We start from the raw sequence: 288358 nt of genomic DNA, 5'->3' as shown, positions 1-288358 counted from the left end.
CCCTCTGTAGTCTCTTGAGCTTTCACCGGTCCCTTTTTCCTCACATCCTGTTCCCTGCACTTTGAAGTGACTGTCTTCATGTGATAAGCAGACTGAACCCATATCTTGTTCCTCCTGTTCAGAAGCTTACTTATGCTTGATACTTTCCTTACCAGTGCCTTTTCTTCCACCTTTACAACAGTCATCACCATGGCCTCACTCCCCCAGCCTATGACTTCACATATGCTTTTCTAGGACATTCTGCACATGAGGATCTTATTTTCATTGAGCCCCATCACCTTGGTTTTGTCTCAAGGTTGAGCAGTTGGACACATCAATGCTGACAACTGTAGCTTCCTACCTCTCACCTGAAGTGATTCCAAGCCAGGGCCTGGGACAGCAGATCAGTAAGTCATTGCATGCTTAAAGTTTGCAGTGCACAGATTCTGGAAAGAAAGCCCCAACTACATGCTAGCACTGTGCACTAAGATTCTCAGAACAAGTAAGTGTGGCATGGGATATTTTTAGAAGCACCAAATTACATGAGTGGTTGACCATCACAGCAGACTGCCCTGTCCCCAGGGTATCAGTTGAGGAGTACTGAGAACACAAGCTTCATGAGGTCTCTGAGACCAGCTGAAGATGAACCCAGCACAATGTTGCAGTGACCCAAGACATTGATAAACAATCAGGACAGATCACAAGACACAGGGAGAAGATACATACTAGTTGAGCAATGCTCACTCTAAATTTCTGCATTTCTGTATTTCCTGATACTCACATAATGAGCTGGGGCCTTTCCAAAGAGCATTCTGATCTTCAGCACTGCCTTACTGACTTTTCAGCCCCAAATTGATTGGGACCCAGATGTTAGGATTCAAGAGCTGCCACCTTCTAGATAGCTTAAGTCCCTTTCTCCTCAGTGTTCAGTGAGCATCACTGAGTGGGTGGGCACCTTCCAGAGAAACAGCTGCAAGCAGGTATTTGGGAACATTTCCTTTCACAATTTCTCCCTGTTTTGTTGATCTCCCCGTATTTGAAGTATAACCTTCTGCTGGTAGTCATAGCACAGACCCAGATGCTTCAGGGAACAGGAACCTGCAGATGCTTGGCCTTACTGCACTCATTTTTATCAGCAATGACAAAGTTTGGCAAAACAATCAGTTGTGCCCCCTGCTCCCCCTTCCCTGCTCATGCAGCACAGCGTGAAACACCACTCCCTGGGCATCATATCTACATGTCTCTATCACCAGCCTCTAGCAGGAAAGGGCCACTTCCAGGGGCACAGCCAGCAACAGATCCATGTTGCCACCTACTGCGTCCTGGAAACTGTGATGCCCTGGCACGTGGTGACATGAGAACAGCACCTTACTTGTGACACGGTGACTTTCTAGGATTGTTCTGTGGTAATAACAACCTCGTAAGCAGGAGCTAGCTTGCTTACCACAGTGCAACAGACCATCATCCCAAACTACACTTGAGAGATGAGGTTGAATGGCATATGGGATTTGTTGTACTCTGGGCTATCTCATGGCACAGGCTGACATAAGCACTATCTGATGTGCTATGAATAATTCAACAGGAATGCATGCCTGTCTGCACCAAATTTGTATTGCCAGGTGATCCAGTAATGCATAAATCCAATCTTAGTGATCATCTGACCACAGCCTAAATGTTCAATGCTTGGCTCTATCATTAATCTCACTGTGTGATTTTAGACAAGTCATTTTCCCTTCCCTGAGAATCACTTTTCCACAGCTGGAAAATGGGATATAACAGGTTCCTGTAAACCTGTACCCCTTGGGGGCTTACTGTCCCACTGCAGGATGTAAGTAAATCCTGCTAGGATAGAATGAGTGTTTGTAAACAAAAAGAAAATAATAATAATAATAATAATAAAAAAATGAGAGATGTGAGAACAGAGAACAACTGTGTTTTAAAGGTTGGTTGGAGGATAACTGTCTCCAGAAATAAGGAGCTTTATTTTTATTCAGAAAACCACTTTTAGAGAAATAAACTGGTTCTCTGTCTATCCTGTAGATCCAATTAGTCCAAAGGAACCCTTTCTGAGGACTGTACTCTGGGGCACACAGATCAGCATCAGCGTTTGCAAATGCTGGTGCTGAGAGAATCTTTCTCCTTCTGTAACTAATTAGATGAAACTGAAGTAATATTTGCAGTTTTGCCCATCTGTTCATTTTTCGTTTTTTTTAATGGGTACTTTTCTCCTCTTTACTACTGGACTGAAACAATTCTGTGAACAGTATTAGGTGATTTCATTTGATGTCAACCTGTGCGAATAGTATGATGAAATTTATCTTTCTTCAGCCAAATTATTAAAAAAAAAAAAACAACTTGGAGAAAATGGTATCATGTGGCTCAGAAGTTATTCTGTACCCTACATACTAGCTGTTCCAAAAATATAACTTTTAGCCTTCCAAAACAACAGTTATGCTAAAGTAGTGTGTAATGTTGAATAAAGCATTGCATTCACACAGCCTATTTTTCTCTCATTACCAATGTCTGTCATACACTGCCACTGTTACTACTGCCCTTAGTGATTAATCGTTTTGCCCATGTTTTGGAAGAAAAACAGTTTTAACTCAAAGCCATAGAAGAAACAGGGCGAAACATTACATCGGCTAGATACAGTAGTGGACTTCAATGTCTCACATCTGCCTAAAGTCTGTTTTAAGCTCACAGATCCCCTTCGGTTTGTTCCTTTTGTTCCCTTTTTTTAAAATGTATATCCCTATTGCACAAAACTGAGACTGAGTGTAAGTGAATTAGTCCCCAGTTTAACAAAGCTGCGAAAGTTAAGTATGTGTTTAAGTATGTGAGTAATCAATAAGCTCGGCTCCAGGGACATGAAATAAGCATGAGAATACACAGCCTCTTGAATAAACATGCCTTGGCATGGTTGAGAAGGGGGAACTCTTCTGCCTAAAGCTGATCCCAGAGCTGAGAGTGGGGAACTACAAACTAAAGCAGCCACTCCTGTGCTGAACAATCTTCCCTCTAACATGACCTCCTGAGTTGGGATGTCATGCTTTGCACATAGTACCTGAGCATGTTTGGAAAGTTAAGTCAATCATTTTACACTAGATTTTAAGATTAAAAATGTTTACACTGAAGTTAACAACCATGGAAATTTACTTTTTTTTTGGCCACAGCAGGAGCGTATATTGCTTTACACACCCACCTAAAGGTTACAGATGATATCAAAAATCCCCAGGCCTAGAGAATGTGAAGAAAACGTATTGTTCAAATCAAGGTTAATTTATAATGCGCTTTGATCTTCTACTAAAAAGTAACAAATTAAGAATATTATCCTATGCCTACCATAGATTTAAAAACATTAAAAATGGAGAAACTCCTTTTACTCATAAAGATCTAACGTCTTTTAGTACTGTGCAGGATTATTTCTTAATTAATACCACATTTGCTAGCATTTTATCCAGAAAAGGTTTAAATATCTCAAAGAAGAGAATTTACAGTTAATATCCATTCTGTCAATGCTGATATAATGGACTTACTGGTGTTGCATAAAAATCACTAAATAAGTATTAAAAGTAAAAGGAAAGGTTCTTGCCATTTCCAGTGAGAAAGAGTCTGCCATGGTACTGTACACGTGTCTGAATTTGAGCTACTATTTCAGATTGTGAATTTTAGTAAAACCTTCAGGTAAATGAAAGGCTGAATCTCTGTCAAACTATTAAGTCCAAAAAAAAAAATTACCACCACTATTCCAAAACCCCTTTTATTTCTGAATTATATTTAGGGCAGATATTTTCAGACAACAAACCTGACCCTGTCTGTCAAAACCTCTTCTGTGAAAGGCTGATCTGCCAAAGATTTTTTTTTTAAGAGTTAAGCTGGTGCTCTTTTTATTTCTTTATTACAGTGAAAAAATGTGAATCTTTTTTCTTCTGTTTGCTTTTTTTTTTTCCCTATATTTGTTTGCTTTAAAAATAATGGGTAAAATCCTGCCCCACTTAGGCCCCTGGGAGATCTGCCAAGATATCACTCATCTAGTGCAGATTTCACACCATAATGTAAGTATTATGGATGTTGAATTTTAAATAAAAACATCCTCTTTCCAAATGCTTTTTAGTCACTAAAATTAAACAAACCAAAAAAATTAAAACAGCCAAGCCTAAAAACCCTTTTTTTCCCAAACACTTGACATTTTTGCTCTTGACTCTTCCAATGTTATAATTTAAGTAGTTTTTTAGTTCTCACAGGCAGGCAGACTTGAACAGTGAACATAAAATCCCTGCTTTCCTCTCACCTCTTTTTAAAAATGCCTATCAGACAGTCTTTATATGCATAAAAAATAAAAAAGCAAAAAATCCTATTATTTTTATGGGTCATGATTAGGACTTCAACTAATTGGCTTACTCAGTTAATTCAACTTTTAGCTAACATTTCATTTTTGAGCAAGAGATATTGACTCATTCACTGAAGTTCCTAACAAGCAGTTCCGCTCTATTCTTTAGAGTAGAGGGTTTTAACTTTTTTTTTTTTTACTGTGTTTTTTTCCATTTTCAGGGGTTTTCATGTGCAAAAAGATTATAGACACTGCTGATTTAGATAATATCTACATGCAAGCACCAAATTATACTTCCTTTTCCATCAGATGGCAAGAGCATCGGGGCAAGGAAAATTTAAGTTGTGATATTGTAATAGGAATCCTTGTGAAGCACAAAGCGCTCAATAAATGACAAAGGTATCTCCTGAGGAACAGCTGAAAGCCATTTATACTCAGGCATTTCTACGGCACAAAAAAAAGCAGAATGAGACAAATGTATTGCTGTTATTTTTATTGATTAAACTTCATGTTAAATTTGAAGTAAGTGTATTCAGTGGCAGTGTAGTCTCTAGAACCCCCTGCCTAATCCAACTAACTTGAGCATAAACTTACAGTTGTACAGGTAATGTGTATTAATCAGCTATTAGCCGTGACACATACGTGGTGAAGATGCATAGGAAATTTGGGAGGGGGAGGATTCCTTATGCTAGAAAGAGGCTTGCAATGTTGCATGACAGGACATGCAAAATACTCTTCTATTAAAGAAAATGAATAATATGCAAGAGCTAATTAAGGAATAGCTGAAATATGAGCAAATGGGTTATAAATCTTTCTCCATCTGCTGTATGCGAGGCTTTAAGAATGCAGATTCATGTCAGAACACAGATAGATATTGTCTTATCATGCAAGTGTTGAAAAAGACTTGTAGATGAAGGGAAGATGGCAAAACACAGCATTATCTACCTGAGTCTGGATTTCAGAAGAGTTGGTCACCTCTTTATTAGGAGACTTTATGTAAGTCTCCTCACTTACAGCTCTTGCTCTTTTTCTTCTAAATTACACAAGTATGTGCACCTTTGCCTCCCAGTGAGGCACTACATCACTCCCAATGTATCCATAGGCCAATCAGATTGCAACTATAGTTGCCTCTTCCATGAGTTCAGCTAGAGGAGGCCAATGCCACAGCCTAATGTCCTCTAATAAAATACAGCTATGGACTACCTACACTTGCCTGCATTCCTGCCGTTAGTGGACTAAAAGCCTCACTTGCAGACAAACAAATACAGCTGTGGCAAATCTGATTCCACCTGATATTTCTCTTGGAGCAGGTGAGGGACATCTGTTACTTTGCTTCAGAAAGAGCAGTTCCTGTCCTGGAAGTGTAACTCTGATTTCTCTCCATGGGTTCCTGCTCTTTACTTTCACTGGTAGCATTCACAAGTGATTTCCCAGCAAACACAAGGGTTCTTTCCACTCTGAAAGGTATGTATTATTATCATGCTTTTTACAATGATATTTACAGTTATGTATTGTGCTCTATTTTTTGTTTTCCTGCTTGTGTGTGACCTCAGGGGGAAGCGGGTAACTCTCTTGCTGTATGCTGTCCCTTCACCTCTTCAGTGATGGCAGCTCTGAGCACTGGCGTCAAGCTCTGGCAGGAAGGCTAAACATGCATGCCTCTTTCAAAAGTTGAATGTAAACTTTTCCTGATACATCTGAAAAGGTCATTTATAGTAACTGCTCCTAGAAGGGCTGCTTGATCTGCATAGGGCTCTTCTGAATTGGACTTGACCTTGGCCTGAGCCATGAGTTACGCTTCTCCTTATCTTTTAACACCTCGCTCCCTTCTCTCTGAACTTTGAGCCTCACTGATGAGTCTGTCCTGGCAGGCCCTTGGGGTTCTCTGTAGGGAAGGAAACGTCCTGCAGATCAGGCAGTGGGCTTTGCAGTGTCAGTTTAGGCTGGCAGGCTGCAAGCTTGCCAAGTCTGAAGTCCTGACCCGCAGAAGGCATTTTTGATGTTTCCTCCCATCTCCTTCTCTTTCCCCTACTCCCCAGAAGACGTTAATGCTACTTTGGACCACGAGTCGCCCATATCCATATGCAATGCTTTCTGTACACTATCTCATCCATCAGACTGTAAGTCACTTAAGTTAAGGATGTGTCATTTGCAGACTTAGTCCAACGAGTAAAAAACCTGAATTTGGTCAGACCAGCTGTACAATAAAGACAAAGGGTAACGTTACTCACTAGTTCAGCTGCCTAGCCTGTGTTTACTACTGTGTTTAACTGAAGAGTGATAAATTCAGTTACCCTGTAGAGTAGGTCCCCTCTTCTTTCCCAAGCACCCATCAGTCCTCTATCAAACAATTTTACATTTATGGGGATTTGAGGTATTCACCTACAGTCACCATACAGCAAGATATAAATGGGGACAAACTGCAAGAGGAAAGACAAACTGATAAATTGTTAGACAGACTGAATCAGTTTGTAGAGTTGACAATTATATTCATTAACTCAATCAGCCTTCCGTTAATAGTGTGGGTTTGATTGCTGTCTTGCCTACAGGTAAATCTCCATCAAAATTACGACCATCAGTTAGTCCCCATTTTTATAAACTATATGTGCTGAGGAAAAAAGAAAAAACAGAAAAATCTGTTGCCGTTTCCTTTCTTCCAGCAGCAAAAAGCTGCTCCAAAAGCCGCGGGAGGCACGGAGCCACAGTGACCTCAGCCGGCGCCGGAGAGACCGTGCGGCACCAGCGCCCTGGCGGGGATGGCGTCCGCAGCTCCGCCGTGCCGGCCTTCCAGCTTGAGGGTGCTGAGCGTTTGCCTGCCCTGTGGTACTGCTTCTGCTCGCTGTTGCAAATCCAGATGCTACAGCCCGTATTGGACTGAGATCCTCTGCAACTCCCCGTTCTCGTCCCCTCTGAGAAACAGGGTTCAGGACGGCCGCCTCTCTGTTGCTGTTGGGTAAGGATGTATGACGGCAGCTAGGCAGGTGTGAGCTGGTACTGGTGAGAAGGGTTTATTAAGGGTTAAAATTAATTTTAGATTTTTTTTGCAGGCACTTGTAGGCGACGTCTTGAAACAGTGTCCCCAGCATTTAGTAATATAAGCAGCATACATCTCATGCTGATGTCAGCCTCAAATTTAAGGGCTGTGGTGACTTGAAATAAATAATTCTCAGTAAAATCCTCTATTAAGTAAATTCATTTTATAAAAGTTGCTATACTACGCAAAATTTTCTGCATCATATTCTTATATTGTGAATTCTCAAGTCACGGTCCAGAGTAAGTATAGCTTCATGGAAAAATAATGCTGAAAAGGGCATTCACATACACGTTCCAAAGTGAAAGGTGATAATATCTGTCAAAAAGTTCATTTTCATATTTCTGCCCACATTTTGTGCTAATTTATCAAGCTGAGAAGATCATTACATTTATAAATGACAGAATTGTTATTTTCAATAGAAAACAGCATCTTTTCGTTTCCCTCTTGAAGTTTCCCTGATTTTAAAAGATACCAGGTGTTTATAAAGCCACATAAACATAAGTGAGCGAGTCTTAGTTTCATGGATAATAGAAGCCTATTTATTTCTACTGAAAAGCAATAAAACCAAGGTCTTTTATTTCTCACCACAGGAAATAAATTCTTTGGAACCCCAGAACCTACAGATTGTACATTCAGCTAAAACAAATTCGTCTTGTTCCATTTGCATCCATGAGGTGATGTAGACTTGCACAGAACCAAGAGTCCAACTTTTTGTGTGTTCAGGGGCAATGACTCTGTAGTCCGCAATCCTCATAAAATCTAACCCATCTCTTCCTGGCCCAGGTTGGCATGCTGTGAAACAGAAAGCCTGTTGTTGGGAGCTGGAGGAGGTCACAGCACTAAGCTGTGCTGTACGAGAAGGTCGCTCGGAGGGCTGGGGACCGAGGGCCGTTCGGGTTAACAAGTGGGAAGCGCAAGCTGGGAATGGGGGACAGCCAGTGTTCACAGTGCACTGGTTCACGTCAGCTGTGACAGAGAAGTTCCCAGGGAGCCCCAACTTCAGCCTTGAGCTGCTTCTCATTTCAGGAAATGTTGAGAAGTGATTCCGTGTCCCTTATTCAGAGGAAATTCTCTTAAAACTTTCACTGCTGTGGAGATATGACTTTTTTACTTTTTGTCTGATATGGTGTATCTGGGTCCTTTATATCTGACCACTTGTGTCCAGAAGCTTTAAACCTGAAATGCATTTATTTTACACAACCACAAGCAAGTTGTACATGTTTCCTTTCCCCCCCTTTGAAGTTAGCATGAAATCTATATGCATCCTTGTTTTGTTTCAGGTTTTTTTTATTCTGCTTGCATCATCTGGAGAACCAGAAAAAATGCAGAGGTTGCTGAAGTGTCAGAAGAATGTCTAATTTTTTTTTTTTTTTCAGTCAAATCCCACCACTGCTATCAGGAGAATAGACATTTCCATTCTAGCTGCAGCCTGGAGTCAGTTTTCTTTTGTGTGCTCTGATGTGCTTCAGACCAGCCAACTTGGGTTTTTGTTTTTTTTTCGGCAGGGTGGATGTTGGCTTATTGGTTACGAGAGCCTGTACAATCATCGCAGTGGAAATAAAAAGCCCTGACAGTAGAGCAGTAGAAATAACAATGTTGGTTTCTTCCCACTAAGTGGAAATAACATGCTTTGTTCCACCAATTTGAGGTACAGAATACCTGACATGAGATGGTGTATAACACTCTGTATTTTTCTGGGAAAATGTCTCAGCGTCACTACACTGTGCCAGAGCAAAACTGTGCCAAAAATGGTCAGGGGCAAGGTCACTCATAATAAGCTGGATTCTCAGGGCTGAGGTAAATTGGCAGCGCGAGGCTGCAAGGATTTCTATCAACTGATAATGTGGCCCAAAACATTTATTTCACTGGCTAGCTGAAAGTCAGTTCCTGGGTATTGTGCCCCAATACCCATGTGTGAAAGTCTTTTTTAAAAGACAGTCTCTAACCTCCAATAAATAAATATATAACGAGTGATAGGCACATACAATAACTGACAGGAAGAAATGGTGACCCTGGTTTAATAAATCATGCAGCTTGCTGAACTCAATAGCATCATATATTTTTAAGTTAAGCCCTCATGGATTTTGAATAAAAAAGGAATCACTCAGAAAAAGGCATACTTTCTCTGCTCCTTACCTTACTATAATAAGGTAATGAAAAGCCAGTAAGTGGCCAGATTCACCTATTTCTTCCACTGGCCCCTTTGCAATGCTGCGTGGTCAGAGACAGATTGAAAAGGAACCAGATCTTTCTAGTAACCACTTGTTAGTATACACTATTCTTAAAGGACTTAAACAGTACCTGTAGTTAAAATGTAATCTTGAGTTTTGGAGGGACCCCAGATGTGTATTTCCATTATAGCTTCACGATCTCGGGTTTAAGTTTAACACAAACACAAGGGACTACCACTGTCTACTTCAGTGGGCAGTGAATCAGGACTGACCTACTCTGGGAGAGACTGAACAGGAAGCGTATTTTTCAAATACATGAATCAGCAGCGTTTCCATGAGGAAATTTTAAAACACAGTTATGAAAAAAGGGAAACACAAATGTTTCTCTTTAGCTAAGGTTTTTCTTTCCCATTTTTCCACAAGTATTTTTATATTCTCAGTTGGGATGATTCCTACAAAGCTCTTGTCCAAGACCTTAGCATTAACTTCTTTAATTTTGCTTCACATTTTGCTGGCAATTTATAATGAAAGGGAGTGTCATTTGGCATAAATAAATGTCCACCGGGGTCAGCAGTAGCCTTCGTTCTGACCCTGAGACTTGGTCCCGCCTTTGTGAGGACAGATGGGGCTCTACGGTGGAGGGGGAGCAGCATTGCTACTTGACTTCCTCTGTCTCGCATGACACAGAATATGAGCAGGGCGTTACGCAGTGCTGGTGGAGCTGAGGGGAGCATCTTTGAATCATCCTAGTCATTGGACTGGTCTCCTGTTAATGGCACAGTAACAGATAGTATATTTAAAATCAATAACCATTGCCTTTATATAGCACCCTCCATTTGTCAGCTCACAAGGCAGACATTTCAACTTTTCTGTGTTGGTTAAGCTGGAGGATAAACAACTGGCTTTCCAAAGATTATCAATATAGCCTGTATTAATTAAATAACAGAAGGTGAACTAGGCAGGCAGAAGTGGTCTGGGGACTGGGGCATTAGCCCAGCATGAATAAGACTCACACTCTTTTGATATATGTTTCCTGCACAGCCTTAAGCAAACCACTTACTCTGTTGTGTCCTGTTTGACCAAACTGGACAAATAATCCTTCCTTACTTCATGACAGGGTTTGATTAAGGATAAATGTATCAAAGATAAGAGCATACAAGCTATGTAATGGGGGTGATGGACATATCTTACAGTACAATTTCAGTTGTGAGGGTTTTTTGAACTTTGCATAGTCTGATCACCTTACACCCTCCCTTGAAATAAACTGTTTTTCAGTCACAATGTAATTTTATCCAGTCTTCATAAAAATCTGATCACAATATATGTTTGAAATTTTTCCCAGCACTGGTCTGCAGTAAAAGAGAAAGATGCACAAGAATGAAGATGAAGCTATACATGGATGCATTTCTAACTGACTGTTACAGCTCCTGGATCAGATTCTCAGCTGATAGAGCTACAGTGTAATTGGATTCCAGTTAACGTAAATCTCCTGATTGGCACCAGCTGAGAATCTAGTCCCATCTTCTAAAATCAAATACTTTTTCAAAGGACTACAATATCTGTAATGTTTTTCCTGGCTGTTACAAGATGTAATGAGAAAATAGAATGAGCTTTAACAGTGAACTTCTGAGCCTTTCTGAATTTAAGTTTACTTTTACTGTAATAGCGTTTTTTATGTCACAACTAGACTGCAGATCGAAAGGCTGACAGTGTCGAGGGAATTTGGTGTTTTACATTTAGAAGGAACATTTAATGAATTACGCTGCCCCCAGATAACCCCTATTTCATTTGTATATAATGCTTAGGGCTAAGGATTGTCTTCCTGATCCTTCTCAGATGTTAGGCAGTACGATTCAAGAGTGGTCACATTACTGCTCCCATCCTTACTTCAGACTCAATCCTGCAACTGCTGAGTGCCCTAACTCCCACTGAGGACATGGCTTTAATACAACAATAATCTTAAATTTATCAAAGGCATAAAGTTCAGAGTGAAATCAAATGCTTAACTTTTTTCTCTGTGTGGCTAGTGGGCAAAACATATTATGTAAACATGACCTTTTAGTATCTCAATATTTAGTGCTTTCTATGTTAGTACCTAATTGATAGCTTTTTTAAAAAATGAAAAGTACTCTAAAACATTAGATTGCCTCTAAATATTCCGTCCCCTTAATCCCTGGAGGTATTACTGATTCAGCTCCCCCTAACTGGGCTTCTCAGTTTGCAATTCCACATCTTCAGGAGGGGAGGTACAGATCTTTAAGTTGGTGTCAGAACCGAACTAAAAGGAATGCACCAAATAGTATATTGGTAAACAAATAGCTGTTGGTCTTAGGAAGAAACTATTTTATTACTTAACAGCCATGCAATGTAAAAAACCTGAACAACTAATCAGGCATCAGGGTGAAAGTTTATTGTCTGTCAGGGTCAGCAAAGAGATTTCTCCCCACACTCCTCTGTCAAGGCACTGGTATAATTAATTGGCTCCGTGCATTGTGGGAAGTAGCACCTCCCTCTGTGGCAAGAAGCGCCTCTCTCTGTGGCAAGAAGCAATTGTCAGTAGCCTCTGGAAACTGGGCTTTACCTCCAAAGTGCTTATCTACTTCACATCATACGTCCCAATTTTGTGTTTGCTTTCATTTTGTTTGTTTTTAAATATATAAGTGATTTGCAGCCTATAAATGCATGTGCATATTTGTACGTATGCAAGATATCAGACCAGATGAAAAGTTTCTGCTTTTCATCTGTGAGGTTAAGCAGGTGGATGAAAGCCCGTATGTCTTAGGTCTGGATGTAGGGACCTGTCAGCTGACTCTGCAAGCCCTCCAAATGACTGGACGCTCCCCATGGCTGTATAGTCTAGCTAGTACAAGCAGTCCCCATCTGCAGTTACACACCTCTGCAATACTAAGTGATGGAAAATTAACTAAATTCACTCCGAAAATAAGTTACATTTTTTCATACAAAATGCAACGCAGGCTTCTGTAACACTTCCGAAGTGTAACCTGAGGTTTGCGTTTGGCCTCTGATTTCTGCCCCACACAGATGAATAGATAGAGCAGCAGCCTATGGAACAGTGATATGTTTAAATGCTGTCAGCCTGACCCTTGTCTAGGAAAAATTGCCATAACTTCAGTGAATACAGTATGTATCACTGCCTACAGTGGAACTGTGCTAATTTAATTACCCGAGGACCTGCCCTGTGCTTCCTCAAATGGCTCTAAGTACTTCTTCTTTTCTGTTTTAGTGTGGTTTTGTTATTATATGAACGAACACTAGAAGAGAAGAAGAATCAGTGATTGCAGAAGGCTTTGGATCATACTCCAAGAGCTCTCGTTTGAACTGGTGGCAAAACTCTCCTTGCCAAGAGTGGACGTAGGTCTGGGCCTGGAATGGTGCGTTTTCACAGGACTTCCTGTTCCCTGGGATTCTGTGTGAGTCAGTAAGCATTTCCAGTTAATACGGTAATTTTAAGAAGAAAACTCAAGTCCAAGTATTTGGATAGGAAAGGAATGTTTTCAGGCATTACTGATGATTTTTTCCCACCTGTTTTCCACTTACATTCCGTCTTTGGTAGACCTACAAAATAAGAGTCTCTTGACCAGCCGCACTTGTTGCTCCAGGGCAGACAGCATAGGACAGAACGAACATGCACTCCATTGCCCATTCAGAGTCCAGATGTTATAAAATGCAGCAGAAGCAAGACAAGCTGTGGAACAGAAATAGACAAAACATTCTGAAAATCCAGAGTTACATTCTTCCCCAAGGACTTCTTCATGTATTTGCACATCAAACAAACACCAACCTGATGTGTTGGAACTGAGCTTGTGGCATCAGTATCAGCAGAGGATGTAAAACTACTCTGCTGAGGCCAGCAGAGCCGAGTGCCTCCATTACAGGGAAGTCCTTATACGTGCTAAGCGGCAAACAGCTGCTCTTCAGTATCAGCAATGGTGCATGAGAGAACCTGAGGGAAACTGCAGGTCTTTAGGTTTCTCCCCTTTGTTATTAATATTAACCTAGCTGCCTTTCAAGGTAGGAATTCAAAGTTTCCATAAAACAATTTGTATTAGGGCAAGGTACTTTTCTGACATAAGGAAACTGGTTGCAAAAGATCTGCCTGGAGTTCCTGAAATCTTCCACCTTGACTAGACCTAGCCAAGTGCAGATGAAACTTCATCAGAAAAGTGTCAGCGCTGGTGAGGTTGCTACAGCAGACACCTTAGTATTTGTGGCATCACCGTATGTTACTGGGTTCAACCTCGTGAATTGTTCCTGACGGTGGGTATATTCATTTACACATAGTTGAAGATTTGGATACAGAGGAGAGAGGTGAGCTTATAACAGCCAGATATATAGCAGTCTTGTCTGTGTATACCCCATTGATTCCAAAACTGGTTTTGTCAATGACCAGAAGATAAGCTTAGTTTGGAAGTATGAAGCTGTATTCACAATATTGTTAATTATCATTCATCTGTAGACATTCGTGATGAGTAACAGAGGCGAGACATTTTGAGCCTGTGAGCTAAGATGCTACGGCTGTGAGCCCAACCTACAGTGGCTTGAAATTTAACTCTGTTTTCTGGATACTTTTAAGATACCTGAACTCCTTCAAAAATGCAAAGCATTTGAAGATATTCTGTTAGCTCTCTGTTGAGTGTTCAGCAAATTATTACACGCTGACATGATCTCTGAGTGGCATAGATAGTCTTTGAGATTGTGTCTCAGCCTCTTTGCTCTCTTCACCTAAACACTGCATCTTTGTGGAAAGATGATGCAGCACAATCCTAAGGCCTCAAGAAGATGCACATTAAAACTCGTCAATCCACATCAAAATCTCAAGAAAAAAAAGTGGGTTGCATTGCATGCAGTAGGCATGTAAGGAAATGCTCAGAAGGATCTGAAAGGGTTTAGCTATCCTGTTTAGGGAGATAAATCAACAATAGTTGCATTGCAGAAGCACACCCTTATTCAGGCAAAGTTCTGCTCTGTTTAATGTCATCAAGAATATGAGGACTAGTTAGTTCTAAACAAACAATTAAACAATATGGTATTGCTCTGTCCAAAAAGGAACAGTCTTACTATGTTTTTGAATAACTGAAGCTTGCAGTTTTTGTGCTGATGTACCCAAGGATTTAGCGCAATACCGTACATACACGGCTAAGTAAACTGCAAATATGCAAGCCACTAGCTACTCTGCCCTGATTCCCCATGTAGATGCTTTTAATCATTAAATACATGATATCTTATTCCACTCCATTCACAAAGAGATGTTCTTAAGACTTTTATGTCATTATGCCACCTGCCCCACTCTTCCGACAGCAGATTTCTTCCCTTAGCTGGGCCAGCAGACCTGAACGTGGTTCAGCTCTTCAGCCTCCATCAACAGCAGCTCAGCTCATTAACACAAATCAGCCTTCATTGGTAATTTCAATGAACACGGCAGGCTGTGAAGGAGGGTGGTGGAAGTGTGGCCGTGTGCTCCTTTCTGTCACTGCTGGAATAGGGGTCATAATCTCCAGCAAAAGGACAAGGCAGATATCCAGGGACAGTGAACCCTTAAACTACCTCCGTGAGCGCTGGCAGAGGCCATCTGAGCGCACCCTGAGGGCTCACCACTCTCCCTATGAAGAATGAGTGCAGACAGCTGCTGTACCATCAGCTTTCATCTTACCTTACCACATGCTGATTTCCCCATATAAACAGGCCTTTGGCTGCCCTTTAGAGTCTGCTTGCTCCAAAGATATTTGTTAGTCAACTTTAAAACTGTGAGGAGTAACAATTTGTATCAAAGATGCCCCTGTTATTTACAGAGACTGCTTCTGGACCCTGACCATATTAAAAAGCTAAACAGAAATCTTGCTGACATCTGGGAACCAAAATTTTTTGGGTCAAGCTGATTTGTGTTCACTGCAACCTACTTATGATATATTTAATTAGTCCATACTTCAGGGCTGCTGTCAATCAATTTCCTCTGAAGATTGGCCACAGATGGAGCTGCAGTGCTGGGGGAGGTGGTAGATGTTCCTGGCACTATCGAGGAAGATCAGGTATTCGTGTCTTTTTCACACTCTCAGGGTTAAACCTGACACCAGACTCAATAGTAGCAAACTGATGGTTTGGCAACAACACATTTCAGGATGAAATTTTATTTCAGGAAATTAACTAGAAATATCCTTCCTCCTCTGGAGCTTGGGGCATGGCCTATGGCCCCTGGTCCCATGTCTTCCTGAGAAGATCAAGAAACGTCACCTAAGAAATTCCTGCTTCATCAAGAGTATTTGCAATGCCCTTTATTTCATCTCTTCCTTACTTGTGACATCATTTTTGAGGTTTAGAATCTTTATAACAATTGTGACATCTTTCATTCAAAGGTCTTACAGGGTGTTTTATAAATTTTGGTAAGCCTGTATTACACGACTGCCTGCAGATGTAAGACACTGAATTTCTCCACACACAGTCGGTCCCTTTACATTCCTACTTTCCTAAATGAACATGAGCTCAGAGAAGAACCTGGGAGGCGCTTCATCTTTCCTAAAGTAAAAGGAACTTAAGTTCTAGGTTTAGAGTATGTCAGACAAAAAATGCATGTAATTTTATTTGCCGCGGCAAATGGACGGTTGATGTTTCTCTTCACCAGGTCTTTTCCAGTAAAAGATCTCAAAGAAGCAGCCTGCGTTATAAATAGTAGAGAAAAATTATAACTGCAACGTTGTCTCCTGCTTCCAAATGATGATGTGCAAGGCACATACATAACTTCTTGGCAAGGATCCATTTGTCAAAATAAAAGAAGACAACTGCATAAGGGAAAGAGACGATAGATCTTGACAAACTTGTAGATGCTAGCAAAAACGTAAACAAAAAGTTGCTGTGACTGATGTATTAATGTAACACTGCCAGAGTACTAGCTTCAAAAATTAACAACTGTTGATGCGTTAGTGACTAGTCAAAAGAGCAAGTGTCATGATTTCTGCTATGTTTGACATTTTCTATAGTTTCTACTCAATTTTAATCTCTCTGTAATACTCAATACTCAGCTTTCCACAAGAAAGACAGAATAAGTAAGATTCCCACAAATGGGATAATACATTTAAAGACAGCTGACCTAAGAAAAGAGATAGCAGAGATGAAAATTTCTTGACATTTTTATGAACTCATCATTTTTGCCATTTAATATATAAAAAGAAAAACCTATTTCCACTGATTGATTACTTTAATGAATAAATGTACTCAATGATTTGGTGGCTTGAGTGGATTAAATTTCCCTTGCTGGCAGGAACTGGCCTTAAATGAAAGTGTTTTGAGGGTTTATTCATTTTTCCCGCACCAAAAAAACGATAGAAAATCAGTCTGAATTTCAAACCACTTTGATCTCTGTGTATATTTTATAAACTATTGTCTGAACCTCTGTAAGCTTCTGCGAAGTAAAACCCAATTACAGTCCCCCAGATTGTGGGCTCAAATAATTCTAAACCAGATTTTTCACAATGTCACAGATGTGTCGAGCAACACCCAGCAGCTGATAATGATAACCCTCTTTTGCATTATACTTTCTTGCTGTAATCGATTCAAATACTCGTCACCACATAAACCTCACTCCTCACCTCCACAAAATGCTTTCCAAAACACAGCAGCATATAAACAGTTGTTAAAAGAAAAAAATAAATTAAAAATAAATTAAAAAAAGGCTGCATGGCTGGGTATGGTTTTGACAAGTTTTGGATGGAGACGGGAAGCAAGACTGAAGATCACTGCAGGGAGCACAGGGAAAAGGAGGAGAGTTCATTACAAAAGCCTAAATTAACAAAAAAAACCCAAAACACCTAGGAAAAGGAGGAACTGTGTGATTTCGCAGAAGTGCTGGAGGACAGGATAATCTTCTATTTGTGGCCCTGTTTTCTTCTGGTGGATCTGCTATCAAACTCGTGGGTTACGGTGCAACATAACTTAAGCTCATAAGCTTGGTGTGTAATTCTTCCTGCAGTCCTGGGTGAAGCATCGTGTGTCTTTGTAGCAGAGCATTGTCTGACATCTCCACACTAATACAGATTTTTCCTTTGGGTAATGTATGCACTCACATCAAACACACACATTTGCCAAAAGCTAAATGTAAATTTCTTCTCACAGAGACAGCCTCCCGCAGACAGAGTTTGTGTTGGCCTGGGTCTATAACATATATTCCAAACATTTTTTATCTTTAAGAAAGTTGCTTTAATGGAAAAAATGCTTTTAAAAAAGTTACACAAAGTACTGCTTTAATTACAATTTTATATTTTTAATATGTTTTCTTACTTTGTACGTTTACGTCTCCAGCAATTAAAAGGTGAAAGAGACCGAGTAAGGAGAAGCAAAGAACAAATGAAGGAACGTAACATTTATTTTCACCCGCAATGCCAGCTTCAAGGGGCTTTGCTACAGATAAACCTTGTGATTGCGTGTGTACGAAACAGAACGCAAACTATGGTGAGTCCTTTGCTCCACATTTTCATTTGTCTGCTTGCGTTCTGATGTTTGCTCCTGTTGTCTTCGTGCAACTTGTCTCAAACCACATTTGCAGGAGAAAGTGTTTCTAAGCTTTCCTTTGCCACCAGCTGCCACCCAGTGAAGGACACTCTCGGTGTTCATGGCTCAATAAATACACCTGCCTATTCACCATGTCAAGCCTGTCTTACTTTTTTCTCATTTTTCTGTTCTGCAACACTTCCTAGTTTTATTGAGTGGTTCCCCATTAACTCAAAAAGATCAAAAGAAAAATGTTCTGTGCGTAGTGTTTGATCATTCCTGTCCTATTAGAGAAAATGTACAGACGCTCTAGGAAGTGTCAGATGGTTAGATTAGCAACAACTGAAGCCTGATTCCTCTTTTTTCTGTTGCTGATTTTACTGCATTATCTAAGTGCTGCAAGTTGCAACGCTGAAGGCCATAAAGGCTTTTCATCTGGGAGAGAAGCATAAATGTAGAGGCAGAACCCTCTCACAACAATTAATACACACAATGCATCCGGTACACAGCGACACAGGCCATACCTGCCCTGGAGAGCCGTCAGGGCTGCTCTTTCACGAGACGTGCCTCCAAAACAAGGTGTTTCTCTGAACAACTTCACAAAACCGTGTAGTCAGTGCAGACGGATGGAATAAAAGGGGGGGCAGAGGAGCTGCTGGGATTGGCAATTAGCTATTCCAAACCCCACAGAGTGCAACAGTACAGCATCCAGGTGTGGTTTTAACCCACCCGAGTATGAAACTGTCTGGAATTCAAAAGTGCACTGTATTTAGAGCCTCTTATAAACTGAATTTAAACTTCCTAGTTTCTAATTGTGTCTGTTCATTCAAACTGAGATTCTCGTGACCTCTTCTCAAGAGTCCCAACTATTTTACTAGCTTACTGGGTGAGTAAGGCAATTGAAGCTACTCCTCTCCGTAATTCTCAAATGACAGGCAGCCACAAGCAGTAGTATTTTACTCTAGACAAAAGTCTGGAAAAAAAGCAGGTTTTCCACCATTTATTGTTTAGGGTGTACTGAGCAGGTGTAGATGCACTGGCAACAAAAACTATCTTGCTTCTGTGGAGTCCTCTAGCCCTGCAACTGTCGTGGTTTAACCCCAGCCAGAAAGTAAGCACCACGCAGCCGCTCGCTCACTCCCCCCACCCCAGTGGGACAGGGGAGAGAATCAGAAGGGTAAAAGTGAGAAAACTCCTGTGTTGAGATAAAGACAGTTTAATAAGTAAAGCAAAAGCCACACACACAGGCAAACTAAAACAAGGAATTCATTTACTCCTTCCCATGGGCAGGCAGGTGTTCAGCCATCGCCAGGAAAGCAGGGCTCCGTCATGCGTAACCGTTACTTGGGAAGATAAAATGCCATTACTCCAGACATCCCCCCATCCCTTCTTCATCCCCCAGCTTTATATGCTGAGCATGATGTTGTATGGTGTGGGATGTTCCTTTGGTCAGCTGGGGTCAGCTGTCCCAGCCGTGTCCCCTCCCAGCTTCCTGTGCACCCCCAGCCTGCTCGCTGGTGGGGTGGGGTGAGAGGCAGAAAAGGCCCTGACTCTGTGTCAGCACTGCTCAGCAGTAACTAAAACATCCCTGTATTATCAGCACTGTTGCCAGCAGAAATCCGAAACACAGACCCATACTACCTGCTATGGAGAAAATTAACTCTACGCCAGCCAAAAGCAGCACAGCAACATGTAAAGCATCTCCCTAAAATCCTCAGTATAGACTTGTTTCATATGTGCTAATAACTACCTTAGCATGAGTCTGACTGTAGAGTAGTTGTGTCCTTAAAATCTGGATATTAGTTGATAGTTAAAATCAGAAGAGGTGCACCAGTTCAGGAATTCACATTCCACAGCAGGAATCCTAAATGCGCCTGACTGATTGCAACTCAGCACTAAGGAAACTTTTTGCTTGAGAAAAAAAAGCAACCAATGACCACTCATGGCATTCCTACGAATATCACCGATGGAAAAAAAAAGCAACTGGAAAGACTATTTTCAAAATGTGGTTTATTCTTAGGGCCCTGAGAGACTCACCTATGACATTAGAATAATCTGATAGTGATGTGACACCTCCTTTCAAATTCACCCTTTCCTCAAGGACATCAGGAGAGGTGAAAGCTGACAGCACAAAGCTGTGGGTCAAGCAAGGACCACACCAGCTTACATGAGGGCTGAATTTGACCTTGTATCACAGCAGCTCCCAAAGGATCCTACAGTAAGCACTGAGGTATTCAAGGCTGTACGTGCCGGCATCGCAATGAGATCTCCACTTTAAGGGCAATGTTGTAGGCATCTTTCTTCCTGGGGCAAACACGGGACACTGGAAAGATGTTCTGCTACAAAAATTTTGCGACAAGCTGCCATCATCTCCTGCAGGGCAAATACAGGAGTCTACTGTTGAAGACAAGCCATCAGAGCCTGCCTCAGGTGCTGACAGCACTTCTTTAACACATCCACTTCTCTAACACAAGCCTTATTCTCAACAACAGCTGCTACTGATCGAGCTGTTACTGATCAGGCATCTTCTCCTTGTCGGCTAAAAGGCAAAAGCAAATCTGCTGGAAACAACACGGCCTAGGACCTTATGGGCAGAGGGCTGGATCAGCTTCTAGACCGCTGACTGCATACTCATATGCAGTACAGCGAGCCACACGTGCTTTTGTGTAGGCCCGGGGAAGACCAATTGATCTTTTGGAGGCAGGAGAGCAGGCTGTGTGATGAATGGGCAAGGCTCCTTTCCAGCCACCTGACCCGCCTGCCATCTAGTGTACGTTCAGGACGTATTTGCAGCTCAGCACAGCGATAGCTGGAGAACAAAGAACAGAACTACTCTGGACTAACGCGGCACGTTACTGACGGCGTATGCTGAAATAGCTTAGCCTTTTTCATCCCAGGACTCTGCTTTATGTAAGTAGGGCATATGCCCCAGAACAGCTTGCCAGCAGCGATTCAGTTACAACGATCACGTTTGTTCTCAAAAACACAGCAGGCAAAACCCAGCACTTACTTAGCTGTAAGAGAAGAGGCAGATTACATTTTCAACAACCAAATATACCACGTTTACACATGATGAACTAGGTGTACTGTTTTAGGTATACAACTTTTACAAGTAGTTATCTGCTTCATCTGTTTAGCTGTCTGTCAGGAGCAGAACTGCTCGTGCCAGGTATGCACAAACACTGCACAAACCCGTGGTCCCCTGCCACACCGAACCCGAGCGCTCAGACTAGTATTTCAGACATCAGTTTGTTCCCTTCTGTGCCAAACAATCAGCTGTTTTCCATAGTTCTTCATTTCCGTACACCCATCACTTTTGATTGTTTTTCTTTAATGACACCTTCTAATGTGGAAGGCGAGTGAGCAATAAAGGATAGTCAATTTGACTTAAGAAACAAGGATGGAACTGAGGATAGAATATGTTTCTGCAGATCGCTCAGTAAATTTTCCATGCAGGTCCAGATTTTGCCTCAGGAAAATCAAATTTGTGACAGTCAGTGCCCAAGAGTTGAATCTTTCCTTATTGAACAATGAAGTTACCTGGGCTTTCTGACAAAAAACACTTCAAAGGAACATCAGTGAGATGTTTATTACAGATATATGTGTATATGCATATGAATACATACACTCTCTTTGTTGATTGGTCTTCAGATCCATGGAAAATAGTCAAAATTATTTTGGAATTATCAAACCCAAACTCACACCCACATTCAACAGTTGTTTAATCTCAGATTGGAGTCAGGATGCTCTTGAGACCCAAACGCAGACAAGCCTATAACAAAGTTCAGGGAACACATTAAAAATGGGCACAGCAGTACAGAGCTAATTGCCTCCTACCTGGGCTAATTAGCATTTATGCAGCGGTGCAGTAATGCAGCTATCCTGCCTGTGGATCTGGCACTGCCTTGCAACTGAGACGATGACCTTAAATCACTGTAATGCCTGGGCAGCGCCGTGACTTGCAGTCGCCTTCCATGGAACAGGAGACAAAAAGAATTAAGTCAATTTCACCATGGTCAGCGATGAATCCTGTTGTCGCTCTGACTTCAATGAATATAAACATATTCATATTTTGCTAAATTAAGACCTGCATGTGCATGAGATCAGTCTTCTCAGGAGTATGACAAGTCTCCCTCGCCCTACTTTTGGTGTTGCGCTCTCACAGCAGTAATATCACAGCAACTCTCCCTTCCCTCTTTCCTTCAGAATGCACTTAGGCTAAAATTGGCGGCTGGGACAGTAACATCTCTGGGTCGTTGCCTGCAGACAGGCTTCCAGCTAGAAGTCCTTTTGTGGGTGTAACCTACTGGAAATCAGACAAAAAGATAAAATTATTGTGCCTCTTATGTCTAAAATATTGCTTTTGAGTTGTTTCCTGCTTGACACATACAAGAATGGCTAAATTTTAACACAGACCTGGGGCTGGTGTTTCTGTTGTACAGCACAGGGTTGAGCAGGAGAAAAGGGAAGCTGAAGCATAGGAGAGAGGGCTGTTACAAGAATCATTCTTTTCTTGTGTTCGATTTTCGAAGAGAACTTGGGGAAAAAAAAAAAAAAGCCAATTTCATCTTTGCTTCATTCAGCCTCCACAGGGACCAGGAACAAGTCTGGATCTTTTAGTCTGACTGCACACATTCCCCTCATTTCAACGAGCAAAGTAACAGCAGCAAGGTCTCAGCCTCCTTTTCTTTATGCTCTTAAGCTACAGGAACATCTCCACTCACACAGGCTGTAGATCAGGTGGTATAAAGGGCATCAGCCACAAACATTTAGCTGGTTTGTTACACGCATTTAAAAATTAATCATGAAACTACAGCAATGAAACCTTGCTGCAGCACTCTGCTATTAAACCTTTGCTTGGGGAATTTTTATAGAGTTTGGATTAGGAAGGTCCTACTGGTCCTATTAATGGGAAATATTGTGGTTTATTGATATTTTGATTTCACCAACTGTTTAAAAGCATCCATTGGGCAAACTCGCCTTCCCCATTTCCCCTGCGAATAAATGAGCGTTAAGGCTAGCGTAGTTCATTGTGCAAAGCAGGGATGCAAAATGCAAAAAGTGAAGAAAGGTGTCTTTTCTTCTGGTTTGGGCAAGGGGAGGCAAGAATGGAAGAAGGGGCCTCCATGCATTGGAGCAGTGGGCTGAGGACGGAGCGGTACACGCAGCTACAAGCTGAACCTCCCTGTGGAAGGGTACTACAGGACCTACAGCCACTGCTACAGAATATTAGAAGGTAGAAGGAAAACTGGATTTAAACTGTAACTGCAGTGGGTCCAAGGCACAGGGCAGAAAACATTCTCCATTTGTATAAAATATAGATTTGTATGTAAATATTCAACAATAACTTCTCCAGTAATGAATAAGAAATAAATTGCTTATTTGCTGTATGATAAAAACATTATTTTGCACAGATGAGGCAGATGACACTTGATTTATATTGTCTTGCAAAAGCCTCAGACAATTAAGGGGAAAACTGTTCTGAGACTTATTACATTGACAAAATTCTGGTACAGCTAACAGCAATATGATTCACACAAGGCTCGTCTGGCATGTAAAGCTCGTTTTAACAGATACCAATGTGACATACATAAAGCTGTCAGGCTTTCTCTAAAGGACAGTCATCCACTTCATGTTTCAAGTGCCAAATTAATTATATTTGACATTTAATTTATAACCTCAGGTATTTTAGGTTTGGAACTTGACTATGATAACAGCAGATTAGAGCAGCGCTCCGTTTGACAGAATCGATTTTTCAAGTTATTTTCCTTGTGTGTGAGCATCTTGATTCAGATTTTTGTGTACCGAGCTTGCGTACAGGACACCGATACCTCTAAGCAAAGTAGGCTTCGTTCGCCTCCTCCCCCAGCCATTCCGTGGCGAATTATTTTGCACTTCGAAGCAAGTTTCTTCTGCAGACTTAATCACAAAGCTCCACCTAATGGAATGAGGGAAGAAGTGTGCACAGAAAAAGAAAGGGAGAGAGACACTGCTAAGCACTGTTATCAAGGGAAAACTGCTACACAACCGTAAGCAGTCAATCTCCTCCACCTAATTTATAAAGTTTCCCCTTCCAAGGACTTTAAAACTTTGTGGTGGGAGGAAAGCCAAACAAAAAAGCTTTATCATTTCATATGACTAAAATTGTAACCTTCTTATTGTTGCTAATAGATATTTCAATCCATCGACGCTAATACTTCTCACTGGTATGTCTTACTTTCTAGGTTCCAAAGCATTTAAAAATTATAAATATATAAAATAAGCTGTAAATTTAAGTATCTATTTACTGACAGATGGTTCATTATTGAAAGTGAAATCTTTCAATAATGAAACAATCAATTAGCTTTTTTAAAAAATTGGCAAAACATTTCTGTTAATTTCCCCACTGAAAATGAAGACTTTCTGTACAATTTTAGATCACTCATTGATATCATACTGGAACACAGCTGGAACACTAGCATTTCAAAATATTGCTGCAGGAAAGGAGCTGAAGAATTAAAAAGACTCTGCAAAGAGCAATGCCAGTTTCAAGGCAGAGCAATTATTTTTTTAAATGAAGTGCTTTGCAGATGTTAATATAAAAGATTGGACAAATTCCTGTAAAAGCTTAAAAATCCACTCACTATTTCAGAATTGCTCCCTGCTCAGAGGAAGGCTCTGTGGCCACTTTCAGACTTTTTCTGCCACAGAAGGTCCAAATCTGAATGTCACCTTGTATCAAGACAAAGCGTTTAATTGAAGAACCAGGACATTTGTCGGAATCATCTTATTTACGAGGACTAACGCAGTAATAGCTGAGTCTCTGTTTGGAAATTGTCATTAGTGGGACAAGACTAGCTCCTTGTTTGCTCGCTAGTTTGCTATTTGATAGTCTTTTGTCAAGAATTACACTTTGATATTGTGCACAAATAGACCTGCCAATCTAAAATTGTTTTCATTTCTAACATTTATGATCAGGTGTAGAGGTATGACATCCACAGCAGAGTATCGGCAGTTAGAAAGGTGACAAAATCATGTCTTTAACAAAGCTGAAGCACACTGACGTGCAATTCAATCAGGCTATTTCACGGCCAGCTCACATTTTGCGTTTTTTTATCTCTTAACTTTGCTACTATCATTAACCACGGTTCATTAACACGCTTTTCTTAACCCTACTTCTATCCCTCCTCTTCCTCTGATGCCCTTGATCGACGCGCGTAATGGCTCGGTTACGCGTGACCTTCCTTCCTTCATTTCACAAAATCTCCGGTAACGTAACTCTCTCCGAAACGTCAGGTTTTCTGCTAAATTTGGCTACACTTGCGACAGCAAGTTCAGAATTCAGGGGCTGGAAGAAGGCAGGGCTGGCAAGCGGGTGCCTCAGCAGCGAACGCCACCCCAACGGCCGCCGCTCCCGGCAAACCCGACCGAGGAGGGGAGAGGGGCGCGGCAGGCACCCCACAGTTCGCTCCGCCCCTTCCTGAGGACACGCCCTGAGGGCGTGGCTTAGCGCCTTCCCAGCCCCCGGCGCGCACATGCGCAAAGCAACCTGTGGGCGGGGGCTGTGTTCCCTCAGCTGCGCATGCGCCCTTTGTAATCCACCGTTCTTCACAACCCACCCCCCCCCCCCCGTGAGGTTTTAGCGCAAAGGCCGGCTCGGCGCGGACGTCGGCTGCGTCGAGCGTCTGATTGGCTGGCCGGTATTTCAGGCCAATAGCAGTGAGGGTTCTTTCGGCAGTGCGGTGGTCCCGTCTTCCAATGGGATCGGCGGTTGTTGCTGAGTGGAGGTTGTGGCTGCCCTTACTTTCGCAGGTGGCCCTCCACAGGAGATGGCGGCTGCCGCGGGGCCGAGGCCGGGCGCCGAGGAGCTGGCTTTGCTGGAGCAGCTGCTGGGCCTGCCGAAAGGGAGCAAGTACGGCGTCCAGGGGGAGCGGAAGGTGAAGGGAGCGAGGAGGGGCCGGGAGCGGGCAGCGCCGTGCGCGGGTGTCCGCTAATCCTCTCCCCCGGCCGCCTCTTGTCCCGCCGAGTCCCCTCCCGCCTCCCCGCCAGGCCGTGCCCCCCATTTCCCCGGTGCTGTGGTGGCTGGGGCTTCCTCCGCGCCTCTGCGGGGCGGGCGGGCCCTGTGCCGGCCTCAGCCGGGCGTCCCCCGCCGTCAGCTCTTCCCCTCGGGCATGGCGGGTTCGCCTTGGCTCCCTCTGCACCTTCCCCCACCACCCGCCTTAAGCTGTGGCTGTAGGGCCGCGCTCGCCGCTGGCAGGTTTTGGAAGTCTCTTCCCGCTGCCTGTGGAAGGGTTATCGCGTGTGGTTGGAGGGACGTCGGCTTAAGACGTACCTGTTCTTACACTGCTCTTCATCTTCCTGCATTTTCTTGGTGCCGGCGCACATTATATCTGTGCCGGTGTAGTTAAATTATGCGAAAAAGACAAGTTGTTAGTATCAAAAATGCACCTGTAGTAAAGAGCTGTCGCTTTTAAATGTTCTGCTCTTTTGAAGTAGGTGTTTTGACATCTTGAAGTTTGTATGGAAGCATTAAGTTCCATGGTTTAAGAGGCACCCGAGGCATGAAAAATGTAGTGTGGGGCTGAGGGTGTCACTAATGTGGGAGGGCCTTTATATGATTGTCTCAGAGAAAGGCAACAGAGGAAAAAAGCTGTGTGGTTGGCATATGCTTTTGTATGTGTTTTTCTTGACTTAGTCTTTATGATTAGGCTCCTGAAGAATTGTTTGGTTGCAAAAGCTTCCTCAGTTCTTTAACAACACAACTGATGTTTTAATGCTATTACTGTAAAGTCTGAAAAATCAAGTAACTAGATCTGGCTGCAGTTTTTCTGACCATTGTTCAGTGGAAAAATTGAATAGGAGTCAAAGACTCTTGGTAAAACTGCAAAATGAATGTTAAGCTTTCAGCTTGCATCTTATATTAATTAAATTTGGACATAGGCTTCTCTGTGTGATCAGACACTAAAAAGGAAAACTAAGTATTGCATTTTAATCAGTTTCTCCTCTATCATTTGATTTCATAAATGACTGCATGGGCTTTAGTCTGTTGCATTGAGTTTCAATTCATTCATGTAATTCCTGACTCTTGGCAGGTCAATTTCCTTTCCTGCAGTATAACATGTAGTAGTGTAACTAACAAATCCATGGTTTAAACTAGAGGTGTGTTGTGTTGTCCTCCCCTGATACCAGTGCACTACTGCCTTCTGTCAGAGTATTTGGCAATAGAACAGTAAGTATGAATAAGCATTTCAGTAAGTCTGCAGTCTGATTGGAGAGAAATTGGATGCTACTGACTTGACAATCTTAAGTTGGAGTCTTGAATATGAAAATAAGTTAGCAGTTAGTTAAAAAGATTTCTGCTTTTTCTTGCTAATATTGGCAGAATTTGATTAATTGGAGCTAAAGGTGTCTTGGTGTGTCCCTGTGCATGTGTTGAATATACTTCCTCTATAAAATCTGAAAATAAACCACCCCAAAGAGTAAAAAGAGAACATATACTCTTTTGATGTTACTACCTTCTAGTATGAATACTTTAAATTCTGATATTGCTTTTAAAATCATTTTGAGGGGCTACAAAAAAAGCTATTATAGAGACTGCGTTTTGAGTTAGTTGTTTAGTATTACACTTTTGTTTCCTCTTCTAGGTTCCTGTTCTTCAAACAAGCAATGGTCCTGGTCTGACAGGATTAACAACCATAGCTGTTCACCTAGTTAAACAGGCTAAGAAAGACCAACTGCTTGGAAGTACTGCAGAAGAGAAAGCTGTCGTTCAGCAGTGGTTGGAATATAGAGTGACTCGAGTAGTTGGAGGCTCTAGTAAAGAAGATACTAGAATAATTCTGAAGGTAAGGAGTACTTAATTACCTTGCCACTGAATTTTGGAGTGACTAGGCGTTGAAGTTACAGTGCTAATGTGTGTATGAACAGCTGATTAATAAAACTGAGCAAACGCTGAAGACTTGACTGTATCTTTAATTACTGGCGTTTATTCTGCTTGCTGCTTTTTAGTATTATTGACAAAAATACACCAGCAACCTGAAACAGCTTGAACTCTAAAAATTATGAATCAGAGCTCCTGCAGTGGTTTTTGGCTGTAATGCTGTGAACTACGCCAGCTGTTCTAGATAGTTTGAAGACTGTTCAGTTGCCTAGTCTCTTCTTACTAGCCATGTAAGACACCAGTTTCTTACTGTCTTCATAAGATCTCGGTTATAAACAAGTTGCGCTGTATTTCAAGATAACACTGCTCTGACTGTGTAATAGCTACTCATGTTGATTTGGTCACCGTGGAATACGGGCCGTACTTGATGTTACGGCAATTGGTACTGATATCAGAAGGAGTTACTGGACAGAATTGTGTGTGAAAAATGAAATCATAAAGGAACCTCTGCAGAACTGCTCTTTACATCAAGCTACTTTGTATGGAGGCTTTAGTCTACTGTATTAAACTTTTCTTGTAGTCTGAGGCTTACTTTCTCTTAAACAGGTGGAAACAGAAAAGAGAATCTCAAGGGTCACTGTTATTTGAGCAGCCAGATGGCAGGGAGTAGATAGCAAAACTTACTCTATTTTCCTTCTTACTCCTTGTGACTAGTAATGAGTATTTTTGCAGTCTTGTGGGAACAGAGCTTGAAGAGAAAATTTGCCTTACACGGTTAAGTGCTAAGGGCTCTGTGTACTAAGTGTGTGTGAAACAGCAGTGAAACTCAATCAATTTTTAAAGGGTTAATTTTTTTCTAAATTTAAAAGCATGTGTTAGATGGAAAGTACACAATGCTCAGTGCTACTAGTGAGTCTGGGTTTAGAAACAGCTTTGTGAGCTGCAAGGGATTAGAAAGGTTAACTTTACTTGAGGCTAGCAGAGATAATAACTTCTGACTTTTGCTAAGTGTAGTGAGCCTGAGTAAACTTGAGCTACTGCAGAAACCAAAGATAAACTGAAGTAGTGTTCAAGAGTTCCTTGATTTTAAGTAACACAATGTGTTAAAATTTTGCATCTTAAAATGATGCAAGGCAAAACCTTGTCCGTAATCTGTTGGCTGTCAGTTTGACAAGGACGCCTCGATTTTGAGGATTTGGAATATCATGCCTGCTTTGCAAGGGTCAACTTTGAGAGTCCTAAAAGAACCATTTCTCTTGCTTACACCCCAGATAATCTGAATTATTTTGATCTCATTGTAGCTATGGAATATCTTCCATTGGTTAAGCATGAGTTTGTTTATATTGCTTCTCTTTTTGTAACATCTCTGGTCTTGTTTTGATAGCAGTTGCATGTAGAAAATCTTTACAGTCACGGTTACTCTACAGATAATGCATGAGAACTGTCTACCCTTTGGGATTTTCAGAACTTGATTGAAGGAGGTGTTGATTAATCAGAATTTAACTTCAGGTTTAGCTGTACTTTGGACAGGTGGTATGACTAGGTGGCCCTTCGAGTTCCCTTTTGTCTAATTATTTTTTTAAAAAAACCTGTATGACAAATATTGTATAAAGAATTTCAGTTGTTTTCCAAGCGAACTTGTGATGTCTTTTGTTCTCTCCCAAACTGTGAGAAGACCATATGAGAATAAATAACTTCTGTTTACATTTTTGCCCTTCTATCATATAAAACCGAAAGCAAGTTTTCTGTGTTGTTCTAACAAAATACATCTGCTCTGGGTGGCTTAAGGGATGATACTCATATGTGGGCTGACAAAGCAGGTATTTGCAGAACCACATTTGAGTATTAAAACTAGGCACAGATAAATGGTGGTTTTGTGCTGGAGCTGGTATCTCATTTCAGTTTTAGCCTTAGCCACACTGGCAGTGCACAAAAGATAACATACTGAAATAGCAACACATAGCTAAATCAAGTGTTTCCAAACAAACCAAAATTTCCTTACTGATAAACAGTTGATGTCATTTGAGGGAGAATCTCTGCCTTAAAGTGGTAATATCTATTTGAATATAGTTAAAAATTTTCCTATGGATTTTTTTTTCTTAGCACAGGTTCAATAGCCAGAATTTATTTCGACACAGGGCTGCTCTGGAATTGTTCCAGCGCTAATAATTTCACAGTACAGCAATTAAGATTTTTTTAATTTGTTCTCTTGCCACCATGATTAATCAGAAAAAGACGCAGCCTAGCATTAAAGTATACTATGCCAAAAGGGAGTATGTATGGGTGAAAAAAAGGAAAACTAGAATAGGCAAGTCTGAGATTGTAAGTTTTACAACGTGTCTGGAATACACAATGGCAGTCTTGGGACAGTTGCAGCCTAGAGCCACAATTTATAATAAGCTGCACCAAAAACAGTTCAGTTGCTCCTGCTATAAACTTTAGGCTGCCTTTATTTAACCCTTAACTGAGGTGATGTGGTTTTGAAAAACGTCAGTAAATAATTGGCCTAATGTTTGTCAATTTGAACAGGAAGGGATTTTCTGTTGGCCTTAGGAATTGTTCTTACTGACGTGTTGACTAAAGCTGTTACTTGGCATGAAATCAATCTTGAAGTAGGCAGACTTTCTCAACCAAGCTTTTTGTATTTATTCAGAGCACATGCCATACTGCTTAGAACCGGTCAATGAAAAGTGCTCTTTGAGTTTTGTTTAACTTTGATTTGAGCTCTTGTACTGAACATAAGAAACGGGAGCAATGCCTCTGGACTGTTCTTCAGCAGATATGTAGCAGTAATGATTGTTAATAGCAGTAATAATATAATACCCAGTGCATTATGTTAACTTTCTTTTCCACAGGGTGAGAGAGTATTTTCCTTTGCTTGTTTCATGTTTGATTAGGGGTAAATTAAGCTGCATAGGAAAAAAAAGTCAGAAAATTGAGTTGTGCTTGATAATTAGTGATTTTTTTTTTTTCTGCTCTTCTAGGAAGGAATTCAGAACCTTTGAAACTTTTGTGCCACCAAATGTCTACTTAGATGTTACTGAATTTCATTCAGGGGACTTGAATGTCTCTGCTCTGTCAATTTTAGATATCCAAAACTTGAGGGTTCTTCCCCCCCACCCCATCTTCAGAGGCATGTTTTAAATAACTAGCAGCTTGTACTTGAAGTCACAGAAAATATTCCACGGAACTGTAGAAATCTCTAGTCTCTGAAGGATCACTATAACCAAGAATTTTTGTGTACTACTTCCAGTGTCTCATACAAAAAATGCTTCATGATTTCAGCTAGTTTTGTCCTAATTTCATGTGCTGTCTGGCTGATAGAAATCTGAATTTGAGATTAGAAATTAGAAAGCTGAATAAGAGAGCTTCAATTCTCATTTAATGTGCTTTTCTGAAAAATTACTGTTTCACAAATATGTAGCAGGTTAATCCATGTTCTGTGCTGTTCACAGTTCTTGTACACTGTTTTTTGACAGACTTCCGAATGGGATGCCTCCCGACTTTGGCAAGCTTGTCCAGCAAGCATTTTTTTAAAAAACTTTGCCTTTCTGTGTTGATTTCTCTACCTTTTCTGTTACACCAGGATATTTTTGTGCCGTTAAAGGTGTAAAAGGTTGAATTTTGACTATTTGAGCAACATTGGTTGTTTATTTTTTCTATCTCTTACAAGAAACTCAGTATGTTCAATACAATATTCTTCCAGACCAGGTTTAGCTCATAACTTGCCAGTTAGACAGAAAAGTCTCACATTAGAATTAAAAATATGGTTATTGCCCCAACAGCAAAATATTGCTTTTCTTGGATATGGCTTCAGAATCCTTTTCTTGGGCTCTGCATTGTCAGAGGCTTGCCTGGGGCACTTGAGAGTGCTCAGCTCTTTGTCTTTGCATGGTGCTATATAAAGCCATTTAGGGCATAAATGACCTTGAATATTGCTGACTGAAAGGATGTTCTTCTGCATGTAAGAAGTACATACACCAGCAGTGTGTCGTTGCGGACAAAATATCCAAAACAAGATCAGGGTATGGTTAGGTTCATCATGAGCCATTGTAAGAAGCAACTGTTACCTATCTGAGCTGCTGTCTCAACTTGCAGTGACTGGAAGGGACTCAGCCCCCTTAATGGAGAATGGGATAACAATTAGATTGCGCACTTAAAAGATAGTAAGCGATACTGTGGGGCAGCCAGAAGTGTGCTGTGGATGGGATGTGTTGAGCTGTTGCTGTAGATACGGGCTGCAAATTAGATTTTTTTTTCTATAGAATAAGCAAGTGGAAATCTGTCGGTTAATCCATAAATAATGCTTCTTTCTGTTGCTTTTTCCCCTTCATGCCCAAAACCAGAATTTGAATTGCTGCAGTTCTATGCATATTAGTGCATCAAACTGCAGTTATGCCTTAAATACCTGTCTGAAATTTGAGAAGGGGTTTCCTGGGGGCTTGCAACAATAAGTTCATATAGTTACAAGCAACTTCCAAGACTGCTTCAGTTGTTTAATACTGGGACTGTATATACATAATCAATTTAAGCAGTGATGTTCAGTACCTGGAGGACAATGATACAAATGACAGCTAACAGACCTGAGTTTCCTGGATGTAATAAAATTCAAATACAGTTTTGTATTCATATTTTCATTAATCTCTCCAGGACAGGAATGCTATTTCAGTTTAATACCACGGTCACCTAAGAAAGCTTGACTTTCAGGAATTTTAACACAGTTGGCTATTAGCCAATAATATAATCACCTATGGGAAGCATAACCCGTGAGGCAAGATTAACTAAATGTGCCTAGTGCCCATGAAAAAAAAAATTGTACTGTGGTGTTTCTGAAATAGCTTGAATTACAGAATGAAATCAGAATATCTGTCTATATTTTTATGGGAGGACAGTACATGTTCAAAAACAGAATTGTAAACTAATTTATCCAAGGCTAAACCATTTTTGTCAAATTGCATTTGCTCAGTTAACTGACTCCATAAAATTTGATGAACCAGAATAAATAATTGTTCACACTGTAAGGGTTTACCTTGCCTTTATAGTTTTAGGATATTTTATTGATTAATATTTTGAGTATACAGGCACAGTATATTCAAAGAACAGATTTACTCTTTGTATGATATTAACTGATCTCTGTATGATATTAACCCATCCTGAACAACTGGGAAGATAATATTTCAGTATAGAAACTAGCCTGCCTTTTGAAGGTATATAAAACTAAGAATTAGCATGCCATAACTTCTTTGATGCAGAAATCCAAAATTTTGAGCAGGGAAATAATGACGGTGACTGTACTTTCAGAGATAATGAGCTTTTTACTTTACAAAATCCTGATTCTGTAGCCTAGACTAAGAAGAAAGGGGGTGGGAGAGGGAGGGATATAGTGTCAGCAGCATTAATTCTCATTATAATGCGTGTTGAATTTCTGGTTAATCAAAACGAAAAATGCTGGTCAGAACCTGTGTCAGAATATACAAGTTTACGATGTTTTCTTTGTGAACAGATCTCTAGATATTTTTTCTTTCAGCAAGCCTTTTCTCCTTAACATTGCATTTGCATGTGTTGTGTGTGTGAAATTCCACAGAACTGTAGTTACATGTTTAAAGTAATTGGAGAGCTACCTAACATGAACAAAGCAGTAAACCAGTCTAAAGAAAAGAAGCTACATAGCCAGGGGCAGATGACCTTACAGAATTTTAACTATGCAGGGGTTAATATTTTTCCCTGAATCACTCTAATAAAAGAAATCAAAGCAGACATGAGGATGTTTAAATATTACAGAAGTACAGGAGTCCTGTCATGAAGAGGTTATCAAAGAAATAGTAAGGTTGGCATAATGGAGTTAAACTTGTCAAATTCAAATGCAAGGTCAGATGTCTTAAAATCTCAGCGTTTTAGTTTTGTGTTTTGGTTTTTTACACACGCGCTGTAGGATAGCTACGTATCAGTAAAATTATGGAACCACAAAAACTGTGATATGCTTAAGGCTAAATGTAACTCTTAAATTGTTCAATAATTATTAACCCCCTTCTCCTTGCCCTAGACTTACTTTTTTTTTTTTTAATAAAAGGTTGTCTTAAAATGGAACATGCTGTAATTGAGACTGAAAAATTGTTTCAGGGACGTTTTGAAAAAATGATAGTTATGTTTAAGCTGCTTACCTCTGTTTCTGGGGTGGCTTAAGGAGATCTGAGACGAAAAAGGAGTGCAAGGGTTTTTTTGGCCAGCAGAGGAATACTAACAGGAGAGTTTCCAGATCCAAAGAAAAGCTGGGAAACTGTTTTCCTATTTCTGAAAAGAATATTATAAAACTAAAGCTTGCTTATGCTGGGACCAGCGTTAAAGTAGATAACTTCGTTTGCTGTTGCATTTCTTTCTTTAGAGGGAAGTAGAAGGCAGAAAGGTGCATAAATGGGTAAGATGTGGAGAAAAGGAAGGACAGGTAAAGAGGTAGAGCTTATGGGTGATGTCTGTGTTCTCAGAGGTGATAAACTGGAGCAACGATGAGTGTGTCAGCCTCCTGTTTTCCACAGAGAGTGACTACATACAAAAAGCCATTAAAAAGGACCTTTCAGAATATAGATTTGAAATATTTATTCACTGAACCTAAACAGAAGCCTTCTACTACCTACCCTTATAGTCTCTGATATGGAATTATTGAGAGAGATGATCTTAAAATGCTGAAGCAGTGCTCTCCTCATATGGACTTAGATAGATAGTGACTGAATTGACAGTATCGGTCATTAAGAATTGCTAGCAGTGATTTCAATGTTAATAAAAGCGGGTGTCAAATGATGCCAGAAACTTGAAACCCATCAGCTGGTATTGAGCTTGAAACATGTTATTTTGTCTCTCACCCCACTATTCCTTCGTGTTTCCTTGGTTCTTACACACTTACTGTTCCAGGACCTTGCTGACTAGCTGCATTGAGCGAGTCCTGGAGTACAGGAAAAGCTGCTGCTGGAAGACCAATATGCTCTCCATATCATAGGACTGCATTTTCCGCTTGGCAAATGTTAAACGTGTAACAGCAGTGCTTCTGAGTCACATGTGCTAATGAGGGATAAAAACCCCAAACCACAACTCTTGTATTTTTGAATTCCAGTAATTTGAAACCAAGGAAAGACATTTGAGAGTATTTCTGTGGAGTCAGCTTAATATGTAAAATAAATCACACTTGTATTTACAAAAATTTGAGTGGATATAAGTGGGGGAATTATGAAAAATTATGTGCCAGCAGCAAGCTGGCTAGGACTTTGTTTAGAGACCAACATTTAAATTTTATTGAATTCTTGCTGTCAAAGAATAGCGATATTTTAGCTTATTATCTTGACACTTTTTAGATTTTTTCTTTTTAATGCTTTGCTCCTTTGCTGAGTTGGGATAAATTAAAGCTGGCGTTTATTATTATACATGGTCTCCAGAGGAGGTTTTCTCTTATTTTTAACAAGTGCCTTAATATTTTTGTCTTACAAAGTCAATACTACAGCAGTATAATGACTTTTCCTTTTTAGGATCTTAACATACACCTTGAAGATAAAGTCTACCTTGCAGGAAACATTTTTACCTTAGCAGACATTTTGATGTACTATGGGTTGCATCACATCATGGTAAGTGTTATTTGTATTATTTCTATATATACAACTATCATAATTGTTGCTTGTCTAAAGGGCAGTTTGTTGTTGTACGAGTTGACCTACCGAATAGATCAATGACAATTGCAGAACAAAAATGGAGAGATTTCTTTAAGAACGTCGAATAAAACTTGCCTTCAAGTTGTTAATTTTTAACTTTTAAAATATATAGCTATGGATCTGTTGAAAGTGATTATCTGTAGTGTAACATAACAAGGATGATAGTTGTCCCTGTGTTTCTAGACATGAGGACTCTGAGTCTGAAACATGACTGCTTACAGTACTACATGGGGGAATAGATAAATGAAACTGAAAGGACGTGTCGGAACTGAAAGTGCTAACCTTGTTAGTATTGGAGAAATGCTGCTGGTGCTATGAAAGATGCATGTAAATCCTGAAGGATGAATGCATATAAAAGTGAGCCATAACAACATGTTGTTTGTGTTTCAAGACTTAATGATAAGACTTCGTAACATACAGAATATGAAATTAACATGGGGAGCTGGTACCTAAGAGGGAAAAAACCAAACAGGTTTGTACAGAGTAGAGATGATGTTGAGATTCTTTGTCATCAGCTCCGGGTTTACTATGAAGTGCTTATAAGTCATTGCACTTCAGTTCTGAACCCCAAGCAGTAACTGAAAGATGAAGCAGTAGAAGTTATTTGTATTTGGTGGCTGGAATGTGGTTGTAAATGAGCCGTCCTTCTCTGGAGTGGGTACTACTAGAAAAACCAAAGGGCTTACACAAAAAGGTCTGCTAAATTCTTGTAAAACTGACTGATTTTATTTTTCTATTAGAAAATTGCAGGGATGGGGAGGATCAGAAAAAGATGCTTCTCAGACACACGTGCATTTGTCAGAATCAGTGAATTCAATCAACTGGATGAATAGATACTTTATACAATTAAAAGCAGGGCTCTAGGAGAAGAGTGCAAGAATGCTACACTTCAGATGGGAGGCTGGGCTGGCCGGGGTCAAGTAATGAAATACCACCAAAAATGAGGGAGAACTTATGTATACATATCTTGACTGTCCAGAAGTAAAGTTGAAATGAGAGAGTGTCAAGCAGAGGAGAGGGAAGGGAAGCTTAATTTCAGAAGCCTTTTGAAAACATGTTAGAGTAAGTCACTTAGAATTAATTCTGTTAAATCATATTTGCTTTGTAAAATATCTTTAGTAGGATAGATGTGTTGGCTAGTGTCAGAATGGGTTACCTTTCACATATCATATAGTATGTCTTCTATGTCTACATAAGTACTTCCTAAAAATATGACTGTATATGCTGTAAGAGAATGAGTTCAAATAAGACTTTTTAAAAACTTAGGGGAAAATCAAGCATATTTTAAATTTAGAGTTTGCTCTAGAGTAGACCACCTAATCAAGAAGAAAAGATACAAGTTATTGCTTTGGGAAATAGAACAGATGGTAAAAACAAATGACTTGGTGCTCCTGGGTGCCTGCAACCATACAGACACTACTTGGGACAAGTTTATAGTACAGCATCTGTTTCTGAAATGTTTGATTTCATGGAAGATAATTTTCTGAATCGGAAAGGTATAAAGGGCAAATAATCGGGTGGCTATCCTAAGTAATGGCTTCTAGATTGTCCTCTTTATTTAGGAACTGCATGCACTTTGAAGGTTTCAGAATTGACTAATATTAATACTTAACTATAGAGGTAAGATCTTGAACTGTAGAATCCTGTGATTTTGTTTAAATTATTTTTCCCATAATGAGAAGAGAGTACATCCTGAGATGCTTCTCTGCCCTAAGCTTTAAGGCAGGGAGAGTGTGGGGAAAGCTGCTGTCTCTCTTAATGTGATGTGGTCTGGGGAAGCAGTTTGTCATATCCACAACTATTTCAGCTAAGCCTTGTGCAAAATATCAATAAATGTTTCTTATCCTTCAAGAGAGGAAGAAATGGGATGCACAGTTCTCGTTGTCCATCAAGCTGTCTAGAAAATTGATCTGAAAATATTACTGATAATGACCTTTAGGATTAATATCTCTGCTTTTGATAGACTAACAACTGCATGCTAATGCAGACATTGGTAATAAAATACTGTGAATATTATTGACATACCATGATCATCCTGAATGAGCCAAGTATTATTAAAACTTTTAAAACCTTCTGATGCACATTTCATTGGAAAGGCTTTTAAGACCACCCAATCCTATTGCATACTTCTTTACCTGTGGTTTCATCTTCCTTTCTTAGTGTTTCTGAATATAGATCATACATCTTCATCTTCCTCCCCTCCTCCCACTTTCATTTTGCCCTTCCTGTTATGTGGGGGGGTTTCTAGAACCTGATTCTTCACTGTCCATGCTCATCCATGTGAACTTACTCATCAGTTTGCTGAATGGCTGCAACTCTTAGACACACACAACTGTAAAACTTTCTTTCTTCTCCTCCCTTCTAGTTATCTTAATAATAACTATAGTACTATGTGTTTAAAAATTCATCTTGTGGGAAAGGAATTAGTATTTTAATGAGTAAGAGTCAGATTCACAGGTGGTATTTCAGGCTTCTTGCAGACTGGGTCTATTTTGAGTCTACTAATTGGAACGATATGCTTGTAATAATAAGGCAGGAACTAGATTGTGTACATCGCTGTTCTGCATCGTAATATAGGTCACAAATGCCCAAAAAGTGTAATGCTTGATACTACCTGCCTAAACAAGCTTTTTAATCAATGTGATTTACATTGTCATATGTAATTCCGTGTCTTCATGTATCTGATATAAATATTTTTGTCTTTAGACACTTTGATTACTTAAATACATATGTAGATAAAAATGATGAACAATGAAGTTCTACTAGGTTAAAGCATAGATTGCAGAGAAAACATGAATTTGCCAGAGCTATCCTCAAGCGATGCTTCCAATCAGTAAGCATTATATTCCCCCTGTGGTAGTGAACTTGTTTTTGTATCATTTCTTAAGTATTTTCAAATAGCACAAGTCTAGCTCTATTTAAGAGAAATAATCAATACGAATGTTGATCTGTTTTTATACTTCAAAACTTTTGTTAGAACCAAAGAAGTAGTCTCAAATCTATATGTCTGACTTGAAAATTTCTTTAATAAGGTCTAGAAAATAACTTATGGGTGAAATTTATATCTGCAAATGGAAGAAGCCTCAGTCAAAATTCTGGGGTCAAATCAAGTACAAAACAAAGTGGTTTTCCTCGGGTCAAAACTACTAATACTGAACTGTAATGAGAATGCAATAGTAGTTTATTTTCCAGTTAATTTTTTTCCATAATGAACCATTTCCTGTAATAAACAGATTGCCATGAATTTTTGTTAATATTCACTGATATGCTGCTTATCTTAGTACTGGGATAACAGGCTTTTATTCTAAAGATTGATGCTAGTAATGGTACTTAAACTGATTTACAAAAAACAGTTTTACTTTAAAGATTTACCTTTAAGCATGTTCCTTTAACAGCAGAAAATTACTCAAAACTCTGACAGTACATATAGCTCCTGAAATACACCGTTCAACTGTGTGTGGTTTTTCTTTCCCTCATATCTAAAGGCTAAATTTAAAGAGTGAGATAGTATCTTATCCTTATCTTGAAACTGAAGAACTTAAGATGTAGGCAGGTATTTTTAGACTTTCCATGCACATGCAGGGTATGGGAATGGGAATTTATGCCTGCATCCCCAATGCTACTGAAAGCAAACATAATTAAAGCTTATGTATTTATAGCCCTTCTAGAAAATCTTCTGGTTGCATTGTATGATGACCACCTTGGTTACCCTCTGTGAGCTTTGTGGTGGAAGGATAAGACTTTTTTTTCCATGACACAAAAAAAGCCTATCAGATTGAGTGTCTGCTTCTTTTCTATTAAAATAATTGCTTTAATAGCAAATAATTATTTTAACAGCAGAACAGCAGCCTTTCTTAACTTGGGGGAATTATCTAATTTAATGAGGAAGAACAGAAAATACCCATCTAACAAAATGTTGTAAAAAATGCCTTGGAAGTGATCTCTAAACAATTAACCTAAGAGTTATGTTCCGAGTAAAAAGTAGAGCATGCCACAAAGTGCTTTTTAATATATTTCACTGATGGAGTACATTATGTAAATAAGTAAAAATATCTTGCTTGTTGTGCCTAGAGTACAAAAAGGGGTTTTGTTATTAGAGTAGCTGTCTGTTCTGCCCTTCAGATGTTTTTTTACTACACAAAATGGAAGCGAGCTGGTTTTCCAGACTTTATTTTTGATTTATGTCTGAGAAATGTGAAGGTTGAGACTTATCAGTATAAAATTATGGGGAGGAAATACTGTATCAGCTGCAAAATCTGAAGTTTAGTTCAGCATTTTCATAACCAAATGCTTACCCAGTAAAGACTTTGGAAAAGGGTATTGTAATTACAACTTTGTACAACAGCCATGGAATGTAAAGTGACAGTATTTTTAGTATCTGCTCATATTTAAATACTTCAGTTTCAGAAATTTTAGATGACCTTGGAAGTACGCATGTTGCTCTTCTCATGCTCTCTGTTGCTTTGTAAATGGTTCTACAGCTTCATACGAAGCACCAGCTTCCAATTACCATTACTCATAGCAAACTGCAGGTGATCGAAAGTATCTTCTAAATAGTACTGCATGGGTTTTGTCCTGAAATATACTGTACTTGCAGAAGCTCAGGCACTGTGTGAAGCAATCAGTGTTACATTTTCAATAGCTTCCACTTTTTGTTTGTAATGCCTTTAAAAATTCTGGAGTTTTTCCTTTATCAATATTCTCTTCCACTTGGCTAGTGCCGGTTAACTCTTATGCTTCTAGTTCAGCAGAAATATGTGGCTGTGTTTTAATCAACTTGTCTGTGCACTTCGATCACTCTATACACACTATATAGGAATAGTGTTCACATTTCCATGCCAGCAGCAAGAAAAGCAGATTTTTTTCTCATACTCTGAGCTGGGGTTCATAATGGTTCAAAATTGAAGAAGTTGTTGTGGAAATACGCATGCAGTGTTATGCTTGTGTTCTGGCAGGTGAGTCCCACAGAAAGAAGAACCACTTGAGTTTAGGAGTGGCTGCAGGATCCCTGCTTTTTGGTTGTTGCTGCAGTTCCTATGCTTTTAACTTACTGTTAATAGAGCTTTAATGCTGTGTGGCATTGGTTTAGAATTGCTTCCTGCAAATCCTTGAAATTCTTCTTCCTTGGTAGTTTTTTCCAGTTCGTCTTCTAGTATATATCCTTATTTTATTTTACCTCTACATGTTTAAAGCTTTCCAATTCTAAGCCAAGTCCTGGGCTGTGTGAAAGAACAGTAAGGAGAAGCCGTTTGAGGTAGCTCTTGAAATTGAAAGGGCTGGTGTTCCATGAGGTGAAATTTAACATAAGACTTGGTTTTGAACACCAGCTTTTCACTTGCACAGCTGAGTAAATGAAGTATGTGTAGCTCTTCTGTGACTTAGTTTGTTGGAACATCTTTGTTTTTCCAGCTCTCCTGTGTCCAAGATCAAATTTGCAGTGAACCTGCACTGTCCATGAAATCTGGTGTTTGTAGAACAAGGCATAAGGAATATGTCATCTGTTTAGTTTTGGGGGGGGGGATTAACCTTGATTAGCTTTAGAAGTCAAAACATGAAAAACTAGGTGTGTCTAGATACTTATTTGTCTGCTAAAACTACCCTCTACAGGTGTGCCCTTTTTCATTGACTGCAGGTGTTGTCAAGATTCCTAAGTTAAGCTTGATGGCTAACTTAGCTAACTGAAAATGAAGCGAGGTGAATTCTGCACCGATGGGTTTAAGGATTGGTGAGATAAGACAGGGTAGTTCTCGTGAAGATCACATTTTTTCCTGATGCAGTTTTTGTAGTCTGTTTTGAGGACTAACCCATTTGTAATTCAGACGTCGTAGGCTAATGTGAGGAAAGAGATCATTGTCTAAACTGATAAGCTAACTTCATCACAGAGGAATGAGGAGACCTAGAATTGCTGATCAAGGAATGGTAATCCAGGTGGTACAAGATGGGAATAGTTCTTCTGCAGCTGGCTTGAAAGACTTGGAAGTAATAAAAGACTGTGGTGAGTCTTAGAGGGTGTTGCTGACTTGAACATAGAAGAAGGTGTAGTTAAGATCTGTAATTGTAGATGACTGTCTAAGCCGGTCCTCTGAAAAAAGTAAAAAAGGTAGGCTTGAAGCTCTTCATTAATCTTAGCCACAGTTCTTGTGGCAAGGAGCTGTTGCAATAGCTGTATGATAGTTGGAGGCTTCTTCCTGACTGATCTTGCAGCTCTTTAGATCAGGGTTAAAATAAGCAAAGGGCCATGCTGTTGACTTGAGAACTCTGAGCAGGACCTCAAACTGCAGGAGTAAGTGATAGTACTCTGAATATGTATATAAAGTACAGACAGGTTTCTAGTTCATTTTACTGTAGTAAATTGAATCATGCTGTTGCTATCATAGTAATGAGAGCCAGCACATCTGAACAGTTAAGTGTTAAGCTATACTGTTTCTCAGTAACTATTGTGTGACTGATGCTCAAATGGAAAAGAACTTGAAATTTTTCTGTCCAGTCTGGAATTGCCTGAAAAAAACTTATTCCTGTACTTGTAAGACACGTCGAAATACAGAGTAGTTGCTTTGCCTGTGAGGCAAGACCGCCTGCTAGATTGATGTGAAAGACTTGTGCATGTTGTGGAACTCTTCCCCACCCCTCCCAATACTGTCTGCTAACCTCGTGGATTAAATTCAAGCAAGCTGACACACTTTTCCCCCCTTTCTATCACACAAATGTATATTCCACCCTCCAATTCTGTTAATTTGAGTAAATTAAAAGTAAATGCATATTTTGGGCTGTGAATTTTAATATCTAAAATCAAGATAGAATACTGCTGGACTGTAACAACTTTTTATGTGAGTTGAAATCACCTGTAAAACTACTCACTTCTAATTTACCTTACCAGATGTTATGATACTAATGATGCAGCGCCTTGTATTTCTTCCCCATGCAGGTGGACCTCACAGTGCAAGAAAAGGAGAAATACCTTAATGTGTCTCGTTGGTTCAACCACATTCAGCATTATCCAGGTGTCCGACAACATCTGTCTAATGTCATCTTTATCAAGAACAGATTATACACTAATGCTCATTAAGGAAAGTGTCAAGTTCGAAGGGTGTTTGGAGTTTAGAAGTTATGCTGTCCAAAACCAGTGACTCGCTATTACTGGTTTATAACCTTCTCTATATGAACCAAAACTGTTGATGCCTCAAGTAATACAATTGCATTGAATTGCTGTTGTTCATTCAAGAATTCAAACTAGTTAAAGAAATGTATTGTGTATCTGATTAAATGCCATGATGCTGGAAAGATGGAAATTGAGTTTTAATTCACTATTTTTTAAAAATGAAAAGTTATTTCAATTAAACATTCAAGTGTAATTACATGGTCTTTGTAGGAAAGAATTACTTATTTTCCTTCAATTATTCACTCCTGCTATTTATTGAATTTTTACATATGTTCCGCTTTCTTTTCATTTTATTCTCCATGGATGTTTACACTAGTTTTGTAAAAGTTAAGAGCTATATTGTGTGCCAAGGATGTGAAAAAGGGAACATGCAAATGTTACAAAGTATTTATGTGACTGAATAAATTATTTTAAAACTGTAGTCTTAATTTGGCTGTGAAACTTTTTAGTTTTTCTTCAGTGAAGAAAATTAAGATTATAAAAGGTTAGTTCACTTGTTAATTCATTTTATGGTATATGGACTTTGAAAGAAAATGCTTCTAGAATCAAAATAAAAGCGGGTAACAAAGCTAGCAGTTTTCAGGGTTTTGATATTGTCTCACTTCATATGGTATTTCTACAAAAGTGCAAATGTAAGTTTCAAGATACTAAAAAACCAACACTGCTCAGATTAAGATAATAATGAGCTCAACTGTCAAGTTCACTCTCAATGTTTAAAAGTTTGTTTTTAAAACCAAAGATGCTATTGTTGAATCAGACATTTGGACAGGTCATTTCACTGTAGAATGTGGTCCCTCCATTTTATGTTTAACAAATTTACAAGTGCTAACATAAGGCCCTAAGGATATGTCTGAATTGGGTAATTACCTTTTGCACAATTCAGTTAACACTTCTTTTAAAGCACTGAAAGACAGAAATATTTTTATAAACTTCTATGTTGGTTTCTACAACAGTGTTCAGAAAACAACTTCTCAGTTACTCCAGGAGCCCCCCACTCAGCAAGGTAGATACAGAAATATCTTGGATAGCTGTTGGAGTGTTTTGAATGTTACAAGGCCTTAAGAAAAGTAGCTAGATGATGTCGTGGGGTAATTAAAATATCCTAACACATAGGACAGAAGACAACTGCATGAGTAAGCTTAACTTGGACAATTCCAGGCTCTCTAATAGGTATTTTCTATATAGACATAATTTCTTAAGAGGGTTTACAGGCACACAATGCTACTTCTAGGAATGTCTTATATTGTTAAATATTCTTGTTTCGTTTGAAAAAGTTTTCATTGTTTCCCAGGGGCCTTAATTCTCAGCTTCTGCAATTTTTCCTGTTAGTTATTGTTCCTTGCTATTCAGAAGCAGGCCTTGTGTATTTAATGATGGTCATCTCACTGAAATCTTGAATTCTGCTCAAGAATTGTGGAGTGGGCTTTAGTGCAAATGTACATTAGAAACTTCATACTCCAAGCTTTTCATATTTGATTACCTGAGGACTTCTAGTTTTTACTGTCAGTACTCGCACTCTTAACTCCCAATTTATTCAAACCTTTGTTACCTAGTAGTATGTATAGAAGTGAGTTTCCTTTTCCCCCTCAACACTTTGGCTTGGGGCAAGTCATGGTGTGACTTAGAAAAATACCTATATTTCTACTAAATTCTATTATAAAGAATAATTGGTTTTTTTCTGAAGGGGAGCATGAGCAGGAATCATCAGTGCATTTGGTCAGCATTTGGGGAAGTTTCACATTCATCTTACAGATTATTTTTAAATATGCCATTGCAAATGAGAACGATTTAAGTTTTGTAAAGTGTACATGCAAGCCTTCTTCCATGGAAATAGCAGTGTGCTTACCTGTAACATAAGCTGAAATGGAACAAAAACTAAAAATATTGTTGAAAACAATGCTGTCGTCTTTTCAGACAAGTTTTGTAGAGATGATGCTACAGTGTCTTTTTTTTAATCCTAAACAGCCGCTGTTTCTAAGTGTCAGGTTTTCTCAAGGTGGCTACATGCTACTGCTGCAGTATCCCCAAGCCTCTTGTGCCAGTTTTATTTTCTCTGGTGTATAACAAAGTGTTACTTGCTGCTGAAATGTTTGAAAAAAAAAATAATCAGCTAACAAAGATGAAATGTTTATAAGTGGATTAGTAAAATTTAACTCTGTACTACCTAAGAGGCATTTGGTCATTATCATACACTAACTTAAGCATGTCAATTTTCCCTTTCCTGCATGGAGAAACTTAAGGGGGTAGAGGGTTAAAAGCAAAGAAGGATGAATTGAGACTTTGCCTTTAGAGAGTTGACTGGGAAAGCCAGATGCTATTGATTTCCTCCCCTCTCTCCCTTTCTGCCTAATGCCTTTTGATCATCAAGGACAACTAAATCTGTAGAAAAAAACTTCTGAAAAATCATAAAACGTAGCTTGGTCTATCTGAGATTGTATGCGGTACATCTTTTACAATGATGCTTCGTATTACAGATGAGGTGCAGTGTACGTGAGCTCTCAGATTAACATTGATGGGCCGTATAAAGAGTGTGCATGGGCAAACGTTCTGCTGTTTTTAAAGCTACTACCGCTTGTCTTTCTGTAACATTTTATTATACTTTCATTGAACATCAGTAACGGTGACTTTCCTCCCTTGCAACCCCCTTTCTTAAAATTTCAGTTGCTGAAGGGCGCAGTAAGTACTGTGATGCTGTTTTACTCTTGTTGCTTCACAGTTTGATGATGATGATGACGACCACAGCGATGTGTGGAATTTATTTTCACAGCATTTCATGAACAGTGACACTCTCGTTTGTTAATGTATCTCATCACTGCAGTGTTATTATTTTGCATAATTATTCTATCTAATTTATTCAAGGGGCCTGACATGTTATGGTCTCTTAAGTATGCGCCTCTAGGACTTGAGGTTGTTGCCATATGGTGAGATAGTGCTGCATGACAACCTTTCAGCAACTGAAGAATTCAACAGTGAAATAAATACCATAATTTTAAGTGTTCAGTGAAATCTCACACTTACCACTTTGACTTGTCTTTTTCCCCTAGATGCCAAGATGACCACTGCTTGCAGACAAGCTGGGTTGAAACAGTTGTTCCAGTATTGCACTGTTGGAAATGGGCTGATGATTTTTAGTCATGTTTGTATGTGTAACTTCATGTTAAGTGCGCTGTCAGAGTTCACTTTAACTTCAGAAGTCTCTAGGGGTGGTTCTTGTACTGAGACTTACAACTGGGTAGCAGTGATTTATAAAAAAAAAATCCAGGTTTGATACAAGATCAGAGAAAAGTGAGTAGAAATAAGAAATTTGAAGATCCGTGTTACACTGAACAAAAAAAATAATTCCAGTTTAGACCTGGGTACTAAGAAAACGTGACCATTCAGGTGGAACTGAAGTGCAGGCTTTTTTCAGCAGCAAAACTGTAAACAATTTTTTGCCTAGTTTGTGTCATCAGTCCGTAAGATGGACATGAGTACTTTGCCATTCAAGACAGACACTCATGTATATTCACTGCTTTATATGAAAATGGGACTTAGAAGTGTTAACGTGGTTTTGTCCATGAAATAAGATACACCCAAGTAACATTACAGATGAGAGCTCTAAAACTTGGGTGTCTTTATGCTCCTCTTGGTTAAAAAGCAATAGATGATCAAATCTCTGCTCGTCCATACTGTGGATCTGGAAGAGAAAAGATACTTAAGGGATTAGCTGAGAGCTGAAAATAAAGTAACAGACAACATCTATGAAATCATTATCAAGAATCCAGTGTAAGCTCTTTATTCCAACGTCTGGTTCATGTTCTTTCTGATCTGCTAGCATCTTACGTTTTCATCTCTTCAGCTGATTTACCATTTGTCTGGTGTACATGAATGCTGAAGTTGGGAGTAGAGATATTACAATGATTTTTCTCCAAGTAAATTTGCCTTGCTACAGCCGTAAATTGATTTTTATAATTGTATGTGTATACAGAGCCTCATATATAATTTTTTTCTTCTTTATTTTTTTGCTAGGAAGAGGGATCTGTAGGCCTATTTGATTATTTTTTCTTTTGGTTTTCAATTTTATCACTTTTCATCTTTGGTGTGCTTCACAGTCTTTAACTTCAAAGTGTCATTGCAACGATGCAGCTGCTTAATGGATTAATACATTTAATATTTTCCTCCTAAGAGCCGTATTTCTTCTATGCATCTGTAATTGGATCATGCTGCTGCTGTCCCTAACGCAAACACCGGGTTTTATATTCACCGTACACCTGAGCACATGCTTACTTGGTAATCTTAATTAATGTTCCAGATTTATTGAAACCAAATTGTATTTTGTACATTTTTTTGTGCTTGAATTTTATTGTAAAAGACATGTGAGGGGAGATGCCGTCACGCACCTCTGCTGCACCGAGCTTTTGGATTCAGGCTGGGTCTTTGTATCCCACCGCTGCATGTCTCGAATATTAGATTTATAGTACTTCAGAGCCCAGCTCCAGGGCGACATATAAAGATATCAAAGATTTGGTGGGGGGAATTGATTTTGTGGCAAGGGTTACTTGTTGCTGCTCTCTCCGCTTTCCTGCAGGCGTGGCCTTTATTTTCCGTGCTGGTAGTGGTTATGTTCTGCGGCTGCTGCAGAACACTGCGCATCCCATCTCTCTGCAGGCAGGCGGGAGGTGAGTAATTTTGCATTGTTGCTGCATCTTGAAGGATTCCCCTTTCCTCTCCCACACTACCTTGGCCCCTTTAGGAAGATTTTCATCTATTAAACTTTCCCTTCTCTGTTGGAAGAACTAAATCTTTTTCAGCATTTCCAGGCTGGTGATCTAATTTGACAGCTCGTCGGTGATGTCTATTCCACTTCAAAGAGGCAGGTAGCCTCGGGCTAGCCAGCTGCATTGTGGATTCTGCAGATTTGGCTTGCTGTTCCTGCTGGGTGTCATCTGTCTTCTTAGTCTTGCGGTGGATAATTTTTGTCCTCCCTAGCATCATCTGCCTGAGCAGTTTCTGCCTGGCAGGCCTGTCCGTCCAGGTTGAGCATCAAATACAGTAGCCGCACAGCTAATCTGACAAGGCACTCCTCCAAACAGCGCAGCCCCAGGCCTGCTTTGGCCAGCATCGGCATCGCGGCCCGCAAACTTCCAGCCATCACGATCGAGGTCTCGGTCTCCCATCATGGGTGCAGCCCATGGACTTATTCTGCTGGCGCAAAGTATGTCCCCCGCCTTGCCCTCTTAAGGGCCGTCGCTCTGATTCCTACCGTCTCAGCAGACGTCTGCCTCAACAGGTTTGGGTTTCCCTGCCTGTTGCCGGCATTTGACTCGTACACCGCCACTTGGATGAAACAATCCTTTAGTGGATTATCATCGCTAGACAGCCTGTGGGGGAAATGACAGGACTCGGCACGTTCATCTGAAGATTTTGCAATTCAGAGTGCTGCTAACGCTAATGGGAAGTGGCAGGGTGATCCCTAAAAGAGAAAGCGGGTTCCATTGCACGGCAAAAGTGACAGAGGTTGTTTAGCCTATCTTCCAAAAAAATAGATGATGACTACATATGTTGATTTTCATCCTCCAAGCCATAGCTATTTCCATATTTTTGTGACTTGATGACTACTTCCTACAAACTGACAGGTTAGGGCTCCACAAGTATTGTCTTTTTATAGCCATCACCTCTTTAAGTCCTCCTTAATTTTTTTAAATATGTTTTGAGACTAAGCTTGACAGGGCAGTGAGAGTAAGCGGGGGGGGAACAGGCATAAATCCAGCAAATAAAGCATATTCTTGAAGGGAAAAAAAACCAAAACCCACAGTATTCAAATGAAGACGAGAAATGGTTTCAGGACAGTAGTCCTAGAAACCGATGCACTTATCTATCACAGGATTTGCCCTTGTTGCTGCCCGTAATTCCAACCTGACATAATTTATGATGTAAAAAACTCTTAGAAATGCGGTACTTATAAACCCCCTTCACTACTGGATTTCCTCCTTAGCAAATAAAACGATAGCTAGAGCATCAGGCTTAGAGAGGGAAATAACTGTCTGAGAGCAAGACCAGGAAAGGATGGCAGCTAGACTGGAAGGGGATAAAATTAACATTTGAACAATGTTACTCCTAATTATTAGTGATAATCAAGCCATCTGGAATATCCTCCAGATATTATTAATATATGAGCACTAATCTAATTTACTGGTGATTGTCAAGTGCTTACGTGCTTTTGTTCCAAGTGGAAAAGTGGAAAAATATAAACACTAATCTATAGGTTGCAAGAGATGGTTACTCTGGGGAGAAAAAAAAATGTGAAAGGGAACTATTTTTTAATAACGAATCTTATCTCTGCCTCTTTAACATAATATTTACAGACTATGTAACAGTGAAGGAATGAAACACTGGTTTTGATTATATATTTATGCTAAATTTAATAACAACTTTAGTTGAAGTATTGAACACTTCCCAATGTCAGATTTATTATTTAATCATATTTTAACCATATTTTGAGTGATTTGGGGGGAGAGTGTTCCAACAAAACCACTCATTTTCAAGGCTGTGTTTAGAAGATTACATGTACTGTAAAAAAAAAAAATTATAGTAATTTCAGTGAGCAGTTTCAGTGCTTTGACAACGAGACAAAGAATAATCATTCTGTGTGTCTGCTGTAATAGCTTCACACAATAAAAAAAGAAGGTTGTTGGGGTTTTTTTGTTTGTTCGTTTGTTTCTGTTTTCTCATGCAGGCAATTGCTCCTACTTATAAAAGCTGTGCGAGTAGAACATGAGCAGAACTAATTTCTAACAAATAAATATGTACTAATTCTGTTTTCTACTAATAAAATAGTAATTGTTCCAGCTAAACCGGCTCCTTTCAAGTATTCAGGTCAGGCCACTGTAGGGTGCCGCAGATCAGTTTGTTCCTTCACAGAGCGAGCAGTGCAGTACGTATTGCAAGCGAGAAGGATGTGCAAGAAAACCGAACTATAGATGCAATGACCTAAACAAGGTCCAACTGTTCTAAAAGTTATTAAGTATATGTAGCATATTAAAAAAAAAAATCCCAGATGAAAGTTAATACACTTTATGACGGCGGAAGTATATTGAAAATATCGTAACGCTCCCACATGGTTTTAAAAGAAATGTAGAGGGACTTTAACTCTTTTTTGCCTTTTTATTTTTTTTAATAGTTATGAAATAGAGTAGTGCTCTGCATTTTTCTAGACCCGCACGGGGAAGCGGCGGCCCTGCCCGCCGCCGTTACCGCTGCAACGGCCGGCGCAGGGTGATGACCTCACCCGTCGGAGCGGGGCGAGGCGGAAGTTGGGCGGGCGGTTGAGGAAGGGCCGGGCCGCCGCCGGAGCGGGGCGCTGGGCGGTATGAGCGGGGCTGTCACCGCATCCCCCGGCCGCAGCGGGGCGGCCCCGCTGCCCGCCCACAGGAGGCGGGAGGCCCTGGCGGCCGGGTCCCCGATTCAGCCCATCATTAAGGGTAAGGAACGGGAGCGGCCCAGCTCGGTACTGGGCGTCGAGCCCGCTGCGGTACGGCGGTGGGCGGGCACGCGCCCGGGCCGTTAGCGGGACTGCGGGTCCTGAGGGGATGCTCGTGTCCCTGTTCCTGTGGCGTAGCGGGTCCCCTCCGCTGCCCACTCTGGAGCTGCCCGCCCCTCCGCCGGCCCGCCAGGCCCTCCGGGGTTCGAGCCTGGGCAGCCGGGAGGCCCAGCGGCTTCGTCTCTTGGCGTCGGAAACTTGTGTCCCTGCGTGGCTTTATTTCGGGGAGCTGAAGCTGCCCCCGAGTCCTGCCGCTGGCGTCAAGTTTCCTGGGAGGTCGTTTGACTTGGTCACCCAAGCACCTGCCTTTTGTCCTGGTGATTCTGTACTCAAAGCGTTTCAACCTGGAAGTATTTTAGCCTATGCTTGTATTTAACATGCCATTCACAAAATTTGAAATAATCATTCTGCGCTTTTTTTTTTTTTTTTCCCAATGGGATGGGATTCAGGGTGTTGAACAAATACACCTGATCCAGTAGAGAGGGAGAGCTACAAGTAGGAATAAACGGCAGGGGACAGGAGAAAAAGTAGGGCTGTTCCTTTAGATGGCGTTGCCAGTTCAGTATCAGCTTAAAGTGCTTCTTGGAGCGGCACTGTATATTTCTTGAAATAGTCTTTAAATGCTCTGCTATTTAAATTTAATGGGCTTTTTCTTCTGTATGACATCCAACCCTTTTTCTCATACATGTATATGTTATAAATACCCTTTTTCAAGAGGAGGTTTCAAGTCTTTGGCCCTGGAATACAAGAAAATGGTATCAGTTTTCCTTTGTAGTGAGCTTTCCTCTTGTCTCTCGCTGCAGAAAACTCCCACATCATAAGCTGTGAATCTCTGTTGATATGCAGCCTTTAGTTCTGCCCTGCCTCAAATTGTTACTACCATTAACAGTCAAGATATGGAGGCTGTACTGAGGAGGAGGAGGATTGAAACAGAGGGTACCAAGAGACAGAGGAGAACATTCACCCTCACAGAAAGGTGTCTGTGGTCCCTGGAATATTGATTCACCGCATTTTATCTAAGTTGGTGGTTTGCTGAATAGATAGGATAGCCAATAAATAGCGTTCTGGTGCTCTTTTGATTTTGTGTGTATTTGGTGAGCAGTCGTGCCTCTTGCATCAAAGTACTGTGTGCTACCTTGTGTTGTGTAGCCTAGTGTGGAGTGTGAGAGAAAAACTAAAAATCTGACTTTCATTAATCTTCTAGATGTTGGGGAAATCTATTCAAGACTACTGGATCACAGACCAGTAATTCAGGGAGAAATACGTTACTTTGTTAAAGAATTTGAAGTAAGTATTCATATCTTATTGGGTGCTGTAACCTTCACAGTCTGAGACTTTAAACAATCATAGCATCTTTTTAGAAATTATGTGTGTGATTTGCTTGAGAAAGACTTAACATGCATTTCTTGCCCAAAACGACTAACACACCTATAGTATATGTCTACGTCTCTAGTAAACAAGGCAGTAATTTAGGTTTTAATTTTAAAAGTTTTGAAAAGGGCATAAATGCTTTTTTCTGCTAAAGACTGGCAGGATTAATGATGTGGGAGAATGTTGTAGTCCTAACATCTTAGAGAAGTCTAGTCGGTTCAAGGGAAATGTTGTTGGCCAGTACAAGATTACATCTGATTAAGAAACTTTTGTGCTTCACCTGGATTCAGCTGGCAAAGTTGTTATTTAATTTTGCTTTAATTTTTGTCCTGTGAAAGAAAGTAATATTAGTGGAAGAGAAGAGCAACACTTTGTGCAAAGTAAGAAATTCATTAAAAACTGAATGAATGTTATCTGATTGGCTGCAAATAAGGCTAAAATACTGAAGGTGTAAAAGTGTTTATATACAGCTTTGCTTGGAAACTGTAATACAGTTTCCACAAGATGGCAGCAAAAATTTAGAAAAGTAGAATCATGTGTCAGCAAAAGGCTATTTCTAAGAGTATATTTTAATTCTTAAAGAATGTGGGATTTAAAATCTTAAAATTAGTCCTGAAAATATAGTTTTACCTCAAATTCTAACGTGCAGAGCTAGTTTTAAAAAAAACCAAACATGCAAAAAAACCCAACGAAATTACATTAAAATGTCCTCCTCCACCCTGACTGTAGGTCTAATTTGTCTCCATGGTGGTCAAGCAAAATAAGTACGTGACCTAACCTGTGATCAGATCTGTATTGTGTGGGCTTGAGCATCATAAGGAATGATTTCTTTTCTTTGCCTTCCCTAAGTATGTTATAGGATACAATAATAATTTTACCTGGCTTTTCATAGAAAGGAAATTTTTTAACTCAATTACAAAATTTTACTAAATTCATGTATTTCTCTCGTTGCACTCAAAGTCTTGTTCTATTTCTTAGATAAATTTCATGTATTCTTATGTCTTTACTTGAAACTTAATTTCCGTTTATACTTTCAGGGGGCAAATAGCAAAGCAGAGGATTAATTACATTTTTGCAACTTAATTTCTTCCAAAAATTAATACTTGTTTCTAACTTTGAGGTATTGGATATTTTTTGGTAGTAGTAGGACATATACTCTTTCAACAATAAGTGTCATGCATGTGAAGAATGTAGATTTGCATTCAGGAAGGATGGAGCCTGTTTAATTAAGTGACTTGACTTGTCTGTGCCTCACTTTGTGAAGGTTTAAGATGAGTATGATGATCCAATTGCCCACTTCATGTGATGCAGTATTTTTTTATTATTTAGAATTGCTGTATGATTTACAACTTTCAGTACAGGAATGCTTGTGTGCAACTCTACTCTGAAGAGGGGGGGAAAGGGAGAAGGAGGCAGGTGGCAGGCTGGAGCAGATTCTAGAATACTTTTCGTTGTTGAAAGGGAAGTGCAGGTAAAATTCAGAATGGAAGTGGTGCTGTGGCTTCAGAAAAATAGATTCTTTTTTTAAAAATGTAAACAATGATCAGCAGTGAGACAGAAGAAGGGCTGAGTCAGTTGTGGTTATCTTTTAGTCTCAATTTCATTGCTTCAACAAAAACAATTGTACTTGCGTTTTTTTTTAACCCCGTACCATGCTCAATCTGGAAGGTCAGACATCAAGCAAGCAGAATCAATGTTATGTTATTTCCCTGTAACAACTGAGCAATAAAAATACAGTGTTTTAAAGCTGTTTCTCTGTTGTTTTTGATATGCTCTAAATTACCTATACAAAACAACAGGTTTCTCTGCACAATGTTTTTGTTAGTAAATACAAACTCCTCTCACAAGGGCCAGAAGCTTCATTCAAAGTATTCCTGTATTTTAGTGTGAAGAAGGGAGCATTACTCTCTCTTTTCACAAAACTTATTTTATCAATTGTGCTAAATAGGTAGAGTAACACTTTAATAGACAGTGATATAGTCTTTAAGATAAAGCTATTAGTCTGTTAACTGGCAAACCATCTTATTTTGGAAGGTGGAGTTCCTTGTTAGCCACTCATTTTCTTTCAATTATTCTGGCAGGAAAAACGTGGCCTTCGAGAACTACGAGTACTTGAAAATCTGAAGAACACAATCTTTGAAACCAATGAACACGTTCTTCCTAAGTGTGAGCAGGCAATGCAGGACAATCTGAGTGAAGCATTCAAGAGATGTAAGCAAGTTGCTTCTTATTTCCCTTGTTGTATCATTTTGAGGAATAATGTAAATAGTTTGGGTTCATAATATGATTTGTGGAAAAATTACCATCCTTGGATAAATTTTCTACCATTTATGTGCATTGTCCTCATTTCTGTGAAGTTTTAAAAGGGAAATAACAGGGACGTTTTTTGTTATTTATTGGTCCAGCCAACACAGCTTTCGCTAAGGTTACGTTAAAGCTTTTTGTTGACTTAAGTAGAAGCTATTTCAGCTCAATCTTTTACAACTCATTAACACACAGGATAGTGCGCCATGTTGGCTAAAGCCATGGACAAAAATTTGGGTTTCTGGTTTGTTGCAAGCATGTTGTGGTGTGACCGTCAAGTTTCTTAATTTTCCCACAGGAGAGCATAATGCTGTCCCCCATGATTTAAAACAAAACTTGCTGGTGTATACCTATGAAATATGCTGCTAATATTATTATTATTACCTTTAGTCACAAATAGGGTAGTAGTAATAATTCTTGTATGCTAATCCCAGTTTCATAGTTATAGCCATCTAATATATTTTTTATTGCTCAGATTTTTAAATTTGTTGCATTAATTTTTCCATATCTTTTTTTTTCTTACTCATTTAGCAGGATAGCTTCTCAAAAAGATGTTTCAGTGGAGGGTGGCTATCTAGCTTTAGCTGACAGATTTATGCAGTTGAAACATGCCAGTGTGGGGTTTGTTATTTTCTGTATAGCATGTTGTGTAAACATTTAATTTCGTATAATGTCTGCATGTGTCAGTTGCCATATAAATAATAGCAAACAGTAGATGATGTTCTACACACAAAATGATTGCAAGGTAATATTTGAAACTTACAATTCAGTCATGGAAATCAGAAATATGTTCAACACTTTCTAAATGGCGTGAACCTTTGATAACCACTCCCTGACTTTCAAATGGTCAGCTGTGCAATAAGTCATTAGTAACAGGATCACAGAATGGTCGAGGTGGGAAGGGACCTCTGGAGGTCAGTTTGTTCAATCTCCCTGCTCCAGCAGGGGCAGCTAGAGCCAGTCGCCTGGGCTGTGTCCAGTTGGCTTTTGAATACCTCTACAGATGGAGACTCTACAACCTGTCTGGGAAACCTGTGCCAGTGTTTGACCACCCTCACAGGAAAGAAGCATTTTCTTATGTTCAGATGAAACCTCATGTGTTTCAGTTTGTTCCTACTGCTTCTTCTCCTGTTAGTGAGCACTGTAGAGAAGAGACTAGTTCCTTCATCTTCATTCCCTTCAACCAGATATTTATTCACATTGATGGGATCCCTCCTTGAGCCTTCTTTTCTCTGGGCTGAACAGTCCCAGCTCTCTCAGCCTCTTCTCATGTGAAAGATGCTCCAGTCCCTTAATCATTTTTGTGGCCATGTGCTGGACTTGCCAGTCCATCTCTTCCATTTACTGGGGGGCCGAGAAGTGGGCACACTACCACAGGTGTGGCCTTACCAGTGCTGAGCAGAGGGGAGGGATCACCTCCCTTGACCTGTTGGCAATGCTCTTTCTAATGCAGCCCAGGGTGCTGTTGGCCTTTGGTTTTTTTCTTATGAGGCTATGGTGTTGGTTCTCAGTAGTTCTCCAGATCTTCCTTCTTGCCCTTCTTGAAGATAGGAGTCCAGTCTTCAAGAACCTTTCCCAGTTGCAGTGACTTTTCAGAGAGGGAGAGTGGCCTTGTAATGACATCAGCCAGCTCCCTCAGCACTCAAGGATGCAACCTGTCAGTCCCTGTGGACTTAAGTATTTCCAGTTTGTTTAAGTGCTCCCTAAGCTGGTCCTGCTCCATTGAGGATAAGCTGTCTTTGCTCCAGACTTTCCTCTGGTCTCAGGGGCCTGGGATTCCTGAAGGCTGGTCTCCACAGCAGAGGCTAAGGCAAAGAAGGCAGTGAGTACCTTCACCTTTTCCATGTTCTTTGCCATCAGCTCCCTGCCCCATTCAGCTGAGGGCCTGCATTTTCCCTAGTTTTTCTTCTGCTGTTTATGTACTCATAGAATCCTTACTTGTTGCCCTTCGTGTCTGTCTCCAGATTCAATTCCAAATCCACCTTGGCTCTTCTAACCCTGTCCCTGGATGATCAGACAGCAACTCTATACTCCTCCTGGGTCATCTGCCCCTGCTTCCACCTCCTTATACACTTCCTTTTTAAGTCTGAATTGAGTTAGGATCTCCTTGGCTATCCATGCAGGCCTCCTGCCACCTTTGCTTGATATCCTACTTGTTGGGATGGACCTTTCTTGAGCTTGGAGGTGGTCGTTGAAAAGGGTGCTATGTCCCTTCTGTTACCATCATCCCAGACCCTGGGTTTGGCTACCCTATCCCCAACTTCTTTTTTTAAGGAATCACTCCCTCGTCATTTCTAGTTTAAAGCTGTCCCTACCAGGTTGGCCAGTCTGTGGGCAAAAGTACTTTTTTGCCCTGTTTAGTCAGGTGGATCCCATCTCTCCCAGGCAGCTGTTGATGCTCAGGAGGGGTCTTATGGTTGTAGAAATCAAAACCCTGCTGTCAACACCAACTGTGCAACCAGCTGTTAATCCCAAAGATCCATCAAGTTCCCCTCACCAGGAAGGCTGAGGAGAACATTACCTGGATCCCCATGACTTTGAATACTGTCCCCAGATCGCTGTAGTCATTCCTGATATTTCTTAGGTCACCCCTGCAGTACCACTGGTGCCTATGTGGAAGAGCAGCAGGGGTAACAGTCCGAGCCTCAGTAGCCTCTCTGCAACATCCCGAATGTGAGCTCCTGGCAAGCAGCAAACCTCCCTAGATGACAAACCATATGAACAGGTGAGGAGAGGAGCCTCCATCCCCTGCCAGGGGGAGTCTGCTACAACTATCGATTGCCACTGTCTTCTTGTGGCACTGAGTGGCTCAGGCTCAGCCACCAGATGCTCCAGTTCACAGTGCTCCCAGCTCCTCATCAGCTACCAGGGCAGCGAACCTGTTCTGTAACTAGAAGTCCTCACGGGGGCAGGAGCCTACCTCCTGCTGTGATAAGTCTCCAGCTTTAAGATGATGATAAATAAGTAAGGTATTTCTCGATACTAGGATGTGTTAGTGGGAGAAATGACTGCTTTGGGGAAATTAGTTTATTTAAGTCTGCATTAATTAAGTGTTAAATAAGTTAGGAAAAAAAACTGCGTAAGAATACAGTTCCTATTTCCATTGACAAGTTTTTCTAGGCTTAGTCTCATGAGAGCAAGAGGCTGGCTCCAGCATAACGATGTTCTCCATGTAGGTTGTTTATATTAAATCACTTTTTACATTTGATGGGGAAAAATAAATTAAAAAAGAAAAAATTTAATACATAGAGCCTGGTCACCTGTTTCTACTTACTGACTTGAGAGGTTTTTTTGATGTCTTCTGAGGTGCTGAGTAGTGCACTCTAGCTCGTCAGCGACACTAAGGAATACGGGCACAAGAGAACCTAGCTGCCTTTCTCCTTTTGGCTTCTAGAATGCACAACTTGGTTGATATGTCTACATACAGTTATCAATGTAAAGCATTTTCTGCAAGTCTGGCAAATCTTCTTCATGTAGAGTGAGGTGACACAGTGGAATATAATCTTTGACTTGCAACAGCCTCATGTCTTTGAATCCCTTTCAGGCGAGTTTCTCTTTGATTTGGAACAGCAGACTGATCTACTGCAATTTGTTATTTCAGTGCAAGCTGCCAACGATATGATCCATAGACTTCAAGAGAGGGAGCATGAAGAGAGGAAGGTAAAGGATGGATGGATAGATTTTTATAATGTGACCTAAGTAAGAGTCCTGTGCTTCTGCAGCAAGTCTGCATGCCTTCAGGATAGCACATTTTTCTCTACTTTATATACTTGCAGTAAAACTTCTTTTGGGGTGGTTTCTGCACTTATAAAATGCAAACTGCAGTGGCATATATGTTCTAGTACTGCAAAGTGAATGGATCACTAGCTCTTCCTACAATCTCCTGATGTATGGAAACGATTTTTTTTTTTTATTTCCTTTGCTTTATTTTCCCTCCTAGCTCAGAATATAATATTTGTCATATACAGGGAAAGCTTAAATATATTAAAAAAATTATTTTCTGTGGAACAAAAAACACCTACTAACCTACCAGAATGGAAATGTAAATCTTTCCTAGTTAGCTGAGAACATTCACCATATTATATATATTGCATGTTGAAAAGGAAGTGTGTTTTTCACTTGTGGATAGGTTGTTTAATGAAGGGCTATATTATAGGAACATGCGAATCATTGGAATCTTTTCAGTTGGCTACACTTTGCTCATTTGAAATACATGTGCTCTGAATCTAAAATTTGGAAAATTACACAAGAAGTTAGTTTTGCGTTTTCCCATTTCTCGTTCATGATTGTGTTCCTGTCTTATCTTTTTACTTGCAAAATGTTTTTATAATAAATTAGTTCAGAAAAGCTGAAGATGTTTCTGTGGCCATCACACGAAACAGGCTGCGCATTGATTTATGTAAGCTGATGGTTGTGTTTTTCTTTCCTTTTTCTAATCGATGAAGATGGGCAGTCCAGTGGCACTTGAATGCTGGCACTGTGTGAATAGCGTGCTGCTGCAGAACCAGGACAAAGTTTGCTTGTGTCCAACACTAGTGTAGATATTGGTAGAGAGCTTAAGTAGGAAATTCTTACAGTTCTGCTACAGTTTGTTTGAAGCAAAACGTTAATAAAAAATTTTATAACTTATAACATGAACAGTCACTTAATAAGAATGGTAGCTATTCTTTTTTAAAATATTAGCTGTGTATTTCCACTCAATTTTTTTTTGTGTAGTGGAGCAATACTAATAGATATTCAGGATTAGTGTGTTTTTAAGCTTGTTTAGTAGGACTTTCTGGCTTGAAACTTTCCAAATGTGAGTAGTAACAGGTAGGGGACTTTTTAAAATTATAGATAAAAGGTGACACTGTAGTTCAGCTACTTGAGGAAAAATTCTTTTTCCTTTTCTTCTGAAATTGTGTGTTCTGAAAAAATTACGTGGTTTTGGTAAGATCTAGTGTCAAGTGATTCATGTTGGCAGCCCTCAGTGAAATTAATTCAATTACGCTGAATAGAATGAATTTTAAGATTATTGCTTTACTAATTGTCTTTTTCTGCTGTTCCCTTCAGCTACTGGTATCAGCCAAGTAACAAAAAGGAAATTATGTTGTCCCTACCACATTCTCACTTAGGGTGTAAAGTAATTTGTGATTACAGGAGAGTCATTGAAAGGAGCATTCATGGAATCCCCTGTCTCGTTGAGTTAGCCTTCCCATCCAGATCAGTAATATTTAGTTAGTAGTTCAAGCTGCAGATTACTTTAAGCTTGTGGGAGAAACTAGAGGAGACTTCAAGAAATTTTGTAAAACTGTTTTTGTGTACTATATTCTTACTTTTGTTTTTCTTTTCACTTTAAATATTTTTATGTAGAAGGGCACACGCTTATACTAGAAGCTGCCTAACACTTCCCATTATGGTCTTACCTTTTAATTGTTTGTAGCATGAACTAGTATGGTAATATTTCTCAAAGCCTGTGTCTCCCTCAAATGGTGGGGTTTTAGTTTGGGTTTTTCATATGTGTTTTTGTGTTTTTTAACTTCAGCAAACATAGCCCAAGTAATACTAAACCCAAAAATTACTGAAAAATTTTATGTTTTTACAAATGTTAATTTTTTGCATAACCAATGACAGTAAAACAAGGATAGAAATAAATGCAGCCCACTCATGTGAGTCAGTACAGTATACAAGAAGGCTTTACTGTCTGTCGAGTTCAAGCAGTATGCACTATTGAGTGAAAAAATGGTTTCATAATCAGATTAGATTTTTTCCAAATAGCTAATGTCTGAACTTAGGTGTTGATATGAAAGAAGTATGAAAGACATCACTGCCAAAATATGTAAATTTGCTAGCACACCAAAGGGAATTCCCAGAATAGGAATTAATAAGGCAGCAACTATGTTTGTAATTTAGACAAGCTCTGGTTTGTATCTAAACCAAATTATGAAACTTTAACTCAAAACTATTCTCAACTTATATGAACATGAAAGCTGAAAATCTTCCAAATTTAGTGATGTCTAACTATCTTACAAAAAAATTTCTCATAAAAGTAGTAGGCATTGTTACAAACACAGAACAGATTCTAAGCTTAGTTTGAATTTCCCAAACCCTTGTATTTATAAAGTTGTACTGAAGGAGAGAAATTGAGGACAAGTATTCGGGTTACGTGTGAAAAGTGAAGCTTAACAGCTTGCTATGGTTTATGTTCTGTTGGGTGACTGAAGGAACTTCTAGCAGAACAGCTGAAATACTGTTTGGAGAAGAGGAATTGCTGAAAGAATGGATAACCAGTAATCAAAAACAGGACAAAGCTGTATCAGTGTGATCTGGAGCTGGAAACTTTAGAGGATAGAGATGGAGTTCTAAGTGTGTTTGGGGATTAGGGGATGATTTTCTAATTTTGCCAGTTTAACAGCCATGGAGAAATACCATTTGTATTACCTTGTAGACCTTGTAGATCTAAAAATGTTTTTTCTGTGCAGTAGATGACAGTAAGCACTAGTCAGTAACACAGATAGTAAAAGCCTAAAGCATAATGTACTGCTGCCTACAGTTCAATGATCCTTCAGTTCAAATACAAATCTACAGCATGGCGGGAAATGTTGAATTGTCTAGTGCCTAAAACATTACAATTTATAGCTAATTATTGAGACTTTCTTTTTTGGTTCCTGGCTAAATATTGTACTGATATCATACAATATCGTGAATTACTACCTAAGGCTTCCACTTGGCTCAGGTATATCTGTCTGTGTGCTCTAGTTCATACAGCAGTTTTCCCATGTTACAAAGGTCATGAGGTTTTACCTAAGAACAAAATGTGTTGTTCTAAAGCTTGAACATGGTGTCATAATCTTGGCTTCTGTCTTGTTCTCATGCACTGGTACATTTATACAACTAAATACCAAAGCAATTTCATTGACAGTTCTTGACTGGAAGAGAACAACAGTAGAACTTCATTTGTTTTCTGAGATGGCTATGGTGGGCTAATTAGCTGATGTTTTCTAATTTATGATTAAGTCTTACTTAAGGGGAAGACTTCATAAAGTCTGACAGAAAGAACTTGTGTTCTTTCTGTTCAGTTCTTTTTTTTTTTTACTTAAGTTTAGACTCTAGTTATTTTACAGATTTTTGTTTGTTTTAGCAGTAATTTTAAATGACAAAAGAGGAACTAAAATTAGCCTCTTTTCTGAAAAGCTGTTCTATGACAGTATACAGATTTTCATGTTTGTATGTGCTGTTCTTTGTGATATTTTGTTAGTCTACAAGTTCCAGTTCCTCCAGTTGGCAGCCCTGAAAACAAAAGAATGAAATCTAAAAATCAAGGTGTCTGTTTCTGCATTTTGAATCATTACCAGCAATCCAAAATTTGTAATTAGAAGTTTTCAGCAATCTGGGAGTTCTGTAAATCTTAATTTGATTGTAAATGTTTTGCTGACTGTGCATGGGCTAGAATTTATTTCAGTTTTTCTTTTACGTAGTAGGGTTGGTCTTGCAAAGTTGCAAGTTTAAAAGTGATAAAAATTAACAATTTCTTCTTTTCTTTTTTTAAAGACATGAGAAAAAAGGATTGCTTTCTCATGCAACTGTACCTGTATTTTCAAACATGCAGGCATTATTTCCTTTTTTATGACAGTAAAAAAATATTAATTTTAACAGATCAGAAGTTACTTACTACTCCGGGAAGTGCTTTCTGGACTTCAGAAAAACCCATTCTTCTACCTTCCTGAAATATGAATATGTGTTTATGCAGAATGCATATTATATTTTTGTGTTCTGTGACAAGACAGAGGTGTCTTCTAACCGAGCATCAGTATGCAAAGGCAATTTCAAGTTCTTAGAATCATAGAATTGTTTAGGTTGGAAAGGGCCTTTAAAGTCATCAAGTCCAATGGTTAACCTAGCACTGCCAAGTCCCCTGATAAACCATGTCCCTGAGTGCCGCATCTACATATCTGTCTTTTAAATACCTCCAGGGTTGGTGACTCAACCACTTCCCTGGGCAGCCTGTCCCAATGCTTGACAACCCTGCTAGTAAAGAAATTTTTCCTAATAGCCAATCTAAACCTTCCCTGACACAGCCTGAGGCCATTTCATCTTGTTAACTCTGGAGAAGAGACAGACACCCACCTTGCTAACAACCTCCTTCAAGGTACCGATAAGGTCTCTCCGCAGCCTCCTCTTCTCCAGGATAAACAATCCCAGTTCCCTCAGCCGCCCCTCATAAGACTTGTTCTCCAGACCCTTCACCAGCTTTCTTGCCCTTCTCTGGACATGCTCCAGCATCTCAATGTCCTTCTTGTAGTGAGGGGCTCAAAACTGAACAAAGTATTCGAAGTGCGGCCTCACCAGTGCCGAGTACAGGGGCACAATCACTTCCCTACTCCGGCTGGCCTCACTGCTCCTGACACACACCAGGATGCTGTTGCCCTTCTTGGCCACCTGGGCACACTGCTGGCTCATGTTCAGCTGGCTGTCAACCAGCACATCCAGGTCTTTTTCTGCTGGGCAACTTTCCAGCCACCCTTCCCCAAGCCTGTACAACCGTTGCATGGGGTTGTTGTGACCAAAGTGCAGGACCTGGCACTTGGCCCTTGTTAAACCTCACACAGTTGGCTCAGCTCATCGATTCACACTGTCCAGATCCCTCTGCAGAGCCTTCCTACCCTCGAGCACATCGACACTCCCACCCAACTTGGTGTCATCTGCAGACTTACTGAGGGTGCACTCGATCCCCTCATCCAGATCACTGACAAAGATATCAAACAGAACTGGCCCCAACACTGAGCCCCGGGGAACCCCGCTTGTGACCAGCTGCCAACTGAATTTGACTCCATTCACCACAACTCTCTGGGCTCGGCCACGCAGCCAGTTTTCTACCCAGTGAAGAGTCCGCCTGTCCAAGCCGTGAGCAGCCAGTTTCTCCAGGAGGATGCTGTGGGGGACAGTGTCAAAGGCTTTACTGAAGTCTGAGTAGACAACATCCACAGCCTTTCCCTCATCCGCTAAGCGGGTCACCTTGTCATAGAAGGAGATTGGGTTAGTCAAGCAGGCCCTGCCTGTCGTAAACCCATGCTGACTGGGCCTGATCACCTGGTTGTCCTGGGCGTGCCATGTGATGGCACTCAGGATGATCTGCCCCGTAATACGTTTCAGTGTGTCATGTATCACTTATGGGCGCCCAGCTACTGAAGGTCTTTGGATTATTGTTTGACTTGGAAGGTAAGATATTCAACATGAGTCACTGACTTGGTGAATTCAGATTTATAAATATATGTGTGTATATAGAGAAATGACAGTGTTACTCTTTCCAGTCTACATAATAACCAAGGAGATAAAGGGCGTCTGTTCCTTTGAAACAGCTGACTAAAAAAGCATGTTTTAATATTCAGTATCATTATTACCATCAGTTATCTGGAATTTAATTATTCAATGTGTAAGGAACTGGAAATGGGTCTCCACCCTCAGGGTAAATGCTATAAGCAAAAGGGTTTCTTTTCACCTGCCTGGGGAATAAATCAGGTTAGGGAAACTGTAGATATTGATCCCTGAATATTCTGTAGCTCTGTAATACCAAGACCTGTCTTGTGAGTTGGGGTATGTGAATAAGACTTTTTTAAGTGAAAAAATATTGTATCATGCCTCTGTAACATCTCAAGACATGGAATGCTCCACATATGGCTGGCTTTTTTCCCTTGTATGTACAGATTACAGTTTTGGAGGACTAATCATTCACTAGAATATGTTTTCTGTATTACGTATTAATTTTTTTTAAAACCTAAACTGCTGAGACATGATAACATGTTTGAGATTGCTCAGAATGCTGTTAAACCTTTCCTGAATGCAACATTTCTGAGAACATGCAAAAGTTGGAGTGTGAATTACAATTATTATATTCATTATTACTTGTTTTTAACTTATAAAAGAATTACTGGAGTTTTGTATATATCAGCATCATTGAGGTGATACAGATCTCTAGAGACTGATCATCTGTAAGCAAGCTGTAGGAGATACCTAGAGCCTTAACTTTGTGTTTCAATTTTCAGTTCATATTTAGCAAGAGAAGGTACGTATTTCAAAGATTGCTCCTCTTAAATGATGTTCACATGCTCTTTTCTACTCAGCATGAGTTTAAATGTGCAATGAATTAACGCTTCGTAACTAAGGATCCTGACGCTTAAGATAGCAGCACCAATTTGTATTAAACTTTAAATAGATTGAGTTTATTTCTTCAGTTTTAAGTAGTCAGACTTGGAGGAGTGAGAATTGTAATACGACACTGGAAAGCTTCCTAAATAACAGATAGGTGGGAAACACCCAGAAGTTATGTTATTTTAAAATTAAGATGCTGTTTTCCTCACCTTTACAAAATCACCCTGAAATTAATTTGCCAGGCATACTGTAAATTTTGTGTGTATTGTTTTCTGGAAAGCAAACTTTCTGCAAATCTATAAATTTGGAAATTATTAATTGATAGTATAAAATACACTCAGTGTTGTCTCTGCAGATCACTAATATACATAATTATGTTGACTTTTGGAAACTGCTTTTTGAGAGTGACTTTTGACTTAACCAGTACAAATCCATGCCAAGATGTCTATACATCTTGAAAAACCTTGTATTTTAAAGATTTTTCATTACTGCCAATGGCATATTCAACAAGGGAGATTATTTCATCTACCTGTATGGACCTATGTGCTTTCTAGCTGTAGCTGCAGCTACAACGACAGCTAGGGCATAATATTTTTTTTGCATAGTGTCTTGATTTCATTAGTTTTCCTCCTGTGTGTTACGGTCAATTGAACAAAGCAGTGAAGTTAATAGCACTGGATGTGAAGAGGATGTGGTAGGAGTGGAGAGCACTGTGGTAAGAAAGCACAATATAGGGCAAATCTGAAGGATACTTGCAGAGCTACAGTATGGAAGTCGTCTTCTGTGCTGAGAAACTGAATCTTTCAGTGGCTGGAACACTAGGTGTCAATGTCTTGCGTGGGAGCCTGGGTCCTCAAGAGACTGTTAGTGATATTCTGCTAAGCAAAAGGCTGTACCCTGCAGTAGCAGCTGTTATAAGACAGCGGAGAAGGCTGGGATGAGGGAAGCCTTTTAGTACCTTAGCTCCTGTGATGCTGTCTGTTGCAGCTTGGGTCTTGCAGTTGAGTGTGGGCATGGGAGGAGCCCGTCTTTGGTCATATTGTTCTGTGATGCCTAATGAGATTGAAGTGCCCACTGAAGCTTATCCCACAGCTATAGCATTCATAGGTCTCTCCTGTGTGGATTCTTTAACTTGCAACAAGAAGCAAGGTTACACTGCAATATATGCTTTGGTTGAAAGATCTGTATCCTAAGGCATGCATCTGTTAGGAATCACACATTATTGTCAACAGTTATTTTTAGTGTTCACGCAACTATTCTTCTGGTAGGAATGGGAATACCGGTCTCAAGATTATGATTGTCTGGCACACACAAACATATTCACTCAGCAGCCGTCAGTGTTAATGATCTGGAAATGCTGCTGAGAACGGTTGGGTTTGCATTTGTTTTCTAGGAAGGAGATCTGCAGTGCCCAAGGTGTGCATTGAGCTTCTACAGTGGGGTTTTACTAATCGTTACCAGGGTGGGAGAGTGAAAACAGTATTCAAGTCCTTGGTGTCTTTTAGTTGGTATTTCTTGTCATTCTTTCTTGCTTGCTCTAGCACATCTTAATTTTATTTTTCAGTTTTCCAAAGTGTTTATTCATATCTGCAGCTTTTTACTTTGTTAAAGATGTAAATTGCAATTACACGGAGTTTCAGTAGAATGCTGCTTGCCTTTATATTTTAAGAATAAAGAATCACACAGAATCCCAGGTTGGAAGGGACCTCAGGGATCATCTAGTCCAACCTTTCTGGGAAGAGCAGAGTCTAAACAAGATGGCCCAGCACCCTGTCCAGCCAACTCTTGAAGGTGTCCAACGTGGCCGAATGATAGATAATAGATGAAGAAAATTTAAAGAATAAGCAAAGCAACTTCTTGTCAGTGTAAATAGATCTGATATAAACTCTCAAATGTTGTCTTGACTGTTAGAGTGGATCCTTTAAGCTCTAGTAATGCATATAGATCTAAATGATAGACATACATAACTCTTTAAAATTTTATTCTGTCTAGCACTCACAAATATGAAATATAGTGGGCCTAGTATTTTCCTCATAAATCAGCTATGGTAATGCTTCCAGTGAATTTTCAGTCTGTATCATATTTAACACAGACCTGCCTGTGCTTGCTGTACTAGATGCAGATTCTTGGTTCTTTAAGACCACTTAATCAAAAATTAGGTGCATTTTATTTAAATTATTTCTCTTTTGGTTACCTTCAGAACAATGGACTCCCTGAGTCTGTTTGTATCAGTAGACAGCATCTTTCTGTGTGAACACAAAAGAATAATTAAAAAAAGAAAAAAGGTGGTGTCCATTTACTGATTTTTTTTTTTCCTTTCATAACTAAGGGGCTGAAAGCTCTGAATACCATTATCCCAAAATCAGAAGTTCATTTTAAAAGAAAATTTATGTGACATAATACAGATTTATATCAGCTGCTAAGATTACTTCTAACACTGTCAGTAGTCAGAAGAGCAAATAACACGACGAGTATGATCTTTGGAAACTAACAGAAGCGAGCTAGGTGAACTAGTAACTTTGAAGTGTCTTTCCATTTATTTATGTAATTATTTTTTACCGGGCTGTAGCACAGAAAAGCTATTGTTGCTTCTGTTATCATGTTAATAGTATTGTAGACTTTTTACTATTTGTTTTGGATTGGCAATAAAAATAAATGTAATCCAACCAGTTTCACTTTACTCTGCTGAAGTAAAAGCCCAGTTTCTCTGATACTGTGACATTATGTAGGTCTCGTTAAAGCCTCTGTTTTATTCTAGAAATGATTGTTAAAACTTCTCATTTTCCTCCTCTCAGCTGCATGCAGACAAGCTGATGGCTCGTGAAGAGAAGCGCATAGCCCACTGGGACGAATTCATTAAAGAACAGGAAAACAAACAAGCCGAGGTGGATGAAGAGCACAGAAAAGCTATGGAGCGCCTCAGAGAGCAGTATTCGGAGATGGAGAAGGAACTGGCCAAATATGTTTCTTTTTAAGACCTTTCTTTTTTAATAATGCTGGGTTTGTGCCAATACTCAGTTGCTTCTGACTTAAATTGAGATTCTTTTGGAAAGCTGAAACGCATAAGAAAAACGAGTTTCCTCTACAGGTTTGGTATGGGAAGAAGCGGTTTGCATACTTTCGACTTAAGTGCCTATCTCTGCTTGGTTTTGTTCAGGGCAGGTAGAATGCCAGTATTGCTTCGTTTGTTGGAGGGTGGAACTGGAAATTGCATTGTGTGACTGCATCAGCTCAGGGAGTTGCAAACTGGAATTCTCTCCCATCTGCAGAGAGTATCATATCGTTTGGGAAAACAGAGACTAACGTAATACTAACTATCCCAGTGTGCAGCCACAGCCCTTTCCCAAAAAGTAGGTGTAATAAGTTCCAGCCGTAGTTAGTTGAGAATCTACTGGGAAAACTGTAAAACCCGTTCATAGATTTCAGGAAAACCAACTTGTTTTACGGAATACTTTACCTTGAAGCTTTAGTGATGAAAGATCTCAACAGAGTTTCAAATTCAGTTGTAATTCCAACTTTTGGGTTGTATGTTCAGTATTATGAAGTAGAGCCGGGATTTAAATGGGGTTTGCTAACATAAAAATTCCTAAGTGAGCTTGGAGAGCCATTTCTTTTCTCTCCCGGTAAATGTCTCGGGCCTCTCTTTTTAAGCTTTACTGTTCTAAGCAAAGCCAAAACAAGCTCAAACGTAATCACAAGAAGCATATCGGTGTTTGTATTAGCTTTGTAGCTAGTATGGTATTTACCTTAAATGCCTGACATGCTGTTGGTTTACTTAGGATAAGCTTGTCAGAATTTTATAAAGCAGTGAAGGAAAGATTTCTGTTTATCAGCATAACGAACGAGCAGATTAGTGGTTAAATGCCTGTAGCACTGATCTGCTTTCTTACTAGCTGTTACTCTTACCGGGTGCGTGAAGAGCCTGTATTGCTTTCTTTTATTTAAAACTTGCAGTTAGCAGCAGTGTAGCGGAAGAAGTTAACTTAATCAGTTCATTAACCAAGCAAAATGAGACATAGTACCTTAATGAAATTTGCTGCAAGCTAACCGTTAGTACAGGAAATATCTTTCCATAATTTAGCTGGTGTCCAATATAGAATGGAAACAGGTAAAAATAAACAGAATTTACCCTTTACCTGTATTGCAAGAGTAATATGCCAACAATGGTTGCTTGTGTAAGTTTATGGCTTGGTGTCAAGGCTCCGTTCCTGGCAGCATGTTGATAGTGTGATTAAAGTTAGAGGAGATGGAATAAGTGTTTGAGATTTCTTTCAATAACACTGAATGCCTGCCAAGCTGCTCTGCCTGCTACTGTAGGCCTAGCAGCTTCATCAATCATCATCGTGTATCTGGACTGAAAAGAGGACTTGCCGACACTGGGGCACGCTGGAATGTTAATTCTCTGTTGCGGATGGAAAAAACGTAGATGTCTCAAAAGTATCCCACACATGAAAAATAGGAAAGCCCCTTTTAGAATAAGCCCTCTGTAATATTTTTCAACTTATGTGCCCATGATGAGAGTTGTAACTAAGCTCGGACTTTCATTTAGAAAGAAAAAGTTTGTTCCTGCCTGTCTTTGGAATTGGGCGTGGAATAGTTTTGATTTCTTTTGAGCACAGGCTGAAAATGGCTTCTCTCTTACCAGATTATTTGATGTATATGTGCTCAAAGCCCAAATACCTTTATAACAAAATGCATTTAATTGCATACTGAATTCTGTTTTATTTTTGCACTGATAATGTTTATTAAGATTTAGATATTTAATTAACTGTGCACTGGAGCTGTAGGTTTTTAGTATTTCATCAATTTGAGGGCTCTTAAGCAATGATGCAAGTGTTGCAAGTTGGATATTCACTGGAAAATAAAGCGGTATTTCCAAAATCTTCTGGGGTGTGTGCTCCTGATTCTTTGGAAAGCTTCTAAATACCAACACTGCAAATGTGATTGTCGTTAAGAATGATACAGGTATTTTTATGCTGAAGATCATTTGAAAACACTTTCCTTCGTAGTCTTTATCTGCCTGTTGGCCCACTCTTACTCATTGTGGTGACTACCTGAAAACTCTCCGTTGCTGAATTACTTTATTCAGCACCTTTCACTTTTTTATATGATATGCTGTAGGTTTTGAGGTACTTGAAAATCCTTAATTGTCTTTGAAGCAACTTGCTAACATTTACAGGAAAACCTATTTTTTCTGTCCAAATGCTCAAAAAAAAAGCCCCAAACAAACCTGATGTGTCTGATATTATCTCAAAACAGAACACATCTGACAGATAAAAAAAAAGATTCCTATCTTCAGCCATTTTTTGGCAAGGTGGGACCGCGGTCTGCCTGGACACAGTAGTGCTCCACAGTGGGATTCAAATCCTCGTCATTCAATAGTCTCTACCATTTGGGCAAAATAGAAAAATGAATAGTTTAAAAGTTGGTTTACCAACTTTACCAAGTGTTTTACCTTATACTTGCAGTACTTACCTGACTGAATTCCATAACTTTAAAAATCTTGAGGATTTATTTCATCGCTGTTAAACTTGATAGAAGTTTGCACTGGATTGCAACGGGAGCTGGAAAGGGTCAGCACTTAACTCCTAGTCTGGCAGGTGAGTTTTGCAATCCATCTTTGTACCAGGCTATGCATACAAGTTTTTGCTTAACTATCAGTGCTGTTTATACACCTAACTGTAGGTTTAACTGTTCTTTGTTACTGGAAGTGGGTTTGGATGTCATGTAATCGCTGGAATATTTTCTTAGTCTTTCTATTTCTATTGAATACATAGCAAGAAGCCAGTATCTTTGCTGGAACTGCTGTATGAAACCTGCTGCTGCTGTATTTAGGAATAATAACAAACTGAGGAACTGGAGAAATATTTAAGGGGTTTTTTTGTTTGTTTGTTTTTAACTGTCTTGTTTTACCAATGAGTCTATGTGCTGTTCTCTTGGAATGTTTTATGTCTAAGGCCTATCACATTTTTTTAATCTTAGGAAGGAGGGAGAAAGCTGGCTTATTTGCTCTTACTCTGCTTCTTTTCATGCTAACACTAGGTAATAGCTTTCATAGAAAAATCCCATAATTACAGCTGGAACATTGCATCTTCTCTGATATTCTAGTTTATGGTTTGTTAAATCCTTCCTCAAAAACTGGGGAGTTTTTTTCAGTAGTCAAATTAAATAGCAGATACATGGCATAATCAGCCAATGAATTGAATCATTTGTAGTTCACTCCCGAGCTGAAAATCTTCCTACACAAGGCTATGGATTTTGAGGTTTACAGATATTGCCCAGTAGGTGTCAGTGCAAGCCTGAGCAGAAACGATAGAAAGCCTGTTTTTGTATGAGGTATAGGATGTAAATGCTTATGTTCAGTTGTAGGACAGTAGTTTCTGTAAGTACAAGACATTCTGTGGATGAAACAATATGCTTTTAAATAAAAAATGATGCTCATTGTCAGCAGCATTTTGCCCCATTAGTCCTCAAAAAGGTCACTCTTAAAATTATCTGTGTAAGGTGTGCTGATCTGAACAATGTTGTCCGCAGTACTTAAGGGTTCTAATTAAGAATTATTGTAATTTGAAGTTAGTCAGAGGTGAAAACCTTTATGAGCAGCATTCTTACACAGCTAACCAGGTTAGTGGATCAGGTTTTCTGAAGGTTCAAGATAATTGCACTAAAGGATAAGTAACACTGTATTTTAAAACTGTAATTTAAAATAAACCCGTACATTTCCTCAGTTTTCTCTGCTAATGGCTCACTGGTTGGATACAAGGAGACCTGCAACTGATATCCATGGTTTTTTGATAGACACTGCATTTAACTTGGTGTAATGGAAGTTGGTGAGAACCGAAGCACTATGTATAGCTTTTGCTGTTTACTCATTACTAACATTTTGAGATGGATGTAATCCTCTATAAATTTATCCAGCATTTCACATGACGAACGGTCCCTATAGTCTGTAATCTGGAGAAGAATTTGTTCTTGCTGCTGCAAACACTGCAGGACCTGGATAAGCATTTTAGTTGTCTTTGAGATCATTATCAAATAAATTTGCAAGCTTGCTTTGCAAAGCTTGTGGGGTGGTGCCCAGCAAGCGCTCTCCCGAGCTAGGGTGTGCGAAAATGCCTCCTGCAGTAGCGTGGTCTAGAATGCGCGCGGCGGTAGCTCTAGCTTCGGGAAAGTTAGTTCCAGATTGCTTGAGGTCATAGGAAGTCCTTTATGAGTGGACCCAAGTTTGTCCTTTCCAGATGTTTTTAGCCCTCATTAAATAAATTCCGGTTCCTGAAAATCCCCTCTCCAGATGGCTCTAAATCTGTTCCAATATTTACTATGTCACACAGAAAGCTTCTAAGCTGAATTACATAAATAGGAAATACGGTGCATCCCTCCAATGTACTGATTTGAAAGAAAATGGAGCATAATTTAGAAAAGTTAATATTTCCTATAAACAATGTTGGAAATTTTAAAGTAGACTTACAGTAGTACACCTAGTTAGCAGTTTGGTTTCAAACAACTAATTAGTGTTTGGAATCCTAATGAGGAACTACCCTTTAAACTGTCAAAGTTTCAATGGTTAAAAAAATTCTTCAGAACAAGCAGCCAGCAATACGCTGCCAGAGTGAAAAAGTTTTATGGAATCAAGAAACACTCAGAGGTAGTATGCCTTGGGTATTGGTGTCCCGAGAAAGTTGAGAGGCGCTTGTTGTATTAGGCAAATATATTGAATTCATTGTCTGGAACACCCTGGGTGAGAACACAAATGCTGCAGAGATACCCAGTGTAGGACAGTACCTGTCTCTCATCGTGGGCAAGGCTTTTTGTGTATTCATGTATCCGTGAGAAGTGGGCCCGAACACAGGCTACCGTTTCTGGTTGTAAAAAACCCAAACTATGTATATTTATGTATGTATAAAAATGAGGTGATGAGGATGTGTTGTGTTTTGAAGTTTTCTTGCAGCTGAGGCTTGCAGGTGGGTACAGCAAATGCAATTTCCTTTAAAACATCCATGAACAGATACACTTTTATGTTATAAGGCTAATTATTGGCTTTTTGTTTCTTAGCCAGATGTTGAAGTAGGGAGGAAATGGATGGTGCAGCCTGCTACATCGGGTTGCTGCAGGATGGCGGTTGGTATTTGTCACTGAGGTGGCAGTCACCATCACCACAGGATCACAAGACGCAAAATCTTTCTTCAGTCTGTTTGTTTTTAGAGGATGCGAGTCCTAGAGAAGCACGTGGTGGTCAAACCGGAGCATGAAGTGTCATAGCAGAGTTTCTGTATGCTGCCCCTTTGTCCTCTGCAGCCTCTCCTGAAAAAGAAATAGTAGTTCCCTCTTTATACTTTTTCCAGGCCCAATTTTAATTTTATCAAAAATTAAATTGAAATTCACAAGCTGAGCTGAATATTTGCCACTGTCTTCAGTCAAAATAAACTCAAGAGGCACAAACTGAGCCCCGTTGTGAGGAGTTTCAGTGCTCACTATATTTTGCCTGTCGTCACAGAACTGGACTAAGACTGCATACCTCTGCAAGGAGGTTATCCAGCAGCTATTGTATTAGTGCTACTGCAGGTCATTGCCTCAGCATGCTCTCTTTGAAACGGCTGCCATCAAGAGAAAATTTAGCTGAAAACTGTTTCCAAATAATTTTCACACGGTAAGAAATTAGTCTTCATATACGATGTGATTTCCACGTGCACCTTCCCTGTGCTTTCAAGTTCCCAGGCTAGTTTGTCCCACAGAATCCAATAAAAAAAGTGTAATTTCTCCCTAGGGTCTTTTCTGGTCATGTTTGATATCACTTAACATAATGAGCTTTTTACTCCCACATCATAAAGGGTTTTGTTTTAGATTTCTTTTTTTTTTTCTTCTTCAACAAAAAGTGTTGCTTACATCCCTGCTAAAGAATGCTCTTAGTTATGTGAAATGTGGACATGTTGTCTGGGCCAACCTCTTATCTACACCAGATTCAAAAAGTCTGGTTCAGTACAGTGGCTTAGACTGCATGTTTTTGTTGTGTTTTGTTTCTTTTAAAAATATATATATGTGTGTGTCTCGTTAAAAAACATTGCTGCTCCCGTCTAGGAACAATGCAACACTCACATCATTTCCTGAAAGAATAGAGTTGGAAGGCAATTATCTACTCACCAAACAGGCTAGAACAACAGTTCCTGATATTCTTCTCAAATATTTCAACTTCCCAGGAATCCGGAAAAAATAATTCCATGAGACGGTGTTATGAATGAAGGTATGACATTTCGGTTTCCTTCGCTTGGAATCAGACATCCAGGGGTAATAAATTACCTCGCACTTGGCACTGCTGGGAGGAGGGTCTGGCTGTGGCAAACTGTTTTTCTTCAGAGCAGGAACAATGAAGTGCTTTTACATCCTCCTTTGTCCGGTGACAGGCGCGGCTTCTTAATGGGCTTTCAGCAGCGATTGCATGAATTACCTGCAGAAGAAACAGGAACCTGACAGCAGAACCGAATTTGTTTAGAGATAGGCAAGCATAATACAGATTATTCTTTTTTGTCCGTTTTACCTCTGTGAAATAAAGCCAGCAACATGGTCTGAGAACTGCGCTGTAACAGGAAAATAAATGGGGAAAAAAATGAGTAGTGAAAAAGCATCTTTACCTCTTTCTCTTGCATCTCAAGGAAAGCAATTTCTACCAGCATTATCCTGGTCCCATTTGTGTGACTCTGAAATGACTAGCCACATCTGCTGCCCAGATTTATTCTGCACTTTTTTTTGGTCAGTGTAAAGGAAAGAAGAGTAAGCATACTGAAGAAGATTCAGATACTGCTTTTGCAGGTTCCCTGTCAAATGTAATTTTCAGCTTACGGATTAATTCATGTTTGAATAGTTCTTGAATGGGATTGTAAATTGGGATTCTATGGTAGACATTATATGGACGTATAGAAAACTGAAATGCTGTTTCCTGGAAAAGAGTTGGCACTCTTGATCTTTGAAGAACTCACTTCTGGTATTTAATAATCAAGCAGATGGAAAATACTTCTAAAGAAGTGTGTCCTGGGATCCAAAGTGAAGCATGTTAGCAAGGTAGCACAGGGAACCTTGCACTATTCATAAATTTGCAAAATCATAGCAAGGAAACATCAAATCAACGCACACCAAAATGAAACACTATTAAACCAGAAGCTCTTAATGGCAACTGCTCTCACTTGTGCTTCTGGATAAAGTTTTGAGAAATTGGTCACAAATGGGAAATATATAACTGATATTTAATTGATTTAGAAAAGCGATAGTTCTGATTGAATGAGAAGATATGCATATCATATAGCTTTTCCAAGAGATGTTTTTCTTTTGTTACTTCTGTGAGAGAACGTGACTGAGCAGTCCAACCAGCTTCAGGGGGTACCTACGTAGGCACTTGCCGCGTGCCAGCAGCGGTTGCAGAGTCTACCTCTGTACATCTTGAAGGGGGCTCAGCATTTACAAGGGATCACTTGGCCAGAAAGACCTAGACTCAGCAGAGACGTTTGCATGGACCCACAGCGTGTTCTGTTTGCACCAGGGAAAGCAGAAGGATGAAATCCAGCTCCTGCAGAAACATTTAGCAAAGTTCCCATTAGCTTCACTGCAGTTAGAACTCAGCTAGCATTTTTGGAATCGGGCATGCCTCTTCAAGGATGAACACAACAGTCCCTTTTTTTAATAATGACACTCAACTACGGTATAGAAATGCGATTAATGTAACCACTGTTCTCATACCAACAACTTTCATGCCCGTATTATTTAGATTTTCCTCCAAATTGAATCTATTGTTTCAGGTTTGTGGTTTATCCACTTATTTCTCTTTGATGAAATAAAGTAAAATGTGATGCTGTTTGCTGTATCAAGCATTAACTAGTTCATGGCCACTTGACACTAACTTTCTCTAAGCATTTGAAATTACTAGGCTTTTCACCAATAATGAGGTCAAATACCTTCAGCATGTTTCGCGGCTCATAACATGCCTTGTGAACATCAGAGTGTGACGGTACTACCTGTAAGGTGCGGATAGCAAGACTACCAAAATGTCGTACTAGGCATTCCGGTTTTGTGGTAGTTCAGTGACTTTTATATAAACCAAAAAATAATGAAGTTTAAATTCTGTTTGCCATTAAATAGATCTCTCTCTTCCTACGTGCCAGCCCTGGATCCATAAACAGGGCTATATGAAGGTGAATTTGTTATTTTCATTTTGCTTTCTGTACTCTCACTCATGGAAAAGAGGTGATATGCTAATAGTTTCCACAGTTGTTTCGGAGGAGCCCAACAGGCTTCACCCCCCATCCTTTTCAAATGGCCTCAGAGTTGTGACTGACGACAGCATTCAAGCCTGCCTAGGACCTCACGCTCTGCTTTTCACCGGCACTGTCCCTTCGGCTGCATTTCGGCTCATTGCTGAGTGGGCAATGTAATCTTAAAGGAGTAAAAGGTAGCAAACTGTTTCTATTACTAAAACACCTTCAGTGGCCATTAAGCCTGTAACAGATGTTTAACAGAAAGGTCAGATAATAATGTGGAACATAATTTCAGTTACCACCTTTCACAGTTACAAGTATGTAGTTTACCTATATAATAATCTGAGTGTTTGTGGCCCCGTGCAATTAGGCATGCACGGAGGATTATTATTAGCTATAACTGGGCTGAGAATTAGACCCTCACTCCATTACAGAATCATAAAGAAGAAAGAAAGAAAGCAGACCTGGAGAGTCATTTTTACGTCTTGGTACTCTGTATTATCTATATTGATATTCTGTAGTATCTATATTGATATTTTGCTAACCCCTTCAATCAGAAGAAATTTAACTGAGCGGTAAACAGCTAAAGATTTGATTTTAAGACTCAAATGCCAGCTTGCTTGAAAACAAAGTATATTGTAGGACATATGGTCTGGAAACCTTAGGCAATGTAGGTTTGGTTTTTTTAAAAACATGAAATTTATTAAGAATGGAAGTTATTATCTGTTATTTTAATGTTTGTAGAAAAATGGACTGTCACCTTTTCTTACAGTGCAAGTAACGGGGTCAAGAAAGCTCAGAATTTATTACCTATAAAATTGAAAGGGAAAGAAAAGGTCTCAGATTGTGCTTCTTTCCAACAGGTAACTGTACTGTGCATCTAAGGGCAGTAGGGGTTTTTTGGGAGCTGTTGCTTGGTTTTTTCTGAATATTGCACTGGAGTAGCTGTGTTTTGTGATAAGACCAATATCTTGCTCCTAGGATCTGTATAGCTTCTGTGTAAGTAAGGAAAAGGATAAAACCAAAGCTGTAGGGATAGTGGTACTGCACAGATAGATAAGGCACGTGCAGTTAGATTCTCTTCTTGTACTTCTTGCTATTAAATGCTACAATACATATTCAGTAAAGAACTTCCTTTTGCCTACCAAATGCAAATTCATTTATTTTTTAGATCGGTGGTTGAGCTAGCATTTAAAATAATAATTTAAAAAATCGAAATAAAACTTGACTTTCCGGGGGCTGTTGTGTTGTCAACCGGTGGCCGGACGTTAGGGCACACTTTCCCCAATTAGCAGGTTGCGTGCCCCCTCTGGTTGGCCAACTTCACTGTTTATGCGTCCTACACGTTACCGCAGTCGAGACACAAAACAGTAAACGCCTCGGAACACCAAAAGTGCCAGAAGCCACCTTATTTTTGTTGTTATTTTCTGTAATTATACCTGGGAGGACTGGAGAGTTCTAGCACTTTTTTTTTTTCCTTTTTTATGACTTGGTTTTTGCATTTCATAAACCCTTGGCAATGGATACAACAGCTGCCTTTGCATTCACAGGAGATGAGATCCTCTAGGACAGGTACGCTTCCAGCAATGATCAGTCCCCTCTTTCACCACGCAGTGTGTCAGAGGTATGACAGAGAAAGCACGACACCATGTGTACGGCCTCCTTGCGTGATGTGTGACTTGACCTCAAGAGTTGTTTCCCAAGGGGTGCGTTCACTACTGTGATTTCCCTCCTCTCATTTCTGTTCTGTGCTTGGCTTCCTAGTGAACAATGACGCCCTCTGAGCTCTAACATTCCTCTTTTACCCACCTTGTTCCTGACCGTGCTTTTCCTCAACAAGCCTAAATCAGGGGTTGCATAGCTGAGTTCTGATTTAATTTTTTTTTTCCTCCTTTACCATGAAAAGGTCAGTTTGGTTTACTTAATGGCAGAAGGTCTGACACTTTAACGGAAAAGGTGGATGCAAGTTGTTTTCATAGAGTTGAAGTGAGGTGAAGCACTGTTCCCCCAAGGTTTGTACTGGTGCTGGCGCTGTATAATGTTTGACTTGGAGGAAGGCACAAGCAGTGGGGTGGTAAAATCAACACATGACCAGAAAAAAATTACTCTGTCACATTTAGAAAGGAAGAGAAGGAAACATAGAAAGATCTGACAAAGAGCAGGCAATCTGACATGATGATGGAGCTGTGATTGCAGCGTAATGTGATTTAGAGAACAATGTTGACTATTTATATATACTAGATCTTAAATTTGCTGAAACAAGCTGGGAAAAAGACACACACATTGCTGTGAAGAACTGAGCAAAAGCATGTCTTCATCATGCCATGTTTGCTGAAAAGCAAATAGATAAATGGGAAATAAGGTAGTACTAAGAGAAGGTTCAAGAACAATACCAAAAATAAAATAATGTTATACCATGATGCAGAGTTATGTACTCATAAACACTACTAAATACAGTCTGCTTCATCTTAGAAGGGATATGACTGAGATGGGAAAAGGACAGTGAAAATAAAGTGAAGTTTGGAGAAGTGTGTATGTAGGGAAAAACCTTTAGAGGTCTAACTTGGAGAGTAAAGAAGAAGTCTTTAATACAGTAAACAGCGCAGAGAAAGTAAATAATATGTCTCTTCACACTTCTTTATTATTCAAGAGTAGAGAGAAAAATGGATTAAATCTACTTGACTTTTACAACTGATTAAAGAAATTATTTTTTACATAATACGCAACTGATTTGTAGTCTACACTGCAGGTTGCCATTGACTGACTGCTTTCTAGGTGAACTTTCTGGGAAAATTGCCTACGCTTCATTGAAGGACTCCACTTAGGAAACTTCCCATTGGCTTTTTTAGGCAAATTTCATCATGACCTTACTTAACTGTTGAGACTATCCTTTGCACAACGCTTTTTAACACAGATGAGGGCATCTCATCAGACACTTAGCTTTAGGTATGTGCTTTCCATGGGTTTTACTTTTTCAAACAAAATATTTCACACAACGTGTTTGTGTAACAATTGCTGTCTAATTCATAATTGGTTGGGGAACTCTGGGAATGCATTAACAACAACAAAAAAAACAACCAAACAAAATAACTCCCATGTTTTAACAGAAGTATGCTGTTGTATTCTTTTTTCTTTAAGAATCCCCCATCCTGTTCCTGCTTAACGTTCTTCTGGGTAGAAACAGATTCACGTGTATTTCACAAAGTGCTTAATGAGGAGGATGCATATGGCCGGTCGTCTTTGATTTATTTCCAGAGTTAAACTTGTCAGTGAATATTGGGCAGGAAGAGGAACTAAGGCAGTGCTGTCTGTTAAAATACCTTGTGGGAGGTGGGGTGGCTTTGGATCCTGCATGGCTTTGAAAGGTGGTACACAGGTTAACTACATGGCATGGTGACTTGGGGGAGAGAAAGAGAGCACGCTTCTATTAGGAAAATAAAAAGAATGCCATTTTTTTTCCCCATAAAGCAAATAGATCCATGCCATTTGGCAGACTTTATGGGGTCTTGAAGTAAATTTACCTTGCAAAGGTACAGAAAGACAAAGTGGCTGCTCTCTGTGCCAAACTTGTAATACTTTGTTGCTCTTGCTTAATAAGAGTTCACCGTAAATAAGCTTTCTCTCTAGCTGGCTTTGCTTTATGTGGAACTTAATAGTCCAGCAAGGTATGTTTGTCTACTGCTGGTTTTGCTTCTAGCTTTTCTCCTAAGGTGTAAGATATCTGTCTTGCTTTATTTTAACATCACTGGAATAGTTGTGCACTTGTATGGCGACTGACTGTTGAAGTGTGTCTTGGAGAGCAAGACTGGCTTCTGATCGTGAGAGAAGGGGATTTGGCTGTGGACATCCTGCAGATGAGGAAGCTCTGAGGCTTTCCCAATGCTGCTGCAAGGAAAGCAATAGTACTCTCCTTAGGGGTATAAGGAGCATCAAGTGACCTGAGAAGAGCCAAGCTTGCTTTTTACCACTATAATGGTATTGCTGGCCAAACACTAAGGCCCAACCCAAATAAAATTTTTCCCGGCCTAGAGTGAGCTATGGACAAGGTTGCTGTTGCAAGGAAAAAATACAAAAATCATCTCCTTTTTGTTTTGTTTTGGTTTTGTTTTTTTTTTAAAAAAACAACCAAACCAACAACAACAACAACAAAACCCAAAGAACAAAGCAAACCCCACCAATCCCTCCAACAAAAAGCTGCAACCCCCCTCACCAACCAAGTCCCAAGCCCAGCGTTCCTGGATCTCATCACATACTTCTGCTTCAACACAGAAGAAAATTTCATGAGAATTTAATACTTTGGTCTTGAGCTTACTGCAGAGCAGCTGGCTTGGGCTCCTTCACAGAGACAGGGTAAGCAGTAGGTGGTGGAAGGTTTTCCAGTTAGCATTGGCACACTCCACAAAGCAGAGATGGTATAGAAACAGAAATAAATTAATAATTTAAAATAACCTACCTTCACCAGTAACAACAGAGAAAATACTTTCCATGCTATGTAAGTAATACATCAACATTTAAGCTGATTAAAATTTGATAAACTACTAACTTCCCCATTTTCTGATAGGAAGGCTGCGGCCCGAGATAAAGCACTGTCATGCTGGGGAGGACAAACACCCTAGCATCCGATAAACTTTGTGTGCATTTATTTTGTTAAGATTGATTCCCATTTCCTTTGTAACTCTTTGTTTATTAATGAGTTGACTCATCCAGAGTCCAGCAGCTTGTTTCCACACCAGAGAGATGGATTTGCACCCCCGCCAAGTGGAGTCAGAGGCAGAGATAACAGCCAGCAACAACAATAGTCTTCCCAGGTCCGTTTGCCAAGAACAATTGGCAGAAAGGACTCGGGGAGTAACTTATCACCAGCGCAGGGAGAGGCTGAAGCTCTGGAAGCATGGGGTTGCTGCTTGCCTGCCGCAGATAAACAGCAGGATGCAACCAAGAGCCAAGCTCATGTTGCAGGCTCTACCTGGTGGAGGAGGAGGCAGGCACCCATCAGGTAACATAACCCTCTGTGATAACCACCCAGTTATTTTAAGTAGCCTATGACACAGCAGACTAATGCAGCAGGCTTTTTTCAAGTGCCAAGTCCACACTGACAAAACCCTGAAGACTGGTCCTGAGGTAAGTATTGTTCAAGGATGCGTTTGCATTCATGAACTGGTTAAGCTCTTCTCCAATGAAGCAAAATGGTGAGCACCTGTTCATATCAACTCAGCTGCATTTGATCCTGGTGGCTCTTTTGCTTGAGAGTAAAAGATAGGAACATTTGAGATAAATTCTCTTACAAAAATTATATCAAAGTTTGACCTTGTGACTGCATCATGGATCTCTCCGAGAAAAGGTCCCCCTGCTAGCTAGGCAAATAAATTCAACCATGATAACTCACAGACAATTACAGCTGTACAGATGTTACCTGTGTGGCTCTTTGGACAAAGCAGACATCTTATTAAATAGTATTTTGAATCTAATTAAAACACCCATGAAGATAGAATTCTATGTGACACAAAACTCATTAGGGTTAATGAAATACAACTTAATATGTTTAATTTAACAAAAGAATATGGAAATTTTGGGATTTTAGAGTGGGAAGCAGCATGAAATGGTACATTGTGGACTGGCTACTACAGCTGGCCTTCATACTGCTAAGCCCCCTTCAGATTAAGGAGAAATTGGAGCCTGTTAATTTGTTCTGCATTTCTTTATATGCTTTACCCAAATTTTCTTCATGACATGAGTCAATGTCAGAAACCATCTTTCCAGTCTGGCTTGGCAGAGATAATTCTTTGTTATTCTTTCCTCTCCTCCGTCTATACAGCTAGATCATATGGAGATCCTTCCGCTTCTTTTTCTGTGGATCTGTCTGTTCCATAACTTCAACCAAATCTCTGATTTGAGCTTTCATTGTACCACATGTTGCTCTTCAGCTCTTGCAACATGCTCTTTACAAGTGTCAGAGACACATGCTTTCCCACCAAAACAGGTGTTAAATTCAAACTCCACTTTTATTTGTCTGATCATGCTACTTCTCATTTCAGATCTCAGAGTTGTCTTCCATGTAGCATCTTATCCAATTTAAGGCTCTAGTTCCCTCAATGCAAGGACACAAAATTATTGTTGCTTTTCAAACTTCAAATTTCCTGGTATTCTGAGTTATCAAGTTAGGCTTTACTGAGCCATTAATGTTATTTTTGCTTTGCAACAGAAAGGAGAGGGGTAAAAAACAACACAGAGGTGGCTTGCAATAAAATTTTTCAGAACCATAAGAATAAGAAATTAGAAAGTTACTGATTTCCAAGGTATATCTGAGTTCAGGGTGGCAAAGTAATGATTTCCTGTGAATCAGCAATATTATTATAAAATTTGAACATCCAAAATGTACTTATGCTGTAATCTTTGTCCATGAGCCCACCTCAAGCTCCTGTCTTCTCACTCCCACTTTATCCAACCACATCTAAAGTTAGACTGCTAGCACTAGAGGAAGAGACCACACCCTTCCCGTATCTTTTTTTTTTTAAACTTAGCCCATTTTTGCTTGCTCTATAAATAAATAATAGCCAGTATGGTGCCAGAGAAGGAAAGGAAAAAGCTACATTGGCTCACAAAGCAAAATAAGAAATCAACAAACTTAAAAATAAACATTTTTCTTACAAAATGCAACCACCCTTGGGAGAAATCAATGCATTTGGTGTTCTGTGAAAGAAATTCACCTCTTTGCTGTAGCACCCCTGTTCCTGACTAAAGACACTGTCATGATGTGCGAAGACATTTGGGGCACATAAATGACCAGGCAGACCAGTGCTAGGGGCTGTTCATTGAGGTGCCACCTTGCAAGCTGCCGGCAGGCAGAGGCTGCAGGGCCAAGGCTAGACATGCTCCATGAGCTGCCAAAACTCCAGGTAGGGACCGCCAGTGACCCCCATCCTCAGCTACTTGGTGCTGTGGTGCCCTTCCCTTGTGCTGGGTGTTTGCCAGCAGGGTTAGTGCCCCAACAGGCTCTGACAGGTGAGGGTATGCACAGCTGTGTTGGCCCAAGAGAAAAGGGAGAAGCAGAGGTGAGAATGGGTGGCAGGGCTGAGAGCTGTTCATATCACTATGACTCTACTTATATCAGCACCGTAAATGGTGGCTGAGTGTCTTGTTTGCCCCCAGTGTTAGCCCAGAGTCAACACGTCACCAGCGTGGCTTTAAAACTCTGTTCATATTCATTTCACTTAAGATACTGGGGGTTTCAGCCCATAATCTTACTTTGTGTTTCTAAGCATTCGGCCAAATAAGGGTTAGCAGTGCTGCAACTTGTTTGGCGTTTGATGTAAAACAACAACTTTCAATGGTATGCTATTAAATCAGTTTGCCTGTTGAGTTTTCACTGCATCTCTTTTATTGCTGTCTAATATTTCCTTACGCCTCCTTTTTGTGGTGTCGTATTGAGCTCAAGAAGGAAATCTGAAAGGCTCAGGAGCAGGCTGTCCCCGTGTGCCAAAAGATGAGCCAGAGGGGAAGAAGACCGCCCTGGCTAAACATAGAGCTTTGGCTGGAGCTCAGGAAAAAAGGAGAGTTTGGAAAGAACCCTTTGGAAGAAGAGGCAGGCAACTCAGGGGGACTACAAGGATGTTGTGAGGTTATACCGGGAGAAAATTACATCAGCCAAAGCCCAGCTAGAACTTAACCTGGCTACTGCCATAAAAGACAGTAAAAAATGTTTCTATAAATACATCAGCAACAAAAGGAGGGCTAAGGATAATCTCCATCCTTTATGGGATGCAGGGGGAAATGTAGTGACACAGGATGAGGAAAAGGCTGAGGTACTTCATGCACTCTTTGCCTCGGTCTTTAATAGACCAGTTGTTCTCAGGGTATCCAGCCCCCTGAGCTGGGAGATAGAGACAGGGAGCAGAATGAAGCCCCCATATTTCAAGGGGAAATGGTTAGGGCCCTGCTACACTGCTTAGACACACATAAGTCTCTGGGGACAGATGGGATTCACCCAAGGGTACTGAGGGAGCTGGCAGAAACATTCACAAAGCCACTTTCCATCATTTATCATCAGTCCTAGACTAACCAGTGAAGTCCCAGCTGACTGAAAGTTAGAAGATGTGATGCCCATATACAAGAAGGGCCGGAAGGAGGATCGGAGCAACTATAGCTCTGTCAGTCTGACCTTGGTACTGGGGAAGGTCATGGAGCAGATCATCTTGAATGCCATTACACAGCACATACAGAACAACCAGGTGATCAGGCCCAGTCAGCATGGGTTTATGACAGGCAGGGCCTGCTTGACTAACCCAATCTCCTTCTATGACAAGGTGACCCGCTTAGTGGATGAGGGAAAGGCTGTGGATGTTGTCTACTCAGACTTCAGTAAAGCCTTTGACACTGTCCCCCACAGCATCCTCCTGGAGAAACTGGCTGCTCACGGCTTGGACAGGCGGACTCTTCACTGGGTAGGAAACTGGCTGCGTGGCCGAGCCCAGAGAGTTGTGGTGAATGGAGTCAAATTCAGCTGGCAGCTGGTCACAAGCGGGGTTCCCCGGGGCTCAGTGTTGGGGCCAGTTCTGTTTGATCTCTTTGTCAGTGATCTGGATGAGGGGATCGAGTGCACCCTCAGTAAGTCTGCAGATGACACCAAGTTGGGTGGGAGTGTCGATGTGCTCGAGGGTAGGAAGGCTCTGCAGAGGGATCTGGACAGTCTGAATTGATGAGCTGAGCCAATTGTGTGAGGTTTAACAAGGGCCAAGTGCCAGGTCCTGCACTTTGGTCACAACAACCCCATGCAACGGTTGTACAGGCTTGGGGAAGGGTGGCTGGAAAGTTGCCCAGCAGAAAAAAAGCTGGGTGTGCTGGTTGACAGCCAGCTGAACATGAGCCAGCAGTGTGCCCAGGTGGCCAAGAAGGGCAACAGCATCCTGGTGTGTGTCAGGAGCAGTGAGGCCAGCCGGAGTAGGGAAGTGATTGTGCCCCTGTACTCGGCACTGGTGAGGCCGCACTTCGAATACTGTGTTCAGTTTTGAGCCCCTCACTACAAGAAGGACATTGAGGTGCTGGAGCATGTGCAGAGAAGGGCAAGAAAGCTGGTGAAGGGTCTGGAGAACAAGTCTCATGAGGGAACTGGGGTTGTTTAGCCTGTAGAAGAGGAGGCTGCAGGGAGACCTTATCGCTCTCTACAACTACCTGAAAGGAGGCTGTAGCGAGGCGGGTGTTGGTCTCTTTTTCCAAGTAACAAGCAATGGGATGAGAGGAAATGGCCTCAAGCTGTGTCAGGGAAGGTTTAGATTGGCTATTAGGAAAAATTTCTTTACTAGCAGGGTTGTCAAGCATTGGGACAGGCTGCCCAGGGAAGTGGTTGAGTCACCAACCCTGGAGGTATTTAAAAGACAGATATGTAGATGAGGCACTCAGGGACATGGTTTATCGGGGGACTTGGCAGTGCTAGGTTAACCATTGGGCTCATCTTGGCTTGGGATCTTAAAGGTCTTTTCCAACCTAAACAATTCTATGACATTGCTTATATTCAATTCTGCTTTTTGGATTCTAGGTTTTTTACAAGGATTTGAGGAAGCGGAAACACAGTTCTTCATCCATCTGATATAAAAGTAATATAAGGCTGGATGTTACCTAATTCTTTAGTGTGTAAATTTCCTGTCTTATCAGCCATAAAATATAGGTAAGGTACGTGAACTGCTTTGGATTCCCAAGAGAAATGTAGGGGGTGGGGAAGTTAAACATTTTCTATGAGATCAGAAGGGAGCATTGTCATAAATGTCTTTCTAAAAAGAGATTAAAATGTATGGCCACTTCAGGTGCAGCAGGACTCTGTGTGCAGGAGCGTGCTGGACCTCTAAAATGCTTTTGATAGCTTTCTGACCTGGAGAGGCCATGCAATGCTGGTCAGTCCCAAGTAACAGTAGGAAGGAGGCCACAGAGAAGGTATGTTTCAGGATGGAGGAGATTTGGAAGAGCAGTGCCAAGACTCTCAGTAGTTTCCACTGCAGTCATGATTACTAGATATATTGGACAGTAATTTATCATTTCTCCATCTATACCCTCAGGACAGGTTTGGAAGGTGATAGCACTTTTTATCCTCTCACAGATTACTGCTCTATATTTACACCAGAGCTATCTCAAAGAGCTTGAGGAATTCTTCCTACCACTAATGGCATTGGCAGCATCCTGGTATTTCAGTTGTGGGTGGGATACCATCAGTGAATCTTGCACTTGGGCTTTCAGCTTCTTTTAAGGTTGCTTCTTCACATACAGCAGCAAGATTGGCTCCAAGAGGACTCTAAGCAGTCATCATCTTTCTCCAACCCCTTTCTCACCACAAATTAGTTAAGATCACACCCAAAATGCGTATCTGGTTAGCTATGCCAGATAGTAGCTTTTCTGGTTTTTTACAGAGTAAAAGACACTGGGAGTTGGGTAACACTTATAGCTGCCTTCTCACTTCCTTTCTACGTGGCCAGATGCAGCTGTCTGTGGTTTTTCTCCCCTCCCCGGTGTATTAATCTGCTAACACTCGGCAAATGCAGCTGGTACGTGTGTCAGATGAGGAGCAAACAGCCCTAAATGTGCTCACTGCACTGCCTGAAGAAGCGCACCTGATGTTATTTCAAAATAACATTTGAAAGTGTCAAATGCAAATAACGCTTGCTCCAACTACAGGTCAAGGTGAGACCTCCTCTAATTTAACCTAGCTCTGAAGGTTTTAGTACAATCTGTCCCGTAACGGATACAAACAGGTCAAAGACCTGGAGTTCTACGAGATCACTTAACTTTTCAACAAATGCTGCTGCTATGAGCTGTCTGTGGACAATGCCTTCCTATTAGTAATTAAATACACGTGTGAAAAAGCAATTTTCTTTCTTGATGCAGAGGACACTGAATGTTTCCCAGAGTTTCAGAAATGGTGCATACACAGCACCAGGAGAGCCCCCAGCAAAAGAAAGCCATGTGTAGGATGACAGCTTGATTTTGAGGGATGGTTCAGAAGGTGGTGGCTGGAAGCTGCTGAAACATCAGTTTGAATTGGGCTTCATCTCACACAGCTTTGCCTGTAGTACAGGGAAGACTTCTGTTCATAAACTGTGTGGTCCAGCATTGGAAGGATACTGTTTCAGAGCGTTAAAAGTTGTTTACTTATTACCATTGAATGTGCAGGGCTCAGCACAAGAATAACCTTGTCTACATTGTTGTAATGTTCCAAGAAATAGTGTAGTCTAGCTCTCTAAGATGGTGGGAGGCCAATGTTGCGGTTGCATTTATGATGCAGGCCTTAAGCAAGTTGCTGTGGTTCCCTAGTACATGAGCATGCAAGGAGGAGGGATACAAACCAGAAATGGCTTCCTCACCTCTGAAGAGATGAGCTCCCCAATGCCAGTCCTGCATTTTCAGTGTACTCTTGAAAATACCCATTGTGGGTAGGTCAGGGTTTTGTGCCTCTTCCAGGCTGCCTCGCGAGGGGGAAGGGAATGAGGCTGCGAGGAGTGAGGGAGAAGATGCTACTTTGATATTTCTGCAGGTGTTCTGCTGGGACACTGCTGCAGAGTTCAGTGTCTGATAGAGCTTTTACTAGGTCAGCCTGAGACTCAACACACCAGTTTCATCCTTCACCTCAGTGTCCCTGGGCGTAAAGAGAGAGAATGATTTTTTTTCCACCTCTTGAAGCAGGTTTCATTAATGAACGTTTGAAAGCATATTAAAGATTAAAAATAATTGCCAGAGAGTTTTTTGTATTGTTGTTAATATTTAGTTTTATCCTTTATGGAAATAAACTTTTGTGACCAGTGCTTTGCTGTCTTGAATGTTAACACTTTGGTGGTATACTGAGATACATATATATATTTGAATATATATAAAAAACACAATTGTGGTATATATCTATATAGAGATATCTATAGAGATAGGTGAATTTTTATATATATATATACACACACAGCTGAGAAGTATTCTGAAGTCTATTAATTTAGTTATTCCAGATGCCTGATAATTAAAAATATTTCATTAATTTAAATACATGCACTTGTCTGAAAAATTTTAATTAACATATAACTTCAGCTGATTTAAGTTCTATGTGACCATCTCTGCTTTTCACTCATATGATGGCTTTTGTGATGTTGGCAAATTTTGCCACCTCAGAATTCTTTTTTTCAGGCTATAAATTTAAAAGTCCAATCTGGAGGCTGTGCAATCTTAACTCATCCCAGCTATCCATGTTTTACACATAGGTTGTATTGTTTGTTGCTTTACACTACAGTTCATGTAAGGCTTGAGCCATGGAGCATGTCACCTCTGTGCCGTGTGCTGAATGTACGCAGAAGCACAGGAGGACGCCTCTGTCCAATGGCTGCTCCATTCTGCAGGCTGTTGTGGCTTTGAGTTGCTTTCCACCTCTTTGTTGGTTTCTGATTCAAGACAACAACATTTTTCTTCTTCCTCCATCAGTGGCTGGTGTCTTACATCATCCACTGAGAGTGCTTTCTGTCAAAGCCTTTTTTCAAAATCCGAGTACACTTTATGAACTAATTCCTTTCTCCTTTTCCTCTCTGTTTTCTTTGACAAAGTTAGAAAATTGTTCTGCCATCTGACCTTTCTAACTCCTATTTTAGTGACGGTAAGTGACTGGAAAAGCAGTGTCTTAAGGTACCTGGTGTATCAGAGAGGTGTCTTGTAAGAATGGTTATAAACATGCAATATTGCACATTAATACTATGTAAAATCAATAGGTTACACCCTGAGACCAGGTCCATTTGCTTCAGTGGGACTCCAGGCATGTTGGTATGAGAAATGCAGCATAGAAATCCCTACCTCCTTCTTTTCAGTGTCTCATTTTGGACAACAGCTGAAGATGTGAGCAGCTAGAGGCAGTGCGGTACCTCTAAAGATAGAAGTAACACAAAGCCCTTGATTTTGGTGTGGCCTCCAACTTTATAGAAGTTTGAATATCTATCTTGAATTTATTACTTCGATTCCAGTCAGTAGTAATTGTAGTCCAACAGTAGGAATTGTTTCATTAGAGAACCCAAAATGGTAAGTTTCCTTTCACCATCAGATGTTGAACATACAAAGGCTTGAAAGAGTGACTCACAGTAATAAAGCCAATGACGTCTATTGACTTATGGAGCTGCATCGAGGAACTACACTTCCTTCTTCTGGTATCTGAACTGTATCAGCAGAGATCCCAATCCAGGTGTCGTTGTGACAGCAGATGTTAATAGTAATAACAGATACTAAAAAGTTTCATTTTCAGCATGATTTCTCATAATTATATATTTTTAAATCCATGTTTTTATCTTTCCCTGCACAGTAGCAATGTCCAAGCAGAGTTGTGTGAGAGCTGTAACCTCACTGTAACTTAAGTGAATATGTTATAAGGAACAGGAAACAGCGAACTTAAAGGAAGAATAAAGCAAGGTTAATCATATGTTAGAAGTTGTTCCTATATTTATTAGCTGGAGTGCTCAGTAGAACATATTAACTATTTATGATATCTTTTTTCCAGCATAATTTGCAAGTATTAAAAAATGAGCCCTCACATCACTCATGTGAATTGAGTACAAATTTCTTTTCCGGGGGAAACTGAGCCAGCGAAGCAAAAGTACAAAATTGTCACTGTACAGTGACTCATCAGAAAAGTTTTGTGTTTATTGTGTCTCTCCAAACCTGGCAGCACTAGAGGCTTCATTCCGGATGCTTTGGCTGATGACAATTGAAGTAGCACTGAGAGAGCTGGAGGCTCAAGTCAGCTGCCTGTCGGTCATATGCTGGCAATAAAAGATCCACTTGAAAAGCAGGATCTTCCAATAAAAAATAACTTCCATTTCTAAACAAGCTTTATGTACACAGCCTTATCTAGAGAACCCTGTATTGCCTCCACTTTGAGATAACAGAGAAATAAACTGTAGCCAGGACCACATTTCAGCAGATGAACAAGCACCCTTGTCACAGGTGCTGCCCGCTCAAGGAGGATCTGCTGCACATCAAACAGGATCCAGAGCCTGTGAACGTGCAGGATGGATTGCTTCTGCGTTCCCTGAGGTACAGCTGAAATGTTTTTGTGTTCTTCTGGTACTTACACCAACTTGCAGTTGTTTCAGGCAGCCTTCATTCAGAGCCATGTCACTCACACATGGAGGAAAAAGGTGGCTTCATTGATTATGTCTTTTCATTTTAAGGTGGTTAATTCAAAGTCTGAGATTCCTTTTTTTGCTCAAAGCTTCTGCAGGTCCTAGAACTGAGTATATATTTCTAAGCAAATGAGGCTGTCACATGGGTCTTGAAGTAAAAATATTCCTTGACACATAAGCCTGAATGGTGAACATTTATCACTTCTTCCCGGTTGTTTTCTCTGCAATACTTTAAAGCATGGGTACTTTGTAGGCAGGAGACCTAGTTCTGTCCTTTGCTTGGGTTATTTCAAATTTACTCTAGAATTGGAATAAAATATATGCAGAATGGATTAATTATATCTAAATAAAGTGTCACACTGACTAAATGTCAAGTGAAAAACTGCTACATCTTAGCTGTGGGTTTCCTCTCTCTCCTGCTCCCATCATCCAAAACAGGTTTAGCCCTTGCCCATTATTGTCCTGATGTTTGTGGAGGGCAGTGTAAAACCCCAAGATACTGTTTCAAAGTTGAGTCTGTGTTGTGGTTTAGCCCCAGTCAGCACCCAAGCACCACGCAGCCGCTCGCTCACTCCCCCCTGGTGGGACAGGGGAGAGAATCAGAAGAGTAAAAGTGAGGAAACTCCTGGGTTGAGATAAAGACAGTTTAAGAGGTAAAGCAAAAGCTGCACGCGGAAGCAAAGCAAAACCAGGAATTGATTCACTCCTTCCCATGGGCAGGCAGGTGTTCGGCCGTCTCCGGGAAAGCAGGGCTCCATCACGCGTAACGGTTACTTGGGAAGACAAACACCATAACTCCAAATGTCCCCCTTCCTTCTTCTTCCCCCAGCTTTATATGCTGAGCATGACGACATATGGTGTGGGATGTTCCTTTGGTCAGCTGGGGTCAGCTGTCCTGGCCGTGTCCCCTCCCAGCTTCTTGTGCACCCGGCAGAGCTTGGGGAGCTGAAAAAGACCTTGACCAGTGTAAGCGCTACTTAGCAACAACTAAAACATCTCTGCATTATCACCACTGTTTCCAGCACAAATTCAAAACACTGCCCCATACTAGCTACTACAAAGAAATTTAACTCTATCCCAGCTGAAACCGGGACAGTCAGTCTTGCCAAAGAATTTCATATTTCTTGAAGATAACATTGTAATTTGGATAAAAAGTACACCCGCTTTGCAGGGCATCTTGCTGGTGTGAGAGAAAAGGTACTTTCCTCTTTTTCTAGAGGGTGAGATGCATGCCTGGTTTACACTGCCTTATGTGCTCTGTGCCAGCGGGAATGACTGTTAAATGCCTACGTTGTATTATTGATTTAGCGATATGATCTGCTTGCCATTGTAGACTCCACATAATGCTTTGTACATATGAAAGCAAGTAGTTACAGCTCAGTTTCTGTTGTTTGCAGAGGTTGAGAGTTCTTTTAATGTAAAAGGAAGTCAGACCCTCAGCCAATTGCCAGTTTTGAGTACATGAAATCATTGGTCAGTATAAATAATACAAGTTCAGTAAACAATATGTAAGGATAAATAAATTTTTAATATCATAAAAAAAATATCAAGATTCTCCCCCTTCCCCTTCTTAAGCAGGAAGACGAGTAGCAGAATACGTGGAATAAGAGGCACTTTATCTACCTGGAAGTTTTGCAGAGAATGAAGCCTCAGGGAGGTGTTTGCTGGTGACTGACTGCCTTTAAGAGGAATCTTATGACCCCCAACAGAGTGTGAGCAGCTGATTGTAGCCCTTGGTGGAGGGTTTTCAGTTAGGACCAGGCTTGATAGAAACAGGACTTGTGGTGGGTTATGCCACTGGCCAAATGCTCCCTGGCTACCCTTGGCACCTCCCTGTTCCATAGCGGTGGATCCAGGGATGTGTTCTTCTGCATGAGATGGAGGATGAAAATAGATTAAACTGTTCTAAGGTTGGTGATATGATGACACGAGCCGTCAGTGACAGCCACTGCTCTAGCCTCTTTGCAGGCTACTGCTATTTTCATGCAGGATGCTGTGCTGGAGTCTATATATCTCAGTGACAACTCCAGCATTATGCCCAGATAACTGATTGCCTTTCCTTTGTTTTCAGAATATTTCTCATCTGTCTTGAGAAAGAATTCATTGCCATGGATCCATCTGGGAAAAGGAAAAGAAGCCAAATATACAATTCTGGAGCAGCTGCCCTTGTGCGGTTGACTGCTTAGGATTTCTACAAAATATAGGTTGTTCAAAATGTATTGAATTATAACTGCCTAATTGTAAGATTTTAAAAATAATTTTCTACATGCAGAGCTTTATCAAACTGTGTTCAAGCTCTTAATCAAAATATTTGATTTAATAGTTTTTAGTAGTAGGCACACATACAGTGTATATATCTTGGCGAGATGGCAATCAAGGAAGGGCGGTTTGTTTTTTATCACACAGACTGAGCCTTCATGTAAAAACTAGTGTGTTTAGTTTTGTTAAACAGTTTGAGGTACCTGAGCTTTTCATTGAGAACATCAGCATGGAAAATTAATTTCTCCCTGGCTGAATGCCTAAAGCTACAGTCACTGATTTGGTCATATTTACCCAAGGATTAGATCCGAAATATAGGTACCTAATGCTTTTCAAGCACACTAAATGTGCTAGAAACACACGTTTCACTAGATAAGATAAAATTATGTCTACAAAAAGAGCAACTTTTCTCATTGAGAATGATGATTCCAAAGTCTCTGATAGCTAATGCAATTTAGAGCAAACTGAAATGGCAAGGACACAGTAACTTCTCCTAAACCAGAAGTCTCTGCTTGGGAACAGTTTGGACACATAAGGAGGACAACAGAAAAAAGGATGAAACTATGCTGGCTACAGGCATCCAAAACACTCCAAAGATCCTACCACAGCCCCTCTTCCTACCTCATGAAGGGGTAGTGGTAATAAATTTGTTGAACACAGCGCTTAACATGCATGATGTTTCAATGTCTTTCTCCACCAAGCAGGAGTTAAATAGTTTGCTCAGGGTGAGCTAGAAAAAGCTAATTTGGCTAAATGGTTGTCTAGCCAAATTACTTATATTTAATCACTGTTATCTGCAGTTCTCTCATTTTTTGTCTCTCTTCAGAAATACAGTTATAGCAGTTTCCAAAGAGTTCCTAGACAGCTCTCTGTGTTCACGGGAATGATGGCATTCTTCTCTGCTAGCTTTGGCCTCCTTGATGATTTCACCTTATTTGAAGACTTGTTTTTTCTTGGGTTTTGTGACATTATTCTTCCCCCTTTTCTCTTTCTTTTCCTGCCTTCTTTGTCCACAAGAGCTCTCCCTTCCCTCTCCTTGGTCTCTAGGGAAATGTGCCATCATGATTTGTCTTTGGCCTTCTCACTGTATAGCCAAATGCTTCCTGAGCATTTGTGAAGCTCTGGTCTCCTGAAGATCACTCTTTGTAGGTTATGGTGTGATCCCATGTTTTAAAGTGCATGACTTTATATTTGACTTTGATGAAATATCCATTTTACCAAGGCATTAGTATCCTCTAAAATATTTGCCACTCTGACAACCTTTGCCTTAATCATGAGTATAAGTATCAACAAAAAGGTGTAAGTATTGACAGCTACTTCTGAGAGCTCCTCTCACTGAAGACCAGTTGCTCCCTTGCAAGTAACGTTTTGCAGTGTGGAGCATGGTGTGCACTGTGGTCTCTGATTTATGCAGCAGACCCAGGTGGGGTGTCCCAGCCAGGGTAATTTACAGCTGCTCTCATGCTCTTAAGTTAAGTGGGTTACCACTTGGCCTCCAGTCAGTTGACAGATTAAGAACAAGAGACCTGGCCAGGTGCCATCTCTCCTGCAATATATCCTAGGCGCTGTGGCAGGCACATGCAGGTTGCTGGACTCAGGTACCTTCTTTTAGATTTCTTCTCCTTTTGTTGTTATGGATAGACACCCTGGCTCCCCCAGACCATGCACATGTCTTCATGTCTTTCTACCTTGGATGCTTCTTCTCTTCCTCTCACAAAATCTTGTGCCTTACTGCAGATCATGCCTGGTGACTTCTTGACTTACCCTGCTGCTCCTGCCTTATCTATTTTACAAATTATTTTCCTTAACTGTCTCCAAACTTTCTTCCTACGAGTGCTGTGCTGTTTCTCTGGTGGTGTGTAGTAAAGTCCTGTCTGCAGAGCTATTCCTTTTGTGGACCTAAGGGAACCATGACCAGTAGGTTATTTTTCTGTGTCTTGGATGGGTTCGTCGTGTACATGAAATAGAAAGGGGGTTGAATGTTACCCTGATTTAGAAACACGAGTATTTAACATGGGTTTTTTAAAAATTATATATTTTATCACATGATATCTAGAGAATTAACTTTATAATCCATAGAACAGAGAGTGTAATACCACCATTTCTCAATTAATATGCATCCATAGCAAAAGAAAGGAAATATTGAGAAGTTTGGGTATACAGATGTTAGACAAAACAGTAAGATGAAGAGCTAAAAATAAAGAAGGAAGCTGTTGGCTTGGTGAGAGCTAGAAAGAAAAAAGTCCTTGTACCAGAAGGGCAAAATCGTAGACTGTAGGACAGAAGAGCCAAGTCTGAAGGGAGTGAAGTGCATAAGGAAGGCATTTGTGTTTAAACCCTAATCACCTAGCTCTTATTTGAAAGAGCGGCTATTTGCTTTATTCTTGAATCTCTGGACATTCCTCTTTGCTTCTGTGAAACCATAAATACTGCATTTGACATCAGCTGTTACAGGGAAGAGAAGTTCATTACTGCTCCAAAACATCCAAATCAGATTACGTGACATACTGAAAGTATAAAACAAACATTAAGTAATGGCAGCCCTGTCAGTTAGAATTACAGTCCTCCATAGTTTTGGGTCTTCTTTTCTAAAGAGAGGTGGTGTCGCAGTTCAGAAGAGTAAAATGAAGAGAAAAAAATTGCTCTTATTGGTCCCCTAAATTGCAGCTGGCTTTGAAAGAGCAACATCAGAGTCCAACTTTTCTTTGGGTGGATATCGGAGTATGCTGGTTATGAGCCACCAGAAGGGTACTGGGCAGATCAGGGAGAAAGAGCTGATTAAAAAATAATTAAAACCAGTTTTCTTGCTATACAACATGTGGAGCTGGCCAGGAACTGAGTGAGTAACTCTGTCTACACAAGTGGTTTTCTTGGTTTCTCTTTTCCTAATCTGCATTCACCTTCTGGACATCTCAGGAAATTTTAAAATTCTGCTCACGCCTGCAGCCCCTGTTTCTTGTGCTTCACATTTGTTTTATTTAGGGTACGGTGAGAAATCACAGGGGCTCTGTAATGTGTCAAACATCACAATGGACCAGCATTCGTACTGGCAGATAAAAGCAGCTGCAGGTTACTTAAGAGGGTGTGTGCAGTGTAATGGAAGAGAATTCAACCATGGAAAAAAATAGCCTCCAGTATTCCATCATTAAGAGGAACACATTAAAGCAGCTGCAGAATTAATAGACAGGAAATTCTTTCTTTATGATCCATGAAATCTTAAATCTATATTATCCTATTCTTCCTAACAACTTCTAATTGCATAACTGAATTTCCCTGTTTATTAATTTTGCAGCATAGTGACTTACAATTCAGAGTAAATTGCCTGAAAGCAAAATTCTATTTCATTTGACTGAACCATAAGAATCGGAGGACCATGGAGCATGTAGCATTTCCAGCAATTAGATATTCCTTTCCTGCAGCCAGTGAAGAGAGCAACTATTGAAACCGGGGTTTGTGGCCATGGTGGTCAGAGTCCCACAGAGATAGTGGTCGGCCAACACAATGAGTGTATGTTTCCTCCAGAAAGAAGAGCACTCACTTGCCATGAGATTGCTCTTTCCTTACTGCTGTGCCATTTTCTAGGCTGTCAAACTCGTAACATTTTGTGGGTGGCAAAATGATGTCATTTTGTTCAACAGCTTGTAGTAATTTCCACTCCCAACCCATCATGAGAGGTACAAATTACCAAAGAAAAAGGGCTATAAGCTTACAGATGGCAGTATCGCTTTTCTTTTCCATTGAGATCACAATATCCTTCTTCCTAGCTGAATGACAATTGTGCTGTCACTAAAATTACATAATGCTATGTCCCCTGAGGGGTTTTAGTATGGGATTCAAAGGACAGCTGTCAAAATACAACATGCTCTATTCTGAGCTTTGGAAGTCGCTTAGGGGATCGTACATAGGAGTTAGTCTTTCTTTTTTTCTTTGGTGGATTATAGATAGAGTTAACAGTGGAATGTAAATGAGAAAACTACATTTACATGGCAAGTTCAGTGATACACCTGAGATTCAAATGACACACTAAAACAACTAGTGTTTGCTGTAAATCATGGGGGCCAAAACCAGGACTACCACAAACGGCACTGCTATACTGTCTCAGTGGAGTTTGGTAGACTACAGTAAAACTTTTTTTTTTTTTTTCCTTTATTTTGTATACACCATACAATGTGTAGTAAAAGCTGCTCTGATTTTCCAGGTTTTGTCTGGTGTGTCAGTCAGCTGTGCTATAGTACCTCCATTGCTGTACACTGGCCCCGAGTGCCTGCCAATTATTATGAAGAAGCATTAAACCAAAGAGTCTCAGTGCAGTTGTTGCATGTGATTTGAATGGGTAAACTCATATGGTTTTAGATTTCCCCACACAAAAAATAATAAAAAAAAGAGGTTAAAGGTTGGAAAAAGCATCTTGGTTTGGATAAGTGTTGTGGATTAGCCCTGGTAGGCAGCTGAGCCCCACACAGCTGCTCCCCCACTCCCACCCAGTATAATGGGGGGAGAACTGGAAGGGTAAAAGTAAGAAAAACTGTGGGTTGACGTAAAGACAATTTAATAGGTAAAGCAAAAGATATGTGCACAAGCAAAGCAAAACAAGGAATTCATTCACTACTTGCCATCAGCAGGAAAGCAGGGCTCCATCACACATAACAGTGACTTGGGAAGACAAACACCACAATGCTGAACATCCCCTCTTCTTCTTTTCCCCAGCTTTTATTGACAAGGCTGACAGGATATGGTGTGTCATACCCCTTTGGTCAGTTGGAGTCAGCTGTCCCAGCTGTGTCCCCTCCCAACCTTTTGTGCACCCCCAGCTTGCTCATTGGCAGAGCAGCACTGAGAAACAGAAAGGGCCTTGAGTCTGTGTCAGCACTGCTCAGCAATAGATAAAACATCCCTGTATAATCAACACTGTTTTCAGCACAAATCCAAAACACAGCCCCATACTAGCTACTGTGAAGAAAATTAACTCTACCCCAGCCAGAACAAGTACAGTAAGTCAAATATGTGGCCATATTTCCATTTGAAGGAATGGAACAGAATAGAGCAGTTTTTATGAGGGTCACAGCAACTCCTGAAAGGTTGTTTTTATTCCATCTGAAACCGAGCATTGCAAAGAAGTGTGTACACACCGTTTTCGCAACATGAAAAAGATTTAGTTAAAACATTTCTAAATGAAAGGAGGCAACAAAGCTCAGCAGGGCCAACGCAGGTCTTAAAACAGTAAACCTGGAGGCTCAGCTTTTCCTGCCTAAACGACTGCGTTAGCTGGGCTGGTATTTCTTCCCTCACAGAGTTTCTTGTTTTCCCTTACTGCTGCCAGATATTAGCATTCTTTGCTGACACAACTTTGCCTGCTGTTGTAAAATACATATCAGAAACAGAGACCTCTGAAGAAAACAAGCCTACCTTTAGTGAAGTCCTTGAAATGGGGAAAATATAAGTAATAAATAAGAAGCAGAGAAAAATAGAGGAACAAGGCTGCTTCTGAGGGGCCATTTTCCCCACCTGCAAATAGTCCTGTATTACATGAGCGGTATAGAAGAGAAAAAAGTGCGGCACAGAGGTGTGTGAGTCGGACTTTGGTTTACAGAGCACCTATTTCTGGGCTCTATCAAGCTGAGCAGTCACTTGCTGTAGATTGCTTTAGTTACCAGTAAGCAAATCACGTTTAAAAAAACCCCAAAGAAGTGAATGCATACATAATATCATCTTTTCACAGCAGGGCCACAGAAGGGAAGTAGTTGCCTGTGACATGAATGGAAAGGGAAACATCTGCAAAATAGTCAAACTCTTATCTAAGATGCTGACCCAGTTTTAGGGATGCATTTAACATCACGGATAAGGTGACTAAAATGTAACGGCATTAAAATGTATTTGCTGCTGAGCTGTGTGTGCATGGATGAGGGGATGATTGATTTTTTTTATTTGCCAGTTTGTGCAGAAGATTTGTGGGACGGTGCTCATGAATGAATGGGAGCTGTTGGCTTGTTTAGTCTAGCAGATAAAAAGCTAAGAAAGGATGCCACTGCTACCTCTCAATACTGTCAGAGAGGAAAAGAGTATTTTGTCTAAAGCACAATGCTGGCAGAGGAACACCCTGGTATGAATGAGCTATAAATAAATATAGGCTGACTGAAAAAAAGGGTTCATAATCCCAAGCAATGCACTAACTTTCAGCGTCATGTAGGCAAAAAAACTCTCACTTGTTTTAAAATAGAGCTGAGGCAGTTTACAAACAGGATTGTGTGATGCTATAACCTGGCAGAACAAGGACTAAACTCTATGACCTCTGAGGTCCTTTCCAGTCCTAGGATCCCATGGTCCTACAAAACACTTACATCAGGCCTATGCAATGCATAGCCTCCCTGACCACACACTGCCCACCAAGGACTTTCTTTGGCCAAGCACACGTGGGTAAATATCTTGTTTGTACTGTTTGACCTCTGCAGGCCAACGCATCCGCCAGGAATGAGCTGGTGCCTCTTAGCCAGCGGGAGCTGATTGCCTGGGGAGTTAAGAGGTGGTGAGCTGGGTTTGGGGTATCAGGATTATTCCTCCGCAAAGACTTTGAGATCAGTTGGTCTTCCAGAAGTGAAGTCAAGAGCACTAAGGAGCTTGGGAAATGGTGTATACTAAGAGGTGCTGTAGGATCCACTGCGAGTCACAATCAGCAGTGACTGTTGACATCCAAGGATGAGCCTCTCTTGCTGATAAACAATGCAGGTTAATTGCTGTGTATTGGCAATTTTCTCTTCCTTAGGTGGTTAGTTTAAATCAGTTGTTGCAAACATCAGCTACCACCCGTAGTTTGATGGGCTTTGATGCTTTTTTCCCTCAGATGTATGTTGTCACGCAGAATGAGCTGCTGTGAACTGCTGATCAGCGTGGGGCAATTGCAGTGAGTGTAAGCAGTTGCTGCCAGTGACTCTTTCTCCTTGGAACCATTTGTCTCAGGTCCTGCCTGTTCAGCTGCTTTGTGTGGTGGTGGTGCTTGGTTACTTATCTGGGAAGTTCATCTCCTCGGTGTCAGTTGCTTCCAGCTGGGAGGAAACCCCTGCTGATGAGCAGTGACTGATTATCTTTGGGAGAACACCTGGGGCATGGGAAGCAGAAGCTGGATGGCTGGAGAAGCAGGAGGCCAGGTGATGTAGGCCTGCTGCACTGGGGGATAGTACAGGTGCAGAAGAAGGATAAGAGGATTACAAGGTGGAAAACAATAGTGAGAGCAAGGGAATAGGGACCTTGGTGACTGGCTGAAGCCTTCTGCATATCACCCCTTATCTGATATGCCTTTACCTTGTGTGATGGGACGTGAGTATGGCTTGGGTTTTGTGAAACCTTTGTGGGGGTTCTTCCAGGTAAACTTTGGGAGAGAGCGGTTGCCACCAGGCTACCTGCAAAGCTACTTTGACTGTTGTTCTCCCCAACCTTGCTGTGTTCCCAGTGCAGTTAAAGAAATAGGAGGACGAGAGCTAAAAAGAAAGTTTATCAGCTCCAAAGGCAGAGGGAGCAAGTAGCTGGAGTGAGGTGGTGGACAGGGTAATTGAATTTTAACCAAGATCCAAATCAGCAAGCAGGAAACAGTAATTTACATAAGCAATATTAATCTTATTAGCATTTTATGGAGAGGAAAGAGGTGTTGTCAGAGAAAGATTTATTCTTATCAGCAGTTCTGACCTTGCTAATTGACACGAGCTTTAACTGCAAGCTGTACCTGTTCATCTCGGGAACGCTGAACCATTATACTCATGTTTCTACTGAAAGTATGCTGTACTGAATACTGCTGTATTTCTGTCATTTTTATGTGGTTCGTATCTTAGATGGAAACCTTAAATTCACACACTTATTAAAAATTATTTCAGCATAGCTCTTGATCTATTTTTAATTAAGGTAAGAGGCTCATTAACTTAATTTAAAAGCCTATTTTTAAATGTGTTAGATAAACAGAGAAAAAGCAGACTGAAAATACACTTGTATGGAAAAGAAACCAGCTTGCTTAATGAGAGGAAGTACTTTCTGTGGTCAGACAACTCACCTGGTGGTATCGGGACACTGTTCCTCAAGGTCTGAGAATTAGTCATTCTCACCATCTCTGACACTGCCTTTTTGTTTAAGGGGGTCTGCTGGTATTTTTTCATATGCTGAAGGGGGAAAATAATCTGCACTTGCCCTTTTTTCTTTTTGATTTCATGATTAGCCAGTCACTTAATTTGAAGAGCACAGAAATAAACCTTGTTTAAAAAAAAAGGGTTATTGCTGTCAAAGGATAGGTTTGTACTTAAGTCCTGATTCTGGTGATTAACTACTGTTCTGGATGATCTAGGTTTGCCTTTTTTTTTTCTCACTTGGCAATAAATGTAGTTTGAGTATTTTGTAATTGTTTCACATATACATAGTATGGATTTTTGGAAGCCTGGTCTTCAGGCAGGCAGTAGCTTCCAGAGGTAGTTTAGATTTTTGAAAGAAAAGATCTCTCTAATTTTTATTTTTACCTTTTTTTTTTTTTTTTTTTTTTAAAAATGATTCTTGTTGGCTTTAATGATGGCCTTTGCAAAGATGTGGTAGCATAAAAGTGAGCTGAGCGACCAGAGCCAGCATTGGCTCTAAGTGGAAACCTGCCTGGGCAGCAGGATGGGTGTTACATGACTGTACTGGGGCAGTGCAGCGAGCTCCTTCCTGATGTTAGCCCTGGGGAAGAGGTAATGTCAGGGGGAAGCGTTCAGAGAAGCAATGATGTGGGGAAGGAGGAGTCTGGAAGACAGGGTATGAAGTGAAGCCTACATGGACACATCAGTGCACTTGACTGCAAGCAGCAGCTTGTCAGAGAGAGGAATAGTGGAGGCTGAGACTGTTTTGCTGGGCTTAAGCCCTGATGTTACACGAGCATGGATCTCTGCAGAGGTGGATGTGCAAGGTGCAAAGGCCAGCCTTGTGTGCCCATCTGCTCATGTTGATTTATTTAGTTGCCTGACACTTTCATTAAAATGCACTTTCTCGTTAAACTAGGCTATCCCAAACTCAAGGACTTGCAGAAAAATCTGAACTGCAATTAATTATAATTGGAGCAATTGTAGAAATACAAACCCCTCTCCTGTGTTACATCAGCTTGCAGCTATCTCATACTGATCATCTTTTATTATTATTTACTGATTATTGTTATATTGCTGTGACTCGAGCATCCCCCAGTAGTGACAGCACACGTCCCCTTCCCTCAGAAGCAGGCAGAAAGCGCAGGGCAGGAGAGCTGAGGGCAGACACCTCCTCCCAGCTGGGCATGGTGCTGGGAGCCAGGACCTCCAGAGGGTAGTGGTCAACAGCTAGATGTCCAGATGGAGACCGGTGACGAGTGGTGTCTCTCAAGGGTCTGTACTGGGACCAGTACAGTTTAATATCTTTATCAATTACATACACAGTAGGATCGAGTGCATCCTCAGCAGTTTGCACATGACACCGAGCTGAATGGCGCAGTTGACATGCGAGAAGGATGGGATCTCGTCCAAGGAGACCTGGGCAAGCTGGAGAGGTGGGCCTGTGAGAACCTCATGGAGTTCAACAAGGCCAAGTACAAGGTCCTGCACCGGGGTTGGGGCAACCCCCTGATATCAATACAGGCTGGGGGATGAAGGGGTTGAGAGCAGCGCTGAAGAGAAGGACTTGGGGGTACTGGTGGATGAAAAGCTGGACATGAGCCAGCAATGTGCGCTTACAGCCCAGAAGGCCAACCGTACCCTGGGCTGCATCAAAAGCAGCGTGGCCAGCAGGTCGGGGGAGGTGATTCTGCCCCTCTGCTCCACTCTGGTGAGACCCCACGTGGAGTGCTGCGTCCAGCTCTGAAGCCCTCAGCACAGGAAGGACGTGGAGCTGTTGGAGCGGGTCTAGAGGAGGGCCACAAAAATGATCTGAGGGCTGCAGCACCTCTCCTATGGGGACAGGCTGAGAGGGTTGGGGTTGTTCAGCCTGGAGAAGGCTGCAGGGACACCTTATTGCGGCCTTTCAGTACTTAAAGGGTGCCTATAGGAAGGATGGAGGCAACCTTTTTAGCAAGGCCTGTTGTCACAGGACAAGAGGTAATGGTTTTAAACTAGAGGAGGGTAGATTGAGACTGGATATTAGGAAAAATTTTTTTACTAAAAGGTTTGTCAAGCATTGGAACAGGTTGCCCAGGGAAGTGGCGGAGTCACTATCCCTGGAGGTGTTCAGAAAAGATGTAGTCATGGCACTTTGGGACATGGTTTAGGAGACATGGGGGTGTCGGGTTGGTTGGAGTGGATGATCCTAGAGGTCTTTTCCAACCTTAATGGTTCTATGATTGTTTTTTAATAAGTTTAATTTTTATATTAAATTATAGGGTATATAAAAATAAGCTAATATAGAAGACATAAGTATTATTTTAATATGTTAAAAAATCCTTTATTTCCATTAAGGAGGTGTTCGAGTGTGGGGGAGGGGTGTGGGTGTGGGGGGGAGGTGGGGTGCAGGTGCCCACGGGCCCGGTGCCCGCCCGGGGTAGGCGGGAGGCGGCGGGAGCAGCAGGGGGCGGGGGCCGGCCCGGGCGCGGCGGGGCGGGAGGGGAGGGGAGGGGAGGGAGGCGGCAGCAGCCGCTCGGGGCTTTGGCTGGTCGGTCTCTCGGCGCTGCGATGGCTCCCCTCGGCTGCGGCCCGGCCTGGTGGCGCCTCCTCGCATTGGCCGTGCTCGGCCCCGTTCTCTGCAGCCGGTCGGGGCGGGCTGAGCCGGAGCCGAGCCCGGACGCGGGCCCGCCGCCGGCGGCGGAGGCGGACCCGCACAAGCTGCACCTCTACAGCGCGGAGATGCTGCGGCACGGCGCCGCCGCCGCCCCCCACTTCGTCATGTTCTTCGCCCCGTGGTGGGTATCGGGAGCGGCGGGGCCCGGCGCGGCCCGGCCCGGCGCCCTCCTGCCCGCCTCTTCCCCCGTTGACGTGGCGGCGGGAGGCGGCCGGGCCGGGCTCGGCGTCGGCGTCGGCGGTGGGGGGAGGCCTCGGGGTCGCGCCGCCCTGAGCCCCCAATCGCTGGGGCCGGGCCGGGCGCCTTCCCCGGGGGAGGTGGGAGCGGACGGGCGTTCAATGGCAGCCGGGGCCGCGGGGCGGGGAGGGGCAGCCGAAGCTGAAGCCGAGGCAGCCTCGCGTGTGCCTGGCCTGGGCCTCCGCGACCGTCTCGGTCCTGCCCGGGCTTCGGGCGGCCCGCGGTGGTCGCCCCCTTCCCCGAGGGCAGCCGGAGCCGCCCCGCCGGCGTGGTCGCCTGGCCGTGCCCCCCCGCCCGGGGTCTGCGGGGGAAGGCGCTCCGCCGGGCGGTGGGGACGCAAGCCGGGGCTGCCCGGGCCGGCCCCGGTCCCCGGCGGCTCCCCCACTCCGTCCCCGGGCTCTGGCTCCCGTTTTTTCTCAGAGACCAAAACCGTGCGGCTTCTGCGTGTGGGAGTATTTGCAGTTTGGTGACCTCCACTTACCCTGTGCCTACAGGTCTCACCAGTACTTCCACTCCAGAAGTTTTGTCCACTTTGCAATCACGAAATTTAAGGATAAATTTGCAGCAAAATTAGCATAACGATAGTGCTGTTTCTCCAAGGCCACAGGTAGCCGTAGCAGGGCTGGAGAGTTCTCAGATATGCAAGAGACCTACTAGGCTTTTGCTGTGGGTTGGTACGTTTGACACAAGAATAGTTGAGAAGAGCAGGGGAGCAGGGCTTTCCTGGATGTTATAGCTGTCAAGAGGACAGTACTTGTCACCTCTGGGCCTCTCTAGTGGTTGTTTTTGTTCTTCTTCCTTCGTCTCTTACCCTATCCTTTTTTATGTGACTTACTGATACCCAGTAGAGGTTATTGGGAGTTTTGTTCTTAGGGCGGGTTGGTTGGGTTTTGTTTATTGGGTTTTTTCGCCAAGTTTTCTTAAGTTTAGATAAAATAAAGTTAAGGGAACAATGTGCAAAAGTTATGTTTTGATCCTAAGTTACCCGTTGGTACACAGTGCCATTTAGGCATACGTGAGTCATGACGCTCTCTGAAATCAACAGCAGAAAAGGATTTCCTTTCAAAACTGAGGAACTACTACTTTTTTTGTTATTAACATTGACTTGTTTATGCCATATGAAAATGTTAAGCAAAAGCTTGAAAGAGCACGTGCCTGCCTTTGTTCTCTGAAGATCACAAAAGCGGAGGACGCCTGACTTGCTGGTGAAGGAACTTTGCCTGAGAGCATGTTAAGACCTAAGCAATGCCCATACAGAGCAGGAGTGTTTCTGCCCTGTTCCATTTTCAGGTGGTAATATCTGTGTCTGTCCACACTTCGACTGTTTCACAGGTATCCCTAAAACTATGTGAGCTTTTATTTTGGTGCAGTCTTCATAGGAGACCCAGTGCCAAGTGGGCTGTTGGCAGAGTCCAGTGTATGCTGCACGTCCTCAGCATGTATCAAAGTGCTGGCCTTGCAAACTTGGACCACGCTGTGCCCTTAGGAGGGCTGAGGGTCTCTGCCCAACTCGAGCATGAGAGAGCTGCATCGTTTCCCAGACTTGTTGCGGCTTCTCTGGACATTCTTCTTGTCCTTAGCAAGCCTCCTCCAGATCACTGGATCTCAGGTTCTGGGTCCAAGGGGAAGAGAAGGACAAAAGGAAAATCCAAGTGCTTGAGAGAGGTGCTTACACACACCAGTAGTTTTATCGTTAGTGGATCAGGTGGCAACCTGACAGACCTGGAGTCTGTATTAGAGCCTCTTGCCCTATACCTAGGTGATGTTAATGTGCTAATCTAATGCTGCTCACAGAGGCATGTGTTTTGGCACTGGTCCCCGTAGTTACAAGGGATAAGCCTAGCAAACAATCCAACGTTCAGCTAGGATTGTCTTTTGATTGCTTTGGATGCTGCTAATGTTTCATCATCAATGCTATCGGAAGAGTTGGGTGAGACAGAGCTGACATAACTCTTCCCTTCCAGATTGTCAAAACAAATGCTGTCAAGGGCCTTGCTCCTAGACAGCAGCGGTACATGCGAGGTCTTCATTTGTCGCAAGTATTGCGGGCTACTCCAAAAAGAGAGCGTTCCAAGTAATTTGCCATCAGGTGTCTAAGGCTTTTGATCATCAGGCTGTCCAAGGGACAGAACCATGAACATCTTACTCTCAGTGGCACTAGGTATTCTTAAGACGTTGGCTATGCCAGTTGTGTGTCTACAGAGGAATGAGGTTCCACGTGTGCCTTAGTTGGAAGGAATCTCAAACAAATAGTTTCACTGCATTACTTTGACTATTACAGATCTCTTTAATGCCTGCGGTCTCTTGGTAAACCTCTGGAAGTCCATTGAGCTGAAGCAGACTTGATCACCAGAGTTTGTTGCAGTTGAATTGAACTCTATTGACTGGATTTTACCTTAGCTGGATTCTTTTGTCCAGAGCGAGACTGGTCCTATGCTGCTTGTACCGTTATACCTGTCTATTCTAGGGCCTACCAACATTTTTAGTCGGATAATGATTTGTGCTATATCTTGCTGTGGAGCTGCCCTTGCTAGCTGCAGAGCTCAAGCTCTACTGGTGGCCTCCAGAAATGTCTATGTTCCTCACTGACTGCAGAGGGCTTATCAGTAACTGCTTTGACGTATATGGTCCTTATGTACCTTTACATCCCTTCTTGTCGTGGCCCAGGAAGTCTGCCATCCAGTTCTGCAGATGAGAAGCGCTCGTACTGTGGGAGGAGCGCTGGCCTGTCAATATGAGGCAGAGTAGCCTGGTACTCAATAGATGCTGCCACAGCAAAATAATCTCTGGGCATGCACACTTGTGGCACGTGGTTGCTCAGAGTTAGAATGGGCAACCTATCTGCAAACTCTTACAAATAATGTCCTTTCATCCGTACCTCCTGATGTTAGTGGTGTACAAGAAGCAGGGTTTTGGCTTTTTCTTTTTTTTCTTTTTTTTTTTTTCAGAATGGTGGATCTTTCCTACAGCCTTGTTAGTCTCTTTTGGATATTCGTTTATGTTTGTAAACAGAGATGATGAATGCTTGCACCTTCCTAGCCCACATAGGGAAGAAAGAGCAGGACTCCTCCTTGACACCCAGGTCTCCACCATCCCCAGTGGTAGAACTTGCTGCTCCTCCAGCCCCACTGATGTGATGTGGAATGATACCAACAAAAGGCTGTGGAGGCACATGGGGTTAAGGGAGCCATGTGGTGTTGCATGGTCTTGCTCTCTTGACTTCTCTGGCTTTATATATTCTGCAGCTACACCTTATGAATTTCAGAAAAAGTATTTTGGGGGCTGTCTTGTATTTCCTTCTGTGTAACACTGATTTTTTTTTTATTATTTTTTTTTGGAAAAACAGAATTGACTAACTAGTTGATTACTGATTCAGATATGACCATTTTTTCCTACTTTATTTTCAATTTTAGCTCATACAATCCGAAGAAGGAAGGGAAAGGGGAACTTTGTGTATAGCAGAGATCACAGTGTTAAATATGGACAAGGAAGCTCTGTTCTGTGCTTAAAAACAGCTGGTTAATTACTTGAGATTGCCTTACCTAGTTTTCCGTGCTCTGTTCTTTAACACCAGTCAGTATTCATTTGGAGTTTAAAATCCCTGCAGCTGCTAGGGGAAGGGATCAGGGAATCCAAAATCCTCTCTAAATTCAAGCTCCATGAAAGAGTTGACTATGTAGGGATTTCAGTCTGAAGTTAAATATTTAAGGAATATTTAATTTTAGTACTAACACATCGTATCCCCTTTGCCATGACAATTCAAAATAAGATCATATGGGAGGTCATATTCCCTCACATAGTGGGAGTATGTGTGACCCACTGCGACTGACTTATAACAGGACCTTATTAAGGTGGGCAGATGTTCTCTGTGTTAAAGTAAATCACTCGGTTATTTTTTTTCCTTCATATGAGGATACCTGGGAAGGTGTGAATCTATGCAGCTTTACTACAAATGGACTGAAACCAGTTGTATATATGTAACTGTTTCAAATGGGAGCAACTTTCTCCAAAGTCCTAATGGTGTTTTAATTGTTACTTACAAAGTAGACTGTCTAGGTCATGCCAAGGGCAATAACAGCTTTCATACTGTCAGGTTGAGAATGTTTTCTGTTAATCCAATTATGTATTTTTAGATGCCTTGGAGGGTTGGCAAAAGCAGCCATTAAAGAGAAATTAAAATCCATTCCTTAAAATTTTTCATCGTAGTTACAGGAATAAAGTAATGCTATAATGACGGGAATGACTAGAAAAATAATGAGAAGAATAATAGCCATTTTTTAATTCTGGTGAGCTGATGTTACAGCAACTGTGTGAGGCCAGTTTTCTGTGTATATGTAGATAAAATTAGTTGCTGGTGTGCTGCTGGGGCAAAGCACAGTATGGGAGGATTTTGAGAAACCCTGTTCAGATGTGTTTCATGACTGGCAAGTTACAGTTCCTGTGACACAAGCACAAATGACCTTACAGAGAGGCTAGAAACCATTGTCTTACCTGCTGCTAAAATATACAGTATTTTGGAATGTTAGAGCAGAAAGAAAGCTAGACAGCCTCACAGGTTTTTTTCTAGAAAGCTGGAAGACTGAGAGTGCTTTTCTTAATAGCCTTACTAAATTCAGGGGGTGTTCAGTAGGATTTGTCATGTGAAAAGATAGTAGCAAAAAGTTCTCATCTCTTGACGATGAACTGTGTTTGCAGCTTAATACTTAATAGTATTCACTGTTGCTTAGTGTAACAGTGCTCGAGTATGGAAGATGTGTGACTTAACTGTTTTTAAATTTATCAAAATGTCTGACCATTCTGTGTATGTCTTTTCCATAGGTTCATTTCCCTCTAAACATGAGCAACTATTAAGCAAATATCTTATTCCTTCTGTGGCAGGTGCGGTCATTGTCAGCGTCTCCAGCCAACTTGGAATGATTTGGGAGATAAATACAACAACATGGAAAACCCACAGGTCTATGTTGTTAAAGTGGATTGTACTACAGATACTCCACTGTGCTCTGAATTTGGCGTCCGAGCATACCCTACGTAAGTATAAAAGGATGTCTGCTCCTATTTCTTTATTTTTTAGTTTTCCATGATTGTCTGCCAATTTGTTAAAGCTAACTTCTAAGCCATACTTTTTGGTGGGTTTCTTTGTAGCCCTTTGGATCTCATATGTTCATTTTAAGTCTTTTTACTGTGTTGCCAAGTATTGTCTGATACATACTACTCTTACTCTTTTCAAAGAAACTGTTTTATGTCTTGGAAAATGGCTGCGTTTAAATGAAGTCCAGAATTGCCCTTTTCTTTTCTCTGAGAGTACCTCTTTCTCAAGTAATGGTGCATTATACAGCCATGATATGCATGATAGAGCTGGTCTCTGGTAATGGTACTTTTAAAAATAACTTGTCACAAGTTTGTCAGTACACTGCACCATTCATAACTAATGTATAGGTGATCTCTTAAATTTTTGAGTGAACTTGGTGCTCATAAAATGATAAATTAGTAGTGTCGCTTAGCATAGCAGTGGTGATGTTGTACAGCTTCTTCTAGGTAGTTCTTCTTACAGTGATCTAGGAGAAATTCAGTTGAAGTTCAAGGTTGCTAAACTTATCCTGTTTAGACGATATATGCCTTGCTACCTCAGCTTTGGTAGGCAGAACGTGATCTAGACTATCTGTGAGAGGTTGGCCTGGATAGTGCTTTTGGGTTAGATACGCATGCTCCCTTTTTAGCTGCCAAAAAGGAGCAAAGGGATTTTTTCACTTGTGTCTTCTTTACAGCTTCTTGCAAAACTGGATGGGATCACTTCAACTCCTTTATTAACTACCCATCTTAGTGGGGATAAGCAGAGAATGTAATCTTCTGTAGCCCTTCCACAGCCTGCACTTTTCAGTTTCCTTCCCTTTGCTCACTTTGTCTAGTCTTACTGCTGACCCCAAGAGCAGCCTGAACTTGACATATGCTCCTGGCTGCACCCGCTTTGGTGCAGATGAGCGCGACTGAGTAGCAGTTGAGAGTTATAAATAGCAAAGTCCTTGCTGAAATGGGAATTGTCCCTAAGGGCAGTTTGTGGCTTAGTTCCACTAGAAATACCAAAAAACAATGAATATTACAGCTTCATTTTAATATCCCCAGAAGCAGGCATTGGTCGTCTTTATATGTTTGAATAGTTTATATTGTGGTGCTGTTCCCTGTAAAATAGAAAGAGTGGCAGAGATTGTGAAAAAGAAACAAATGAATGGATGTGTAATTGCTTTTTTTTTTTTTCCACCCTCCTCTTTAAGGTCATTGATGCTCACTTTCATCTACTTGAAAAGTACAAATGATAAGGCAGTCATCTGCTAGTTACAGAAATACAGAGATGAAGGTGAATTCATTATATCAATTCTCTTCCTGTCCAAGTCAGTTTTTAACTAGCCTGTTTTTAAAAACCTCCAGCGAGGGAAGTTTCACAGCTTCCTCTGGCACAGAGGGATTGTCACAAGTCCAGGATGTGCTGATCCCTGCACTGCTTTTCCAAATCCCATCAAAGGAAAGTTTGCATCCCCTTTCCATCCCCCTGAGAATAAAACTGGCTGAGTAGGTCCCTGTGCTCAATAGTAGCTGTCTTGGGATTATTTGGTGCTGCAGAATACTCTCAACTGAACTAGAGAAAACTTATCCTCATTTGAAGAAAATAAAGGTGCAGTTGGCTCTTTCAGCTGATATCTTTTATTTTTCTTGTTACTTTTCAAAAGTATTGCCATGAGGTGTATTTTACACGTTCTTCTGTTTCATTTTTGTTTTCTTCTTACTATGAAGTTCATTTATTCGCACACCCCCTTCAAATCTTGGCCTTTTATTGTCACAAGGAGTATTCACGAATACCTTAAATAGAAGAGGCAGTGGGAGCTGCTATCTATTTTGAATGTATTTGCATTATGGGATTTTTCAGCAGTTTCATATGTTCTTTTTTTCCAACTGTGAAACAAGAAGGGAGAGAGAAACATTTCAGGAAAAAGAAAAAGCAGTACAAAATGACAGCTTGGCAAGGTGACAGGCATAACTGAAACTATGACTTGCTTTAAAAAGTAAGAATAGGTCAGAAGTCAGTATTGCCCCTTCACCAAATGTATTTCCAACTTTAATTTAAATATTTCATATTAGAAGCTTTAGGTAGTCAATGGAGAAGTTTTGATAGCAATTATTAAACGTTATAATCATGAAGTCTTGAATCCCTACAAGCAATCACTTATTTCTTTGTCCTATTGACTTGTTTCAGTGTGGTTTTGATCAGTTGAATGCCACATTCTAAGAGCAGTCAAAGAATGAAATACAAGAAAGAAATTCTTGGGAAAATAAGCATTGGATATTTTTCCTTTGGTGACTGAGAGGGTTGAACAAAACAAAATTGATGCTTTTTGACAAACTAAAATAGGATTTATAGGCATAATGAATGATTGGGGTTGGACTAGGTGACCTCTACAGGGCCCTTCCAACCTAAACCATTCTGTGATTAACCTTAGAACTGAATGTTGCAATGTTTTATTTGTTCTTGCTTATTGATCAAAGCAATATTAGGATATATTGAATCTTTTCAACATGGTATTTCTTTTTGCTATTTTTAAAATCTCCTTTAAAAGCTTACACGGGGATGAAAAAGCGTCCTAAGGTCTAGCCATGACCCTTTTAAGTTGAGGGAGGTGCCTGATCCTGATGTTAATAGTCAAGAGAGCTGTTACTGCAGCCTGCGCTGCATTGCTGTGGATTAGCAAAAGCATATTAGCTTTCTGAGAACGTTTCCTGTGTGAAAATTTTTGCCTCACTCTTTTCTACTTTTTGATCCTTTAGCCTAAAGCTGCTTAAACCAGGACAAGAACCTCTGAAATACCAAGGCCCTAGGGACTTCCAGGCACTGGAAAACTGGATGTTGGAGAAACTAAATGAGGAACCATCTGTAAGTGAAAATGAAATAAGAAAAGGAAATATTCCCTTCTGCAGACTTGCTTATCCATCATTTCTATAGGTTAGGTTTCATTTTCCAGGAGGAAATCTGCTCCTGAGAATAAAAGTCAGGTGGCAATAACAATATGGAACAGCTTCCACATAAGTCAGAATAGTAATTAAAACTGTCATCCTGTGACCTGCCCTTTGTTTCCTGTATTTAAAAACTGCATTATGTACTGTAGTTTTAATGTTTAGCATTCTGACATTTTAAGATACAATTCTTAGTGTCAATTGAGTTGCCACCTGTAGGCTATATGTCTCTAGGATATGAAAAGCGATTTAGCTATAATATGTTGTAAATTGCATTTGTATTGGCCTTAATTACCTCTTAAAACATGGATGTCATCTTTAGTTCTGTTATTATCTGATAATGTTGTAGCCTGAAGAAAGGGTTTAAAATAATTGGTTAGGTGAGTTAAGCTAATACTGTCACTAGGAAAACCCTTCAGTTTAGGGGTAGCACTTACATATAGTAGCCCAGCCTTGCCTAAAATTAAATTTATAATTGCTGTTTCTAATGAAGATAAAGCTTTAGTGATCGCTGAACCACAAATTAGAAAATTATTATATTTAAACCAAACATGATATTTTTAATAATTAAACATTAAATGCTAAACTATTTTAAGAAATGTACCTTGAGGTTCTTAAAAATATCTTTCCAGCTCTGACCCTAGTATCTAGAAGGCAGTCACTTGCTTTTGTTGAAGTGCCAGTGGGTTTGCTGCAAGTTATATCTGTAAAGTGTTTGCTCTTTTCCCATTGTTGCTGCCTTTGTGAAACCATTAGGTCCCTCTTTCCTGCATGAGGGGAGCAGAAAATAGATTTTTCTCTAGCTACTTCTAAGTAGCCCAAAGACCACTGAAACTGGTGCAATGGCAGACATGGCTGATGTGTGATGCTACAGAGGAACTGTTGTGCAATCTAAGTGTATTAATGTATGGTGATGTGATGAATGCCATAGCAATTACTGTGTTCTGAGATTATACTACAGCATGGTGAAAGGCACTGTTATTCCAATGACTGTGATAGCTCTTTTCTGTGTGGTAGTCTTTTTCACATTTTGCTTTCAAGTAGTTGTTTGTTAGGAAACATTAAATACCTAGATGAAGCTAAATAAGGACATAAATTTAGGAATTTGAAATTTCAGAGTACAGGGTTTGCGGCACTACCACAGAATGGTGTGGTACGGGAATCAAATATTGACTATTTACTGTACAAGACAAATAAAAGTTAATTTTTCTCATTAATAGGATCCAGAATCTGATGTGGAACCACCAAAAGCCCTTGAACCTAAGCAGGGAATGTATGAACTCTCAGCAGACAATTTCAAGATGCACATAGCAGAAGGTAAGTGCTTTTTTCATAAGCAGGAGGTACTTGTGTACACAGAGACATCAGTAGGGGGAAGCTTGCAACAGAAATGTTAGTTTTCAAGGTACCTCCTTCCCACTTTTATTTTCCAGTAATACCTAGTGAAAGAGGATGAAACTACAGACTGTGTAAAAATGCAGTAGTTTAATTACATATTGCACACCATGAGAAAGTGTAAGAACGGCACTTCACTCAGAAGGCGGTAAAATTAAGGTCCCTAATCACATGGAAGAAGCGAGTGGTGCTTATGCGGCTGAACTGTCTCTTTCCCCGTTTCTTGATCAGTCACAGCCTTGCCACTCACTGTGTTTTTGCAAGTCCCGTTTCCTCTTTCCCTAGGTGCTGACTTGTTCTTACTCCCAGGCTGCTCTTCTGGATAAATATAATCCACCCGCTTCCTCCTTACTGCCCCCATCCCACTCCAGTCTGGCCCCTTATTTGATATTGTTTAGCTTCCTTCCTCCAGAATTTAATGTGGGCAAAACACTTCATCTCAGCTTGGCCATTTAAAAAAATATTTTGTCTGGAAAATTTAAAATTAAGGCTACGAGTGATACCTAACATGGGAAATTTCATTCCCCACATAGTGTGTTTAAAGCACAATACAAACTTTGGGCTGCCATAACAACAGGTGATCCTGCCATCTCTATATGCTTTTTCCTAAAAGCAAAGGCCGGATTAAATTATCTATGCCTGTGATACCACCAGTGAGGTAGATATGAGAGCTTCTTAAGGTCACTATTAACTAACTAGAAATATTTTCAAGTTTAGGAGAGCATTTTGTGCAGCTAACAAGATTTCGCAGCCTGTGTGGCTTAACACAGAATTGCATCAAAATTCTTCATGGATTCTTCTCTAAGCCATCAGGGAAATGCGAAGCATTAAACAACTTTACAGTCTGAGAAGAGTTAAGTTTAGTGTATGTGTAAATGTTTAATATTTTTATTATAATGTTTTTATTTTGTATTTGTTGGCATTCATAGAGGAGACATTCTCATGGTCATATCCGATAGTTGAGCAGGTTTATGATCATCTGTAAAGCTGTTGTCCTCTCTTGAGTTCAGTTACAAGAAGTTCAGTGCTTAAATTTAGCAGGAGGCTTAGCAGTTCCAGCTGGAAGGTTGACTTTTGTTCTTGAAAAGTATCCCTTTACCTTTTTGGTGCTCTCAGGGAAAAATAATTTTTTTTTCTGTTGGGGATGAGAACATATCACAGAATATGTGGTACAGAATAGCTGATTTTGACTAGATGTTCTTATCCATTCATTAGAAATTTCAGTTTGCAGTTTACTTGACCAAAGCAAAGCATGTCAATTAGTTTGAAAGTATTCCTGGTGCAGAACAGGGAAGTTAAAGAGTACAATGCTGTTGCAGTTTACATTTCCTAGTTATTTTTTGACATCTTTCGTACAATCTTCTTTTGTGAACAAGCCCTCGAATTAGAAATGAATTCTAGTAATATCAGTCCCAAAGCAGTCTTCAAAGGATGATGAATAATTCTGTTAAAAAGAGCTTTTCTCTAGTTGGTGGCATTTCCTTCAAACTAAATTGATTTTTTTTTTCCTTGCTTTAATTAAGTTCATTTTTATTTTGTGTTAACAGAGCCTTGCCTTGATGTGTGCAAAGCTGTGCAGCATCTTGAATTAATAGTAATCTTAACTGAAGGAAATTACATATCCTGGTACTCCGCAATTAAAATGATACTTTTAAACTAAACATTAGTAGGAAATAGTACAGACACTTTCCCCTCTAGAAAACACTGCAAAAATCTACTAAAGGCAGCGATTTCTGAATACTTTTAAACTAAACATTAGTAGGAAATAGTACAGACACTCTCCTCTCTAGGAAACACTGCAAAAATATACTGAAGGCAGCAACTTCTGAATAGTTGACATGAAAATATAAAGAGCAGGGCAGAAAAAGGAGAATGGAAAGCCGAAGAAAATTATGTAGGTTGTTCATGGACTTAATGCAGTGGTGTTTCCTAAGAAATGTTTAAGCTGAAGTCTAACACTTTCATTTATGCTGGTATAAATACAAGTTCCTTGGTGGTTCTTTCTACTCTGTAATAGGTCAAGTGATTGACATGGTAGAATCAGACATTGTAACAAATGTTTAAGTTAAAAATATTAGTTTTAATACCTCATTTGTTCACTTGAGGTTGTGAAGCTGTTGGATTTTCAGGGAAATTGGCAACACCTTAGGACTGCATACAGTATTGAAAACCTAACTGCTGAAGTATTCTGTCCTGGCCTTTGATTCACAGTGTTTCCTATCTTTAACTCAGGAAACTCAGGAAATACCATGATAAATTTGCAGTCCGAGATCAGTACTTAGTCTTTAATTGCAGCCAAATTCATTCCAAATGAGTTAAATCTTTTTTTTTCTTTTTTTTTCCCCTCTAACTTAAAAGGTAATCACTTTATAAAATTCTTTGCCCCTTGGTGTGGGCATTGCAAGGCTTTGGCCCCAACCTGGGAACAGCTGGCTCAAGCCTTTGAGCATTCGGAAACTGTCAAGATTGGCAAGGTGGGTGAAATGCTCTTAGTCTGAAGATGTGTTCTGTGTGAACGAATATTTCAGCCAAGTATCGTGCTATTCATACTGTTATTTGCAAATAACAGTTATTTTGTTTGTCAACTCTTACCTCCTTTTATAGTCATAATTCCTATTTAATTTTGAGATGGTTATTTTTTTCTTGCACATCCAGTAGTTCACTCTGTTTTGAAGAGATGGCTGTTCAGTTACAGTGATAGGACTCCCTCATTTTGAGCAAGGACTTGTTAGAAACACAGCTAGCTCCCTGTGCTTCAGAGAGGGTTGGGAATAAGTTTAATACTTCATATGCAGGGTATAATGTTTTGAGATTTGTTTTTTATTATGTTTCCCCTCTGTGAGAACTTGATAGACTTCAGAATTTATTTTGTGTGGGAAAGTGACTTCCAGTTTGCTATTTACAGCATTGGATTCTTTAGCAAGTGTCAGACCTACAGGGCTCTTTATGATGAATTATTTCTCCTTTTTTCTTTTTTTTCTTTACCCCCCCCCTAGATTTTTCTAACAGTTTCAGGGGGTCTTCCACCTTAAAAACTGATATCTTGTCCTCCTTTACTATTTCCCTTAGGGTTGATAACCAGATTCTGTGGTGTATTTACCATGGGAGCTTGTTACTTGTACGTGGAGTGACTTCTTTGCAGAGGTATGGAGGTGGTCTGGCAACTGCAGTTACTGGCTTTATTTGCTGACCCATACCTAAGTCCAGGTGGCTCTTGAAGTGAATCCCTCTGTATTTGCCAACAGTGGAAAACTGACTGGGCTCAACTTCCATATCCTTAAGCTTTCAGAGTGGTTCTACTGATCTGAAAGACTACATAACAGTTAGCAGTGTTGTCAGTCCTGCAGAAGGACAAAACCCCAGCTATCTATCTCCCCTGCCTCTGCCCTCGTAGCACTTTCAGCTGTTACTACGGGTGATGAACTTGACTACTTCTTATTGTTATCATTATTATTATTATTATTTTTAATTATTTGAAAAAAATGTCATTCAGATACACTGACAGAGCAGGTCAGCATAGCTGAACTTTAGAGAAGACATATAATTTTGAGACCTGGTGAATATAAAATTAGATTTCCTCTGAGAGTAAAATAGAGTAAAAAGTCTGTTGCTCTTTGATAGTGTCTTTACCAAATGCTGCATCTGCTGATTTATTTTTTGAGAACCTGGAATGCTTGCTGTCTGATAAAATCATTGTTTAGCTTAAGTATCTTCTCGAAGCTACTATTCTCTGTTATCCAGAGAAATAAACAAAAAAATTCCAAAATCTCTGTTTTATTCAGTTGTCTGTAATGTTCACAGTTACTATTACTGATATTTGCTCTTTAATACAGCCACTATGATTTGTCTCAATGCCTAGTCAATTTTGTGTAACTGTATACATTATGAAACTATTTGAAACATGTCTTGGCTGAGATTGGAAGTCTGTAAGTATATGGGAAACACAACTATTTCTTAGAAGGTTGAATCATGACCTTCGTGTAGTCTGGGGAAATAGTGTCCTAACAGCAACGATACCTACTGGCAGGAGGCTGTTTAATCCTTAGAATTGATCTCCAGTGATCTGGAGCAAAGTATGTCGAATGCAAAATTCAAAATCCAAGTGCTTAAGTTATCATTTTTCTCTACTTCAAAAAAACATGAACTGGTACCTTTACAGGTTGTTTTATGACTTATCAGAATCAAATGTTGCTATGCACTTGGAACTTCCCTTGGAGCAAAGTTAACTTCACAGAATCACAGAATCTTAGGTTGGAAGGGATCTCGGGGATCATCTAGTCCAACCTTTCTGGGAAGAGCGCAGTCTAGACAAGATGGCCCAGCACCCTGTCCAGCCGACTCTTGAAGGTGTCCAATGTGGCCGAGTCAACCACTTCCCTGGGGAGATTATTCCAGTGGTTGACTGTCCTCAATGTGAAAAATTTCCCTCTGATATCCAATCAGAATCTCCCCAAGAGCAATTTGTGTCCATTCCCCCTTGTCCTCTCCATGTGACTCTGTGTAAAAAGGGAGTCTCCATCTTCTTTGTAGCTACCCCTTAAGTACTGGTACATGGTGAGGAGATCCCCTCTGAGTCTCCTTTTCCCAAGTCTGAACAAACCCAGTTCTCTCAACCTATCCTCATATGGCAGCTTCCCAGTCCTTTGATCATCTTGGTAGCCCTTCTCTGGACCCCTTCCGCCCTGTCCACATCCTTTTTGTATAGCGGGGACCAGAACTGTACCCAGTACTCTAGGTGTGGCCTGACAAGCGCTGAGTAGAGTGGGATGATGACTTCTTTCTCTCTGCTGGCGATGCCCTTTCTGATGCAACCCAGCATCCTGTTGGCCACCTTGGCCGCAGCAGCACACTGTTCGCTCATGTTGAGCTTTCTGTCCACCAGGACCCCCAGGTCCCTTTCCACAGAGCTGCTCTCCAGCCAGGGGGATCCCAGTCTGTGCTGCACTCCTGGATTATGTTTTCCCAGGTGCAAGACCTTACACTTCTCCTTGTTGAACTTCATAAGGTTCTTGCTGGCCCACTCTTCCAGCCTATCCAGATCTTCCTGCAGAGCAGCTCTCCCTTCTGGAGTGTCTGCTTCCCCACTCAACTTGGTGTCATCAGCAAACTTCATCAGGCTACACTTGATGCTGTTATCCAGATCACTTATAAAGATGTTGAATAACTTTGGGCCCAATATCGATCCCTGGGGGACCCCACTAGTGACAGGTTGCCAGTTTGAGAAAGAGCTATTTACCACCCCCCTTTGGGTGCGGCCTGTCAGCCAGTTCCCCACCCACTGCACAGACCACTTGTCTAGGCCATAACACATCAATTTCTCCAGGAGGAGACTGTGGGGGATCGTATCAAAGGCCTTGGAGAAGTCCAGGTAGAACTTGATAGGTGTTGACATGTCTTCTGAAGTCTTTAAAGAGTAGTCTTTTCAAAAATGGATGAGCCAATATATCTTTAATTTAAAGCTCTCTCATATTAGTGTTTTGTGTCTTACTGTCCATGTGGTGATTTTATTAACAGAGAATACCAAGTACTTGTTTTAATTGGAGTATTTAATTATGTCTTCATTGTTCTTTATAACTGTTACTACTTCCTTCTACCCATACCTCACTCCCCAGTCCCCCGTCCCCCGTCCCGTCTGTCCCGTCCCGTCCCCCCCCCCCCCCCCAAAAAAAAAAAAAACCAACACAAAGGCAAACACACAGAGTGTCCCAATTATACAGCCAAACCACTATTTGGAAAGCAGACGTAATCCTTCTCAAGACAGTACTTGGTACTGAGTTTTGCCAAGCCATGCATTGCTAGTTCCTGTCTTTTTCTGAGATTTTAAACATAAGGGAAGCTATGATGCTTGTTGTATATTTATTTTATGCACTGAATGGTTTATATTTTTCCTCTAAATGTAGGTGGACTGTACCCAGCATTACAAAGTCTGCTCTGAAACCCAAGTTCGTGGCTATCCCACGCTTCTGTGGTTTAGGAATGGTGAAAAGGTGAGTCTGCAAGCTCAGCAAAAGATCAGACCTTTTTTTATTCTGAATAATACTCGGACTGTGTTTGCATTCTGGGGGAAAAAAGAACAACTGGGCATATAAAAAAATCAGTCTGTGAGACAAAAGGATGTTGGAGGTTCAGTCAAGTACCAGAAGAGGTACCCTTCATCCACAGATAAAAGTTAGAGCTTTTTGCTCTTTGTATTCTGCAAATAACCAGTATGATGTTTATAAATCTGTAAGCAGTGTCTCCAACTGTGCTACTGTGTCAGAGAATTCTGGGCATCCTTTATCTTAATACCTTACCTCCAATGGAACACAAAAATGTTGATGAAGTAATAAAAAGTTATGTAATTTTCACAATGTGTATCAGAAGGTTCTCATCTGTAAGTGGTGCCTATCTGCTGAGTGATGCAAATTTTCCCTATCATAAATCTGAACACTTCATATGACACTGTCAGTGAGAGTCCTGTGGGCCCAGTTGACATTTTTCCTTGTAGGAATTCAAAGAATTACAATATTCTGAAGTTATGGGGAAGTAAAATATTTATAAATACCACATACATGAACTGCAGCAAATAAACGTGTTATAAATAGTAGTGTTACTTATCATATATTTCACACTTTAAAGATAAATATATTAAATGGATATTAAAAATAGGTCTGCAAGCAGAGAACCCAGGACTCCTCTTTCAGCTCTTACCTGCTAAGTTTTGGGAGGTTTGGGGTTTTTGCCCCATTTATCTTACATCTTTGATACTGTAGATGTTCAAAAAGGAATGTAAGTTTTCCTACGCAGTCCAGTTAATTGGCTGTTGCTTGTGGTAGTTTTCTGGCATTGTAAAGAGAAAGTGGCTGTAAGTACATACCAGCACATGCGGGGTTTGTATAAGCACCCCTATAAGATCAGATGCTCCAGGGAATTTAAATGAAGCGGCACCTGCTTGGATTTTTGAATCCCAGACTCATCCACACAAGAATTACATGGCCTTGTTACTGCTAGAGCAGCGGTGCCTGGCACATGTCAGAAGCAGAACTGGAAGCTGAGGGGGTGCTCCAGTCAAACACAGTGGCATGCCCAAAGTTAGAGGGGTTTTCAGTTAATTAAACTTTTATCTCTATGTGGTGTGAGTCTGAAGAATGGGAGGGTTCTGCTGTTTCTCCAGAATGGTTTTCCACCTGCTTTATTTTTATTTTTCAGATAGCTACAAATGGCAAGATACCTTGCCAGAACCATACTGTCTTGATCTAGAAAAGTTAGCTGTGCTTTTTTTTCCACAAGCCAGATCAATTTTTTTGTTGACCCTTGGTAATTATTGAAGTTTGAGTTGCTCAGAGTTACTTGAATCACGAGTGTGGTGAAAGAAGAAGTCAGATCACTGCCATTGTATTTGGTAAAGCTGAATCTCAGCCATTAGTCTGAACAATATGTTTCTGTTGACATCAGACTGGCTTTTCTCCATTGGTAGTGTGGTATTCCCTGGCGGCATACTGCAACCAGAATCGCACGTTCCTTCGTGGGCTAATACAATACATTTAAAAAAAAAACAAAACACAAAATGACCCCAGCAACTTTCCAGTAATCTGACCCAGAAATTCCTGGAAATCTCTCTGGCTGCTATTATACTGTTCAGTGAGGGGGGGAGGAAGAGGAGGAGAACTGCTTCAGCCATCCAGCATTGTTGCCCGTAATACCATAATCCCTGTTGTCATAACTGAAGTCTGGCATCACACCATCCGTTTGGTTAGACATGCAGAAACCCTGGGAGGAGTGAGTGGGCACGGACCCTGCCCTGCTGAAATGGATACAAACAAGCAGGTACAGGCTTCTTGCATCATCTTAGATTAATTCCTTTGTGGTGTAGATACGGTATGGGGAAGGTGGCTATAGTTACAGGTAACATTAGGAATGACAAAAGAAGGAAAATGTATAGAAAGATTTCCGAAGATACAGGAAATAGTTGCAGAGGTGTCTGTTCTTCCTTACAACGTATGGAAGATTGTATCCTGTTTCTTGAAGCATTACTCCTCATCTGAGAGAGGAGATGCATCTTGTAGCCCACACCTCATGGGACTGAAACTCAAGAATTTTATCCAAAATCGATGCGTAGTGTCCTGAAGAGATGCTTTCTCTCTTGAACAGAGAAATGAGCACTAATTTTCTCAGTGGGCGCTGAGGGCAATTACGCGAGAGCCAGTTTGGAGGTGGCCAACAGTGGATTTGAGACTAGAAACTGCTCGGAGGTGCTCTGATTTCTTGTTCTCTAGAGTTGTGAAAGTACCCGAGACACAGGGTACATCTAAGGCAAGCGGTGGCTTCTCAAGCTCTATCTGTTTGAGGGCTTTGCTTGCAGGTTCAAAACTGCGACTTAACTGACGTGAGGGCGGTGCCGTTGGAAATGCCTGCCCCGCAGCAGGCAGCTGTTGTCTCTTGCTCCCAGGTGAGCTTAGGCACCCAGACAGCATTGCCTTACTGTCTGGGTTTTCTGAGGATGTGTGACAAGTGTGTGGGCCAGAGGACCAACTGTATAGTTCAGGTGACATGCAAGTCAGTCTTCCAGCCCTGTCAAAACACTGGGCAGAGCTCTCATGGTAACAGAGACCACCACCAAACAGCGATGGGTATTTTATTGTTCCTTGCTGTAGCTTTAGGTTCAGAAAAATAAAACCTTGAAAATCCTGGGTAGAGTGAGAGATTAGAGTTGACGTGGAAAAGTTTCTAAAATTTGCTTCTACACTTCTGAAACACCTTTCATTTCAAGAAAATTTTCGATTGTTCCTTCTTGGTACAGAAGAATCTCTGGCAAATCCTGAGGATGTGGAGTGAATGGAATGCCATGGAGAGGTGTAATGACTAGATAATTGCATTTATTATGAATATGCTTAGACTTGGCAATCTTATGTTTTGCTGATAATTATTTGTTTGCTAGATTAACTCCATGTACACACTTGCACAAACTATTTGGTAATTGTAGGGTGACCAGTACAAAGGGAAGAGGGACTTCGATTCCTTAAAGGAATATGTGGATTCCCAACTACAGAGCTCTGGGAAAGAGCCACCAGCAGATAAACCCGCTGAAGCCCCACAGCCACCTGCAGAACCCACCCGTGTTGAGGTAAGCCCTCCTGCACTCTGCAGCGGTGTTAAGTGTTCAGACTGTTTCAGCAGCCTGTCCACGTCATCTTTGTGTGTCTCTCTCTCCGATAGTTCGACAATTTCTAAATGTAAATTATACCAAATACTTCCTTGGTTATTTTTTTTAGTAATTTATAAGTGGAATTGGACCATAAATCCTAGTTTTCTAACCTCATGAATTGGAGAAGGAAAAAAAAAATTGGCTCCTTTTTTATGGTTGCAATAAGTTGTTTAGATGGTGGCATAAATGCAGCCATTTTTGGACTGCGGAACTTCTGGCACCTCGGTCTGTATGACAGCATAGTTCATTTCTATGAAGGTGAACATTTCTTATAAGATTCTCACTTGAACCCAGGAGGATGGTGCGCACTGCTAAGCCACTAAAAAAAGCCAGGGCCCTATACTTCTAGACTATCTGCAGAAACAATAAACAAGCAAAGATTATGATGATGATTTATGATCCAAATGTGGCAAGGTAGTGTGTCCTGTGACAAGAAAACTCCTTGGGTTTGGAGGCTTACTCTAATCCTGTTTGTAGGAGCTACAAGGGCTATGAATGTTGCCAGAGAATTGGGAGGAATAACTTCATCACCTTTGCATACTTTTACTTCATGTCTTTTAGTTTTCTATCTTTTTTAATCACTTTGGCATTTCATCTGCCATTTTTTCTTGTAGCTGAACATAAAATTGGTGAGGTTGAGAAATTAGGGATTATTTTCAAGCATGTTTTTTCATCAAATGTGGCAAACATACTTCTGCCTAGAAAATAAGGGACGGTGATTTACACTCCCTTGTGATGTAGCATGAACTCACGTAATTAAAAAGCATCCATGTTATTAATATAAATACAGTTTACATGCAGCTTCTCACAGGAGAATATTACCTTTCCCAGATGACTTTTCCAGCAGGGTTACTAATTTTACATAAAGTGGTTCACCAAAAGTGATATTAAGTTTGCAATTTTCATACCCGTCAATTTTTTTTTTTTAATTGACCTCATATTTGGAAGATCCTAACAAGCTGATGTTTGTACAATGCAGAAAGTAATTAGTTGTCTATTTTTATAGAAATAACATAAACCACATGTGATGCAAAATCCCACTTACGCCTTGCATGCAGCAGCGCACATACCAACAGGAAAGGACTGTGGGGGGATATTTTTGCCAAATAGTAGTAGACAGAGTGTAGGACTCAATTTTGTCTTTGCAACATTACATCCCAGCTTGGGATGCCACCACTTCTTGGTCACTTACCTCCAGACATCTTGATTCTGGTTTTGTTTTCATGAGTTTCGAGACAAGGGGCTGGCCCATGTAGCCGGCAAAGACTGACTGCATTTACCATCAGCAGCCCACAGCTGGTATCACGGGCAGCAAAAGCAATGAGTCCTGACTCCAAATTTGTGTCCCAGTGTTGAGCCTTTGTGTGGACTCCCCCATGTCTTACATGGGCCAGGTACATGCCAGCCCTTTCATGGAAGCTTTCACTTTTAAGTCCATGAGACTTTTTTCCTGCCAGACATCGCTAAAAAATGATCCAGTGGGATTAAGGCAGAGTGACCAGCAGGTGCTCAGATATGTGATTGCATAAGGTGTGTTTTCTTAGGAAACCAAGCTAAATGAGCTATCTGATATTTGACTTATTTTTGTGGTTATATAGTTCACACTGCTAATCTGATAGCAATCTACAGATCCTTGAAACATGTTTTAATTTGTGGATCATGGGGAGGACATTGTTTATGAGGTTTTCAGATTTGGCAACTTAGATTGTAAATAATGTTCGGAAAATCTGTTTTAGATATCCATTTAGGAAATTCAGAACAGAAGAATACATATTTACTGTTCGCTTTTTCCTTCATTTAATAATTTTTAATTATTTAATAATTAGTATAATTTCTTCTTTTTTCAAATAATTCTTTAGCGGTAATAACTCTTCAACTTAATGGAATAACCAAATTTCATGAACAGTTGTTTTCAGAAATGTTTATCCAGTACCTTTAATTTCAAGTTTCTTTTTGGCTTCTCTTCGTAAAACTCTTCCTAGGTTTAAGTAGAACTGGTAACACTTGTCAGTTGTGCTCGTTTTTGTTTTGCTTTCATTTGAATTTGAAGGTTTTATAGGCTTTTATTTATTTTTAATCCCTCCCGCCCTTAAGGGTCTCACACAAAAAATGAAGTGTGGTACAGTTCTGTGCTCTCATATGAGACGGCCTGTAAGCAGCATGCTGCACTCCCGTCACTCCGTGCCTTGCCCCTGATGTTATCATGAGGAAAAATTCTTCCTGGCGTCCATGCGAGCGTGGTACGGTGGTGTCCTCTTGACAGGCAAATACGTGTTTCTGGTAACAGCTTTTTCTGTGTATGCAATGCAGGGATATAGCAGAGGGAGAACAGCTGTCAAGTCATTACTAATATGCCTTGAATAGCTCACTGAACTCTCAGATGGCCACTACATGCTTTAAGCCAGCTCCTGTCAGGGTTGTTCCTTGAAACATTTGCATGACAGTGTATTAAAATGAAGGTGATTTTCCCCGCCCTCCAACAACTGAAAATTTGGATGCAGGCAAATCCCCTGAAAACAGGGATATTTGTTTCTCCAATTATGGATGAGATTCAGCATGAAATATGCGTTTATCTAAATCTCTCTAGGCAAGGGAAGCAGCTGAGGGGTAAAAGTGAGGTGTGCTGCTGCAACTTTTGTTTATATTATCAATAATATTATCTTTTCCAGTTTGAGTTTCCCTTTCAGGTAGCTAAAAGCTTATTTGGCTGATGTTATAGATACAAAAAGTTCTTACTTTTTTTTTTTTTTTTTTTTTTTTTTTCAAACAGGCTGCAGTGCTTTCTCTCTCCGAAAAAGACTTTGATGCAACCATTGCTAGGGGGATCACCTTTATTAAATTCTATGCTCCATGGTAAGAAGTTTGCACCTGTTGTTGTTCAGGATTGTTGCTAGTCTGAGCTGTCAGTGCATTGGCTGCTGCAGGTCTTTGGGTTGTGTGTGGTACCGTATTTGCTGTCTGGATCTAAAACATGAATTAACTGAAGAATGTGCTTGTTTGCAAGAGTTAAAAAGGTTCAGTCTGTTTCAGCTTTCTTGGGATGCCTCTCTGTGAAAAGGCTGACAGAGAAGCTTTACTGTGTCAGCCTCAAGGTAATGCTGGGGAGCAAGGAGAGTGAAGCTTTCTTTGCAGGCTTTATCTGTTCCTGTTCCTTGATTAGGGTAGGTGAGGGGAGTGTATTGCTGGTGTTGAGAGAGGAGAACGTGCTGGCCTTTGGGCCCTCTCCTATCGCAAGCAGCCTCTCTTGGAAGCCTCATTTGAGCACCTGGGAATTGGTACAGACTATAGAGCTATGGATAATTGGCCGTTACTTTTCAAATAACTGACGAAAACTAATTTGTACAAGTGACAATTTTGAAATGCTCTTACGAGTATATTCCATGCAATATGTTCTTATAGTGACCCAGGGTAGAAATGTCCGATGCAGATGGTGTAGGTGTAGACACCCAATGGAAAGCATTGGGGGAAAATTGGCATCTGCCATTATGGGCATATCCAACGGAGCCTGGGACCCGAGCTGGGGTAAGACCTCAGTATTACAACCTCATAGAACAAATATTTTCCCCCTTTTTCTTTCTTCTTGTCTCAGAAAGAGAATAAGTTTTACGTTTCTGTTGCTGGTTTATAGACTTCATCCTATTTGTGCCTGGATTGAATTTAATGAAACTGGTGTGCTGTCTTTCTCATCCATGGCCCAGTCTCTTAGCCAATAGAAGGAAGCCTAGTGTAGGGGGAGAGATGAGAATTAAGCTGTATTTCACTGTGTGAAAGATAATCCATCTCTGATTTTATCACTAGCCATCGCATTAATGCAGTATATAAAATATAAAGAGATCTTTTGTTTGGGGTGGTAAGAGGTCACCATTACAAAGCAATACAAGCAAGTGCAACCCATATTTAAATGTGCTCAGGAGTATCAAAATATTGCAGCTTAACTTTGACAGCGGGCATGAATGTGTTTCTTACTGTAGGCAAGAAAGTTTTGTTTTACATAATCTCGATGATGCAGTCTTTACCAGTGTTGTCGCCCTTTTTACCGCAGCATGGTTTGCTACTTGAGAGCTACTTCTATGCTCTTACGTCTGAAAGATCTTTTGGATGCGGACAAGTATCTGCCACGACTGTGTTAAGAAATACCCTGCCCACACACATCCCACCCACACCCCCACCCCTTCACGTCTGCTGGTCTGTCTTCACTCCCTTTATCCTCTCTGTGCACTGTGAGGGACTGAGATTGAATCTGTGCCTGTGCTGCTACTACGCCACCAGCAGAACTGGCTGGAAAATTCAGTTTACACCTGTGCTCAAAGCAGCTTCTAGTCTCATTTCTGAACCCAGGGCTTGTTGGCATACTAGGAGTTCCCTATCTGAGAAACTTTTTTTCTGGAAAAGCTTGAGATAAAGAAATGTTCCCTTTTTAATCACCTTTTCTTAGTAATACTGCGCTTCAACCGTCTCCTCATCTTGTGAGATTCTAATGGGGTGCTGCTGGATCTCACATATGAGATCGGTGTTGGATGGCAGGCTGAGAAGTGGTGGTTCAGGATGCAGAAAGACAAGTTCTTAAACCGGTGTGTGCTCCTTGGCTGCGATGTTCAGAAAGCCACCGTTTAGGAAAATACTTCCTGTATTTATGTAGCTGGTATCCTAGTTTTAGCTCTGAAAGTCAGGCTTATGTATACGGTTATAGTGCTCTGCATATAAATGGCCGCCTTCTATTCCAAGTGGATTAACTTATGTAGGGCTCAGCAAACACTATTATGTTGCTTGCTAGTTCTGTCTTTCGGTTAGTTTTGGATAAATATTAATGTTAACTTGCATAGTAAGCATAAAATCATCCTGTTCTAGTAGTGTTTGTGCATGGTCAGAAATGCTTTTATACTGTCACTGTGTATTAACAAGGTGGTTTAAATACACACTGGCTTGCATTAAGAAAACTTTTGCTGAGACATCTTTTCATTATTTTTGTAAATGCCCTGATCCAGCCTCGAGGCAAGGCCGGGGCTGTTTTAATAACCCAATTAAGGTGCAGCTGGGTTAGAATAGAATAAGAAATGCAGCTTTAAAATCTGAAGTGCTTTGGGAATTCTTCTTGAAGGCAGTAAGAAGTTCAAGTTATGAACTTGGCTAAACCAAGGTCAAAATATAAACAAAATTAATACTTTACTCTAGTTCCTGCCATTTTACAGTATCATTTTCTCTCTTGACAGTAGTGTTTCATTGCGTGTACTCTGTGGACAGCATTCTCATGTTACTGTAGAGGCATGGGGGAATAAAGTAGAAATAGGTGTTTTGGTGTTACTGATGATATAACTGGAATGATTCTCCGCTTAATGCAAATCAGAATAGGGCCTGATGTATTTTTTTCCATCTGCTAGGTGAAGCTTATCGACTGTCGAACAATTCCATTGTGGATCTACCTGAAATTACAGTGGTAGTGGTTAAACGTCAAAGTCCCTTCAGTAAAAAAGTGCACTAAACTACTGGCGTGTTTCATAAATCAGAAGCTGTGTTGACAAATGCCCCTATTAAAATTGAGTTTCCAGCATTGGGTGATGCTACATTGGTCAAGGAGGCTGTTAGGAACCGGAAGAAAATTAATAGGGAAATTAAAATATCATTTAAATAATTAAACTCAGGCTATGTAGTTTTAGCATAACTGGCATTATGCTACCTGAAAACTTAATTTGTACTACAGACATTCTATGTCTGTCTTAGAAACAAACATGTTTTAAATGATTTTTTTTTTTCCCATTTAAATAATCTCTGTGCTCATCTTTATTTGGCTTCGTATTCTTCTGGAGGGTAAAATGTTAATGTAGCAACATCCAGAATACCATTCCAGACGAGACTAAAGAAGGCCAGAAAGTACTTCAGTGCTTAACTTACTTACTTATATTTAAAAAAAAAAAAAAAAAAATCACTCGTCTTAGCTCATTTACTGACATAATAGTGCAAGGGAGTTGGAGGGCCAAATCATTAGGGGATAGGAAAGGCAGCTAGTTAAACTTACAGCTATTGCAGCGAGACAGTAGAGATAAACTGGAAGGTGTATCTGCTAAACAAATCTCTCTTTTGTTTCTAGGTGTGGTCACTGTAAGAACTTGGCTCCAACTTGGGAGAACCTTGCCAAAGAGCAATTTCCAGGTTTGACTGATGTCAAAATAGCAGAAGTAGACTGCACTGTGGAACGTAACGTCTGCAACAGATTTTCTGTAAGTGTGAAAGATCTGAAACGAACGGGATAGCATTGTGTGTACCAAATGTCAGAGGATCCAGCGTGCAGCCGAGCCAGCTGCAGCACTGCGGGTGCCTGGTGACGGTGCAGCTGTGTTCCCCATTAGCCAAAAAAGAGGTAGTTCAGCACAGCACCTGGTGACACTGTTTCTCTCCTGGACTGTTTGTTCAGACTCGGTCATTCTCATTATTGGATAAAGCTGACGAAGTCCCTAATTTAAGAAGCCTCCCTCTGTGAAAGCACCAAAGCAGCCTTGTGGTAGCCGACGCAAAGTTCTGTTCCTAGAAATAGAAAAAAAAAAAAAGTGAAGCCTTTTGGTGCTGGTAGGCAGGCAGCCAAAGACAGAGCTGGAGCTGCCATGCCAAGAGCCTGGAGGAATATGTGTTATCCCATTCACTTACAACTTTTCAGAAATTGCAGGTTGGCATTGGAGGTTCTGGTGTGGTGTTTGGGTTTGTTTGGGGTGGTTTGTTTGTTGTTTGGTGTTTTTTTTGTGTTTTTTTTTTTAAAAACTTAAAATGGCTTATTGTGTTAGAGGGGTTTGGTGGATTTTCAGTCTGGTAAATACAAGTAAAGGATGTCAGTGAGTTTCGACATTAGTAACAAGTGTCTTTTTTCCTGTGTGTGTTTTTTGAAGGTACGTGGTTATCCTACGCTTCTGCTTTTCCGGGGTGGAAAGAAAGTCAGTGAACACAATGGAACGAGAGACCTTGAATCACTGCATAGCTTTGTCTTGCGTCAGGCAAGGGATGAATTGTAATAAAAGTCTGGATGCTCCGTCCCTGGCTGTCTTTGTACAGTAGCTGAGGGATTTCAATCATTGTTACTTTTCAAATAGTGCATTGGGGGGGGGTGGGGATTGGGGTGTGTGTTTGTTTATTTTTAGGAAATTGAATGTACTTAACATTGGTATCGTCCCTCTGTGTGTGTGTTAAAGACATGCCACCCTGTGTGTGAAGGAAAACTAACAAGTAGTTACTGTGCAAATTGAGAATATTTTCAGCATTGGTAGTATTACTGCATTGCTGCGTTCCCGCAATGAAGTGTAAATGGTTTCCTTTGAGACTAAAATACATTAAGAAAACCAGCTTAAGGGCACCAGTAGAATATTTTTGTCTTCAGGTTAGATTTGGTTAAAAAGTAATCCTTTCAAACTGCCCACCATTACTAGAAAGGTAAAAGCTACAGCTGTGTTGAGTCACTTTTGCCTCTACAACTGTACTTAAACCCTATTTGCCTTAATATAGCTGCTGGTTAGGAAATGGAAAGTCATAGGAGGTTGAAAAAACACACACACCTTTGGAAGATACCAGGCCACCTTGAGCTGGTTGTTTCCTGTTAATCCTCTCGGCATGGGAGGTCTAGCCATAACGGACGTGATGGTACTGTAACATGTGCCTGAACATTACCGATGCCATAGTGTACGTGTGTCAGGTGGATTTTTGTAGGCTGCTTCTGTCCAGCTCCAGAGGAGTAACTATGCTCTACTTATATAGAGCCAAAGTGAACAGGCGCTATTTTAACTGCTCTGTTAATATTAAACGATAAGTTAGACTTCAGAGCTGATGACATACGTTTCCTACCCTCGCCTGAACCCAGCCTTTGTGCTGACCTGCTCCTTATTCAGAGTACTTAGAGATCAACAAGTAGTACAATGTTTAATTGTTGGGTTTTTTCCTTTTTTTTTTTTTCCATTCAGCTGTTGTACAGTAGTAAAATAGTTCCCCACTCTTCTTGAGCCTTAACCTTTTTCCAAGCTGTTAAGCGTTGGTAAGTTTGAATGCTAGGGCCATGCACTCTGGTGCCTTGGGTTATAATATGGATCTGTTCTTTGGTGCGTAAGCTGTTCCATGTTAGACATAATTGAAAGCCAAAGAAGTTACACTGCAGAGACTGTCACGATACAAAGACAACAGCAAACCAAGGACTGAATTCTGCTGTTTCGTGTGCACAGAAACTCATGGAATGAGAACGGCTATAGGCTAATTTGACTAATCTGTCAAGATGCTGATTTTTGTCCATCATATGGAGTAGGCTGGGGTTTGGTTTCTGGTTTGTGGTTTGTTTTTTTTTTTAAAAAAAAAAAAAGGCAAAACAGCACAAACTTTTAAATCAGTGAATGTCTCCTGGTACTTCTCTTCACTCTCTGTCCAGAACTTTTGATTCTGTTCAAACTGAAAATTGTAAGGGTAAAAAAGCCACAGCGAAAGCTAAGTGGTATACTGGCAGATGTATCGGATCAATGTATATACTTCTGCCTTAAAGGAAGCCTTTATTATCACGTTTTTAACAAGTTTCTAGTGAAGCACAATCTCATGAGTTTCTTGTATAAAATCAGAGTGGTACAATTGTTTACACTGAGATTTTTCTAAATAAAAACTTTTTAAAAAAAGCAGTCTTTCTATAAATGATACAGCACAATGAATATACAATGACAAGTGCAATAAATTATAGCTTGTATTTACAAGAAGCCTTTTAAATGCAAGAATTAGAGGTAAGTGCATTTAATACAAGTTTAATATGGAGCAAAACAATTTGCTATTAGCTTCTGCTAGACAAACCGTGGCTACACTGTGAATGTATCCTTTATACCAGTTTGTTAGTTGCGTGAGTTGAAGGGGAAAAGGTTGGCCAAAGACTTGCATATGTTGTTGACATTCTGTCTTCCTGTAAATAAATTGTCCATCTAGAGAATGAATGGCCCCCTAAACTTTTACGTCTGAATTACAGCTGTAGAAGCGTCCCAACTTCCTTCCTGGGCCAGTGGTAGTGGATGAGGCAGCTCCGCGTGGGGAGTGGAAGGAAGTTGCATAAGAACAAGTGTATAAAGTTACATTGCTCAGTCAAATAGCGAACTGGAAAGACCAGGCAGGGTCTGAGTTCGTGCTGGTGTTTCTAACACAGGGTGCAGCCAAGCCATCTTACACTTGCAGGATCAGACTTAAACTGTGCTTGGAGAATAAGAGAACTGAAACTTTTGCTTTGGCACAATTTAAGATGCTTACAGTCACGACAGATTTCAGGAGACTAACAGTCTAGGTGTAGTAACTGGCCCTTCTAGACAAAAGGCAATTCCTAAATTAGGAATTTTTTATTATCTTGTACAAGATATATGCTCTACGTCTGAAGAACTAACGCCACTTTCTTTACTGAAGCTTCCCTGTCTCCCTCCTTGTCTTCCCCCCCCCCCCCCCCCCCCAAAAAACAACCAAACCCACCTCTCTCGTTTTGTTTTGGGTGTCTGTCTCGTAAAACTGCAGCACACACCCAGCCAAATAAAGCGTGTGGGTATATTGCTGCTTTGCATGCCCTGGGTCTGCAGAGCCGAGCAGCCCCCGCAACGTAGGGTCAGGCTGGACACAGTCCGGCAGTTTGCTCACTCCCCAGCGTGTGGTCCCCGCACCCCTTCCTCCCCCAAGGCACATACGTGGTGTTCTGAAAGCTGGTTCATCAATTACTTTTTTTCCTCCAAGGTCAGGTAGTTTGTGAAAGCATGGAAGGTAGTATGGAAGGTCATGGCAGAATCACAGAGTCCATGTGAAGACTGTTTTGTCAGTGACATCCACAAGCTCTTACTACCATATTCCTATATTTCTTCAAGATTACATTAGAATTATCATCGAAATAAAGAACAGATATGGCGTTTAGTTTGGTAGGTGCACAGCATGGTTTGGGAACGTAATCGGGATTCATAAGATGAACCTGTTGCCAAAAAGGAAACACAACTGAGACAATGGTAACGCGGTTACAAATTCACCGACTGCTTGGGCATCACGCTTTCTGGAGACTTACCAGAGTTTGTACGATGGCATGATTGGTCGCGTTCATATGGGCGTTGAGTGGGAACGAGCACTCCCCATCACAGTAGTTGGCTGCGTAGCCCTTCGGAGCAATTATCCAGTCCTTTTTAGGAAACAATGCAATGTGATTTAAATTAAAAAGTTGCCAACTTGTACAGACAACTGCATGCAATTAAGGGCAGCTGAAAATTTTCCACTCACTTTTTTCTTGAGGGTAAAAAAAAAATGTGTTTTCACTGAAACTGTTAGGGTTTGGGTTTTCTTTTTTTTAAAATAATTTTATTTTTTTCGGTGTGCATTGACTTTTCCATGGCCACACTCATAGTTTAATGTCCAAAGAATGGCGCATGTCTATGTGCAGCTTAACTGACACAAAGTAAAAGCGGTCTATTCCTAAAACTCTTGCTGGGTTGCCTTGTGGGGATTGTGGTTTGGATGCTTTTATGTTCCAGTGGTTCCTGCAGGTTAGGCCCTCTGGCTGAACTACCTTTCCTAGGTTGAATCACAGCCTCAGCTGGTGTCCCCTCCCAGAGAACACGCATGTACACACACGTGTGTACACACACACAGAGCCATGCTATGGAAGAAGGTGACTCTTCACCCAAGGACTAATAAAATTACAGCTTCTCTGCTGCCACCACAAGAGCCAAAGGTAAATTAAAAGCAGCACCAATTAGCAGGAGAGCGTTTGCCTCCCTTGGTGTCAGGCTCTGGTCACCCTGCAGGAGGACATGCTGGTATGCTTCACATGCACATAGGTCCTGGATGATTTCCCCATTAGCTGACAACAATTATCTGGGTTATCTTGAGTTTTGCTAGGCCTGAGTAGCCAGAGACTGTTGCTGCAGCTTTGCTAGCCAAGGTTGCTGTCTGATTGCTAACATGAGGCTACCTGGGCATAACAAACCCCTTCATTTTACTGTACTAGCTCCCCCATAATGTGCTCCCAGTAAACTGAGGTGCTTTTCATAAGACAGCCACTCTCCTGCTACAGAAGCCCGTACAGACAGTGTCATTAAAGTTGTGGTTTAATGCAATTTAAGAGTAAGGGAAGTGCTCTACTGCTAAAAAAAAAATTATTATGCTAAAAAAAAATTATGTTCTGAAGGAGATGATAGTAGTTGGGCACTGCTGCAGGGGGATGCTGCCCTGCTTCCATCATCTCCCTACAACAAGCAGGACCCGGATTCCAGCTCCTGCAAAGAGCCCTGCTGGTTTGTGGCCTTCCTTTGGCAGGATCTTACCTTTCTGCTCAAGCCTGCAACTAGAAAGGTGAAGGCAGTGCCTTCGAGACCATGAACTTCACAACTGGAATATGCTTCCTGCCTGGAAGCAGGGCAAGAGAGCTGAGGAGGAGTTGGAACGACTGTGCGCAAGTAAAAGAAAAGCTGCTAACAAGTAAGGGGACCGGAGACAGCACGCAGCCACAGTTGTGGCTAGTGGGCTGGAGTTGACATAAGCTACAAAAAATGCTGCTGTCGAGGACTTTCATGCGTATGGTATTACAGAAACAGCGGGGGTAGCCCTGGCCTCCTGAATTACAATCTGCTAAAAACATTAGCTGATAGAAATGGAACCTCCCTCACAAAAGTGCTGAATGAGAGTATAAAAATGTAAAAAACAAAATAAAAATAAATTAAAACTTGAGGGCATTCTTTGAAACATGATGTTTGCTGACACTATGGCCTGGTCCTAAATAACTTACTCTAAAAAACTCTGGCCTCGTGGTGTTGCAACTAAACCCAGTCTTCTGTCCACCTACCGCAGCCAGTGCTAACTGTGGGGCAGGGTCGGAGGATTTCAACACAACAGCCAAGGTTAAAATTAGGCCGATCACTAGAAAAAACTTTATTTTGTTAAAATCACTGCTTAACATCAGATTTTTTGTTTTCCTTATCATTAGAGGTACACAGATAGGAGCCCTTGCCCATACCGTGACTCCCATGAGGAGCGGAGAATGACTGTATACTTGAATCTCATAAAGTATCAACCTTCCTCTGGAGCTTATCAAATGTCACAACTATCAATATTTATTTGCCCTTCCCTGTGACTGGTTTTAGTGAGGAGTCACAAGGGACATTTTAAAGCATAATGGCAGCCTCGAGTGGAATTATCGTGACAGTGTTTAGATAACATTTTATAACAAAATGTCTAGTTTACCCAGAGAGAAACATCACACACCTGCCATCCCAAGTCTTGGAAGCTAACGTAAAGCTCATGCTTTCTGCATGCTGTTTTTAAGTCACTGCTGTTGTAATCTGTTAAAAGAAAAATAACAAAACAGGAATTTAGAAAGTAAGACAGGCAGAGCATTGCTGGCAGGCACAGCTGGCTAGATGTGTACACGCTGCAGGCTCAGCAGGAGAAACGGTGGGCTCCCTCAGCAGCCAAAAGGATAAAGGTGTTGAGGGACATCCAAAATAGGGCTGAAGCTTTTAAGATGCCTATGGGAATGGAGGCACCCAAGCAACAGTGACTTGGTTATAACTCCTTCAGCTGCCTTTATTAACTTGACAAGCAGTGCTTGTAAAACACCTCCAGTACAATGGCAACTTAAAAATAAATCTGCTGCTTCAGCCCGGCACAGGCTACATCACTGCTGGGTGCTCAAACTCACCCTGCTTCCTTGGCCACAGTTTCCGACGTGTGCTGCCCTAGGTGGTAAGCTCGTAAGACACACACTTACCAAGAGAATTACAACCCCAGGAAGGTTCATCATCACCCTGTGTGCCTGTATTGGTTAGCAGAAGTCCTTAAACAGCTAAGATGTCCCACAGGCAGCAAGGCCACGTCCCCGTCCCTCTCTGTGCCTTACCCCTAGCCTGCCCTGAACATCACACGCAGCCCTGTGCACCACCTCTGCTCTTGGACCTTTACAAGGCATGCTCTGAAAAACAAGTTTCTCCTTCCCATAACCCACTTATCTGCAGATGGCACAGGATTTGACACACTCTCAACATTAAATTGCTCCTTGGTGCCCATACTGCATGGAAGAGTCAGGGCGCAGGGCGCGAAGCCCTGACCAGAGACCTTGCCCCTTGCCACGGCGCAATGTACGAGGATGCAGAAGCTGCTCCCGATGGCCCTAAAAATGCAGCTTTTGACAGCGAGTGGAATTTCCCATTTATATTTGGAAAGAGAGGCAGCTCCACATGCGAACACCTGGAACCGCAGTGAGCAGAGGAGCTGAGCCGTGACAGAGGGGCCTTTCACCCCCAGGTGGCTGCACAAATCCAGCCTTGACGGGTGGTGGCTGATTTCGTCACGCCTCGGGCGGCTGCCGGACCTCAGCGCAGCAGCCACAGAAACCACCTTCGCAGCGGGGCGGCTCGGCCACCGGCTATGGCTGCCGAACCGGTGCTTCGCGCCCGATGGAAAGCACGAGAGGAAGAGATGGCGGCAAATTCGGCCGAGCTGCATGGGAGCCGAGGTCCCCATCCATGCAGTGACATGTGGGCACTCGTCCCAGAGCTGGACCCAGACCGGCTGTGTTTTCCTCTGGTGCCTTACCCACAGGGGCCTCCTCTCCTCTCACACGCCTCATTTCCAAGCAAAGGCGCTTCCGTCAGCCACAGGCTGATGCTCCTGCCTCCTGCTGCCCTGGGCCTTTGCACTAACCAGCCCCCCGGCACCCCTAACGCGCCTTGAAAAGGCACCCTCCCAGCGTCGCTTTCCCCACATGCAGCAGCTGGAATAGAAAAATATTTTTAGTGACTTTTTCCCTGGCTCTGAATAAGCCTTTCTTTTTCTTCCCTCCACCACCCCCCCAAAGTTTGAGAACTACAAATGCAAATATTTATTCAAAAGAAAAACTATAATACTAAAAGCACATCCAACTGACATTAAGTGCAGCACAGCATTACAGCTGGGTACAGTTAACACTGAGGTCTGAAAAAACCCTACACCTCAAACCTAGCCTCCAAACCACCAAAGATTAGGGAGTTGTTTTTAGAAGCAGTTTGGGTTTTAAACTTCAAGGATTGCATTTCAGACTTTCAATAGCTTCGCTTCAATCACGGATTTAATCAGGTGAGCAGAGCTGGTTAACAGCCTGCTGCAGCGTAAACATTCGCTCTTTCAGGAGCACTCGGTAGCAAGGACGAAGGCAAGCCTCTCTATTCAAGCTTTACATTTTCAAACCAGACATACCCAGTAGAAACCAGAGCGTGGTGGTTTTTTCAGATGAAGCTTTTCAGTCCCTGGCTCAGCCCAGGAGCAAATTTCTAGCGGGCGATGTTTCTAAATGATCTGGTCATAACAAGGGAAAAAAAGTGAGCAGAAGATACTTCTAGTGGTCAAAGGCTTTCATTTAAGTACCTGAAAACACGACTTCACTGTTCTTCAACGGGAAATATGTTGTTTGCTTAGAGGAAAACCATCTGTATGTGACAGGGAGTTACAGTGGAGCTGATCTATTCACAGCCGAGTAGGCAGAACTACACTACATTCCAAATCCAGCTACAACTTACCCAAATCAGCTATGGGAAAGGGGAGAAGGCAAGGGAGGCAGAGAAAACAGGAGGGGGAAGAAAGGCTGTGAGCAATCACAAGTTTAAGAAAACAATGGAAAAAAAGAGCTGCTTAACAAGCTTCACAAAGCAGAACATATTATGAACGTGTTCTCTCTCACACTGCCTGAAACTGGCCCCTCAAAATGCGCCCCGGTTCACTGGTTGGCAATCGAGTCACCCAGTTCACACTCTGCATCGAGCAGTGGCTACTCTCCATCCAAGACAGACGCAGACAGCTCTACCTCCTCACTTGCTCAAACTCAGCCTTCGCTTTCTTCAATGTCAACAGATTAAACAGCTCCTCCCTCTGGATTTGCACTCTCCACCCTTAGCCCTCACCCCAAACTCTCCTGCCCTCTCTTCTTGTTATGTGTTTGCCTACTAGGTCTACTTTATGGACTAATTTAGCCCAACTTTAGTGATGTTACAAACGTTTCATCAACCCTTAGCAGTGGCTTTCTGAATCAGGGGAAAAAATGCAGCAATACAGATACAAATAATAACGATCTTCCCTATGGTTTGGGGCTCAGCATATGCCCTAGAGCCACGTACATCCAATTATGGGCCTGAAAAAAAAGGAATCCACACAGTAAAGGGTTTTTCGTGGTGAGCTAAAGCTCACTGACCTACTGAGGTTGGCCTCCACAACACATTTTCTCCAATGCCTGGAAAGCAGTATCAGCTACTGCTCAACTGTTTTAGCCCAAATTGCTGTTTGAGGTGGCTTCCAGCGAGAAACCCAACATCCAAGAGGCAACAGGGTACATGTCCCTCCCTGGCAGCCCTGCAGAGGAGAGCCAGGAGGGCCAAGAGGAGGCAGCCTGCAGCAGGGGATGCTGCAAACAACAGCCGCAGGGCCAGCTTATGCTGGCATGACACAGTTTGCAAGGATTGCTTGCCAGAGACCTTCAAAATCTCTGCGAGTTTAGGGAGCTGCTTTGGGAGCTCCTATGGACTCATTGTGGGTTTAGCAAAACTGTCTCTGTTTTATCCCTGAATGTACCAGTTCAGAAACACTAGCTTGGCATTTACAAGGCTCTGCATTTAATCGCACTGCAAACTATTTTGTCTAAAACAGAGATTTAAAAAAAACCCCAAACCTCTAGTTCTGCACTTAAAAATAACTTCCAGGGCAGTGCAGTTAAAACAGCATGGTTAAGATGGCTTGTCTCTGGGTCTCGTTTGCACTGAATGTTGTCTGCCTTCACCAGAACCCAAGTCTGACTTTCTGCAAGCACAGATGTTTCTCTTAAGGCTGGACACTGGCATTTGTGTTGCTGAAAGGGGAGAGAGAATAGTCTGACCCTAATGGTCCTCCTCCTCCAGATACTTATGCACCCACCTTAGATTTCCTATAACCTCTCCCACGTTAAGTGCTGGCAAAGAATATATAAATATTTACTGAGGTCGATCCATCTGAGAACACCCTTCCTGCTCCCAAGGTGCCAGCTTACCAAATTCCACATGGTAATTAATTGCTTCTGTGGGCCAGAATAGCTTTGACAGAGGTCTCCAAGGCTAGCCCTTTCTTCTTGGTGTTTGTCTTTGGCCATTTGTCCAGATAAAGCTGGTGTAAGCTGATCATGCAGTTAATAACAGCCCACTTCACATGAAAGCGATCTGCTTGGGTGGGAAGAAGGGGAGATGTCGGGCTGACATGGACCCGCGTGTGAAGGCACATATAGAAACACCGGCCGTGCTGCTCCGGTCTGCATCCGAGTGCTCTACTAAAGGGAAGATTGGCTGCGAGATAACAATGTTTAACAAGACCCTTGCCACTGCGAAAGCATTTGGCCTTATTTGCCTCCAGTGTTTGTGTGTGCTGCCCTTTGCGGTACTTAGCTCCCGTACATGTGGCGACATCTGCCTGGTACCGTGCGTGTCTGCCGGAAGGACAGGCCACTTGGAGGGCCTCTCCATTTCTCATGGAGCACCTCACACCAGTCCCAGAGGCCCCGGGGTGGCTAAAGAGAAGGACCCAAAAAGGGGTGTTGCGTGAGTTTCACTCAGAACGGCAAGTGCAGCCCAAAGTCAGACATTTAAATCCAACTCCCTCTGTAAGGAGGGGCTGATGGGAAGAGATTTGCCTGAAGGCTGACTTGCAGAAGAGGAGGGTTATCACCACTGGGCAAGGAGACAGCCCAGCCCAGCATTTAGGTAACTCACAGAGGAGCTGGCCATATGGCAGCAAAGCTCTTATGCCTGAAGGTCTCCATCTGTTACAGTGAAGAGCGTCCCCGTCTCTTCAGGTTAACTAGAGGGTCAGCCTGAAGTCTGAAAGCGTGAGCTAAATCTACCGCAAGACGCAGCTGAGCAAGGGCCTCCAGATCTTGTAGCCAACAGCAGAGAAACACCTGCACGCTCCTCCCACCTGCCTCGTTCCTTCACATCCTGGGCCAGAGCTGGTGTATGATTTTCCCCCTCAATAGATGAAAATACTTCCTTTTCTTCCTGTTCATCCTCCTTCTGCAGAAGAACAGAGCTTGGCTCCAGGAATGCATTGACGCAGGACTCTATGTCAAAGCAGTTTATAACCATGGGGGTTACTCAGTTCTGTTTTATATAAGCCAGTCATAATTAAGTGTTTATAATAAAGGGAAACAAGCATTCTTGGTGAAAGAATACAGACCACTGGGATTCTTATGCCACAGCCATAACCTTAGCATCTGAGCACTTGGTACTGACTGTAGGACAACTGCACATCAAAGGGAGCACAGCGGGGCCCCAATCCCGCACATAGCAGCATGCCTTCATGTAAACCCCACGGCTCACCAGATCCAGTACCAGCCCATCAGCACACTTCACATACTCCCAACTCCAGGACTTTAAATGCTTTCCATCTTTAGATAGTAAGTGGGACTTTTTAGACACACCGCCCAACCCAATTCACATAATCTTTTGGGAAAGGGGCTCATTTTTGGACTGAAGAAAGAAAACCCTGTGTATTCACTAACATAGAGGAAGGAAGGTTCAATCTACAAAAAACCATCAAGACCAGCCAGCTGCTTTGCTGTCCGGGAGAGAAACTACCCTCAAGCCCTGATAGGCAGCGGCAACCCTGGCTTGGGGAAGAGCACAGACCAAAAATCTGACAAGATGTAAGATCCAGCGAGAGATGACGATGTGCAGGTGGAGAGATACACAGAAGGGGGCCGCAGCATCCCAGTTCTACACCCACTTTGGGTCTAGATGCATCAGGGCACCCTCAAAGAGCAAGGTAGCCTTCAGGGTAACCCCCAGGCTCATGTCCTGCTTCATCCTGGGGTGCACACTTCCCCAGCCCCGTTATGCATCATCAGGGCACAGATGTAGGAACCCACACAACTGAAAAAAGTCCCTGTGATCTCTTTAACATTAAAAACACGTATCGTTCATCAGTGCCTCTTGGGCTATTAAATCAACCACTTCTTAAGGAGAACAGACTCTAAGAGTGTCACACTTAGAAAGGAAAATAAGCTGATGCAGTCTCTCTTTTCTAAACACAGAAACCAAAGAAACATACATCTCAACTTTAAATTCCCCACCTTTCCCCCGCCTTAAATCCACAGAGGCTCAACTATACCCTGTTGACTACTGAACTGCCAAATTCCAGGTTTTAAATTAAAGCTGGCTTTGAGCTAGAAGAGCTCAAAAAAGCCCTTGAGACCACAGAATGACCAGCTATTTCTTCCCTTTTTGTCATTTTATAATTTTACGACCTGATGTGTGGTGTAGTCAAGAAAACATCGATGTAAAAATGGCCCTTTTTGCCCAATATATCTGCTCCCTCTGGAGCTTTGAGTCACATCGCCTGATTTAATAGTAGTGAAAATTTGTTTTTAGCACTGAAAAGCTTGCGGAGCTAGGGAGAGAAAGTTGAAGCCTATCCTGACTCTGCTACCAGTGCCGCAAAACAGCAATGCAGCAAGTAACTTTCCCAAAGTGCTGTGAACGCATTAAAAAATTGGCTCTCGTGACAAATGGAGCGCAGCAGCCGAGCCTACCTGAGCAGGAGCATTGCAGGCTGCCCGCTTAATGGGTGAGCTCATTGCTTATAAAGCCCAGGTGAATAAACTACCTATGCCCTTGGCAAGCCCATCACACGGGAAACTAACACAGTGAGCAGCCATGATGTCTGCCATAAAAACTCCAGCTTGGAGACCCCAAGGAAAACCAGGAACAAAGTGGGCCTCAGCAATTGGGATGAACAGACGGCTCCACCTGTAGGGTTGGCAGAGGGCTCTCATGCCAGATTAGATGATAACTCCTCAGGCAATGCCACACTGGCACTGCCTGGCCTCCCTCAGGGAGGTCAGGCTGTAGGACCAAGTTGATCCTCCTGCCCCCAAAGTTCGTGAAGTGACATTTCACACCCAACCGAGTCTGGCACTTGCATGGCATGGCATGGGAACCCACAGCCACACTGCGGCATGCTCCACAAGGACATGCAACAGCTGCTAGTGGCCAGCTGCTGCTGGCATGTGCTAGCCCAAAGGGCAAGTCCATCGCCATGCTGGGCTGGAGGAACAGGGCTGCATAAGCACATGGCCATGCCCAAAGCCTGGCCACCAGCCCTGGAGGAGGTCCTAACCTGGCTCTGGCTCCCTGCAGGCTCCCAGTGCCACAGCCAGAGCAGGGCCACCTTGGGTACAGCGTGGCTCACCCACAACCCAAGCATGCAAGAGCAGGAGACAGCCTACAGATTCACACAGACTAATTTCAGCAATGTTGGCTCATCTCCCTGTGCTATGTCTGGACACAGACTGAAAAATACAGCCACCTCTCTTCCTTGGCGCATAGTCGTTTCTAGACACAGCAAAAGCAGGGATCCTATTGGAAATGAAGGGGGCAGCAAAAGCAAATTAATCAAGTAACTTGGAACCGGCTGAGAAGTTTGAGAGAAAAGAAGGTACTCCATGAACAACGGACTTGAAGCACTGTGGTGCAGGGCAGAGTGACTGGAAAACAGACAAGACTTAGAAGGCAGGACACACTCAATTTCTGTCAAAATTTCAGTTATTCTATTATCCCACCAGCCTGCAACAGCACTCACAAGGCTGCTGTACAACACTGCAACGTGCAACCTTTCCACAGCAAACAGGCAAGCCTCTTTGCCTGCCTGGAAATGCACTTCACTGTGTATACACTGCTATTCTCACAAGGGGGGGGAAGGTTCTTGTGCTGTTCTACCGGGGTTTTTCCAAAGAAAACCAGAAGAGGACTGTGCTGGAAACGCGTATGTGCAATACCACAAATCGCAGAATATGCCGAGGTGGAATCTTTTAAATATTGCATTCCATGTGGCGTAATTCTAGGCAAATACTGTGTAGCAAGCAACCTACAAGCACAAAATTCGGAGTTAAAACACCTCGGCACCCTGAATTCAATGGCTGCAGCTTCACATGGGGGTCTGGACTCCAGCCTGGATTGAAGAGGACCCTTGTAAGTCCCATTATGAGAGACTCCCTCTCCCATCGCCTTGCAGGTGTAACCTGTAACTCCATGGAAGAGCATCCCATCTCACAGCCCCCTTGTTGCTTTTGCACTCCAAAGCAAAGAGGAACGTTACAAGTCGCCCCAGCTTCCAGACAAAATGGGTGTTGCAAGATTACCTGTGACACTAGACACCCTGGAAACGTCCTGAGCCTGGGTGGAGCGGTTGCGACTCTGTTGCCTGCGCCTGCTCGTTGCTGACCTGGTGGTCCGAACATGAACTTCACTCACTTTGAAGAAGGCCACCATGAAAGGCTGTTTGTCATAAGGGCCATCTCTGCCTATAAGGCCTGCTTCTCTAGGATTTACACTGAAACCTTGAAATCAAACAGAAAAGTGAGTGTTAGAGGAATGGTGGTGTTGGATTTCTCCTTCCAGAATCACAGCATTCTCATGAGCAGTGTTTGTTTCTTCTTGCTCACACTCTTCTTCTGTTATCACTGAACACTCCCCTCCTGCCACCATGACCTATGGACATTTTTACAGCAGCACTCCATCCATCCTGGACAAGAGGCTCCACCACAGCACCTAGCTCTTTGGTACCCCTATGGCATCTCTGCTCTGGTTTAGGCATTGAAGGGGTATACAGATGGATACATAAAACACAAAGCCCAGTTGTGTCATGAAAGTAGTTCTGCTGCCCATAAAACGCAAGAAGCAGAGATGGGATTAGGAGACCTCTAGGGAAAGCAGAGGGCAAAGAGATGGAATGCTTTAGTCAGGAGCACAGGGATAGGCTCTCAGCCCATTTGGGGAGGGGAAGGCTGGCACTAACATTTCCTCAGGGAAAACAGTGGACAGCCCCTCTGGCCTCACTTGACCCCACAGGTGTATCAAACCCTAGCATGAAGCGATAGGAAGAAAGCATAAGGTTGGAGACCAGTTCCTACAGAGGAAAGATGTCATTGTCATCTTTTTGGTCACCCTCTGCTCATCTAGATCCTCTCCTTCCCCACTGCTTATCTTCCAACACTCAATTTCATGCTCTTTTGCAGTCTCTTCTCTCCTTTTCCACCTTTTGAAGTTTCTGTGGGCTGTGAAATGCTATCATTGAGCTGCCTTCAGAGGCATCAGCCCCACACAGTGACTGCATTGCTTCTCCAGAGCATGGCTGCTACCTCAGGTTTGATGAGATCTGAGCAGTGATGGCAGCCACAGCAGCCAGCAGGGCTGCCATAACCCCACATGGGGAGGCACATACCCATATACCTGCCCTCTTCTCTTCTTCTCACCCCTAAACTTCACCCCACCTGGCATCTCAGCTCCATGCCCCCTTCCACCTCCAACTCAGGAACCGGGACCCTACTCCAGCCCACTTCCAACACTCCATCGCTGTACTGTTCAGAGATACCTGACCTTGCTCATGGGGGACGACATGTCTGTCATGGGACAGCCAAGAAGCTGACTGCCCTCAATCTGTGCCCTCAGATGCTTTGCTCAAGGTGTTGGCTACAGCTGCCTACAAAGGCAGGGTGCTCACTCCCCCCATCATCACTGGACTCTGCTAGCACCGCTTCTAGACAGCATCCAAGAGGCTCGTCATGTTACTTGCATTAACTGGCCCGTAACCTACCATCTCGGGTCACCACGCTCAGCTGCAGTCCCATGTTGTGCTGGGGGTTCACCACCCACATGTTACTGGTAGCAGTGACGTCAAACTCCAGCCAGCCCTCCTCCGAGGCCCACACTGCCCGCGTGTCCAGCAGAAACAGGTCAGAGGCCCTGCAGAGGAGAAATGTAATGACAAGATTGTGATGTCTGGGATTTTCTCCCTTGGCTTTCGCTGTTACAGAAACAAGAAAACATGAAATAAGTAAAAATGATGTTAATAGCTAGGGGAAAAAAAAATCCCCCAAATCTGCCTGTTTTTATCCTAGGTTTTGCTATGAGATGCACATACTTCTGCATGTGAAATTCAGGATTACAAAGGTTTTTCACCATTTTTGAGGCTGGAAGAAAGCAATCTTAGTCCTTAGGCCTGGGTGTTTCTCCACCAGCAAGGAACTTGTAAGCCACCCTTCTTCCTGAAGAGCGTAATGCTAGCTCTGGCAGGACAGCAGTCAAACTACCAGCATTTCCAGGCATTCAATGGCTTTTGTCAAAGGGATTTCGTGGTTTCAGCCCACCTTCCACAACACAGATCTACCACAATTGACCAAGCCCCTCACTCCCCCCTCCCCAAAATAATCACCTAACTAGCCAAGCATCAAACAGTGAAGGAAAACAAACCTCTGAAGACTTCTAAAGACATTTTTCTGAGGCACATCAAGTGGGATTAGAGTGCCTTGTTCCAAAGCTGTTAGTACTCAGTCTCCTTCATGGGTTTCAGGTTCATATGCTATCAAGTCTATACTTATTTTGCAGCATCAAATGCCCACCAAAACTCAGTTCAATTAAATCAGCTGGAGGAGCACCCAGAGAAATCCCATGTACATTTTCTCACTGTATTCTAGACATAACTTTCCTGTGCAAGAGCACTACAACTCCTGTCCTTAACCTGTGGCCATCATCACAAAATGGATACCAGGTGTCAATCTCATCTTCATCCTTCTTTGCCCCCTGGATTTTTTTTTCTAGCAATAACTTAATGGGAATGAGAAAACAGGGTACCTGTCCCTTCCACCCATCAAAGGTTAACTTCAGAAAAAAACATTTTGATTGAGTTACATTTTATTTTTGGCCAACTGCTATGTCATACTGCCCAGCAGCTTGGTTTGCATGAGATCACACATGGAAAAATAAGCACTTAAGTATATTAGGGCTCCTAGTGCGGCTATTTTTACAGCGTGGAGGCTTTCCTCTGCCTCACTGGTAGCTGCACACTCTGTGGTTGACTCAGCAGCCTTTCCCACAGGAGTCTTTGCCACCAGTCCTCCAACGGGAAGAGGGTTCAGGACAACTCTGACCTTCACCTCCAACAGCAGCGAGTGGCTGGGGCTGGCCAGCTGCTACATGTTTTGGAAACCTTAAGGTTGAAAGATTTGGGCTTTCCCAGGCAGGGTATATAAACTAAAATGTTGCTTAAAGGAGACTGCAAACAGCAGCTGCAGCTGAGACCACTCTTCCCCTCTCCAGGTTTAAGAGAGGAATGAACTGCTAGATCATTCCCTCCTCTGAATATGACTTATCCATTGGTTCTCTCCAATGCTTGAAATAGACTATGTCTGAAAAGTGGTCTTCCTAGCACCTTTCTGACCTTCCCCCTCACACCAGTTGCTTTTTGATGTCATCTCCCACCTTCCCTCCTCTAAGTGCCATACTCTCCCCAGCACTCACCTGCTCCAGACAGTGTCCCACTGGACACATTGACGTTACATCCCCCCAAACCAAACATGTCTGGCTGCAGAGCTGCTGGAAACTCTGTTAAGAGCAAAACCTCACGAACACTCAACCACACAAGATTAGTCAGATCTACAAAAACATGAAGAGGGGGCTCAGAGCTTATGTTCCCATTGCCTTGCACTTCGAGCACTCTCAGCCTGAACGGACCACGTGGTATCATCTAGCCCATTCCCCTGAACACCAGGCAGGATCAACTACATCCACATCACTCCTGAGAGATGTTTGCCTGACCTGATCTTATAGATTTCCAGCCTCAAGAACTCCACCATCTTTCCAGGAAATTGGAAAGCAAGTTTCACTTGAAGCACTTTTTTTTTTTTTTTTTGCCTTTCCCCATAATATCTAACTTAAATGTCACAACAATCTCCCCTTCTTATTAAAACATCTTCAGTCTTTCCTTGCAAGCCACATTTTGTAGACTTTGACTCTTCTCTTTGCTCTTTACAGACCCAACTCAGATCAAGATCTCACTGATGCTGAGTACAGTGGAAGGATAATCCTGATGCATCTCAGACTATGCCTCTACTCATACATCTCAGAATATGATTTTGGCTTCTTCACAAAACTCACACTGTTAACTCGTGTTCACCTTGTGATCCACTATAATCCTTAGATTCATGCAGCTGAACCGCAAAGGACCCAGTCACTTCCTAGGGTGTATTTATATCACTGATTTTTCACATCCAAATGCAACTCTTCTTTCTACCAAATCACACTTGTTTTTCCCCCAATTGAACCTCCATCATTATTAGATTACTTAAAACACGGACTTGCTTTCCAGTGGATCTCCCCCATCTTAGCGTCCTCTACAAATGTAATAAGCAAACTGCCTGACCAAGGTGCAATTCTACCAAACGAGAATGCTCTACTTCATCCCAGTATGTCACACTCACTTTGGAAAGATTTCAGTTCCTTTGTAAAATGCAGAGAAGTGGGCTTTCCAATCCAGTTAACTCTTTGCAAAAAGTTTTACACAGGGCTGGTTTTCGGTCAGCTCTGCTATTCAACTGACTGTTGCATTGTTTGGCTGGATGAAGCCAACACTGAAGGTTCACCCCACAGTTATTGTAGGTCACAGCAGTAATGCTAGCAGGTAACACATCCTAGTAACTTCTGCTTAAGCTGGTTTTCAATTAATGTTTGTCACCCAAACCTCACCAGGCTGCACAAAATTGCATACAATTTCTCACTAGTTATGTTGTTGGCATGGTGGTTTTAAAAATATATTCAGTCACCTGTTTCCAAAGACAAAATTAGGAAAAAAAATTTACTCACATAAAAAAGAACCCCAACTATTTAACTGAAAGCCTTTAACCACTCCTTCATTTTTTCAGAATAGAAATGTTGTATGTCCTTCCTCCTTTAAGAAAATTACCTCAAATTTGGCCAAGCAGTAAGTACTTGAAAATTGCTGCCCGCACAGGCTCAACAAAGATTTGGAGAGTAGCAACAAAATCCACTGGACTTTTTGTATGCAGGGAATATACTTCCCCCTCCTTTTTCCCTTGGTAAACCAAATACCATGTATTATCTGAGGGGAATCTGCTCTTCCCTACAGCCACACGGCCAAGAAGAAATGTCCTTGCTACTCCTGCAAAAAAGCGGTAGGATGTCTGACATTGGAACAGCGACTGGGAGATCTCCCAGGCTGGCCCCAGATGGAAGGGAAAGAATATCTAATTAGATGGGGAAGGGTGAAGGATTTGCTGCACTTGTCGGGGACACATGGACATGCCAGGACTAGATGGAGAGACCCTGGATAAAAGGGAAAGATCTGCAGAGAAAAGGGAGTAGAAAGTACCCACGGCCACCACACCTCTGTGGATCAGGCCCATTATTCCCAGCTCAGCATCCCTCTGCTTCTAGAACTAGTTGGGAAACTACTGGCACCAATGGCTGACAAAGGTCTACAACCTGCTAGTGCTTCCATTTGCAGCAACACAGCTACCAACAAACATGGTGACAGACGTCAGTGATGTGAACCTCACACTTCCAGTCTTGCCCCAGTGTTCACTGGGAAATGCAACCACACAACTGGATTCCCCGTCCTCCCCCCAGTTCTGCTTTCTGAAGACCATGGAAAACACATTTAGTCAATTCCTCTCCCACTAGGGCTGCAAAAGAAATACAGGAAGCATGAGAGCTAAAGCTGCTGCATAGCCTTAGTACAACTGATGCTGGACTGTTGGCTGATTTTGGCAGAGACCCTTTTTGCCACCGGAATTTGCTTAGCAGGTCCACACTCTATGGCCCTGCCTGTTGCAAAAGTTGGAGTGCACACAGCAGATGAGCAGGGGATTACTACAAGCCAAAGGGCGATGCTGGAGAAAGATAAAAAACATCTGAAAGTGGCAACTAAACCTAGTGGAGACAGTTGACCCTTACTGCTATATGCATCAGCTTCTCATCTGCACAAGAACAATGCCACTAGCTTTGCCTTATAGCCATGGCAAAAAAAGAAACAGTTTAGGAAGCAGTCAGTCACCACGCTGAAGAGTGCTACACACAAGTAGATGAAAGCCCATAGTCAAAGCAAAATCCAAAGAGTGGACAAGAAGGTGAGAAATGGATCATATACTGAGGAAGTCACATGAAACAAAGTACTGAATTTCTAGTCACTAGGTGATGACGTTCATCCTGTGCAGCGAGGCAGGCAGTGGCCTTCCACAAGAAAGCATGCAACCATGTATGCGGTCACATTAATGGAAGGATATCTGAGAACTTCAGCATTTGGGAATAACAGAGGCAAGATGGGACCTGAGGGAAACAGGAAGGGATCATGAAGAATGGGAAAAATTAGAAAAAGAAAGCCTGGAAGAAATGCACGAGCCAGCACCGTTGAGCAGAGAGGGAGTATTTGCTCTCAGCACAGGCTGAAGAGACCAGAGTCAGTCCAGAGGTTTCATGCCCCAGCAACGCCGCATGTCAAGGACATCGCAGGACCTCTGGCACCCGCACAGCGGGACTTTCAAATTCAGTGTACAGAGGAGAAATTTCATCAGCAAAACAGGCAGTTTCTTAACATCCTCTCTCCCTAAACCTGCCTCTGGGTTTTCATACAGCTACTGTCATCTCATTGTCACTATAGTGCCCAACTGTCTCATCTTCATTTTCACTATGCTTAACTATCTGGATGAGTTCAGTTACTGATTTGCATAATAAGGCTGCTGCAGGCATAATATGTATTAACCTTAGATTATTAAAGAGAAGCAAGTGAACAGGAAAAACTGAGTCAATGAGCTGAAACAACTTTCCTGGGACAAGAGAGGACGTTACATGGGAAGATGCAAGTTAGAGATTCCCAACTCAAAACAGGAACTCTTTGTTCTGAATCAGGGCCCTTAAGTATGGTCTCAAGTCCCAAGAAATAAATGGGAGTGTTTCCATGGCCTTGAGAAGATTCTGGAGGACGACAGAGAAGCAAAGGTCAACAGAGCAATCACAAGTGGCTGCAATAAACAGAAAGAAGTACACAGTTTACCAGAGGAATATGGCCTGTGTAATTCAGAAGGCAGGATTGAGCTCCAGCGTCCTCAGAGAGCAAGCTGATTTGCCAGATATAAATATCAAATATAGCTACTATTCTTAACGCTGGCATCCCAACCATGCACTCAGGGCATTTATAGGAGAAACAGCTTGCATTTAATTTCAGTGCTTTTTCCCCCTATAAGATAAATATTTTGTTAACTGAAACCTCTGTGTAAACCTTTCAACAAAATGTCACTGGGTGTTAATTTTCTTTAATTGCATACTAATTAGATTAGAATTTAGTCAAATTAGTAACCAGGTCAAGTGGTTAATCTTAGTTACTACTTAGTGAAACGCTCACATTAAAGTAATTTCTCTGTTCTGGGTACACATTACAACATGGAAACACTGCTACAGGAAAAACACCAAAACTATAAAAAGCTAAATTTAAAGGAGCATCTGTTGAACTAGGTTTTTCACTTTCCCACCCTCCCTGGCCTTCTTTCCCCGACTAGGCAGAAGTTTTACCAGGGAGACAGTGAGAACAAACAGAAATCTCACCTTCAAAATGACCAAGTTAAAGGTCTCTTACTTTAATTACAGATCTTGGAACAACATTTTTGGCTCAACTTCAAAGCTCGCAATTACCCAGGTGTTTAAAGGATTGTTACGCATCAACAGCCATTTACCAAAGCATTAATTACTATAAGTCTCTAAAACTTTCCTCAGCTGAACCTTTTTGTTTACTTTTCTTCAAAGACAAGTTGACATAATAGTCTAGACTGCCTAGCAGCAGTTTCTCAAAGCGGAATTTTGCACAGAAGTGTGTAGGATTTACATTTTAATTAACGCACTTTCTAAATACTCTTCTCTTCTGCGTACCTCAGGATCTGAGTCTTTAGTTTGCACTGACATCAACCTTCTGTAAAAATTATCCTGCCCATAGCAAACTAGCAAGATTATTTGCTGTTATCCGCTAGACAGACTATTAACTGCACTCACAACTGACTCAGTCTTACAGAGTTGAACGGAGCTCCACAGAGATAAAGCTTTTAAATCCCAGCCTTTTCAAACCTGTAGATCCACCACCTTGCAGCAGATGTAAGCCCTACTTTGAATTTAAAAGTGTTTTTTACTTATAGATCAGACTGTACATGGAGCTCGCACAGCATGAGGTACGGCCAACAGATGCAATACAAAACCTTAACAGCTTAGTATGTCTAAATGACCATTACTCCAAAGATTTAAAAGCACTGTACAACATTTGATCAATCGGTGCTTGCTCGGTACAGAGAGCGTCAGGCGGGGGAATGCCAGCACCTGGAATGAGCTGCCATGGAAAGCAAAGGCAGTCTCTATCATTTTGTGAGAAGAAGTAAGGCTCAGTTTAACTGTCCTGAAGAAGCTATACCATCTGTGGGCCAGGGGACAAGGAGGGACATGCACGACCTGTAAGAGCTCCTTAGACACAAGGAAGGAAATATTAAGAGCTGTCAGCCTACAAATGAAGTTACTTTCAAGGCAAAATAAAAGACCAGCAATTGGGCACAAATTTGCAGGGATTGACAGCCAGGGAGGAAAAAGCACTAAATGGAGATGCCAGGACACTATAGAGGGGGTGTGCAATTTGGCACAGGCAGAAGAGAGACATCCTGGATACATCCAGACATGGGAATGCACCAGAAGGGACAGGCAGGTAAGCTCAGCTTCTCGCTGCTTACTTACCAGCCCCACACCATCACTGCTGTGTCTGATAATCAAACTCCTCTGTGCTGAAAAAGCTGTCCTGTATCACTGCGGGCATCAGCCCTGGAGGTAAAGTCTGCAGAGGTGGAGGGGTTAAGTCTTGTACACTTACTAGAAGAGCAGCAGGGTTAAACATTGGTTTCAAGGCTGCATCTGGCAAAGAGTGGAAGATCAGAGCCTAGAGTAGAGGATGTTGTCTCCCCATGCCAAGACTGCAGGAAACTCTGCCTACAGGTCCATGACAATCTCCAGCAAAGCCAACACTGATACTTGAGTGCAAAGGTGTCCCCATCCAGCTCAAGGTCTTGAGCTTCACAGCTCTAAGGAATGAACATTTTACAAACAGGAACAGAGAAAAAACCTAAAAATTGTCCCAAACCATAGGGATAGGGGATGTATTTCTCATTTCCTTGACTAAGATTTAATGAGACTATGGGGTATTGTAGCTGTAGTGATGGCTACAGTACTATACCTCAGAGTTTAAACGCAGTTTGAGGCATGAAAACTGGGGAAAGGGCAAAGGGGTAGTATTTATCTTTGTCCTTTAAGAAAGGGCATTTCTTAATTTCTTAATTCCTTCTTCTTAATAGTTCTAATCTATTATTCTTAATATAATTAAGAATCTAAAATACTCTTAATATAATTAAGAATCTAAAAATAAATTCTATATTTCTCAAATTTCTTAAGAAGTAAGGCACTGATATGGTATTCTTTAGTTTTGGCAGAAAAAGCCAGCTGGTTATGGAACGAGCAAGTTTCATCCCAAATAACTTCAACTTTTAAACTACTAGAAACCAACTACCCTAAACCACAACAAACCACATACCCACAGTGGGAGCTGAACTGAAATGCGGACAGACGCTCCTCTATAGCATCATGGAAACAGCTCTATCACATACAAATATATGCACACTATATACAAATCTGACCCCAACTTGAAACAGATTGATGCTAGCTTTGTCATTTGGATTACACAACCCATTCCAAAACCCAGTTGAGGACGGTTATTTATTTTCTGAGCTATAAACACTGCTGGCAAATCAATTTGCCCTTTAGATTAGAAGCTCGGATCACATTTGTATAAATATCCTGTTGCAAAGAGGAAGACTTTATTACCACTGTAACTGGCAGCTAAAAACCAATGAGTACCTTAACCCCTAAGGAATTATGTTCAGTAGAAGAACATACTCCCCAGGCAGTCACCCTGCAGGGCATACCTATGTTCACATGTGTCTTATCATACAGGAGGAATCTTTCTGCACATCAAGTCCTCATATTTCATTCTGGGTGAAAACGAAACTGTTTAATAAACTTTGACCATTAAGGTACCATATCTTCCTTTGATCACTAACACAGGCCACTGTGTTTTTCATAGATCAGTTGTTTGGACAGTGTGGGAGTGTTTTGAGGTCTGCATTAGCAGGATATTTACACTTGAAAACATACTGATGATCCAAACCAAGGACCAACATCTTTGATCAACCATAAACTGCCTTTCCTAGTCCTGACCTGACACCTCTCCGGGTGAGAGCAAGGAAGTTTCGAGAAAGAAAAAGAAATTAATGAGCTGTTCCCAGGGACAAATTCATTTCTACCCTTCCCTTGCAAAGTTCTCGCTTACATGGCAATCCACTCCCAAGAGGTATCAGAAGTCACAGAGGACTTTGCTGGTCCTTCCACAAAATCAGCGCTACACCTTAAAAACAAGCCCACGTGCAGGGCTTAGCTGTGCATGGGTACCACCAAAACGAGGAGAGTCAGGGCTGTGCAGCTCCTGCTTGCTGAAACTAAGAGCCCCCTCAGATGCGGCCAAGGTGGGACAAGCACCTAGAAGCTGACACCACTTGTTTTTCTGAACTGGTGCTTTGGCAAATCCGCTTTCTGCACATACTCCCCAAAGGGGGAAAAAAAAAATCCTGCCCTAGCCTTCAAGAGCACAGTCTTAAACTCTGGGGGGTCAGAAGCTGAAGGGCAGCAGCATCCGGTGGACGTATCGCCTGTTCCACCTCCCAGCGTCAGCCCCTACAGCCCACAGCCTATTTCAAAACCCACAGTCATCCCCCTCAGGGGAAACCAGACGTCACCTCAGCCGTGTTTGGTGAAGCCTCTTCTCCATACAATCTGAAACACATACCGCTGATGGCTGGCCACAAGCTTGACCTATCCTGAGTATTTCATTAATCTCTTCGCAGCGTCCCACTGACAACTCCAGCAGTTCGTGTTATGACAAAACGTGGCTGTTAACTGCGGTTTGGTTATAAAACAAAAGCTTAGTTTCTAGGCACTATTTTTTTTACCTTACGAAAGGGTGGAAGGAATGGGGAGATTAAAATATTACTGACACAAGTGAGTCAGTATTAAAATGTTTTCTTTTTTCAGAGAATGTACTTAGACCACACTGTCCTCAATGTGTGTTTCACTGCCTGGAGCCTGCACGAGTATCATTTTCATATTTCTGATGGCTTTGAACAAGGAGAGGGTCAAATTTCTCCCTGACGATTATGCTGTTTCAATCAGCACGGATCCCTGATCTTTCGCGCTCTCTCCGCATAGACCCCTATCTAGGAGACAGTCTCAAATGAGCCCATATAATCCTTGCTTTTATCCTTGTCTACAGTGGCAAAAATCAGTCTGATAATTTAGTAACTGGTAGAAATTTTAGCCTCAGGCTTGGTTTTGTTTGTAGCCATCAGGGAACAGCCAGCAGTGCCTTGCGATTCCATGCAGCAGCACGCACATCTGGGCTGGAGTCACACACATGGTCTTACTGTCCAGATGAGTTTTTCTTTTTTCCTTTGCTCAAGTAATACTGAATTAAGCCACTTCATTACACTTAATCGGAGCCAAGGGATACTTCCAGGCTGAGAGATTTGTATTTACTGAATCTTTCTCTTATCTCCTGCTCTCCCAAACTTATTTCTCTGAGGGGAGCAGGCAGGTTTCTTTTTCTTTATATTTTTTCTCTCAGAGAAGCACACTGCCCTTCTCTTGCAGACTGCTGGTTTAAATGCATACATGCCAGCTGCCCTGTTAAGAATTATTTGTGCCCAGAAATATTTTATTAGCTACCAATAATCGCCTCAGACAACTGTTAACCTCACAAAAGCCAAGATTAACATGGTGACTTTGAACCTTTTCTCAAGACTGCCAATGTTGACTGAACAAGCACTTTCTGTGGCCTTCAGAGATGAATTTTCCTGACCAGAAGGAATATTTGTCAGCAGAACAAGATGAAAAAAGGTGCTACTTCAACTCCTCCTGTTTCACCTGCTAGTTCACCAGCTAGACTTCAAGATCTGTACAGACTCTTCCTTATGCAATAAAGTATCGTCAAATGTCAGGAAATATCAGGCTGTTATTCAAACCATTAGTCCAAAGGAAGTGTGACACAACTTTTTTTAGTATTTTTTTTTAAGTCAAAGGCAGCTGTTATTTTCTGGCTCATAAGATGTCTGCTAAAATGCAACAGAACCCTTACAAATATTTAGCAAGTTCCTTCAAAAAAATAGTGATTTTTTTTTTTTTTTTGTAATTTAACCTTCTAGTGTTCTCAACAGGAAAAGAAAACATTATATTCCAAATTAATCCCCTAAGACAAAAAGGGGAGAAAAAAGCACTTTGGATTCCTGCACACACATGCACCCACCCCCCCCAAAAAGCAAGTGAATTGATGATCAAAACCCCAAACCACCATTCGAATACAGCTGCTTAAGGCATACCAGAAGGATCTGAGGCATTTTCCCCTCCATGCAGAGATATTAGTGAAGTACTAAATACAACTTTTTAGTATTTGTTTTCAAGAATGTTTACAGGCCAAAGTCCACCCAGGCCACCAGCGTGGCCGCATGTTTGAATCTATAGTGGCAGAAGCCTATGGAGTCAGAACCTCAACCGAAGGTAACGCTGAAGAGTGGTAAGCAGCTTCTAATGTCTTGTTTTAGCTGTCTTTTAACATCTAGATATTTTTAATACAGAGAGAACAATTAGTATAGATGACAGTTAAGATATATACACTTTTATGTACAGATACATACAGAGAATACATACACATGTGCGTATTTATACAAAAGCACACATATTTTCATGTGTGCTTTTCTATTTTACATGTACATGAGAGAGTCCTTTAAGCTGAAAGGAAAAAGGGCAGAAAAGGGCATGTCCCTTTTACAACTACACGAATCTGTGAGCCACTTTTTGGCCATCTCTGCCCAGATGGTGTGACAAGTACCACAGACTCATCTGAAGTGCAAGTTTCTTTATCCAAACGTCTCCCTCCTTCCCACCAGTAAAAATAAATAAATAAAGAAGAAAAAGAAACAAAAAGGGAGCCTTGAGGGAATGAATGAGTCAGAGGTTAGTAATGAACTACAGACACTCATCCCTGGGTCAGTGGTTCACGCCTAGCCCAAGTCAGGAGGGACGGCAAATTGCTGGCAGTCTGGACCCAGAGGAAACTGCTTTAGGATTCCCGGTCCTAACGACGGGATCCCCTCAGCACGGCCACCGGCAGCAGCAGGAGGAATATGACAGAAGGGAACTGAAAGACCCAAAATACTTGCCAGCTCTGGAGAGAGACCTCCCTGGTGACCCCCATCCGAGCCGCTGCCTCTGCTCCATCCGTAGGGAGGTCTCTAGTACCCAGAGATGCCCAGCACATGCAGACGCCAAGTGCCCAGTGCCAAAGGACATGGGTCGCAGCTTCACAGTGTATTCTGATTTTGGCATGTTTCTGGCATGGTATTTGAAACAAAGATATGAGGTGCCAGCATCATTGCTGTACACAGAACTAACAGCCACTTTCAGAACAAAGAGTTTGCAAATTCCTTAGGAACAGGGTATGTTAGGGGCCGTATCTTGTACTTTTATTCTCTTTCCTGCAATGCATTACTTGTTTGCTCAGTTTACCCTGAAAGAAGGTTATAAACATAGAAAAATTGGCAGTTCTCCTTAGAAGAGGCAATCTCAGACCTGACATTCTCTGTGCCCTGCTCTGGTGACCGACCCAGAGCAGCGTATTGATCACTTCCACAGACACTTGGCAGAGGTTTTCCCCCAGCTCCAGAGATGGGATCTCTACTTTTGAAATCTAAAACAGACCAACACTCACTATTTTTTATTCAATGTGGCTACAAATGAACAATACAGCTAACACCTATGAAATCTACAAAACTGTCTGGACTTCCATAAGCTTTTCAAGCGAGTATTGACATCACATCCTAACCAGCAAGCACTTTACCCCTGGAGGCACTCCAGCAACCTGCATCTTGAAGCGCAAAAGGAACAGTGACCTTTTAAAACTAACACCTTCTTCCCCATCACTTATATATCCAGGTTATTTCTCTCCATTTCCGCAGAGGCCACACTCCCCCCAGAACAGCCATTAACTAGTTGATGTTGCCCTCACAACAGCAAATCAGCAAAGGTGGATCCCCCCAAATGGTATCAATGGAGAGGCTGGAGGAAAGAAGAACCAGAAAGGAAAACACCCAGGAAGCCTTCACAGGTGAAAGAAATTGAGATTATTATTTTTTTTTAAACACTGCTGTTTCCGATTTCTCCTCTTCTGCCTGCAGCAGAGGAACTGTTACAGTCCTGATACATTTCAACATAAGTAATGAAACACTTTTGTACCACAGCATTAGCCTGAGATTTCAATGACCTTCTATTTCCACCTTTTTGCCTTGCAATATTCTCCCATCAGAAACATTACCTTTTTAAAATTAATCACTCCATTTACACTTGTTTGGATTTGTGTGCCACAGTTTCTATTTGGCCTCCCTCTCTTTTGCCTCTCTCATTGCCAGTGAAAGCCCAGGAACCTGTGGTCAGCATGCTGAATTTTCTTCTGCTTTATTTACTTTAATGTAAGTCCACCTGAAAGCAGGTCGAGTCCACATTAATTACTAATATTTTTCAAAGAGGCTATGCTTTTTATGCTGGTAGTATTAAATTGAAAGGTGATATGTGTATTTTGGTACGCAAGAGCAATGCCAGCATAGTAACTTTACTACCTACTGCCTCACATCAGATTCTTGCTCTATTTAAAGATGACACAAAGGTCGCGGCTAAGTGACACCCTACGCTACAATACTGTGGACCTTCTCTGGCTGAGGTCCATTTTGCATTCTACCATGCCCATTTCCCTCAAGGAAAGGACCACGCAGTAACATAACCCCATTAATGTGAACAAAACCGATACTTATTTAGCAGTCCTCTCAACGTGAACGCACAAGCTTAGCCTTCCCCAGCACAGAGCGAGCCCCCTCTTGCGTACCTGTTCTGATGTTCTTGCAGCACTTGGTAGATGCTGATGAGGAAAGTTTGATTTTTAAAGCTCCCCACAACACAGTCCTTGTAGATCCGAAACTCAGCAGCTGTGACGGCCTCGCCCTCAGGAATCTGAGATAAATTAAACTTGAACTCCTTGTGGTGCCGCTGGTGAGGCGTGAACTCCTTGTCATACTCAACTGCAGATGGGAAAAGGAAAGAAAAGGAAAAAAAGGAACCGTGATTAAAACTTAACAACAAAAGGTTTCCACAGGCTGCCACCTGTTCCTTCAAAAAAACAAGAATCCTATTTTTTTTCTCCAAGGATAGCCTTGGCAAGTGCCAGGAAAGCTTATGCAGCTAAAGCCTTTCAAAAACAGTACTCAGAAAAGATGAATGTTCACCTTCTCTAGCCAATGCCTTTGAGATTTCCTATTTTTTACAGAAAAGCCAGCTTTGACAGGTGAAATATGACCGTGCATTTTGCTCCTGTGCGAAACTCTGAAGTTGTGACTGCATTTTCCACCTGTGGATCTCCATGTTCTCCACAGCATTTCCATAAGCCTCGCACCCCTCTTCCAACGGAGGAGACAATTAGCTCCATATTGCTTTAGCACATAAAGGCACAGACAGAAGTAAGTGTTAGCACCAGGTCAAACAACTCCCTAACTGTCCCCAAACCTGCTGTTTTCTGGCTCCCAGGTTTGTGCATTAGCCATCAGACTGCCTTGTGAGCAGAATAAGATTAACATGACATTAATTTCAAGGGTTAAAGTCAACCAGAGCTCCCCTTCCTTTTGCAGGAGCGTATTTGAGAATGAGAGAGCCGAGAAGGAGTGACCCCCTTTGGTTTCTCACCTTAGCCCTCCTCAAGTACGCTATCGTTACAGAGTTTAGGACAGATGCTAACCAGAACCCCTCCTTCCTCAGGCCTCAGGATTTGCATTTCTCTGTTTGAGGCCCCCTTTGGAAACACAACTACTAGTCCTACTCTTGTATTACTTGATTACATCTTGGTTTAGTCTGACTTTGATTCATTGTTCATTATTTCTTCTAATTTTCTGTTAGAAATTGCTTAAAACATTAACATATTATATAAACATACATAATTACATCTTTAAAGCCCTGAGGGGAAAAAAAATAAAACCAAAATACTGTTCCCACCAGTGCAACTGAAGGAGTATATGTCAGTGATGAATAAGTCACCATTATATTATCATTAAGGACACAATTACATTCAACAAAGGCAGTGAGGGAACTACAGATCCCTTTTCATGTCCGTCTTTGTGCTCACTTTTTGTTGCTCCTCCCCTTAATACATGCAAAGGTGTCCACAAGACTACCCTCATAATATCCCATGAGGTAAGCAGCAATCCCCATTTTACAGCTGGGATACTGAGTCACCAGGACAGTGACTTGTCCAAGGGCAGGCAGCAGAGGCTTGTGGTGCAGCCAGGAATGACAGCCAATGTGCCTGAGGTTCATTGCTTTACCCACAGGTTACCTCCCTGGAGATCAGATATGTCTCCTGGCCACTGGAAACAGCCCACAGAGATTTTCCCCTCTACCTTTCCCAACTGCCTGTTCCTCCCCATCCTCCAGTCACAGTTTCGTCTCTGTTCTCTCCCTTTCCTTTGGCAGCCCTTTCATGTGAGCTGCCTCATCTGGCTGGGTCCACGTCCTGGCTCTCTGCAAGACAGTTAGTCACATCCTTCTCTTTGAAGCTCGCCTGGAAATCTTTTCACCTCCGCATGACTGCTGCTGAGCATTTTGTGGGACGCCACACTCGGAGATGCTGTGTTAAGAGCTGCCACGGGGTGACCAGGCAAACTCACAAACCTCTGTCACAGTCGGACACTGCTGCCAATTTGGGGAGTCACACATTGCATCTCTCTGAGGAGTTTAGATGCCAAATGGCTGACAAATGCGGGTGACCGGACCCTGTGGCTTCCAGAAAGCAGGTGGTAACGCCCAGCATCTCCAACAGAGATTGCACCAAGGCAAACAGTGGTACTACCCACTTCCAGAGCCATCTGGGAATTACCTCGCTGGCCATCAGTTATTGGCAAACTGGGCTTCCCTTTGAAGCACGCACCCCTGCTTTTAATTGGGAATGACTCTGGCAATGCTGGACTAGGTGGTGTGACTCGTGTGTACGCCCTCCAAGAAGGGGCCCAAGCTCCCTGGTTACTCCCCACCCCGATGCAAGCGCTGCAGGACTCGCTTCCCAAAACAGAGTGGCCACATATTTTCAGAAGCTCGCAAGCATCCAACCACCAAGAAATCACGTTCGGCTGCTTACAGCAGAACGACGTGCCCAATTTGGCCTTTTTACATGCTGCTACAAGACGAGAGAATGTCATTAATGGTGAGGGAATGTCTAAATCCACGGGTTTGGAGAGACACATATATGAAGCAACGATTCTCGATTTAGAGCTTGCAAAGTCCTTGCTCACAGGTGCAACAACCAGCTGAAACCCACGTCCCCTCCCATGCTGACCTGTGGGCAAGATGCAGCGAGACAGCTTTCCCCTGGGCTCACAGCTGAGGATGATAAAGGAGGACCAGGAAGAGCAAGGGGAAGGACACAACCAGGATGAGCAGCAGAAGCCCATCAGGGTGCCGGAAAACTAAAATTACACCAGAGAGAAACCGCAAAGGGAATATTCAAAGCTTCCTGCCAGCTATGGCCCCACGTCAAGATGCGACGCGGACTCTCCAAGCACGCGAGGGAGAGCGCAGAGCCATCCCACTCGGCACGGGGCTCAAAACAAGCCCAAACATCACTTTTTGTTGCTCCTTTCTGACCTCGAGTCAGCTGTGGCGGACTTACCTCCACTACAAAATACTCAGTTTAAAAGCGATATAGCCAGACTCTAGTTCTTTAAATCAGTATTTTCCCCTACCCCACTTCTAAAAAGTCAAACACAAGCCACAAGAGGACGAAAAACCCATCAAAACATCTACCACAGAGCATCAAAAGTAGCTGCAGGTATGACACTTGACTCCAAGTACCCTTCCCCAGTTTATAACTTGCCTGATATGTTTACAATAGTATTTTCCTGTTTTTTAAAACTTTCTTCCTTTATCCGTGTCCTTGTCTGAATACCCCACACAATCACAGAAGCTGACTAAGCTGATTACAGGGGAAACATTTTGACTGATTTCGTTATCAGGCCTGGCAGAATAAACAACCTGAAACACACAACAAGGAAACCTTTTTTAATCCTCTATATTAAGTAATTTAGCTTCTTCTGTTATAAGAAAGGCACATTCAGAAAGAAATACTCTTAAGTTGATGGTGTCCTCCTCAGCTGCATCCCTACAACATCACAAGATGGAAAAAAGCCTACATTAAGCTTCTATGAAGCAAGTATAAAAGTTTAACGAGTTGGAAAGTTTTTCTGGCTATGTCTCTTCCCATGATACAATGGAGGGTGGGTTTTTTTTTCTTCATGGGAGTGGTGAGATATTTAAGTTCTATATACTCATTGTCACCCCATCAAGCTAATAATCAACTGTTTTCATTCAGCAAGACAGCTTAAAAATATAAAATGCCAACAGTTTTTCCCTGGGGGCTTTTCACCCCCTGGAAACTGTTCATTTTTAACAAAGAAGACAAGTTTTAGAACAGTAAAATTCGGACAGGCAAGATCCAAGCTGCCAGTTCCCAGGATTACCCACTCTATATTGCCATCGCGTTACAACGCGTCAGAAGACCTCACATTCAAAATGCAGACAGTGCATGCCAAAATGCAAGGCAACAGCAAAAAGGAGAAATCATCTCTCAAGCTGCTTTCCAATTTTTTTTTTTTTTTCCATGTGAATTTGTTCAGGTCAGTCTGATCGGTGACATGTGAAATCCAAAGCTAATTTCTATCCACAGATGGACACCTGCATGTCCTAACTTTGTAAAGCCCTCGTGGGAAAAATCAGGCAGCTCGCGGCCGGGGCAGGTTGAAAGCGAGCAGCCCTGAGTGGTGCTGGCCTCCCATAACCTCTCCCCAGCACTGGCTGGAACGTCAGGACCAAGCCAGGCAAAACCAGGGATTGTAGGGTCATGACAAGAACTATAGCCCTACAGAATTCATCCTCATGGTTAAGACTGTATTATCCAGAACAATACTCATTTGCCAGAGCAGCTCCTTCGAGACTACAGATCCAGGCATGCACACACCAGGGCGAGTTGGGAAAAGAGATGGCCAACAGAGTTTCAGCCCATCATGGGTGCACGCTCTCTGAGCCAAAGGGACTGTCTGCTCCACCATGCAGGCCTCTGCCCCCATTCTGGCTGGGGCTGCGGCTGCTCCTTCACTTGCGACACAGGAGAGAGTCTGAGCTGTGGACACCGGGAGTACTCACCCCTGAGTGTTCACTACAGCTCGGTTCGGAGCAGAGCGCTGAGCACGCACAGTTAACAGAGAAGCCTGCCAGTAGCTCTTTATGTTCCCCTTAACAAATATTTTTAAATGCTATACAAACACAACACTATTGTTGAGCATCTAAAAAGGCAAGAATGGCAAAATTAGGGTTACTGTGGTTTTGAATTTTGTGTATTCTAATTCTAACCCAGTGTTGCAATAGCCAATTTCAGTACAAAATGTCCTGGTTTAAAAATAGCATACTGCTTACAATACTTGTTACTTTAAAAGCACTGCACTAAAAAAAATTAATTAAGAAATTAACACCATGCATCTGTTTTGGTAACTATACCATCCTACTTCCCTTTGGGTGTGTCACACACCTTGGACCAAAGGAAATGTAACCCTAATGACAGTCATGGATATAAACTCACCTCATGCGTAGGAATTTTCAGCTTTTCTTTTTGGATCTAAAGTAACTGGTACACAGAAATAACAGGACAACAGTCTTTCCTGAGTAAACACAATTTTCACTCAGAACAGTAGCACCAAATGTCACAATATCAGGTGTTTTTCTCCAGTTCTCAGCTGTTGAGACAAGTGTTAGGTCAGATGCTCAGGCAGGAATCTTAATGGTGGCTTACAAAAGTCTCCAGCTCATACTCTAGGAGATAAAGCCAAAAATACTGACAAGTACACTCATAACCTAGAGCTCCAAAAGTTTTTTTTGTTGTGGTTTTTTTTTTTTCTAATATTATCTATATAAATAATTAGAATTTCCATGACAACCTGGCTCCTTGGAGGGGGCAGAGAAGGAATAGGGTCACAAATAGATATGATTATTTGGGATGGGACATGCCGCATCCGTCCTGTCCCCAGCAAGGCTGAAACTGCTGAATACTCTTTTGTGCCTCAAGATCTAGCGATGACTTGGTTTTGCAGGACCACTGTGACCACACTTCTGTAAAAGCAACCAGTGTTCACAGCCTGCTTATGCAAAGCGAGTTTTGCACAAGTGTTCGTGAATTCAGTCTGAGCACAAATGTAAGCCATTCCTACTAATTTCTTGTCAGCCTTCATACATGACCCCCTCCCTAATAAAATGAGAAAGCCCCTGAAAACTGGAGTTGTTAACAGGACATTCACTGCCATAGCTACATAATAAGTGCAGAGGCAATTTCTCCATTTTACGTCACCAATTTCTGCGTTAAGTCAACAGCATTTATCACATCTGGAGCAATGAAACAGTAGATTAGGCCTCAAATACTTTAAGCATTACCACGGCTCCAACAGTTCCCTCTAATAAAAGGACTATATATATCTATGTCTGATCTACTGCTGTAACCTTACAGCTGCACCACCGGAATTTATTCAATGATAGCTATCAATAGTTTGCACAGGACAAGATTTATGCAAGCTTAAAAAAAACCCACCTCAACCTTGGCCACAGTTGCTGTAAAAAGAAGCAAAAGGCAGTAAGAATCAAAGTGTAGGGCAGGATTAATATAGAAGTTAGTAGTACTTTTATAAGACAAACTGATACACAATGGAGAAGGACAGAAGACAAGCTTGCAGGCATGCAGGTCTTCCATGCATCCAAGCTGAGAGATGTCTACCTTCAGTGCAAGATGCAGTCTTCATTTAGGCCTTACAATTTGCCTCCTATTTCACAAAAAGTGCTCATCTAGACCACCAGACACAGGGATCTACATGAGTGAGATCTCCAGCACATCCTTTTTACTCTGAAAAGATACTAAGGATATGCCTGAAGTCTTGTCTGTATTTTCAAAATCTATTAGGTCAATCTAAAAAAAAAAGACACCAAATCTCCCAAACACTCCCACCTCACCGGCAGACGATCATAACTGTAGAAGCAGTGTTAAAGATTAAAGCTGACCTTTATTACTAGAACAACAGTATTTTCTAAATACTGTGTAAAAAAGAGCAAAGAGTACAACCCAAAGAGTACAAAGTACCAATTCAATGTATTAAAACAGGAAGAATGGGAGACTAAAAGGCTTCACACCTGCTTTCTGCTGGTTAACAAGGAAACAGAAGTTAAGTTGTACTGAGTGGACCCACGGGTCGAACGGCAGGCCAGCAGCAAAAACAGATGGCTCCTGGAAGTAGCGAGGATGCATCAAGAAAAGGACCGCTGCTGTCTAATTTTCACACTTACGTATAGCATATGTCACTGTCAGCTGGATATCAGGCTGAAGAGACATGTGGTCTAACCCACTGCAGTGACACCCTAAATCCACTACCGCTTAGAGATAGGACTGACCGCTTTGGCTTTACAGTAAGGACCCAAAAGAAAGCAAAACCTTCCCATTCTCCAAACTAAGTTTTACTAGCATGCCACCTCACAAACACTGAGCAAGAAAATACTTTAAAGCAAAAGAAACTCAGATGAGACATTAAAATAAAAGGTCTGAAAGCAAATCATCCCCTGCCCAACATGCGCAACAGTGGGTGAGAGCCTTTCTTCTCACCTTGCTCTCAGCCTAGCGACTTCAAATACCTTCCACAGTCGCAGCAACTCTACACAGCCCCTCAGAGTCTCTAAAAATAGATTGCTTCTTTCTGTCACCCCAATCGTGGTGACAGATCCATCCCCTACATCGAGCACATTCCCTACTGCCCCTGCTGCCGCTCTCGAACGCGCCACTTCTCCCCAGGCCCCTCCCTCCCTCCTTGCTCCCTCTGAAAAGCAAAACTACCTGATTTTAAAAAAGCAGCAGTCCCTCTGCCTCCCAGGAATCTCCCCCAGATTTGCAGTACGAACAGATCAAGGTTTGTTCTCACAGATAAGAGCGTGTAAAAGCTCACCAGACATCAATGTACAGACAAAATTAACTTTTCCTGCTTGCACTCTTGGTGATAAAAAACATTTTTTAAACAGGAAAAAATAGAGATACTTATGGTTGAATCTGGCATTGCACCTTTTGTTGATCCCTCTGGGTCCAGCTGAGGCGGTCTGAAGACAACAGTTAGCTGTGCTACCATAAATATAACGCAACTGGAAGTTAATGCCTAGACAGCTTAAAAATAAGAAGAAGATTCAAGGCCAACAAACTCCAAAAGGGTGCTTTCTTCGAAACAGCTATAATATCCCATCTGGGCCACCACAATATAAAGTGGATTTATTCCACTGACTTCAGTGGAACAATGCCAGTTTACATCCAATGAAGACCTGGCTTTATGCTCAATAGACTTGAGTGCCAGAACAGAATGACTCAGAAAAATAACCCATCATTAATCCAACCCCAATGTAATTATGGAGATTAAATTTAAACAATAACAAATCACTCTCTAAACATAACACTCTACAGAAGATCTTCAAAGGATGAGGGCTTTTTACTTTTGGACAAAAAATACTACTGGGCTCTTCTTTGTTTCTTTGTGCTGGGAATCAAGCTGGAATCGGCTTGTAAAATCAGATTAAAACAGTTGCACAACAGCTTCCTTTCAGGATTCTTGAACCAAAGGCAGTCTAAAAATCAAAATAATGCACTAACCAAATATATAATACTCATGGGACATCAGCAAGTACTAAAAGGCATTTTCACAGTATCCACAAAGATGCCTACTGTACAGCCAATAAGGCTTTTCCACTCTACACTGGGAGGCAGGCGGCAGCAGGGACCAGCCTCTCTCCAGCACGTGATGGGAAGAGCGAAGGCGAGGTGGAGGAGAGCCCTTGGCAGAACACTCTCAGGGGAGCTAGGCCCACGAGGCTGACTGCAGGCCACTGGCATCTCCACCACCAGCACTTCTGGGCTTCCTGTACTGTCCCCCTGGCAATAACAGAGATCGCTTTGCAACTGCAAAGGCAGCCGCCTCCCATGTCCCCTCCCCACGGCTTCCGAACACAACTGTTAACAAAAGTGGTATTTTCTTTCCATATGCTGGCACATAAGGCAGGTCCCTGCACTGAACACAGTGCTGTGTCTTAGGAAAACAAAACATCTTTCTGCTTAAGAGATGCCAAAATGCTTTATCAAAGGCACTACTGTTTGCATTTTTGTGGCAATATTAATGCAGTTCCCACTGAGAAGTTGATAAAGACCCTGACTACAAAAACACCCCTCTGGAAGAAGTGATCTGAAGCTCTTTCTGTATTGAGTTTCCAAATAATTTACGATTAAAATAATATTATGCTTTCCAAAAACCATTTCTACTTCACAGCCAGGTTTCATGCACGCAGACCCAGTGTTGGGGGAAGAAGGCGATGCTGTCAGCCAGGCGGCAAGGACGCAAAATAGGAAGCGCTGAGCAGCTACACAGATAGGGGGAAGGGGACGCTCCTACTGCTCGTTTGCTCCTGCATCCATGCCCTCACAGTAACTGCCCAGGACACTTAGAGCCACCCGTGGAAATCTTCTGTTCGCGGCGTTTCCCACCCTCCAGGCTCGCCACAGGTCACGCCGCATTTCCTGCTGGCATGGCCACCGGCATGCAGCTCCCTGGAAGCGCGCAGCTGCCCCAGGAGCACCAACTGGGTCTGGAAACGTTTTCGGGATTTTTTTTAATGGTGTAGCAGTTGCCTCGCTTATCTTACTTCGTCTCTCAAAATTATCCACCCTTCCGGAGGAATTTAAGGCAGTCCAAACCAATTCACTTGTGCATTTGAGCTAAGTTTCAAAACCAAGGTTATGCAAAGTGGGAATTTTTTAAAAACTCATGGGCATTTCCCTCTCTGCCTTTTTTTCACAGGAGAGGTTTAGATGTTTATCGGTAAGACTGTGATCAACCAGCAGCAAGTGGGAAAGCAGGCAATGTGAAAATGTTTGCAAGTGAAGCTCTATGCTTTCATTTTGTTGAGCACTCAGCATCACAAGCAGGTTTCAGCTTTTCATTTAACAGCTGAGCTGAGAAAGCTATCTCCTGAACACAATGCAATCATTCCCTGTAAAAATACTGCCCAGCGTCCTTAAGGTTGTATAACTTTCTGAAAAGATTTAAATCAGTGCTCGAGACACTGATACACAGAAAAGATCAGCCCCACTTCAGCGCTTGTCGTGCTGTTCCCAAGCCTACACCACCACACTGTCATGGCAGCATCGCTGACATGATTTGTGACTCCAGTGGACACTGTGTAACACTGTTGCGACACTTAATATTTAGTGTTTAGTATTTTTACACAGCACTCCAATTTTAAACGACTGCACCAAGCAGCAGCCAGCCAAAGGACCACCGAAGAGCACAGGCTTTGGGGAACTGCCTGTTGGGGAACTGCAAAGGGAGATGTGAGGGAGCATGAAGGACATCAGACTTGGTGTTCCTGATGGCAGGGATAAAAAGAGTAAAATCATGGTCTGGAGATGCCACAAGTTCCCAACGTTCAATGCGACTACAGAGCAAACGCTCTGTAGGACAGTCAAGGTGAGAAGACACCACAGCTCTGAAGAATGAGCAGAGTGAATGGTAAAGTGTTTGAAGAAACATGAAATATTTTAAAGATTCCTGGTCATGTATATTTGTCTAAGGAGCAGCGTGGTTTGGAAGTGAACCCCCTCCTTGCTGCCTTCGCTTACCATGTGCTGTCTCCACACACTGATCTGGAGGAAGTGGCTCCAACACATTACCAGGACGGGAGGCTCCCAACCACTGCTGGAGTGGGGCACCACCATGGCACCAGGACAAAACCCTGTGCCAACTGGAAGAGCCAGAGGCTTGGAAGACATTGAGCTATGCCGAAACACCAGAGCACCCCTTGCTAAACCTGCTATTTCTCTTGCCGCCCTTCTTGATTTATCACTCTTTTCTCCCTGTCCTTCTGCCCTGGCCATCCTGCTGGGCTCCCTGAGGGCTCAGGAGAGACATGATGAGGCCTTGCAGGGGTGATGGTGGCTCAGCCCCCGGCAGGCGCGTGCCACCACCACACAATGGGCAGCATGGCACCCACTGGAGGAGCCCCTGCAGGGTCTGCAGTCCCAGCAGCAGGGTCTGTCAGAAACTCTTCTTTCAGAAAGCTCTGACCAACACCTGCATGGTGTCACGTTTGGTCCTGAGGACCAGAGGAGATCCAAGGCAAAGCAAACCCTCTGTAATGGAGATGTGAGGAAGCCCCAGCACCGGCTGCCCTGATCTCCTCCAACTCTCCCAAGTCACCTGCAAAGGCAGACAGGGCCTCCGTCCCCCAGGGGTAATGAGGAGCCTGACTGCCTGCAGGGTGTGCATAACCCTGCTCCCTGAGCATGCTTTTCTCATAGGGCCAAATTAAAGGGCTGGGAAGGAGAGTGAAGGATGAGGAAAGAAGAAGGAAAAGGAAAGGCTGACCACTTCCACAGCCTTCTCCAGCCAAGGCAGACAGGCTGTGAAGCTTCTTAGGGCTCACTCCACAAGCCTAAAACGTCTGGGAAGCGCTCAAGAGCCGTGACCACAAAAACTGAAGAAAACTTAACCAGAGACAGAAATCCCAGCAGCAATTACAGCAATGTGAGGTAACTGTCCCCCTTTCCGAGGCAATAACATCTTGCAAAGTGCTTTCTGCACACTTGCCCTATGTCATGTTTTGTCCCCACCACGGACACTTCCTCCTCGAGGCAGGTCATGGTCTCGCTCCATGTCCTGCACAGCCCCAAGTTCACACTCCTCCATGAGAATGACGTTACGTGGGACCAGCTATGCCTGCTCCAACCGAGGGTCCCTGCTGCCTCTCTTGCACCCACCAGGAGCAGACATCTGTGGAAAAGCAAAGGGGTCAAGCCTACCCGATATGTCTCCAGCGCCTTCTCCTAGCAAGCACCATGGTATAAACCCGGTATCACATGGACCTTGGTTTAGACAAGATGAGCTCTGGGCATTCACCCTCCATGCAACCCACAGGAGGGATGCAGCTGGAATCAACCAGAGAGAGCTCCTAGCGTGCCTTGGTCATAAAAACAGAGGTCTCTTGCCCTACCAAACCACCAAAATCCATTTTTTAATCCACAGCACCCATGCCAGCAGGGTGCAGTTTGGGAGGTGACTTTTTCACCTCTGAAATCTCATCTGCTGTTGACCAATATAACGATGCTGCGGAGAGCCAAGCAGCCATCAGACATTTAAAAATTTGCAGCCGCTGTGGGCGGTTGGAGCAGAGGTCACAAAATGGTCATTAATAGTTTTACTCAACCTGCAGCCTTTCAGCTTCTCAAAACACGGCTTTCAAAAGGAAAGAAAATGACATCACACAGCTTTAACGATCTGCACAGGGGTAAAGAATTTCACCCTTTAAAAAAAAAATTAAAATAAGAAAAAAAATTTGACAAAAAGCCCTGGTTTGCCTAATAGCTTTTCTCTAAGCCTTCCTTTTTCATTATTCTTTATATTCCCATATCCCCCAGTGACCAGAAGCATACTTGGAATATCTCTGTCCATCTGATAAAGCCATCGGCGGCTGCAGCCCCACGCTGGGCCCGCGGGGGACACAGCTCCTCTTCCCAGCCACGAAGCATGATGCCCGGCCAGGTCAAAAGCCAGGGAGATGCAATGCTTTGGGAAAGATGGGAAAGCCCCAGTCAGGGTGGGAAATCCTAGAGAAAAAGTAAGACTTGAGGAAAGGCACCATTAAAAGAACTATTAAAACAGGATTTGTGGAATAATCCTCAGTTCCACACAGTTGGCCTGACTTTAATACAGTAGCATAGCTGGGTAGTTCACCTGAAAAACATCCAGCAGGAAAAGGGACAGCCTCTGCCAAGTTCTACTTCCCCCCCCCCTTCTTCCCCGTCTCCCCCCCACACCTTCACCAAATACACAAAGCAATCCTTAGGCTCCAGGCATTTAAAAATCAAAGTTGCATACATATTGTCTTAAAGTAACAGAACACAAATTGACTCCAAAAGTCCTCAGGTTAACAAATAGGAATTAATAAACTTCACTGGTTTAAAAACCAACCCGGTATTGTAGGCATTTCTGGCTTTCACTTTATCTTGACCCTTTTCCTTAAATTATCAGGTTCATGGAGAGAGAATTTAAAATGAACACAAGAGAAGGTGTTAAAATTCTCAGCAGAGCCGCTTGCCCACAAATTAATTTTTAGACATTTGTGGCTTCTATATCTTCACTCTTTGCGATTCATGTCTCGGCTGTTTGGCTATCCCAGCATTTCTCTGCCCCACCCAATCCAGCCTTGTCATCACTGAGTTTTATTTTTCCGCTCCTTCTCTCTTAGTAATGCCCTCCTCTCTTGCTTTGACTGGTCACATGCCATCCTTGGAGAAAAATATCAAGACTCTTCCAACTTTTAGTATCGATAAATGTATAGAGCAAGATCAATTTAAATAAATACCCACAATCAATTTCAAATTTTGGTCTTAAAATACATCTTTTATCTTTTGTCATGCCTGAAGTGTTTTTAAAGTTGTCAACAGCTGAATTACCCAGACACAGATTTCAGTTTATGACTCAGTGGAGAGCACATTGGTTACAGAAAAAATTTGCCTTTTTTTTTTTTTAAGTCTTTTAAAATCTTTTTTTTTTTTTGAAGTTACTGCAGGATGGTAATGCTATAGATCTGACAGTGTTAGCAAGACACCAGGGAGATAGCTGCCATACCTAGTCGTCTTGCCTTTGTGTTTTTAATAAGAAAACCATCAACCATTAGAAAGTTTGGATCAGGCTAGCACCTCAATGCACTCTCTTTACAAACATATAGACAGTAGGGAGATCTGACAAGCAAAACCCATTTTACCACACATTTACTAAATCATTTTTACCCCTACACACTAAACCACCCTAACAAGTGGGTTTGTGCCTCGTGTGAGTGAATGTTTTTACTGCCATTCTCATGTAGAGACAGCAAGGCTAAAGCTTTATTATTATGTTTGCATGCAGAAAAAGGCAATTAATTATATCGCATGTCCCAGTAAAGGACTTTCTCGGGTCGAAAGAGGAGAACAGGAACCTAAATGTTGTATAATTGATGTTATTAGCTGCAGCTGCTATCATACTTGGATAGATCTCCAAGTCAGAAACAGCAGTGATGAAGCGCTCCAAGATGAGTAATAATATGCTTGATATTAAGGGAGGGGGATAAAAAGGATTCTAAAAAATGCGCTTTGTACAAAATGCGACTGTACGATAACAGTCTCTCAGAGAATTGCCAGGCAGAAAACACTGCAGGATACCAAAAAGCCCCACACCATATTTAAAGTGTTGTCTCCATTAAACCGCAATTGGGGTGTGTGTGGGGGGGAATGGGTAGAGAGGAAACCCCTTGTATTTACCTAACCTACCTGAATGCTAATGCTCACATGTGTGTTGTAACAGGACTGGGGACTTTGAAAGCACTAATCAGTAGGTGCATGAGCAAATATTTATTCTGATCCATTCCAACTCTCTGTGGTTTGTAAATCCCCAAGAAAAAAAAATATCTGCAGAACAAACCAGTCTAGACCACAGATTTTGGCTACTTCATGCTAGTTAGAAAATTGCAGGAAATAGGCCAACTCCAGAAGGGTTTTTCGTGGACTTTTTTGTTTGTTTTCTGAAGACCTGTGACTACCTGACGTACGTGCACTTGTTTGGGTAGCCAAAGAGAATTCTTTCGGGCATTCTTTAAAGCATAATCACGGCAATACAGAATTCCACATGCTTGATGTCTCGGCGAAGTGTTGATGTATATAACCTTGCAGGCTCTTTCTGACCCACGCTTTTCATCCAAAGACATTAAAAAAACCCCAACCTGAATAGTAACGCCTTTGTATTTCAAGATCCCAAAGAGCTTCTAGCAACATTATTTCTCACCCTGTTACCCAAATGCATGGAAAGAATCACTCGGTATCTTTCCATCAAAGGAAAATCCGAGCTGGAAAATATTTCAGATAGAGGTTTATCTTATTGGGGATAGCATCCATGCAAAGTGTTAGAAGATCTTTCCATCCAGCATTAGAAAACCTTTTCTATGGGACAAAGACAAAGTTTCTGCCTTTACCATGTGGAAAAAATCAAAAGCTTGAGCAACTCTGCATTCAGCAGAGCCAGAAAGAGTCTGGGTGAAACAGAACTCTCGGCTCCTGCTGTAGGCACTGAGATAAGGCCCCTAAGATAAGGGGATGTATTTTCTAATAAGTATTTCCATTAGAAATGTTTTTCTCATAATTATACTCTTAATATTTTGGATTTTGGTGGGTTTTCTTCCATTAGGGAAAACAAAAAACCCACAATAAGGTATTTTTAGTATTTATTTAGAAGAAATATTTCTGTTCAAAGACTAGCTTTTATTATAAATACAAAAAAAGCTGATACTGAACAACAGCAAAGCTGATACAAATCTCCTTGAGTACATCCTTTAACCTCATATTTCTGACACAATTTTAGGAAAAATCTACCATTGCCTTTCTGCTGCTTCTTCACAGCTGTTCATGGTGGCAAGAGCAGCACCGATGCAGCAACAGCAGCCGAGCTAGCTACCCTGCATCCAATGCATCGTTTGCCATAGGGCCTACCTGAGTTGCATCTCACCCAAAAAGGCACTGGGCATGGGCAGTGGCCTGATAACTGACAGTCTAACCAATCTGAGATAAGGTTATTACTGCCTGTGATTTACCAGAGTCATGTATTTAATTTGGCTCAGTGCATCACAAATAAACCCTCTTTGGGTACTGTGGGATTACCAGGTCTAAACATCAACGTCTTTAGACAGGTATCTGAAACACTGTGACTACTTAGTTAAAAAAAACCCACACAAACAAACACACAAAAAAGGTCAACTGTCCTCTGCACACAGAAGAAAGTGTGAAGGAAACATTTAAGAGGCACCCAAATCAGAATTATGGCCTGGGGGCTCCCCTCCCCTGCCCCTAATTGCCTTCAAGAGGGCAACCATCTCAGCACACCGGCTGCTGCTGCTGCTCAGCACCTTCCAAGAAAACGACCTTCCCATTGGCAACTGGATGACTTGAATACTCTGCAAATTAAGCAACCTTCTTTTTGTTTCCCTTGTTCAGTTCTAAGCTTCCAAGCCCCTACGGCAAGTCCCAGCTCCCAGCAATGCCCTTTGGGCTGTCACCACCACTTTCAGTCCATAGCAGGACCAGACCATGCAAATGATACTCCAGTCTCAGTGTCTTGGAAAGCCCACTCTGACACCCTTCTGGATAAAGTGAAAAGGAACAGGGTGAAGGAAGAGTCTCTTCTTACTCCCTCTTCTAGTATTTGATTTGCGGCAGCTTTACAGTTAAGTTTGCAAGGGAGCTCCAGAAGAAAGCAGGATTTTGCCCCCTCCTCCCTGTTAAAATCCATTTAAAAGTCATATTGCTTTCCACATTGATGGGACAGAGAAAAGACAAAGTTCATGAGCTAGTCTATCCATAAATAAATACAAGTTTAGAAGGACTTTTTAAGGCCTTTTATTTTGGCTACGTTGCTACAGCAAAATGTGCACTGATAGACTTTCCAACTTAATACATATATAAGGGTGGAATCAATTGATAAGTTGATTCAGTTCAAATAAAAACCAGTTTTGCTATTGTAATATAAGATATCTCTATAGATTGCCTCTGTGTGAGCAACTTTACCCACATTACGGCAGGACCTCGGGAGTCCTATAAAAACAGAAGCAAAACAGGTAAATGGATGCAAAACTGAGAAAAATTAATGCAGTGAAATGCCTTAAAATTTACTCTCTGCTAATTCACACAAATAGCCAACTCTCAGGCTAACGTTCTGTGCTTCACATTGGTGGTGTCCTATAAGCAGAACAAGAGAAGAGGCAAAAGTTGCGTTTCTGTACAGCTCAGGTAAGGCTGTGGGGTGTATTTTCGCTATGTTCTTCCTCACAGACTTGTATTCCTTGTACACACAGCTTTAATGTTGTATTTCCTGATGTGGGTGAGTTTTCTTCTTAAAACTGGCATGTTCTTGAAAGGGTGCACGTTCTTAAATAACCAATACGGGCTGAACTGGAAGTCTCCGGGACAGATAAGTATCATATTGCATACACAACAAATACTCCTCCTTTCCCCACACTGTATTCCTTGACCAAGGAGATACACGTGACAAGGTCAAACTTACCAACATTAAGCAATGGCAAGAAACTGCCTCTCAAATTCCCTTCCAAGACAGACACCTTGGCTAGGAAAGTTATGGTCTAGATTGATTTCCACATTACTAGAAAACAGATCTTCAATAAGGAATATTACTGAATAAGCAGTAAAAATTTCTTACTTTTACTCCTATTAGACATTCTTTATAAACTTTACGGAAACCATCATGGCTTATATGTCTAACAGGTAACTGTAAATGAGACTCAGCAATGCCTTTCTTAAGAAGCTAAACGCCTCTCTAATAGCGTTAATAAGATTTTCAGATATTTGATACTTAAATGCTCAAAGTTTGCAAAACTGCTGATCTGCTGCAATTCCCATCCGCCTTCTATTTTGGAGAATTAACCAGGGCAAGAAGGCCTAGCATTCATAATTCATTGAGGCAACTGGTTCACCCTGGTTTTCACAGCATCTCAATCATTTTCAGCAGCTCTGCCTTCGCATTAAAAGCTGAAGGTCACAGGAACACACCTAGTGATCTTAAAAAGCCCAGGATTATGATAGGGCAAGAAATGGAGCGTCCACTTCCGAAACACCAACACTTCCGAGTGGATGCTATTTAACATCAGACTGGAACCCAAATACCACAAAGTTAAACTAGTGAAACAAAAATGCTGAAATTATGTTTCACTGAAGCAAGAAGTTTCATGCTAACAGTACATAAAAGTTCAAACTTGCAAGAAAACAGAAGTCACTAGATGAAAACGTACAAATGGCCTAATTTCATCTCAATTTATTCTGAAGTTAACTGATTTATTTTTTTTTTTAACGAAATCACCTTGTTCCTAAAAAATACTTCTGTTTCTAACAAAGCTATTTTTTAGTGGAAAACAAAATTTAGTCCTAAAATGCCCTTCCAATCCCATCTGTGACCCCAGGTGCAGTGCTGGGTGCTCCCTTGGGCTGCCATCTCCACTGACAAGAGTCCCATCCCCACAGGGAGAGCAGGTCAGCGGAGGAGCAGAGCGCTGTGGGGGACAGTTCCTCCAAAACAGCACAAATCCCTTGTCCAAAAAGTTTAAGAGCATTGGGCTATATGGTGGTACCACTGGACTTTCAAGGCACTGATATCACAACAGGTAGAAATACCATCACCACCGCTAAGACAGGTTAGTCCTCTATGGGGAGGTGCACAGAGCACCATATGTGTTTCCGCTTATGGATACGCTCAAAAGAAGTCCTTTCCAGAGACATAGGTGGGGTTTCTCCAGTGATTTAAGCACAGATTTACACAGACTCTGGGTGACAATGGGGCGGATGGCAGCGCTTCCATCATGTTGCGTGAAACCGCCCGTTAGAGGGGTCAGAGCAGGCAAAGAGAATGAGCTCAGGGAAAAATGGTCTGGTTTCACCAGAGGCTGCTGCTTTATCAGGTAGAATCCAGAAGTACATTTACACCTTTTCAGCAAATCCACAAAGAGCTAAGCAGTGCTGAAACAGCTATCAGAAGGCCTTGCACACACCTCTGCTTGGGCAAGAAGTCTCAACCAAAATCATACCAATGCCCAAAGCTGACACTTGTCAGTTATTTGAAGTACTGCCATCAAAACAGTGTCCCTCAACTAGAAGCTCTGTAAGACAAGTTATTTTATTAACTGATGTAATAGCCACACCTTTCACAAACCACAATAGGTAGGTTAAGAGTCTCATGAAAACCCCTTTCCACTCTCAACTCATTGTTGAGAGTCTCGTGAAAGCCCCTTTCCACAAAGCAACCTCTCTCCAAGTTATTTGACCAATTGCAGGTATTTGCTTCTGACATAAAAACAAACAGAAGTCTATTTGCCTTTGGTTTTTTAAAGAAATACCTTGGAAAGACCTTGGGAAACTAGAATGTAAATTATTTGGCAGCTTCCCTCACAATGCTTCTCCCTCTACAAGATGAAATATTTTGCTGGCATCTGTAACAAATCTATATTTTTAATACCAGTAGCATGCTGGACAAGCAAGGCAATTTAATGCTGGAAAATATTCTACTTGATTTTCCTCATTTCCCAATAAAATTGGCTGAACTTTATTTGGCTGTTCACCTCCACCAACTAAAGACTGACATCTGCTTTTTGGTCTATGTCGGTACTAGAAAGTTTCCATTTATTTAGAGCTCATTTTGCACTCCTATAGATAGCAGAAAACTGTAACAAAATTTTGCACTTGCAGGAAATAGCATTCGCATCACAAGGTATAGGAGCAGACATTCAGAAAGACTAGAAAATAAAAATCACATCTCATGATCAAATACTGCATCCTCTATTTAGCTCAACATCTATTTAACCTCTAAAAAAATAAAAAATCTCCTCTCCACCCTGATCATTCCGGTGTGCATGCATGCACTTGCTACGCTTCTATCTAGGTTACAAATGTAACAGTGTAAAAAATGTGGTTGCAGACCGTGTCCCAGTTTTTACTGTAGAGGTAACGGTGTTTTATAACCAGGAACAGATGGTATCATCAAGTATCAGTGTAGGTGCATTAATAAAGCAGTGAAACCATCCCTCTCATTCGATCACCGTATGCAATAGTATAACCACAGATGAACTGAGCTCTTCTCTTTCTTCTCCTGCCCACCTGGCTGCATCTTTGCCACAGTTCAAAATGGCAAACGCTGTGTACGTAAGTGACTGCCTTCCCCGACACAACCTGCCTGGAGTTAGAGCTCTCCCCACTGCTCCTGGGCACAGATGAACCGGAATTAGGTTTGATTCCATTGTGGGAAACGCCCTGAGTACTTGTAGGTCCCTTGCAAGCACCACCGGTACCATCCCCACTGAGATGAACTGCCAAAGCACAACTAAGGCACCTTCTACACTTCAGAGAAAATCCTTGCCTTGCCTTCTTTTGGGACAGGACTCATGGCCACGTTTGCCTGCGTAAGCAGACATTCATGCACTTGCCTGTAAATTCTTATCTCAGTGGACCTTTTTGCATGTGGTTCTTGCACCTTCCAACTCAGTTGCTTCTTTCTAAGTGTACTATCCCCCGCTCTCACACACGCACTCACTAAACCAACAGTAGCAGGATGGGGTATAAACGCTTATGATAATTTTGGTGATGAGAGACTGGTAATAGGTATGTCTACACAGACGTTCAAATTCACTATTTTCTTGCATGTTGAGTTTGCATCCACATCATAAAGCTCTTAGATCCTCCACACCACCTAGGGATGGACATGGCTTTATATCCAGCTGACACAAAAAGACTGCTATACTAACTCCAGGCAATAGACACTTGCCTCCATCAGGAAGCAAGAAGTGTCTCCATGGCAGATATACACCATCCACTTCTCTTACCTCTTCAAATAAGACAATTATTTAAAAATTAAATTTACGTAAAGTTAAATCTTCCTTCTTGTTACATGCATCAGGTCATTTGTATACTGCATTGTCAGAGACCACTGGTGAGACACTGAGAGATTATGTGTGCCTCTCTCTCCCCCTAGCACCCTGAAAACTCAGAGGGGAACAAGCTACTGGTTTGCTAGTGACCTCCAGCGCATTCACCTGCAGCACCAGGAGAGTGGTGGCAAGGTCCCGGCTTTTTCTTACCAAGCACGGAGGTTCATCAAGGGGAAGAGAGTTTTGGACGCATGAACTTCGGCATGTTAGATTTAGCTTTGAGTAGTTTGCCAAGGGGAGAAGGTTTTTCTCATTATATACAAAGCCAGTTGTAAAGCACACCAAACAAAATCAGTGGAGCTGTGAAAAGCTTCTGGGACTAAAAACAGGAATTTTGGCTTCTCTTACATGTGGGCAAGGCTAATGAGAGGACTGATGGAAGAGCCCATTTCCAGAAGTTTGACCAGCCGCACCAGTGCTCAGGCAAGCTCAGGGTGATTGGCAGGTGCTTGCGCTCTTCCAACTTTGTACAACCTCGTGGCACGCTGTGAGTGCCAGGATGCAGGCTGGGAGCGCTGGCCCAGCTCCCAGCAGGGCAGAGCTCAACCTCTGAATGCAAGTTTTCAGCGAGTTAGACACACACTTCTACATATGGCATGTGATGGAGATGAACAAGGTTAAGCCAGCTGCCCAGACACAGCCAACTATGCTTTGAAATAAAGCCTTTTAATACTAAGACTACTCAGTACAGTATTTTCAAAACTCTACGCTACTGTACTCAAAGAGCTGGGGGTGGAGTAAAACAGAGAAGACAAAACCCCCTTCCGTAAAGGGCAGCTGAATCTAAGGTTTAGGTCTACAAATAGTTTAAATCCCCAGGAAGAGCTTGAAAATGCCCAGCATAAATTCCCCATTCTTTGTCTATTGAACCTTTTCCTACTATTTCCACCCCCGCCCAGCCCAGATGAAGCCTCGAGTTCAGATATAATCCCAACTCACCAGCTGCAAAAGCTTAAAAGAGACACTCACAATAAACTACCCCTCAGGAAAAAAAAAAAAAAAAAATTACAAATCAAAATCTCTTGCCATTTGCTTTCCTATGGATTCTGAAAATCCCTAATGGGTGGTGAGTGGGATGTGGTCAGTGGTCAGCAGTGTCTCCTGAACATACATGCTTTCTGTGCAGTCCTCCAAGGAGAACAGCGGTTGTCTGCATTTGATTTCCAAACCACATTTTCATCCTTTTCTGCCTGCACCCAACCACAAAGAAAAACATCCTCGCTGCGCATTCTTTTCCGAACTCAAGAGCTGCTCTTCCATTTCTCCTCAGGACAGCTCATCTCCTACAATGTGCTTCATCACACAGCCGAGCAAGATAAGCTGGGATGCAAACGTCAGGACCACCAGCCTGTCTTTGGGGACTGCCAGCCAAATTAGGGCTTGTGGGGATGCCCAGCTATTTCTGTCTGCAAAGAGGGTTATGCACTGAAACCACTTCTGACAGCCCAAGTTAAACTGCAAAGAGAAGGGTGGGGATGGGTGGGGGGAGAAGCCCTCCTCAATGTATGGATCAAAGATGACAGTGTATATCCTGTCATTGTTTGAAAGCGCTAGAATTTTTGCCAGATTCTGTGTGGTTTCCAAAAGAAATGACTGTCTGCTTTCTTTACAGTCTCAAGATTTCAGAAGTTTAAGGAAGCATCAGAAATAATGAGAAGCGGATGATGCTGGTTACTGTGGTTCAGACAATTGTCCAATTCTCCCTGTCTCTCGAAGTAAATAAAAATAGACAACTCTAGTGCTGGCAGTGAGGGGGAAATATCAACATCTTTCTTAGCCTTTCTGTTTCCTAAGAACAAATGTTCAATTAAAAAAAAAATAAACTAAAAACCAGAATCTCAGCTGAGCTATTTGCTGCATTTAGTTCAGAGTAATAGATTTTGAACGCTGGCTTCAGCTCCAAGACACTGAAAAGGTCTCTGAAATAAAGATTTGTGAGATTCATAATCCCATTTTAGAAACAACCCTCTGTTAGGCCTTGCTGATCAGAACACTTCCTCTGGCACACAACATAGGAACAACAAGAGCCATGAGAGGACCTCGAGAGATGATACATCTAGAAGGACGTTAATCTTAAAACTTAAGACATTTAATTACATCGTGCCTCCTTTTACTAAACCATATAAAAAGTAAGCCGCAAATCAATATACACTAATTTAACTTATCATCCCACTGTTTTATACAGCCACAGAACTCAACGCTGACATTATCTATGCCTTTCTGAAATAAATGTGCCAGTACTCTAGGTTAAAAAAAAAAAAAAGGGCTGAATGAATAATGTTACCACCATAAAAATTTGCTCCTCTTAGCTTTTATACTGCAGAGACTATTGCATTCCTTTAAAATTATGACTAAGACAAATTGTCCTCATGCCACTCCAAAAAAGGCCGTATATTAAGCAGTTTCTTAGCCAGTCTCTTCTGAATTATTAATATTCAACAAGGCATGATAAACCACCATGAAAGTAACATTGCTGACAAGATCCAAGAACACATCAATTTCTTCTCAGTTACTCTTTTTAGACATCCACCACTACAGTTACAACATCAAAAGCCACCAGAGATATTGCATGGTATGTCAGAAAACCTCATCAACTGTTTTTAACCTATGGACATTGGGAGGGCATTCTGCCTGCTAATTTTTGCCACAAAATTTGCAAGAATATGGGCTAGAAATCTCCTCCCTTCTGGAAAAGGTGTTTTTGGAGGTTTGGTTGTGGTTTGGGGATTTTGATTTTTTTAAAGTTTTGGTATACAATATGAGGAACGGTGAAGGTAAAGTCAGAAATGGGAAACTCTTGGGGAAAAAAAGGCAGTACTTTCTTGCTTGGCCTAGATTGGACACTTGCTCTCCTCTCATAGACCAAGACTGACATGTCTGTGTAACATAATTCATCCTGGCAATCTTTAAGGATGCAAGATCACGGATAGCCAGGATTGCTCCATGAAGAACAATAGGATTTGAGAAAAATATGTTCTTTTGGTTTTGTTTTAGCTCTTTGTTGCCAGCAGTAACAGCACACTGTATTCCTTGAAACGGGTGAATATCAAAAAGTCCTAATCACAGCCTTACACAGGGTTAATTTTGTATTCTCAAGGGCTTAAGTTTAAAATGTATTAAACATTAATCGTTTGCAATGCTTTGAGCCATAGCGCTGACCTGACCCATTAAAACAGAGCAATCCCTATGGGTGAAAACCATGTAGTCTTTTTAACCTGACACTTCACACTTCAGCAGTAATGAGACTAAAACCCAAATGAAGTCATGTGTCGCTTTGACTGGAGATAAACAGAGCTTACTCTGCTTTATTTGATGACCTCCCATAGTGTGGGAAGGCTCAGCCTGAAATTTTTCACATACATATCTAAGGCATTGAAACTTTTGTGACATTTTTCATTGTACAGTATTTTATGCTCTCATTTGAGCCCTTTGATGATCCTTTGGGATTCTATTTTGCCTTAAATAGTTCTGCAAGTTCCTTTTTGAAACAAAGACTGCTGAACCCACTGCTGATGCCATGTTTGTTTTCTTTCGTCATAAAGAAGTATCAAGTAATTGATTCACAGTCATTCTTGTTACATGAAAACTTCAGCATGACCCTCACTGGGAAAGACCTGGTTTCATTCCAGAGTATCTGATCCATCTACAAAACTAAAACACCATCTATTTTGAACCATTTAAAACAGATATAAGCTATGAGAGGAACAGGAACCTGTGGAATGCAAAAAACATTAGCACCTCAACGTCTGAACTGTGCAAAGTTATCATAGGGAAACAGTTAAACCCAGTTCTCCTATTCAAGCTAATTACTGCCCAGATAACAATCTCACCTGTGCTCAATGGATGCAAAGCCTTTCTCATACCTGTATATCAGTGTATGATTTCATAATCCAAAAAACACGAGGCATGAACTCCACATTGTTAGAGACATTTACAATGAACTCACTTGTGGCAGTTCGGCACACCAAGGCCAAGTGAGTCAGCATCTGACAAAGGCTGGTTTGTTGTAAAGGAAAATATACATTTCTCCCTTCCTGCTTGCAAAGCAGGAAAACAACAGGGCATTAAATGCCACAGATGTTTTAACAAACATTAAGTTTTTACAATCAGCACAGAAAGAAAAAATAAAAAGAAGCCCTCAGTGACAGCTTCCACTAGAGCAACCACCATAACATCCATGTCAGCCTTCATTGAAGTGATGGAGGAAGCAAAACCCAGTGTAAGCGAAGCTGGTTACCGTATCTCTGATCATTTAATGAAAAACTGCAAAGATTTGCTTTTTATTGACACAAATAGGTACATGTGGCATAGTACAGACTAGGTGCAAAAAGCTTTCCATTGTATTTTTGTTTCTTTCAAATGAAGCGAGTAAGGCAGATGTTCTGTTCTCCTCCTGGTACAGAGAAGAGTTTCAGGATGCTCAGCGAGTGATACAGGTCCCTCTGCACTGAACATTGCATGTTTTCCCAGGGAGCATGAAAACAATACCAATCCACCCTCCATTGCTCCAGAATGTTTTATTCCTCACGTGACATTAGCAAAGCAGGCTTTGAATTGTCACTCACTCAGACTTTAGACCAGCAAGGCAGACACAAAAAAATGAGGAAGGCAAAAATTTCGTTGTGATAGAAACAAGACAAATCTTTCCAATGAATGAATGAATCTTCCCGCATTGTTCTGCGAAATGCTCTGAAGACAGAGCAGTCAGTTTCCCAACCTGAAGGCGAACAAGAATGGCTTCCAGTTGAACGGGAAAGCCAGAAGAAGGATGAGCCAAGAACCACAGGTTCAAAGGGCAAGGCCCCTTATGTTTCGTAGGGGTGATTACATGATTTTCATAAGGTCAGAAGGGAGCCAAGGTTTGAGCCGCGATATGAATTCAGATGTTTTCGGAAGCCTCATTTTTTGACACAGTTTAGAGTGTTTCATCTTATCAGAAGGGAGCCTGGGAGTGTGCCTTGACATTCCCAAATTAAAGAGTGTTCAACTAACCACATGCCCTGCAATTCCTCTTTTCCTCCTCCCTTCAGGGCTTTCAGAGACAAGTTTTTCCCAGGACCCTCAATCCCAGCCAGCAATAAACAAAGCAGGAGTGGTATCAATCTGCTGCACCCTGGGAAAGCACAGCATAACCAGCTGTGGAGGAAGTCTGTAGCCCACATCATGTCCTTAAGCTTCCCCTGGCACCAGCCCCGTATTAGCACACTCAGGCTCTGCCATAAGCCCACCGGCTAGGCTCTTCATGCCAAAATGGGAAGACAGGTTCCTACAGCAGCCACCCACAGTGGCAGCAGCACAGGGGACACCTCAACATCAGCATTTGGCATCAGCACTGAAAAAGCAGTATCATCCTCCTCCTGAAATGCCGTCTTTGCCTGTCCAAGCAAAGCCTATTTGCTATAGCTCTGCAGAGCAATGAGTATTCAGTCATAGGGAGTGTAAACTTTACCCATGCGCTGAGTGCTAGTTGTATTTTTACAACCCTGATGTATTGAACATTGGAAAGACTTCTTTTTTTCCTTGGGACTTTTTTGGGTGGGAGGAGGAAAGAGTGCTTGCTATTAGGAAAAAATCTGTAACATATTTTTGATGTAGAAGACTCTCGAGCATTTAATAAAATGGAAAGTTAGTCTTTTTTGGGGAAAAAAATAACATTTGTAGCCTTCACAGCATCTATGCCAAAGCTAGACCTCTTCAGAAGTAAACTCAGTGTCCATCAGAGAAGGATTAGTAGATTATAGGGAGGAGGAGGGCAGAGATTATTCATCACATCTGTTGATTACTATGCAGCTAGTACAATTCAGTGTTTAATAATAGTATTTTTACAGATCATGCCTGAGTACAGCAGGAGACATGAGTGTCTCAAAATGCTCTGTATGACACACATAAACACACTAAAAGCTGCTTCAGCTCTCAGCTAGATCAAAAGAAAGACAAACTTTTTGGCACAATAAAAGAGAAAGCAAGCAAGGCTTTATCATATGATTCCAATCACAGACAAGAGGCCTTTCAGCCCTCCAGAGATTAGCTTCAATGAACAGTGTAGGTTTGAGGTAGAATAACTCTCCATTTCTTAGGAAGTTAATCTGTCTAATTTTAGGAGGGGGTGGTGAGGGGGGCTCTCCTCCTCAGGAGATAAGCTGCTTTTATAGTCTTGGAAATTTTTTATTGCTGCCAGGGGTATTAACAAACCTCATACACACAGCATGATCTTCTCCCCTTTCCGTAAGAGCAAACCTACAGCTGCTGGCAGCCTTCTTTACAGCCACCTCCTGACAGGCAATGATCAGGTCACACCACTGACAAACAGGTTCTCTCAAAATGCTTCCCAAAGCATTACCAGATTGTTTGCATTAGTTTACAGGAGACTTCCATTTGTGGTCTTTTCTTTTAATAGGAGGCAAGGAAAGTTTCAGCATTTCCCTCAAGCATAACTACGTTTCTGGCATGTTAATTGCTGCTCAGAAAGCCTGCAATTAGCCAAGCCTAACATCATTGCTCTCCATGTCTATCACCGGAATCATCATTTCAGACCAATTAAAGAAGCCCCTCACCCACCTGATGAATCCGGTCAGGCTCCTTTGACACACAAAAACCTTTTGTGGTGGATACAATTACTAGAAGGACTATGCTGGCCCTTTCACCAGTTGGAACAAGGCTCTTTCTTGAATAAAAGTTTACTGACAGAGAAGATCTGCTTCCTGCCCCTGGCAGAAAGAATATAAAACTACTTTGGGACCATCTTCAAATGCCATCCATCCCACTTTCCAGCTGGCTATGCCTTACTGGTCTGCTTATGAACAAAATCCTTCAGTCTGCACTAGCATCTGAAAGGCTACTCACATTCAACTCCCCCCACACATGATTTGCATCTCTTCACGCTCCTCATAATCATCTTTCATTTGCCAATGACCTAATACTTTGGCCACATCCTCACAATACAGTCTCCAAACCATGGGGGTTAGAGACAGCAGCAACACACAGGTCACTGAGCCCTCCACCTTCCTGTGCCTCCTCTGAACAAGACCAGCACCTCCTAATATAACTCCATGACCAGGTGCTTCTTCCCTGGTGTTTCGGTCACCATTTTCTTTCCCCAGGTGTGTGACAGAGTGCTTCCAGGGTGACTACCAGACAGAAGAGCGACCCTGTTAGCAATGTCCATTTGTATCAGAGGACTCAGTGCAGAGTCCAAACGCAGCATCTGCACTTACTCATGTTGGATACTCTCTGTAATTAGACTATCAGCGGAATTTGTCCGTGACCTCTCTTTAGCTGCCTGAAGTAAACAAAGCCACCCCAAATGCTTTTGCCTCCTGCAAATGCTCAGCAGTATCTCTTGACCCAGATTAAGATAATCCTTTGACTAGATAGAGGCTTTCTGAGGCTGCTGTCAAAATACATAGGAATTATTTTCAGCGACTTATTACCATTCTGGAACTTGGTTGCGGTGTCTGCCAGCGAGGAAAGAGTTTCCTGAACAAGCCACCTCCATAAATTGTTTGCACTTGGGAAACCACTCCAGGGAGGTGACTATCTGTAAGTTTTATTCCTTCATTACTGCTGGTGACATGCAGAGCAACTGCAGAAGGGAAGCAACCATGAAGTCCTAATATTTATTTTGGCTCTTCCAAAATATATGTAGCGTTTTACTCTAAATTGCCTGAACAACAGTAGCATAACAATAAACGTAACACATTCTGGCTTCATGCTGGACTTTTTCAGTATTTCTTAAAACTACTGGAGAATATGTTAGAAAAATCAATACTTAAGCAACACCTGACTTGGCAAAATCCATTTGTATCCTGTCTCAGTATTTAATCATAGTAGATCACAGCATCAGAGCTCAAATTCTACCCCCCTTTGTCACAGGGGTGGTTGTACAGGTGCATCTGAATGTAACTTTTACTCTTAAAATGTTGATGAAGGGGGGAAAAAAAAACTTCCATTCACCTGGATTTGCTTCCCCTTAAGAAGCACTCAGGCCCATCCAGGCAAAAACCAACTTCAACAGTGTGAGTTCTCACAGGTATCTCTCTATAAGGTTTCAACATATCAAAAACCGATGACAAAGAGCTCAACTTGGGTCTAGCAACATAATGATAAAAAAATAAAACTTTTAAGGACATAAGAAAACAAAACCAAAGTATTGCACGGCAATTGCAACCTAGGTTTGAAAAGCCTGGCCATTTTGATATAGGGAAAAATAAGAAGGATGCCAAGGTGCAGCCTTTGTAAAGGTACCCACCTCCCGCCACAAGTGGTGGCAGCCTGACCTATGAGAAAAACTAGTTCTAAAACAAGAGGCTGCTATGGTCAAGGCAAAGGAAAAATGACCCCAGTAACTACACCATCACTCAAGAAACCCAGGTTTGGCTGTGGTCCCACCAAGACAGCCAAGAACAAACATGGCATGGCAGGTACAGGACAGCAGTGTGAGGAGCAGACCCTCCCACCTGCTCTGGGTGGTACCGACAGCAACAAGCCCAAACTCCTCCTCTTCCCTTCACACCACCTTCCACAGGCAGGGGTAGCCAGGTCCCCACCCATCATGGGGGTGGGGGTGGCAAAACTCAGCAAAAAAAGCATAACCAACAGTTTCATGGGGAAAGACAAAGAGTCTTTAGCTAAAGGGTGACAAAAGAATTCCCACTTAACTATATTTGCTGTGAACTGAAGAAGTAATTTTTTTCTCTCCCTTTGAAGGCTCATAAGCAGGAAGGAGAAGACCTCCTATGGGTTAGTTAAAGGCAACATGCTCTGTACAAAATGCAGCTGGTAGCCCACCAGGTGTTAGCCTAGGGGTATTCTTTTTCCTGAGACTTGCAGCTGAACCGTGGAGGATGCTGTGCCAAGGATGACTCCTTCAGTTCACTGGAGAAGCCTAAGCAGAAAATACCACTGTTTAATCACAGTCTTCCCTATACATCTGACACACCTGCTTCCTCCTGTGACTAATCCCCTTTTCTGTTGCGGAAATATCTGGTTATGAAGACAGCGTGGGTACACAGAGGCAGCTAACAGGCTACGGCACTTGCCACCCGTCCATAAACACGGGTAGTAATGGGAAGACTGGTAAGAACAAATACACTGACCTTCATTGCCAGCATGACTAAGTAGCAGATGCAAAACACAGGGCCTAACCCAAAGGCCAACAAAATGAACGGAAGCTTTTCCAGCCAAAGATGCTGATGGCAGACTTAGCAAGGGCTTCATTACAAACACCTGGGCCATCTCCCCACCAGCGGTGCTGCTTGCAAGCCCCACTGCCACGAAGGATGCTCACAGGAGACTAGCATCACCTCAAGTCAAGCCACATGGGCTCAGTTTCTAGTTCTCTTAAACCTCACTCTACACACAGGCTCATTTATAGTTAGGATAAATGGAGCAAAGCAAAGGAGTACCCATCTGCCTGCAAGCTTGCCACAGTCACAGAGAGCCTGGGACTGAAACAGCTTTGTAACAAATCACTCTGCTTTCTAAATTTCTGTTATACACAGAGGGACGAGGCATTTTGCAGGATTATTTATGGGTGGGATTTTTAAGAGCGCCTGAAGCCTTTTCAAGGAGGTCCCTATGATCCCAGCTGACAGGGGAATTCATTAGTCCTCATCTGTTCATGTTCCATGTCAAACATTTTAAATCAAATCCTAACTTACTCGTGGTCCAAGTCAAGATACTGGCTTCAGCGTTCATGAAAGCACATGTGAACATTGCACACAATGCTACACAAAGACAGAGGCTAAAAAAAGTTATACTCCAACTTGCTCTGCCTAATGAATGTGTGTAAAAAAAGCTCTCTGACCAGACAGTCACGATGATAAAAAAAAAAGATCACTTAACTCGCCAACACAAAAAAGCAGTCACAAAAGAAACACCATGATTTCTTTCAGTATTGTTAAAAATGTGCTTACGCTGGTCTTTAAATATTTTTCTGTTCTCCAGTTACTGCCTTGAGGCATGTCTCTGAAGAAGAGTGTTCTTTCCTCCCCATCTCCAGTAATATCCTATGTTAAAAAGTGGGGTTTTTTAAGAAGCCAAGACTGAATACAAGGTTTAGTTCATATGTCCAGGTTCGCAAGAAATTTCTTCATTTTCTTAACGATAGTAAGTTCATTAAGACAGGTGTGCTGCTGAAATGGTGACATTTGCAGCGGCTTCCGCAATGACTTCTCCTTACTGGCACTGCTGCACCAAAGTGTGCCGGGAACAAATAAACACCCACTGAAAAGCTTGTAACCATTCACGAGGGGCACACTGATGGGAAGGGTAGTGCTTGTTCCCAGGCCAGGTTCTAGAAGAAATGTCAACATCTAGAAGCCATCTCAGATGGAGTCCTTCCTGCCAAACCCTGTAGAAAGGCTCCTGAAGAGACAGAGGGATGCAGCCCCCATCTCCCCAGGTGGAGGAGAGAGGACACCAGTGGAACAGCATGTATTGCTGCTGCCCATCCCAAAGGTGCCTCGCAGGACTGCTAAGGAGGACCAGGCAGTGGTTCAACCCTCCTGCTTTACAAGACAATACGTTCATTTTCCCAGTAGGGCTCACTCCTGCCAGTGCCATGAGTTGCAACTTGCTTCTAATCAAAGGCAGAGGGAGGGCCGGTAGCAACCCTGAATCATGATCAGGTCAAGCCACATACTAAATGCCTGGTCAAGGATGCCCAGTGGGAGTGTTATTAATGCAGAGACTTTTATTAGTGCTCTGCCAGTGCTGCTTTGCAGACTGAGCTGATGACAGCTGAGGATGCAGTATTTAGGTCCAAGACTCCAGCAGAGGTGTCTCCACTAGCTTAGCACTTTTCCAGGCGCTCACCAGATCCTTCTACCATTGTAACCTTCATCTGAATGTAGCTGTAAAAAATGCATCTGTGATAGAATACAAAGTGTACCAGCAAAACAATAAGTCTCATAGCCTGAAATACTGCTTTCACACTTTTGCTATGAATTTGGGGTTTTAAAAATGTGAATCTGGAAGCAACAAAAAACATCGTGCTTTACCATTTTCCTCTTCCCATTCCCTTTTGGCTTTTAGGTAAAGCTACTTGTTGGATCTAATTTTAATTAGACTGTAAAGTCTTCTAGACAAGGACTGATCCTTATGTAGAGTGCCTTGCACAACAGGAGAGGACCAGTTTGGATCAAGGCTTCCAGATGTCACCATAACACAAGCAAAACAGTATGTTCATAAATGTCAATGCTTGCCCTGGTATGGAGTAGCTCTTATAGGGTAAAAGGTCATTTGTGTATGTACTTTCTTCACATATTTAGCCAGGAAAACTGGACTTCCACTTGTAAGCCCCATAAAAGCAAAGGTATTCCCTGAGAATTGTTTGAAGACTCAGGAGTGGCAAGACATAATTTTATAGCTGTCAATTGACATTTTCATAGCTAATTAGGATGCATACAACCAACATAAATCAAAGATACTAGAGCATACATCTAATTTTAATAAGCTTTTGGAACCAAACTGTTTGGAAATGTATCTTCCAAGTTCATATTTAATATACTATAATGTTTCCAAGAGGGAATAATATTTTCTGCTCTAATTCTATTATGTAAAAATACATTTTCTCTGCCAGTAAAACATATGGGAGGGTTTTTCTGTTGTTAATAACTGAAGTCATGCAGTACAGATTTTCACATTTAGTATGCTGAAACTAAGCCCTTTTTGGTAAAAAATCTTGACCAAAAATAATCCTAACCAGAAGTTAAATTAATTGCTTTCCCACTATTTTCTTTAAGGGTGAATTTACATACAATATTTTTTTAATAGTCATTGAAATGCACTATCATGGGCGACAAACTTTCTTAGTGTAGCTCTTCCACGTTAAGTCAGTCAGCAACAACTCTGTAAGAGGAGGGGTTGCAGAAAGAGGCTCTCTGGGAGATGCATGGTTATTCTTCTTAAGCTAAACATAACAAAGCAGTGCGCTCATTCAGTTGAATCTAAATGCAAATTTTTGCTTCATCAGTCCATGAATGCCTCAGTCCACCAAAACGGTATTCATGTGCATGATTTTTTCAAGCTGATTTTTTCACCCAAACTTTAAGGAATCTCCTCTGAGTACACAGGTTTAAGCATAAGCTTAAGCTTTTCTGGAATTCAAAACTAAATCAGAAACAAGTAGGTTTTAAAGAGAAAGAGGAACTCCCTATCTAAGCTAGCACCTGGGCAGGACTGGTAGGTCTACATGAATTGAAAAAAGAAATCACACCTCTTATTTATTAGGAATAAAGGTGCCTCGCTTTAGGATATAAAAAAAATCCTGACTCTTACTGATCAATAAACCTTAACAAGCAGTTTTGTCCTCAAGAACATCCTCAAGAACAAATATGAAAGCCATATATACCTTTCTAGCCTTATAATGGTTTTCATAACGCATTTCCTAATACTGCAAATGCTGTAATGGTGAAGAAATTACAGGAAAAACTTGCTGCATAATTTCTTTGCTGTTGCCAAACTGCCTCTCACCACCCTAACTCTGAAGAGTTTACTTAACAGCAGATAAGCTCTGAAACAAACCAACTGCTGTAGCTTTTGCCTGACAATGGAAGAGAAACAAAAAGAGTTCAAAGCTACTGCCAAATACCCAAAGTGAGTTAACTAGTAAGTACCACCGCTGGTTTTGGCCCTCCTGACTCAGATGGCAAAGAAATTGCATTTTATTTTGCACGACACCATGCAATTCTGGCATGTTCAGCTTGAACCCACTTAATATGGCATGGGAGGTACAGATAACTCTGACTGTGATGCAGAAAGGGGAGTCCTAAAAGAAGCGATGCATCTCTACTGCCAAGAAAAAGCAAGATGCAGAAGCAAAGAAAAATTAAACCCAAGAGCTGGTCACAACTCACATATCTTCTGTAATGAATTTATCATGACAAAGCAAGCTAATGGTGTCTAAATATCTTGCTCAGCTCCCTAATGTCCTTTGCACAAGGCTTTAGAAACTGCTCAGATCTTGCTGGCATACAGAAAAGACCTAAAAGCATCGCCCTTTCGGAGCCTTTCATCCTACAACACTGTATCCCTTAAAGATTTGCTAAGTATCTCAACTGTGTCACCCACAGCAAATGCAGATAACTGATGTCTGTGGACAGAAAGAGCAGGCACTACCTGGCATCCTCCATTTTCAGGACACCTGAAATGGCCAGCATTGCTTTCATTCCTTTAACTGAAAGTTAAGAAGTTGATGTTTCAGCCTCCCAGCTCCAGCTAGACCCATCTATGGTTATTACAGTCTGTTTACACATTTCACTTTCAAGAGCTAAGCTAGAAGATGCTTCAAATGGGAATTCACCACCATCCACCACAAAACTTGGGGACTCCCCAACCATTTGCAAAGCAGTAGGCTGCTCAACAAGTGGGAGAGGGAACAGTCCATCTCTGATCCAACTATGTGACGAAACTGGACAACAGGTGCTCCTCCATGGAGGAAAGGTGTGGGGATGTCTCCAGAGCAACTACCTACACATTCTTCTCTTTCATGGGCACTCTGACCCCAGACCAGAGGGTGGGTACCACCACGTTCCTGCCTCGACCCTCATAGCAGGGATCCCTGTAACCCTCTGGCTTCCCTGCTGCACAAGAACACACACATACATTTGATAGCAACCCAACCCAATCCACCCCACCCCGTGCATTTCTCGCCTGCCCCTGGACGGGCAGGACCCGCAGCAGGGGTGCTGGACTCCAGCCCTGCTGCTCCACAGCCGCAGGCTTCCTCCGCTGCAGCCTGTGCTGAGGATCTCCAGAAATAAGTTAAAAATGAAGACTAGCCTTCAGGCTCCTTGTCACTCCTCTCCAGGTCGCAGAGCTCCCTGCCAGCTTGCATAACGGTTATTCTATTCAAATTTGATTTCTCAGTGCTTTTTCCTTCCATGCCAGTGCTGCTCCCACTCCACATGCTCTGCAAGAAGCCAGAGCACAGTGGCCATTTATTAAAAGAAAATTACAGCATCTTGCACTCAGTTTTGCAAGACTGCACAGTTAATTTAACTCAGCGTGAGGGGTGACCACTAAGCCTTTTACAAAAGAATCGCACAAAAAGAAAATTTATTTTATCACTCGTTTCTTTATCCAGCAAACCCTTTGGTTTGGCATTCAACCTTCCAACCTGCCACTCCAAGAATCTGCACTGAAAAAGTTAACCTTATTTCTCAAAGTTGTCACAAGTAATTATCCGCCCAGCCCAGACTTGACAACACGATGATGAAAGAGCTGACAGGCTGCCCAAGTTAACAAAGCTGGACCTGACCCTCAACTTACCAACTCCCCGAACATCCTCTGGTCCAGGTGGCATTTGAAACCTGCTGTTTAGAAACACCTCGTTTCAAAAAAAGGCAGCCCCAGGTCTATTGGCCTCGTACAATGGAAGCAAAGAGGGCTGCAACGACCCTGGAGCCCCCCAGAGCATCTGCCCTGCACTCCTTCAAAGCAAGGAACTGCCATAAAGAAAATTTAAAAAGAAAAGCAGCAGATAGAGCATATTCATGATTTTGTCAACAAGTTCAGAAACAAACAACTTTATTAGGGCGTGGGTGGAAAACAGATTCATCTTTGGACTTTCCCCCCCACCTTAAACAATCCATAGAAATCTGTCCGCCGAAAGGGAATACGAATGGGAAAAAATCCAGCTCATGAGCCAAGGATTGAGTTGCAAACGCCTGGGGAATTTTGTCAGCTGGCCAAACAGGGCGCTCTGGCTTGTTTTCATTCCTCCTGCTTCCCTGTACCTGCGATCAAAACATTTTATACTGGTACGGGACAAATCTCGGCACATCAGGGAACACCGGGGGCTGACGATGGCAGCAGCAGGCGAGCAAGCACACGCTCTCCACCAGGATGACAGATAGAGAATGTCCGTCAATATTTTAATCCACAGAGCTCACTTAAGCACCAGAAGTGGGGCAAGAGCTGTTTGAATGGTGTGCCCTCGAGGCAGAGCGTGCCTCCTGCCACCATAGAGGGGCCTGGGCACAACGAACCCTCATCTCAAGCCCTTTTCCATCTTTTTCCTGGGTCATTTTAGGAAAAGCTGTAGGTATGTCGGGTTGTCCACCCGGGGTGAGCCCGCGGGCCCCTGTGCCCAGGCTCACTGCAACCTGCTGAAGTCAGTCCCCCTCTGCAGTAGCAGGTGCCGCCCGCGGGTCTGCCCCGGGGCCCCGTGCGAGGGCTTTCACCGAGAGAGCCCCTGCCAGGGTTGTGAGCCATCAGCCTTCCTCAGGGACATGATAAATAAAGGAAAAACAGACGAAAGAAAGGAAAAGCAGCTGTTTGGAAATGAACTGTAAAAACATCTGTAGTGCACCACCGACTGCCTCTGGCTGCGGCCACAGAGTGTTTTAAAGGGCCACGATGTTGCAGTGGAGGACTACGACTTTGCAGCCACCCCGACTAGATGCATGCTGGGAGCGAACAGCACCTCAAAACAATCAAACAAACAATCAAAAATAGAGGAAAACCGAGTTGTGCAACCGCAGCAAGCCCTTGCCTTTTGGGGCCGTGCAAAAGAAGGAGGCGATAAATAAGGGATAGTCCTTAATAATGCTGTACTGCACCGCTGACAGCCCCTCCTAGGTGATGCTCTTTTTGGCAAGTGGCATTGAGGGGAGGTTTAAAGAGGGCTTCATGACGTTTTAATTTACTGCTGCACTACTGGAAGAGGTTAGTTCACACACAGACGAACTCCGTCACTGCCTGCACTTGACTAGCTGACAACATACCAAAGAAACATTAAAATCAATCTATTTGGCTTTGGTGCGTATCATTCCAACACAATTTTACGCATTTGCTTCAGACTTAGTGGGAGGGGGGGGGAAAAAAGAAAAAGGAAGGTTCAAGGGTCTAAGTAGCTCAATTTATTTTTCAGTAACTAAGTTACCAGAGACTTGTAGGGAGATTGTATTTATTTTCTGAAGGAGGCTCCAAGTTGGCAGAGAGGTCCTTGGAAGTACATATTTCTTCACGTTCTCTTGATCTCAGTGTGTGGAGATTCACTTAACAGCTGTTTTATGTGCAAATGTTTTTTCAGGCATGTCCTCCCCAACCATAAACAGATTTTTAAAGGAAACCCTCTTAAAAGAAGTTAAGAGACAACAAATCTCTGAGCCTCTTCTCACCCAGACCTGGAGATGAGATGTGAGCAAACCCTGTAGGGTCTTCACAACACAGAAGGTTGGGGTGTTTGGGTTTTTTCAGGTTGGATTTTTTTTTGTTTGGTTTAATTTGGATTTTTTTCTTTTAATAATGTATCAATACTGCAGTGGCCTTTCCAACAGAAAAAAACAATGCTCTACACAGATGTACTTAATTCCATTTTTTACATTAACATGCATTCATATGTATTTGTACTTGCAATATCTATTTTAGGTCTACCTACATTTAATCTTAAAATGGCAAAAACAACAAGGTTTTTTGGCAACGCAGAAAGCAAGAGAGGAGTCATCTTCAAGAGCTGTGATGAAATCAGGCAACCATTTGGCTACCACACAAACTAGGCATATCCACAGGTGTGCATACGTGCATGCACGCATACAGACAGGGATAAGGAATTCTAGAGGGGGTGGAAGCCATCACCTCCCACCATTTTCTGGGGCACAGATTTAACTGAGAACACTTGGGCTTACTGTTTATGAACCCGTCACAGAACCAAGGTCCTACAAAAGCCACCTAAAGGTTCTACATTGTAGTACTAAATCGTGTATGTTAGCTTCTTTGGGTCCTTCAGAACAGAGAGGATCCGTAGGCTGGGCTTCAAAACAAATATGTAAGTTGTGCCTCTAATGATAAACTGTCAAGAATTCCAGCAAGAAATAAAACATGCAAAACTTCTGAAGTACCAAAAGGAAAAAAAAAAAAAACACACAGAAGAAGTAAAGACAAGCCATACTTTGAAGGGACACCAGCCAGTAGCAGCAGAAGGACCTCTGAGGCCACCTGGAGAGCCAGGACAGCAGATCCTAGCTCTGAGAGGGGAGTGCCACATCCTACATCCTTTGGTAGAGAGACAGTTTAGAGGTTGCTGTCTGCCCTTCTGCTTCCAGGGTGCCATTCTAGACATCTCCTCATCCCCAATGGCTGTTGTTGGCCCCTCATCATGTAGAGTAAAGCATCTGTGGAGCCAAGCTCCAGGTCAGACCTGCAAAATGATCTGGCTAATAAAAATGGATAGAAAAATCAGTATTAATGCTGATGCTGTGGTTTGCTGGTGCAGTGAATCCAGCCTTAGAACTCCTACTACCAAATCAAAAAAATGTGATAAAGAACCAAGATACAGTAAAAATTTGCTCTGGTGGTTTAAGCTGGCTCCATTCTTTGCTTCCTGTTCGACTGTGTATTGACAGGCTCTTGGCAAAGTCATCTGTCAGTCTGTGCTCCCCACAGGCAACACAGAGTTAACAGAGAAACACTGAGGTAGCATTAAAACCCATGTTGTCTGTTCACAGCTGATCCAGATCACATCCATACTGCAGAGTGATCCAGTACAAGGCAGGGACCTGGGGCAGGACCATGGATCCACGGCTGAGTCATTGCCTCACATGAATGAGTAGGCAGGACGGTTGACAAAGCACCGATGAAATCTGCTTCCTGCATTTAACAGTGCCATTACCTCTTCTGTCCTGAGCTGTCAGCCAGTAATTAGAATCTTGCAGGTTGTTTCCATTAGCAGATGAAATCGGAGCCAGGTATAAAGCTGGCGGAAAAACAGGATTTCCAGTTGTCAGGAATTTTTCATTTTTTCGGGTATGGTTTTGGATTAAATTTAATGTCCTTTTTCTGCAGCTGGGGACCATGGTCAAGATCCTCCAGTTATACCTGCACTGGGATTGGGGACCCCAAAACTCCCAGCACACCCTGCCACAGGGGAGGGCTGACGCATGTGGACGTGTTTCTCCTGGGCTCTGGATTCAGCAGCCCAAGATATTTCAAGTGAAACAATCTAGGCTCAGCTACCGGCATTTCCTCCTTGCTCTTGACAAGTATTTCCTCGAGCTAACACACCTGATTTACAGACTCTTTATCCACATGCAAAGTCCTGCTCCCCTGAATACAGTGGAGGGCTCTGCTGAGTTCTCCAAAGGGCCTTTTGCATCCCCCCAAACTGCAAACCAAACCTGTACCATCCATGTTCTGAACACACAGAAGTAATGAATGGCCACAAAAATATTCAAGGTCTGAGATAAATTGTCAGAAGCACCTAAGAGAAACGTATGGAAGAAGCAAATCCCTCCCTCATGGAAACCCACTGGCCCAGACAGTAGAGAATGACGTGCACTTGGCTGCAGACACCGCACAGGTGAACCAGGGAGAGGGAGGGTGATTCATATCACACTCGCTTTTCCTGAAGGTTGCTGTGAAAGGTGTCTTTCCAAATTTTAACTTATGAAAAAAAAAAATTCTTGAACTAATGCTCTTTATTTAGTTGTAAGTGCTCCCCCCCAAGCGCTGCTGTTTCCAGTTACTAACCCTACAAGGACACAACCAGCCAAAAGCTGTTTTTTCTTTTGCCAGTCTCCACTTACCAGTTGTCAATGAGTAGTTTGTGAACATCCTCGATCTAGTTAGTTGAAAGAATGTGCTCCAGTGTTTTCTACAATTAATTTCCTGGGACTGTCAGCTGCAGCCAGGCAGCTTGCAGCAGCAGTTCACTGTCTGAGCTCCTGGCTTGTTTAGTGGACACTAAACCTGCAGCTTCTTTTCATTCACATGTACAACCCTATTAAAATCTTGCGCTCTTATGCTTAGCGTCAGCAACATGGACATTTTTGCAGGCTTCTGGATAGTAATGTTTCTTTCTCCTGTTTTAGTTTAATAGATTTCCAATACAAACACTTCCTAATTCAAAATTCCCTTTTCACTACCCCATAGTCAGCCAAGTTTTAACCCCTTCACCAACACCCCTGCCAATGTATTCACTTGTTTGCAGTTAACAACTATGAAAGAGGCACAAATACAGTTAAATTTATTTGGCAAGTACAAGTATCTGTGAAACTTCTTTTTTCTTTTACCCAACCCCATGTCCTTCTATCTAATTGATGTCAACATAATTAAAAGGAACTCCTATTAGTAATAGCTAGAATCAACATGATTCAGGTTTTCCAAGGTAAATATTTAGAATCCAGGTCCCAGCAACACAAGTATCAGTATCTATCTCTTGTGTAGGTAGATTCCCAATTGTCCACTCACTTGACCCAAACGAAAACCTCACACAAAACCACAGCATTGCCCCCAAAACACAACGCGTGGACTGGGGCCAGTCAAAACAGCCCCGTCGCAGGACTGCAGCTTGGCAAAGGTGGCAGGACCATGTAGCATGGTTGGAGTTGGTGGCAGCAGGTGGGCTGAGTGCCCCAAACTTGCCAGGGAGGCTCAGCTCCCCCATCCACTCCACATCCACAGGTCAGTGATGCCCAAGGGTACTATTACAGTTTGTGCTGGCACTCACTTTCTGAGTCATTTCAGGACTTTCTAAGTCAGTTGTGAGATCTCCCTCCAGCCTTGAACCAAAACTTGGGAAAAAAAATCCTGAACTAGGACTGGATACTTTTATTCAAAACAAACCTTGAAACAGCTGTTTGTGCTTTTTTTTTTTCCTTAATTGTAGGTATGTCCAAACCAAACAATCTTGCCACAAAAGGTTACCACTTGTGTGTGTTCTCATAACATAAAGCCCATATTAATAGTGGGTTTACTTTTTTTATAGGCCTATGGTCTACCACTTGGGTATATGCTCAAGGACTTTTAATGAACAGGTCTAGAACTGAAATAGCAGTTACTGGAACCTACACATTTCTCAAAAGCGTAACGCACCCCGCCTGGTGCAAGATCTGTCCAGCTGATCAACAAGAAGGGGTTTCCTGCAGCCACGGTGCAGCTGATGCCCTTGTACCATCAATATTGCACTTCATCTCATTCCCAAGTCAGGGAGGTCTATCATGGGTCTTACAATACACCTATATTTGTTTTCACATATTCAAAACCCTTGAGTTAGCCAATAAACTAAAGCCAACTCCTTTTTGTATTAAATTATATATATATAATGGTATCTTTCTAAGCTTCCAGAGGAAAACTCAGAAGAAGAAAAGAACCCAAAAACAAAGAACAAAAATATTCAGTATCACGTTCTTTTCGGCCAAGACAATTATCTGAGGAGTTTGATCTTTGTTGCTCATTTCTGCTTTACAAATACACACAAAAGAAAGGCTGGCAAGCCCACTTCCTCCAGTTTTCATGCAGGAAAAGGCTCATGGGGATGAAATCACAAAAAGCTGTGGTTGTGCGCCCATGGCAATCTACTTACAAGCTCCTGTTCCGATGGCAGGTTGCTCTAAGGCAATGCTCAAGAGAAGCCTTCCAGGAAAGACCAGCAATAAGCAAGCAAAGGGATCATTTCCGTTAAAGTCTCCCATTGCTGTTCTATGGCAAGCTTAAAAGCTGAAGGATCTGCCCCCATTTCAACTGCTTAATCAAAATACACAGTCACTGAAGGCTGCTGCAGGGCTGAGGCTGATCCTTCAGTCTGTGATGTGACATTGAACAAGTCACACTTATTCACTCACATGCCTCGGCTTAGCCCCATGCAGAGCAAACAGCCACCTCTTGGGCCTTTGTAGCCTCCAGTGATCTGTAAAGTGCTTTGGAGAGAAGGGAAGGTTATGTCAAAATGATTAATCACCTTTGTCGAGCACTGAAATGGTTCATCATACAAACAGGTAAGACACAAGAGCTAAATCCTTCCTTTGGGTGCACAATTAATTCGCTCAGGAGCTCATCCAGGACACAAGTAACGTCTTTTTAGGTGTAATCTCAGAGCCTACACAAGGTTGAAAACTGTCATTCTTCTCACGTGGTGGTAACCTCTGTTCTCTGGCTTTTATAAATGTGAACTCTGCAGGCAAGAAGCCAAGAGACAGGTAGCATCTCCCCATGGGTTTCCACCATCACATTGCTGATGAGCTACATGCTGCTTGCACCACGAAATGGAGAGCACTAACCAAAGTCAGATTCATGAGGTCACAGAAACAGCCTTAATGTACCAGACCAAAGACTCAGACCGCTCTGTGTCTTGTCTCCAAGGGTGGCCGGCCAGTAAGAAATGTTTAGGGACAAACACAAGGCAAGAGATGAGACACAAGGATCTCTACCCTGGCACATAGTCTTCCAGCCATCACAAGCTTAGCAGCTTCCTGGGAAATGAAGATCATCACGTTTATCAGTTACCAACAGATGTATTGCCTCCATCCTTTTTCAAACCATTCATACCTCTGGCCTCCACAACATCCTTTGGCAATGGCTTCCATAATATAACGCTGATACACTACCAGGGGAGTCTTTCAGGGGAGTAGGGGAAGAAATTGTACTTCTAAGACAATAAGATACATGCAGCCCAGAGATAGACTGTAAGCCAACCAAAAGTTGGTAAAACAATGAATGCGTAAGAACAAAATTAATGACAAAAACACATGCCCTGAGATAAAATCTGAGAAAGACAGCAAAGGAATTTTTGAAGTACTATGCAAGAAAAAGTTATGAAAAGGCAAGATCAACACTGTGAAAGAAATACTTCTGCATGACTGTATGAAAAGAACTGATTTTTCAATTATTTTTAATGGGAAGCAAAAATTTGCTCCCAAGTATAGTGACCTGGTTATTTTCTTTGCACTCTACAAAAGCTAACCTTCAAAAACATGATACTTTTTCCCCCTGGTATTTTTCCCAGTGCACAAGATGCACGTTTTCTGCATAACTTGTCTGGACTAAACAGTTTAATCTATGCCCACTCTGTATCTTTTGGCTGGTTCTCTCATTATGATCCTACCCTTGCAAAAAAGAAGAGGACAACTGTTATGCAGAGATCCACTGACAAAAATGGATTCAAGAGAGCAAACAGGTAGCTCCAATTGGTAAACTGAGCTCATAGGGAGAAAAAAAAGCTCCAAAATGAAGTAAATGAAAAACGAGATTTTTCCATATTTAAAATATTTTTTCCAAGAAAAAATGACTGGGGGCTCTCAAAAAAATGAAAGAAACTTTTACAAATATCCACCACATATGCCAGTAAAAGGATGGAAAAAAGAATCTTTCTTAATGGAAAAGACACTCTAATTTTTTAATTTTCTTCCCCTTCCCTTTTTCATTTCCATTGCAATAGAAAAATGAATAATGTCCTTAAAAAGTCCAAACCATAACACTTCAATCTTTTGCTAAAAAAAAAAAAGCTAACGTGAATTTTTAAAAAAATTGACCAACAACAATGGTGAAATCCAGCAAAGCAACTCATGACAAGTCATACTTATGCAAACCAAAATCAGTATATATCAGAACTAATGAGAAAGGCACCTCTCACCTCTGAAGGTGAGAAGTAGGAGGGTTACTTTCAAGCCAAATTGCATCTCCTCACTGCTGGTAGCTACTGCCAACTCAGACCCCAAAATCACTACAGGCTGGGGGCTCCCAGCACTTGCAGGAGAAGGGGAAAGGAAAGGCCATGCCCAGCCCTCCCCTCCCATCAGGAATGCTGCAGAAGGGTTTGAAATAATTCTAAATCCATGACAGGGATGCTCAGGCTGGTGCTGGTAAGTGGAGGGGGCTAGGCTGGCACTCAACTCATCCCCAAGAAGGACTGACCAAGGGCAGGGCGAACTACAATCAGCATCAGGAACCCTGGCACCCAGCACCCAAGAGCCTTTTCCCCCTCCTTGCAGGTGTGGTTGAGACTCAGGTCGGAGGACTACTGAAAGTCAACAGAAGCAAAATTACAGCAACATGTTTTGCAAACTTGTCGTCTCCCACAAAACATTGCTCATAGGGTAATTCAGTGTCTTGCAACTCGTAAGAATGCTCTTTCAATTTCTATAACATCACCATTGACCATCCCTTCCACAAAAAGCATTGCATTCCTGCAGTGCTGTCCCAGCTACTGCCAGAAGCCCAGCAGCATCTTTGCACGCAGCCTTGAAACCCAACCTGCTCACACAGCACACCCGTAAGCCACCTTGCTCGCTCCCGCACTCACTCACTCATCCACCCAGGGATCCATGCAGAAACGTTCTCACCTCCTGCTCACGGATTCACCCGTTTTACCAATCCCACATGCATCTCCCCTCCATCCTAACCAACGCGGGCGCCTGTCCCTAGCCTCTTGCCACTTTTTCCACGCCAGCCTGGCTTACCGCTGGTCTCTTTTCACCACCACCAACCAGGGGCCTGATTTACCGTCTGAATTCCTGACTGCCACGTATTTCAGAGGAGCCCATAAGCATCCACGCTCGCCCTGGCACCTACCGTCTCTCACCCAACAAGGGCCAGCAGTTAATGCAAACCACAGAGTGTAAGAAGCCAGCCTAGAAGGCACATTGTGAACACTGCCTGGACTGCGGTGGAGGTGGCTGCTTTCTTCAGAGTGAAGAACAGGAAGCCCCAGAAATGAAGCCCTAAGACTGAAACCTCAGTGTTTATGTAATCAGCAACCAGGAGGCTTAAATGGTAAAACCCGAGACAGTGAGGGTGCAACGTGGCACGCAGCCTCCCACACTCGTCCACAAAAATGCAACCATCTAAGAATTACTTGATCAAATTACGAGCCATTGCATAGCTCAACAGACAATGTTACTCCAGCAGGGATTGAAGCTGCAGAGATCCCACAGCAAAGAAGCTCAGAGCTGAGACAAATATCAGCTTTACTGAAAGAAATGGGAACAGATTTTCCTTTTTGAGCTCCTCAGGCAACTTTTGCCTGTTGTTCACCCACCTAGTCTCAGGGATTTCACAGTGCGGACATCAAAATGACTATTCATAGAAGGAAAGCCAGCAAGTCCATCTATCAGATGTGCGAAGAATGTGCTCCTCACCCACAAGGAGCCCATAAGCTGCCCTGCAGAATCTACCACCGAATGCAAAGCCATCCCTACGACATGTGAAGATGCCCACGGCAAACACTGTGGGCAGGAAATGGCAGGTTGTCCTTACCTCAGTGACTCCTGCATGTCACGAACCCCACGTGAACTCATGCCATCCCTCAAAAAAGCTAATTTTAAGGGAAAAGGTTCCTTTCCATCCATGTTTGGGCTTTGCACTGAAATAGAGATTTGTCTGCTCTCCTCCTATTCAATTGACCGACCTGAGTCCCTACACCCATGCTCTCGAAAAAGCAGTGTGATTCAGTATATTCTGCTGAGACCAATTGTCAATACAAGTCCATGATTTCACAACAGAATTGATCCTTCTGCTCTCTACCAAGCAGAGAGTTCAAAACATCCCTTAATGCTTCGCGATCATATGTCCAGATTCCAAGCCCAGATATCGCCAATACTTCGTTTTCTGTTTCAGTTTCACCAACCTAAAAATTATTTCCATGTACACATGCCTCCCAGGGACACAGAAGCAATATCAGGTGCAGAAGACTACTCTGCGTACACACAAATAAATTTTGTCCAGTTCTTACTTTTCCTTAAAGAGAAAAAAGATTCTAGTTCTCCAAATCTGATATGAAATACTATAAAATGTATGTTCCCACGTAACTGATACATAACACACTGTATTTCAAATAATTTGTTTAACGTGGGTAGCCACATATTTATCTGTTAATCTCTGTGCATTTTGTTACTGTGTCCTCCACCCCTTTTGTTACGCCTATCCCTATAATCCCGTCATGTCCTCTTAGCTGTCAAGGGCAGAGCTGCCTTCTCTGTTATGTATTGGTACAACGCCCAGCACAGGCTTCTCATTACGAACTCCAAGCCCCACTATTTAGCAATTAAACCCACGAATAAATAGATAAATTTCTGAAGAGAATGTACAATTTACATAATGACACAAATTCACAAAAATGCTGGTTTTGTGTCAGTTAGCACTGCAAACGACAACTCCCTCGAGAACCTCCATATTTTATAGGGCTTTTTATGGTGCACTGGGACAGAAGTGAGAAGATGACAGCCTAAAGCCAGCTCTTAATCAAATGCAGATTTACCTATGGAGCACAGACTGATGATTACATCAGAAAACAGCTGGGGAACCAAAATGAGCCTTGGTGCTCACTAAACCTCAGCGTACCTGAATTTAAAATAAAACCCTTGAAGAAAAGACTCTTCAGTTAGCCATCATTTTTTATTACCGGTATGTGGGACACTCCCTGCTACAAATTCCTGCTTCTCTGGGTGGAGTCTGATCTCTTCTGAGCCATTTCTTCACTGAGTCTGAACCACCCACATCTACCAGGAAAATTTATTGTGATGAATAGACCTATTAATACCAGCTTCACCCCACCCTATACTGCTTCAGAGTATGGAAACTCAATGGATGTATCTGGTTTTGGTTAATATGCCATGACTCTCAAGTTTTACAATGGGAAGGCGGAGGAAACACATTATGTATTTTACTGTAGTATTTTGGCACATTATCCATAAAATGGAAAATTCAACCTATCAGGGATCCAATTTGCAGTCTTTGCTTACCAAACCTCACATCCTTCTTCATCTTTTTTAATGAAAATTATTTTCTCTTTGTTCCTTGCTTCCTTGCCAGGAGGAGCCAAGACCAAGCCTTAGGTCCTCCCAAGCTCACAGTAGAAATCATGTCTAAGAGGACAAGGAGGGGACAACAGCATGTGAGGCTTTCTATGGGAAAATCTTTCAAGAGCAGTTCTGAACGCAGCACGGACTTGCTCTCAGCTTGCCTTTAAAAGCCTGGCCACAGCTAACACCTATAGACTTCAGAAATTAAATGCTGATTTAAAAAGCAAGGTTATTGCAACCTGAGAAAAACCCTACACAGGTGTCACTCAGACACCCACACAAAGGCAACGGCTTAGATTGCTGCGTGCTATCCTGCAATTACAGATCTCAAATTATGGAGCAAAGAAAATAAAAATAAGTGAGACACGACAACCGTGGTAACAACTGAGCCAAGTCCCGGCAGCAGGACGGGGGAAGACACTGAGCTGCTTTGGTTATGAGGCAAAGGGCGGGCCCACTAAACCTAAGAGGGGAGAAAGAAAATACAATAGGCATTCAAAGCATATACACCTTGTTTAAAGTCTACCTCCGCAGGAAAACCAAAGAGTGAATTTCCTCCTCCATGGGTCGCCTGAGGCTGCTACAAGACAAGAGTCTATCACCACTGCCAGCACTTCACCTACACCGTTTTTGGACAGGGATGCCTGCAGTGAGGACGTTGGGTGGGCTCTGTATGGAAATCCTCTCAAAGTTACTTGTCTGTCTCCAAGCTGCTCAAAAATCTTATTTTTCTGGCACTGCAGGCCCAAAAAAAATCTTATGTTTGCCTGGCACTGCAGAAGATACTTGAAGGCCACCTCAGCGCCCAGGGACTTCTTGGCAATGTGTTCCGGAATGGCATCATTTTCGTCATGACTAGGTGACGGGGTCCCACCTCTCCCTCCCAGCAAAGCAACTTCCTAACCACTTCGGCAACTCTTGCTCCTCCAGGTAGGAGGCAGTGAACATCAAACGTGGGGAAGGGCAGGAGGAGTGAGCAATGCTCCATACTATGTTCAGAGCCAGAGAGACCCTGGCAAGAGGAGAAGCAGCATTGCAACGACACCACCTTCTCTAGCTCATCTGATAGTGCCATTAGCACAATTGGCTCCCAGTGACCACAGTGAGAAAAAGAGCAACTGGACGCTCATGAGAAATGATCAACTAAAACATAATCTGCATAAACAGAACAAAACATCTGGCAGGATGACTGTGGTCCAGCCACATGTACCGACAGCATCAGCAAGAGCTCCAGCACTGCTCAGAGCCACTACAGCAGGGAGAAGCCTCAAGATCAGGCTGGTGCCACTGCAGACCCTGTAAACAGTTTTGGGCCGCTTCTTGGCAGAGCTCTCCATTTATTTTAGACTGCCAGCACTCACTGGAGGGAACTATTGGGAGGCCCATAAAAATCAAGTTTCCTCTCCTAGTGTCAACTGACGAAGTAGTCTTCGCTTCCTGACCTCAGTCATTGTATAGTGCTACCGCCTGCTGTTACAGAAAGTTGCTGTGTGACAGTAAGCAAGCTGACACCTAATTGTTAAATTTGACCAAGTGTTTTAATTAAGGGAAGAGTGTCTTTAAAATAAACTCTTAGAAGGCTTTGGCCCACGTTCAGGAAAGCACTTAAGTACAAGCCTTAGACTCTCCCTATTCAGGAAAGCACATGCTTAAGTGCTTTCCTGAATGCAGATCTATTTCTGTCCTGGGGCCTTAAAAGTGCACTAAATAATAAAATTTATTGCAATTTGACTTCACTCTTTTCTTGAAATATTTATTTATCTGCTTCTTTAAGAGTAGAGTCACTTAAATTTTGTATCTATTTAACAACCTTACAGCTCGCTGATTGAATTCCAAGAGACAAACAATCTGTGAATGCTCTTTCAGTTAAACTCTAGGGGTTTTCCGCATTATCATGAAACCACCTTATTTTCTTGAAAAATACACCAGTTAAACCGGATACCCTGATATAGGGTACCCCCTGGCCACATACCACTTGAAATCATTTTGCATGGAGCTGGAGATCTTTTGAATTCATTCTTAGTCATACATCATAAGGATATAATGTCGAACTTTATCTAAACTGAAACTCGCATCTGGGGCACGCACTGAACAGTGACATTCAGCCAGTGCTTCTCCACATATTAATGCGCGTCATTATACCAGTATAGGCACCATAAGTCAGACCAAAAAGCCAAATTTCAACAAAAGCAGATCCTTCCCCTACAGCCAATACACAGTACCTGCATCTTACATCACTCACAAGCTACCTCTAACACTTTCTCGCTGTAAATTTTACATTTTCCTAAGAGAAAGCTGACAGTGTTGAGCAGGAGGGGAAGCGAGTATGAGCACATCATACACACATCCATGTAAAAAATTAGGAGAGGAGTTGGGGAGCGCTTTGTCCTACTTAACCACTGCTCTTGCAGCTCCTGAAATGGGAGCCTGAAACTTGGGAAATGAGCCCAGAGGTGTCAAATTTGTCAGTACCGCCACAGCACAATGAAGCGGGATGCGATCATCGTTTTTTCTGTTTGTTTGGCCCATAGTTACACTGCATTAGTCCTGTGTTTCATGACTTACATCAACAGCCTAAGCCTTTTTCCCATCGTCCTCTGAAGCATCAGAGGTTGACCCCAGCTAGAGAAAGAGCCTCAGCACCTCTCGTGGGGCAAGAGCCTGCAGGAACCCAATTACTGAGTTACTGACAATCTCTCACATGCAAAGATGGCACCTGCAAAGGCTGAGACCAGCAAGGAAATTGTCCTCAAATCAAAGCAGCAGGGAGAGTTTCCGTGTTAGGTATTTTCTCTTCTCTCTGTAACACCGAGGACAGTCCACGTCCCACCTGGGAGCATCACCTAACAGCTGCTGCACTGCTGTGAGGACCCAAGACATCAGTGACACCACTGATACCTCCTGCTCCCAGGCACATCTTTCCCCCAGCAGCTTATAGCTGTAGGCACTGGTCTTTTACTCCTCTGCTCTTATTTTTTTTCCAGGGCAGCTGGCAGGAGTCCTGTGACCCATGAGACATGGGGGAAAACTGGGGCAGGATTTCTGTGGAGTTTGCTGGACCAAAAGCCTACAGCTTCGTTGTCTGCGAAGGCCCGGAGTGTCCCTGCTAGTCCCAATGACAGTTGACCTTCCTTGCTCAGATTTGGGCTTTTTGTGTGCACCACAACTGCTAATGAAACCTTAGCTTACTACCTCTGCACTCCAAGCGCACACAGAAGTGCCAAAGCAATGGAAAAACAGGACATGTAAGTGTATTCACATAACCTACACAATACCCAAAAAAAGTTTTGAAAGCCTGGGAAAAAAATCTCCAAGTTGAATTGCCCTCTGGCTACATAGAGAAGCAGGAGAAAATATAGGTGTCCCAACTGTGACTTCAGGCGGCAAGGTTAACAAAACAAGCTCAGGGAACGAATGCGGCACAAGCAGGATGACTTAAAAATGAAGGAAAAGCTGGTCAAGATGAATCATGCGTCTCAGTCAAATAAAGGAAAGTCTGATTACTTTAAACTCGATTGTAATTGGTTTCTCCTCACCTTCCAAAAATGTATTTAAAAAGAAAAACAGTGTTTATGGCGCAAGCTAAACCACAACCATTTTATTCATCCTTCGTTTCAGTTTTTCCTTAAGGCTTCCGTTTAAAGACAACTCGGAGCAGCCTACCCTCGGCAACATTTTAACACACACTGCGTTTAACGAGAAAGAATAAAGAACATTATGATTGGGTTTCCTAGAAGAGGACTTTGCAAGAAAAGCAGAACAGCATGATTTCCTCAGACTTCCCTCCCAGGCATCGCCAGCTCACTCCTCACTCCAGCAGCCGCCCGGGGAGCCCAACGGGATGCCACCCAGAGACGCTCATGGGATCTCATGGACAAAAAGGCTTTTAGGATGGAGAGCACGCCTGTTTTCTCAGCAACTTTGGTTGGTCTAATAAAGATGGCAAACCTCTTGCCCCTGTGAGCCTTACCTCTTCCACACAGCTCCACTCTCACAGCAATAAGGCGCCGTTACTAGTGTTTACACAGTTCTGAATCATGCAAACTAGGAAAGATAAGAGGTTAAATAATCAAAAGTTGCATCAGCAAGAGCTGCGGTTTCATCCAGCTGAAACGTTATTTTTAGAAAACCAGAATCTCTTAGGCACCATCCTTCAAATTCACTTGCCCGCACGGGTGAGAACCAGGACCCGCACATGTACCCCCCTCTTTTCCAGTTCATTCCTCATGCCCCCAGTGCCTCTCCTCTTCTTCATGCCCATCAAGTCAGGTGTGCGTAGCCAGCCCAAGTATCAGCTGGATGTGACCCACCCATGACCAACTGCAGCATTTGCTCTGACACTGGTGGGGTCTTCCAAATTTTGCTTGTGATTGTGTCCGGCATTTTAAGGTTTGGTTTTTTTTTTCAGGGTTTTTCCCCAGCTGTGCTTCACATTAACTTCAGGCTTAGATAACTAAGGCAGCTTTCACAGCCCATCTGCCTCAAAAAGAAGTCGATATTTTTTTTCTCCTCGAGTACAGCTTGGGTTTATTCAACCAGAAAAAGCAGAAGTAGCAATGTGCACCCTTCGTGCCACACATAGTGACAGGCAAATACTCTGCAACCCAGCCAAAAATGGTTGGAATTGCTGGATAATTGACTTAAAAACCTTGAACTGAAATCCGGTCTGGCAGATCACATGCAATTCTGCTAAGGATTCCCCTCGTCCTCTACCTCGCTTCTTTGCATCCCAGTTGGCCTGAACGCACCCACATGCTCGGGGGAGCCCTGCCTGCAGCTGACAGCAAGGCAAGACCAATTAACACCTCTGATACGGCGGCTCTGACACCAAGCGCGTGGCAGGTAGTGGTAGGACAGCAATAAGGTGAATCCCACCAGGAGACTGTGGCAGTGCACTAGCAAGGTTTTTTTGGATTCAGGAACAAGTTCTTGTCTGCATGAATTTCTGAAGTGACTCTTCCTTCCTTATCTTTGGGAACTGACACTGACCTCAGGTAACTTCCCGCAAGCAGGAGGGTGGTGGGACAAGAAAACACGTGACCTGGAGACAAGCCATGAATCCCAGGAAGGAGAGAGAGCATCTCCTTCCAGGACATTACATCCTGGGCTTGGTAGACAATCCCTAACCTCAGGTTTGGTTTTGTTTGTACTTGCTAAGTGCAGGTCTTGCTGTCCCTTCTCCTCAAATAGCATCAGTGAAATCTACAGGACTTTTTGCAGACTACAGCCTTTTCTCTAGGTAACTGCTGCCTCTGGCAGGAGGCTGTACTTTCAGCAGGAGAAACACATCAGAAAGCCACTGTTTAATATCAAAGCCTTCAAGCTTTCTTAATCCTTCATATTCTTCTGTAGCTTTGTAGAATTTTAGAAAAGTTTGCTAGTTTTAAAATAATGTGTTTGTTTAATCATGATATCTCTCTCTTTTTTTCTAATTGCTGAGAGGACCTGTAGTACAAAATCCAAGTTTTCTTCCATCCCAAACTGGTACAGTCCAAAGCCAAGAATACATATGTTGCTAGCTGGAAAATAAAGTGCCCTTGATTCCTAACTTTATTTTGGACAGTCCACTCCAAGTTATTAAAAGCCAAATTCAGTAGTGAGAAAATATATATAGCTTCAGCTGTTTTGTGTGGGTTTAAAGTAGTATTTGCTTTATGAGTTAAGATTCAATAATGCATATATTTACATAAAAATAGCTTTGACATTTAAGTTAACTTCTTGCCAAGCTGGTGCAAAAATGGAAATGTAAAAAGCTTAAGCACAGAAATAAGCCCCTATGCTGCAAGTCTGCTATTTACAGGTAATTTTTTTTTCTTGGCAATAAGACCTGAACAGTATGTTTTATAGCACTAGACCTAGCCACTCTGAGTCAATTTAGTGTTTATGGAAAGTGCCAGACTGACACTTCAAGAATTAAACTCTCCATGCCAGTGTATAGTTGAGCAGGGGTAGCAGCAAGGAGCTTCCAGAACCTGGGCCACTGATGGGCCCTGGTCATGTTCTGCAGACACGACAAAATTCATGATAGGACAGTCCAGTAGGCAGCAACGCAAATGCTCAGTTGTTTCTCAAGCCCCAGAAGCTTCTTTAGAGGGTGGCACCACCACATGCCACGGGAGAGCATGGAGCGCCCCAGATGGCTATCAAACATCCAAAACTTTCAAACCAAAGCTGTTCAAACAAAAAAGCCTATCTCATAGAAGATTTTAATATTACAGAGCAGATGTAGATTTGCAGAAGGAGATGACCTGCCACTCTTGGGGCTTCCAGGCAGCTTATCAAGGGCCCTGGGACAGGACGAGCAGTGGAGAACCAGGAGCTCATGGAGACCTGCCTTGCAAACCGCAGAGCCCAAAGAGAACTGAGGAGGAAGCAGAACTTCTGGCTCCACTTCACAACCTCCCAACAACACACGCAGCCAAGCTGGCCAAGGACTGGGCAAATTGCCCAACAAAAGGCCTTACAGGTACCACCACAGCTTTGTCAAAAGTGAATCCTCCCACAAAGCACATAGACCTCGTTAACCCAGCCAGCCTCAACGCATGATGGACGTACGAGTGTGCTGCACTGGGGGATTCCCTAACAACTCCTCCTCCGATAATAATGAATCTTATCTGGTAATGCATGTGCCATCTCACCCACCCTCCACTACTTTCCTGAACTATCTAGCTTCTTTAGCCTTCTCTTTTCTCAAAGCCAAGGCGGAAAAAGAAATCTCTTTAATGCTCAGTTAGGATAGGTGAGGCACAATATGACATCAAGTGCATTACTTAATTGCATTGTGGCAAGCCGCAGGAGCCCTGCTCTGCTAGATCTGGGGATGACCATGCAGCAGTCACTGAATAATTGATGCGATGGACAGAGGAGGCTGGAAGCTGTCTTTTCTACTACAGTAACCAAGACCATTCTTTACTTCTTTTTTTTCCCCAGAGCAATTAGTCAGCTCAGGGATGTCAAAATATATAACTGGGCCACAAGACAAATTACAGTGTAAGTGCTGCTGCTTTGCCAATGACCTAGCAGGCTTGGCCCCGAGGTTTCTCATGTTTGAAGCCTCATGTCCCTTGTTCAGTAGTGCAGTACCTCTAAAGACATTTTAATAAAGACAGGCAACCTACCTGCATGGATCCTTCACACGTATAAACAAATAACAGCAAAGCCCAGATGACCAAACCGATGACATAATGGTATGAAAAAGAGAAATATAAAATATGTACATATCTATTCATTAAGTCTTTGGCCACTGATTCAGACCCTTTTGCAAAAGCTCACGACAACTGTCTCATCGATACTTAATGCTCTGACTGCCTCAGCTGAATGGTCTGGCAATTCAAAAGCCATCTTTACATTCTAGTTACTCTATGGCATCGTAAATAGATGAAAATACATAAACAGAAACAATTAATCAGAGCTGAGGGTATTCTTGATCCTACTGCAGCCTCATATGTTACATATTTTTTCTGCCGTGATCTCACTAGCAATGCATCACTGTTTTTAACCACTCTGAGCACTGATTCTACACTCAGCAGCTGTGTTTGTTTACAAGGCTAGAAATTAGCACAGGACAAATGGACTTCATCCAACTGAAAATTTTTTTGGCATTTTCCACTACACTTCACAATATATTGGTCCTCATAGTCCAATTATGTATTTGCCACTGACGCTGGCCAACGAGAGTGCATAAGCAAAGATGATGCTTGCTAATACTGCATCGGGATGCTTTTTATTGCTCCAAACGCGGGCTCCCTAATTACTAAGCACAGTTCAGACACTTGTAGCTGGGGAAGTCCGCTACTGTATTGTCCATATTTTTTTCACTAGGAACGTAAAGAACATCATCATAATCCATCCTGCACTTTGTACTCTGCCAGTTCAGTAAGAGCAATGAAATGCAATGATATTTTATACCTTAAGGGACATGCCAGTGCCCTTCACACTTGTAACCAAGTTCTCAAGGCCAATTCCTAAAGACTCTAAACCAAATTCATACAAGCCAGCCCTGAAATCGTTTTCCATTTCAATACCCATACACTTCTTCACAGCCAGTTATTTAAAAACAAAAGAGCAGCCCTGTGTCCCTATGTACTTTTCGTCTCCTTGACTGTTTCCTTAGCACAGAGTTGGGGGGTGCTTTTGTTTTTCCCCTATCCCATTTTAGAATAAACAATTAAAAAGGAGTTACTGATTTCACAGGGACATGGCAGCAAACACTCCTGCCCTAGTTCTCACGTGCCTGAAGGTAAATACAATTTTTAAATTTGCCCTAATTATTCAGGATATTTTTGTAAGCAACCCCTGTTTATGCCAGAACTCACACAACAGATAAACACAGAATGCATTAAGTTGTCATTTAGAGGCTGTTTATGTCTTCCACACTGTTAAAAATACGCCAGTTCCATCTTAGAAACGATATTATGCAGAAACTACCAAACAGCCTCCTGGGCAGCTACCGAATCCCAGTATCCAAAGAATTTCTCCATGCAAATATCCACAACTGTCTGTTAATTCACCACTAAACCCTGATCAGGCACCTCTGTGGACAGAACAAGGTTAAAAGCACTATGCCACTTTTGAAATATATGTTTTCTTGGGGACCAAAAAGTCCATTTCTAGGAACATTTGCAGGGCACTGTGTTTCTGAGGGACTGCTTCACACTATTTTTAGCTTTGTTTTGTGCAACAAAGTCCATATTTCTCCGATAATTTCAAATAATAGTGATGATGATGTTCTGACATCACAAGATGCATGAAGAACCCTGTCAAAGTAATGTATTGCACTTTGCCGTGTAATTATGTTATGCTGGAGCAGAGTGTTGGAAAACTTAGTATAATCATTAGCTGAGCACTGAATGTTTTGATTGTCAGACAGGTTGTATATGATGCAAATATATGACTCAGAAATGATTTCACATAAACATTTTGGTAACAGTAATCTGACTCATAGCCTCCAACACAGAAAATAACAAGCTGCACAAAACATCTGCACGCTCCCAGCAACCCCAGCTTGTAGCAACCTTCATGAGTCTTGCAGCACAGAAACCAGAGGGTCCCCTCCCCAAGGACCTGAAGCTGAGAGGTGCTGAAATCTACCTTCCCAAAAAGAGTCAAATCAGGACTAAAAGAGGCCGTTGTTCCCACCAGGGATCCCTGCAGGACAGCTATGATAGTTTACGCCATCCGATAGTCTGCCCAGTGGGCATTCCTTGGTTTCAGTCCACATTTAACAGGGGTAAGACGGGAGGAAAGGTTTGTTGTTATTCCACCCCAAAGCTTCGCTGTGTCAAGTATTGACACAATGCACAATTCATCTTCTATTTATTTTCTCATTCATTACAAGATGGACAGCTTCTTTCACAGCCCCTTTCTGAAGACAAATGTGCAGTCTTGAGTGACAAGGAGGATTTACCGTCTGTTATTTCAGAGGAGGTTTGCCATGTTTATTCTGGAAAGTGCCATGAATTAATGAACTATCTCTTCAAGCCTCAGTGAGTCCGAGCTGCCAGCTCTCTGGCTGCCAGAAGCAACAGACTGTTTTGGGACCCCATAAAATTTTTTTTACTGAGACTAGCGATAGCAAAAGTATCAGGCAGACCCAATCCCAATAGCTCCTGAAACATAAAGGAGTCATTATACTGACTTTAGCCTTTACACTGTATTTTTATTCAGAGTTTCTCAACAAAACTATCAGTTAACTCAAAAGAACATCTGCTATTAGCTTCCCTGCAGCATGGACATCACCAAAAGACCTTACCACTCTGCAGCATGGACACTACCATTACCATGGAGGTTACCAGAAGCCAACCAGACCTTTACTAGGCTCTCCAAGAGTTTCAAGTGAAAAATGTACTAGCCTGTGACCACCCTCCTTTCTCCTATTCAGCTCCTCATGGGTGCCAGCTTATGGGCACGTATGAGATCTGTGCTTCAACACACACATAAAACCAGAGCCTGGCCACGTGCTCATGCGACCACTCACTGCACTCAGGTGTCTCCTACACCGTTTGGTCAGAGATCCAAAAGGAAGAGCAAAAGCCACCACTTAGGGCAAACAGTAGGTATCATACACAGATGGATGTCTGGCAAATACTCGTGTTCAGGTAGCACCCACGGAGATCGGAGGTGTTACCAACATTGAGCTGTTTGCAAGCGCGCCTGAGGAGTCGTGTCCCCAACAGAGCGTGGTTGCAGAAGGCTGCAACACCGATGAGCAAGGTTCACAAGCAGGAAGGCCTAAAGCCTAAGTCAAATGAGAACTTGGCCTGCAGCTGACCAATGTTGCAACCCAGAGAAGGATGGGTTTCACCTATTAAGACCCTACTGCTCCACCAACTCCACGAGCCACTTGGGCACCTGCCAGCACGGTAATACGGTGTGCAGTTTCGCAGTTAAATCGCAGGAGTGGAAGCAAGAATTTCAGGGACCTCATCACACCCCCTGTCCAGTTGTGCCCTCCGAGCCTCAGTGTAGACATTTGGAAAATGAGTATAGTAGTAATTTACGTTTGTCAGAGCACACTGTGAGACTTCAACGCTTATGAATTGTTTTGAGGTCCCGGATAAGACACAGAGCGGTATCCTTACATTGTCTAGTATGTAACGAACATTACACATCCTGCAGAATGGAATATTTTTGCACAGGATGGTTGCTACAATCATTAAAGTGTAAAAACTATCACAAGCAAAAGACAAGACAGACATCTCAAAGTGAAAATCTCTCTTGTAGTGTGTTAAATGAACATCTTTTCTCTCCAGCTACCTTCCATAGCACAGTACGTTGGAACTTCCTTAAATATGAGAACTTTTTTTCACATCTCCCTTTTTCTTCACTCCCTTCCCCCTCTGCCTTTTTCCTTTGTGAGTTTAAAAAAAAAAAAAAAAAAAAAGAAATTGAAAGGACAGGCCAAGAGATTCACAATCACCAAAGCCTGCAGAACATACAGCAATTTTGGCAGGACATGCATGTTTATCCTTTTCATATGCTGTTTAAATTATTTTTATAAACAAGTCATTATCTTGCATAGCCACTGCTTGGTCCCTTTCATGTCGAAGACGTTTGATGTTACAATAATTAAGCAAAAGGGTCTGCATGCTTGAAATGCAGTCTCAGGATGATGGTTTGCGGGCAAGAGAGACTGCTGCTTTCTAAAATGAAGGGTTTCTTCTCCAAGCTTTGTCGTTTAAGTAGAGCACCTGGATTCTGTACTTGCAGATCAAACCTTTGTGTAGATATTCAAATACCATATTTCATAGCAGGCTTAAATTTTAGAACTATGCTCCTACTATTTTGCACCAAAATCGTGCACAGCCTAGATGCACGCTGCAGTGGGAAAAGCAGATTTACTAACCAGGACCACTACCAAATCCGTCCCATTGGTTCATCATAAAGTTGATACTTAAAAATAAGCACACATCTTCTCTCACTTACGTACTTAACCGGGATTCAGGTCTTTCTACTTCTTTTGATATTTTAAAAGGCTGACTTTGTATGTTTCTGCTAAGCATCCCTTGCTGACCACTAGAGAGATACCCGAGAGTTTTGACCCCTAATATTCCACAGGCCAGCAAGGACTGGGTGCACACCAGCACCCTCACGTGACCCCTCTGCAGAACAGGACCCCACGTTTTATCCCAGTAAGGCAAGAAAGGTCAGGACCAGGCTGGTGGACAAGCCTCTCATTGCTTGTACACAGATGTGTTGAGGAACTAGGCTTGGCATCATGACGAAGACACTGGTATATTAAAAGCTTATAACGCCTCTTCCGGTGCCAAGAAGTGTGTTTATCACAGCTGAGCTGGACCATGCCACCAGTGAGCGCATAGGAGGAGAAGAATCATGAATGGGAAGCAACAGAGAAAATGCTTCCCCCTTTATTTCCTGCAGAGCATCTGGCAATTGGAGACTACCACTTCAACCTCTGCTCATCTGGATTCAGCCAGAGGGAGCTTGCCCCTCTGCGGCACGAGGAATTAAAGCTCTGACAACTTCTTTATTCCCCGATACAGAGCCTTATATTCCAGATACTTTTGATGCAGTTTGAAAAAATACGAAGTTAGGCTGCAGTAAGTGTTCATGTCCAAACAACTTTTATTACAGACTTTACAAAGCCAGAGGCAGACAAGTCTTCTGCATCTTGTACATGCTTGTTACCGTTCAACATTTTTCCAACTCATTTGGACTATTTTATTCCTTGGAGCAGGACTGGGATTGATTGCTTGCAGCTTTACTGTCCCAGATTTCTCTCTCAAATGGTCTGGAAAGCCCAGAAGACACGAGGACACAAGAAGGCACCTCTGTCTCACACCAGAACTACAGACCCTTTCCTCCCTCCAACACTTCTTGGCTTACAGGTGCAACTACTGCAACCTCCCCACAAGCTCTAATCTGTTCTCACTTTTTAAATGCTCCTTGTTGCCTGCTGTGGAGCTAAATGCCTGTGCTTCAATAGACATTATGTCACCTCTTAGCCCTTGTACAAACAGAGTGTCTAATACCTTGACTATATGCGCCACGCGAACGCAACGCAGTAAATGACAAGATAAGAACACTGCATCTGCGCCTGCATACAGCAGTACACCTCACCATCAACATTTGTATGCATGCTTTAGATACAGCATACTTTACAGCCTGCACTTGATAAAAGAAATTGTGGCTCTCCATTTGCCAGTGGTAAGATTCTGGTTTGATCGAATACATGTTATTTACAAGGGAGCTTCAAACAGCCGATTCATGCATCTTTCACACTGCAAAGGACTATTAAAATACATGGAATAACACATCTTTGGAATACTGTTTGAAAAACACTTTCTCATTTATTATCGGGAAATTTGACTTCTTCGGAACAAGTGTTAACACTGTCTCAATTAATTTGCAAAGCTATTCAAGCCACGAAGTACATCTGCACACTGAGTATATTTCAAATACTGTGCTTCTGTTTTCATTTTCAAAATGTTTTTATTTATACACTAATATTTGACCTATGAATATTCCAAGTTTATATGGAGCCAGCTGTTCTAAATTCTGGTTATACTGAGCGTTCATGCAAAACATCAGGTGATATCATTGGATATTTTTAAGGGGAAAGTTCACAGGAAAGCAGTTATGTATTCTTGTGATTAACACCACATTGGATCAAAACAGTCATGTCTAGCTCTCTGAAAATACAGCTACTGTTTTAGTTAGCAGAACACTTCGGCTCTGTCTGCATTATCCTTTTTTGCCAAAAATTCCCACTGTTGCTACCACTGATTCAATTCTGTCATTGTGCTATGATGAACGCTGCAACGTAAAATAAAAAGAGCTGCAGGCAGTGCTGTCAAAATCTTTATTCCCTTAACAACGGAACAAAAAATACCTCCTGCCATCACAAAAAAAAAAGAAAAAGATAAACAAACAAAAAAGAACAACCCAAAAGCATAAAAAACCACAAAAAAACCCCATCCCAAAATCCACTCAACCCTAAAAGGCTGTTTCTAAGCCTGGGAGACTAAGTAACTTAAAGTTCAGGAAATTCTGGCCCCGATCCATAGCAGGTTTTATGAATCAAAGTCTTGTACAATGTATTGTACTATGTAACGTCCCTGCAATCCCACAGGGGCTCAGTTTCTTTAATTACGCTTTTTTATCCTGCAACAGCCCTGCAGCAGCTGCAGCCCCGTGCCCTTCCCAAAGCCACTGCCTTGGGAACCTGTCCCAGGTGCAAAGCATGGGACCACAGGGCTCTCTGGGCAACACGTGCCTCTTTGGGGTGCCAGCACCGGCCATCCCTGCTGCAAAGCACTGCAGTCACGCAGGAGGCACCACTCCTCCTCTGCCAGCCATGACTGGAAGAAAGGTGGAAAGAAACAACCCACTGACCAGTTCTCATGCACGTCCCCTCACCCTCAGCATATCACAGTTGTAGAATCCCTGTCCCAAACGCCCTCTGCACACTTAGAATCACAGATGGTGTGGGCTGGAAGGGGCCTTCAAAGATCACCTAGTCTAACGTCTCCGCCCTGGGCTGGGACAATCAGGTTGCTCAAAGCACCATCCAGTCTGACTCTGAGCACTTCCAGAGACGGGGCATCCATGGCTTCTCTGGGCAACCTGTTCCAGTGTCTTACCACCCTCAGCATAAAAAAAAGTCTCCTTTATATCCAACCTAAATCTACCTTCTGTCAGTTTAAAACCATTGCCCCATCAAACAAGGAACCTAGGTGTGACCCAACAACACCCTCCAAGAATCAGGTGCCCAAAGGAAGACTTTCTGGTCCTTAACTTCAGTCTCCCAGGCTCTGGAGTCTGATGACTGCTAAAACAAATGGTAATCTCCCAACCACGAGCCCTTTCTCCATTCAGGCGATACTATTTGCTCTCTATTTCACATCGCTATAGAAATGGTCAAACGGAAATGCTAAATGATTAGTAGGTGGACTGTACTTAAAACTATTACTGTGCATCTCCTGGGATACAGCAGAAACACACACTGGGACTGTTTTATGTCCCAAGTAACTCGTACCTTCCCCTAACCCTCCCCACAAATTAGCAATGATACAAAATGACTTAAAAAGAATCATGCCTCCATGGCATGGAAAGTCTAAACACCACCTTCCTTCCTCCTAAATCACTAATACCACTTAGAAGTTTATATTTAAAACAACGAGAGCATCACTGCCGTGATGCACTGGGCTAGACCTGGCAAGGACCCACAGCTCCTTGGCAGAGGCGCAAGCCGGCAGCAAGAAGCCCCTGCCAGAGCTCAGCACAAGACATACGTGACAGAGCTGCCCAAAGGATTTTCTGATGAAGCCATGTTCAGCTGGAAGAAAACTGCCAGAAGAAAAACCTTTTTATAAGATGATGTTTGGTTTCAACTTTGTTTGAGGAGAAGAACTAGGAAGTGCTGCTTTTATATTTACAAAAAAAAAAAATCTAAACAAACAAAACCCACACCTGGGTTTGTGCTTCAAAATGCAACTTTTTAGCTATTTATACATACAAAATTTAACTCTTACCAATCAAGACTGCTTTGGCAATACTAACTCTTTCCAATTACAATAACTTGTTGCTGTAAGCAAGACCTCCACATCTTACCCAAATTCAAGACAGTGTAAACTTTCAAGCTCTGAAAAGCTTTCACAAGACAGAGAATAGCCCTGCTAACGCCACACGGTCCAATTCCAGCAGCTTATTCCAGATGACACTCAGACCTGGATAAACTGCTTACACAAATGCAATCCTCCACTCATTTCAATAGTGCACGTTTTGAACAGCAGCTTCCCTGGGAGCCGCACATCTTCCAGGTGAACATCTCCTGGTGAACAGCAGAAGGATGGCTGTAGCCCTTCAAATTCAGAGTCGGGAGGAGCTGAGGACTTCTAAAAGCAATGCCAGGCAGAGAGCAATCAAAGGACCACGGTGGACCGTTTCCCTTTTCTTTAATTGTGTTGTCAGTCAGCTGTACACTAACAGGCAGCTTGTAAGCAACAACTTCTTCAAGGAGAGGACATAAATGAAGACCTTGAGCTACATCAGTTGAAGAGCAAATGTAAGGCTGCTTTCCAACACTTGGGATCTGTCTTGGCATCGAAGCGCGGTATACAAGTTTTGGCAGAAGTCAGTAAACTCATCCCCATCATCAGATTCATGATTTCCAATACTCGCCTGCTCTGGACACACGTGGAGGACGCTGCTCGCATGCTGAGAGTGCGAGGCTTTACACAGCCAGCTGGCAGCACAGCCAGATCCACAGCATCACACACTCCAGTTATTCCCCATGAGCAGATGTCTTGACCTTTACAACATGTGGCCAAGAGTATAAACAGATGGGATGACAGTATGAATGGTACAGTCCCGTCAATATAATCACGCAACGTCCCTGATACGTCTTGGTTGCCTCATTTCGTATCCCCTGACACCAAGCACAATACCAGGAAAAAGACAGGTGGGCTGATCAAACGCTTCAGATGAAAAAACACACCTGCTTTAGAAAGGCAGGTGGGGATGGTGGAGCACCGCTTCCTTCCCGTGAAAAGCCGTGCGGAGCGAAGGCATATTGCTTGCGCATAAGTGCTTGCCATGGATTTGTGCAAGATCATTCCTAGAAGGAAATCTGGTAGGTGACGGCTGCCAAAAAGATTAAAAGCCTGTTTGGAAGACATCACATCCACAAGGCGCTGCTTTACAGGCAAGGGGGGAGAGAGCGTTTGTACAGCGAGCCCTACGCTGACCTCTGCGTGGCTCCCATGCACTGAAAGAGAGCGCCCCTTTCCCAGCAGATACTTGAAGTCTTGCAGGGAAGATGGGGATTGCCTGGGTTTTGGGGATTCAAAGATAAAAGCAGCCTTTCACCACTGTCCTAACTTGAATCACGTGGAAGAGTTTCAGGGCTGCCTGCAGGACTGCTTGGCAAACAGCTGGGGTTCCCCTCATCCTCCTGCCTGAAGCCCTCTCCCAAGAGACCTATGTGTTGTGACAAAGGAGAAAACCCTCTCTCCAAAAGTACAGAGATACAGTGAATTCATGCTATTAGTCTGCTACAAAAAGGCACAATACTGTGGATAATCAGGCACCACATGCCAAAAGCACACTTTTTACAGGCCTTAACCCTGGAGGGTTTGATGGGGTCAGACTTCTCCTGCACAGCTATCCAACTGTCAGCAGCCCCAGATTTGGGTCATTGCAGAAACCCACAAAGACTGTCATTGGATTCCTTGGCTTTTCTTGTGGGAAGCACGTGGCTTTTCCCCTCAGTGCAAATGCCAGGACAGAAAGGCATGGTTGAGGACCAGATAAACTTCTTCCCCTTCTTAACACAGGATTATTCCACAACACCTTTCAGTACACAGGGAATAATTCTGGCCACAGTTAAAGCAGCAATGTCTTTGAGTCTCATTTCTGCCACTACACATGGCACATGCGACTCTCTAAAGACATCCACCAGTGAAACAGAGGCTGGAGAGCAGCTCCCCTTCACATTAGCACTGACGAACCAGGGAGACCAGTGAGACTTCAGATCTGCCACAGTCCCATAGCTTGCAGTTTGGTTTGAGTGGTGACCCCTCTCTCCTCCCTTCCCTGGGCTGTGGGAGAAGGGGTTTGTTGTGAGGAACTCTGTACGTCGCTTGCTAAAACAGCCTTGGCAGCAAAACACAGGGATGCTTGCCTGTGTCACGCTGTCCAACACCACTGCCTCAGAGAAGGATCTCCACACCAACCCTGGTGCCAAGAAGAAGGTGCATTAGTCAAATAGGTAATATTAATAGATATTATTTTCCCAACAGTACTGTGTCAGGATATGCCAGTGCTACATTTATACCAAGGATGCTCCCGAAGAGGGGCTGAACAGTTTCACGAGGACACCCATTGGACCACAACACCCGCCGCACCAGCACCACAACCCTGCCGTACAGCCATTCCCTTGGCACAGAAGTTCAGTACCCTGCTTGGTCTGATAAGTCCCAAATAGAGAGATCTAAAACCCAGATGCTTCCATCTGTGTAAGTTATCCAGACTTCCTATGTGGGAAATGGAAAGAAACAGGCACTTTTTTGGTGCATCATCCTAGTGAAAATGCCTGAAACGGACACTTTCAGGATCATCTTCCCAAAATAGGGACCAGGTTTACCAAGGATAGATGATATTTTCTGTCAAATTATTTTCTGGTATCTAACCTGATGAATGAAATTTATTATCTAAATTATCTGAACTGGTGAACTGGTTTATACCTTATGTGTGGTTTTACTTGTAATGGGAACAAACACTTATTTCTACTCCCTGATACTTTGTTTCATAAAGGACCTGGAGAGCAGTACTAAGCATCTCCTAGAAACCCTGAACACTCAAAAGTTCCCCTACAGTCAGCCCCTCTGGGAATTTTCACCCACACCTTGCAAGTCCATACTACACTTCAGACATCACTTAGGTAGGCAAGATAAATCCCAGACTCTATGCTTTGAAGACTGATGTTTCTTGTCCTCCCTGTAAGACAGCAACTCCCTGTGTCTGGAGAACCTCCACGACTCTATGCGCCTTTTTTTTTAAAAAAAAAAAAAAAAAAAAAAAAAGAAACTGTCTCCCAGGACATGACCTTTAAGCCTGGGACAAGCCTTTGCTGCCTGAGTAATCCAAGACCTCAAAGTCCCTCAGCTTTGCAAGACCTCGACAAGGAGAGCTTGTACCCTGAGCACATATGGAAACACAGCCTTCCCCAGACAGAAAACACATCTGCTGTATCCCCAAACCAGAGGAATACGTATGTTGGTCAGGAAGGGCTGGAGCACTGCACGTTCAAAAGTCAGCAGTGACTACAAGCTACTGACTCTTTTTGGGCTACAGGGCCAGAAAAATCAAATGCACTTCTTTTAAAAGAACATCCACACCTGCAAACTTCCGTGACAAAGCTGGACTTCTCCACACAGCTGACCTAGATGATGGCTTTGCAGCACAATGAGATGCGACATCAAATGTTTTGCCTGGCTCTGGGCTGCAGCCCAATCAATATCAGCACCTGAAGGCAGGTCACAGCAGCCACCCGCACGCAGCCATGCACATCTTCAAGGCAGCCTGCACCGGGTCTAAATACCGTACGCTCCTGAGAGAACGGCAAGGGCCCCTAATATCTCTTCGGTAGCTGCCCCTTCAGTAACGGAAAGGCAAGTCTAAAGGTGAACACAGACAAAGCTCTTCAGAAGCCAGTTTTAACCACGCAGAAGTTGTTACAGGTCTGATCACGTGTAGAAAACCCCAAATACAATAGTTCTGGCAGTATCTGCTTATGATGAGACTCCAGCTGTGGGTTTTCAGGGTTGTTTGGCATACGCTCCATTAGAATAGTCGGTGTCCTTGAGGTCAGGAAGTCTGTCCTTTCTGCTGAGATCCCACCATCTTTTGCTGGATTTTTCTCGGCTACATCTGATAAGCCCCTTTGATAGATCACAGGCTGGCTTTCTCCTATCACACCCTCCTTCGGTTTCTATATTGCAACAGAACCTTCAGCTTCCTTTAGTTTTCTGGCATGAATTATTGTTTAGTGGAAACGTAAATGTCAATACACATGTGAAACGTGCCCCCAAAATCCCTGCCATGCCAGAGGAGCTGCAGAAAGAGCTGAACAGCTGTTTGGTCTCAGCCCGTCGATTTGCCAACCCTTTGGTAACAACCAATCACATTAAATGACATTATGGTTTATGGCTCGGAACTTGGAAGTTGATGAGAAATTTCTACAGTTAATTCATACTTCCCGAGACTTACAACTAGCACTTCAATTGTGCTATTTTGCTACGTTACATGAACAATTGTTTTTACTAAGTGTGTAGATCCAAATTATCAGAAGCGATTTGAATCATACAACCATCTTCTTTTCAAAAGAAACACATTCTTTCAGGTCCTCTGCCTAATACCGCTCTCCTGGTGCTTTGTAAAGCAGGGGGCTAAATACCTTCTAAAACACCACATGGTCACATCCCTCCCTGAAACTGGCTCCTCTGGGAACCACCCAGCTCCTTGCAAGCACCTTGCTCCACGCATCCTTGAAATAAAACATGCTATGGGGATTGCTTACAGACAGCTACAACCCACACCGTGCTTCTTAAGTTCACAGCTCCTAGTATAGGTCCTGAAAGTCCCCAGGGCAGCAGCTCTGTGCAGAGGCTGGGAGGGGAGAAGCGCAGCAAAACGGAGCACAGAAGCAGCTGCCCTTTGGACTTGAAACCCGTACAGTATTCCCACGTCGCAGAGACCAAGATAGACATAGACCACGATGGCTTTGTGGATGGACAGTTTCAGGATGTCTCAATCAAAAGCGTCAGAGCCCCGAGATGGCGGCAGCACCACCACCTAAACACCCTTGAGCTGATTTTAAATGAGAAGGCTGAGACCCTGACAGCTATACACACAGTTTGCAGAGCCCGCGGGGCTCTGTACTGCTGGATGCGCTGCATGCCCCATATAGCTCAGCTGTGCCTCCAGGAGTTGGAGCCACCTCAATTTCAACGTAGACAAATCCTTCAACAAACATTTGCAGCGCAAGGGGCGCACTTCTGACCCACTGCGGGTCTTCCATCAGGTACAAAACTCACCCTGCACTGGGGACTTGAGCTAAACTTATTCTAAGTATATGCACCACGGTACCAAGCTGCCAAGCATGTTTACCAGTGCTGGGAGCTCAGAGAAATTTCCCGCTGCAGTGACACATTGCCGCTCTAGATGAGGAACCACACAACTATTTGTATTTGCTTTAAAACAAGACAAGCTGTTCACAGGTCTCATTGTTCTGGCGCACACCTCTGGAAGCACTAGTGAAAAGACACAGTTTTCAGCCGACTGGCTAAGACACTTGAGCTTCTCAGGAATTCCCTAAAAAAAAAAAAAAAGGAACTGCAATTTGCCAAATGAAATATTTTCATTCTCCACATTAGGCTGAATCTAATTACAGTGTTTCCTTATAATTGCGGTCTAGTATCCAGGGCTCCGTCAAGTAAAAAGCTTAATGGCTTTCCCAACTGAAATGCCCACCTCGGAGCCCTTCACATCAGCAACATGCTGACAGCATGATTTGTTTGAAAAGCAGGTTGACGCCCAATAGAACTTATTTTGAGATTTCCACATGATACAGATTTTTAATCACACTCCCGGACTCAGTCACCAAACTATCCTACAAGGCGTCACATACCCATCATCACACTCGTTCAGATCCCCTCAAAAAAAAAAAAAAAAAAAGAAAAAAAGAAAAAAAAAGAAAAAAACCAAGACGGGGAGCCCATGGCACAGCGTGGGACACTCTTTGCTCCAGCCCCAAAGGCATCGGTGCCCTGCTGGACCTTGCACGCAGCCAACGCAACTGGCGTGGCCAGGAACCAGAGCCAGGCGTGTTCAATGCCGAACGACGGGCTCTGACTGCTATCATCACAATGAGGACAAAAAGCCTATTAAAACCAAAATTAATAACGCGCCCTTTTCTTTTTCTTGTCCCCCCCGGCTTTGCGTTCTGGGGTACAAAGATTAATTTTTTCTTTTACCGTTCGCGAGAGGGATGGGAGGTTTTGCCCGTCGCCGAAGCGAGCTGCCCTCCTGGGCGAGACCCCCGCCGCCCAAGCTGGGTGCCGACCGGCAGACCCCCGCCGGCCCCGACCCCGCCGGGGGTCCCCGCGGACGGGGCGTCCCCGGGCGGGCTGGGGGGGCCACCCGGGCGGGCAGGTGGGCTCCCCGCACCCCGGCACTCACCCAGGTTGACGAAGCTCATGACCATGTCGGCGTCGTTGAGGAAGGCGCTGTCCTGCGCGCTGGGGAGCGGCGGCGGCGGCGGGGCGGGGGTCGGCGGCCGGCCGCCCCGCTCCGCACCCGCGCTGCCCTCCGCGCCCTCGGCCAGGGCGTGGTAGAGATCCAGCATGAAGCGCGGCGCCGCCGTCAGCCGCCCCGGCGGCGGGGCCGGCGGCTCCCGCGGCAGCGGCCGGGGCCGGTGGGGCAGCCCCAGCACCGACAGGATCTCCCGCTGCATCTCCCGCTTTTCGTGCGACTTCAGCCGCCGGTAGAGGAAGCCCGAGGCGGCGGCGGGCGGCGGCGGCTCCCCGCCCTCGGCGGGCAGCGCGGGCTCCGCGGGGCGGCAGGCGCCGCTCAGCAGCGCCCAGCAGCAGCACAGCCAGGCCAGCCGCCGCGGCATGGCGCTCGGCCGGGCGGAGGCAGGCGAGGTCCCCGCTTCCCCCTCTCCCCGGGGGCTCCCCGCCGCCCTCCAGCCCTGCCCCCCCGCGGCGGCGGCTATCGCCCGGGCCGGCGGGGGGCAGCCAGGCCACAGGGGCTCAGCGCTCGCCCCCGCCGCCGCCACCGCCGCCGCGCATGGCGGCCCGCGGGGCACCGCGGGGCAGGGCCCCCCCCCCCACCACCACCACCACTCCTCCTCCTCCTCCTCCTTCTCCTCCGGACCCGGCCACCGCCGCCGCTCAGGTGCGGCGGGGCCGCCCCCGGCCCGGCCGCTCAGTTCGCCATGCCCCTGCCCGGGGACGCCGCGCAGGGTCTGCGTCTGGGGAAGGGGGGCGGGTGGCAGGGGGAAGAAGAAGAAGGAGGAGGAAGAAGAGCAGCAAACTTTCCACCCCCCCCCCCCTCCTGTCCCTTGCAAAGGAGCGAGCGAGCGGGCTGCTCCTGCGGCTGCAGCCCCGGTCCCCGCGGGCTGGCCGGAGCGGGGCTGCTGGCGGCGAAGGCAAATCACCAGCGCGCCCGCCTCTCGGCGGGGCGGGCGGCCGCTCCTCCGGGGCGGGGAGCGGGCGAGGGCGCAGGTAGCGCGGCCCCCCCCCCCCCCCGGGGCGGGGAGCAGGGGGGCGGCCCGGCCGGGCGGCCCTGGGGGTGGCGGGGGCAGCGGCGCAGGTTAAGAAGCGGCGGCCCCGTCGGTTGTCAGCGGTTCGCCGCGCTGGAGCGGCGCTCCGCGAAATAGCGGCGCCGGCCGCCTTTGCCTTGCGTCTCCGCTGGCTTGTTGCTTTTTAAAAAGAAGGATTTCGGCCACCCGTCCTGCCCCCGGCCCTTAGAGGATGTAGGTTATCGGTCCTGAAAATAGTGGAGTGTTACCTATTCTAAATCTGAAAAAGCCTTACGGTTCATTTTAACGGGTTACAGCATCGTGCAGCTTTCTCTGGAATACCTTGCAGAACTGAGCATGGAGCATGGGTAAATAAACGGCTAGGTACAGGCACCCCTGCCAGCCCTCATCAATGACGTTCCGATTGGAGTCTGCATACTGTGAAAAAGGTTATACTCCTCTAAAAGAACACAGCCATTCCTACAGTAAAGGTCTAAGGTTGCAGCTCTGGCACCAGCCCTCTCATAAAAGAGAAAGCCCCACGCACACACCATCCCACACTCCTAATAACAGCAGTTAGGTTCAGTGAGAAGCGGCTCTTCCATATGCTGATCTCTGACTTGGTGGATCTTCCTCAGGTTGGATGAGTAAATCCAGGCTAGCCCCGCTGAAATCAGTGCAACTGCTCTAGGTTTGAACTGGGATAATTTCATAGGAGTTGGCCCCGAGAATAATATCTGGACCATTTGAAGTCACTGGCAAAATTTCCACTAATTTTATTAGAATCAGAATCTGGCAATAAGCTCATATTCAGTTTCCCAGAGACACAGCTGAGAATATTCAAGAGAGAATATGTAATTTTCAGAAGTGGAGGTTATACCGGGCGTTTGCTTATATGAAAGCGAGATTACAGATGGCTGTTTTAACTGCACCAGTCAAGGAACATCTTAATACTGGGTATTCAAAGCCTCGTTTTGGAAGGCAAAAAAGGCATCTTTCAGGAGATTTGAGCATAAATATCATGGGGGTGAGAGGGAACAGTATAGAAGTTGCTTTTGCAACCATCTCCCTTTTTTTCTTCTTCTTCTTTTTTTCCAGTTTGTGAAGATATTCAGAATTTGAAAGTGAGTGTGCACGTGACAGCACAGTCCCAACACACTCCTTTTGCTGTACTGGACTCTGTGCCCTTCACGAAAGAGGTCTGTGTCATCCTCCACGGACTGGGGAAGGCAACGTCCAGGGAAACTTTTGCACGGCTGATTCCTTTATCCGCTTTCTCGGCTCAGAGCAATGGGGCTGGTTTGATTAAATGGGGAGAGGAGGGCTCACTCCCAGAGAGGCGGAGGCCCTCTGCGAGGTGGCGTGGGATCCTGCAGGGAAAACCCAGGCCCCCGGTTGGAGAGCCCAGTGCACAAGCTGCCCTGCGTTCCTCTCAGACCACCGAGGAGGCATTTTATAGCCACCTTAGGAGGGACATTTGGAAGCTGGGGGGAAGCACAGGAGCCCCGATGTCAGTGAGGGAGATTTCCCAGGCAGGTACTTATCCTGCAGGTGGTGAGGGAAGAGAGCAGCCATTTCTGTGCCATTCACTTCACAGTCTCTGAGCCTGTTCGGATGTAGTTCATGTCACTGTCTCCAGCAGACCTTTGTAGCCTCCACTTCCTGTTTTGACAGTGACAGAGGAAAGCGTCCCATTAAACAGTTACTCTGAAGGATGAACCCTTCCATCCGAAGCGTCCCCTGCTCCGCTTGGAGTTGGGCAGAGGTGGTGCGCATTTAGCAACAGACGGTGTTAAACTCCAGGGCAGCTGTTGGGCATTTCTGCTCCTCTGGTGTTCAAACGTGTATCACTGACATGTTTTTATTCTGGAAGAAAAATATTTGAAATATTGCCATTTGCATAGGGGTTACTGCAATAAACAGCAGCTGCAGTTATAGTTGGCAGCATATGGGCATCTGAGTCTGATGCAGTCTGGGGACAGGGATGCACAGCAAACCTTCCAGTACTTCCCTGTTAATGTTACCTTATTCTTAAGGTAAGTTCCCATGTGTAGCTAGGAAGCTAACACCCTCCCCTTAGGAAGTCATTGCAGCTTTTGCTAAGTTTAACTTCAGTCTTTCACTTTGTTCAGCGGTGCTTCCCAGAGAGGTACACTACCTATCCCTGGAAATGCCTCTCACACGTAGATGTGTGTGTTTTACTGTGGGTATTTACTGTGGCTAATGTTATCAGACCTGGGAAAGTCACTGCGTCACTCAGCAACACGCTGAGGGGTGAAAGGATTAAGTCTTATTGAGGTCACCAACAGCAACAGAGTTCAGATATTCCTGCCATCTGAAAGGGCAAGTTTCTGCAGAGGATTTTAAGACTTCAGAGGGGAGCTGAATACCTAAGTGTCTGGAGGAGTGCAAAGGCTCTGTATTCGGCAACTGCTGCAGGCTAACACACAAGTTTTAAGAGTTAATTAAACAGATACTGGAGTGCTACCGGCAGAATTTTTCAGTTGCCAAGGAGCCATCGTAGCGTATCCACCATCCAAAACTCTGCGATAACGTGTACCTTCACTCAAACTTTCCTTCCACTGTCCTATCTTCAAAAATCCTGCGGACACAGGCTTCCGAGTACCATTGAGGCCGTCAGATTTCCCTGCCTCATGACGGACATCTGGTGGCAAAGTGGAGAAACTCGGGTCTGTTCCTGGAAGTTTCCCTCGTTGGCAAGTTAGCAATAAACCCCTTTTTTTTTTTCTTTTTCTCTAACTGCCGTCCCCCCTACCCCCCCGCCCCCCCCTAATAATTCAAAGAGGTCTCCTACCTCCCCCAGAAATATCCTTATTTAATTTTCTGCCTGTAAGAGAAACTCCACTCTGTGTTCAAAAACCCGCACCTGCTCGGTGCTTCGTGGGGAACGTATTGTACACGTGGCCCTGAGTGGAGCCTGCGCCCCACAGGCCCCCCATCCCAAGCTGTGGCGTCCTGCCAGCAAGGATTAACTACAGCTGTTAATATCTTCTGGCAGTGCCAGGGTTTATGTTGTTTGCAGTTAAAAGCTGGGCTACCTGTTTCTAGTCGAAAAGGATTCATTGGGTTTTTGGTTGTCTTCATTTAGCAAATCGTTCCTCGCTCTTATTTAAGCAAATTAGGTTTCTTCATTGTTTTATGCACAAGTTGTGAGGAGCAGTTCCAAAAATACAAAGCACTGAAATAGTAAAGAGGTTACATTAGTTGGAAGCTTTCGGAATGAAAAAAAAAAAAACAACCAATAAAGAAAAAATAGAGAGGTTCCATAACTATGCCTTAAAATACACCATCTCATCTGTATTCATGAGGAGGTATATGCAAAACCTTTGTCAATGCTCTTAGGTGTACAACTTCCCAAGCACCAGGATTACACAATTCTAGCAGAATGACATACCTTGAATTTAATTTTTTTTTTTCAGGACTTACAGTATTCTTTTAAACATAGTGTAGAACTTACTATTGCAGTGATCCCTTCCCTACCTCCTGAAAACAGAGAAGACATTTGACTCTTATAACTTTGCATTCCCACCTTCCCTCCGGCTGAACTGTCGGCTGCCAAAGCGCCTCCGAGAAACCCAGGCTCCTGCGCTTACGGGGTCAGCAAGGACGCTGCAGTAAGGGCAGCTTCTGTCTTCGCACTCACATTGCCAAGCAAAAGCAGGTATTTTTTTTAAAGCAACGAGGAAGAGCTATAAGTAATAAGAATGACGTTTGCTTTCTAAAAAACCCCAGCCCTATGTTGTAGAATAATGACATAGCTAGAATGGACTATTTGCAGTGCTGCACTCGGAGAGGTTGAAAATGCAAACATGCCTCCTAATTTTAGCGTACTGGTTTCCAAGGTCTGCTTGTGAAGTGGGAAAGAGTGGTTGAATATAATCTTAGTTCAAAGATCGAAGCAGGCTAAAAACAGCATTTGCTATGAAAGCTCAAATTTTTCCTTTCACTTGCTGAACTTACTTTCTCCACTGCAAGTAGGGAGAGTTGAAAAATAGTAACATCATCTTATTTGCACGTACCAAACCACCACTTTCTTGACTCAGAAATCTCATCTAAAAATATGCAATGATGATTTACCAGATCAGAACACTTTAAAAAATAGTTATAAATATTAATTCAACAACATGACTGTCCTTGCAAAAGCAAACAGTTAAAAGTGAAGCAAGTCCCAGTATGTATTTCACAAACAATTCCAACTCTGTTCCAACCCTGGCCACCATCTCCACCCGATCAAGGATATACTTATATGCGAACAATTATAGCTTAAAGATTATTTGAAGTCAACAGTATCAAGTATTAAGGGAAACTGACCTGAAATGGCAGCAATTAAATAAATATTAATGTATCATATCATTAATATGTTTTCTCTGAGTCTTTTAATGGTATTTGCTTTTCATTTTATTTTTGCTAGTAATGCTTTTTCTGTTTAAAACTGAGGAAAGTAAATCATCGACTATAAAAGGGAAACAGCAAAATCTGCCCTGTACGGGCTGTGAATTAGACTTAGTAAACTAGAAAGGCAGCCCAGGTTGCTGACACCGCGTGACTCGCCAAGTGAGTCCTCACACCATCCTCGGCTGGTGTCGGCCGGCAAGCTGTCGGCTGGTGTCCCTCCATGTACATAGCCTGGCATACCGAGCAGGAAAAAATTAAACACTGATTTGGGTAGTGCTTAATGTGAGGATGAACTGGAAGGCTGTGGTTCAGCATGGCTCACGTGAGGTATATTGAATTAATGCCAAGATGTCTATGTGATAGGTTAAGGTTGGGAAAGGATGAAAAGGTAAAGGTGAGTCCATACGTAGATCTTTACCAGACTATCCATTTTAAAATATTTGATCTGGATTTAAGTTCTAATGCTTTAAATTAATAAACACACATTAGTGACCCTAACTCTGGCTTATACTTTTGTTTTAGAATTAACAAAAGTTTGTTTTCTTTTCATAGAGCCACATGGAAGCAGAAAGCTTTTCTGTTAGGTCAGTTCAGCTTTAAACCTTGGCAAATTAACAGAAGGGGCTAAATTAACAGAAGAGCCCTCTCTCAAGCCTTGGAAGTTCTTTCAAAGCTTGTAGAAGCTGCCATGTCTGTCCCTGTGCCAGTGGGTATTTCAAATGGTGAGCTCCTTGAGCTTGTAAAAGCCATTGCAATTGTATAAAGAAACGGGAAAGCTGGAAAAACATGAATGGTTTCAAGTACCATTGATAACTTCAGAATGTGCTGAGTGTTATCGTGGAAATCACACTTCGCAAGTTTAGGAAGATTTTAATCCAAACAATCTATTCATTATAAAGCTGTCTGCCTAGCACACACAGGTTTCTGTTTTACATCTTCATATTTTCTTGAAGGGGGAAAGATACCCAAGAGAGTGCAGGACTCTGCATTAGCCAGTTAACTAGAATGAGTGAATAAATTCTATCTCAATGTAATAAGGATGGGGTTCAGGTGTTTTCCCCCAGATATTGCACACTTTTATACAAAGGAAAAAGTGTATTTTTGAGATACAAGGGCCTGGTTGTCACCTTTTGCTTTGGAACAGAAGAAAACAAGCAAGACCAATGATAATAATTAAGGAAAGAAGAGCTGTTAAAATTGCTAACAAATATTGCAGAATAGGACTGGAAAATATCCTGGAGAGAACAAAACTAGGGAAAAAAAGTTCTTAAATCTAATTTAAGGTAACTCTGACTAGGTCTGCTCTGACCAGCGTGCAAAATATGTCTTTTCAACAACACTTTTCAATAAAATTGGGATAGACCCAAATAGCATGAGGCCACAGCGGGGACTGCCAGATTATTTAAATTTGAAAATACAAACACTGTTCCCAGCATCATCACGTTGTAGAAGCGGCTGTACTCAGACTGCCTTTCCCTCACCTATCTGCACACAGGGGCGAGTCTTCAAGGCAATGGTCCCTAAATGGCCCCCAAAAATAAGTGTCAGAGACTGTTCCCTGCTCCATTAGGCTCAGCAGCTGTTTCACACCAGAAAGACAAGCAGCCTTGCACCCTTCCCACCCTGACCCCAATGGACATCTCCCTCCTGGATAGGGCAGCTGCAGGGAGTGCGGTGGGCAGCTTAGTGCCTTCATCCATCCTCAGCCATCTCTGAGGCTTCCCCGCCGCTGCTGTGCCCCCTTCTTGCTGCAGAGCTGCCAGCAAGGGGTTTTCTGCCTTGTGGCCTCCTCAGGCTCTGGGGGATAAAACACATTTCCTACAGTTCTTTGCTGCTTACGGACATTCAGGAGACACCACTTGCTTTCATTCACATTCCCTTTAAAAGGCACCTCATACAGTGCCAACCCAAACACAGGTATTTTAGAAAAAAGCAGGGTCTCAGAAGACACTGCACAGGGCAATAACTCTAACAAAATCATTTTTAGACAGCAAGAACTGCAGCAGCTCAAAAAACTTTAAAAATCCTGTTGTCTTATAGCCGAGCCTTTTCTTTCATACTTCAAGAACAAAACACTCCCTCATCCCCCAAAAAGGATATTTTTCAACACCTGTACTCACTGCCACGGTTAACAGCCTTATGGATTAGTTCCTTAAGGGAACTAATTCAGCCAGGAGGAAAGGGTACATGAGTTGTTCCCAAACACCATTTAACACTAAGATTTAAGAGGTGCACATGGCAATAATCATTTTGTTAACAAGTCGGGAGAAGAGCTGAGGTAAGCGGTAGCTGTATATCAATTTAAGCTGAAGAGATGCAGCTGCTACCGTGCACTAAACAAGTTTCCGTGCCAGCTGAAGATGAGGTAACTCAGAAAAGAGAGTCATCTTTTTTTCTTTCTATAGGAAATGTTTAGAGGCTGATAGAAAAGATTTTATACATTTGCCTTCTGGAGGTAGGTCCTACAGCGCTCACAGAGAAAGAAATGTTGGTTCTTTAAAGGCTGTTAGGAGGAGGCCTTGTAAAAAAAAAAATCTATTTCTGTGTTCTTAGCCTTCTCTAAATTAACAAAATCTCCTCCTTGGTGAAGCAAAAGTGATAACCAGCTAGTAATTGCATTGCTTATGGGAGGCTTCAAGTTTCCAGAGCAACAGCATGACTGTAATGCAAGGCTTGTCTTTGTTGCACTGTTGGCCCAAAGCAGAGTTCAAATTTTCTGTCTCACCCAGCTCGCACACAAACTCCGAAGCCTCCATCCTTCCTGCAAGATGCCAGCAGCCCAGACCTTGCTGAGCCCCCAGGGGATGGAGGCTGAGAGGCTGCTGCTGCCAATCCTCCTTGAGCTGGGAAAGCCAGTTGGGACACGGCAAATCCGTGTGGTTGGGCTGTAACAGCGTGACTGCTCCCTCCAGCAAGCGCACCCACACAGGTCAGCATGACTGTGGGGGCAGGCTTGCAATCGTGGCACTGAAAAGTGGGTAAGACCTGCCATTGCCAGCCCTGGCCCCGGCAACCCGTTTGGGGAGTACCCAGGCAGCAGATCTGCTCTGGGTCCACATGGGTCTTCGCTCATACGTAAAAGTGTCACTTGCATGGGGCAGAAAGAGTAGCCCCTATCATACTGGTACTCTTTTCATATTTAACAAGTACAGTACTATAATAAATAATGTAAAACAATAAATAAATAATGTCAACTGGAAGATAGGATTAGCTTAAAACCAAGTACCTCCGGTGTGTAGGAGTACCTTGCCTGCGCTGAGAAGGCAGCTCAGCTCAGAGTTTTGGGGAGAGGGGGAGCTGCTACAGCAGCTCCAGAGCAACATCTCTTTTTTGCACTTCACAGGTGGTCACGTTCAGAACAAGGTCTCTGCACCTTACTGATCCTTCACTGTCAGACTGACACGCGACCAACTTCAAATAGGTTATTCTACTCTGTGTCAGGGGACTTTACTAGCAAAAAAACCCAACAGCCCCAGAAACAAGCAATTAAAATGTCATTTCCAGGCACTTTTGAGATATTCGGCATAACTATCAATGCCACAGGTCCTGCACCAGAAGCTGCACAGTTGCATTAGCATGATGCTCTGCCCAGGCTTTCTAACCAGAGCACTGTGGCTACCCTCTAGCTCATTGAGCTGGGGTGGTGGGACAGCCTCTGCGGACGTGCCAAGGGCTGCAGAGCCCTCACTTTCCCTGCTTCGAAATTAAATGTTGTCGGGGCTGCTTTCTGGGACTGACCCCCCAGACAGGGAAGGCTCATGTCCTCACCACTGCTCCCTTACTCCCTGGGACTGCCGCTGGTCTGTGCTAGCATCTACCCATCTCAGGAAACATTTGAGACGGTGCTACCTGGCCCAGACCAAAATAATTCTGTGTTCAACCAAGGAGACAATCCTGTTCCAGGACCTAGGAACCTAAGGGGGCACTGCTTGATGTACAGGCACAGACATAGTGTGAGTGCCTGCTAAACTGTGATGCAGACTGGCTGCTTTGTGAGCATCCTTCGTGGCAGCCTAGAGAAGGGCACTGCTTTTGGCCCTGGGCAAGCAGCTGCAATCTGTGCTGATGCAAATTAAAAACATGACTTGTTTCAAAAGGCTACCCGAGGTTTGGGCCACTTTTCTCTAACTGCTGAGCTCCCAGTGGAAAGACAGCATTTGACTTGGGAGGGAAAAATTTCTTAGCTAACTTCTTGCTAAGAGTAATTCTAGTCTCTTACACTGTCTTTATTTCACTTGGTTTTGAAGAGATAGAGGCAGTGGATAATTAATTATACAAGGCAGTTTAAAAAAAGAAAAACCAAACCAGTCATTCCAGAGTCTCACAGCCCCAAGACAAAACCAATACACCAGTGACAGCATATGGGCCCTTGTTAGTGTGAAACCAAACGCCTGCAGCTGATCTCCATTAGAAGAGCCTCTGTTCACTTCCCTCACCCAAAATGATATGGAAATCCATTTCATTTTCTTCAAACCATAGGACAACACTTGGCAAGTTTTATTTCCTCCCATTTAAAATAAAATAAAGCATTAAAATATGATAACAATCCATCAAGTGATGTTCCAGTTTCATTTATGTGGTGTTCAGAACAGTTTGTGGCAATAAAAGCAATGGGTACTTGAATGAGGTATTATGGTTAGCAGCCTGCGGGAAAATATATTTAGTTTAAATACTAATAATAGCCTAATAGCAGCAAGGCAAGATAATGGAATGTGACAGATGTTGGATGTTCTTTCTTTGCACTGTGCCAGATGTATATTTTAAATTACTGTTTGCATCACAAAAGGGCCAAGAGGCCTCAGTTTTGGATTCAGGGCCCTACAAGGCTGGACTCTGCAAACAAGTATTCAATCCCTTCCCTAAAAATAGACATGATGAGTTATTTTTATCATGTATATCAATATTTTTGCATAGCCTAGTCTTCACAGAGAAGCCCTAGAAGTGGTACTGTCAAAAGGTTCATGTGAAAGCCTGTTTATTTCCCTACGCAGGTCATTCAGCAGGAACTTTGGCCATGGGGAGCACTGTTTGGCAAGGTGAGGACTCCAGGCTGGCTGCCTGGATGGAGACGCGAAGCTTCTGGGGGATCGCTTCATTTGGGCAGTCAGACAGTGCCACCGGCAATTGGAGGAACCCTTCCCAATAACAAAAGTGTACAGGTATTATAGACTCTTTCTTTCAATTAGATTAATGCCAGGAACACTCTGTACAACTGAGCACTATCATTAGAAGCTTCTTTAGCATTTGCCTTTCAGTTTCACATTTGAAGACACAAAAAATTATTTATAATGTCAACTGCAGGTTCATAGAGTCATAGAATGTTCTGAGTTGGAAGGAACCCACAAGGATCATCGAGTCCCGCTCCTGTCCCTGCACAGGACAACCCCAAAATTCACACCATGTGTCTGAGGGTGTTGTCCAAGTGCTTCTTGAATATCGTCAGGCTTGGTGCTGTGACTGCCTCCCTGGGAAGCCTGTTCCAGTGCTCCACCACCCTCTGGGGGAAGAACCTTTTCCTAATACCCAACCTAAACCTCCCCTGGCACATCTTCCTGCCATTCCGTCGGGTCCTGTCGTTGGCTGCCAGAGAGAAGAGATCAGCACCTGCAATGAGGCCTGCCCTCAGTCTCCTCCAGGCTGAGCAAACCAAGTGACTTCAGCTGCTCATCATATGGTTTCTCCTCTAAACCCTTTGCCAAGTTCATGGCCCTCCCCTGGACACTCTCTAGTAGCTTTATAACCTTAATGTACTGTGGTGCCCCAAACTGCACACAGTACTCAAAGTGAGGCCGCAACAGAGCAGAGCGGAACAATCCCCTCCCTCGACCGGCTGCAATGCAGGGCTTGATGCACCCCAGGGCACGGCTGACCCTCTTGGCTGCCAGGGCACACTGTTGGCTCACGTCAACTTGCTGTTGACCAGAACCCTCCAGGTCGCTCTCCATGGAGCTGCTTTCCAGCCTCTCGTTCCTCAGTCTGTGTGTACATCCAGGGTTGCTGTGCCCCAGGTGCAAAATCCGGCACTTGGCCTTGTAAAATTTCATATGGTTAGCGATTGCCCAGCTGTCCAGTCTGTCCAGATCTCTCTGCAGGGCCTCTCTGCCCACAAGAGTGTCAACAGCTCCTCCCAATTTTGTGTTGTTGTGTTATAGAAACAACTCTGAAAATGACACTGCTGACTTCTGTGTTTTCCTCCCCTATCTGATACTCATCTCAAAGTTATTTGTCAGTAGTATGAACTCAGCCTGGATTTCTAGACTCAGACAGTGCCTGTTCCTTCTCAGGCTTCCATCACTGAAAATGCATCATTGGTCCACATTATGCCCTGAAACGCGTTTTTGTAGACTTCTTGCCACCAACAGCATTTTACAGAAGCTGTAAATTAGTAAATCATGGGCCCAGTGCTGCAGAGTGGGAGTTTCCAGCTCACATCCTCTCTACCTTGTTGGCTCTACAAAACTGTCAGAAGTGAAAAACAGACACCTGCTGGGAGTCTCTATAATCCGTAGAATCCCATAACAACTCTCTAGATTAGGGCTGTATTATAATTACACACTGAGATGAGCTGATGTTGCTGGAATAACTCCAAAGGGTCAATGTGGTCTTCCATGCAACCGCTCTGTGACTTGCTAAGTTACTACACTCTTTGCTCTGACATCAAAGCTCTCAGGACCTACAAGCAGCAAGCACACAGCTATCTCCCTGTCCTACCAACAGGCATCATTTGGCATGGAATCACCAGAGGACATCCCCACATCATGGCTCCAATCGCACCCATCTGAGCTCCTACCATTACCAGAGTCCCTAGCTGTCCCATCATTTAACGAAATCACTCTTAGAAGGCTCTGTGAAAAAGAAAAGACCCACTTTCACCTGGGGAACCAAGGAACAGGGAGAATGAAACAGTCCTTCCATGATTAGATCAGAAACTGAGAGCTGAATCCCATTTTTCTGATTCCCAACCAGTGCCCTTAACATTAGACTATTTTTCCTTCAATAACAGATTCAAGCTGACAGGATTCTGACATATGGATTTCCTTCCCCCCCAAGGTTTTTGAGCATTTGGGTTTTGATCAGCCAGTGTCACCACCATGTTTCTTCAAAGAGATGCTCTGAAGTGTTCTAATGAGCATCAGCTGCAATCTGAAACAGGGAGAAAGGGAGAAATGGTTCACAGATCCTCAAAGCTACTATGTGATATGTGGTTGGGATCAAAGGGGACTGCAGATGACAACAGAAGTGCTTAAAAGAGATCTTGAGAGCTGCGTTTTCTTGCACAAAGTTTTATATAACCACACCACTTTGTTCTCAAATATTTAAACAGGTTAGTGACAATGAATAAACTATAATAATTATAACATGACAACATACTGAAGCCAGTGTGGTGAAAGTGCTTTGTATTCCCAGGCAGCGTACAGTCATTATCATCTGACGAAGTGACTTGTCTGGTTGACATGGGGCGGGCAGTGGACACTGTCTACCTGGACTTCTAAGGCCCTTGATACGGTCCCCCACAGTCTCCTCCTGGAGAAATTGATGTGTTATGGCCTAGACAAGTGGTCTGTGCAGTGGGTGGGGAACTGGCTGACAGGCTGCACCCAAAGGGTGGTGGTAAATAGCTCTTTCTCAAACTGGCAACCTGTCACTAGTGGGGTCCCCCAGGGATCGATATTGGGCCCAAAGTTATTCAACATCTTTATAAGTGATCTGGATAACGGTATCAAGAGTAGCCTGATGAAGTTTGCTGATGACACCAAGTTGAGTGGGGAAGTAGACACTCCGGAAGGGAGAGCTGCTCTGCAGGGAGATCTGGATAGGCTGGAAGAGTGGGCCAACAAGAACCTTATGAAGTTCAACAAGGAGAAGTGTAAGATTATGCACCTGGGAAAACATAATTCAGGAGTGCAGCACAGACTGGGATCCACCTGGCTGGAGAGCAGCTCTGTGGAAAGGGACCTGGGGGTCCTGGTGGACAGAAAGCTCAGCATGAGCGAACAGTGTGCTGCTGCGGCCAAGGTGGCCAACAGGATGCTGGGTTGCATCAAAAAGGGCATCGCCAGCAGAGAGAAAGAAGTCATCATCCCACTCTACTCAGCGCTTGTCAGGCCACACCTGGAGTACTGGGTACAGTTCTGGTCCCCGCTATACAAAAAGGATGTGGCCAGGCTGGCAGGGGTCCAGAGAAGGGCCACCAAGATGATCAATGGACTGGGAAGCTGCCATATGAGGATAGGCTGGGAGAGCTGGGTTTGTTCAGCCTTGGGAAAAGGAGGCTCAGAGGGGATCTCCTCACCATGTACCAGTACTTAAGGGGTAGTTACAAAGAAGATGGAGACTCCCTTTTTACACAGAGTCACATGGAGAGGACAAGGGGGAATGGACACAAATTGCTCTTGGGGAGATTCTGACTGGACACCAGAGGGAAATTTTTTACATTGAGGACAGTCAACCATTGGAATAATCTCCCCAGGGAAGTGGTTGACTTGGCCACATTGGACACCTTCAAGAGTCAGCTGGACAGGGTGCTGGGCCATCTTGTTTACACTGTGCTCTTCCCAGAAAGGTTGGACTAGATGATCCCCGAGGTCCCTTCCAACCTAAGATTCTGTGATTCTGTGATCTTCAATATCTGACCATAACTCAGATCCAAGAAAGTATTAGAACAAACCAGGATGCTAACAAATGAATAATTAGATATATCCTTGATCAACTAATTCCTTTACATAGAAGCCTGTATGTTGACTACACTATAGTGTAATCAAAAAAATCTTTGGCTGTTTAAGTCAGAGCGCACAACTCGCTCTGCTGTGAACATGACAACTCTTCCCAAAAGTGTTTTTTTTTAGTTCAAGCCATGCATGAATTACAGAAAATTTAGCTAAGATACAATAAGCAAATTGTAATAACAACAACTAATCAAAACTTCCCTTTACCTCCCACTAAAGGACTTCCCAAATGTCAGGGGGATTTTCCATAAGAGAAAGCCTACAGTTCTCCCCTTCTTGCTCTTAAGCAAATATTTTTTCTTAAGGTGTCTCAAAATAGTGTAGACTCTATGAAGTTTCCTAGTAAATGACCAATGAGATACAAATAAATACATGTTTGGTAAGAAGCTAATAACTCCTCTGACAGTTATTAGGTAGTGCTGTCTACTTCTTAGTGAGCATGCCTCCAGGGGAGGTGATGTCAGCTCTGGACTTGTGGCCCAGCGGGGAAGTCAAGGACATGCATGAGCCATGAAAACACCACTCTCCAAAGAAGAGCGTCAGGAAATGAAGAGACAGAGATCCAAGACTTTCCAGCTCCTAAATAATTTCCAGCAGTAGTCATACGGTTACTTGTATCTTGTCCCAGGCCCCTTCCAAAACTGACATGGGCTTTACTGCTTGAAATAACAGAGCAAACAGGACTGAGTATTGCTGCCAGTATAGGAAGGGGCACAAGTCTGCAGGACTGAGCCTTTCCACACGCTTCCCTGAACCCTACCTCTTCCCAACACCCTGTTCCTCAAACTTTACCTTTGCTTCCGCAAATCCTACCTGAGGCTCTGTAACCTTACAACTCCACCCCCTCCATAACGTACTTCCCAAAAGGACAACAAAACAAAATACTTCAATAACATGCTTTCATGCACTCTGCTTCCACAGGATTTCCCAGGTATCTCTGTCTTTGAAGGATGTGGTATGGAAAACACTGGGACAAGGGGTTTGCTTTGTTTGTTGATTAAAAGGGAAAGTTATCTCTAGTTTTAGCTGTGGATAAGCTATCACAGTCCTTTGTGCCATAACTTTAATTAAACACACTTTACATTTTTAATTTCCATTTTCAGTGTCTGCGTGAACTATTTTTGCTGGAAAAACTGATAGAATTTTAATTGAAGAATATTTGTTAGTTGTAGTTACAATTGCTAGGCATGCCTTTAGTGGAATTTCAATTAACAGTTGATTATTTAAATTAACAGTAACTGCATAAATGAAACATCCTATGCCATGGTAGCACTGTAAGTGAACTATTTACTTTACAAAAGCTTTTGAATCTTTTCCAGGGTAGAAAGAATGGGAAGAGTTGCAGAAGAATAATAAGATACAATCAGTGCAAGAGCTGGAGGGACTGGAGCAGGAGGAAAATCTGAGTGTGGGTATTGCCAGAGATGCACTGGGGGCTATTAGAGCTGGTTCAACAAAACCACCTACTGAAATCACAGCTTGTCCTCAAAACAGCTCTGAAAAACTGCTTACACAACTTTCCCCTGCTATTGCCCCTTACCCAAATCCTTGCTGGTTCTGTTTTGGGCTGCCTGGGATTTTCCCCTGTCTATTTGAGGAGTGGATGCAGAAGTTCCCATCCCTCATGTGTAGGAAGCCAGCCTCTCCTAACTCTCCTAACCACTGCTCCTTCACCTGTCCTGGTAGCCTCTGACACCTGTAGAGTAACTATGACATCTGTCACATTCATCATTAGCCATAAACATAAAATCCAAAGGAAAGTTTTAAGTTATTCCCCTCAGGTAGTAAAGTAAGTAGGTGATTAGTTCAGTCATTTAGGTTGGATTTTTAAACATATTTAAGGACCAAACATGCTGTGAGGCACTAGAAGAATTTCCAAAATCATATCAGGAGTACCCATCAATTTAAAAAGGAATTGGGCGATTTAAGAATGTCAGAAAATCCCATATATATGATAATATCTCCATGCAATGAGCAGTTTAGTATATTTTAAAAAGTGTCTTTTTACTCATTGCCACTGCAAATTGATACGCTCAGACTACAAATTTTAAAATACACTTCTATCACTATATTCAAACTAATTACAGAGAATATTTAACTGACCTAATAAACAATTCTCCTTTGTTTCACTTTTAGTACATTTGGCCTTTTTAGCAGCATCATGGATCTATTCAGTCCTCTCCAGATTAGACCAAATGATGGTCTTCTCTTACATCCCTTCCCAAACCCAGCATAACAGCACTTGCAAATTATGTTTTGGGTTTTTTTCCTGTTGACAGCTCTGACTGATGATAATTTACAGTCATCTTGGATCACTATATATTAACAAAGTCTCTTGCTAATGTTGCCAGCATGTGTTCAAGGTCCATTCAAATCCAGCCTCTTTGCGCTTATCACTATATTAACTGAAGTCATTGTCAGGTTTTTTCTTTTTCAAGCTTGCCTTAAAAAGCTGGCAATTAAAAAAGGTCACAAAAGAAGAAGTAAGGGGGGCAAATCTAGAGGGTTTAGGTCTTATTCTCAAATGAGTTTGCAACCTTAAGTTTGTAAACCTAGAGCACACGTAAATAAGATGCCTATAGGTTTAAGAATGCAACTTGCAGCAAGATAAAGGTTTTGCCTATATAAAATCTGTGTGTGTGCATATGTACACAGAAAAGACTGTGAATCTAACAGCATTTTTAGATATTCAGCATTTGCCTTTTCTATAGACACTTTCTCAAAAGCTCACCGAAGTGATGCGGAGGACTCCACAGAGCTCTTTTCTCCACAGTGTGTCCGTCAGCTAGAAGAGATACTTCAAGTCCGCCAGCACTGCATACTTGCTTCTTTCAATAGCACCTGCTTAGGAAAACTTTCATGATGAAGAACGCCATTAAAATTTAAAAAAAAAACCAACATATGTATATATACAGTTATATATACACTGGTTTTATAGAAGAACCTAATTCCACAGAAACACACTTCAGTGGATAAATAGGATGGAGGATGCAAAGATTTCATCCAAGACCTCAGACCTGTGCCTGACCTGGAGTATTTAGAAGCTTGTGCATTGCAGTAATTCTGTTTGCAGCTGTTGCACATCAGCTGTGCATGCTTATCCCGAATTTGTTCTGACCAGTTTATGTTTTTATTAGTACAGTTTGCTTAGCTTATTGGAGACTGCTCCAGTGTGATACATCCAAAACACCTGTCAGTATACTAAAACGGAATGAGAGCCACTCCCATTTAATCAGACCTATATGAGGGAAAGGTAATCCAACAAATGCTCACCCAGTGCCAAAGTTTTAACTGATGTTAAGCAAGAGTTAACCGATGTGTATTTCTAAACTCCAACACAGAAGCTTCCCTACACAGGCTAAATAGACCTGCAAGCCCAAATACATCCTCAGGTGCATCTACACAACCCTACATCTCTCCCCAGTAATAGCTGTGTAAAGTCTGTTAGTCTTTTGGCTGTTAACATCCATGTGACTGTAGGATAAACTGTAGACAAATGGTTTTCATATTTTTTTAATTTGCAGATTGCTAAAGTTCGTTGTTGGTTTTTCTCCCAGTAGGAAAAAGTGCAGCTCTTGAATATGATATAACATATTCAAGAAATACTTGCTAATTAAAGTAAATTTAAGCCTACTATCAAACCCACTTTTCTTAGTTACTTCCCACAGAGGCTTAGAAGCCATCTGTGGAGTCCCTAAGATCCGAGCATCACAAGCTGAAAATCCCTGTTTTAGACAAGGCAGTTGCACAGCCTACAGTTGGGATAATAGGGACTTTGTTACTGGTTGTCATGTAGATAGGAGAGACAACCTTCTTTGACTTTCCCAGCCCAGGTTAAGATTTTGAGGTGCTTGCAGCTAGGAAAAAAAAAATATTCCATTTTTACTTGTAAACTGAGCAAGAAAGACCATAAACATGAAGCTTTTCTCACTGCCTTTCCATTGGTTCACTCTTCAGAAACAAACTGAGCTTGGAATTAATGCACAAATCTGATGAAGAACAAAACAACACTTAAATTACCCTTGATAAATACCCAGCCAAAAGTCATTACTACTTCTACTGTGGCTCATTAAGAAAGTGTTCCATTAAAGTAAAGTTAAATAATGAAAGAGATGACAGAGCTAAGGTTCAGCGTGCTACTGCACAAATGCGAAAATGTTTGTAAAATGCTCAGATAGCATTTTCAAAAGGCTGGATCTGTCTCTTTCTATTTCCTACCTACCGTGGCTCTTTCTAACATATCTGTACTGAGAAAAGAGAATCTTGTCATTTTTGCCTGGCTGGAGCTGGAGGGAACCAGGCAGGCTGCCAAGGGTTGCAGGGAGATGGTAGAGGGGAGAAGGAGAGCTGGATCTCACAGGACTTAAGCTGAACACCACTGTAGCTACTGTAGCTGAGCTCAGAGTGCAAGAATATGTGAGGAGGGTGGGTTTGAGCTGGGAGTGTTAGAGGGGGTGGATAGAGCTTAGAGGTGGATATTGGGCTACAGAAGGAGCTCAATGCCATTATATAAAATATGAAGAATAGAGGGGTGATCTAAAAATGCTGGATAATGCCAATATGACCATTGGCTGAATTAATATAATCAAATTCTTTTCTGCATTATGGTTTTGGCTAGGTATCACAGTCCTGTAACCCTGTTGCTACAGTAAGGATAGAGAGCAATAACTGATATATCATCATCTTAACAGCTTGGTTTGATTTCTCCCATTGTGCTTAAATTTCACTTTGTAATATCTCTGTGATAACTAGGCATAAATGAACGGTGCTAAGTGCCGAGCATCACTGATTATTTAGAGAAATAGCTCGTGTTAACATGTCCCATGACCAGCCCACAAAGTTTTACACTTCTGGCATACTCATTTCATACTGTCCTGTTTGTTTATTTATCATGATTCATCTTTCAAGTATTTAGTAAATTTTTTCTTGCCCCCATTACTCCTATTGGAAACCTGCTCTAGAAGCCCAGAGCTCTGATACTGGGAACTCTCTTATTTCCAGCCTGAAGTTATTCACGTTTATACCCATGCTTCTTAACTGATGCTGCAGATTCTGCAAGTGGAGAATAGAGTCACAAAATGAAATCCCTATTCTCAACAGGCCAGTACTTTAAAAACAGCGTACAGCTCTTAGTCTAAAACTTTCGTTAAGCAACCTCAAACTGGTTTAGACACCTACAGAAGATTTCTTATTGCCTTTAGCAAAAGAAAGAAGTGTGATGCTGTCTGCAATGATCCATGCACAGCCTTAAATAGCCCAGGTATTTTGCTCAGTGGAAGCATGTTGAGGCTAAGATTCTTAATATTACATGAATAAAGCATCTGGAAAACTAACTTTCAGGAAGCAAACCCTCTGTATTAGTTACATAGCTTTATCTGTGAAAAATCAAGAGTGATCTCCAAATGAGAGAAGCTGCTACAAATTTCAGGTGATACAACTGCCCTGTTTCCATTTCAACTGGAAAAGCCTACTAACCTTGCTGGCTCTAATATTACCTGAGGTGAGACCAGAAGAGATACAGTAGATATAGTGTTGGGTCAATAGATACTGATACCTGTGAATGCAGTCCTGATACCTGTGTATCTAATTCAAGCATTTGCTTTCTGAAACTGTATCCACCTGCATTACTTCTTATTAACAGGCCATTATGAATATACCTCTGGCAAATTCACTGCTAATGGAAATGTAAATGTGTCCCTTGATACCTCCTAAAATGATTTATGAAGGATGGAGAACGATCATGGGACATGCAGCAGCAAATAGGTCAGAAGCAGCAGAAAAAGCCACTTGTCCAACACTCCCTGCTGATAACAGGCTAGTGCATCCCAAGCCTCTTTGGTAAGACTGAAGTCCTTCCACGTCCAGCTCTGAAAGTATAGATCACTGTTTTTAGGAGTGCTTGACGCTGCAGTCAGCCCTTATTCCCCTGCGAGGCAGGGACCACTCTCCTAACATCTTTGTGGGAGACACAATGGAAAGGACTCCACTCAACACAGCAGAGGAGTGAATTATGTCTTTTGACACACCAGGCAAACCATTTACCCTGCATGCCACCAACACTGCAAAAAGAAGTCACCTGAAGAACTTGCTCAGGAGCTCTTGCTGGGTACCATGTCTTCTTTGCCCACGCTAAGTACCACCTCCAAATCAATGTCAAATAGTTTTCCAGGGCTTTGGTCTAACTGTCAGTGTCAGGAAGACAGAACATATACATTAGCCTGATCCTAACAATCTTGAGGACAACACACATATCCAAGAATGATTAATTCCCATATGCAGTAGAAGAGTTTATCTAAGTGGGAAATTTTGTGGAGAGGGGGCATTCTTAGAGATTAAATAAGCTGCAGACTACCCAAAGCTTGCAAGGCTTTTGGTAAAACTCTGATGAAATTGTAGGGGGGAACAGATTGGGAACAAAACTTTTTGTCTACAAGGCAATAGTCATGACATTCCTACTTCACATGCATCATATTTGGACTGTCCAGAGCTCCTAAATCAGGGAACTCCATCAATTCAGTCTAAGTTTCCTCAGGGAATTTGCAGGAGACATAAGGCAGTAGAAAGTGAAGTGGAAGGATATAGACAATAAGAGCAAAAACGTAACTAATGTCCTGGGGTGAAATTAAATTTTATAATCTCTCATCTTAAAAGATAGGAAGACACCCTGCCAGAGATATATATTTCCACTGACACAAAGAAACATGATGGTATGACAGAGAAAAAAATGTTTCAGAAGACAATTTATTTATGGCGTAACAACATTTAAACCAACTATTATTAAGTTAGCTGAAATGAAAAAGAAATCACTGGCAAACTGGAAAAGAACAAGCCTTAGGTCAATCTGACAAATTTGTTATCCTGCATGTGGGAAAACATCCCTTGCAAAATTTGAACTTCACAGCTGGATGAGAACACATAAGCAAATTTAATGCAGAGCATAAACTGTTGGTTGTCACCATCAGCAACAATGTACCATCAGAGCACACTATGTAAATGAGAAATGACTGGCCTCTCTCCCTTCATTTAAAGCTGAACGGCAATCCAGATTTACCAGCAAAACTAGGGTGTCTCCATTTCACGCTTGGCTAAATCTTTCTTGTAGATGTACTCAAAGCCACTTAACATACTGTATTTGAAAAGGGTTAAATGGAAGATCCTAGAATCCCCTCGATCTCTCCATAGCCTCTGCCTAGCAGCATTGCATTTCCATTTGAACTACAAATGACCCTGTACACACAATCATGTAATTCAGATTTATATAAACAGAGGGTACCGTATGTATAATTTGAAAGATTTCTGGGAGGGGATGCATCATAATTAAACTCCTGCTTTTCCCTTGGTGAAAAAAATCCCATTTGGTTTTAGTTAACTTCAAAGGAGAAAAGTATTTTCCCTTCAGTGTCAAATAATTTAACAGAAATTTGTCATTTCTGTCCACAAATCAAACTTTCAGAGTTGCCCTGTTAGCAGTAAAGCAGCGACACACGCACATGCAAGCATACCCACACACACACGAACATACAGAGCACAACTGCAACACAATGAAATGCTCCTGCAGCAACTTCTAACCATGGAAATTGAGTTTAGTTTCACTGAATTGCCAGAAACCTCTCCACACTGGGGAGCTGTATTTCCAAGCACATACCATGGGACCAGGACCTTTGGTGACATGTTGTTCCAATTTGATTGAGGTTGGGTTGCGGGCCAGCCCTTTCAAATCATAAACAGCACAGAAATTACCTCCTATGAAACATCGTGGAAAGTGAGGCTGTGCAGCAGTGAACCCAGGAAAGCTTCATTTTGGGGTCAGTGCAGCTTTAAGCATCGTTAACATTTTTTTTTCCCCTCAGTGGTTGTCCAAGGGCTGTTTTGGGGAAGGCTGAAAGGACACTGTTTGCTTTTATTTGGAAATTTATGTTGCCCTGATTGCTTAATTCAGAATTTGGGGGGGGGAAAGTATGAATGTTTGAGGCAACAGATTTGGATTAGAAAAAATTTACATATAAATCTTAGGCAATCATCACTTTTTTCCAACCAGTTCACTGTCTGCAGCACAGAGCTACGAAAGCATTATTTTCAAAAGGAATTAACAGAAAAAGTGCAACGATGTCTATCATCTATAATAAAGTGTACAGTTTATTTCATAGCGAGTCAAACTCTCCCAGTTTTAAAAATCTGCAAATACATTACCCAAGCCACGTAAGACCTGCAGCTCTGCTTCAGTGGGAGAAACTTTAAGCCTGGATGACACCAGGTTGATACTCCCACCCTTTCAGATCCCTGGCTGTCAAGGCCTTACCGCGGTCACGGCGCATTCTTTGCAACTGAGTCCAGCTTTCTCCAGCCATTTGCTTCTCTGCAGAAGGGGTTACTAGCAGCTTCCTCTCGCGAAACTGATTTTTGGTCAGACTACAGCGTGTCATAATGGATTATAATGTTTGATAGATCTGTTCAAACATAGTGCAAAAAACATAACAGCTACAAATATGTTCTTAAGTACAGGTTAATCATGTGTCCTGCTTTCAAGTGTTTTAGTTTCATTTAGAAATTATTTGAATTATAAAATTCTACTGGGCTTTGGGCCCTATAAATAAGTAATTTATAGAGATATAGGGCTAGTAGATTGGGGTAGTTTACTTGACATATCATTGAGATTACACTAATTTAAACTAGCTGAAAATCTGACTCATAAATTAAGATATGTAAATGGGAAGTAACAGTTTTAATACAACTCTCTCTGTCAGCTCTATGAAATATAAGCAAGAGAAGATGAAAGTACTCTGTTCTTTCTTACATTAATGCCCATTTACGCCACTGTGGAAATTCAAAGGTCTTTACAAAGGTATAACTTATATCTCAAGACTGCAAGGAAAAGCCATAGGATACCCTGAGCAGCTTGCAGCAGCAGTCCATTTCACACTAACAGCACTACGTGCTCAGTAACCTCAATTTCCTTAACCCTGCTATAGGTTAGATTCACACCTATGATTTTTTTTTACATCTAGTAAATAGCTTGTTAGAGAACTAGTGGATAGTAAAGCACTAATGGATATAGAAGAGGGCAGAGGAGAAAGTTATATAGACAACCTTAATTCTTCTCTCATAGCCTATAAGTTCATCTTTACACTCTTGATTTTAGTGCTCTCTAACCCAAGGCATCAATGAGGGGACAAGCCTCTTTCCTAATGTGGGTTTGCCAGACACTCCCCAACTCCTGAGGGCCTTTTTCATTGCATAAGCACTTGCCGCAGCATCTGTTATAGAAGTCATGAATCACAACTCCTAAACTGTTAAATGAACACCTCTTCCTTCACCCCAGGCAAACAAACAGCTCTATCCATGGAGCTAAGAAAGGTTTTGCGCAAGGCCCTGCCCCGGCAGCAGCCAGCATATCCCTTCAAGTACAGAGACGTGCCAAGGTATACCACCAGAAAACGTGGCCCACTGCTTTGCAAGCGGACAAGTTGGAAACCATGATTTGAACAACACAGAGACAGATGATGGATGGAAAAAACCATGTCTCTCCAGGGAACAGTAAACCCATCCAAAGAACCCCATTCACAGAAAATGGTGTTTTTCCTTTTTGTTGGGATCCTTATTGCTCAGCTATTGCACGTACGGTAAAGTACTACAACGAGAGAAGAAAGTAAGGTACTTCATCTTCACCTGAGAAAGAAAGCACCATTTCCAGACACAGATGTGTGAAGGAAAGCCAAAAGAAAGAAGCCTACAAAGACTGAATGCCTGACGCGAAGTACTACCAGCTTACAGAGCCAGCTAAAGCCAGGTTACAAACAAGGATACAAACAGCTGATTCAATCTGTTAAAATAAATCTTTTTTGGGGAAAAGAAAAGGTAGATTGAGGTTGAAGCTTTGTCACTGTATGTATGACATCAAGAAGAGAAGATTAAATAGATTTTGTTTTCCTGCACCAGAAGCGATGCAAAGTTGTGTTGCCCCATAATGAACAATGCGAGATGTCATGCTCCAGGACAGGGATTCTCCTGGAAAGACAGTATGTTGACACCTAATGAGGTGTTTTGCCTGCCAATAGGTTAAGAATTAATTAATTCCTTTGGACTACCTTTCTTGGGCCTGCTGTGAAAGATGAGGATGTATTTGCCTGAGCATAGGAAAAGGCCCTTATATTGAAAGTGGAAGAACACATACAAAAAAGCTGTGCTCGATCTTTATCCTTGAGATGGTCAAAACAGAGTACAAAAATGTTCTTGAAAGAAGAGAAAAATATCTCAGCACACAAGTTATTCCCAGTGCTAAGGCAGATTAATAAATGCATACGCAAATCTCTCATGAAACCACTTTTTGGAAAACATTAAAAAGGAGCACTTCATGAGCACTGAGTCAGCAACAGCTGTATAAACCTAAACACCTACCTGCATCTCACATTGAAAACGGATTAAAAGACCACCAAGATTTTTTTCACCCACAAATGCTAAAGAGATGCTGATACAAAATTAACTTTTTATTCAAGCTTACAGTATGAATGAAGTAAAGAAATTATCCATGTAGAAACCTAAAAAAGGAAAAAAAGAAAAAAAGAAGAAAAAAGTTTCATTAATGGTTGAAAGAAATAATACATATTCTGGCTAAAAGAGTCTCCAAGAACTACTGTTTAAGAGTCTTAAATCTGTGTCTGGGAAAGCCACATGATAGGGTTTTAAAAATTCCTGTATCTGAAGTAGGCTCCAGGGTTATTAAGCCACTGTGGACCAGACCTAATAATGTTGAAATGTGTGTTCTAGACAGGACCTTTGAGCTTTTAAGATTCCTAGGGACATACAGGATCAGGCAAAACACACAGTTACATTTTCCAAATCAAGAGTCAATACAGTATATGATAGCACTTACACCGGAAAGGGATGATTCACTTTCCAGTACTGCATCCAATGACCCATGGAATATAACATCTTTTATTTCTTGGTGGTAACTGACAAAATGTATTTAGTTTTGTGGAGATGAAGAAGGAATGCACAAAGAAGTGTAGAATAATTATGTGTTGAAAATTAAGCCCAGTTGTCTGAACTGGGAAGAACAATGCAATGTACCAAAGGAGGTCTAAAGTGTTTTGGCCTACAAACTTAGAGGTCATCCAAGATGACATATTTTGCAAATGAGAGGCAAAGGCAGTCCTCTGTAGTGCACTCCTCACCTCTGTTCTTGAGTTCAGATCTCTGTTTAATACCGTAGAATTCATAGTTTAGTGGCATAGGGCTCTCACACCTATCCAAAACCAGCGGGTAATGTCCAAGGACACAGAGGCAGGCCCAAATTCTTAGTTAATAGATGCGCATATGTGCAGGACTCCAGAAAAAGCTTTTAAAGAACAAATTCCCATTCAAGAGTGGCATGAAAGAAGGAGTTTTCTTCCAGATGCAGACCAACAGCAATGACAGAGCGGGAAAAAGTACAAAACTTGACCTCTCCAGGATGTCTGTGGAGCCAGGGGTCTCCTGGCAAAACTTTTAAGTCCCAGTCTGCATCCTGGATAAACCTGCAGGAGGACAAGCTCTCTACGGCCCGAAGGGTCCATGTCCACCATACGGAACACCTGGATTACAGTCTAACACAGTTTCACTGCCAGAAATTCCTTCTACCCCTCCTAAGAAGCAGTGGGAAGATAGAATTGTCACTGTGGAGTGTCCATGCAAAAACCACAGCTCCCTGAAAGGTAGAGAAGATGCCAAATGTCTTGGCGCTGCAACCATCGGTGCTATGACAAGACTAGAGAGGTCTAACATGCACTTGCTGCGATTAAGACATTGCTTCCCAAAAAGCAAATAACAATTAAATGAATTAAGATGTTCGCTGTGCTGATGGTGGAGATTCTTGCCTATCAGCAAGATATCAGCACCACAGTGACTTTTCTGGTAATCCATCCCATGTTCTTTTCTTGCACCCTGACGGATTATGCCCTGAAGAGAAACTACATTCCACAGAGACATGTCATTGAAAAGAGAACAAGCACAGAGCCAAAGCAAGCCTTGCAATGACTGGTGCCGGGATGAAGGGGTACCCAAAGGGAGGTTAGGCAAATGATGTAATATGAGCGTTTTGGACAAGGGAGGATGGTATGCGCTTCTCAAGGCTGTGTATATAGCACAAAATACAAAGGAAGACTGCAGGCATGTAACTGCCATGTGCCCTGCATTTTAAGGATGGATACACAGAATAAAAAGTTTAATATATTTCCAGAGAATTTTGACAGTATATGCCAGAAATATATCCAGTCCGAATCCACAGCCATATTTCTTCATCACTGGGAGTATACCTACTCTCTCCATGCAACCAGGCCAGACAGAAAAAACTAAGTAATTTTTGCGTGACTGAGGTATTGTTATTTTTAGGTGCTGCAAGAAAACTCAGCCGCTGATTAAACCACATTGACGGAAATCAGAACACAGCATTTACTTTAATACCAGACTGTATGACAACACCAAAAAAATATCTCCAAAACATAAAAGGAAAGCAGGAATTTCCTTTGACAGTTTAACAGACAGAATCGCTGTGAAAGGCTGCAAAATTCAGTGCTATATTTTCCTCACATTAGTTCACTCGTGTGCTATATATAACTCATATGTATGCCCCAAGAAAATAAAGCTGTAAATCACACATAAGTCCCTTTCTTTTTTTCCAGCTTTTCTTTTTTTAAAGTTTTTTACAATAATTTTCATAAATTTGTAGGACTTACAATACCACTGCTTCCAATTCCTTCCTTTCACCTCTTTTCCCTTTGGATAAAAAGTGGCATGGCTTTGTAATTATGTACATATTAGTATTGTTATCATGTCATAAGCAGTATAAAATAGAATAACCAACAGTCTGGAAACTGAGAAAAAAAGTGAAGAGTTAAGCTCAGGGTGAAGTTTTCAAAACTATTTGCCATTTCTGGTGTTTTTGCTTCAGTTAAGGTATTTTAGAATGGGTTTTATTTTTTTCTGAATAGGTGGTCAGTACTCCTTTGTGTTACTCCTCTGTAACGTATCTTGGACCATACTCATTCAGACACTGCAAACAGTTACAGGCTTTATCGACCTCACTGCAAGGATGCCAGCAACTGTCCCAAAGGCATGCAGACAACAGCTCTGCCTGAGCTGAAAAGTCATGCTGACGGGCTAGTTTAAAGCACAAGCAGAGCAATCTTGCATTTGTTGATGTCAGACTGTGTAAGGATGGCTTACATGCGCCCATCAGCTTAGGCACTCCAAAACCTAAGGAAGTGTTTCCCATAAAACAAAACACAAACAATTTTGTGACTTACCTTTTTGGAAGAAGCTGGTAACATCAGGAAGATAGATACTTTTTTTTTTTTTGCAGATAATATTATGTCATTCTGAATAACAGGCATATCTGTGTTTTTGAAGATTTGGAGGTTAAGCAGCCTTGCAGGGAAAAAAAAAGATAGTGACTCACATTAGAGAAACCATGACACATGAGAACAGAAAAAGGCAGCTAAATTCATAGAGGCTGTAAGTGAAGGTAAGTGAAGGAGGTAAGTGAAGATATTGTCTATATCTATATCTATCTATATCTATATATCTATCTATATCTATAGAAAATTTGGCCCAGCGTATTTTTCTTGGAGTGAAGGAACAAAACTGCTCCAGGGCTGGGAGGGGTGGGGAGCTGTTCTTCCTGAAGCTCCAGACTGTCTCCTCTGACAATCTTGGGATGATAAATGAAAAGGCTGATGCACTCATCATTTTTGTGTGTCTTTGAGAAGTAGGATGACTTACATCACAAGTGTGGTCCTCGCTAGTCTCTATTCTGCCACATATATGACTTCAGTTCAAATAAAAATCATAGAAAAGCTAAGATCCCAGCAGGTGGCAACCAGCAGGGTGCTTGTATCTGCAGTTACTGGGCAATAAGCTACTATACAGTTGGCTACGTTCTTTTTCAGTATAAATCAAAGTCAGGACAGATCAAGTTTTCATTTGTTTTTTTCATTTGATTCACTAAATTTAGCAAAACAAACTTCAGTGGAGAAGACTAGCTTGCAAAAAGCCTGGCCATCTCCAAACTTAGAACTGTAATGTTAGGCTGGGTGTTCAAACTGCTTCTTCCCCGAAATATCTGTTTTCTCTGAACGACAGGAAGATTGGATTTGGACTTTTGCAGTTCAGAAACACCAAGCGAGTCCCACCTAGTTTATATTTTTTAAGTAAGTGTGTTGAAAATCCACTATATAAAAATCAATTACTCCATTTCCATTAATCAAATGTAAAAGCCATCCACTACAATTCCAGTACTCTGTGACAGACTTCCAAAATCTTTCTAGGCCAATAGGTCCAAATTACCTAGCCCATTCCTGGTATATTACCTGGGAAGGTACAAATTCAGAGATGTACCAGCTGCTCAGTACAGAGAGTTGTCCTGAAAGCAGAGCCACCACCCTGCTGACTAAAGGAAAAGAATAGAATTATAGACTCTATGATTCTATGACAGTGCAAAGCTGAAGTGGGCTGTCAGGACCAATAGCTTGGACTGGCAGACCTCAGATGAACTAGGAAGGTAGCTACAGATCAAGAAACACTGTTTACGCAAATGCATTCAAAGTATGCAGGGAAATTTGAAAGACATTAACTTGAACTAAATGTTCTTTTGCTGGAGAACAGAAGTATTTATAAACTACTTACCTCAACAAGTAGCTCAATATCTGAGACAGATATGGTCCTTCTGCATATGTGCCCACATGCATGGTTTTCATAGTATTTTAAATTACAGAAAAGAGACTCAAATGCTAATTTAGTTAATTTGGGGGCAGAATATGCCTTCAATTTACTCTCTTTGCATTTACAGCAGTGATAAAATCAGCTCTGAGGCTGGATAGTTTCTAAGGTAAACCACAGGACAAGAGCATACATGGGGGAAAAAAAAGTTAATATAATAATAATAATAATAATAAGGGCAATTAGTCATAAGTGCTGGTTCTCCTGAACCAAATGCAAAGTGTCATTGCTAAGATTTTACCCTGCAAATATAAGTAACTGCCTTTGAACTAACACTGCAGGAACTGTGGCAAGCATTCTTAATACTTTAATGACAAACAATAGACACAAATGTTCCCCATCTAGACAACGGCAAGGCACTTACTTCTAATTAGCAATTAATGTCTCTCCCTGTTTTGCTACCTTTGGTTGACAATTCGCATAAATTCTTTGATATATTCTTTGAAGTGGGGTGCAGGGTTGCAGTTTCCAGAGCTGGGTTTTACATATCACCTGTCCACTATTCCACTGCTAAACTTTCAATATAAATGAATATAGTATCAATAAAATGGACACATTAAATAACATGCATGCTCCCTTTCCCTAATTTGGGTTTCATATTCATGTGCCTCTGGCTATGGCTACACTAACAAGTAGAGCACCCCAAAACTGTTGGTGCTAAGGATCCAATGTCTGTGCTACACACATATCAAGGGGGTTTTACTTTCCTTTAGTTCTGATTTGGTCCCATGGACAGAACACCCATCAGTGTTTGGAGCATAGCTATTGGCTTCAGACATGAAAGAAAATACAGTAAGAGAGGACATCCAGGAGTCAGGCTTCAGAAATACACCCCTGCTCCAAACAAATGTGCTAGCTGAGATGCATCCTGTGTTTCATCCTTACACACATGCTAGCATGGAATGAAATAAGTCACTAGAGTTTTTGCCATTTTGTATAAAATATGCCTCTACACAAGGACAATAAACATTCTCAGAAGTCACATAGTACCCCAATCACTGTAATTAAAATAATTACCAGGCTTGTCTCTTTGTGGGAGGAAATAAAGGAAGCCACACTGTTTTACAACGGATGAGGCTCAGATACTAAATTTTCTTATTAATATGCTGCTCCACATCTTTAAAGAGAATAAAAATAAGACTTACTAGCTCAAAACAAATCAAAGATGTATTTTACAGCAAACACCAAGGGAAGTCAATATGTTGTTTTTAAATGTTTCACTCAGCCTCAATTTTAGTTCCAATATACAAGTGGACTTCTACAAAAAAAATTGAGTATTTCATAACCTAAGCTTTTCACATGCCCATTTTCCTATATACACACATACAGTCGAAAAGTATAGAGAATTAAGAACTTTTTGCCTTAAATAGATGGATATAATAATTTATTACTCATTTATGCAATGTAAAGAGATTAGAATCATACTTCATTATTCATTTATGTAATCATGTTTTAGGAAGGGCAAGGAGACAGTAGAGGTGTAAAATAAACTCATTCAGACCTTTTTATTTCCTAGTCTCCAATGTTTTTAGCATCTTCAGTGGTGGAGAGATCAGGACAGAGGGGTTTTTTTAATACTGAAAAGTCCAAACTTCAATCTTGCTTTGGGAAGGAAAAAAAAAATGGAAGAAGAAAATAATCCCACACTGCTTAGAGAATAATTCTTTTGTTTTTCTTTCCTGGTGAAATATCATTTACAATTACAGGAATCACTGTGTGTTGAAGCATCCCCTTGACAGCTAGCGTTGGTCATATAGCTTGCTCATTACATCTGGCAAAGCAAACTCAAGCCATTGTTGGCAAGTGCCAACAGAACAGCTCTGCCACAGTGGAAGAAATGGATTCAACACGGCTAGAACCCAACTCTCTGCCTAGATACTCCTAAGGAAGAGCAGGTACAGTAAAAACTCCCTAGCAGAAAAGCCACAAAAAGAAGAGCATTCACAAATGAACTACTTTTAAATGCAGATGCAACCTAAGGAGGAAAGCTGGAGTGGGGCTTGAAAGAAATATTGCAGTTGGAGAAGCAGAAACAAGAACAGCTCTGCATATTTTTCTCAAGCACAGTGACCAAAGCCCTCAGAAGAGCTGCAGCATTAAGGTCAGGGCTGGGAGTTTATACTCCCCTGCTGCTCACTCTGTTGTGTCTGTAACTGTCTTACGTGGCTTATGAGAAAAGCCTTTGCTTTTAGCAAGTTCTTTTGCAAAGCATGCACTTTCTACTTTAGCTGTGATTCGTTCTTGACCAGCAGGATGATAAATTAGAGTGCTCAAGTAATTAGAAGTCTGGAAGAAGCCAAGCACCAGCTGGGAGGGAACTAGGAGAAGTTTAGTATCTGCTTTAAGGTCTCAGGCACGCAGAATAAGAGGACCTGCATTGCAACAAAGATGGCCAGGCACAGTCCCTACAATTGGAGAGTATACACCTGATGAATAGAGCGACTGGGAACTGATTTTTCACCCAGACTTATCTGTCAGGGTTGACAGTCCTAGGAAAGTTCACTTTTTTCAGGAAACACAGCTAGAGCAACCCACTTCAAACATATTGAACATCAGTAAAAATAAAATGGCAATTTCCTGGTTTACGGCATTGCTAGGTTCTGGCCTGTTAATCCCAATTGTCATAATGGCCTGATGTTTTTCTGTGCTGACATGTCTCTTCCCAAGTGAAGACAAAAAAACAGACTAAAAATGCATTTGGGTTCATTAAGAAGGGTGTCCGGGATGCTTATGTTCTCCCATTACATTTGCTGTGACACTTCAAAATAAACACCAGAGGTGAACCTAGAATTTTTTTTTTGTACCCCCACAGAAGTTACTTCTTCACAAACGCAATCCATCGCAAAGTATGATTTCAATTTTTACACTACCGTGGTTAAATGGATTTTGCTCAGTTTGTATTTAAAAATCAACAAATTAGAACAACGGCCATTTCCTGGGGATTAATAAGAATGACCAGCTGTGAAGAATGGATGGTCTCAGGCACAGCTGGGGACCACTAGTCTCTCTGCACAAAATGAAAAATATTAAAATTTTTCCTTAATGCCTTAGAGAGATCTAGTTGGGTCTCTAGGCATGCACCATCTGTAGAGACTTAGCTCACAGAATCCTGCATGCTTCAAGTTGCTTGAAAACTCTCTTGGTAGTCCCCTTTCAAAAACATTAACTTGTAATTAGGCAGTAACTGGGACTAAATGAGAACAGAGAAAAATTAAGTTTTCTTAAGATACAAGGACTCAAATGTACCAAGAAATGAAATCCAGGAATAAATTCTATTCTCAGGGTAAGGAACTAGCCTGCAAACCTTCTGGGAAGGGACTGTCCTTTAGGACGTGTTTGAACAGCATCTAGCAAAATGGTTCACATTTCTAGGCACTATTGTAACACAAAACAATAAAAATAACTGCAGGAATTTACACAGAACTACTCCAAACAAATGAAATGGTAAGTACCATTCAAAGATGAAGGTACATTCCTTGGAAATGTTTACAGTGCATATAGCTGAAAATACAATATTTTGACTTTAAACAGCACTATGGAGGGAGCTGATGCTTGAAATTCGGAAGAAACAATATGGCTGATTTTCAGACTGTTTCATCCTACTTTTCTCAATACAGCCAGCTGCATTTACACAAACTAAGGTTTTTGCCTTATTACTCATTTCTGATGGACCCAGAGAAAGACTCATCTCTCTTTCTGCCTCATACTGGTGCAAACGCTAACACCAAAAACTCTTCCACTAGACAAAGACAGCCAGGAAGGAGCCCCATGGAGGGACATACTCTGTGAAGAGGCCTGCTGATCCTGCACAGCTATCTGTTTACACACTTGGGGATAGAAAGGCTAATAGTTGTGGGAAGAGGATATTTTGTCATATATTACTACTCTGGATTGAGAGTGAGGAAAAACTGCTGGCTTTCCTTCTAAAGTTATTGTATTTTCAATTGCTCGCAAGGTCTCCCAGAGCCCAGAGAGGTATTCTGTTAAACACTGAAATAAATAAAAACTGCTGCCTGATTGGCCAGAGATGAATAATTTCTACTACCCCCACATGTATCCATCTAGGATGTGCTTATTTGTATGATATGTGAACTAATTGTTTAACACTACCCCAGAACATAGTATTGTTCACCCAGAGAAAGCTACACAATAGAAATTTATTGACTCATCACACTACTATTTTTTAGCCAATTATGTGCCAGGATTTTTCCTTCGGATATATAACAATAGCAGAAAGACGCTTCATTTCCTTGGGACTATTACTCTCCTGGGTGGCAAAATTAAAATCAGCCTCTATAAAACACACTTGTGACAGCTCACAGCAACCCCAAACGGCACAAAGGGCATCCTTTATTCTTACACGCTGTTAGCAGCGATCCGGAAAAAAACTGAGGGGGGATAGACGGGGTGCCGTGCAAAACTCGGTGCCATGCGGACCAGCACAAAACCTGTTAGCTGCCTCAATCCCACCAAAAGTTTCCACGCAGGACAGCAGCCGTCACAAACAACGGGGCCCAGAGGTGAGTGGACGGTGGCAATTGTAATCACTGAATAATGAGACACTCGGTAGGGAACCACCTTGCCACTGTCCTTAAAAAAAAAAAATAATAATAATAGAAATGACCTGTTTATGTTATTTCTTTGGAGGTAGCTGCCAGGTGGGAGGAACCACAAGGCCTTTCCCGTTCGCTCTGCTGCTGCGAGCGCCAGAAAGCCCCCGCACCAGGCCCCAGGCCGGCCTCACCCTCCCGCCCAGCCCTGGGCTGGCGAAGGAGGCGAAATTTTCCTTAGTTTTCCCGTTAAATACACTAAAACCCACGAGCTGAACAGGTTAAAAAAAAAAAGAACATATAAACGTGTGTGGACCCACAGGCGCGTGCACAGCCCACGCGCGTCCGGTAGGTGAGGTGCCGGCCGCCGCGGCAGCGCCCCCTGCCGGGCGCCCGCCGCCTCCGCCGCCATGGCGGCTGCCACCGCCAGGAGCGGGGCCACCTGCTGCTGCGCCCCCCACCCCAAATCCCAGCCCCCAGGACGCGCCTCAGCAAGTCCAAGGTGGAGCAGAAAATTTAATGGTGTTACCTCCCGGCTTAAACAGCCTGGCTGGTCATTTAACTGACCCATTTGTGCAGCTTATTAAATATGACAGATTGCTGAGGGACAACTTCTGCTAGCAGCACCTTCAGCAGCTGCTTGAATGGCGCAGAAGCCTCACACACGCACCGCGCTGGCAATGATGCCTAACAGCAGACAAGATGGTTGTTTTCTGGGTTTTTTTTTTTTTGTTGTTGTTATTTTTTCGTTTGTTGGTTTTGGTTTTTTGTTGTTGTTGTTTGTTTTTTAAAACTTCTACTAAATCTAGCAGACAGCCCTGTGCATTCCCTCACGACGGCTGTAGCTGCTATATCCACTAATCAGGGACCCTGGCTTGAGCAAGCATAAAATGCGCAGCACTACAGAAACGTCTATGGCCGCCTCATCTTAAACTCACGCTGCTGTTTCCTATGTGCCTCCACAGTGACAGCATCCCGACTGAACAAGCCGTCTGGGTGATCAGGAGGCTGAGCAGTCTGCACAGGATCCTGCTGCTCAGGGTCTAGCACTTTTATCGCCCCTGCGTAATAACTTAGGCAGATAACCTACGACTCAGACATCCCAGCATGAGTATATCCACAGCTGCAGACATCACATAATAGCATACCTCTGCAAGTGAAACTTTTATACCTTCTACAAATACTCCTTACTTGATTTTTCCAAATTCCTCTCCTTCTTAAGAGAAACCCCGTTGAAAGTCCTTTTTATCCAAAAACACCGGCTTTACTCTTGAATGCTGCTAGTCTCAGCTCATATGAGCAAAGCCAACTTTGTTTTTAACAGGCGAAGGAGCAAAAGTTTTCAAAGTTAGTATTTTGAACATTTTTGTGTACGAAATCTCAAGTGTTTGCTGGTAGATGGCCACCTTCAGGTCATTTGTGAATACTCGTCCTTGCTTTTTCTCCATAGCCTCTTACTAGATGAAACAAACACATTCAGATAATAAACACTGTAGGTCAAAACACATATCTCTACATCATTACAGAGTGGCTCCTCAGTCTTGTAACCCAGATCTGACAATAGTGCTTTGGAGTCTGTTATGATACAGAATCAGCTATAGCACTGCCTGTTAGTAATGCACACGCTCCTCATTTCATATCATGCATGTGAAAACTTCCATATGTTCAGCTATCATTTTTAAAATGTGGTTTCCTGTTTGCCTTTTCAGTGAATGCTCTTCTTTATAAAGTCTGCAACCCATAAGCACTCTGTGCAACTCTGGACTAAATTTGAAATATCACTTCCAGGTACCACCCCAATATCTGCTGTAAAACATGTACTTTTCTTATTCTTAACCCAAGTACATTTTTAGTCCTTAATGCACCAAATAATTCAACAAAAGCGAGTGTAAGGTCCTGCACCTGGGGAGGAACAACCCCATGCACCAGTACAGGTTGGGGGCTGAACTACTGGCAAACGGCTCTGTTGAGAAGGACCTGGGAGCACTGGTGGACAGCAGGCTGACCCTGAGCCAGCACTGCGCCCTTGTGGCCAAGAAGGCCAACAGTATCCTGGGGTGCATTAAAAGGAATGTGGCCAGCAGATTGAGAGAGGTTATCCTCCCCCTCCACTCTGCCCTGGTGAGATGGCATTTGGAGTACTGTGTCCAGTTTTGGGCCCCCCAGTTCAGGAAGGACAGGGAACTGCTCGAGTGGAGAGCTACGAAGATGATCGGGGACTGGAGCATCTCCCTTATGAGGAAAGGCTGAGAGACTTGGGTTTGTTCAGCCTGGAGAAGAGAAGACTGAGGGGGGATTTCATCAATACTTATAAATATCTAAAGGGAGAGTGTCAGGACAATGGGACTAGGCTCTTTTCAATACTGCCCAGTGACAGGACAAGGGGCAACAGGCACAAGTTGGAACAGAGGAAGTTCCACCTAAACATGAGAAAAAACTTCTTTCCTGTGCGGGTGCCAGAGCAGCGGCACAGGCTGCCCAGGGAGGCTGTGGAGTCTCCTTCCCTGGAGACATTCAAAACACGCCTGGACACATTCCTGTGCCCCCTGCTCTGGGTGTGCCTGCCCAAGCAGGGGGGTTGGAGGAGATGATCTCTAGAGGTCCCTTCCAACCCCCACCATGCTGTGATTCTGTGAAATACTTGTTGCAATTGGTCTGTGCTCTTCTATTCTGTCAATATATAAGGAAAGTTTTAGAGAAAATCCCCTTAGAACTCATTACATCAAATTTATTAAATTTACCTTTAGAATTTTTATTGAATATTTATTGATTCTACATTCTCCTGTAAACAAAACAAGAGGAGGAGGGAAGGGAAGACTGTCTTCATTTCATTAGCCAAAATTTCATCCAGAGTTCTGATCTTTAGGATGACTAAATAATTGGTGCCATTGCCATAAACACCTACTGCCTTTAATAACTTTTTGGCAGAATTTTTAGCTTTCTACAATGGCAAAAGGTAAAAAGACTGGTCTTTACACTGCTGGATACATCATATGGCAAACTGTAATGCCTTTGTAATTATTTTATGTTAGGGAACATTTTGTTTCTCCAGGAAGAATATTCAGCCAGTCACAGAAGTCTCCAGGTTTCCAGTAAATTAACTGATGAGTAACAGAGGTGGTTACAGTAGCCCCTCCTTACTGCCTGTAGAAAAACTCCAACAATGTATTTGCAAGGAGCTTGGCCATGACCCAGAGCAGAGCTCTGAAAGCAAGGACCCAGCTGCATACCTGACTTGGACTAATACCTGAACCTTGGCAAAGTGATTTAAGAAAGATGTGCACAGTAGCGTGCTATTTTAAAACAATGTGAACGATTTTTGACATAGAATCCCTGAAAACATTCCCCTCCTAAGAAAATAAAAGAGGCAGAAGCTTGGACTTTTGTCCAGGATTATTAATGCTGCTGTTTTTCAAATGACAATCCAACGCATGGTGCACTGCAGATGCTAGAGGTCACCTCTCGTTCTGTGGCATCATGAGAGAAAAATCCATTGGCTAAGGCTCCCCAGGGCAAGGCTGTTGCTGGCGAATATCACTACACAGGGGACCTGAAGTGAGTATATTTTCCTTGCTCCCCCTTGCTATGGCTAGAAGATGTAAGAGCCTCAGTAAAGAGGAAATTGGAGTCTGCTCCTCAGACACCTTCCCTTTGGGAACCCATGAGTCGGGAAAAGGGCATGGATTTTTGCCCAGAGGTGCCTCTCCCACCCTGTGGAAGCAGAGTGGGCAGGTGATGCCTGAGGGTATGTTACAGCTCCTCGTGAGACCTGCCAGTCATTCAGTCCACCAAGGAATCTTTTCCCTCCTGAAGCAACATGTCCTTACACTGCATCACGGCTAAGTGATAACAGGTCCTGTTAGCTGCAGTCAAGGCTCTGTGTGTGCATGTATCACTAGACAAAAGCCTTCTGTTTCATCATGATGTATTTGTCAAGTCTGTGTGAGCCATGTAAGAGACCAGCCTCTTACACAAACTCACTTTAAAAAAGAAGGAGCAATGCCCAGGCCTCATTTTGGCTAGCAAGTTTTAAATATCAGCTTGATATGGAACTTCCCTTCGTCTGCTGGACTAGCCACTGTGAAAAGTGCAAAATATAAAGACGAAACTATTTTATAGTACACCTATTTCCTTCCCTTTATTTCTCGGCGCGGGGTACGCTGGCAGTAAACAGTAGGCTCCCAGCAGCAAAGCTTTCTCTTCAGACTGACAGAGGCAGTGGCAGATCCCTAAACACAAGTTCTTCAGCAACAAGAGATTCCAATCTGGTGTCCTGCCTTATCATGCCTTCAGTCCTCCCTCTGCTGAGGCTGACAATTAATGCAACAACTAAAAGGGACACAGGCTGCAATATCTCAGTATAACATTTTGTACTGGTTACACTTTTTGTTTTCCTCTTTGTGAAATACACCAACTAATAAAACAAACTATCAGTTCACTGATTGATCACCTGTAAGCAGTAGATATACAGGAAAAGCACCATTTCCCTGATCATCCTGAAGATCAGAACACCAGATAAAGTTTGACAGCTGTTCACTGAAGTGCTTTACCTCAGAAGGGTTCATTTTGCAAACTTAAAGCTAAGTGAAAACAACAAACGACAAACTGCAAGGCCTATTAACTTGTTGGCCATGTACCTTGTTGCCTTTGTCCCCTGGCTCTCCAGGATCTCATCTGAAGAGAAAATAATTATAAAATTGCCTTTGAGATTACTCTCAATGTCATTAATGTGATGTGTTCTATTTTTCTCCCCACCATATTTCAACCACATGTCTCAAGTTTCTGTTTCCTAAACGACTCTGTTGGGCTCCCCCCAAGCATGTTTATAGGCCACGTTTTAAAAAGAAACACATTTTAAATTAAGGGTCATATGACTGGAACTTGAGGAAGCATCTGCAGTTTGCTCTTGCAAATGATCTGTGGGGAGGTGAAGACTTCTTTTCGCAAACTTTCTGGAAAAAAACTTTTCTTTTTGAAAATGTTTTCTGGAAAAAGTTTCTTTCATTTGATAATGCTTTTGATTAGAGAAAGAATATCCAAAGTATTTGTGTGGGAGAAGCAGGAATACATCAAATTTTTAGCAAGATTTTTTGCATCAGTAGAATTAGGAAAAAAACAGCCATCCTCTCTAGCCTTATGCCTCCTTATCACTCATATACTCCTCATTTCAAGGGCCATCATTGGGTTAGTACCAAAATATCTGTCAAAACAAAAAAATTGGTGTTCCCTCTTAATGTTCCAGATGTAACTAATTTCAACTCTGAAGACCAGGAATGTGTAATCTTGAACTAAATTAACAGAATTATTTCCATGGGACTTTAAGATTCCTGTGCTGATGGTTCTTTGCGGGTTCTTTTCCTTTCTTTTTGGATTTTTATCATATGTTATATCATTTATTTGGGTCTTAGAAGGTTAAGAAGTATGTCTAGGCCTCAACACCATGGTGCCTGAGTGTCTCCTAAATTATTAAAAACAGATATAGCAACAACATGAACATCTATTTTTATGTCTAGCACAATCGTTAGTACTCTGACCCCAATTCAGAAAAGGATGTATATCCAGAAAAAAAAAAACAAAACAACAACATATGTTTAACTAAACATTTGTATGAACCACGTGGAAGTGACAAGATTTCAGTTCACAACTGGAGCTAAACAAGGTATTTATGTGAATCATATATTTCATCATATGTTCAGCTACCAGTGCCACAAGAAAGTAGAACTGCAGAAAAACTCACTTGCTATTGAATAAAATATAATACAGGATTAGATTCAAGATAGTTACACATTGCCTTTAAGTTATAAATGAGTATAACATTTCTGCTTATCTTACTGTTTCTCGCAAAATTTGTGTCGTTCTTCAGCTCTTCACTCATTCTGACAGATGTGCATAAATGGAACCAGGAGTCAATGGTCCATTTATTCCAGCCACAGACAACAACCCAGAAGAAAATTTGAGTCTTAAATTAGTGGCAAGTAAATTAATATTATAACTTTAATAATGATTTGTGGTCTTCTGAAACTGTAAAGATGAAAGAGTACATTGATTTATATTGGCTTACTATGCCTTTGTCAGTTGTAGAAAGGGACCAGTAGTCAAAGTGATGATTTCTATGAGGAACTAGTGCCAAACTAAGAACTCTAAATTATACAGTAGTAAAGCTACCAGGAGCCCTTATAGAATTCATCGACTCTTAGGAAACAATGAATTAAGTTTGAAGTTGTTATACAGAGCTACAAAGCTTTTGGGTTTGTGTCAATAAAATCTGTTTGAAAACAAAATTTTGTTTCCTTTCTCCAGTTTTCTAGTCACTAAGCCATGTGCTGCATCCCAACTAAACTGCTACCGGTTTGCTAAAAATCATCCCCATCTGTTTTCCACCCAGTTATTTTGTCCCTATATTTCTAAGAAAATAAAGCATATCAGTGATTTTCACTCTGTCTCTGAAGAACCTTAGAGGTCTGAAGTAAAATTTTAAGGTATTTAAGAATAGCAATCCAGAAAAGCATATCTACTACTAATCAGCTTATGCTGGGGATTTAGTGGCTGTTGTCTTCCTGGAAAGAATCAAGGGCCTGCCAACAGAGAAGTAAAACTCTATGTGCTTTTTATTTGTATAACTCTGCACACACTTCCATTTTCACATCCAGGTGTGGCACCTAGATTCACATCTCCATTCCTGGGGGCATTTACACAGGTTTCCCAGTTCCAATCATGTATTCTATCTGGGCCAGGTTACAGCATTTGCACTGCTTATTGCAGGCTGCAGATAGCTACCAAGGTCTCATCGCTGATCACCTTGATGTTGAAGCCAAAATGGCCTTTGGTCTGACCGCGAATTTCGGGAAAAGGAACTTCACTTTCCAATACACAAAAAAGATGGAGCCGCTAGATGGCACTTTCAAAACATGGTTTTGCACACTCTGCCCAGCTAGCTACCTGCGGATCTGGGTCTGAATCACAAGGTGCGCTGTAACCACTATAATAAATGCTGTTCTCTGAAACGCACGCTGATTGCCCTGAACAACATTCAAACTGCTGACAAAGCAAAACCTCCTTTCTGCCAAAGACAGAATTTCTCCTGCCTTCCCCCATAGCATCACCCTCTCTGAAATGCAAAGTACTCAGTGTATAACCATGGGCATGTTTAATATGACATTGAATAGCCCTTATAGCATCTGTAGGGAGAGAAACTTCACAGCCGATACCTAGCACAGTGGGAGCAGCAGTCTCCCTCCTAGTTTGGAAACTGTCCAAGAGACCAGGTTTTCCAGCTACGAGACTAGAAAATCTATTGCATTTTGAGTATATTTTGTATGCTTCTTTCCTGTTATACCCCTTCTCAGCCACTCATGACAGAGACAATAGTGACAAAGGAACTTGGTTTTAAAAAGAGAAAACAAAAAGTCTTATTTTAGGCAATAAGTTCTTCAGGGCAGGGCTGTCTCTTTATGTTTCTCTAGTGTTCAGCACCACAAGAGCACACACTGAGCGAGGTCTCAAAGCCTTCCCGCAGTGTAGATGATTACATTAAAAATAATCCCGTCACATAATGTCACAAGGTGTTGCTAATTAGCCATTAGAAGTATAATGACTACTTCTTTTACCCCGGGGCAGAAAAGATGGAAATGTTACCAGTGAAACAGGGGGCCACAGTCTGATTAGCCTCTCTATAAAAGCATTTCAAATCAAGATAACCTTGCAACACCTGAAATACAGAAACTGCTAGGCTGTGTGCTGCTATTCAGAATTTATTGCTATAGATTGAAGTTATCTAGCTTTATTTCACTTTCATCCCTCATTGCCTACTCCTGCCTATAATACCTACCAAAAATATGTCAGCAGACACATTCGGTCCTTGAACCTCGGGGATTTTTTAGAGCTTTGGATACATAGTACATGGGATTAGCTGGGGTTTAATGGCTCTGGGTGTCTTTGTTTTCATGGCAGTAGAAAGACTGCCCTATAAAAGCTATATGACCTCAACCCTTGACAGATTTTCTGCAGATAGAGTAAAATGGATAATCCATGGAAGTAGCTGTAGTGTGGTATGTATTTGGTTGTTGAAGAGACACTAGAAGCCTAAAGCTCTGGGGGAAAGTTCTCACAGTTCTAGACTCCATGGTTTTGTGGTCAAGAAAAGGGGCAGAAGATGGCTGTGCTCATTAGCAGACAAGGCTTTGTTCCACTAAGCTAACATTCAGATGGCATATGGAAATCTCATTAACTGTGGCAGTCTGCTTAGTCTGCAAGGATTTAGAATTTTTGTTAACAAGGAAGCATTTTAAGTGTTTTCCAGAGTAATTTCTTTGTCAAACATGAGGAAAGAGAGATTTTATGAAAATGAAAACTTATTATGAAAATATATGTCACATACACAAAAAATACTAAACGAACCTCTTTAAGGTGCAAATTTGAGCATATCAGAGTAAGGAAATACCTGAATTAAGGTTACTCATGGACCATTAATTTGGTTCCTTCAAGTCTATAAATTCTGTAAGTCTTTAATTTCATTATAATAGGTTGGTGGTGTTTCTTTCCATACCAACCGTGTTTTACTGAGAATGTATAACTCATTGTCATGTTATCGATAGATATTTTGTCTGCTGTCATTCAATGTATGAACCTTATTTGCTGCACATTATTTAAAGCCTTTTATGAATTTGCTTATTAACTTTTCTGAAGCATTCATCTCTTGAATAGCTAAGCGCTTCATAAATAATTTTTCTTCATACTACCCATATAAACAGAGGGTAGATGAGACAAGAGCTATTACAGATTGGAAAGGAGGCAGAGAGATTAAGGTTAAAAACATTCATTTTGACTGCTTAACTGACAATTCCTATAACTGTTCAATCTCAGCAACCCCACCTGTGTAATGCATTTATTTGTATCCTTCCCTGGATGTATCGGGGGAAATCTTCCTCTAATGTATGTGTAGAAGAGAAACATGTTGGTTTAGGATATAGCGGACAGATCCTGCAATTTTGGGACTGTTTGTCCATTGTAGCTTTTAAAGCATTACTTTTTAGTTAAACTATATTCTACCTGTGTAGATAATTTCTATCAGAAAAAGGAGGCTTTAATTCAGTGTTCTGAACTTACTTGCAATTCACATTTGTCTTTAATTTATATCAGCTATCCTGACTATCCTTATGTGTAAAGGAGACCTTAGGAGTTGAATGTTTGAACACAGAATGTGCTGCTGCCTTTGAGTCATCTTACCACTTTGCATCTTTCACTAGCTTGACTCTTGACTGAATCCCTGAATAGGATATGGTACGAACAAATAAAACAGACAACACCTAACTGGAAAGAGAAAGTACAAAGGGTTCAGAGGCATCATTGATATGTGTATAGGGGGAGTGTCTTAATCAATGCATATTGTCCTTCTGCATAATTTTCATGCAAAGCTACTAATAGTACTGTATTCTTTTCCTATTTTAGGATTTCCTCTGTGGAAGTCATCCAGTTCAGAGCAATGTGTATAAAATAATTCCACCTGCTTATACTCTCCACTATGATCTTCTTACCATTATTGTTGCTAATGTTCTTGTTCCTGTCAAGCCAGCTACTGTGCAATTTGGCTAGTGAATAAGATCTAGGATATTTAACAAGAATAGGTGGTGACACAGAATAACACAGGAAAGACTGAAATCTAAGGAGCAAGGACCAAGGAACCATTTTATACAAGACAAGTTACAATACTCAGGATACTTTTTTCTGTCTCCTGTCATATGGTTCCTATAAGGAGAATTAGACATTAAAGAGGACACAAAGAATCAATTTCTACTTTTTTTTCCCTCTTGAAGTGAAAATTAGGTGTTTGCTTGTTCTTTGTCGTTTTTTTTTAATTAAAAAAAAAACAACCAACAAACTCCCATGTCAGCTAGACACTAGAATAAGGGGCCAAGTTCTAAAACTACTTTCAAGACTGAATGTCTCTGAAATTCTACTCACTGCAGTGTGCTTAGTAGTCTAGGTACTGACAATGTCTTCTATTCAAGTACAGAATTTGAGGAAACCACTGTTAAATACTAAAGACTAGTCATCTTACAGAAAATACTTTGGTACACAAAATTATTTCATTGGCGGTGAAAAGTTTTAATCTGGGAGTGAATATCTGACTCAGTCTGACCAATCAGAGTCAGAAACAAAAGGCAAACTCAGTGAAACTGGTTTGCATCTGCTAAGGAACAGGTTATTTCGGTTCAAGTTTTGCTTATATCATCAATTTGTTGGAGGACACAGAGTTCTGGAGTACATGGCTTACATGTTCCAGCAGATCTCCAGTTCCTTCTCTGGATATGCCTATTCATTCATTTCACACATGACAAAAGGAATTGCCACATCCATTTCCAAGGAACAAGTTGTTCAGTAAACAACGTACAAGTGGGGGCCAGGACTTCTCACAGTAGGCCTAGCTCAGGCTCAACACCAGACCGCTCTTAATCATGAGCGCCAGAGCCGGCGCGGGGCGGGGGGGGGGGCTGGTTCAGCACCCGGGACAGCGCCCGCGCCCCGCGTGGAAGCACCCCGCGGCAGGGCGGCCTCCCACGCCGGGGCGCCTCGGCAGCCAGCCGGCCCTTCGCCCCTGTGGCGTGGGGCAAGGCAGCTCGCAGGCAGAGGCGGTGGCTTTTACTAGGCCAAACAGAAGCAGCTGGCGGGAAGAGGCAAGTTTCGTAGTCCTGACTCAGAGTTCTTCTGACGCCTCGCCGAGCTCATGCGAAATGCACGCAGTGTGTCGTTTGAGTAGGGTGGCTTGTAAAATCTGAGCTACCCCCGACACTAACTTCTTTCCCCCTTACGTCTTTCCATATCTTATTAAATATACAAGATATAATCAGGTACTAAAGGAGAATACTTGAGCAACATATTTGCTGCTGATACAGGCAGGATTAACCACAGATGACAAGGTAACTAATAACTAATACACACCACAATCTGTCTGCTATTTTAAATCCTAACGCTATCCATTTAATGCCAACTTTCTTTCCTTTCAAGTAAAGTTGCTGAAGTGTTCTATTTAATTGCATTTGCCTGTCAAAAGGCCACATAGTACCATTTTTCCAAATAGTTCAGGTATGTGTGTATATATATAAAAAATTAAAAAGAAAATAAGTTCTCCATCACTGCTACGTTGGCTGTATTGCTCATTTAAATACACTGTACACTCTCTTATAAAAGGAGTCTTGGTTCTGCAAATAATGATGCAGTTCTCTTCATGACTTGCAGAAAAGCAGCAAGATACACAAACAAAAAAAGAGCGAATACGATCACCAGCTGCTACAGTAGCAGCAAGGTCCTGGGAAGCAGAGATAAGCATTTATTGAGAGGGACAGCAGGAGATCTTTGCAAAGACAATTTCAGTTTGTTATAAAAGATGTAGGGAAAGGATCTAAGAAAGAAGTGGAAGAGGAGAGGTCAAGGCAGCGATGTGAAAGGGGCAGCTGGAATGAAAGAAAGAGGTGGAGTCGGGACTTCTTTTAGGGGAGAGCAGGAGAGTCTGTGAAGCAACATATACTAAGAGGTGATGTGTGTCACAGAAAAGGTTTTTTTGTATGTGTCCGTTTATACACATACACACACATTTGCAAAATATATCATGAAATATTTTCTTTCCTTTCCTATTTTAAATAAGGCTGGATTTAAATTATTCTAGGAATGTTAAGTGCCCTTTACTTGTCATTTCAGCACTTCAGTGGGACACATGCAATGTTCCTCTGATACAGGTTTTTACATTTCATTTCCTTCTTACAGGAAAGAATAATGAAAAATACATAAGTCAAATGTGCTAGTTAAATCCCAGATCACACTGAGGTGAGGGGTGGGTAAAAAGACAAGAACTAAGCAGAGAAACTAAGAGAGTCAGACGCGTTTGCATTTTGGAAGCAGGTATTTCTCACCGTTTTGAAAATTGCCATAGGCATGGCTGGAGCACAAAGATCAGCACACCATGGTTGCCAGACAGTTGCTGATGGAAAACTGCATTGAAAAACTGCTTCACCAGGGAAGGGGCAGTTAAGGAAGACAGAAAATATACACAGAGATGTAGCTATGAACGGCAAGTGTTAAAAGAAGACTTGTTACTCTATGTGGAATTACTGGTACATATCTGGCCAGTGCCTCTAGAGGCCAGTAATTGGGAAATTATGTCTGACTCAAGTACCAAGGTATAGTAAAACCTCTCTTTTCCCTTTTTACCATTTTTTTACTAATTATAAGCCTGTTTATATGTCAGGCTCTGAATATTAGTCTCAAAATTAAATGAGGAAGATGGTGTGGCTTTTAAAATAATTTATCCTGGTGACAGAATCTTACAATAAAGATTTCCTGAAGTGTACTTAGGCTATATAATTTTGGACTGATTATGGGCATCTATTTCCATGTCATATGGCAAGCTGGTCCTGTTTATTTATTAAGCTAATGTTTATGGCATTTTCAGTACTACATGACAGTAGATTAGGCACTTTATGTGACCACAAAGGACAAAAGTAAAGTGTATTTTGCATGTGAAGAGAGGAGCAACTGTTTGTTCTTCCAACTTCAGGCTAGAAAAAGAAAAATGGAGAGAACAAAGATGCAAATACACTCATCCTATGGTCCTGTAATCACCTATAATTAAAGGTGGACTTGCCTGCACAGTCACCCATGAGGGACAGGTTCTTGTCCTTCCACTCCAGTAGAAGCTGGATGAAATCACAAGTCTTGACTTTCTAGACACTCTGTCAATGGTATAACAACATATAGAATAGCTGCTGAACTGTCAACATGTGAGTAGTCTCACTGAGATTTGCACCTGGGAACATTCAGGCCATTTTTTGACTAATCCTGCTGAAGCTGGGGGGACTTTTCAGGACCTGCTATCACTGGGAACCATGGTTCTGGCTCCTTTCCTTTCATAGAAGGGCAGTTGGAAACATACTTATCCTTTCTAATCTGGCTTTAACATATCAGGGCTGTATTTGCTGCAGCATTGCTCTGAAACTGCATATGCGAGATGGTGAGATCCATGAAACAAAACTGCTGCATCCAAGTGTTGTCTCCTCTAAGAAGTGATACCAGTACCACTAGCGTAGTATTTTGATTCTCCGTTTAACTTTTCATTCTCTGGGCAAGTATGAAATAAACTGAAATTCAAGTCAGCTGCAACTTTCCACCAGAGCCACTGCACTGGACCCCCTTCTGCTCACCTGGGATTGGCTCCTTTAACTTTCATTTCAGCAGCTCCCACATCAATGTGAAGTGCTGAGTTTAACAGCCTGATTTGAATAACCTTCTACCAAACATCCCATTTAAAACTAAGTGGAAATTAAATGGAAATATTTTCATGTCCCAAAGGAGAATGCTCAGACAGATTGATAATCTGCAAGGCAAAACTATACCTTGAAAGTTATTGCGGTGGCACACACATCTGAGACACACTGCAGATTACTACGTGCTGCTCACCTGGATGGCCTACTTGGGTAAGCAGTTGCTCCTAATGTATTACAAAAGTATATATATGTACATATGTCTTTATATATTATATAATACACATGTATATATTTCTTATGACATGTATGACAGTGAAAAAATAAGAAGTCTTCCATCAATCTTAATAAGAGATTGTACAAATCAAGTAACTTCTACAAAGAGCCATAAACTGTTGGCTTTTAGGACTTCTAGCCTAAAAGAGTAACATGTTACCAAATAGTTACAGGGTCAAAAACATTTTCAGCCTGAAACAAGAACTGGGAGACAGAAAGTTGCTGCAGTCTGACTTTCTGACCCATCAAGGTAAAAGGAAGGTTGAATAAGTTGCAGCCATTTCAGAATTTTAAGCCACTGTCACTGAAATAACTTGTTATGGTAAGTTTTGTTCCACTTTTAAAGAAAATTATTTCAGAGAACCACTGAATCATTAAGGTTGCCTGTTTTCATCACTGTGCTGACCTGTAGTTATTCATGTTCAAAGGCAACAAAGCACTTAACCATGTACATAATTTTAAACATGTCTTCAAGATCCATAGCATCTTAATTTGAAATTAAGCCTGGAAGTGGTGCACTGAATCAGCACTTCCAACAAGTGACAACTTGTTTTCTTCTTAAAAAGTTGGGAGTTAGAAAATAAGGCCACCCTTCTTACACCTCAGAAGGATATTGAAGTAAGTGACCATCCAATAAGAGGCAAATAGTGCTATGGTTAAGGACTCTGCCAAGCAAAGAGAAAGTCACTTGCAACTTAATGAGACAGGAGAAAGGAATCCCGAAACCTGTAAAGGAGGACAGATTTTGCAGAAGACCTGCATTAACAGTGAAAAGGCCAAAAGTCCAGATAACACAAAATTATTTAGAGGAATGAGAATTAGGCTAATGGAAATTTCAGGGATCATTTCTAAAGATCAGGAGGCACCAGAGTTGTTATAATTCAGTGCTGATACAGTGTGAGATAAGGCACATCAGGAGAAATAACGTGCAGGAATTGCTAGGTGCCTATAGCCATCTAGAGAAAGAGCTGGTCAATCACATAAGTTTAGTTACCAGTGAACTCACATTAAAATTGGTTTTTTAAAACATTATCATCAAATATTTTTGCATTGAGTTTTATCTCGTAAGTCATTGCAAGTTATTATGTCTAGTGCCTCTTGTGTCCAATCCTGGGCTCCTCAGTACAAGAGAGACATGATGCTACTGGAGAGAGTTCAGCAAAGAGCCGCTAAGGTGATGGAAGGACTGGAGCATCGCATATATAAGGAAAGGCTGGGAGAGTTGGGCCTGGAGAAGAAAAGGATTGGGGGGGATCTCATCAGTGTATATAAATACCCACAGGGAAGGTGCCAGGTTCTTTTCAGTGGTGCCCAGAAGCAGGACTGGAGACTGTGGGCACAAACTGAAACACAGGAGGTTGTCTGAATATATGGAAACAATTCTTTACTGTGAGAGTGACCAAGCCCTGGCACAGGTTGTCCAGAGAGGTTGTGTATCTCCATCCTTGGAGATACTCAAACACTTTCTGAACGTGGTCCTGGTCAACCTGGTCTAGGCAACCCTGCTTGAGTAGGGGGGTTGGACTAGATGATCTCTAGAGATCCCTTCCAACCTCCACCATTTTGTTAAGCTACATCATTGAATGAATGCTAATGATTAAGTTTAACCTGCGCTCAATTTGTAAATACTAGAGTTAAAGGGATTTTCATTGAGATTTCTGGGTGCATTAGCCAAGTGACAAACCACTAGATGGAAAAGGCAGGCAGAGAAAATTACTATGTGTCGCAGACCAAGACACCTTAAATTACATTTTAGCTGAAACCATTTTCTGTTATGCTTTGCATTTTCTAAATGTTGAAATTTTAAGTTCAATCTTTATCTGTATCTCTCTATGCAGATGAAAACATGCCCTTCAGTAAAGATGTTAGATCAAAAGCAAAAGTAACACTAAGATTTTGCACTTGCCTGTTGATTTCACAAACTCAAAGAACCAATATATCTCAGCAATGTTCAAAATCAGGAGGTCTTCCTCTGTGTTCATAAAAGACTGTGTAACCTTCTCCTCTGGACAGGAATGCCTTGTCTTGCTGCCAGTTGATCTTGGTTACTCACGTTCTTGACCAGATTCAGTTCCTAAACACTGGGGAAAATTGTAACTCAATTCCTTCTTTGTATTTACAAATTTAAGGAGTATCTTCACCAATGTCAGTTTTAGTAAGTGACCATAAATTAGATAAGCAATCTCAATAATAAGTCATAAATATTATGCTAATGTGTTTTTCCTTACTATATTTTCAAACTTACCTTAAAAAAAACAACCAAACAAAAAAAAGAAACACACAAACCCAAAACTTTATTATTACATTGTTAAAAAAAATAAAGGAATGGAAGAGGGGTAATTTTTTATTTCTTTCCTAAGCTTATTCAGTTACAGAAATCCTCCAGTCAGATTTTATTAACTCACAGTACTATACTGAACTATTATAGTTTTTGTAAGTGATCTTCAGGTTTTTAAAATCAGTGGTAAAAGAACTGCAATTCAGGTAGCTGCCTAAGCCTAGTAGTTGCCATTAGGCATGCACCCAAGCTCTGCATATGCCAGATATTATAGCTAAGATGGTAAAAAGGTTTCCCTCTCTGGGGGAAACATATTCCTATACAGTGCATGAGCATTTTAAGCTCTCCCTGAGGGCTGCAACTCAAGCTGCTAGAGGTGTTTTTTTAAAAGACCAAAATAATAAGTCCTCCCTAGAAAATGCTGTCTGAAAAGGCTGCGCTCTCAGCACTGCACCACCAATTCTGAGAATTAAATGTCTACAAGAAGCACATGGCTCCCAAGTGATTCCTAGCAAAAACTTGACATTGGTTTCAGTTAAATGAGCCTCTGTGCCATGACTGCTGTGGTACAGGTATGTCACACTTCTATTGCAAATTCATTTTTGAGTTGTCACAGGCATTCCAGTTTCTCTCCTCTAAAGATACATTGTATGTCAACTTTTGTTGGTCCCTAATAGGTCACTGAAAACACAGGCAAGTGCTAGTTAAATTTCCTATTAGGGGAACTGCTGTCCAGCATGTGAATTCCGGTTGCCCAGAATTTACTTTTTTATAAAAGTATTTTGCATGGTTTCTCTGAGAAACAACACACTTCCAATATTTGCCGGAAGCCAGTGACACCAGGAAAAGAATCTACTTGTTTTATAAAAACACTTATTCTTTATCCTGCAATGCAACATTGTATTGCATCTGCATACCAAAAATACTGCAGTATTTTACCCAGCAACAAATACCAAAAAAAATACACATTAAAGGAGGTGATAAGTCTCCCTGAAGAGTAACTGCTCTCTTTCACTCTGCAGGTTATTATGTTGTTGCCTTGGCATAGTGTATCATCATAGGATCATGGGACCATTCAGTTTGGAGGGGACCTCAGGAGGTCATCTAGTCCAACTGCCTGATGAAATGCAAGGCAACAGTGTGAACTCTGAACTGTAAAATTTTTGAAGAGTCCACAAAGATACTGTAGTTTTGCCATGAGCTGGAAAAGTTTGTCTTTCTAATCACAGAGGCTCTGAGTGTCTTTGGCTATACCAGCAGGTTCCATCTGTAACATGGATAACAGCGACCTGAACTCTACTCTGTCTTGCTGTGGAGTCACTCCACGTCAAAGAAGAGCTGTCTGTACACAGTTCAGGTACATGATATTAAACCAATTAACTTAGCTTGGCTGAAGACAAAAATAAACAGAGAATACTTCTATTTTTCTTTTAACAATTTCCAGTTAGTTTACTAATATTTTCAGTAGATTCCCCAGTGTTAAACTTAGACCCTACTCTAAGTAGTCAGACAGCAAATCGAATTACCGAAATGCCAGCAGATTAAGATGCAAGTGTACAATAACAACTATTGGTAGGCTATTGAAGAAACAAAGCCGGCATGGAACCGACACTCACAGCTTGCAAGGCTGGGATCTGACTTTAACTGTCCAAAAGGTGAGTGCCTAGTCTAAGCCAATCACCTAACGTACCTCCAATGGGTAAAAATAAAGAGAAAAGCACTGCTGATATGCACTGTGTAATTCAGCAAGCTTATTTAGATATTGTGTCTCTTCCCCCCCCAAATATAGAGGATGCTTAGCTAACTAGCTTAACATAGCCACTTAACATTTAGATGACTAAAGCTAGATGGGATTAACTCTGCCTTTGGTGTGCCATAAATTCAGTTATACATGCCTGTAGACCTTGAAGTCCAATGGGATTTCTACAGAGGTATATGATGCAGGATGAAAGCCCCACAAACACCAGGCTAACAGGCTAAAAGAGCTTTACTGATGTATAAGAGACATTCATCTTCATTGGTAACAATCTCTCACGTGCGTATTAGGTTATAAAGGGACCTATAGACAAACAGCCTCAGAATCCTTCCCAGCTGCCCCTGAACCTGAAAGTACACCCTTCAGTAGCTATGACTCAGGGAATAAGCAAAAGATGACCACACCAAATATGCCTTACATCACAGACTATTCCGACACATATTACATGGAGGAAACCACTTATACCTATCATGAGTCCACATCTGCTGGATATGACCAGCAGAAAGCAAGCTATACCTATCCCACTCCAACTGACACGTACAGCAATGCCAGAGGTATCACAGCCTCCACACTGTTCAACAGGAAGAAAGAAGTCGCAAACGAACAAGGTGTGTGGCACGCTTATTCCTATCCTACAGTCTGTTGTGACAGTCAAATAAAACACCTATGTGGCAGAACACCTAAATGCAAGTTTTCGTGGACTGAGAACATATATGGCTGAATAAGTCAAAGAACATTTTATTCAAGTAGTATCTCAGACTCATTGTTTGTATCTGATATTAGACCTCTAACACAAGCAAGACCATTTGGAAACTTTAACTAAAGAAACAAACCGACAGGCTTCTTATGTAATTACATTTCACAGTGAAAGACTATTATACTTCTGCTTCACAAACGTGTACTGTCAGGTCCATTTATTTTCAGACAGCATGCCAAATTCAGTGTTTTTTTGTGAGGTGTATTTTGTGGTTTTTGTTTTTAAAGTTCTGATGTCTCACCCTCTTATCGTTGAAACTAACTGGGCTACTCTGCTATTTACCTCTAAGAACACCTCCTGTCTTGGAGGTGTCTTCTCATCCAAACTTTTCAAATTACATATCTGTTTTCCTTTCTTTTAAAAAGCTCTCTTTCTAGTTTGTTTCTTAATTATTATTATTTCTTGTCTCTTCGGTAATTGATCTGTTGTAACAATTCAATGCAGCAAATGGTTTTCGAGTCTACATTGTTCCAGGATCACAGAGTGACCTGATAGCATATCAGCTTAGGACAAGTGTGTAAGAGTAGAAGAAAAATCAAGTACACAAAGTGCCATTTGTAAACACTTGGGCTTTTATGCAGATATTATCAGGCCCTTCCTCCTACTATGACCTTTGTCAGTAGCAGACCCAAGCAGAACTGACTGCCAAACTATGTGCTAAAAACAACACATCATATCCATGTCTCCTGAAAATCAGTGTATCTCCACCAGGTTTAGTGGAATCTGCAGGTCCAGTTCCTCCTGATTCAGATGTAAAATATATCAATGTAGTATGAGAATTATATTTTATTTTACTCATTTGTCTGGGTATTTCTCCTTCCTCAAGAGTGTTACAATAGAGTCAAAACCCTGTTTGGTACATTTATCCCCCTTTTACCGATAACCATAATTCCCCATGCCAGGTATCATAATTAAAAAAAAAAATTCACCGGGTCTTTGTATTGTTGCAGTAACTACAAAGAATAAATACTGCTAAAATTGTCCTATGGTTTGTTTCCTTAGGAAGAACAAAACTAGAATACTCCATTGTCTCCTCCTTTCAGAATGAGAGAGGATGCTTATAAAATGACACAGGACCTCTGGGAGATAAAGGACAGTTGGGGCTGACCAGTTCAGGCTACATCTCCATGGGGAGAGCGAGGCAATCAGTAACCACAGTGCAGCTGGAGAAGGGTCTGGCAGTGAGTACCATCTTTGAGAATGTGGGGAAGGTTTTTTTCCCCACCAGGACCCTGGCACAAACTTGCCCTGAGCACTAGGGGAAGCCAGCTCACTCTGTATGTAGACCACCAGCTGGCAGGCACAGCCCCTATCAGTCACTACAGAGCAAGGAGGGCAGATGGAGACAATACACTGACAAGGTAAGCCCAGGACAGTGTTACACCCTAGGTGATCATCAGGGCCTTATTGTGTATGCAGAGCTCCACTTGACCTTGGCAAAGGATGTGCTCCACAGTAACTAGAAGTGACTGGCTCAGAATTCTTCAATGCATCTGTGTAACAAAAGAGACTGATGTATGTGCTCTGCCCTTTGCTTGGGTTCCTCCAAAATACAGAACAAGTCCGTCCTATAGCTAAAATAGCCCTGGAGACTCAAAACAGCCATCATAGCGTTTGTCTTCCCTCTGTGGCCCTGACTTGCTACAGAAAGCCACCACTGGAAAAATACAGAGCCATCTAACCTGGGAAAAGTAACATAGGACTTCTAGACAAAAATTCCAGGAACTCACTCCCAGCTGAGATCACTTCAGATATCAACACTCTCCAAACTAAAGGCACAAGATATTTCCTTGAGGTTTAATATTTCCACAATTAGTTCTTCAGATGCAATCACCACAGCACCAAAAATCCTCTCCATCCCATGCAGACAAATCCACAAACCTACCAAGATCCTTCTCCCACAAATCAGGAATGAATTACGACACTTAGGACTACATTTGGGAAATGCTCATATATACTAGTGAAGGTGTCTATATGGCTAAGCCGACAGACTGGAGCTATATTGCAACTGTTGAGGAATTTTAAAACCTGTCTTCTTATTGACTTATCCTGTAGGTTGATGTGCAATAGCTTGTACTTCATGCAGATCATAACGTGGCAGTAGAGGAAGCCTGCTGTGAAGTTCCTGGGGTGGTGAGCTGAATGACCGCAAGTAACAACCTTGTGGTTTCTTTTTCCTAAGATTTTAATTAAATTCATTTGCCTAGTTTTCACTGTTGTTCTTTCCTTCACCTCTTCTCTTCCTTACAGGAAGATGAGCAGGCAAGTTTCTTACTTTATGGATTTGTAATTATGGAAATTAGACATACATATTTTCTCCCGCTTGGAACACACAAGGCAAGTATACATCAGGTACTGCTTCAAAGTGCCAAGTTTAGCCTTGCTGTGCCCTACTAATCTGCTCTTCTTGTTGCATCTTTCCTTCCCCACAAAGGTGCTACTCTGGGATGTGTGCAAACTCCAACAGATTGCAGCAGTGTTTTTAGAGAGCCAGGTCATGTCAGTCCACCTGGTAAGGAGGACAGACATTTACCAATTAAATTAGAGCAAGTCTCTAACAGCACATGAAGCATTAGGGGGTTCCAAAAATGTATTACTCATTTGCTTAAAAGATTGAGTTTGTTTGAAAATATTAAAGGACTAAGGTGAAAGACTGGTCCCACTGGAATCAGTAGTCAGTTCCTTCTTTTTGTAGAGCCAGAACTTCATCCTAGATCTCCAGGAGGCAAAGCCTCTCTCCTTATAGCTGCAAATCAAAGTACTTGTAATTCCCCTTAATTTACCTAAGACTACGAACAGGTGTGGTTACTCCAACTGGGACCTGTATTTGAATCTGCGTGTAAATTTCAGCTCTAGGGCCACCGCCAGTTTAAGTTTTGGAGGAGAGAGGGTTTTTCTAGTCTCTGAATATTTTCCTTTCTTAAGTGTTTGCAGGCACATTAGCTTTTACCAACACTGATGAAGCACACTGAGTTGGAGGAAGGATTCATAAACATCACAGGCAGTAAAACATTAGTAACATGCAGTCTATTCACAGAACACCCTTAAATATTTCTGGCTTGAAGTCTCAACCCCACTCTCCTGTTGTCTCTGCAATGGTGCACATTGCAACGATCCATTAGAAGTGCTGATGTATAGTACCCAATCCATTACTGATTTATATTCTTTGTCCTTAAGTATGACTCTGGAACCGTTCCTTCACATGGGATTCATGCAGCATAGTCTGAAACAAATCATGTCCAAGGGAAGTAGAAGTGAAGACCGACCAAATGTTCTCACAGTCACGTCTTACCCTCCAGAAGAGTTGTGTTCTTCATCCAAGAAGTGAAAATGAAGGGCATCTAGGTACTGTAGGGAGACTGGAACCACTCATATATAAGGAAAGACCGAGGGCTGGGACTGTTCAGCCCAGAGAAGAGAAGGTTCAGGGGAAACTCATTAGTTTGTATAAATATCTGAAGACAGAACCACGCTCTTTTCAGTGGTGCCCGGAGACAGGACTGGAGGCTGTGGGCACAAACTGAAACACAGGAGGCTCCGTCTGAACATATGGGAACAATTGATTTTTATCTGGACAGCTTTTCATCCAAAATTCCTTCTTTGTTTAGGTAGAAAATGCTTTCTTTATTGGATTATAATCCTTATCTTCTGGCTAGCAGTACTAAAAAAAGAAAGTCCGGTAGCTTGGCTAAGGACCAAGAACATCTATAACTGACATGTCAGGTATGATTCTTACCCAGCCTCTCAATGAAATGTTACAGGATCATTATGGTTCAAAATAGATGCTTTCTTCTCCTATTTATTCCCTCCCTAACAACCTGCTTTTAGACTAGCCTAATACATGCATATATATAAAACCATAAGGCATATGGTACATATGAGTTATTGCAGAGCGTATCACCATTGGGCACCAAGTGTTGTATAACTACCCTTTACAGAAGACCTTTCATCCTTCCTCCATCTTTCAGGACTACTCACAGTACCAGAATGTCAGCTTGAAAATTATTTTGTCTTATCTCCAATGTACCTGCTCCAGCGTTACCAATAAGTACTTGCTTTACATTTGACAGATTCACTCAGAGCCAGTAGGCTCTGAAAGATCCTCTGGCTACTCAGGAATTATGATAAATAATAAAAAACCTTAAACACCACATGTAATTACAATCCATGTAGTTTCAAAACATACCCCAGTTGCTGTGTTCTTTTGTTCCCTACATTAAATATTATCTTTTTTTTGTTAGCAGATGCCAGGTACCAGGGATTAGGCAAATCAGTTAGTGAAACTTCAATAGCTTTGGTTTTGTGTGGTTCCAGAGAGATGGTTGACCAAACAGTACATGGGTTTCAAACATGTATAAAAATTGCATGAATAACTCTTGGGTTTTCTGAAGAAAAAGGTAGAGCTGGTTCTTAAGGTGGAGAAGCCAATATTTTACATTGCCTCATATCTAGCCTTTAATACTCAGCTTCATTTATGTAATTAGTACATAACCATATCACCCTTGTTTACCTGTCTTGTTCACTTGCAAATTCTTGTCCTATATTTAGATTGCAATATTTCCCAGTCCAAGAATATCTTGTTAGCTGTTTTGATGAAGCCAAGCAGTGCAGGGCTCTGGTAGTTTGTTGATCTTTTCCAAAGTTACTTTTGATTAATTCATACTCAGTGAGGAATAATATCTAACCGTGTGTGTTGTGATGCTGAGAAATGAAGAAACAATCTCTCTTTTTAACTATCTGAATTCTCCATCACAGGGAAATCCTAGTTTGTCAGGTCCACAGGGTATATCTAAACAAGAAGACGACAGGATACACAATTAATACCTTGCAGTTTTACATTGTTTGCTGGAAGAAGCTAGGTAAGAATCATTGTAATCATACTGCTCATTCAAAACCCAAAAGTAATAGCTGGTTTTGCATTCCAGGGTGGTATTTATAGGAGTGAGGGAGGTGTTTGCTCACGTGCTAAAGAAAAGGTATGAAATATCAGCCTAATTACAATTTGCATTTTTGAGATTTGATCTTGTTACTGTCTTCATAAGAACCAGAGGTCCAAAGAAATTAGTGTTCTCAATAGTAACATTTCACTGTAAGTAGGCATTTAATCACAATACCTTTTGGCAATGTTATTCTTAAGATAAATTTCAGTTCAAACATCAGTGTGTCTTCTCCTCTATGCAAATGACATTCTTCATGTTTACCAGCTCTCATCGATCATGAGTAGTGATATGTCTTAGCACACTAGAAGTAGCTAAAATAGCCACTGGGGCCCACCACAGCTCCTAGATATTCTCTTTAGCTGTGGCTTAACAGTCAGCAGAAGCCAATCCTAAATGCACTCCTCAGCAGCTGTACATTTTCTATGATTTCTGTTTTTTTCCTTTTTTTATATGCATTTGTTTCCAGCTGCATCTGTTCAGGCTATATAAGAAAAGTCAGAAAAAGCAGGACGAATGCAGAATTTCCCTTTCACTCACAGCCCATGCATAGAACAGCATAATTTACATGTGAAACTACATTCTCAGATAATCTCAGGGAGCATGCAGAATACATTGGCTGAAAAACATCGCTTTGCTCAGAGACATCAAGTGCCTGAGAGCACTGGCTAAAGCCAGAAACTTTGGCCTGGATTTACAGTACAGACTTTCACAAGAAATTTCATTAGATGTAAATGGACTAAAATAATAAAACATTGTTTTCTGTTTGTATTGTGGACTAAGGTCCTAGAAAAACACTGAGAAAACATTGTGCTCCAAGAACTGATGGACCCAAGGTAATTGGTTGATGGCATCACTGCAGAACCAGCCTACCAAACACAGCCAGATATAAACAGAATTAACTTCAAATAGCCTTTTAAAGGAAGAGAAAGAAGCAAAAACCATCTCAAAAAACAGCTCAAGATAAAGCTGAGGTTTGGCAGGAGGATTTGCATAGGCATGTGCATAAAAGGGGACAAGAACTATCAGTACATCTTACATTGACTGCCCAGACCTTTGGGACATGAAGGTCAATAGGCCAAATCTCCAGCTTCATTGCTCTCCAGAAAAGAACAGCTGCTTGTAAAGGAGCAAAAGGAAAGTAATCCTTTACTGGTGGTACAAACCTGGGAACAAAGAGGAAGAAGGGGAGGAGCTGCATACAAGGGCTTCTTCTGGGTCATGGGGGTTCTTTGAGGATGTGGCACAACCCATCACTTGGCCCTGTGTTTTCAAATTAGCAACTTGGCCTGGTAAGAACTTTACATTGTTTCTGAATATCATCAAGCATGGAAAGAAGAGGACTGAAGTTTCAAGTCAACATCCAAGGCTAGGAATGTGGGTAATGCATACTGCATTGAGGGGCCTCCTAAAGAAGGAAGTTTTCCTCCATACAACACTCTCCAGGTGTCACATGCTATCTGTACTGCGCAGCTCTGGCTACGCCAGCCTTTTCCCTACAGGTGGCTAATCTGAGGTAGTCCTTACAGTGAGAGGGACCCAGATCCTAGAGGTACACACAGCAGCACATCGCTATGTCTTATATTCTGTGATGAAGTTTTGAAAGCACCAGATATTGATTTTGCTAATCTTGGTGTCACTGACTGACATATGGCTTCAGATGAATCTAGAGTGAAATGGGGCAAGGAGAGAGGCACTTGAGCCCAATTTGAACTGAACTTGCCCTATTCCTTTATCATATTAAATCTGGTATCATTTTGAGGATTCATCATGGCACAGAGTTCGTAGTGAATTCACAAGCAGGCTGACTGTGGAGGCTGAAGGAGTACAAGTATAACTTAGTGAGGAATAAACAATTGGGTCGGAATAACAGGTCTCCCGTTTTCATCCCAGGGCTTTCCCAGTGCTAGTGGACCCAACCATCTACCTGGAGAGATGGTAAGTCTATAGCAGGACAAACCATGAGTTGTACCTCCACCAATACTGAGAGCAGACATCCTGAACGTGTTCATGGTCAAGGAAGTTCACAGAAATCTTGCAGAACTAAGTCACAGCATATTTAGGTGCTATAGCCCTACCATGTACAGAATTATTACTTGCTTTGGTGTGTGCTCACTCAAGTAGTCATTAATGAAAGCAGTAGCATCATTAGCAATGAGGCAGGGCTTATCCCAGTGCTGGTATTCCCAAGAGGCCCAGACAGGCCCTGTACATCCTAGCCCCTACCAGTGTAACAAAACATGCCTTTACAGGGACCAGGTCACTATTCCTGCTTGCTCATGGAAAAATCTTTCCCCGGAATTAACTGTCCTCACCTCAACAGGACTGAACACTGAAGGACCAAGACTGGAAAAAATCAGGCTTAAGGAAGGATTTGGTGACTTTCAGCAGACTTAGCTGAAAGAATAGGTCTATCAAGAGCTGTCTACTCTTCAAGGTTGCTATTTCTGCACAGGTTACTTAAGGCACAAAGCACTTGGGCAATCTCACTTCATTGGCTAAAGGCCAGGATTCAAATATACAGCTACACAGTAGACAGACATGCTTAGCCTTAAGGAGATTTTTTTCATTACTCTAAAAATTAAGGAAATCACTACTATACAGGGTGATTAGTCCTGACTGTGGTCTTTGCAAAACAGCCATTCTGAGATTGAAGACTGATAAAAGCTCATAAAAGGTGATTATGATTTTTTTTATTCAAAGGATTACCAATCTCTTGGTGTCATACACTGCGTACCACACAAAGTTTCAGGCTACTCAATTACAACACCATTCCTTTAATTTCACTTTACCTAAGGTTATACAGAAGGTATGGGAGAGTCTGGAGAAGATAGTGTATGATATAAAACATCTGTTTTAAGTTTGGCCCTATGTTAGTGATATCAGAAATGCCAGAAATTTCTGCAAAAACAAATGTAATTTTTAAAAAGGGATTTTTCAGAATCCATAACGAAAACATGTTTTCCTATTTTTTCCCCCCTTTTTAGAAATTGTCAGCATCCTTGCTGTGAAACAACACCTTATTCTTACTCCTGGAAGGACTTTATTGCAATACTTTGGCTTCACTGCATAGTACTGTGCAGAAAATGCCATTTCCCTGGTTCGCTGAATGGCTAACAGGATTTTCTCTCGGGCAGGCAGGGGGAGTGAGCTGGAGAATGGAAAGACAAAAAGGAACAAACTGTTCAGTTAGCCTAAAATCAAAGTTGTTCGCTTGTGCCTGAAGATGGCTAACTAAAAGCATGTAAGTGGAACATGATGTGTAAACTTGCAGCTTTGAAGCCATTCCTGTTCTACTAGGAGTATCAAAGCAGATTATTGGAGAGCATTAAATTAACTTAGATATACAAACAAACCCCAAAAGATCCTCCACAATACCAAGAAATATTGAGCAAGATAGGGAGCTTTTTTTGGAGCGCTTTTTTATTTCCAGGGTGACAAAGGGTGTCTGGGATCTCAGGAGCAGATGGCAATCCAGGAAAGCATGCAAGTTAGGGTTCACTTCAAAACACTAACAAAGCCAGTTTTCAGGCATGAAGAGCATACCCTGACAAAGATTTCATTGTTTCCTCAGGGTGCCTTGGGGATCGCAGGACTAGGGGGCAAGGCAGGATCCCCAAGACCAAAAGACAATACAGTGTGCCTAGCACATGAAATCAGTTTTAGCACTCACAGTAATTGGAACACAGAACAAAGAAACAAAACGATAGCAGAAAGTAGCATCTCCCAGGGCTTTATCTTCCAACAGTATGTGACTAACTTTACAGCTAAAAGCCTTGCCAAAAATCTAAGAGTGGCTGAAGAACTCCAGATGATTCCTACAGCCTAATTTTTATTATGATTACACCAAGAGGCTTGCCACATAATCCAATAATATCCTTGGCTATTGCTACTGCCTTCTAAACAACTTCTTTCCTGCTAATCAGGGTTGCCATAAAAATGAGCTAGAAATAGAGATTTTATCGTTCCTACAGAACTAAAAAATAAGTAAAAGAGGTTCCATAAGTCATGATGGGTCCAGCTTAATAACTCTCTTAAGATTCACCTTAACTGCATAGTGAGCTTGGATGAAAGCCTATTACCATTAACTACCCTTTTCCAGAATTGAATGAACCCAGATGTCTTCAACTGCCTTGGCAGAAGCTGAGACTGAGCAAGGTCAAGGATGCAGGAAGACCAGGCTTCATTGTGCTACACAGCACAATCGACTTTTTCAGTGGTGGAGATTGGGTACCAGGTTTAGGACACTATGTAGCACAAATACATATGTGGCAGCGCGTGCCTGTCCATGTGCCAGCACAGTAGGAAGAAGAGATTTTTTTTTTAAAACTGTTTCAGATGTCATTTCCAGGCTTCTGTAAAGCCTGAGCAGGAAAGACAGCAGTCTCAAGGGAAGCTGACGGATGGCAGGAGGATGCCATGGTTCTATGGTCTAACTGCACCATCTCATGCAAACACGTAACTACAATCTTCTTGTGAATGATGTAGATATCTGGGGTGCAGGTGGGACTGAGGGAATCATCACCTCCCTGATACGAGCAGAGTCCTAATGATCCCTAGGGCAGATGTGTACACCAAGGTTGCCAGCTTTTGCCTTGGTTGTAGGAGCTGCTTTTGTTCCGGGGCAGGTGGGGGTGAGGAGGAAGTCTTCTTGAATATTTCTGGAGACCCGCTTACCAAAACTTTGGGACAGTTCAAGATACAAGTCTGAATTTGACTTAAAGATACAAATATTTCAAATATTGAAAATAGAGAACTGTAAAGTAGAAAAATCTGCGAAAGAGAAAATCTGCCCCAAAATAACCTCTAGAAGAGAGATAAGCCAAATCTTCCATGGGAAAAATAAAGCTTACTGCGTACATGTAAAAATAACCTAAGTAAGGTAATGTATTATTAAGTAAAAACAAGTAGATTTGTAACAGCTTCTGTGCACATTAGTGGAGAAGTCTAGATATAGCCTGCCATTTTATAACCTCTAGAACAAGTCTCAAGCCTGATTAATTTGTAACCCTGACATACAACCAGGTTAGCAGAGTCTAACAGGTCTTTGAGCCACACTCAAGCCATGTGCAAATGTTTTCAGACCACAGAAGAGGCAAGACAATTCTACCACTTTACTAATATTGAAAGAGGTATTAAAGTCACTTTACTTTTTATTTGTGGAAGACAAGGAAAACACACACAACACCTATTCCGCGGTGCCATAGATGTATGGTAACTTGTTACACACTAAACTTGCTATCTCTGAGCTGACCTGGTTTTAATTTGATTTTTTTTTTTTTAATTTCTCTTGTGCTGACCAGGGCTTTGAAAGCACAGCAACATTTCCCACAGTCTCTTCTGTTATAAAGGGGAAAGAAGAGAGATCAATTAAAGTCAGAGTAATTGGAATTATGAAAACCTGTCTGAATTCTCTCAATGGCTAATTTTTCTTTTCCATTCAGGGCACAACAGGTGAGGTGGGAGATCCTTGCCCACTGGTAAGCCAAGCCTCACAGGAAGAAAAAGCCAAAAGGTAAAGCCCTACTGTTAACACTGAATGATGAAAACATATGACTTAACCTACCCAAGAGTAATTTCCCTTTGGAGGGCTTAAAGTGAGACTGGAGATGACAGCCCAAAGGTATAGTTGATTATTTGTGTTTTTGAAGTAAATTCTTGTAAAACATGGCCATAGACAAGCTATTGCAGAGCCACTCTACATTTATGGTGCATGTGTGTTCCCAGCTGATGGAGGATGGGATTTTCAGGAGCATCCCCACAATGGCTGATTTCTCTTGGAACTGCAGTGGTACTTACTGCAAAGGCCTGGAAGAGTCCCAGGCACTCTCATGTTCCCCCCAGACCTAACATGCCCAGTGGGGCACAGCATTTCTGTGGGGAAATAGAGCAGCTTTTGGGACAAAAGTGTGCTTGGAGAATACTCCAGTATCCCCAACCGTCAAATGTTATACAGTGCTGGCAGGGAACAAATCTTTCCATCAGCCTAATGCAGTAGAGGTAACACTCACATATGGCTGAGTTTAAAGGCTTATATCTTCTACATCAGGGAGCAAAAAACTTATAATGAATGAGGAAGTCTCTATGGAGATAAGGTGCAAGGACAGAGAGATGGGTTCCCTCTTTTAAAGGATGATATCATAGAAAATGGAGACAGGGATGCTGGATCAAAGGTAGAACCAATGTTCTTTGAAGTTCAAGTAATTGGTAATTTCTAACCCTTGTAAAGCCCCCTTTTTTAAAAAAAAATCATGATGCCTACTACAATAGGTCAGAAGCCTGAAGCAGGGGGTGAGGCATGGGCAGGGCAGTGAACCAAATTAATTTCCAGTCCTGCTCCTTATGCCATTACTACAAAAAGCTCTTGTCCAGAGACAAATACACTTCCAGTAAGGAGGTCTTTGGAGCTCATGTACAATTCATATACACTTAGTCTATGAATAATAGGCATGCATTAGTCTCATCCAACCAGACAACTACAATACTTGATGGCTCGTTCAAATGGCTGGTTTATCAGAACCCAGTTTTCCCAGCAAGGTGATAGACTTGATACAAGTCCACCTCAGATTTGACACTAATCAGAGTCTTTGCTGAAAGCCTCTGCAGAAAGGCCAGCAGTGAAGATGATTTCAAAGCTCTGCTGCTCCCTCGAGGCTTTTCTTCAGCTGCACAAGCCAGGGGCAGAGACCATGAAACAGAGAGAGGACTCCCAACCCCAGCCTGGGCTCACACTGCCCAGGGAGGTCAGAGCTCTTTCCACACTCCTTTGGGTATGACACAGTTACTTGGGGGGTGGGGGGAAGGGTGTGACAGACAGGCTCTGAAACTGCCTAAAAACTCTGTGGTCTGGCTGCACAGGGAGTAATGCTGAGACCGTGAGTGGGTAGAGGTGCTACAGCAGTATGAAAAGGGACACCCATGAGATCTGCAGCTGGAAAGGTGACAACCACAGTTCAGTAAAAGGCAGGGATTACTCACTGTACTCGCTGCAACAGCGCCTCTGCACTGTTGATCTACCCATCACTATTTATTATTTGCCGTCTTTGAAGGAACGGGGATTAACTAGCACAAACCTCACCCACACATGGTTACCAAGAGTTTGTGCAAGCAAGAAGGGCAGCTGCTTGCCAGCATCTGCCACTGGTTATTCATCATTCCTTGCACTTAAGCAGCCATGAGCAAGCACAAGGCACCAATAGCCAGCTCCCCCTTCCCTCACACAACTGTGACATTGGTCTAATAAAAAGCCTTTCTGTACATCTTTGCTCAAGTTGGGTGTGATAGCACACGGCTTCAGTGACTGATCTCCACCTACAGTGGGCCAAACTGATCAATACACAGACTAACCCATGAGCTATATCTCACACATTCAAAATTATTTATTAGGAACCCCTTTGGGGGACATTCAGCTAGAATCAACAATATTTTGGTCACGTTTAAGCCTATGTTTTCCTCCTAGGGTCCAGGTGGATGAGTTTTGCCAGAGCATGGGTGAAGTTCAGATAGCTGAGTATGCAGCTGGGATCCAATACATGTGTGACAGTGCCTGTCCCCCTAGCAAAGTGACACTAACCAGATCCCCTGAGGCCTCCCAGGAAAAAGGTAAAAAGTTGTGCCAGCATAATGCAGCTTAGACCAAACCACAGTCCTGGCTCCCATGACAGCTCACTCATAGGGACCATAGCTCAACCCAGAACAGCAATAGTCTGCACTGACTCCCCGCAAACTATCATGGCCTGTTACAACATAACATGGCAAGTACTCTCACTTCCACTTCACACACAGCAGGTAAGTGTCCAGTATACTCTTGTGAAACTGGATATTGGATGTGATTGGAGCTCACACATACCACCTTGGAGAGCCAGCATTAAGAGGAGGTGGAAACCACTAGAGAAGAGTTTACACCCTGTCTTCAGGCATCCCCTAACATATGGGTACAGCATATTCCTTACTGAACTTGGAAGCTCTAACAACAGCCTGAAATAAATAGACTCTGAAGTTCCCAAGCTATTTGTCAAACATAATTTATACATGTTCCTTCCCAGGTTAAATAAAGGCGGCCCGTCCACCTAAACAAGGCTAGTGATTGGTGTGTGTGGAAAAGATGCATCACAATACTGAGTCCCTTCATCAGGCCTCTCCCACCTCTATCCTTCACTCCTTATTGGGGCCCAGCTCCCACCTTAGAGAGGGAAAAAAGGAGAAATCAGTTTTATTTACAGTCAGTTACAGTTTTACAATAGTTCTTGCTTGATTCATGAGTATATGTACAGTGTCCACAGATGTAAATAGAGCCAGATTCAAAAGACAATGGGCAACCTTTGAGAGTTCCAATTCAGCCAGTAGTCCATAATTGCCTTCAAACCACTTCCCATGTGTACCTATGGGAAATCAAATGAATTTTATATTACTGGCATTTGTCAACATCTAAATAAGCAAGTCCAGGAGGTGACATTTCCTGACTTTCTCAGCCTCTACTTCAGCAAGTGATGATGTTTACTCTCATATCTAACAGTTACATCCATCACAAAGGCCAGGCCTCCCTTGACAAATACCGGGTCAAGTTTATATAATTGATTTTGATGCTCTCTTAAAAGCAGCTCCTAAAATATCACCCATTATTTCTTTTTAGCTTCCTCTGCCAATAGTTCACATAACTGGTTGTGTTTTTTTATCCTAGCATCTTGAACCACAGGGCAGTACCCAAAAATACATGAGCAGGTCTCTCTGCTTGAGAATGCCGATAGTACTCAGTTTGAGGATCATAGAATCATTAAGGTTGGAAAAGACCTCTAGGACCATCAAGTCCAACCACCAGCCCAACACTACCAGGTCTCCTAAACCACACCCTGAAGTATCATGTCTATCCTGCCTACCCCTTGCCAAAAATTCCCTCATGGGGTAGACATTACCTCTGAATTGTAATGCTGCGATGAGCATTCTGTGATGAATAACCCAGTCATATTCAATCCAGTAGTTACTAATTTCATCCTTTTCAAAGTTGGTAATGCTATAGCCC

The 288358-nt window shown here is 42.3% G+C and overlaps 4 protein-coding genes across 4 annotated transcripts; 3 read left to right on the top strand and 1 right to left on the bottom strand.

The window, feature by feature from the left end:
- The first annotated feature begins 25747 nt into the window (after nucleotides 1–25747).
- On the top strand, nucleotides 25748–43146 carry EEF1E1 (eukaryotic translation elongation factor 1 epsilon 1). The gene is made up of 4 exons (XM_064443574.1): nucleotides 25748–25929; nucleotides 27637–27837; nucleotides 35387–35482; nucleotides 42492–43146. Exons 1-4 carry the CDS (start codon nucleotides 25822–25824, stop codon nucleotides 42630–42632), a joined length of 546 nt encoding a protein of 181 aa, XP_064299644.1. The 5' UTR covers nucleotides 25748–25821; the 3' UTR covers nucleotides 42633–43146.
- A 6859-nt stretch (nucleotides 43147–50005) lies between these two features.
- BLOC1S5 (biogenesis of lysosomal organelles complex 1 subunit 5) lies at nucleotides 50006–68928 on the top strand. The gene is made up of 5 exons (XM_064443573.1): nucleotides 50006–50185; nucleotides 51449–51531; nucleotides 53697–53826; nucleotides 57521–57579; nucleotides 66843–68928. The coding sequence occupies exons 1-5, from the start codon at nucleotides 50074–50076 to the stop codon at nucleotides 67020–67022; spliced, it is 564 nt and encodes a 187-aa protein (XP_064299643.1). The 5' UTR covers nucleotides 50006–50073; the 3' UTR covers nucleotides 67023–68928.
- A 33301-nt stretch (nucleotides 68929–102229) lies between these two features.
- On the top strand, nucleotides 102230–129025 carry TXNDC5 (thioredoxin domain containing 5). Its single transcript, XM_064443572.1, has 10 exons — nucleotides 102230–102530; nucleotides 107525–107674; nucleotides 110462–110567; nucleotides 111868–111964; nucleotides 114401–114516; nucleotides 117943–118029; nucleotides 121005–121145; nucleotides 123997–124079; nucleotides 127312–127441; nucleotides 128102–129025. Exons 1-10 carry the CDS (start codon nucleotides 102304–102306, stop codon nucleotides 128222–128224), a joined length of 1260 nt encoding a protein of 419 aa, XP_064299642.1. The 5' UTR covers nucleotides 102230–102303; the 3' UTR covers nucleotides 128225–129025.
- Nucleotides 129026–129545: 520 nt separating this feature from the next.
- On the bottom strand, nucleotides 129546–223594 carry BMP6 (bone morphogenetic protein 6). Its single transcript, XM_064443571.1, has 7 exons — nucleotides 222577–223594; nucleotides 156078–156270; nucleotides 142821–142969; nucleotides 141367–141564; nucleotides 133446–133522; nucleotides 131257–131367; nucleotides 129546–131166 (listed from the first exon to the last, which is right to left on the bottom strand). Exons 1-7 carry the CDS (start codon nucleotides 223010–223012, stop codon nucleotides 131017–131019), a joined length of 1314 nt encoding a protein of 437 aa, XP_064299641.1. The 5' UTR covers nucleotides 223013–223594; the 3' UTR covers nucleotides 129546–131016.
- Nucleotides 223595–288358: the final 64764 nt, after the last annotated feature.

Source organism: Phalacrocorax carbo, chromosome 2 (assembly GCF_963921805.1).
Source record: "Phalacrocorax carbo chromosome 2, bPhaCar2.1, whole genome shotgun sequence".
In the NCBI taxonomy this organism is placed as follows: Eukaryota; Metazoa; Chordata; class Aves; order Suliformes; family Phalacrocoracidae; genus Phalacrocorax; species Phalacrocorax carbo.
This window is presented reverse-complemented; position numbering and strand designations above follow the sequence as displayed.

Bases quoted from the DNA above. Each gene is read 5' to 3' on its own strand.
- EEF1E1 (XM_064443574.1), top strand. From the start codon at position 25,822: ATGGCGGCTGCCGCGGGGCCGAGGCCGGGCGCCGAGGAGCTGGCTTTG. The intron at 25,930-27,636 runs GTGAAGGGAGCG...TTCCTCTTCTAG, and splicing joins GCGTCCAGGGGGAGCGGAAG to GTTCCTGTTCTTCAAACAAG. The intron at 35,483-42,491 runs GTAAGTGTTATT...TTCCCCATGCAG, and splicing joins ATGGGTTGCATCACATCATG to GTGGACCTCACAGTGCAAGA.
- BLOC1S5 (XM_064443573.1), top strand. From the start codon at position 50,074: ATGAGCGGGGCTGTCACCGCATCCCCCGGCCGCAGCGGGGCGGCCCCG. The intron at 51,532-53,696 runs GTAAGTATTCAT...TTATTCTGGCAG, and splicing joins ACTTTGTTAAAGAATTTGAA to GAAAAACGTGGCCTTCGAGA. The intron at 53,827-57,520 runs GTAAGCAAGTTG...TTGTTATTTCAG, and splicing joins GAGTGAAGCATTCAAGAGAT to TGCAAGCTGCCAACGATATG.
- TXNDC5 (XM_064443572.1), top strand. From the start codon at position 102,304: ATGGCTCCCCTCGGCTGCGGCCCGGCCTGGTGGCGCCTCCTCGCATTG. The intron at 111,965-114,400 runs GTAAGTGCTTTT...CTAACTTAAAAG, and splicing joins CAAGATGCACATAGCAGAAG to GTAATCACTTTATAAAATTC. The intron at 121,146-123,996 runs GTAAGCCCTCCT...TTTTTCAAACAG, and splicing joins CAGAACCCACCCGTGTTGAG to GCTGCAGTGCTTTCTCTCTC.
- BMP6 (XM_064443571.1), bottom strand. From the start codon at position 223,012: ATGCCGCGGCGGCTGGCCTGGCTGTGCTGCTGCTGGGCGCTGCTGAGC. The intron at 156,271-222,576 runs GTGAGTGCCGGG...TCCCATCTGCAG, and splicing joins CATGAGCTTCGTCAACCTGG to TTGAGTATGACAAGGAGTTC. The intron at 131,167-131,256 runs GTAAGTCTCCAG...TTTTGGCAACAG, and splicing joins ATGCCATCGTACAAACTCTG to GTTCATCTTATGAATCCCGA.